This window comes from Andrographis paniculata, unplaced genomic scaffold, assembly GCF_009805555.1.
Source record: "Andrographis paniculata isolate CXL003 unplaced genomic scaffold, ASM980555v1 Contig38END, whole genome shotgun sequence".
In the NCBI taxonomy this organism is placed as follows: domain Eukaryota; kingdom Viridiplantae; phylum Streptophyta; class Magnoliopsida; order Lamiales; family Acanthaceae; genus Andrographis; species Andrographis paniculata.
Genome location: NW_026137571.1, coordinates 516,423 through 739,091, shown reverse-complemented (window position 1 = coordinate 739,091; position 222,669 = coordinate 516,423). Strand labels below are relative to the sequence as shown.

General features: G+C 31.0%; 38 protein-coding genes, 1 long non-coding RNA gene and 2 other non-coding genes across 65 annotated transcripts; 24 read left to right on the top strand and 17 right to left on the bottom strand.

The window, feature by feature from the left end:
* The first annotated feature begins 302 nt into the window (after positions 1-302).
* LOC127250994 (uncharacterized) lies at positions 303-2,779 on the top strand. The gene is made up of 5 exons (XM_051274510.1): positions 303-824; positions 920-1,267; positions 1,355-1,652; positions 1,861-1,983; positions 2,063-2,779. Exons 1-5 carry the CDS (start codon positions 534-536, stop codon positions 2,185-2,187), a joined length of 1,185 nt encoding a protein of 394 aa, XP_051130467.1. The 5' UTR covers positions 303-533; the 3' UTR covers positions 2,188-2,779.
* A 4,920-nt stretch (positions 2,780-7,699) lies between these two features.
* On the top strand, positions 7,700-12,841 carry LOC127250881 (peptidyl-prolyl cis-trans isomerase PASTICCINO1-like). Of its 2 annotated transcripts, XM_051274334.1 has the most exons (20): positions 7,700-7,911; positions 7,998-8,080; positions 8,165-8,234; positions 8,539-8,636; positions 9,075-9,198; positions 9,405-9,436; positions 9,554-9,612; positions 9,792-9,876; positions 10,037-10,195; positions 10,400-10,457; positions 10,810-10,958; positions 11,112-11,209; positions 11,381-11,450; positions 11,531-11,590; positions 11,686-11,742; positions 11,816-11,884; positions 11,968-12,045; positions 12,115-12,216; positions 12,283-12,354; positions 12,442-12,841. In XM_051274334.1, the coding sequence occupies exons 1-20, from the start codon at positions 7,836-7,838 to the stop codon at positions 12,712-12,714; spliced, it is 1,872 nt and encodes a 623-aa protein (XP_051130291.1). In that variant the 5' UTR covers positions 7,700-7,835; the 3' UTR covers positions 12,715-12,841. The 2 variants fall into 2 exon arrangements, with proteins under 2 accessions (XP_051130291.1, XP_051130292.1); XM_051274335.1 differs by lacking the exons at positions 7,700-7,911; positions 7,998-8,080 and having other exon boundaries at positions 8,165-8,239.
* Positions 11,122-18,240, bottom strand: LOC127250883 (7-deoxyloganetic acid glucosyltransferase-like). 10 transcript variants are annotated; one of them, XM_051274346.1, is made up of 4 exons: positions 17,704-18,240; positions 15,101-16,017; positions 14,850-14,902; positions 11,122-11,260 (listed from the first exon to the last, which is right to left on the bottom strand). In XM_051274346.1, exons 1-3 carry the CDS (start codon positions 18,185-18,187, stop codon positions 14,891-14,893), a joined length of 1,413 nt encoding a protein of 470 aa, XP_051130303.1. In that variant the 5' UTR covers positions 18,188-18,240; the 3' UTR covers positions 11,122-11,260; positions 14,850-14,890. The 10 variants fall into 10 exon arrangements, with proteins under 10 accessions (XP_051130303.1, XP_051130297.1, XP_051130302.1 ...); XM_051274340.1 differs by having other exon boundaries at positions 14,850-14,914; positions 17,704-18,239; XM_051274345.1 differs by lacking the exon at positions 11,122-11,260 and adding an exon at positions 12,908-13,327.
* Positions 14,159-14,894, bottom strand: LOC127250884 (copper transporter 4-like). Its single transcript, XM_051274347.1, has one exon. It carries the CDS (start codon positions 14,747-14,749, stop codon positions 14,294-14,296), a length of 456 nt encoding a protein of 151 aa, XP_051130304.1. The 5' UTR covers positions 14,750-14,894; the 3' UTR covers positions 14,159-14,293.
* Positions 18,241-22,047: 3,807 nt separating the features above from the next.
* LOC127251144 (putative tRNA (cytidine(32)/guanosine(34)-2'-O)-methyltransferase) lies at positions 22,048-26,984 on the top strand. Its single transcript, XM_051274744.1, has 12 exons — positions 22,048-22,246; positions 22,572-22,684; positions 22,778-22,871; positions 23,098-23,147; positions 23,702-23,751; positions 24,266-24,374; positions 24,547-24,607; positions 24,681-24,733; positions 25,153-25,245; positions 25,970-26,033; positions 26,240-26,356; positions 26,435-26,984. The coding sequence occupies exons 2-12, from the start codon at positions 22,658-22,660 to the stop codon at positions 26,677-26,679; spliced, it is 963 nt and encodes a 320-aa protein (XP_051130701.1). The 5' UTR covers positions 22,048-22,246; positions 22,572-22,657; the 3' UTR covers positions 26,680-26,984.
* Positions 26,985-30,184: 3,200 nt separating this feature from the next.
* On the top strand, positions 30,185-33,919 carry LOC127251091 (uncharacterized). Its single transcript, XM_051274664.1, has 3 exons — positions 30,185-30,342; positions 31,139-32,958; positions 33,562-33,919. Exons 2-3 carry the CDS (start codon positions 31,252-31,254, stop codon positions 33,826-33,828), a joined length of 1,974 nt encoding a protein of 657 aa, XP_051130621.1. The 5' UTR covers positions 30,185-30,342; positions 31,139-31,251; the 3' UTR covers positions 33,829-33,919.
* Positions 33,920-34,575: 656 nt separating this feature from the next.
* LOC127250770 (uncharacterized) lies at positions 34,576-36,973 on the bottom strand. Of its 2 annotated transcripts, none has more exons than XM_051274188.1 (3): positions 36,740-36,973; positions 36,226-36,398; positions 34,576-35,291 (listed from the first exon to the last, which is right to left on the bottom strand). In XM_051274188.1, exons 1-3 carry the CDS (start codon positions 36,818-36,820, stop codon positions 34,712-34,714), a joined length of 834 nt encoding a protein of 277 aa, XP_051130145.1. In that variant the 5' UTR covers positions 36,821-36,973; the 3' UTR covers positions 34,576-34,711. The 2 variants fall into 2 exon arrangements, with proteins under 2 accessions (XP_051130145.1, XP_051130146.1); XM_051274189.1 differs by lacking the exon at positions 36,740-36,973 and adding an exon at positions 36,537-36,714.
* Positions 36,974-40,582: 3,609 nt separating this feature from the next.
* On the top strand, positions 40,583-44,044 carry LOC127251023 (phosphatidylinositol:ceramide inositolphosphotransferase 2-like). Its single transcript, XM_051274552.1, has 12 exons — positions 40,583-41,175; positions 41,271-41,360; positions 42,171-42,257; positions 42,355-42,423; positions 42,503-42,583; positions 42,681-42,752; positions 42,840-42,900; positions 42,984-43,086; positions 43,173-43,268; positions 43,355-43,401; positions 43,489-43,595; positions 43,694-44,044. The coding sequence occupies exons 1-12, from the start codon at positions 41,143-41,145 to the stop codon at positions 43,769-43,771; spliced, it is 924 nt and encodes a 307-aa protein (XP_051130509.1). The 5' UTR covers positions 40,583-41,142; the 3' UTR covers positions 43,772-44,044.
* Positions 44,045-51,851: 7,807 nt separating this feature from the next.
* LOC127250911 (uncharacterized) lies at positions 51,852-56,147 on the bottom strand. 3 transcript variants are annotated; one of them, XR_007838802.1, is made up of 5 exons: positions 55,884-56,147; positions 54,127-55,770; positions 53,891-54,044; positions 52,290-53,528; positions 51,852-52,146 (listed from the first exon to the last, which is right to left on the bottom strand). It is a non-coding gene; the product is annotated as an uncharacterized LOC127250911 (long non-coding RNA). The 3 variants fall into 3 exon arrangements; XR_007838801.1 differs by having other exon boundaries at positions 53,891-54,292; positions 54,404-55,770; positions 55,884-56,145; XR_007838800.1 differs by having other exon boundaries at positions 53,891-55,770; positions 55,884-56,146.
* Positions 56,148-57,722: 1,575 nt separating this feature from the next.
* LOC127251036 (uncharacterized) lies at positions 57,723-58,558 on the bottom strand. Its single transcript, XM_051274591.1, has 2 exons — positions 58,115-58,558; positions 57,723-58,034 (listed from the first exon to the last, which is right to left on the bottom strand). Exons 1-2 carry the CDS (start codon positions 58,456-58,458, stop codon positions 57,818-57,820), a joined length of 561 nt encoding a protein of 186 aa, XP_051130548.1. The 5' UTR covers positions 58,459-58,558; the 3' UTR covers positions 57,723-57,817.
* Positions 58,559-61,076: 2,518 nt separating this feature from the next.
* LOC127251009 (uncharacterized) lies at positions 61,077-63,681 on the bottom strand. 3 transcript variants are annotated; one of them, XM_051274531.1, is made up of 5 exons: positions 63,590-63,681; positions 63,408-63,497; positions 62,041-62,214; positions 61,369-61,680; positions 61,077-61,255 (listed from the first exon to the last, which is right to left on the bottom strand). In XM_051274531.1, the coding sequence occupies exons 3-5, from the start codon at positions 62,108-62,110 to the stop codon at positions 61,146-61,148; spliced, it is 492 nt and encodes a 163-aa protein (XP_051130488.1). In that variant the 5' UTR covers positions 62,111-62,214; positions 63,408-63,497; positions 63,590-63,681; the 3' UTR covers positions 61,077-61,145. The 3 variants fall into 3 exon arrangements, with proteins under 3 accessions (XP_051130488.1, XP_051130489.1, XP_051130490.1); XM_051274532.1 differs by having other exon boundaries at positions 62,041-62,159; XM_051274533.1 differs by having other exon boundaries at positions 62,041-62,156.
* LOC127251007 (uncharacterized) lies at positions 61,556-64,327 on the top strand. 4 transcript variants are annotated; one of them, XM_051274529.1, is made up of 7 exons: positions 61,556-61,650; positions 61,744-61,810; positions 61,975-62,125; positions 62,235-62,353; positions 63,337-63,490; positions 63,580-63,891; positions 64,136-64,327. In XM_051274529.1, the coding sequence occupies exons 5-7, from the start codon at positions 63,415-63,417 to the stop codon at positions 64,261-64,263; spliced, it is 516 nt and encodes a 171-aa protein (XP_051130486.1). In that variant the 5' UTR covers positions 61,556-61,650; positions 61,744-61,810; positions 61,975-62,125; positions 62,235-62,353; positions 63,337-63,414; the 3' UTR covers positions 64,264-64,327. The 4 variants fall into 4 exon arrangements, with proteins under 4 accessions (XP_051130486.1, XP_051130484.1, XP_051130483.1 ...); XM_051274527.1 differs by having other exon boundaries at positions 61,744-61,840; XM_051274530.1 differs by having other exon boundaries at positions 61,565-61,650; positions 61,773-61,810.
* Positions 64,328-70,907: 6,580 nt separating this feature from the next.
* LOC127251057 (uncharacterized) lies at positions 70,908-72,065 on the bottom strand. Its single transcript, XM_051274611.1, has 3 exons — positions 71,766-72,065; positions 71,365-71,676; positions 70,908-71,120 (listed from the first exon to the last, which is right to left on the bottom strand). Exons 1-3 carry the CDS (start codon positions 71,839-71,841, stop codon positions 70,993-70,995), a joined length of 516 nt encoding a protein of 171 aa, XP_051130568.1. The 5' UTR covers positions 71,842-72,065; the 3' UTR covers positions 70,908-70,992.
* Positions 72,066-73,601: 1,536 nt separating this feature from the next.
* On the top strand, positions 73,602-76,170 carry LOC127250899 (fructose-1,6-bisphosphatase, chloroplastic-like). The gene is made up of 4 exons (XM_051274373.1): positions 73,602-74,135; positions 74,220-74,447; positions 75,200-75,712; positions 75,965-76,170. The coding sequence occupies exons 1-4, from the start codon at positions 73,716-73,718 to the stop codon at positions 76,034-76,036; spliced, it is 1,233 nt and encodes a 410-aa protein (XP_051130330.1). The 5' UTR covers positions 73,602-73,715; the 3' UTR covers positions 76,037-76,170.
* A 535-nt stretch (positions 76,171-76,705) lies between these two features.
* Positions 76,706-78,836, top strand: LOC127250901 (uncharacterized). Its single transcript, XM_051274375.1, has 4 exons — positions 76,706-77,274; positions 77,677-77,855; positions 77,941-78,232; positions 78,333-78,836. Exons 1-4 carry the CDS (start codon positions 76,855-76,857, stop codon positions 78,411-78,413), a joined length of 972 nt encoding a protein of 323 aa, XP_051130332.1. The 5' UTR covers positions 76,706-76,854; the 3' UTR covers positions 78,414-78,836.
* A 1,747-nt stretch (positions 78,837-80,583) lies between these two features.
* LOC127250900 (L-type lectin-domain containing receptor kinase VIII.2-like) lies at positions 80,584-82,763 on the top strand. Its single transcript, XM_051274374.1, has 2 exons — positions 80,584-81,169; positions 81,344-82,763. The coding sequence occupies exon 2, from the start codon at positions 81,416-81,418 to the stop codon at positions 82,499-82,501; it is 1,086 nt and encodes a 361-aa protein (XP_051130331.1). The 5' UTR covers positions 80,584-81,169; positions 81,344-81,415; the 3' UTR covers positions 82,502-82,763.
* Positions 82,764-84,282: 1,519 nt separating this feature from the next.
* LOC127251175 (small nucleolar RNA snoR27) lies at positions 84,283-84,379 on the top strand. The gene has a single exon (XR_007838848.1). It is a non-coding gene; the product is annotated as a small nucleolar RNA snoR27 (small nucleolar RNA).
* A 67-nt stretch (positions 84,380-84,446) lies between these two features.
* On the top strand, positions 84,447-84,543 carry LOC127251174 (small nucleolar RNA snoR26). Its single transcript, XR_007838847.1, has one exon. It is a non-coding gene; the product is annotated as a small nucleolar RNA snoR26 (small nucleolar RNA).
* A 705-nt stretch (positions 84,544-85,248) lies between these two features.
* Positions 85,249-90,073, bottom strand: LOC127250986 (O-fucosyltransferase 28-like). Its single transcript, XM_051274499.1, has 8 exons — positions 89,132-90,073; positions 88,311-88,383; positions 88,154-88,224; positions 87,992-88,080; positions 87,769-87,901; positions 87,367-87,599; positions 85,859-86,335; positions 85,249-85,737 (listed from the first exon to the last, which is right to left on the bottom strand). The coding sequence occupies exons 1-8, from the start codon at positions 89,765-89,767 to the stop codon at positions 85,509-85,511; spliced, it is 1,941 nt and encodes a 646-aa protein (XP_051130456.1). The 5' UTR covers positions 89,768-90,073; the 3' UTR covers positions 85,249-85,508.
* A 6,636-nt stretch (positions 90,074-96,709) lies between these two features.
* On the top strand, positions 96,710-98,819 carry LOC127251154 (60S ribosomal protein L35a-3-like). Its single transcript, XM_051274755.1, has 4 exons — positions 96,710-96,862; positions 96,975-97,203; positions 97,290-97,332; positions 98,596-98,819. The coding sequence occupies exons 1-3, from the start codon at positions 96,795-96,797 to the stop codon at positions 97,329-97,331; spliced, it is 339 nt and encodes a 112-aa protein (XP_051130712.1). The 5' UTR covers positions 96,710-96,794; the 3' UTR covers position 97,332; positions 98,596-98,819.
* Positions 98,820-99,569: 750 nt separating this feature from the next.
* On the bottom strand, positions 99,570-103,087 carry LOC127250942 (uncharacterized). Its single transcript, XM_051274434.1, has 7 exons — positions 102,939-103,087; positions 102,687-102,863; positions 102,153-102,222; positions 101,528-101,859; positions 101,270-101,411; positions 101,019-101,144; positions 99,570-100,078 (listed from the first exon to the last, which is right to left on the bottom strand). Exons 1-7 carry the CDS (start codon positions 102,961-102,963, stop codon positions 99,694-99,696), a joined length of 1,257 nt encoding a protein of 418 aa, XP_051130391.1. The 5' UTR covers positions 102,964-103,087; the 3' UTR covers positions 99,570-99,693.
* Positions 103,088-103,456: 369 nt separating this feature from the next.
* LOC127250943 (reticulon-like protein B12) lies at positions 103,457-106,953 on the bottom strand. Of its 3 annotated transcripts, XM_051274436.1 has the most exons (6): positions 106,832-106,953; positions 106,452-106,489; positions 105,921-106,101; positions 104,616-104,827; positions 104,349-104,508; positions 103,457-103,595 (listed from the first exon to the last, which is right to left on the bottom strand). In XM_051274436.1, exons 1-5 carry the CDS (start codon positions 106,906-106,908, stop codon positions 104,351-104,353), a joined length of 666 nt encoding a protein of 221 aa, XP_051130393.1. In that variant the 5' UTR covers positions 106,909-106,953; the 3' UTR covers positions 103,457-103,595; positions 104,349-104,350. The 3 variants fall into 3 exon arrangements, with proteins under 3 accessions (XP_051130393.1, XP_051130392.1, XP_051130394.1); XM_051274435.1 differs by lacking the exon at positions 103,457-103,595 and having other exon boundaries at positions 104,171-104,508; XM_051274437.1 differs by lacking the exons at positions 103,457-103,595; positions 106,832-106,953 and having other exon boundaries at positions 104,171-104,508; positions 106,452-106,802.
* Positions 106,954-109,560: 2,607 nt separating this feature from the next.
* LOC127250944 (protein DEFECTIVE IN EXINE FORMATION 1) lies at positions 109,561-115,699 on the top strand. Its single transcript, XM_051274438.1, has 13 exons — positions 109,561-109,877; positions 110,153-110,263; positions 110,588-110,670; positions 110,875-110,992; positions 111,078-111,235; positions 111,934-112,481; positions 112,566-112,636; positions 113,108-113,364; positions 113,656-113,837; positions 113,909-114,192; positions 114,276-114,393; positions 114,711-114,893; positions 114,992-115,699. Exons 1-13 carry the CDS (start codon positions 109,726-109,728, stop codon positions 115,307-115,309), a joined length of 2,583 nt encoding a protein of 860 aa, XP_051130395.1. The 5' UTR covers positions 109,561-109,725; the 3' UTR covers positions 115,310-115,699.
* Positions 115,700-117,184: 1,485 nt separating this feature from the next.
* Positions 117,185-118,152, bottom strand: LOC127250783 (uncharacterized). Its single transcript, XM_051274204.1, has 2 exons — positions 117,948-118,152; positions 117,185-117,827 (listed from the first exon to the last, which is right to left on the bottom strand). The coding sequence occupies exon 2, from the start codon at positions 117,679-117,681 to the stop codon at positions 117,343-117,345; it is 339 nt and encodes a 112-aa protein (XP_051130161.1). The 5' UTR covers positions 117,682-117,827; positions 117,948-118,152; the 3' UTR covers positions 117,185-117,342.
* Positions 118,153-118,660: 508 nt separating this feature from the next.
* On the top strand, positions 118,661-120,769 carry LOC127250887 (pentatricopeptide repeat-containing protein At3g09060). Its single transcript, XM_051274350.1, has one exon. It carries the CDS (start codon positions 118,684-118,686, stop codon positions 120,754-120,756), a length of 2,073 nt encoding a protein of 690 aa, XP_051130307.1. The 5' UTR covers positions 118,661-118,683; the 3' UTR covers positions 120,757-120,769.
* A 333-nt stretch (positions 120,770-121,102) lies between these two features.
* On the bottom strand, positions 121,103-122,099 carry LOC127250888 (uncharacterized). The gene is made up of 2 exons (XM_051274351.1): positions 121,640-122,099; positions 121,103-121,550 (listed from the first exon to the last, which is right to left on the bottom strand). Exons 1-2 carry the CDS (start codon positions 121,973-121,975, stop codon positions 121,113-121,115), a joined length of 774 nt encoding a protein of 257 aa, XP_051130308.1. The 5' UTR covers positions 121,976-122,099; the 3' UTR covers positions 121,103-121,112.
* On the bottom strand, positions 122,094-124,159 carry LOC127250818 (protein NRT1/ PTR FAMILY 8.1-like). The gene is made up of 3 exons (XM_051274244.1): positions 123,979-124,159; positions 123,655-123,872; positions 122,094-123,558 (listed from the first exon to the last, which is right to left on the bottom strand). Exons 1-3 carry the CDS (start codon positions 124,157-124,159, stop codon positions 122,173-122,175), a joined length of 1,785 nt encoding a protein of 594 aa, XP_051130201.1. The 3' UTR covers positions 122,094-122,172.
* A 7,538-nt stretch (positions 124,160-131,697) lies between these two features.
* On the top strand, positions 131,698-134,006 carry LOC127250791 (laccase-10-like). Its single transcript, XM_051274215.1, has 4 exons — positions 131,698-131,857; positions 131,955-132,106; positions 132,224-133,530; positions 133,619-134,006. Exons 1-4 carry the CDS (start codon positions 131,765-131,767, stop codon positions 133,747-133,749), a joined length of 1,683 nt encoding a protein of 560 aa, XP_051130172.1. The 5' UTR covers positions 131,698-131,764; the 3' UTR covers positions 133,750-134,006.
* Positions 134,007-141,450: 7,444 nt separating this feature from the next.
* Positions 141,451-143,180, top strand: LOC127251152 (transcription factor DIVARICATA-like). Its single transcript, XM_051274751.1, has 2 exons — positions 141,451-142,263; positions 142,538-143,180. Exons 1-2 carry the CDS (start codon positions 141,842-141,844, stop codon positions 143,022-143,024), a joined length of 909 nt encoding a protein of 302 aa, XP_051130708.1. The 5' UTR covers positions 141,451-141,841; the 3' UTR covers positions 143,025-143,180.
* An 11,051-nt stretch (positions 143,181-154,231) lies between these two features.
* On the top strand, positions 154,232-155,853 carry LOC127250978 (BAHD acyltransferase DCR-like). The gene has a single exon (XM_051274492.1). It carries the CDS (start codon positions 154,309-154,311, stop codon positions 155,719-155,721), a length of 1,413 nt encoding a protein of 470 aa, XP_051130449.1. The 5' UTR covers positions 154,232-154,308; the 3' UTR covers positions 155,722-155,853.
* A 626-nt stretch (positions 155,854-156,479) lies between these two features.
* LOC127250979 (protein FLUORESCENT IN BLUE LIGHT, chloroplastic) lies at positions 156,480-159,702 on the top strand. The gene is made up of 4 exons (XM_051274493.1): positions 156,480-156,861; positions 157,857-158,028; positions 158,111-158,431; positions 159,318-159,702. The coding sequence occupies exons 1-4, from the start codon at positions 156,649-156,651 to the stop codon at positions 159,518-159,520; spliced, it is 909 nt and encodes a 302-aa protein (XP_051130450.1). The 5' UTR covers positions 156,480-156,648; the 3' UTR covers positions 159,521-159,702.
* A 1,664-nt stretch (positions 159,703-161,366) lies between these two features.
* LOC127250817 (clathrin light chain 2-like) lies at positions 161,367-162,658 on the top strand. Its single transcript, XM_051274243.1, has 3 exons — positions 161,367-161,647; positions 162,002-162,155; positions 162,314-162,658. Exons 1-3 carry the CDS (start codon positions 161,367-161,369, stop codon positions 162,656-162,658), a joined length of 780 nt encoding a protein of 259 aa, XP_051130200.1.
* Positions 162,659-163,152: 494 nt separating this feature from the next.
* LOC127250917 (cold-responsive protein kinase 1) lies at positions 163,153-164,892 on the bottom strand. The gene is made up of 6 exons (XM_051274392.1): positions 164,754-164,892; positions 164,529-164,641; positions 164,230-164,440; positions 163,911-164,148; positions 163,650-163,800; positions 163,153-163,578 (listed from the first exon to the last, which is right to left on the bottom strand). The coding sequence occupies exons 1-6, from the start codon at positions 164,815-164,817 to the stop codon at positions 163,225-163,227; spliced, it is 1,131 nt and encodes a 376-aa protein (XP_051130349.1). The 5' UTR covers positions 164,818-164,892; the 3' UTR covers positions 163,153-163,224.
* Positions 164,893-173,047: 8,155 nt separating this feature from the next.
* Positions 173,048-177,046, top strand: LOC127251089 (high mobility group B protein 1-like). Its single transcript, XM_051274662.1, has 8 exons — positions 173,048-173,178; positions 174,211-174,286; positions 174,420-174,539; positions 174,619-174,676; positions 174,764-174,808; positions 175,603-175,683; positions 175,781-175,861; positions 176,747-177,046. The coding sequence occupies exons 2-8, from the start codon at positions 174,213-174,215 to the stop codon at positions 176,786-176,788; spliced, it is 501 nt and encodes a 166-aa protein (XP_051130619.1). The 5' UTR covers positions 173,048-173,178; positions 174,211-174,212; the 3' UTR covers positions 176,789-177,046.
* Positions 177,047-177,767: 721 nt separating this feature from the next.
* LOC127250946 (protein root UVB sensitive 5) lies at positions 177,768-183,452 on the bottom strand. The gene is made up of 15 exons (XM_051274439.1): positions 182,915-183,452; positions 182,761-182,820; positions 182,362-182,519; positions 182,136-182,236; positions 181,714-181,772; positions 181,505-181,551; positions 181,356-181,434; positions 181,031-181,103; positions 180,609-180,698; positions 180,074-180,133; positions 179,861-179,974; positions 179,703-179,763; positions 179,516-179,634; positions 178,290-178,382; positions 177,768-178,197 (listed from the first exon to the last, which is right to left on the bottom strand). Exons 1-15 carry the CDS (start codon positions 183,061-183,063, stop codon positions 177,967-177,969), a joined length of 1,494 nt encoding a protein of 497 aa, XP_051130396.1. The 5' UTR covers positions 183,064-183,452; the 3' UTR covers positions 177,768-177,966.
* A 483-nt stretch (positions 183,453-183,935) lies between these two features.
* Positions 183,936-189,527, bottom strand: LOC127250947 (vacuolar cation/proton exchanger 3-like). Of its 4 annotated transcripts, none has more exons than XM_051274442.1 (11): positions 189,007-189,527; positions 188,749-188,816; positions 188,338-188,366; positions 186,656-186,852; positions 186,371-186,583; positions 185,749-185,889; positions 185,536-185,652; positions 185,373-185,426; positions 185,153-185,269; positions 184,585-184,675; positions 183,936-184,285 (listed from the first exon to the last, which is right to left on the bottom strand). In XM_051274442.1, the coding sequence occupies exons 1-11, from the start codon at positions 189,268-189,270 to the stop codon at positions 184,257-184,259; spliced, it is 1,320 nt and encodes a 439-aa protein (XP_051130399.1). In that variant the 5' UTR covers positions 189,271-189,527; the 3' UTR covers positions 183,936-184,256. The 4 variants fall into 4 exon arrangements, 3 of the variants coding, with proteins under 3 accessions (XP_051130399.1, XP_051130398.1, XP_051130397.1); XM_051274441.1 differs by lacking the exon at positions 183,936-184,285 and having other exon boundaries at positions 184,318-184,675; positions 189,007-189,323; positions 189,440-189,521; XM_051274440.1 differs by lacking the exon at positions 183,936-184,285 and having other exon boundaries at positions 184,318-184,675.
* A 2,226-nt stretch (positions 189,528-191,753) lies between these two features.
* On the top strand, positions 191,754-196,093 carry LOC127251069 (GDSL esterase/lipase CPRD49-like). The gene is made up of 6 exons (XM_051274629.1): positions 191,754-191,979; positions 192,486-192,563; positions 192,682-192,822; positions 194,015-194,091; positions 194,188-194,337; positions 195,664-196,093. The coding sequence occupies exons 1-6, from the start codon at positions 191,869-191,871 to the stop codon at positions 195,899-195,901; spliced, it is 795 nt and encodes a 264-aa protein (XP_051130586.1). The 5' UTR covers positions 191,754-191,868; the 3' UTR covers positions 195,902-196,093.
* A 1,196-nt stretch (positions 196,094-197,289) lies between these two features.
* Positions 197,290-201,744, top strand: LOC127251049 (GDSL esterase/lipase CPRD49-like). Its single transcript, XM_051274604.1, has 6 exons — positions 197,290-197,537; positions 199,646-199,723; positions 199,823-199,963; positions 200,924-201,000; positions 201,089-201,238; positions 201,355-201,744. The coding sequence occupies exons 1-6, from the start codon at positions 197,427-197,429 to the stop codon at positions 201,611-201,613; spliced, it is 816 nt and encodes a 271-aa protein (XP_051130561.1). The 5' UTR covers positions 197,290-197,426; the 3' UTR covers positions 201,614-201,744.
* Positions 201,745-202,544: 800 nt separating this feature from the next.
* On the top strand, positions 202,545-208,102 carry LOC127251094 (E3 ubiquitin-protein ligase APD2). Of its 2 annotated transcripts, XM_051274667.1 has the most exons (11): positions 202,545-203,027; positions 203,901-204,007; positions 204,974-205,096; positions 205,252-205,342; positions 205,920-205,994; positions 206,069-206,151; positions 206,251-206,397; positions 207,066-207,138; positions 207,257-207,593; positions 207,685-207,736; positions 207,884-208,102. In XM_051274667.1, the coding sequence occupies exons 1-11, from the start codon at positions 202,769-202,771 to the stop codon at positions 207,902-207,904; spliced, it is 1,368 nt and encodes a 455-aa protein (XP_051130624.1). In that variant the 5' UTR covers positions 202,545-202,768; the 3' UTR covers positions 207,905-208,102. The 2 variants fall into 2 exon arrangements, with proteins under 2 accessions (XP_051130624.1, XP_051130623.1); XM_051274666.1 differs by having other exon boundaries at positions 207,685-208,102.
* A 291-nt stretch (positions 208,103-208,393) lies between these two features.
* Positions 208,394-210,171, bottom strand: LOC127250999 (rhodanese-like domain-containing protein 10). The gene is made up of 2 exons (XM_051274514.1): positions 209,661-210,171; positions 208,394-208,716 (listed from the first exon to the last, which is right to left on the bottom strand). The coding sequence occupies exons 1-2, from the start codon at positions 210,134-210,136 to the stop codon at positions 208,512-208,514; spliced, it is 681 nt and encodes a 226-aa protein (XP_051130471.1). The 5' UTR covers positions 210,137-210,171; the 3' UTR covers positions 208,394-208,511.
* A 715-nt stretch (positions 210,172-210,886) lies between these two features.
* Positions 210,887-222,301, top strand: LOC127250912 (uncharacterized). The gene is made up of 28 exons (XM_051274387.1): positions 210,887-211,352; positions 211,653-211,812; positions 212,425-212,517; positions 212,587-212,701; positions 212,870-213,038; positions 213,115-213,289; positions 213,620-213,754; positions 213,839-214,387; positions 214,522-215,172; positions 215,257-215,325; positions 215,700-215,816; positions 215,919-216,164; positions 216,532-216,579; positions 216,709-216,849; positions 217,806-217,931; positions 218,023-218,085; positions 218,184-218,291; positions 218,356-218,439; positions 218,666-218,713; positions 219,378-219,452; positions 219,930-220,025; positions 220,100-220,180; positions 220,254-220,325; positions 220,617-220,661; positions 221,092-221,175; positions 221,605-221,708; positions 221,784-221,958; positions 222,033-222,301. The coding sequence occupies exons 1-27, from the start codon at positions 211,135-211,137 to the stop codon at positions 221,941-221,943; spliced, it is 4,032 nt and encodes a 1,343-aa protein (XP_051130344.1). The 5' UTR covers positions 210,887-211,134; the 3' UTR covers positions 221,944-221,958; positions 222,033-222,301.
* The last annotated feature ends 368 nt before the right edge of the window (positions 222,302-222,669 follow it).

Sequence of the window (222,669 nt, the reverse complement as noted above, 5' to 3'; positions counted from 1 at the left end):
AATTATTAATTATATTATTCTAAAAAATCCAGAAATATTTTTAGGGTCACATGCGAACCGAGTGAGGGGTGTCAGACGCGGGACCCACCCACTACCCCCCACCCCTACCCCACCACCCCCGTCTTACCTGGCGCCAACTCTTTCCAACTGTTTTTAGACTTTTTCTGCCGCCGCGTGTAGTCCACTCACCTTTTCGGCGAGTGTGGTTCCTGCTAGGGTTTCCACTACCCCACAATCCGCCATGGCAGTGACCTTATAAAAACTACTTCAAATCGACTGCCTCCATTCTCTTTCTACGCTGCTGCGACGCTCTTTTTTCTCCTCTATTTTCCGCGCTCCGTGGATGGTGTTTTTATATCTCTGGGGCCCTGGAGATTTTCCTTTCCCACCATTTTTCGTGCTGTGGTGGAAGCTATAATTGAGGCTTGAAGAAGCAGCAACTCGCCGTAATCGTTGCCGTTTCTTTTGAATATATATACACCGTTTTTTGATTTGTTGCAGTGCGGTTGTTTGCTGTGTTTGTTTTCTCTCTAATGGCGCAAGAGCTTGACGATGGAGAGTTCTGGCTGCCGTCGGATTTTCTGACGGATGACGACTTGTTGATGGACTTCAAACCTGTTCATTTGAGAGCGAAGAGAGGCGACGACTCATCGCAGGGGGTTGCGAACTATTGCTACTTCAACTCGGATCTGAGCTCGCCGGTTGAGTCCGTTAATGGCTCCACGGAAACGGAGAGCGACGAAGATGAGTACATCACTGCGTTATCTCGGAAAATGGCTAACTCGACTCTGCAGGATTTCAATTTCTCGTACTACACTGTGAAGGTATTTTTCTGATTTCCGAACTCCATCTGCTTTGGTGTTTCTTCCTTCCGATTTGGTTATGGCGTGGTTGATCGGAAAATTTCTCCGATTTGTAGAATCAGAAGCTCTCCACCTCGCCGCAGTCGACTCTGTACGGTTACAAGCAGGCTTCGAGCGGGGGAAGTCCTGAGAGCGTTTCTAGGGTTTCGTCGCCGCCGGCGGCGGCGGCGGCCAAGGACGCCGGTTGGGAGATACTTTGCGCCGCCGCGGGGGAGGTTTCGAGGATGCAACTGATTGAAGATAATACGACGCCGTTTCACTCAACGAGGCGTTTCGCATCTCCCCCAAATCCAAACCCAAGCACCATTCTCGCCGGAAAACTCAACGCTAACGCCGCCGTTTACCTGAATCAAACTCACGCCCAAGCTCAACACCTCGCTTACCTTCAATTGCAAGCATCTCAAGTTAGTTGCTACATGATCTTATCTCAGATTTTTGTTTCTCAATTTTGCTCGTCATTCAAAATCCTGTTTCTATTTTTTCCCCCACAGTTTCAGCGGATGGAGCAGCAAATGATGAACGGAGCGGTTTGGGGACAGAGCAAAATCGATTCACAGTTTCTGAGCGGGCGGACTGTAGCTTCTCAAAGATCTCAAGCTTTATCCATGGCCGCTTGGCCTACTCTGCAACAATCTCGACAGCAGCAGCTGCATCAATCCGGTTCAGGGATGAGAGCATATTTCCTAGGCGGAGCTGGCGGGGCGAAGAAGGAACGAACAGGAACTGGTGTGTTCTTACCAAGAAGGTTTACGAACGGATCCAATGCTCCAGAGCCCCGCAAGAAACCAGGTAAATTTAAATTTTAACTAATCCGCCATTGATCTGCTTTAATTGCAAGAAATTTGTTGTTTCTGCCAGTCTCATGCGAGTTTATTGTCCAGTAGTCGTTTTCTTGGATCGCTCCATCTCTCTCCTTCGCCATTACTGCTGTCCTTAATTCCTTTTCAGTTAATCTTGTTTGTCTATTTCTCGAAATTCATGTAACTTCAACCTGCAGGATGTTCGACGACAGCCTTGCTCCCCGACAGAGTGGTCCAAGCCCTGAATTTAAACATCGAATCGATTGAGAAACCCCAATCTCACATTAGAACCACCTTCGGAAATCTCCCATCTGATTACGGTACAATCTCTCATCCCCTACCTTAATTTTACAAACTTTCTAACAATCAGTGTTCTAACAATTCAAGAAATTCTTGCAGCAAGTGTTTCTCAGAAGATCAATCAAGTGAAGACAGCAGCAGCCATGGCTGAACAAAGAAGCTTCATACCGCCGCAGAGAGTGATGCACCAAGAATTCAGGCTTCCTCAGGAATGGACCTACTGACCCGATCCGAATGAAAACAACCCGGTTCTAAAATTAAGATATTATTATTATTACAGCAAGATTAGTTCTAGAAAAAGCATAATTTGGAAGTGGTGAAGTTTTATTTACAGAAAAGGGGCGATAGCATTTATTCAGTAGTATTCAGTGATATTTTGTTAACAGTGGTGATTAGTGGTAGCAATAGAAGGCAGTTAGCAGTAGCAAAATTTAGCCATGGAAGGTAAATAAAAATGGTGGCCTGGGCTGGATTCTTCTTCTTCTTCTTCTTCAAGAAAATCTTTCATGGAAGGGGAATGATTTCATTTGGCTGCAGGAACAAGAAAGTGTAAGCAGGTTTGACAGGCAGTGATTATTATTATTATTATTAAGATTATGATTAAATAAATGTGGGTTTTTGTTATTTTGTTTAGAAATGGATTATTACGTGATATTTTGTTTAAATATTTGGGAGAATTAGCTGTTTTGGGGTGTGGTTTTGGTTGTAACCCCAGTGGGCTATTTCTTCTTTTCTGGTTATTAGTGAATGTCGGCTTGGGTTTGTTTTTAGGAAATAATATTTAAAAAATAAATATATATATTTTAATTTGTGATATTTATATAAATGATTGAGATTTTGATTTTTTTCATGGGATAGCACATTGTTGCACATGCTTTGGGCATAATAGTGCACTCTGGCTTTTCACCATTGTGTCTGCTGTCTCTTCCTTGTAACTTGTAATTTACAACTTGCCTGAATTGTTGTTGATGAGCAGTGGTGATTGCAGGATTGTTGTGTGTGTGAGGGAGGGGTTCAGATTGGTGCTATTTTCTTGGTTGCTTTATGCTTGTCTCGCAAATACTTATCTTTTGTTGCCATGGTTGAGTTGAGTAAATCAATATTTTATTTATTTATTCTCATTCCCTGATATTTAAATTATATTGATATTATATTTTGTAGTCGGTAAAAAGTAAGGATAGATAATTTTTTTTGTTTTGGTATAGAAAGTAATGACAATTGTAAAATGATTATTTATGGAAATGATGTAATAATCTGCCGCCGCCGCTTGTGTCCGGCTCTAATGTTTTTATTTACTTACTCTAATGTTTTTATTTACTTTTTGATTAATTAAAATGTAGTGTAAAATAAAAATATAAAAAATAAAAAATATTTTTATTAGTATTTTATAATACTAATATATTGATATTTATACAATTTTTTTTTACAAATATAAAATTCTTTTTGATTAATTAAAATGTAGTACAAATTAAGAAAAAATTAAAAAATATTTTTATTAGTATTTTATAATATTAATATAATCATATTTATACAAAAATGTATACAAATATAAAAATATTTTTAATGTTAAATATAATGACTTAAAAGGTAAATGAGACCGTTAAAGATAGACGGTGGGAGTACTGTTGTTATTGTGGGGAGTTTATATTAATATACTCCCTCCATCCCATTGAAAGGTTTCTATTTTTTATTTTCGTTCGTTTAAAAATAAGGTTACTATTTCCTAATTTATTAATTGTATTACCCACTTCACATAATAAATACCATTTCAACTTATAATGTGCTACACAAATGCCATTACTTTTATATTATACCATATTAATGATAAGTGTATTCCTACATGGGATTATGATAGTGCGGTACAATGTCGTATCTATATATTCATTTGTACGGAGTTTTAAGAATATTGTATTATATTTGAATATAGTAGAAAAAAATTAAATTATTTTTGTTAATAATGTATAATATAAAATTAATGATATTTGTGTAATATATTGTAAATTTAAAAGATATTTATAATGTTAAAATAAATAATACTATAATTATTAAAAAAAATGTATACTTTATTGTCAAGGGACAAAGGGTACGGTAGATAATTTGTTAATAGATTTATTAAGGGTGTGTTTGTTTGGGGGTTTGGATTTTAAGTTGAGATTTGAATAATAAAATTCTTGAATTTGAATAGTTGTATGATGTGATATAAATAGGTGTTGATGCGATGTTTTGAATGTAAAATTAATTTTTAATATAATATAAAAAAAAAAGTATTTAAGTTGATATTTTTTATGGGAAAAAAATTGGATGAATAATATATTTTGGGGAAAATTTCCCAAACAAACACACCCTAATAGTACTACTTTTTTTGTGTTAAAATCAATGACTATATGTGGGCATTCAAGACTGAGGTTGTATTTGTTTTTGAAAATTTTTTAATATGTTTTTTCTAAAATATTAAATATTATACATACTTATTATTTTTATATTATTTATATAATTTTTTTCATTTTACATATAAAAAAAAAAAAAAACTTCTTTAAATCAAAATACAGAACAAACACACCATGAAAGTTTTCATACTATTTCCTCCGCTCTATATCTATATATATTTATTTACTTTTTGCACGGAGTTTTAAAAATATTAGTATTATATTAAGATAAAATAAAAATAAAGGTAAAAAGACTAAATTAATCATATTAGTATTGTATAATATAAAAGTAATGACATTTGTGTAATATATTGTAAATAAAAAAAGTATTTGTAATGTTAGTTAGATAGTACAAATATTAAAAAAAATAAAATAAATATTTTGTTATGGGATGAACCAAAATAAAAAAAATGGATAGATTATTACGGGTTTGAGGGAGTATTATTATTAAGTATGCTAACAATCGTTCTTTTGATGAATCTCTACTGTGTGTAGTATGTTCTTTTTCTTTTCTTTTTTCTTTTTTTTTTTAATTTTTAAATTTTAATTTTTACCCTTTAGATCTTTTAGGTGGTTTTTGATTTGTTGAGTGTGATGGGAATTTGGAATATGGAAGAAAATTATACATACATCATATTCTTTGAAGGCCACGCCATGTGCCTTTGCTTATGGGGGCAGACAACCCCTTCGTCTTCTTCACTTTCCCACTTTATTATTACAAACATATTTCAATATAATAATAATATTATTATTATTATTATTATTTTATTTTTTAAGTTTTCTAAAAAACTTCGATTACTGTGTAATATTTTGACACCTGCCGAGGTTAGGCCTGTTTGGACGTTACTTTCATAGATTTAAAAATGAATAAATAAATAAAAAATTTTAAAATGTCATCCCCCCAAACATAACCTTCCAATTTGAATTTCAACGGTTGCTCACCAACACACTGTGTGTTTTCAATTGCTGACTTGCGTTTGATTTGATTTTTATTATTGTTTTTATTTGAAATTATTATATTTGAATGTCAATGACAAATGACCAAAATTTAAAATTAAAAAGTTAGGTGAAAGTATAAAATTTTATTGCCGGAAATGATAATAAAATAAAAAGAGGAAATGAATTGGGGATTTGGGGGACATTTGGATGCATCCAAACAAGGGACAATGACTGATCTTTCTTGTCATCTGCTTAGGTGCAACCATTTTTACCTGTTTTTAATTTTTTGTAGTTATTTTTATAATTCTTGTTTGGTCATTTACAGGTCTCTACACAAGCAACATATGTCATTCACTTTTAATTAATAGTAATAAATAATATTGTCACATCAAAACAAATATACTCTCTCAATTTTACCGGAGTTAGAACCATTTGATTATGGACATGGTATTTAAAGTGAATATGGTTTAATTAGTTAATAATAATTAGTTATATATTATTTTTTTATAATTAATAATATTTATATTTTTAAAGTAAATTTAATATTCCTTCCGTCCTGCAATAAGGTTGCCATTTGGTTTTTGCATTATTATACTTGACATTAAAAATATCCTTATATTTGAATAATTTAGTCTAAAAATACCATTTTATTGGTATTATAAGAGACTAATAAATATATTATTGTTTTTTTTCTTAATTTGTACTACGATATAATAATTAATATTAAAAAATCAACATAAAAAAAAAGCCAATGACAACCTTGCAGCGGAACTGAAGGAGTATATATGATTAAAAAAATCAAAATATATGTTTAAATATTTAAAATTTATATAGCAATTAAAAAATATATACATAATACAAGTAAATAAAAAAATATTTTTTTTATTTATAATTAACATAAATTAATTTTATAAAAGATGTGTAGTATTAAATATTGATAAAAATATTTATTTTTTTGAGGAAAGAGATATAAATAAAGGGGTTTTGAGTGGGTCATACGTCATTTTGTATGTTATGTTGTTAATTAAGTTGATTTATACTTCTTCCGTCAAGCTAGAAAGTATACATGTTTCTATTTTGGAACGTCCAATTACAAAGTAAATATTTCATTAAATACCTTACTTTTTTCCACAAATATCCCTAATTTACATCACATCATTACTTTTACACCAAAAAACAAGGGCAAAAATGTCATTACACTACTTTTAACTACCCGGAGTGAGTATTTGTTAAATATATTTTGTTTAATAACTTTTACCAAAAATAGAAAGATATCAATTTTTAGGAAGCATACAAAAACTTTTTTTTTTATTGTAATCCTTGTGAAATTCTTGTTATATGGGCCTATTGGGCTTTATATGTTAAAAAGCTTACTGATATTATTGGGCCTTATTGTTAGAATTCTTGTTTGATACAATGGGCCGGGCCTAATACGATTCTTTGTACGGAAATGTAAGACAAGATAATAATGGGTTAACTAGATTGGATTTGGGCCAAATAGAATGTTTAGGTTTGGATCTAAGATTTAAGAAGTGTATTCTTTGAGAGATTTTTATTATTTATTAATTTTATTTTTTTTTACTTAAAAAAAATATTAAATTAAATATTTATTTTTATATTTATTTCGCAAACCTTTTATCATTGTAAGTCAACAATGTAGGGCCTAAGTACTTCTTCTTCGTATTAAAAAAAATTAATTTTAAATTTATAATATCATGTCAATATTTATTTATATTATATTATATATTATTTAAATTAAAATATTTTAAAATATTTTTATAATATATTACATGATAAATAAATATTTAATTTAATATTTTTAAAAAAATTGATTAGTATCGGTGCATTCTGCTTAGTGTGCTTTTTTTTTTTCTTTTTTTTTTTTTGTTTTTGTTTTTTAATGATGTGAAAATTTGCAGCCGCTACCCGAGAGTGCGCATTGGTTAAAGCCCGGATGAACCTTCGTGTTTTTAATTTTATGTATTTTGGTGTTAAAGTAATAATATTATATTAAAATGTTGCATTTATATATGAATAAAATTAATATTATTTATCCGATAAAAAAAATTAATATTAATTTAGGTATTAATAAAATATAAAATAAGTATATGAGTATTATGTTTTCTGTAAAGCTTTTTATTGTTAATTATGGATACCAGTAAATGTACTTATTAATATGAATTTTTAATAAAATATTATGGTAAAAAAAAATAAAAGCGCAATTTTACTATTTATGCAAGTTTTGAGGTCAAATATCTTAATTTAACATAAAATAATTTCATTAAAATAAATAAAAACATTGAGTATAGTATTACGTAATTTACTATTTTATCATTGTAATAAACCAGAAAAGAGCTTCTAGAAGGGACGGTTGGAATCACACCAACAGTGTTCCTAATTCTATAATTTTCTAGGGTTTTTCGCCCAACTGCTTCATCTCCATCAACAGCAATTGAGCTAAAATTCGCAATTTGCAGCTGGAAAGGGACAATCAACGAAGACGGAAAATGGCTGTGCTGGAAGATTCCGAGCTAGAATCGAAATCGCAGAAGAAAAAACCACTTTCCGAAGATGAAAAAAGGAATTGTGATTTCGCTCCATGTTTTTTCTTCCTCAATCAATTCTTATTCATCCTTTCTGAGTTGATCGAATAATAATATTTTGCAGGAGAAAGAAAATCACACCAGGTAGTCTGATGAAAGCTTTGGTAAGACCTGGAGCTGCGGACAAGGCACCTTCTGATGGTGATCAGGTTCATCATTGTTCTAATAGACATTAATTCTTATTTCCATGTGGAATTCGATAGGTTTCTGAAGAACAGAACTGATTTCTGCAGGTTATATATCACTGCACAATCCGTACACTTGATGGAGTTGTTGTTGAGTCGACAAGGGCAGAATTTGGAGGTGAGGTAGAGAGACTATTGTTGTTAAGATTAAGAAATTTTTGAGATGTTCTAGAAGTGCATTATAGTGTTTAAATGCTGTATGGTTCATGCATTGTTTGGCCATGGAATTACTTGTACAGTTCATTTGAAAATTTTAATTGAATTAGGTTGTTCCTGGTAACTTTATGCAGTTAGTGTTCTATATTATCAGCTGCAGCTGTTTTTATCTAAATCTGTGAAGCATTTGTCTTTGCATTGGATGTTTTTGTATCGTTAGGCTTTGTAAGATTGTTTTTGTCAAGTAAAACTCCGTTTATTTGTAGGCAACGGCGTCCCAAAAAGGCAAGTTTTGGGTAAAAGCAAGATGATATTGGGATTGTTAGAAGGCATTCCGACAATGTTTCTTGGTGAAGTTGCTGTGGTATGTTCTTGGAACTTGTTTTTTCGGATCAAATAATTCTAGTGCATTACAACATTGTTTAGTTTAATTTTTTGTAAAATAACTATAAATAAGTGCGGTTTATGCGTGGTTGTCACACGAGATTCCTAGCCCCTTTTTCTGTCTATATTCTCTGGTTTCAAACCTTAAACGACACCTAAATTAGTGCCTAAGTTAGAATAAATATGTGGAATGATCAACCAGTTGTTAGTTATAAAATTATCTTATGGGTATCCTAGAGATTTTTATAGTGGGTAAAAATTTTCACAAGCAAAGAACCTCGAACAAATTGGAAGGAAATTGTAAGAGGAGATACATAGTAGAGAATATCTATATTGATCAAACACAATGATGGTATTCAATCCATATTGGTAATCCCACATGGTGGGGTTAGTTTACTAATGCTATTCTTGATTTCAGTTCAAGATGAAACCTGAGCTGCATTATGGTGAGGAGGGCTGCCCCGTTTCAGTTTCTGGTAGCTTCCCCAAGGATGACGAACTTCATTTTGAGATTGAGTTGATTGATTTCTCCAAAGCAAAGGAAAGAATGTTAGTTTCATTCTTACTAATTGGATATTAATGGTTTGATTAAATAGCATAATGAAACTTCTCACTGTCTCCCTTATGTAATATCGTAATCAAATTCATGATCTATTACTACTTAGGGAAATAGATCATTTTCACTTATGTTTCACTTTTTGGTGCTTTTCCTACATATCATTTTGACATAGTTCGAAAAAATTTCAGGTGGTTACTGAAGATTTGGGGATCATAAAGAAGGTGATGTAATGACTTTAGTTGTTTCTACACAAATTAATAAGTTCTACCATTTTCCTTTTTATTCTAAGCTAAAAGTTGTATCGAAGCAACAAAGATTAACTTTGAATCCATTAATAGGTGAAGGAAGAAGGACAGGGCTGGGAACAACCCAGGGAGCCGTATGAAGTAAAAGTTTGGTATGAAAAAATAGCTTTCTTTTAATGTCTTTTGGTGTTTTTCTTACAGTAATTCTGAGAGCAATATGAAGCAAACTCCCTTTATTGTGTCGTCACTATGCTATATTCCTTATATTAGCATTACAATAATCTCAAGGCCCTTTTGATATTTAAGTTATACTTCCATTTGATTTCTATAGGATTTCAGCCAAGTCAGGAGATGGAAAAATGATTTTTTCACATACAGAAGGAGAACCCTTTTTCTTTACATTCGGGAAATCTGAGGTAAATGGATATTATTTTTTTTCTTGCAGCACCGGGTTTGTCGTTTATGCAGATTCTTTATGATGAATCTGACCTTTAGAAGTTACATTCTTTTGAAAAATCTTATATGTAAAGAACATACATTTCAGCTCTTATTCTTGTTGTTCTTTCTGAACCGCAGATTCCAAAAGGCCTTCAGATGGGAATTGGAACAATGTCGCGTGGAGAAAAGGCCGTAATTTATGTTATGAAGGATTATTTATCAGAGTGCCCTATCATTCCATCCCTTACAGGCATCACTGAAATTCACTTCGAAGTTGAGCTGCTACACTTTATTCAGGTAAATATTACTTGGTGTCTTATATATAGTCATTTACTGTACGTTGAGGTAAATATTAACTTTAGGATCCTTGCTCGCGTATCATGTTTGAATCAAGTGACAGTTCTTTTTCAATTATATTCTTGAGGAGTGATTACTTATCATCTTGGTACAAATTTGGTGGTCGAGAGAATTATTATTTATGTGATGGCTATGTATTCTCAGGTCCGGGATGTTTTAGGAGATGGGCGACTAATAAAACGCCGTTTACGCGATGGAAGAGGTAATCTCAATCTCTATATGTTCAGCCATGATTACCAATCTTGTGTTACCAATGCCATTATATTCCAAGTAAACCTCATTTATGTTGATAAGTTACACAAAAATATAGAAAAAAGAAATGTTCATGGAGTATATGCATTATAAAAATCGTGGTATCGTATACTGTTTACGAAACCTATCGTACTATTTGGCATTACCTAATTTTCCTAGTAACAAAAAGTTTCAACCTTCTCCTTTACTTAATATATTTCATTTTTTCCAATTTATCATTTTGAATTTTTCCTAATTATGACATTAATCATTGCCATGCTAAAATTTGGGCAATGCACTTGTCTTTGCTTTCGAATAATTAGGTGAATTTCCAATGGATTGTCCGCTTAAAGACAGTCTGTTGCAAGTACATTACAAGGGTATGCTTCTCAATGAAGAAAAGACCATTTTCTACGATACACGAGTTAATAACAATGGTCAGCCTTTTGAGTTCAGATCAGGAGAAGGCCTTGTAAGCCTTGTTTAATACTCGTAACTATTTTTGAAAATAATACTTAAAAATAAAATTAATATTCCATATTCCGCTCGATATCTGTTTGTTTTTAATTGTTTTTGGTGTCCAGTATTTTTATCTCATTAATGTTTGAAAATCTTCTGATGCTAGGTACCTGAAGGGCTCGAAATGTGCACCCGATTGATGTTGCCTGGCGAGATAGCTTTAGTAACATGCCCCCCTGATTTTGCTTACGACAAGTTTCCACGGTTAGCTCTAGTTATCCGTACTAGTTCATGAAACATTTCTAGCATTTGATGCTGCAAAAAAAAAAAGTGCAAATATGGGTCCATGCACAAACTTGGTTGCTCGAGATATTTATGTTGCTATAACAATTCATACTTTTGTTCAACTATTCTACTCTCTTATTATATGAACAGACCGGCAGAAGTACCCGAGGGTGCTCATGTCCAATGGGAGATCGAACTTCTTGATTATGAGAAGCAAAAGGTGTGTGTATATTAGATTTCTTACAATTATTTTGAATTCGGTCCTCATGCATATTTTGCTGATTGTAACTCATGGTGCAGGACTGGACTGGTTTCAACTTCAGAGAAATAATGGACGATGTTGAGAAGATTAAAAGCACGGTATCCGAAATCATACTACTCTTACAAACTTCCACTATAATGTCATTGTTTATGGAAGGCAGATAAAGAATAAGTTCCTTTCTTGTTTATTTCAGGGAAACCGGTTATTCAAAGAAGGCAAGTACGACCTTGCGAAGGCAAAATATGAGCATGTACGTTTTCGGGTCCTCTTTATCTCGTTTGATGTGTTATAAATATTCATTCAATTTGGCGGTGAGCTTTCAGGTTCTACGGGAATTCAATCATGTTAATCCTCAAGATGATGAGGAGGGTAAAGAGTTTTCAGATACAAGAGTAAGTATTAGAAGAAATTAGCTCTGTTTATAGTCTAGATATTGTTCCCGGTGCTAATTCTTTTCTTTCTTGCTCGGTTAAAGAATTTGTTGAACCTAAATGTGGCTGCCTGTTGGTTGAAATTGGGTGAGTTCAGGAAGTCGATAGAAGCCTGCAATAAGGTAGACTTCATTTCTCCTACCGATCTTTCTTAGTGTTCGTGTACACGAACTTGAGTTGTGTTCGTGCAGGTGTTGGACACGAACCTGTATCACGTTAAAGCTCTTTACCGACGCGGAATGGCCTACATGGATGCTGGAGATTTTGAAGCAACCAGAGCTGATTTCAATCAGGTATGATCTCGTTTAGTCGTGAGCTTCCATTTGCTCACTATGATCCGACACAATTGATGCTTCCAGATGATGACTGCTGATAAATCATCGGAGCCAACGGCAAAGGCAGCCCTTCTCAAGCTTAAAAAGGAAGAACAGGTCGACAGCGAAAAGAAGCTACCTTTTATACATTAGCACTACAATCTAACCAAATGATCATATGATATGACAACATAGTTTAAACAGGAACTCCAGCGAAGGGCACGTCAACAGTTCAAGGGATTGTTCGACAAGAAACCCGGCGAGATTTCTGAGGTGGGCAGTTGGGATTCAGGACAAGAAGAGGATCCCAACAAAATTCGTGAAGCTGATGTTGGTTGTAAGGATGAGACAGAAAATGAGCATCTTCTTGAGGCTACTGCGCCACCGCAGCCTCCGGCGACCGTATGGTCCCGAATATGGCCTACTGGGAGAAGACTCTTTCATGACTTTGGGTTAGACAAATGCACCATATTGTGATTCCAATGCTTTCAAAACAAGCTTAGTTTTTAAGGGAAAACAGATTTCCACCTAGAAATATGGAGAGGAAATAACCAAATTGTACCAAGAGATAAATTATATATATGTGTTTTCTTTTTTGGGGTAATTTTGAGTTCTTGTTTCATTACGTAACAATTTGTCCCTGTGATCAGTAGGGTGGGCACGGTTCGGGTATTTGCAAATATGCAGTTATATGATATTCGAATCGAACCAAACAAATACCCGAAATTGTGAACCGTATTTGAACCGAAATTTTGTTAACCGAATCGAATATAATTATTAATATAAATTTTTAAAAATAATATCAATAATCGAAATTGAACCAAACAAATATTAAATATGCATATTCAAATTGAATTTTTTCGATTAACCGAAAATTCGATTCGGTTCAGTTCAGCGGCTCAACGGTTCGGTTCGATGTTTTTACCCACCCCTAGTGAACAATACACATTATTACATTGTTAACAGGTACCAGAAGACAATGTGGCCTCTGCATCTTCTATGTGATACTGAAACATTCCGGCGACGAAGTCTCCGGATACATGGCCTCCAACAGCCGCCAGGAAGAACATAAAATCTGTGGCGATTACAGCTATTATTGCCAAGTATGTCATGAACATGGCGAGCCCCCGCAAGGCTGCGGCGGCGAGCACCGCCACCAGCTTCCGGGTATTATGTGGGCTGATGGGATATTTAGAGGAATACTCAGCTGTGAAAGTGAGCAGAAAAACTAAGAATAGAGAGAAAGAGTAGTCGTAGGGGGTTTGGTGATCAGGCCAGCCTGGAAATAGCTTTGCTAAATATGAATACCAGAAGCTGCTAAATGAGAAGAGTTTAAAGCCCATTTGATTGTCAGAATCAGAATGGAATTTTAGAGATAGGGATAGGAATTGTGATTTATATTGGTGCCAAGAATTGTGGGTTCTGATTAAAAAAATAAAAGGACTAGTTATGGTGCTGATCTAGGTTTGTTAGGCATGATGCTGATTGGCTCTAGTTAGCATATTGTAATAATGTATATACGTTTACTTTAAATACTTTAATTCATTATACTAAACATATGATTAGATATAATAAAATAATATTATTCATCATAATCATTTAAAGTAAACACATCCTATGGTATATGGGCTATTATATTAGCATATCATATTAACATAAAGTGTATTGTTTATTTATTTATTACGTAAAATCTGATGATATTTGAAGTATTATCAGCCTCGTGACTAATATACTAATTCATCGTAATAACAATATACATAAATAAGACATGATGATTACATGAATTGCTTGAGGTGGGAAAAGGGGGCTGTGTTGTAACCAATGATATGATTATTGCTATCATTATGTATTGGATATGTGTGTATAGTAAGAATACTTCTCTTCCTTTGAAGCCAAGTCTCAAATTGGAGATCTGAATAAAATAATAAAAATAAAAAATAAAAATCCAAAAAACACTCAATTCATTAAAATCTGGAAAATTTTCAATTATTAATCTTAAAGTTTTTTTTTTAAGCAAGCTCAGGAAATTATTCGTTTGGGACAAATAATTGGCCCATTAAATGCACCTATTGGGCCTCGCCTCCTTTCTCGAAAGCCCACTTCCAAAAATGACGTACCCAACGGCGTGGCCCAAAGCGGCGGCGATAAAAACGCCGCCGTTGTACGACATCACGGCCAGAATCACCATATACCGGAGCCCGGCCCGAACCGCGTGGAACCCGGCCTGGAAGAACACGGCGGCGGTCCGGTGTGAACCGGGTTTCACCAAATCAAGATTGGAGAGAAACTCCACAACAATGGCGACAAAAAAGACGAGGATGATAGCAAGGGCGTACATGCCCGTGTGGTTATCGGGCCAGCCCGAGAACAGGAATTGGGCTTCTTTGCCCCAATAAAAGAAATGGGGCTGGTGGTGGGCGTGGGGGGCCGGCGGCGGCGCCGCCGGCGGAGGAGGAGGAGCAGAGATTGTGCTGTGGTGATCTAGGAAGAGGGATTTAGGGTTCAATTCCATCGTGGAATTGGGGATTTAGGGTTTGTGAATTTTGGGCGTCGAGTTGATTTATATAAGCAGCCATGGATTTTATTCTAACTTGTAATTGAGAAAAGCGTACCTGAACCATCTTCTTTTATGTCTTCTGCAGCGAATATTGTCCTATTCTCTCGTCTGCAAGCAATCCTTGGAGACATAAAAGTGGAAGCCATTAAAGAGGTGTGTAGGTAAAGGAATTGCAGAGGTTAAACTGCAAAACAATTAATTCAAATTTGACCTAAATTGGTATACTCTATAGTAAATTGGGATTATGAACTTAACGTATTGCATCAATGGTGGATCAATGGAGTTATTGTTAGCTAATGAACTGACCTTGGTAGAATGCAGCAATCTAATGGCTTGAACAAGCTCCATGAAATTCCGATGCGACGATCCGCCTTCGCGGACAGAATCGCGAGCCAATCGAGCAAGCTCAGCAGTCGATTTTGTGATATGTTCTTGCTTTCCTTCCATCAAATTACGCACCATTCTCTCAATGGTTGATCTGTCGTTAATGTCCTTGATATCAATCCCTAGATTCCACAATTCCTCGACACATCGAGAATTCACTAGCTGATCGACAAAACAGGGCCAGCCGAGCATCGATTTGCCTGCAGAAATGCTTTCAATGGTTGAATTCCATCCGCAGTGTGTTAAGAAACCGCCAACTGCTTCGTGTTCTAGAACTTCCTCCTGTGGCACCCATCCTGCCATGAATCCCCTCTCCTTAGTGCTGTTTTTCAGCTCCTCAGGAATCTCATCTTCATCGATTATCAAATCAGGCCTAATCGCCCACAGGAATCTCTTCTCGCTGTTGATTATCCCGTGCCAGAACTCCATCAGTTGCTCTCTGGTTAATTCAGTGAGACTGCCGAAGCTAATGTACAGCACCGATTTGGACGGCTGAGAATCAAGCCAGTTCATACAGGTACGTTCGGTTTGGATCAAACTGGATGAACATGAACACCTTCGATTGGGAGAAATAGAGCTCAAGGAAGCGTGCAATGGTCCAATTGCATAAACCGCAGGGAAAATTGAGCGTAGATGAGCGATAATTGGAGCTTCGAGTTCTTCGAACGTGTTGATTATGAGAGCAGAAGCTTTGCTTGATTTTGAGGTCTGGCTAATCTCGAATTGCAGGTACGGATTGTCTGGTGATAACCGACATATGTGCGGCAGATCTCGGCGCCTAATCACGTTTTCCAGACCTGGAATTTTGAATGAGAGTAGGCTGTCCATATCTGCACTTCCTGTAAATCCATCGTTATCAAGCGAGGTAAGTAGGGTTTATGGTAGATAGTCATGCTGCCATCAACAGAGCTCCAAAATTTATAATTTAGACAAAAATTACGAGTAACTATTTTGTATTTTTGTTTGTATAATTCAAATGTATTTATTTTTGTGTTTTATTAAAAATACTATTTTTTTAATTTTACTAAAAAAAATATATTTACACTTTACACGTGCAAAAAATATCATTAAAAAAAATAAGTAACTTTTAAGACAATTTAGTTTTTATTACTATTTTATATATTATTACTTATAATACTCACTTCGATTCATATATTTGTTTTTTGAACCGAGTTTTAAAAATATTAGTAGTATATTGAGATTTGGTATAAATAAAGTAGAAAAATATTAAAATAACTTTAATAGTATTGTGTGATATAAATGTAATGTTTATTAATTTGTTTAATATATTGTAAGTTGGAATGTTGGAAAGGTACTTTTAATATTAAGTAGAAAGTACAATTAAAAAAATAAATAAATATTTCGTTATAGATAAATTATCAAAGAGCGAGAGAATAATATATAAAGGGGTGGAAATAATACAGCACATACTCTATCGAAAAAAATACCGAAAATACCGAAAATTTTTATATACCAAAATTCAGTATGGTAAGGATATGTAGAATGAAAATTTTGGTATATACCGAAATACCAATATTTTTTTTTTCGGTATTTCGATATATATCAAGAATATTGTATGTTACTTTGATATTTTGGTATTTAATATATCGGCATATACCAAAATTTTCAGTATAGAAAATTATTGATGTGGTATGATATGAATATGTATCATACGAGTCAATTTTTGATTTATCAATTTTTCAATATACCGAAATTTAGGTATTGTATTAATATGGAATAATACCATGCCAAAAATTTTAATACGACTATCGTTTTTATAATTTTTGATATACAGTACAAATCCACCCCTAAATATATATGAGTCAAAAGAAGGAAATATAATGATTTTTAAAAAGTCTATATAATTTACAGTAGATAGGAATGTTGTCATTAACAGAGCTTCGAGTTCTGGAACTTAAGGCCATCTTCAACTCATATACTCTAAAAATGCACCATAACTCTATTTTTTACTAATCTTCTTCAAATATTTAATTTTTTTATTATTATTTTAAACATCTTATTATATTTATAATTACAATAATTTATTTAAAAATCTAAAAAAATATAAAAAAACTAAAACAAAATTCAAATTTCAAAAAGAATAAAATTCAAAAAATGGTACAGGATTTAGGGTCGATTGGAGTCAACAAATGCCAAATCCACCAATCCAGTATCATTATAGACGTTGAGTTGGCCATGCTTTAAATAGAAATAATATTATGATCTTCAAATTCTAAAATATAAAATGAAATTATTGTTATTTACTTCCAATAGTTATTTTTCAACGGTAATTCCCAAAAATAATAATAAATAATATTATCAGTCCTATTGGTTTCATTTATTTTTTTGTTATTATATACAAATTAAGAAAAAAAATTCAAAAATACTTTGTCTAATAATACTAATATAAGAACTTTTGTAAAAAAAAATTATACATAATGATATTTTTAATATTAAATATAATAATGCAAAAAATAAATTTGAAGAGGACCGGAATTAAGAAATCAGTGTTTAATTTCCATTACCTTCGCGAACCGGAATGTCGCCGGCTTCGACGAGATGCTGAAGATGAGAATTAATCCAGCAACCAGCGGCGCTGCAAACTCGAAACGTCATCGCCGGAATCCCGAGCTCGCCGGCGACGTCAATGGCGAAGGACATGATTGCATCGCTGATGACGCAAGCCGGAGGTCGGCGCATGGATGAAATCAAGCTTTTGAAGATCGGCTTGGTGAATTTGGGAATGGAGAAGAGCAAATCGGCGACGGAAGTACCAATCCGCGGATGCTCCGGCGGCAAGCCGTCGGGGATGGAAAGAAAGTCAATCCCTCCGGCGGTGTCCGTACCGCCGCCGGCGACGAGGCGGCGGTGGTTGTGGTCGGTGTTGACGACGGTGACGGCGAGGCTTGATCGGCTTAGAAGTTCGGCTAAAATGAGCATCGGCTTGACGTGGCCTTGGCCGGGGAACGGCAGGATGACGATGTGGGGGTGAGGCGCACGCGCGGCCATGGCAGCGATTTAATTAAGCTCTGAACACATGCAATAATGCTATGCATGTCAGTGTGGGCCTATATATATATATATGGTTGGCAAACGGATCAGGTTGGATTGACTTTAGTTCGATCAGCTTTAAACAAATTACAAAACATTTTATTTGAATCTAATTTATTTAATTAAATTGGTTGATATTTTTAATTTTAATTTTACATTTTATTAGTTAGGTTAACATGAATATGTTAACATGAATCTGATTTTATAATCCGTTTAAATTTAAAATTACAATTTCTATTAACAAAATTTTCAAATGCATGATATATATACATATTAAAAGAAAAAAAAATTTATTCATACTATGAAACCAATATTGAAGAATAGAATTAACAAACACTACATAATAATACGGAACACACTTCTTTATTTTTTATTTTTTTATAAAATTGGTCATAAATATTGAATTGTATTAATCAATTTTAGAAAATATATTTAAATTAAATAATATTAATTAAACATGTTAGATGGTAATTTTCAGGTCGGATATTAAGCTGACTCATTTAATTAAATAGATTAAACAGGTTTGACCAAAATCAAGTTAAAATACTATACAAACAAATCCTTTTTACTTTCCATCTTCCGACAAATTGCCCGTTTATTCTCCTTTTATTTATTATTTTTTTTTAAAAAAAAGTTCAATTACATATTTTTATTATATTATAAAATTTTTAATATACAATTATTTAAATTACATATATTGTAATACTCCCTCCGTTTCATATCTATTTATTATTATAATTTTTAAAATATTAATATTATATCATAATATAATAGAAATAAAAGTAAAAAGACTAAACTAATCTTATTATAAAAAGTAACGACATTTGTATAATATATTGTAAATTGAAAAAGTATTTACAATGTTAGGGTGAATTAATTGCTTTTTTTTAGATAAAATAAATATTTAACATAATAATAATAATAAACTTTTTAATAAAAAGTAATTAATAAAAATTAATGATTTTGTTCTTTTAGCATTTTAAATTAAAATCAATGCTATTTATTCTGCATTGTTTTCAGTAAAATTATGACATTTTATTTTATAAAATATCACATCAAAATATTACTCCCTCAGAGTACAATTTTTACCATTTTCGCTCGTCCAACTTCAAATTACTTATTTTTTATTTTAGCAAAATTAATTATACATTGATACTAAAATACTTTTAATTTTTACCTAAATTACAACCTAGAATTACTTTATAAATAAAGTCATTACACACTTTCACTGACTAATAAAATATTATTATTTTTTAATTACAACAAAATTACAAAAGTCTCATTTGGAGTGGAAGAGTAAGAGTATTTTAACACAAATTTAAATTTAATCCCTCATTTCAAATTAATACAACCCTCCGTCCAAATTAAGATGACTCATTTACTTAAGGACACGGTATTTTAGGTAGTGTAGATTAGTAAGTTATTAATAATAATTTATAATATTATTTTATATTTTTATATGAGTAATGTTGTTGGTATTTTAAATATTTTTAGCATTATAAATCAATTAAATATATACAATATGAATATCATTTTGTAGATAATAAAATTTTATATAGTACAAATAAATAAAAAATTAATGAATTTATTTATAATTAAAGTAGAACTAGTTTTATTTAAAATAAGAAATTTTAAATATAGATAGAAATATTTATTTATTGAGAAGAGATATAAAAATAAAGAGGTTATGTGTGAGTCATAGAAATTTAATTAAATTAATTTATATTTGTTAAATATATTTAAAATGAATAAATTTACTAAAAATAAGAAAAAAATCATCTTTAATAGACTGACAAAAAAAAATGACAGAAATTATAAATAAACAACTCTCGAGAATATGAATATCATTATTGGGAGTTTATCACGAATAGATTCTTAGAATTTACTTTTTATAGATAAATAATGGACAAGTGGTATGTCCAATGGTGTATTATTTTATTTTATTTTATTTTTAGCTTGATATGTTCTTTTTAGAAAATAATGGACAACTATTATAATAATAACAACACATTCAAAGATTTATTTATTTATTATTATTTTAAATAGATTCGATTTTATTTTTTTTAAATGACGAATCGAAGCGACAAAAGGCTGAATCTCAGCGAATCGTGGCAGTAAAGCCACTTTGCCGAAATTTAATTCGAATTTGACTCCACAAGATTTAAACAAGCTTATACTTTTGATGAATTTGGAATGAATAATATTTGATATGATATTTAAAAAATATATATATATATATTTGACCTGAAAAAGTTCAAATAATAAAATTTGAATAATATTTAGTCTATATTATTTCTAATAAAAAATATTATTTTTAAAAAAATTATTATATCAAAACATCATTTAAATAGAAGTTCAAATTTAATTTTAAATTTCAAATCAATTTCGAATCACAATCAAATAAACTTTTCGTTTTAACGTAATTAAAAAAAATATATATTATTTAAACATTGAATGAAATAATACTTAATTTTTAGACTTAGGGGATGAACTGAAACTATGATTCTATAAATCTAATAGAAAATTCAAGAATAAAGTCCTATTTCATTTTTTAAACACAAATTTTACATTTTTACCCTTAATTCATTTATTACTTTTAATCTCTATCATACAATTAAGAGCAAATTTGTCAATTCATAACAAAAAAAGATAATAGAAATTGGACGGATGGAGTATTATTTATAATTTACTAACTATATTTTTATTATAATTAAAAATTTTCTTATACCAAATTATAAGTATAATTATTGTCGTAATTGTGACTATTTTCTTATTTCAAATTTCTAATTATAGTTTGTTTTATATGTATATATATATAGTTGTTTCATTAATTAATTTCATAATTTTCATTTAGTGGAAAGACTTATAAATGGACATATCATTTTAACCATTCAATTTTTTCTCATTGAGAAAAGAAATATATATATATATATTTTCTCTTCGATAATTTTACTTTTTTAATTAATTTTATTTAAAAAAAAAATTAAAGGTTTGTTTATTTAGTTAAATAGTTTGAAAAACATAATTTTTTTTTATGTTAATTATAAAAAATTATATAAATAATATAAAAATATAAATATACGAATATTATTTTTTTGTATAAAAAAATGTGTATATATATATTAAAGAACACTCTAAGTTAATAAATAAGACCTGTCGGTGATTCGTGTCGGATTGAATATTTTAAACGGATTAAATTATTCAATCATAACATAACCCGTTTATTATTGTATGAGTTCGTGTTGACACGTTTATTATCGTGTCGGATTTGGGTTGACTCGTGTTGACCCGTATACATAATTAAGTCAAATTTCTTGATTCAAATTAAATAATTTTTTGTTGTATTGTCGTGTTATGTTAGTTTTTATTGATTTGAGCCTAAATTAGGTTGAATAATTTATGTTATGTTATGTTAGTTTTTATTAATTTATTTTTAATTATTTTAATAATTTTTGCTTTATGAGTACATTAGTGTAAAAAATAGTGGAAATTATGTAATAATAATAAAAAGTAAGAATAATTTTACTATGATATGATTATTTATAAAAATGAGACTATTGTTGTGACATCACAAAAATGGTAAATAAGACTATTATATTAAGACGGAGGGAACATTGTATGTATATTAATTTTTTTTTAAAGAATAAAAATTTATAAATATAATAAATAAATACAAAATATAAATATTTATTTATAACTAATATAAATTAATTTATAAATATAATAATTTTTTAAATATAAAAATATATTTACTTATTTAAAAAAAAAAAAATTGAATGAATTTTAAGTAATTTGGGAGCAATAGTGGTAGCTATGACGGGAAGCCAATCAAACACAACTTTCTTTTCCTAAACCCAAATTATAACTCGAATCCGAAAGCTGAGGAAGAACCCTAGTAAATCACCCTCGCCTCACCTGCACAGCCGCCGCCTCCGCTCCCTCCTCCGCGTCCAAGGCCGTCGTCCGCCGCTCGGACGCGACCGCCGGCCCCCTCCGCCTTCCACTTCCTCTTCAAATGTTTGTTGACTTATAAAAGTTTTGTTTATTTTAAAAATTTATGATATGAACTTAATCTTGAAATTATTTTGAACTATTTTTGAAGATATTCTACAGTATATAATTTCTTATATGATGCAGGGGAAATATTGATAATTAGTACAATTTTTTAATATCACTAAAATACCCATGAGTTGTCTCACAATCCATTCCAACACCTCTAATGGCCAATGGGTGTGTTAGAATCAAGCCAAGCATGGCTGAATTTCTAGACATGCAGCTAGCCAAATGTGTTTAGAAATTTTGAAGTAACTACTGATTTCTTGTCCATCCCATTTAATTGCAGTTGGAGTTAGCATTGATTTCATGCTTTGGGTTTGGTAGCCAGTGATCACTTTGTTAGAATTGTAACATTACATCAACTAAGAATCAATGGGAAAAGCATCAAGAGATAAAAGGGTGACCTTACCCTGCTTCTTCACTGCTATCTTACTTTATTGTTTGATACTGCTCTATCTCCTTGTATTTTTCTTATAGGGAATGCTATTGCAGGACATCTACTATAGAAAAGCCAAAGAGGAAGGGTGGCGTGCCCGGAGTGCCTTTAAATTGCTTCAGATTGATGAGGAGTTCAAAATATTTGAAGGTTTGCAACAGCTTTATTACACACATTTACATTGATATATGTTAATTATGATCGTAGTTTTATTTATTCATTCATTTATTTGTATGTGTGAGTGTGTTTTTGGGGTTCTCATCTTGAAATTTTTTCTACTTTTACTGAACAACCTTTACTTATTCATATTTAAACAATTTGTGGATAGATATATATCATAAAATTTATGGTATGATGCTATTCCAATAATTTACAGGGGTGAAGCGTGTGGTGGATCTATGTGCAGCCCCGGGAAGCTGGAGTCAGGTAAATGCTATTATTCTGTTACTTAAATGAAATATTTAGGAATCTTTATTTAATAAACTGATGCCAGTCATGCAGTTAAGAAGGCCAAGTGCTAAAATAAGGCCACCATATGATGGCCATTTTGAAAAGTATTTTGAGAGATGTATACTTTTTTATGTGGGAGTCTGATTATTGATATATCCTGCTCGATTGAGTTTTCTTTTCAAGAATTATTATTGGTTCTTTCATGGTTTTTTGCTTACAATGGCATATGCTGCATCACCTTTTGCCTTGAAAATGTCTTTTGATGGGTGGGGTTACATTACATCTGTTTCTTTTCTTTCTCTTTGCTATTGTTAGTTGTAATTTAAAAATGCTTGGTTATATGCAATATGATTTATATTATATCAAATTAAATGGCCCTGCTTCTTAACTTCTCGAATGTATAGATACCCTATTTTTGTTTTTAAAGGTGTTGAAATTGTTATCCTTTCTCCGGATCTTTTCCGGCCTATATAACCATAATACACATTATTTCTTTTTACTGAACCTTGGTATACCATACTCCAATACAGGTCTTAAGCCGAAAACTTTATCTGCCAGCCAAGCTCTCGCCTGATTCCAAGTAATTTCTTTCCAAGTTATTTCATATTCTTTCCTAGTGTTTATGACATGGCGTTTATCCATATTTCTGCACATTTCACTGTTAAGTTCCATTCTGTTACCAACCCAAATTAATCTTAGGACCACACTATATACTCTATTTATCTATGCCTATAAGGAATATGTGATACCAAATAAGGGCCTGTTTGTTGCATGCCAAAGTAAGTTTGCATTTCTGTCATCATCGTCAACTCCAGTAAATTATTGTCTCAAATGAGATCCCATCATCATCATCATCCACGTTTGGCATTTTGGTTTTACATGCTTTCCTTGCTGTTTATTTACATCCAACTTCCAGTACCTTGTAATCTCATTCAATTACTTATACCAATTAAGTATTTTGAAGTTTCTTGGATGACATGTTCTTGCTTTCACATATTTCTCATATGTATATATTAAGAATTTTCCCATTACTTCTTTGTGTTATAGAATTGCCACTTTATAGTAGTTGAATGAAATTGTCTTACATTTTGCAGGGAGAGTGATCTACCACTGATTGTGGCCATTGACTTGCAGCCAATGGCTCCTATAGAAGGTGTTATTCAAGTCCAAGGAGATATAACAAATGCCCGGACAGCTGAAACGGTATGGAGTTCATTTTTGGTCATCTATGCACAGGCATAATACATATGCTAGTGTACTTTTTGTGTTTTGGTTTTTGTTATTTTTAGGTGAAGTAGTTCCCTTCTATTTTCTTATATCCTTTGTTCACACAATATGCATTCAGTACCTATATAAAATATATCTTTGTTCTCAGGTCATTCGACATTTCGATGGAGGGAAGGCTGATCTTATTGTGTGTGATGGTGCACCTGATGGTTAGTGGAATAACATCAGCCTCTGCTTCTCATATTATGCATGTCTGATCCCTGATTGTGCTACATCTTTTAGTGACTGGCCTGCATGATATGGATGAATTTGTGCAGTCACAGCTCATATTGGCGGTTAGTGTTCTTATTCTTCACTGCTGGCGTAATGTTATTTGCGTTCGTATGCGTGCCGTAAATGCTGTTTTTGTTGCTGTAGTATGATGTTAAAAGAGCCTGGATAGCAAACAATATGTAGGAAATAATGCATGTTATTAATTTTCAGTTGTGAAATGAAGCATTCTAGCAGGATAAACAAACTGTAATAAAATCGCTCTTTAATCTCTCTTCTATCGGAAAATTTTCCTTTTTCCTTTTTAATGCCACATTTTTCTAGTAAGTTATTTCCTTTAAACATTGCTTTTAGCATTTCATTATATGACCATTCTTTTATTAATATTTCTCAAATCATATCCTTGCATAAGCGTACACGAAACATAATTAATTGCTCATACATCTAGCTCTAATGCCAGCCGATGTCCCAAATTTGCCTGCAGGGTTTAACTATAGTTACACATATACTGAAAAAGGGTGGAACATTTATTGCAAAAGTATTTCGAGGAAAAGATACTAGTCTCCTTTACTCTCAGGTTTGTCATAGCATCTTGTTCATATTTAACGGTAAATATAGGATTTCAGTGAGATTAATGTCTTATTTTTCTATAGTCATCCCCTAATTTATTAGCTTGTAGCATTGTGATGTTATATGCAACACAAGCTACATAAAACAAATTGTGAACAATAGCTATCGAATTGGATGGTTGAATTGGGATCAGACACTCTGACCAAAGTACCCGATGACCAAGTGAGATATCTAATGATAGGATCATAAAGGATTCGGCATGATTAGTTTCAGACATGAATTAAATTTGGAGGACAATAAGAGAGAAGTCATAGGACTATTAAGCCCTATTCAAAGGCATTGCAAGCAAGAACTAGTGGATAGTGCAATCAGTCATCAATGGAGGACTTAACTGCTTGACAAGGAAGTTTTCAAATTGATGCGATCAAGAAGTTATCATGTAGAGGAACTCTTTGCATGTTTCTTAACCACTGAAACCCGATCTCATTTAAATAACACCCGGCCTCAGAATACTAGACATCTTCTATCGACCTCAAAATTTAGAGAAATTTTCTTGGAGATCACCTACTTTATTTTCTTGCATATTAGTTTAACATAGTCTTTTGAACTCAGAAGCTTAACTTGTTCAAAAATTCAAGTTTGGACATTCATTACAATTTCACTGTTTGTTTGTTAATTTTCCGGACTTAACACTAATGAATTCTGATTTAATGCCTGGTTGGTTGTTGCAGCTAAAATTATTCTTCATGGAAGTGACATTTGCTAAGCCTAAAAGCAGTCGCAATTCAAGCATAGGTACATTTTCAATTTTCAAATCTTCGGTTCTGTTTGGTGTGCATCCTCTTATCATTGGTGAAACCCATACATATAATTTTTTTTTCTGATGCAAGTCTTATTTTAAGTTCGAGACAAGAAGAATCTAGTGTTGTTTAATGGAATGTGGTTGTAGTCATCAGTTTTTTCCATAGAAGTATGTACAACAACCATTGGTTCTCCTGCAGAGGCATTTGTTGTGTGCGTGAATTACTCACCCCCCGAAGGCTTTAGAGAAGAAGATCTGTACCGCCTCCTGGAGAAAGTCGGAAGCCCTTCAGGCATTCTTGATGATGATCATCAAGGTAATGTAATGTGCAATGATTCTTGGCATAATCAATGAAACAATCCCTCCTCACATGCGAAAGAAATGCCATTGTCAGATTGCAGCAGTGCTTGGTTGGAAGGGCCGAACAAGGTGTATATTCCATTTTTGGCGTGCGGGGACCTTGCTGGATATGACTCTGATCGTTCATATCCGCTCCCAAGAAATCCCGATGGATCTTATCGGACATTAGATCCCGTGCAGCCTCCCATTGCACCGCCGTATAAACGAGCTTTGGAAATGAGGAAAGCTTCAAATCATGGCGTTCAAGTCAGCCTGGAAAAACTTGGCCTTGATCCCTGAGTTTGCTCATCAAGGTATGCATTTTAATTCTATTATAGATACTTGTTATTTGTTAGATAGGCATCATAATGAAGCTGATATTGGAAATTATTGTCATTATTATTATTAGAGGGAGATTTTGTCATTCTAAGTAGAAAGAAAATAGCTTACTGAAATTATATGATAAGAAATAAGAATAAGGCAATGATGACTATGGTAGGAGTATATACCTGAAATTTTAAATATTGTAAATTATATACATATTTTTAACATCATATGTATCAATGAAGTTGGATTGGGTATATGATGTCAATCATGGAACCAATTTTCGATTTAGATTTAAGAGATTGATATTTTTGCCTTTTGTTTGTGTATAAATTAATATGTATAATAGTATATTAATAATTTAGGTAAAAATTAAAAATATTTTGATATTAATATTTGATTATTTCTACTAAAATAATAAATGAATATTTTTTAAATTTTTTTATTTTTATAAAAGAAAAAAGAAATGAATATTTTTAAGTAACTAGAGCCTCAGTAAAAAAAATACTTAAATTAAGATGGAGGAGAAAGTATTATTTTATCTCATATAATATTACTCTCTCCCTCCCACATATTCTGTCACTTTTTTTTAAAAAAAAATAATTACACTTTTTAATCTCATTTTAAATTTTTTAGTTTTTTTTTTTTTCAAGTTATGTTAATCTTAATTTATAATTATTTATATTCTAAGACAATTATTTTTACTAATACATACTTAATTATTTACTAATTACGTCCTCTTAAAATATCATTTCAACGGTTTAGCAGAGAAGTGTCTGACGGAGGGTGTATATTATAATAATATTTAAATAAAAATTTAAATCACAACCAAATTAATCCGTGATATTTTGGTAGAAACAATAAAATAAATTAGTATTATAAATAAATAGTAAAATTGGGCTGTCATCGGCGTATCTCTATCCATGGGCTGTAAAGTTGGGCCTGGTTATCGGGGGCTTCAAATTTTGCGGGGCCATATGAGTTCAAAGATTCTGTGCAGGCATCCGCACCGCACGTGACTTTTTGGCCATATGTTTGGCTGTTTGTAATTTGTAGGGCACTCCCATTTGTTTTAAGGTTTGGATCATGCGATTAATTTATCCAAATTTGAATCTGGAATAAAATAAAAAATAAAAAATAAAATATTGTAGCAATAATTTATATGTAACGTCACATGTTCCCAATTTTAAATTAGTACAGTAAGACAGACAATGGACAAGATGCCTCAAATAATGCTACTACGACTTTGAAAACAGCCAACAATTATAAGCAAGTGAAAAAGACGTCTCAATAAGTCATCTACTTTTCCTAAATAATTAGTTAAAAAAAAAACGAAAATAAATATATATTGATGTGATATTTTAAATATAATTTTTTTAATATAAAAATTAAAAAATAAATATTGATTTTATATTTTTAAAATAATTTCTTTTTTATTAATAGTTGAAATGTCAAAAAATTTGATAAAAAGGGTGTGTGTGTTTGGATTTTGAGCAGTAAAAAAGTTGAATTTACTGTTAAATATATTGTAAATAGGTATTATTTTGTTGATTCAAATATAAAATTAATTTTATTTTTTTTCGTCCCGAAAGAATAGGCTAGATTGCGTTGGACACAAAATTTTAAAAATATTGATATTATATCAAATTGGTAAAAATATGAATAATAAACTTTTTTATATTTGTAAGTGTTTTAATTTAAGTGTAATAAGCAGTCTATTAATAATAAAAAAATTAAAATTATGATAGATAATGATTGTTTGTTAAGACGAGACTACTCTCTAAAAATGAACAAAAATGGTAAAACATGATTATTTATGAAATTGATACCGGAAAGTATAACGTAAAATATATATATATATTTAATGTTTTTTAAGAACAAAATAGCAAAATTTGATGGTATATTAAGATATAATTAGCCTAGTAGCTAGTCCTTTCTAATTTGAAATTTAATTTTTCTAAACATTAATTTAAATGTAATATTTTTTAAAAAAAACATTTTTTTATAAAAGAAATACTATAATTATATACAATAATCAAATCCTAAATAAAGACACTCTTTCCCAACCAAACACAACACCATTTATATTTATAGTTAATAATACTCCCTCTGTCATGTGTAATATGGGTCTATTCGTGTAAATACAAAAATTTAGGTACAATATAATTAGTAAATAATTAATAAATGTATTAGTAAAAATAATTATTGTACAATAAAAATAATTATAAATTAAGATAATTAAATAATTTAATTAAATTTTTAAAAAATTATAAAATTTAAAATGCTACTACGGCCATCCACAACACAGAAACCCATCCAGGGTTTCTTCCCATTCTCTCTCCTGTGCCACGTCAGTTTCTCTCTCCGCCACGTCACGAAGAACTCCAACTATATTTTACATTCACATCAAAGAACCCTTTAAAATCTTTACTTTTTCCACCTCATTAAATATTTTATCTATTTATAAAGTAAACTTATATTTTTTCATTATATTTTATTCTTATAATATTTAATTAAAATAAAATAATTATTTAGCATAAATAAATAAAATAAATAAAAATAATAATTTCACACTTTGCATAATAATTAAAGTTAAATATTTAATTTTTTTATTCTTGAAAAATATATTTCAAATTATAAATATTAAATAAAATTTTATATAACAAAATTAGAATATAATATTTTAAATAAAATAAATTATTATAAATATAAATAAAAAAGTATATATTATAAATATTATTTTTAATATTTATCGAATAAAAAAGTGGACCATGGCCCACAAAAATTGGAAGAAACGGTACACTCGCACTGTACCGTTCCTTATGTTAATTGGTGTTTTAATTTTTTTTTATTTAATAAATGATGACGTGGGAGGCGCTTCTCAACAAGCGTCTCCCGTTGTGGATGCCCTAAAGTCTATAATCATATTTTTTTTTTAAAAAAAAAAAACCAAATTACGTGGAAAGAGAGAGGGAGTACTATTTATATTTTTGGATTAAAAAATTTATACTTCATTGTCCCAATACAATAGTCTTATTTATCATTTTTATCCGTTCCAAAACAATAGTCTTATTTTCTCATAAATAACCATATAACCATAAAACTATCCTTATTTTTTCATTTTTATTACACAATTGCTATTACTTTTTAAGATAATACAGCAAAAAAATTTTTTATCCATATTTTTTACTAACTACTAATATAATATTAATATTTTTTAAATCGTTCAACGAAAGAATAGACATATTTATATTAAATAAAAATAATTATACAAATATTATTCGATAATTTGAGCTGATAAGACAGCATATGTGGCAAATGTTTCCAGCACCACATATTGCTACAAACAAAAGCACTCTCCACTGCGCAGAGACCCATAATTAAGTGGGCCCCACGCACGCATTCTATTGGGCCCACATAAGGCCCATTATTTTATTGTTATTTACAGCCGTCCGATTGATTGTGAAAGAAAGCCGAATGTGCATCTTCATTAATTAACAGACAACCTTCACATTTTTTCGCGGGTTTTGTTTTTCACCTTCTCTGAGGCATTTGGAGTGCGGTTTCTACGTAGGGATTTCTACACTGTGGGGCTGTCGATGTTGTGGCTTCTTCGGAAACGAAGATCTCTTGCTCACGGTTGAAATCCTGCCCTCGATTTTTATGTATTTATTTTCGCATTGTGCTCGTTGTTAAGTTTTTTGTTTTTTGGTCTGACATTTTTAGTTTTTCCCCCTTTTTTGGTCTGAAGGTAGTGATAAATTGTGTAAGACTTTGTTGCGAGCTGCAATTTGTGTGGTTCTTTATGTTTGGTATATAATTTTGGTTGAATTGTTTATCCTGGCGCTTGTTCTAGACCTGTGTTAATTATTGTGTTTTTTTTGCTTTATTTTGCTGTGATTGAGCTTCTAATTGCTTGGATCTGTGCATTTTCCTGATTTGGATGTGGAGGATTGGCTATTTAATGTGTCTGCCTTTTCTCGATGGGATCTGTGTTTGAATGTTTTCTTTTTCCCTTTGCTTTTATTTTACTCAATCTAATGTTTTTAAGAAAACTTCTGATTAGTGAGCTTGGGTGATGTAATTACTGCTCGCATGTCTGTCGAAACACGTTTTGAGTTTTATCTGATGCGTCTTACTAAGTTGGAATTACCTGCTGCAAAATTGTAATCAATATTGAACCTAGAAAGCCCTAAATATGAATAATTGTGCTTCTAGCAGCTCCTTGTAGTTTAATTTCAAATGTTCATAGTGGCTTTCTTAGATTATTTCAAGAGCAAAATTAGCCAATTGATAGGTCATTGATAGAAGCCAGTCATTTGTTTTGTTTATCCCTCCTTGATTTGATCTAATTCGTTAATCAAGACTTTCAAGGCTGTGAACACAGCTCCATTTAATTACCATGGAATTATTGATGACATTTTTTGTTTTACAGATTCAAATAGTTCAACTGATACTTAGCTGCGGAAATAGAGCAGACATCCCGAAAACATTCATCCTACACATGTTAAGAAGATCGATGAAGATATAATAGCAACGGTTTCTGGGATGAAGCTTGACTGTGAGATTGCAAAACCAGGCTCTAAGGAAGTCTTTCAGTCTCAACCCAAGAATAAGTACAGATGCTCTCTTCTCCAGCCTTACCCTGCCATTGATTGTAAGTTAAGACAGGCTGCAAATTCCGGGCAAGCGGTTCAATCTGGTGACAGCGACGAACTCATCAAGCACATGTCTAATTTACCCGGCTTTCTCCGACAAGCAGAGAAGGAAAAGACTGTTCAAGAGAAGGCACTTAATTTTGGTGTTCTTGATTGGAAGCGATTAGAGAAATGGAAATATACCGAACGCATGCCTGGAAGATCTCCCAAGAAAACACCATCAGCAAGTGTGCCTCCTAAAATGTGTCCGAGCTTCAAGAAGCACCAATCTTCTCAATGGCAACCTCCACCGCTTCACAGGACAGACTACAAAGATGTAGGCCTCCAAAATTTTCGTCAAAAGGTTGAGCTGTGCCAGAGAAGCTGTTCAAAGACAAATGTCAGCAGCAGCAAAAGGAAAGATCCATGGAAAGTGAATTCATTGCCGGAGCAGAACAAACATGAGACTGCGGTAAACACTGATGAAGTGAAATTTACAACTGAATGCTCTGCAGAGCCACAAAATAATTTGCCCGGGCATTTGAACAGTTACTCGCAAAGTTCTCAGCTTATGCAATCAAGGGCTTCATATGATGGTCAATTTTCGGATGTGGCGGTGAACACATTATCAGATTTATTTTCTGCTGAGCATACGCCCAAGCCGGACAAGACAGCAACATCTACTGCAATTGATTTGGATCTTCGTACCAATGCATCTGAAGGTAAATGTCTGATGATCCGAGTAGAGACAACTAGACCTTCAACCGAACAACCTGTAGTTAAAGGAAGAGCTCCCTCACCTACGCGTCGCTTTAAGGAGAGCTCAGCTACTCCACAATTGAGTTCAAGTGTCAAATCAGGACAAGTGAAACCTGAATTTTCGTCCGAGAAGGAAAGTTCCAATGGCAGAGGGCAGTCAAGTCCTTTACGGAGATTGCTGAACCCATTGCTGAAGTACAAAGCGACTCAATCTTCCGTTAGGACCAAGCCTGAGGCTGAGGTATCTCGTATTCAGGCACTTTTACAGCTGACGATGAAGAACGATCTCCCGTTCTTCAAGCTTGTAGTCGACAACGCTGAAGACATGCTGGCAGCGGCTGTCAAGACGCTGCCGACAACCGGAAAGAACGATCCTTGCATGATCTATACATTCTACTCCGTTCACGAGATTCGGAAAAAAGGCATTAACTGGATCAGTCAAGGATCTAAGAGTAAAAACTGCAGCCTGGGCTACAAAATTACCGGCCGAATGAAGATTTCCAGCTCAGCCGAGGATTACGATGCATACAGAGCAAGGGAATGTGTGCTATACGGTATCGATCCAGACGTACCTAACAAGGAGATTGCAGCAGTGATCGTGAAAAGTTCGATCAATTTTCCGCGGTTTTCTTCAACTGGCGCTACGGTGGCTATCCTTCCCGGGGGGGTTCATAGTACACCGATTAAAGGCATGCCTTCGTCCTTAATTAGCAGATGGAGATCTGGAGGACAGTGTGATTGTGGCGGGTGGGATGTCGGCTGCAAGCTGCGAATACTCGCTGATCGTAGGAGGAGCAGCAGCGTTCTTCAAGCATCGGTTTCGAGTTCTGATGTCGATCGCGTTAATCTTTTCTTGCAGGTACCTTCTCTTCGAAATTTGATCAAATTTAACAATATATACTGTTGGTTTACTCCAACACGGGTCGTTCAGGCTCTGATATTATGCTAAACGACCATTTCACTTTAAAATGGTAAGCGTTTAGGCATACCATTTAGGTTTGAGGCTTTTTGACATGGTATCAGAGCCCAGGACGTATTGAGTGATTTTCCGTAATAAGTACTCTCTCGAATTTAGGAGTGTAATTAGTAAATAATTAAAAATGATAGTGAAAATAATATTCTATAATAAAAATAATTTTAAACTAAGATTGAGATAAGTAATTAGTCTAATTAAAATTTGAAAAATTACAAAATAAAATTTTAAAATGAAAGTAAATTTTATAATTTTTTAAGAAAAAGTGACAGAATAAGTAAAATAAGCGAAAATGAAAATATGAGCATGGTTAGATTAAAGTTTTAGGTTAAATGGTCGTTTAACATATATATTAAAGTTAAATGACCATTTCACTTAAAAATGGTAAGCGTAAGGTTATATGGTTTTTTAACATGGTATGGTGATTCTGTAATAAATAATACATTAAAGTTTCAGATGAAATCGTCATTTAACAATCGATGTTGTCAGGGTGATGAGCTAAAGAGCAAGCCTGTTTTCAGCTTGGAACCATTAAGCAACGGACTCTACTTGGTCGAACTGGATAATTCGTTTTCGTTGTTGGAGGCTTTCGCGACGTGTGTAGCGCACGTTACCTGTTCGAAATTTCCGGAAATTGTCGACACAAAGTGTCAATCAGATGCGGAACATTTTCCAGAAACGCCAACAAAATTCCAAGTCCAACTCTCGGCTAAGTACACGACTTGCCCGCCCCTTTCTCCGGCAGGAAGGATTTGAAAGAGTTTTTTTGGCTCGTCGGGTATCTGTACTTTAAAAAAAGTCAGTCTGTTTACTCTCAGCATTTCTCAATGGAATAATTTTCCATACATATTATTTAAAAAATGCAAAATATATACGCATATTAATATAATATATATGTATCAACTCATAAAAAGTCAACGCAAAATATTTTTTATATTATCAACACAATTTTTTGTATCACATACTAAAAATCTATTAATCTAAAAAAATGCCAAAAAATCTATCAATCTAAAAAAATATTGACTGAATAGATGAGTATCCTGGTAGCACCCCTTCTCTTCTACTATCAAGTTCAAATTGAAAAGAGGATGATGCCTATATAAACACTAATCTTCACATATTATTCAGGAAACAAGCTTTGCTCTTGCAATGTTAGTATTTAAAACACTTATCGTATCGGATTCGTATCAATACTTGATACGTTTACTATCACGTCAGAATGAATAATTTAAAATCGAATTTTGTTTAAGTTAATATATGAGCATATTATTAAATTATAATTATTTTACTATATAATAGATATATTAATCAATATTGATATATTATAATCATAATCCGACCAGTTTATCCTTGTATCGGATTTGTAAAATTTGTGTCAATCCGTATATATATTCGAATTAAATTTTTTTATTCAAATCCAATTATTTCATATCAGATTCGTGTTGAATTGTCGGGACAATTTCTGGCAGCTCTAAAGCCTATTTATTCACTGTTGTCTGTACATTCGGACACTTATTCTTTTCTCATAGAATGCAAAAACAGCAGCAGCAGCAGCAACAACATTACTTTCAAACACTACAAGTCGAAACGTCGGGTTCTCGATCGATTGTAATAACGTACGCATGCTCGATTTTAGATTTTAAATATCGACATAAGAAGCGTGATGAATGCATATACACCACTGATCACCAACCTTCTCGAAGACATTAGTCGCGAAATGTCGACCCCAGCTGCTGCCCTTAGTCCTAACCATTTCGATGCACGTTACGTAACCGACATCGCCCCTGACATGAACCTGCACGTCTTTGATCTCGATTTCCAGAGGGAACTCGTAATCTGCCCACACGAATTCCCAGCTCCCCATCACGAGATCGTATCCCGAAATGCCGCTCACCCCGGGGTGCACGACGCAAGCGTGCTCGCCCTTCGACCACAGGGCTTGCATCGCAGCTAAATCTCCAGCCCGGAACGAGTTGTAGAATCGGGCGTTTGCGGCTAATACAGATGATTTGATATCCTCCTGCAGATGTCGGAGACTGTCGCGGATTTTTGCTGCTTGGGCATAGTTCTCTTCTTGGATCGCGATCTCCAGTTCCCGTTCCAGAGTTTGCTCGTTGAGTAGAATGCTTTCGCCGCTTAAGGACCCTCCCGACTCTTCCCTTGTCACGTGACATGGTATCGTCGAATGCCTTCTGGATTCTTGCCCGAAGTGTTTTGCGCTGAAATGGGTTTTTCATCGAAATGTCAAAACTCAATTGGAATGGTTTCTTGCTAAAAAATCTATACCAAAAGCTCGACTTCAAATGGACTTGATAATATGACTATAGGAGAAACACTTGAAATTTGAAACCAATTAGATGAACTTAGGCCATATTCACATTGGTGAATTTTATTCTTAAATGACAATCTCACTTAAAAGTTTAAGCTAGTTAAAAAATACATTAGGGTGTGTTCGTTTGTAGAATTTCAACAAAATTCTACTATTCATCCAATTTTTTCCCCCCAAAAACATCAAATCAAATACCTATTTTTTATTTTTTATATTATACTAAAAATTAATTTTACATTCAAAACATCACATCAACACCTATTTATATCACATCATACAACTATTCAAATTCAAAATTTTTACTATTCAAATCCCAACTCAAAATCCAAACACCCAAACAAACACACCCTAAATGTAAAGCTTAAGAAATACATTATTTACATATTATACAAAAACAGTTATTAACTTAATCATACATTCTTCATCTACAAGACAACTGAAAAAAAAAAAAAGTAAAAAAAAGAAGAAGAAGAAGAAGAAGAAGAAGAAGAACTTGATACAACAATTATATGGCATCCTCTCGGGTGAAAATGTACAGTGAAGGAAAGCTTTGAAGAACAAGAAAAAACTTTGAAGAACATTGCTATGGCATCCAAAGTGAAAATGTACAGTGGAGGAAGACAGACAACATTCTCTAGCCATAAGAGAAGTGTAATTTAATTTTAAAAACAAGAAAACTAGGAAGAACATTGCTATGGCATCCAAAGTGAAAAATGTGCAGTGAAGGAAGACATGCATTCTTTATCAACAAGAAAGCTGTAATTTAATTCTAAAAACAAGAGAACTAACTGAATAAATCTATGACATCCAAAGTGAAAATTTACCTTGAAGGAAGACCATCAAAACCAGGACGAATTTTAGCTCCTCTGGCGCCATTTCCATTTGAAACTATGCAGCGTCGCTTACGAGGCAAATTGAGGAGATTACTCGCAAGAAGTCCACCATTGTTGATGCACGAACCAGGCAAATGTCTGCTTTCTCCGGTAGCAGACATTGACTACAGCCAAATGATCAAGCAACACGAAAAAGCAAAAGAAATCAGAATAAATTACCACAATCACACACAAAAAAAAAATAATAATAATAATAAATGTAAATAGCTGTGTGAGATTGGATGAGAAACTGGATTTCATACATTCCTAAGAAAATCATTTCACAGTCGCGAAGGACACATCAAATTCGAATCCAAAAATTCACTATTATGCTTTCGTATACCAAACACCGACTTCGCGAATCAACTGTACGAAGAACGAAGGGCAAAAACACAGAAAACAAATACGACAAATTGAACAAATTAGTTAATACCAGAAAATTCACAGAACGTCAACGAATACTCACAACATCGCTAGCATAGCTGGAGAGCCTCGCATGATTTATTCCAGAATTCGAACACAGCGCAGAAAATTTCGAAATTTCCATTGCAGAAACCGCCAGCTTCCAACTGAAGTGAGTCAATCAAGACGTTGTTGCAGAAAATTCGGCCAATCGAAAACCCTAGAATGCCAAAAAACCTCCACAGGTCGTTCGAATTTCGATAAGGAAAATCTCACATTCGTCCTTTGACTGGTAGGAGAGAGATCACGGGAGATATAGGTGCCACCAAACGCAAATCTGACCGTTCATTTTGGTGAGATCTGATCAATTGGGCTGGGCCGAAATTTCTTCTAATAGTAATTGGGCTCTTTTGAACTGCTTTGGGCCTGAACTACTACTTATCAATTAGTCCAATAAATATTCGACACGTGTCGATGGCATTAACGGCCCAGAAAAAGTTACAAGTACATTAATTTAATGTTTAGGACACCCTATAGTGATTTTATTCGTAAACCAAAATGATTAAACAATTATATATATATATATATATATCTTATTTTAGAAAATAATTATTGAGATAGCTCTAGAGGGTTGCTTGGTGAATAAATTAGAGAGAAAAAAATATAATCTAAAAAATAAGAATTGATTATTTTATTGATTAAAAATATAACATTTAATTGATAAAAAAGTAATATAAAATTAATTATCATGTATGTGTTTATATAAATAAAATATAAAAAATAATAATTTAAAGAATACCTTAATCAATAAAAAACAAGTTTATCATAAAAATCTACTCCACTATTTATTTATAGAACTTTCAAATTGTGGTTGATGGTGTGATGACAAAGATGGATAATAATTTAATAGATAATAAAAAAATAAAAATAAAAAGTTTTTTCTTTTTAAAATGCAAAATAAAAAGAATTTAAAACAAATTATTATTTTATTTTTTTTCTCACAAATACAAATATATAATCAATTTGTCATTGTATATATGCAAAAAATAATACTTAAATCGATATTTTAATAAACATGCTAAATAATAATTTTTTTTTTCATTTTTTTAATGTATGGAAAAGAATTAAAAAATATAAATATATTTATTTTTTTTCAATTGGCAAACAAATAAATTTATTTCATTGTTCATGTTGTAGTTTCTGTCCGTTCCACATCTTTCATTTTTAAAAAATAATTCCACATTTTAATCTCATTTTAAATTTTTAAATTTAATTTTTCTAAAATTTTAATTAAACTAATTAGTTATATTAATATTAATTTATAATAACTTATACTATATGTTATCTATTTTTAGATATACAATTTTAATTATCTACAAATTATATTTATCATAAATTCCCGTGTGTACGGTAATAAAGACGTCCAATGTGGGACGGAAGGAGTATTTAATTATATATTTCTTCATATTTTGTATTCTACATTAAATTTTAATTACAAATATATAAAAAATTTATATTAGTCTCAATAAAATAGTTAAATATTAGGCGGTTGACCGAATCAAGACCACGATTTTACATGAAACCCAAAGCAAAACACGATTTATTTTATATGGATTGCAATAATAGTCACGGAAAAGAAGAGTCAACGATAATTGGTCAAAATGCTCAACCCGCCATGAGAATCCAAAATGATCCAAAATAGATCAAGATCGTGCGGCTGTAATTCGGCCCCCGATATTGATGTGCGGATGTGATTAAAACGGCGCATTAATTGTAGACATCTCTCCTTTTCTTGCTATAGTTTACAAACCATTTATTGCATTCTAGAACTTGACCGGTGGCTTTTGACCCTTCCGTTATTGACCGGGCCGGGCCGGGCCGGGTTTCAAAGGATAAACTTTTCTATATACACATTTAAAAAAAAAAATAAAATTAATAATAATACAAGTAAAAAAATAATAATTGATTGATGGCCATCAATTATTAACTTGATGAGATATTCCAAAATAGGCTTATTATATGTAAAATGAGTTATTTTTCCACCACTAATATAGGTTCTATTTTTTTTTTATACTATTTGTCAAATAATTTGTAAAGACTGGATAATTAATTTTTTATTTTCTACTTCAAAAATTATTTAAAAAACAGTTTTATATTCATAATATTATTGTTATAGTTCAAAAAATCCATTTCTGACAATACAATGGATTTGACCAGTCAAAAATATATGATAATAAGCTGGTCAATCCTTGTAGATCAAGCTGTGAGACATTCTTCGCTTGAGGGTTGAATCCCAGGTTTAATCTTGGGTGAATGCGTGTGTGCATGTGTTTGATGAAATTCCCGTCTTAATACAAAAATTAAGGAACAATAAAATAAAAATAGCCCTTTTATTAAATTTATTACTCCAAATAAGTATTTTTTTATTTTTTTATTTTAAAAAAAGCACAATATGATGAACTAAAATGAATCTATATATACATTAGAAGCTAAAACTTACACTTACAACTAGTTAGACTACGTTTATGCATAACTAAATTTTACTTGTTGATAATACTATTTATCTACAATGTCATTTAAAAATATATATAATATTTATTTTAATATATATTATCGAAAAAGCCATAGAAGTGGACAATTTATTAGAAATAAATTCGACTCGGTGCCTATAAACATACTGTAATAAGAATGTTGAGTTTGCCATAAATGACTATAAGAAAAAATGATATTACATGTTAACATAACTAACACATCAAATTAAAAATGCAAATGGATTTCCTAAAATATTCTATCAATAACAAAGTTATCATTATTATAGATATTAAAAAAAAAAAAAAAAGCAACAAAAAATTCTTTCATAGAAAATAATTTAAAATATTTTTATAGAAAATAATTTTTTATATAATATTATTTATTACTGATAATTAATTTTAAAAATGAGGTATCTTTATTTTTAAAATTTAATAATTATTATAAAATATTAAAAAATTCAAAATGGCAGGGGCCTGGACTAAACGTGCCCGTGAGTTGTTAACAAATTTGGGGCAGAAAAGCCCACGTTAATTGCATTTATTAATTACTTTTCAAATATTATTATTTTTTTTATAAATAAATTAAAGTGTAATGATGGCCACGTGGATCCAGTTGGTTGAACATTATTGTACTGGGCAGATTTGAGGACCCCCAAGTCCCACAAACAAGCACCAAATGATCCCGGACCCGAACGCCTACAAATAATAGCCGTCAAACTTTGTAGGACCTACACATGAACGGCCAGGATTTGATTTCAAAAGGTAAGTCCTGGGACTTATAAAGTCCCGTTCACAAATCAAGTTTGACAGGTATAGCTCATGGATCCTCGAGCCCGGGTCCCCCGTGACCTTGATTCCACCAACTCTAAAAACTTTCATTTTAAAAAAAAAGAAAAATTAAAAGAAAAAAAATATTTCGAAATTTACACCTTGAAATTGTAAATATGTATATTTATCAATAATCGAGTTAAAAAATTATTTAATTTAAGTAGCTAATGCAGGCTAAAGCCGGAATTTTTTTAAAAAATATTTATGGAAATGGCCAACGGAGCATTGACAAATATCAGAATTTTTTTAAATATAAAATTTTATCGTTGGACGTCACGACCATGGAATAAATAATGGAGCCCAAAAAAATAATAACAATATTGAAATTACGCTTTAATTTAAAAAAATAAAATTAGTACAGCAAGGTAACCGCTGAGAATTCTGGGAGGTCCCGGGACGTTTATTCCAGATGCATCTGCATTGTGGGAAGAGTGGTCTGGAGTAGGAGAGCCGGGAGTTGGGGATATTGGGGGTTAGATAACTTCGAGGATAAATATGAAATTTGATTATCGAGCATATTACAGTGAAGGCAGAATTTCGTTGCTGTTCTTTCTCCACTTTGTCATTTTCTTCGAATTACCGTTTTTCTTTGGAGGCACTTTCCGCCCTCGATCCATCTTCAACCGTCTCTCCGTGTTCAACTCGCGTTAACGCAGTCAAAGGAGACGAATCAAAATCAAAATTAGGGACCTGTATAAGAGATTTGCCACAAGGGTTGGGGGAGAGAGAGAGAGAGGAGAGAGAGAGAGGAGAGCGAAAGGAAAGGGGAGAAGAAATTCGAATCGTCAAGCAGCCCACTGGTTTGTTCTAGAGAGAGAGAAGTTTCGTTTTCACAAAAAAATACAAAAAGGAAGAAATTAATTGAAAGTTTAGGTTATTGAGGTTGAATTAGGGATTCGGCGGTGCTGAAATCGATCGTTATCTGGAGATATATTCGATTGGAAGCAGGAAATTGTTGTGGCTCAGATCTTGGGAGTGTTAAATCCTTTTAATTTTGAGTCAAATTGAAATCAGGAGGTTCTATTTTTGGGATTGGAGGATGTTTGCCGTGAAAATCGGCGGTTTCTGATGTGATATGGCGCTGTTGTTGCTATAACAGAGTAATACGATGTCGTTTTACATAGGTCGCGAAGCTTCGAAGGTCTGCTCTCTCTCTCTCTGTTCAAACGCCTTGATTTCCTCTTCAAATTAATTTATCTTCGGAATCTGATATTGCTGTTTGCTTCTGTCTCGAAGTTATGGAAGAGATTCTGCGCCGAGGTCACCACAGAAATAAACCTTCTCGCGGAAAATTGGAAGTACATTTTTGGGGGTATAGTTTTCCAGGTGAGTTTTCATCGACGACGATCTCTACTTGCTTAGTATTTGCTCGATTTGTGTAACAATACCTTCGAATTCGAAGAGATATGGTTGAAACTTTGGGGAAAATGTTCTGGCGAGTGTAATTTTGAATCCTGAGCGAATTGTTCCATGGATTTCCCAAAATCCATCCTATTTTTCTCGAGGAAGAGAGAGGACATACTTTCTCTACCTGTGAATCTCTGAGAGGATTTCTCGATGATCTTCTGGTTTTTTCCAGCTCTGTTGAGTGCAGATTTTGAAGATCCTTCAACATAGTTCTTATCAATTGTAGTTGGCATTAATTGTGGAGGATTGAGTGGTAGTTATGGCTGCAAACTGAAACTTGGTTGTTACCCCAAGATCAATTTACATCTTTCGGATTGTTGTTGGCATGAGTGTTTGCTCAGTTTGATTTTTGGTAAAACACTTCATCTATGTCGATTTTTGCAGTCGAACATTTCTGGATGTGTTTCCGCAGCTAGGAATGATCAATTTTACTAAGATATCGATGCAGTAATTATTAGCCTTTATTGATTTACTGAGATATCGATGCAGTTTCCGTTCAATTTCGTATTGTCATTGTTGGCGTGAATGTTTGCTCAGTATGATTTACGATAGAACACTTCATCTATGTCGATTTACAGTGGAGCTGCTGAGGATGATCAATTTATACCGATATTACAATGCAGTCATTATTCGCATTTATTGATAAACCTTTTTTTTTTTTTTTTTATCTTCGATGCAATTTCCGTAGTAGAGTCGTTTACTCATGTGAAGTTCTTTTCGTGTAATCAGTACATACACGGCCTAGCAGCTCGAGGCGTTCATTATCTACATCGGCCGGGACCAGTTCTTCAGGACGTGGGCTTCATTCTTCTTCCGGTAACGATATTCTTGCTTTTAATCGAAGAACTATTTCTTAACATGCCTCAGATTATTCTTGAGCTTTAAAATTACGCGAAATTCATTGGATTTTTAGGAGCTTGGGCAAGACAGAGCATACATTAGTGAAAGCGTATTTACCTGCATTTTTCTGTCGTTCGTTTTGGTGAGTTTTCCTCATTTCGAAATTATTTACCGGATTTCATTCATAGTTCACGTTCTCAACGTTTTTACGGTTCGCACAGTGGACTTTCCATCCGTTCATACTGAAGAGCAAGAAGATTTACACTGTCCTCATATGGTGCCGAGTCTTGGCCTTTTTAGTTGTAAGAATCGAATCACTTCGATGCAAAATAATCTTAAAAACATAAAATGAAACCCCAAAGTTTATTTATCAGTAACTTATGCTCGATTCTTTTGCAGGCTTGTCAAATTCTCCGTATTTTAACTTTCTATTCTACCCAACTTCCCGGTCCGAATTACCATTGCCGAGAGGTAAAAATAACTTGTTACGGAAAAAAAACAGATCATATACAGAATTTGTAAACAGACGTCTCATTGATATTATATAACTTTTTGCAGGGCTCAAAGCTTGCTACACTTCCTCCACCGAACAGTGCTCTCGAAGTTCTACTTATTAATTGTAGGCTGCGATTTTAGCTTTTCATTCGGTATTTAGTGTTCGATTTTGCAGGGCTCATTTTGTGTTTGTTTATATTTGCACAGTTCCCCGGGGAATCCTTTATGGCTGCGGCGATTTGATATTTTCTTCCCACATGATATTCAGCCTTGTGTTTGTACGGACGTATCATAAGTACGGCACTCGAAAGTAAGAACGCAAGTATTTGTATCGACTAGATTCATTATTATGTTTTAATCTGCTTTTCTTATATATATGTTCGACGTTTCTTGCAGTTTCGTGAAGGCTTTTGCTTGGCTCACCGTCGTAATTCAAAGTTTACTGATAGTAGCGTCGCGGAAGCACTACACAGTCGATGTCGTCGTGGCGTGGTAAGTTTTTTCTACCCCGAAGATTAAATTTAGCATCGATAATTCGAAAACAACTCGATAAAATCTGGCTACTTTTTTCGCTGCAGGTACACTGTTAATTTAGTCGTGTTCTTTCTCGACAAAAAGCTACCAGGTTCGATTCTTTCGATCCCTGTATTTCCTCGTTACCTGCCTCATTTTACCTAAGCTGTAAAAATTTATTACGTTCCTTCGATTGCAGAATTACCCGATCGCTCAAACGCGGCATTGTTCCTTCCTTTGACGAAGGACAGCAAGAACAAGGAAGAAAACCATAAGCTACTTAATGGGAATTCCGGCGACGATTGGGTATGAATCGAACTTGGCTTTTTTATTTTTTCACCGTTCGATGTTTGATTCGAATAATTCGAACGACAGTTTGGATAAAATGTTGCGTTTTTCAACAGCGACCGAGAACTCAAATCAATGGCAAGATCATGGAAGATGGGAATGTTCTGCACGTCGAAGTAGTAAACAGCGCGTAGTCGATTTACGAAGAACATTCGAATCGACTCTGCCGCCGTTACTGCTGCGATATCTAAGGTTCGTTCGTCTCGCTCTTTGATCGATTCGAGAAAATGTGAAAAAAAATTTTAAAATTTTTTTTTTAAAAAAAAAAAAAAGAAAAAAGGGGAAAGAACTTGTAATGTAGATGGTTATGGTGTCGAGTTTCCTGTTAGAGTAAGATAATATATGTTGTATGATGAAAATGGAATTTTCCAGTTGCTCTGCTAATTGCATCAATCCTTTTAATTTAATCTTGTTTTTAATTTAAAATTATTGTTTGGTTCAATTTAATTTTTTCATTCACGAATAGGTATATAAAATAGTACTGGTAAAAGATTTAAATTATAGAAATTGAGTGTATATTTGAATTTTGATGTATAATTATTTTGTAAATTTTTATATGCAATTTGAGGAATTGTTTAGACTATAAATAATTAAATTTTAAGGTAAATTATTTTTTTAGTCTTGTGACTGGATCTTTTATTATTTTAATTCCGTAAATGGAGCCTATCGCAAACTAGTCCCATAAGTAAAAAATTTTTGTTGTTTTAGTCCTCCGGCGCCGGAGACGTCCGCGTGGCTCGCCGGAGGTGACGTGTCTGGCGGGTCACATGTGGATTTTTATTTTTATTTTTTCATTTTTTAAATTTTTTTTAAAAACTTAATTTTAATTTTATTTGTATTTTTTTATTTAGTCCAATTTAAAAAAAATGAAAAAAAAAAAATCCACGTGTTCGCCAAGTGTTGCTGACTTGGCGGGACACCTGGCGGATACGTCACTTCCGACGAGCCACGCGGACATTTTCGGCGCCAAAAGACAAACAACGAAAATTTTTCACAAATGATAAAGGGTCCGTTACGAACTAAAAAAATAGTTTACCCTAAATTTTATAATAAGTTTGAAGTCCTTGTAAAAAATATCCAATGTACGTAACAAAATGTATATCTACATACAATCAATGTGTTTTAGTACATGCATTGAAGTCGCATTGCAGTAAATGAACAGTATAATTTGTTTTTTTTAGTAAAATTACAGAAGATAAGAAAAAAAAAAAGGGGGGTAAAGAATTAAATTATTTTATCGGTCCCAATATAATAGTTTTGTTTATCATTTTTGTCCGTTTTAAAATAATAATTTATTTTCATAAATAATTATATCACCGTAAAATTATTTATTCTTATTTTTTATAAATTATCAATATATAAAAATTTTGTGTCCAACATAATAAGAAACATAATAAGACTGTACTTTTTTTATACGGACGAATTATACAAGAACTTTAATACTGTATTGAATGGTTTAGTTATTTGTTAGGCCGTGATTTGATAGGCAATTAGTTAGGATTTGAATTTAAATGCTGCAAAGTTGTTACCTAACACCCATCATTTTCAAATGACACGCATATATATAAATTAATAAATAAAATTTAAATAGAAAATGTAATAAAATAAAATTTAAGAAAGTACAAGAACGCTGAGGTGGGTAACACGAGCTAAATTCTATAATTAATGGGCCTAGCAAAAATGGCTTATGGCTAATTTGGGCCCAATAAAGATCTGGCTCGGGCCCATTAAGGAATGCCCCAAGACGACGTCGTTTGAGTCGTCTTCCTTCCAGAAATGCAAAATTCAAACATGGCTGCACAGCTCCCAACATGCAATGTTTTATTTTCTTCCTGCAAACAAAACAAATACATACATACATACATATATTTGTACAGCTATCTTTGCTACCCATGTGGATGTTCACACACACACACTTTTGATTCATCCTATATTTCCCAGGTTCTGGTTACAAGGGTTTATTTTTAAAGATTTTAACATAAACTTTTATTTTCCGTGTCCGCATGTGAGGATCAGTTTTTGTATTTTATATTAAAAATATTTTTATATTTATATAATTTTTTTTATAAGTATTATTTTATTAGTATTATAGGACATTAGTAAAAATATTTTTATAAATTTTTTAAAAATTATATTATATTTTGATATAATAATTAATATTAAAAAATTAACATGTAAAAAATAAATGAAACTTTTATAATCGAACAATATAATATATTTTTTCTAAATATTACTCATCCCGACTTTATATATATATTTATTTATTTTTATTTATCCAAGTAAAAGTATATATTTATCTTTAGAACTATTATCAGAGGTATCTTATACTATAATACTTCTAATTTTATACTCCCAGTTTCATTATAATTGAACCCTTTGACCCGACACACAATATTTAAGGTAAAAATATTTAATTAATTAATTAATTATAATAATTTATTATTTTATTATTTTATTTTATTTAATTAATAATATTTATAATTTTAAGTAAATTTAATACATATGATTAAAAAAAATTAAAAATATATATATTTAATATTTTAAATTTTATTTAGCAGTAAAGAAATATATGTAATATGTATATTATTTTCTAAAGAATAAAATTTTTTATAATATAAGTAAATAAAAAAAATATTTTTATTTATTTATAATTAACATAAATTATTTTTATAAAATAAGGTGAAGTTTTTAAATATATATATTTTTAAGGAGAAAGATATAAATAAATAAGTTTTGAATAGGTCGTACGTATTTATGATGTTATATGCTATATTTATTTATTATGTTTTGATTTAATAAACTTTTACCCAAAAAAATAAATGTGTCAATTATTATGGACAGACAAGAATTGAAATGATGTCATTGTGGTGGAACGAAAGAAATATTTATTTATAATTATATAATATACTACTTTCTCTGTTATTAAAATATGTGTTCATTATGTTTGTATTTAAAAAAAAAAAACATAATTGAATAATAGAAGTAGTATTAATTTTATAATAAGTGTATAAATATCTTTATAAAACTAAATACTACCATCTAGTGTTAAAATACTAATAATAAAATAATAATATTTTAATATAAAAATACAATAGATAAAAAGTAAATAAAGTTAAGTAATTAATAAAATATAATAAGATAAATAAGAAATATTGATTATTATAAATTAAAGTATAAGTAATAAGATTATTTATGGATTATACATAAAATTAGACCAAAATAAAAAAAATAAATTCAATGGAGTAATAGAGTATATATATATATAATATTATATCAAATAGTTGGAGCAAACTGAGCTTATCTTGTATATTATACATATTTACGTAGTGTAACTTGTTTTGGCAAGCCATTAAATCTGACAAAAAATATATATAAATATATTAATACAATAATACTCATTCTGTGTCCAAAAAATACCGTCTTGGTATGAATTTTAACATAAATATACTTTTTTTGTCCTGTAAGAGATGTCTTATTAGGCGAACCGGATCATTTGTCCCATTAAAATATATACACACAAGTGTATATATTATACATATAGACGTACATATTTATATATATTATGTGTGTGGGGATAGGTGGATATGGTTTAATTTTGGGACAGAGGATCTCATTGGCTTATTGGGAGTTGACACGAGAATTAGAAAATAATAGTATTTAACTGAAAGTGGGTATAAAATATAATGTAAAAGACTAAAATGTCCTTATTTTTTAAAAAAAGTTTAAAAAAATATGTTATAGTAATAATTAATGATAGTTTGAAAAAGTAAGAATAATTTTATTATAAAATGGAGACCACAGTTATTAAATAAGGAAACAAAATAATTGTTTTGAGACGGACGAAAATTAAAAAATAAGACAACTTTTTTAAAACGAAGGGAATATATGTTTTTGTTATTTTTTATTTTTACAGTAAAAAATAAAAAAATAAAAAAAAATCTTAAATAATTGAATCAAAATATTTTAGCAAGACAAAAAAAGAACAACATATTTTTAAAAAATATAGATAAGAAGTAGAATATTACCCATGTTATTGAGTTAGCGCGATTTAAGTAACAAAGCCCATCAATTTTTTTTTTTTTAAAAACAGCCCCTGGTGGGGTGGGGTGGGGTGGGTAGGGTACAACAGATCACAATATAAGCACAAAATATATATGTCTGTCTGTATGTCTGTCAACCAACGGCCCCTCCCATTTTCTCCCCTCCCCATAGGTTTCTTTAGTCATAACATGGGATATTTTAAAATAATTTCTGTGCATATTAATTTTTTATTTATAACATAGATATGTTTATCCAATTAAATATTCAGTATAATTTATTAAATAATATATTTTATATACTTAAAAAAATAATAATTTAATATAAAATATTATTTTTTTATATTATGATATTTTATTTTATTTTTTCATATTTAACTTCGTGTTTCATTGACATTATATTCATATTTAGTTTATTTTTTAGAATTAAATTTGATATTTTGACTTAAAAAAATAGTTTAAAAGTAAAAAGTATGGAAATTGCATAGTATGTACAAAAATCAAATTAAGAAAAATATATAGCTTTGTTTTTCATTCATTTTTTTTTATATATTTTAAATTTTTAAAATATTTCCAAAATATAAAAAAGGGTTATATTAGACTCACATGGACGATTTTTTCATGTTAGGTGGAGAATTGCATAAATAATTTTTTTTTAAAAAAAAATAATATTTTTCATCGAATATTAATTTTATATAGGAATAAAATGTATAAATATTGTAAGTATGTGTTTGTCATTTATTTTTTGAGAAAATATGGTTATACACTTTAATTATATTTTTAATTTTATATTTCAGAATTTTTAAATTTTTAATTAAATTATTTAGTTATCTTAATTTTTGTATAATTATTTTTACTAAATAACAATTATTTTACTGATATAAATTTTAATTATTTACTAATTATATTTTGGGAAAAAAATATTTTTGTTCTAATATAACCAAAATTCATAAATTTTGGTTTCAATATAAAATTCATCATTTTTTGTCCCAATATAACAAAAACTCATCATTTTTAATCCAAATATAAATTTTTTATCAATTTTAGTCTCAATATAACCAAAACTCATCATTTTTTTTTTATATCAAAATATAATCAAATATTATCTTTTTTGGTCCCGATCATTTTTATTACACGAATTCAAGCGTCGTTCCGCGAAGCGAAAACGGGATTCATCCCGACGGCGATAAGATCATGCAAGGTGTCCGAAAATCCGGGATGTCGATCCTTGCCAACGGCGGAATCATCGATGCTCGAACGGTCGCAACACAGAGACGACGGAATCTGGTGAGCTGTCGATCGAAGCTCTGCTGCGGCGGCGGCGGCGTTATCTTTGGCCTGCCTCGTGGTCTCGCCACCGCCAATCGAAAGAGCTCTGGTCACCATGATCTTGGTCACGTCGTATTGCGAAATGTCGAATTTTGTGACGGCCCCGACTCCCCGGAATTTGATGGTTGCAACATCATAAGCTTCCGCTGCCTCCTCCTATGTGTCTGTCGATAAATATATATATGAACCAGCGGAACCAGTACAAATTCACAGGGGTAAAATATCGATTTTTTTATCGATTCAATGTTTTTTTTTAGTTTATTCATAGTCTACGTCATCAATTTTCGTCGATTTGTTGGCAGTGGGACAAAAAAAGATAATGTTTAATTATATTGAGACAAAAAATGATGAATTTTGATTATATTGAGACTAAAATTAATAAAAATTTTATATTGGAACAAAAAATGATGATTTTTGGTTATATTGGGACAAAAAATAATGAATTTTGGTTATATTAGGACCAAAATTGATAAAAAAAAAAAAAATTATATCGGGACAAAAAATGATGAAATTTGGTGATATTGGGACAAAAAATAATGAGTTATGGTTATATGAGTATTGGGACCAAAATTAATGAATTTTGGTTATATTGGGACAAAAAAATAAATTTTTATCTTATATTTTAACTAAATTTCCATATCTATATTAATAGACCCAAAATATATGAGACTGATAAATAATATTTATTCAAAATATGGTACCCAATAAAATTATCTATGAACAGATCGATATGTATACATATATATTTATATAAACATAAAAATTGTATATACACATACATACATACATACATTCATATAAACATAGCATATATAATAAACACAACCTTATCCTTTGCAAGTGTTGAAAGGATTTTTTTTAGAGGGAAAGAAAGTGGACAAATGGCATGGGGCCCCTCTTGAACCCTAATTCGGTGGTACGAATTATTACACCATTTTCTTGCACACCTATTTGCCCTAACCTTCACACTTCCCTTTTCTCTTCTCAATTCTATTCAATTCAATTGGATCGACACTGTCAAATCATTTCTTTTTTATTTATTTATTTTTCTTTTTTTGGGTTATTTAATTTTCTTTTTTTGGGTTCTTCTCCAGTTTTTGGGGGTCATTATTGTTATCATTCACTCGTACTCATAGGGGCCACCCACCCAGCCATTCTCTTTTATTCCATTATTTTCCATTTCCATTATTGCATTTTTTAAGCTTTTTATTATTTTTTTTTTCACATTGGCAAGAACTGATTTAATTCATAGAAAATGGAGTTGAAATTTAACCTATTGATTAATCAACATTTGTTTATTGCTATTTATTTATTTTTGGTCAAGAAAAAGAAAAGACAGTACAGTGTACAGGAGGATCTGTGGTGCGTCATTGGATTTTCATTTGGACTTTTACGTTGACCTTCAGGCAGAAGAAAATGACCTGACCCTTCATTTAACCTTTCATTATCTTTTTTTTTATTTATTTTTTGGGGACCCAAAAAGAAGTAATCTTTGATGAATGGGCTAAATGAAAATTGTCTTGTGTTAGGGACATTTCTTGATTTAGATTATGGGTTTGATTATTGTTAAGTTGCTGGAATGTTTATGGTGGTTGGAGTTATAATTGATGAGGAGATTCAAGAACCCTAATTTTAAAAACTGAAAAGGGGTTTGTTTGTCATGCTGTGAACAGATGTATCTTTGTAATTGTGAAGAGAATATAGACACACTATGGTTCATTTGCCAAACTGGCAGATTATTATCAAAACAAAATACGAAAGGGGAAAAAGTAAGAACCAAAGAAAGGCCAACTAAGAGAGAGAGAGAGAGAGAGAGAGAGAAGAGAGAGAAGACATGGCACAAAAGAAGAATGATGAGGAAGTTGAAAAGCAGTAACAAAGCAGAAAGGCAAAAACCAGGAAAGAATAAAATATATACATTAAATAAATATACATATTCCTTCAGTCCAAGATTAATCTATTCATTATGGCATTTTGATCTATTTAAAATTAATTTTTATATTTCTATTTTTTAACAGGTAACTTAAGGGTGTGTTTGTTCGAAGTTTGAATTGTTGTATGATATGATATAAATAAATGTTTGATGTGATATTTTGAATATAACATTATTTTTTAGTTTAATATAAAAAATAAAAAATAAGTGTTTTAATTCAATATTTTTGGAGAAAAAAAAAGAGATGAATATAACATTAATTTTTAGTTTAATATAAAAAATAAAAAATAAATGTTTTAATTCAATATTTTTGAAGAAAAAAAATAGAATGAATAGTAAATTTAAAATTCAATCCCTCAAACAAACACACTTAATAAAACTCTAATAAATATTTTACGCATTATTATAATAATACCATCAACTTATTGTTACAATTCTAGAGGTAAAATTGTTTATTCATTCAAAATCCCTGTTTAGATAGATAGGAATTTTTTAAATTTTGGAAGTGTAAAAAAAATAAAAAATTAATATTTGATTTGATATTTTGTAAGAAAAAAAATATATTTGATGTGATTTTTTTTAATAAATAAATAATATCAAATGAGTGAAAATGTGTTGTGTAAACAAAGCCACAATACAGATATAAAATACTACTAATATTTTAAAATTAAGGGGTAAAATATAAACAAATAAATATATATGTAGAATAAAAAAAAATACATGAAACAGAAAATCCTCTTTCATTTTCAAAGCACTAAACACACATCAAAGTGTACCATTGCTCAACAAAGTGGAACACAAGAAAAACAAAATAAATTTAAAATTTTACACTCACCCAACCCCATGCCTTGGATAGATATATATAATAGATGTATATATTATATACACACATATATAATGCATGCTCTTGTAATGTGAAAAGCTGAAAGCTTTTTTTAGCACTCCAGTGAGCAGTACAAACAGCACTATTCTTGGATCTACAAAACCCCAAAAAAATCCCTTTCTCACACACAAGAACTAGAGAGAGAGAGAGAGATTAGCATTCCAAATTGTAGACTGAAGTTAGTTTTCTGATTACCTGATCACTACCAAAATGGGGGCCAAATGCTCAAAGTTTTCCTTCTGCTGGTGGCATTCTCACTTGAAGCCCTCAGTGCTTCAGTCCTCTTCTGATCTGGGTTAGTTTCATTTCACTTCAATTATCAAAAGTCTGCAAAAAATAAAAAAATAAAAAAACAAAAATTGTAAGGGTTTTTTCTTCGTGGGTTTTGGTTAAAAATGGAGTTCATGTTAATGGGTTGTTACTGTAGAGAATGAGGAGAAACAAACATTGCCAAGCTTCAGGGAATATACCTGGGAAGAGCTCAAAGCAGCAACAAATGGATATTCCTCAGACAACATTGTGTCTGAACATGGAGAGAAAGCTCCCAATGTTGTCTACAAAGGTTTTCTTCAGAAAGAAGGCTGGATTGCTGTCAAACGCTTCAACAAATCTGCCTGGCCTGATTCCAGGCAATTCATAGTCAGTAGTAGTTAACATTTTCCTTACCCATTATATTCCATGTCTGATCTCTCAGGTTTCTTCTTCTAACAACAACAGCTTTTGTTTGCTTTCAAGGATGAGGCTAAGGCAGTGGGGAATCTAAGAAGTGAACGTTTGTCAAATCTCATTGGCTGTTGCACTGAAGGGGAGGAGAGATTGCTGGTGGCAGAGTTTATGCCTAATGAGACTCTTGCCAAGCATTTATTCCACTGTAAGTAGGATCCTTACATCCTCAGCCATTTTCTTGATTTAACTTTAACCTTAACAATGGCTGAACGTAAAAACAGGGGAGAGTCAGCCAATGAAGTGGGCAATGAGGTTAAGGGTAGCACTTTATCTAGCACAAGCTCTCGACTACTGCTGCACCAGGGGTCGAGCATTGTACCATGATCTCAATGCTTACAGAGTGCTGTTTGATCAGGTTTGCCACACAATGCCTTCTTCCCATAATCAATCAATTATCAGTCCCTTCTCTTTATCAATCGAGCTTCTCATTTACTGATGATCCAATTGCTTATGTAGGATGGAAATCCCAGACTTTCTTGTTTCGGCCTGATGAAGAACAGCAGAGATGGGAAGAGTTACAGCACAAACTTGGCGTTCACTCCTCCTGAGTATTTGAGAACAGGTTTGCATGGCTTCCACCATTTGGTTAACCTTCTGAGGGTATTGATTGCTCTTTACAGTTTACTTTTCGTCATCTTGCAGGGAGAGTAACCCCGGAGAGTGTAGTTTACAGCTTTGGGACCATGTTGCTTGATCTTCTTAGTGGGAAGCATATTCCTCCAAGCCATGTATTGATCTAAGCTTTGATGGAAGTGTTGGCTAAATCTTAATTAACCTTGATCATAACTGATGCCAATTCGGATTGGTTACAGGCACTTGATCTTATCCGCGGCAAGAATTTCCTGATGCTGATGGATTCGTGCTTGGAGGGTCACTTTTCGAATGATGATGGGACCGAGCTGGTGAGGTTAGCAACGCGTTGCTTGCAGTATGAGGCAAGGGAGAGGCCGAATGCAAAGTCTCTCGTCACTTCTCTCATGTCCCTGCAGAAAGAAACTGAGGTATGATCATGATCATAAAAAAGAAAAACAAGAAGCCTTTAATTTGACAATTGCATTATCCATGAAAGGCTCTTCCGATCACTATGCGAATATAGGTTCCTTCCCATGTCTTGCTGGGAATTCCACAAGGAAATGGAGACAATAGTCAGCCATTGGTACTGACACCAATGGGTGAAGCATGCTTAAGAATGGATCTCACAGCTATACATGAATTATTGGATAAAGCTGGATATAGAGACGATGAAGGAATAGCAAATGAGGTCGGATTTCATCTCTTTCTGAGCCTCATTTCCTGTCAAGAACAAATTGCATGTATATATATACATATATGTTTATGGGGTTACCTTTTGATGCAGCTATCTTTTCAGATGTGGACAAACCAAATGCAGGAGACTCTGAACTCCAAGAAGCAAGGGGATGCAGCTTTTCGCGCCAAGGATTTCATGGCTGCTATTGACTACTTCACACAGGTATGAACTCAAGAGAATTGCTATTGCACTGTTCGGTTTCATTCATTCTATTAATTGATCTTTCATCTGATGGTGCAGTTCATAGATGGTGGAACAATGGTGTCGCCTACCGTGTATGCTCGCCGCTGCTGGTGCTACTTGATGAGTGAAATGCCTGATCAAGCTTTGGCAGATGCTGTGCAGGCACTGGTGGTGTCACCGGATTGGCCTACGGCCTTGCATCTTCAAGCAGCTTCCCTGTTTACGCTGGGGATGGAAAATGAAGCCCAACAAGCTCTGAAAGAAGCCACAAACGTGGAAGCCAAAAGAAACAGAAGTTAAAGAATGTATATATATATATATCCGCTACCTATCATATCTACCCTACAAAATTCAGTCTTCACTCACTCAGTGAAAACCAGAAGATTATTTGGAATTGATTGCTGATTTTCACTTTTCTTCTAATTTGTAATCTTCAGCTCTCTTTCTCTTAGACATCATGAATTATGGAGTGAAAGAAAGTTTTGTGGAATCTTATGGAGCCTTTCTTGAACAGATGCTTTATAAGTTTCAGTGCTGACAAGAATTAGGATAAGTTAACATAATCCTTGGAAAATACAATGAGACCAAGTTGAGGGAACCTTTCATACACTAAAGTTCAAAACTAAAGAACCTTTGTCCAAGAAATAGATCCAAAAATTGGTCACACATAATGTATGATGTTGACTTATACGTATGAAGTTATAGTACTATGTTTAAGAATTGATTTCACCAACACTACAATTCATGAACCTAAAATCAGCAAGACATGAAAACATCTGTGATTGCTATGTATTTATTAATAAATCAGGTCCTTCAATAATACTTCCAAAATAATGACAAAATGATTCCTATCAAGATCATTCATATCGACTATCAAATTTCCCTCACATTTACTTCTCAGCAGTTAGCCGATTAAAGATGGTCACCTGCAACAAATAAACACAAATCGCCACGAAGAGAGTTATAGTGGCTACAATAACAAAGTTTGGCCACTAAATCGAACCTCTTCAAATGATTCATACTAACATGGCAACACAAAAACATACAAGGGATTCTCTATGAAGATCCTTAGAAGTACATTCAATAATATCCCAATCTCATAGATCGCGCCTGTCAGTCATGTTGAAGGGGAAATGCTTGAAAATGAACAAGCCTATTGCTTACAAGCCCTGAAGTTAATTGCAAGAATGATTGTTAACATGAACTTGTACAATGCATAAAGGATACTAAACAAGAAACCGAGTGTGAAAACTAGCTACTACTTTAAAATGCTTCGATCAACACACCTACTTTCACCCATGTTTAATTCAGAATCCTTGTATCTAGAAACACAGTGGCTTTTTAAGAGCAGCCTGAATCAAAACATTTGAAGTAAATTGAAAGAACATCATTTAAAGACTACTGTAACTTATAATGTTCCTACACCAAAATCTACTTGCTTCAAACAGCATGAACAATAGCTCTGCGGTCCATATGCTGAATTCAATTCATCAGTATACTCCTGCAAATCTTCTCCACTTCAACTTATACCAAACAATTCAGCAACTCATAAAACAATAAACCAACAATGACAATCCCAGCGTTCATAAATTCCACAATCCGATCATTAAAAACACCAAATAGAACACGAAATTAATCAGAGCAAAGCATTGATCAATTTTCGCGTGTGAATTACTTCCACAAGCGCATACGGTTACCTTCTTGTTAAACATATCCACTCAATACTCCATCTCCTTCACCATCATCCCAATAATATGCACAGAACCCAAAAAGAGAAATAATCAATTTTTATGTATCAAAATTCACAAAAAGTATAACATCTTTGTGGAGAAAATAAAACAAGTACCAGTTCCCTCTCAAAAGCAGATGGCGTGAAGCCATCCGATCAGCAACAGCGATACACGAGCTAACGCCACAATCCAAATTCAATTATGCAAATCTTGAACCGCACAGAGCAGACAAAAGCTCAATCAGTTCCCTCGAAACCCTAATTTGCGCGGAACAGTCCAGAGATATCTAACCATTTTTAAAAAAATAATTAAAAAAAAGAACACTTTCTCTACTTCATAAAATAAACTAAAATTAAAATAAAATCAGCCTATCTATTGCTTGTCTTGTCATTGTAGGAGAAAAAAAAAAAAAAAATCGTTATACTATAAAGTCTTTGTAATATATATATTCAAATTGTTTAACAAAACAACTGCTTCATTAGTCTTTAATGCATAAATATGTACTTCCTCCTTCCCAAACAAAAACAAGGTGCTAACATTTGCTTTGGCACGGGTTTTTAGGTGGGTAGGTGATACGATGGAGAGAGAAATATATATTTTAGTTTTTTATTTGGATGATGCAAGGGGATGAAGTGTGGGGTAGGGATTAAGTGTAATTAATTATTTTCTATTTCGAAAATGTTGCAGTTTTTTTGGGATATACCAAAAAAAATATTGCAGGGTGTTTGGGACGGAGGAAATACTATTTAATTTATATAGCAATAAGTAGGCAAAAAGTATTTTATGTTTTTTTTTTTGTTATGACATGAGAATCCGCAGTCGCTACCCAAAAGTGTGCACTCGTTAAACCTAAACCTTAGATCAAACTTAATACCTTGTCAATCAGACAGACAATTTTATGTTTTTCTTTTGATAGAATAGTTTAGATGCATTGTTTACCTGACAAAATAGTAAATTAGAGGGAGAATTATGAAGATTAAACGGTATTTCATTTCTTATTTAAATTTTTTTTTTTTTTTTTTTGCATTAAAAAAAAAGTTATTTATTTTAAACTATTCATATGATTTTTTTTACTATAAAATACATGAAATATAAATTATTATACTCCCTCCGTGCAAGATTGCCGTTTACTTTTTGCACGTAAATTTTTGAATATTAGTATTATAATAAGTTGTAGTGAAAAAAACGAAAATGCTCTTATTAGTATTGTGTAATATAGAAGTAACGACATTTGTATAATATAATGTAAGTTGGAATGATATTTATTATGTTAGGTAGACAGTATAATTACTAAATTAGGAAACGATAACCTTGTTTTGGAAGAGACGAAAATGGAAAATGACAACCTTTCAATGGGACAGAGGAAGTATATATTTTTTTAGAATGTATGCTCATCTATTTGAGTACACAATTTAGATGACGAAGAAAGTGTAAAATTTAAAAATAATTAGGAGTGGTAATTCGGGGCGGCCTGATTCAATTGGGCATGGAAACGTCAGCTCGAGCATGACCTAATTTGAAATCGGATCGTGTTGTGCCAGTCATTTTTTTAAATTTTTTTAGCTTTAAATTAATTTAAAATCAAATATACTTTAATAAAAGAATTGCTTAATTGAATCCACAACCAAAAGCTAAAACTTTTACCATCAAGCTATGTTAGTTAAACCTTTGTAGATCAAGCGGTGAGATATCCCTTGCAATATAACCGTATACTTCCCTTGTCATATACTTCATCCGTCCGACTCTAAGGTCTCATTTATCTTTTGCGTCATTGTACTTGACATTAAAAAAAATCCTTATATTTGTATAATTTTTTGCACAAATATCATTATAATAATATTATAAGACACTAATAAAAGTATTTTTATCATTTTTCTTTGAATTATACTAAATTTTTATATAATAATTAATATTAAAAAATTAACAGGCAAAAAATAATTAAAATCCTTAGAACGAAACTGAGATAGAATATATTATTTCTTAGAGTCATTAATAACTAACAACAAAAATTCCAAAATTCAAAAAAACATTTAACTAAAACAAAACTCTTTTACGAACGCAGGTTGAAGTGGAAAAGCCAAGTTATAATAAACGCGAAAACCATGCAAGCCAGAACTACGTTCAGCACACGGTGGCCCTGCGCACAGCTTTCCGTTTCCACCATCGCCGCCGCCCTCTGCGGCGGCAGAGGCGGCGCTGCCGCCGCCGGAGTTTTCTCCGTTGGAGCCTCGACGTTAGTCGCTACTGAATTGCAAATTTCGCAAGTCCTGCAGAGATTCGGAATCTAAGAATATTCTTTTAATTCATTTATTACACGAAGATTCTAGAAGAAAGGCGCATTAATTACTTGTCTCCCTTGATTTTGAACCACGCCTCGGCGCAGCGCTTGTGAGCCGCCGCCAATTCGTGCTTGCAAGAACAGCCTAGCTCGATAGGGTCCGAGCCGGGGGCAGGGCTACAGCTGACCAAGCTGAGCTGGCAAATCCGACAATCCCGTTCTACAGCTGCCACGTCATCCTCAATTCTTTCGACTCCTCCCCCAGTTTCCAAGTCAGACGGATAATTAATATCCGCCATTAATGACGACGACGAAGAAGAAGAAGAATCTTTTCTAGAATCCACATCCTCAAGAATCTTATCCTCACCGCCGCCACCGCCGCCGCATTCCAAGTCAGCGCCGCCGGCCGCCATGATACGTATGTTTATTTGGTCAATTTATGACATACAATGCGGGAGAGGGTAATGGAATTTGACGATGTTCTTATAGCTGGATATGGTGCCATTATTCTCTTACACAAAAATTACAGAAACTACGAAAATTAGGGCACATTAATTGATAAAAAAATTAATCGATTTTTCACTACCAATTAAAAAAAAAAAAAAAAAAAATTAACATAAAGGGTCTGGACTTGAATGGCCTTCATTTTTTGAACTAGAGCTGTCTATAGATAAAATTATATGCATATATATTTATGTTGTATGAATTATAGTAAAAATACAAGCTTTATCATACATAGGACAAAAGAATTTTATATTTTTATTTTTTGACAAATAGGACAAAAGAAATTAGGAATGACGATTTACACCCACCACTTCTCTTTTTTTTTTTGGAAAATTTTCTACCTCATTTAATTCGTAATAAATAACTAAAATATGTAGGTTGTACATGTTTGTTTGTGTATTTTGGCTTTGGTTTTGGGTCTAGGTATTGAGTGCTATATATATATATAAACAAAAGAAATATATTTATATAGAAATTTTAGAAAATTTAAAATATAAAAAATTAGATATTTGATTTAATATTTCATGATACATAAAAATTAATGTGAGAGTTTTTAAGAATATTATTACTTATAAATAATAGCAAAAGATACATGAGTGTTTGTTCGGCGGTATTGCTCCAAATTTTAATATTTATTAATTTTTTTTAAAAAAAATATTTTATTTAGCATTAAAATTATTTTTATTTTTTATTCTTGTTATCTAAATTTATTAGTTTTTTAGTAAAAAAATACTATTATTATTATTTTTTTACTTTAAAAAAAAAAAAAAAATTATTTTTAAATATTTTTTTAAAGTTTGTATTCGATCAAATAAACACATAGCTCGAGGACAAAAGGATATCAAATAAAATACTTATTTTTTATTTTTATATTGTATTAAAAATTAATTTTATACTCTCTATGTCCCTTAAAAATCTATCTATTTTTCCATTTAATCTGTCTCATAATAAAATATCACGGTTTTAGTAATTGTACCATTTACCTAATATTACAAATAACCTTTCAATTTACAATATATTACACAAATGTTATTACATTTATATCATACAATAATAGGGTAATTTAGTCTTTTTACATTTATTTCTACTTTATCTCAATATAATATTAATATTTTTAAAATTTCGTGAAAAAAAACAAATGATTATATAAATATATGATGGAGAGAGTATTAAAATATCCCATCTAACATTTTTTTTATATTACATTAAATTTTTTTATATTCAGCATTCAAACTTAAAATCCAAACTTCTAACAAAACATACAAAGCTCTTTCGAATTCGATATATTGATGGTAATTGTAGCAAGCAGCCTCCAAACGACGTCGTTTCAGCACCGGGAGCAGATGAGTAAATCCGGACATCAACTGACGTACCATTTGAGTGACCGATCAGACCACTTTTGTGTCAAAATGTCATTCATACCTTTTGCTAATTTTTGGCTCTTCCAATTTTACATTTTTTTTAGCACTTTGTTATATATATATATATATATATTAATAATAAAAAAAAAATTATGGGTTGTGGTTTTGGATAACTGAGAGGTGTGAACAAAGTGGTGCTCAGAAAGATTCTTTTCGTCCAAATGTGCCAAAAATTGTGACTAAGCCAGTTCGATTTATTTGGTGTTTCGTTGTGGGCATTTTATTTTATGTTTTTTGGCACAACAAAATCAAATTTGAAGATCGGAGAGATAAGTAAACAAGGCCCAGAAATGTCACTGTTTATTGTGTAATCCAAAATGAGTGATTCTTGGGAGCCCAAGTAACACAGTCACTACACCACAATGTATATAACCACAGCAATTCGGACCTTGCAAAAACGTGTTTTCGCCGAAATGCGACTCTTGTGTTTGGATGAATTGAAATAAAAAATAAATATGTGCTTTTCAGGTTAATACGTTGCATTTATATTATTTTAATATAAAATTTTTATATTATCTAGATATATTTATTAAATTATATGGTCATTATTTGTATATTTGTTTGTGTAAAGTCTATGAATAAACTTCTAATTTCATTATTAATAAAATAACTCAAAATTTTAACAAAACATAACATATTGTAATTGTAAATGAATTGATTTGTATAAGGTAATTCTATTGGAAAAATTAACATGGTGTGCTTTTAGTATTTAAATTTTTTTGAAAATTTTATGGTTAATTACTGAAAATCGCAAAATATTTACTTTTATCATTTTTTAAATATTTTATAACGAAGTAATTATTTTTATTAAGAACAATGGACTTACAATCATTTCATGCATACTCTTTTACTTATTTGTGTTTTGAGAATATTTTGATAATTCATTCATATAAATAATAAATAGATATTTACTTTTGTTTAATGATAATATGATTATATTTATTTATATGTTCAGATTTCTTCTTTTTTTTTTTCATTATTTATATTTTTTAATATAATATATTTATAACAACATATTTGATGAGATATTATTATTATTATTATTATGTACGAAAAGCGTGTATCAAATGTATTGACATGAGTATTATCAATTGGAGTATTATTATTCGATATATAATCCAATACATATAAATCTGCCATTACTCTTTGCGCATAAGGAATCTTCTAGGTATCGCCTAGACATACGCAGGGGAGGAAGCCGGAGCAGACACAACGCCGAGGGCGGCGCGGCGAGAGGATACAGGCGGCATCGCTAACACTGTGCACATTGCAGGCAAAGATGTCCCTGCACAGTTTACGAATCGTTAGGTAATCGATTTTCCTCACACCAATCGTGGATTCAGTTACAAATTAGTTAATTGGAATTCGGTTATGGAATTATTGGAGGATTTTGCTTACCTTCTCCTGCGGCGAGATATGAGAAGAGGTCGATCACGTTGGGGCAGTTATTGAAGCAGGCAGGGGAGCAGAGGCGAGCAACGAACTCCTGCGGTTCGGAGGACATTCCGTCGGATTGGCGATCCATTCCGCACGATTGTAGGCACTGAGAGGTCTCGATGTGTCCGATCAATGCGTTCGACGCGATCTCCGACGTCTTGCACTCGTAGACGATACTGCTGTTGTACGCGAGCGCACACCTCTTCCCCGAGGAGGAAACCGCAAACGCGCACAGCGATCGAGGTAATTTCTCGCAGATCACGTCTTCTGTAGCTGGATTAATTTGTGAAAACAGAAATAATTGCATTAATGAATCATTTTCCTTGTTTTTCATAGCATTACATGATGGATTTCTGGATTTGCAGTCCAGAGTACTAATACATATATGCACACAGTGATCGAGGTAATTTCTCGCAGATCACATCTTCTGGAGGTAAACTGATTTATTTAGTTACATTAATGACTCATTTTCTGGTAATTTCTCGCAGATCACATCTTCTGTAGCTAAATTAATTTATGAAAACAAAATTAGTTATGTTAATGAATCATTTTCCTTGTTTTTCATAGCATTACATGGAGGATTTCTGGATATGCATTCCACAGCAACATCTATATATATATATATACACATACCTCTAGTTCCATTGACGAACAGAGCACAGGCGAAGAAGAGAACGAAGCTCAATTTTGCAGAGGAGGCCATGCTTTGTGTTTATTGGTACGCCCCTAACTTCCTCCCCTTTTATTGGCTTCTGATTATTGGATACAGAAGCGTTTATACGCAGAGTGAATGGATTAATGATGATTCTGTGAAAAATGGAGAACAGGGAGCTGCTTATATACACTCAGGTAGGACGATGAACGAATGGAGCAGAGAAATTATAGATTCATACAATCCTCCATGAATGAATCTGTGGTGAACATTGAAGCCTTTCCGTAAGACCAGGTGAAACTATTGTTACTCAGGTTTTGTTTAGACGAAAATATTATAGAATTTTTAAAATAGTAAAATCAATAAATAGTGTCAAATTTATAAGATTTTGTACGTTATTTGCATCACATTTAATTTTTATATATACATATTTTTTATTTTTTCATTACAAACTATCACATGTGCTAAAGTTTAATTATTTGTGTTCATTTACTATTTACATATTTTTAAGTAACAATAATAATTAAAAATATATTATAAATAAATAATGAGGTGCAAACTCAAATTTCGTATTGTAATATTTGAAGAACTTAGACTTTGTAATTTTCATATGAGCTTTACTAGTATGAATTTTTATTTAAAAAAAATATATATATAAAAATCAAAAAACAAATTTGTGTGTTACATGTCACATTAAATGTAATATATTTTTAGATAATAATGACATATTGAGTAGTAAAATAGGTAAAATATAAAAGTAAAATGACATTAAAATGACATTTGTTTGTTTGTTTAATTTATTATTACTATTATATTTAATACATATTTCTTATTGTAAAAAAATAAAATCTAAATTGATTATTAATTTCGTTATAAAATATTGAATTTCGATGAAAAGGATTGATCGATCCTTTTGATTTTGATATGAAATTGGAATTTTGATTTGATTTTTTAAAAAAATATAATATATGATATTTTGTAAAAAGAAATAATAAATTTTTATAAAAGAAAATACTTCTTCTGTCTATTCACAAATATATATTTTTATTTTAAATTATTAAATTACAAAATAATTATTTTTAGCAATTATACCTCACAAATAGTAAAAATCTGTTAAATAAGATTTAATTCACAATTATTGTAAAAGGTTTACTGATTCGTAACCACAAATTGAATAAGGAGGTTAGACATATAATCCTACAAATTCTCCTATCCATCTCTTGATGCTCTCACAAATGTGTATATAAGCAATCTTGTGTTCGCCATTTCTATCACAGCTCAAATCATCTCATCTGCTTATCAATAAACAAAATAAGCTTTTCTCATAAACGGCGGGAAATAAACATACCAATAACATGGCAGCTTCTGCTCCCCTCTGCTTCGCGATCGTCTTCTTCGCTTGCTCTCTGTTCCTCCATGGAACCATCGCCGGTAAGATCTGCACTGTCAAGAAGAATATCGTTAGTGTTTTGTTGAATTATATATATATGGCTGATTGTTTTGTGTATTTGTGCGTGCAGTGGATGTGACCTGCGAGACTCTGCCTCTGACACAGTGTTCGTTTGCGGTTAGTACGTCGGGGAAGAGGTGTGTGTTGGAGGGCGGCGGACCTGTTCCGATCTGCAAGACATCTGAGATTGTGGGGGACAAATTCCCCGGATACATCGAGACTGACCAGTGCATCAACGCCTGCGGTCTAGACCGCCAAGCCGTCGGAATTTCTACCGTTGCGTTGGCCTCGCCTGACTTCACTGCTCGCCTCTGCTCCCCTGCCTGCTACAACAGCTGCCCTAACATCGTCGACCTCTACTCCAATCTCGCCGCCGGCGAAGGTAATCCAACTTCAGTTTTTCCCCAATCCAATTCCGATCTCCGATTTGGAAATCGATCGTCAATTTCTTCACAATCGATCATCAATTTTTTAACAATCTAACTCGAACTGGAGATCGATGAACAATCGAACGTCGATTCTCCGATAATCCAATTCGGATCTAAAAATAAAAATAAAATTGCCTCTGCTTAACCTAGGATTTGGAGAGATTGGATGAGTAACCAACAATTGTTTGCACTGTGCAGGAAAATCGTTGGCGACATTGTGCGTAGGAGCAGCCATGCCTCCATCAGCGAGCACAGCTGATCCCAATGCTCGCCGCTCCGCTCTGGGCGTCGGTTCCGCTCCCACGGCGGCTCCCCTCTTTCCCTAAGCGCTGAATCCGAAGATGCTTTTATACGCGCGCATTTCGTGATTATGTCGTAGTCAGTTTTAGAGTTTAAATAAATGCCTAGGCGTATTCTCGTGTATACATATATATATATATATATAATTAATTAGGATGATTTTGATTGTAAGTTAAAAATTGTATTAGTGAGTTGAGAATAAAATAGTATTTTGTTTTAAATTAATTTATGGTTTAATATATATACTCTTATATGTTGAAGGGAATAGTATATTTATATGGAATAAATTCTACTTTTTAAAATATTTAAATATATATTTTTTATTTTAAAAATTTTATATATGAATTCTTATTTTAAAATTGTTAACAAAACCATTTAAATAATATAATAATATTATAACTCATTATTATTAACTAATCAAATACTATTACTTTTCGTCCAGTATGACTTTTCCGTCGTGCCTCGTTTGTAGAATATTAGGTTCGGCCGGGGTTTACCCACAGGTGAAACTAGAAGCCAATGCAAGGGGAGCTAGTTCTTAATTTTTTTAAAATAACACTAATTAAAAATATATATTTTATTATTGTAAAGCAATAAAAAATACATATTGTATATATTTATTTTTATATTGTTTAAAAATAATATATAGAACTGTTCTTTTTTTTTAAAGAAAAGAATATTTAAAAAATTATTAAAATTATCTTATTGTCACAACTAAAAGTGTATTTAAATTTTGTTATATATATTGTATTATTTTATAATATTTCTAAAAAATTATATGAAATTAAAATACTAGGCATAAACATACTTAATTTTTTTTAGTATTATTCTTTATGTAATTTAAATATTTTTAATATACAAATACATACTTATAAAAATATATATATATATATATAAATAAAATAAAGGGGGCCGGGCCGGGCAGGGGGCTAGCCCCCTTGCCCTATGGTGGTTCCGCCTCTGGGTTTACTAGTGCGCATTTTTGGGTAACGGCTGCGAGTTCCCACGTCATAAAAAAAATATCATATAAAATAAAATGGAATGAATAATACTCTCTCCGTCCCGATGCAAAGTTGTCGTTTACTTTTTGCAAGTAAATTTTTTAATATTATTATTATAATGGGTTGCAGTGAAAAAGATGAAAATACACCTATTAAAATTATCTAATATAAAAGTAACGACATTTGTATAATATAGTGTAAGTTATAATGATATTTATTATGGTATGTAGTACAATTACCAAATTAGGAAATGATAATTTTATTTTGAAACAAATAAAAATGGTAAATGACAATATTTCAATGGGATAGATGGTGTATTATTTATCAATAATTTTAAGAATTTCATAGTAAAAAAAGTTAAAAACAAATGTTATGTATTACCTCCGTCCCAATTGTAATTGATTTTTTTGAATACATTAAAAAAATAATAGTATTTCATTGATTAGTGGAAATGTATAAGAAATTTTGATATTTTTGTCATCTAACTTTATGCATAAAGTAATTATATTTGTAATACTCCTTCCGTTCCACATAATTTGTCTATATTTTCTATTTTAACCCGTCCCACATAATTTGTCATTTTTAAAAAAATATGATTATACATTTTAATTACATTTCAAATTTATAATTTTTTTAATTTTAATTAAACTATTTAGTTATCTTAATCTATAATTATTTTTATTATATAATAATTATTTTTAGTAATATAATTATTAATTGTTTAGTAATTATATTTTACCTAAATTCTCGTATCTACATTAATAAGTCCAAATTATGTAGGACAAATGGAATAATATATTTGTAATTTAAGTAAAAGTTAAAAGGTATTTTGGTGGAGAAAGTATTATAAACTAGAAATTACTCGAAAAAAATTTGTAATCTTTACATAAAAATATTATAAATGATGTAAAAATATATAGTTTGAAATTGGTTTAAAATTGAATGTTGATTTTTTTTTTTTTTTTGTTTAAATAGTATTTTGATTGATATTTTATGAAAAAAAATAATATTATTTTTACTTAAAATTGTATAAATTGAATAATTTAAATTTAAATTTAAAATATAAAAAAAACCAACTCATTATTTTCAAATTATAAATCAGATATATTTTCCTAAAAAAGTTAACTAAAAATAATATGTAAATTAGTATAGTTGAAAAATCATCTATAATAAGTTTATTATAAATAATAAAAGAATAAAATAAGGAATTTAAATTTAAAAGATTTAATAATGAAAAAAAAAAATTCATAAAATTAATATGACAAAACTTAAATATAATCACAAATATTAATAAAGTATTATTTCATTCATCCTACCACTTATATTCTTTCATTTATGGTTTATTATTGTACATATAATATGTTTTCTGTTCTTGTTTTTTTATTTCTATCTATTTATCAATTTTTTGTATATATATTTAATTATTTATTAAAATATCATCATACATTTCACTTTTTACATCCACGGGATCCAATGATATTTTAGACTTTTTCATTATACAAATTCACTTACAATATTAACTATTTATGCATTATCTCAATATTTGTATTATTTATTTTATTTTTATTAAATAAATTTATGACAAATATAAATTGTTTGACAACATTGAGACCGACCAATGTGTGAATGTGTGTGGCATCAACCATAAAATTGTCAGAATGCTGAACTTTGCATTAGCTTCTTTGGATTTCTCCCATTTGCTCTCCTGCGTACTTCAACCGTTGTCTTAACACAATCGACCCGTGCTTCAAAATTTTGCGCTTCATGGAAGTTGGATGGACCCCTAATTCGATTGATTCGATTTTGCGCATGTTGCTCCATTAAAAATACATGTGATGCTTTGGTGAGATTGAGAACGATATCTCAGATCGTCATTAAACTCTATCATTGTAGCACCTAGCTACTATTGACATTGATACATTAATTGCACACACTTCATTCATGACTTTTGAAGGATGGATTTGTATACATTCAAAAAAATGAGTGAACTGACTGAAAAAGATGTCCTCAGTTGAACATCTCTTTCCATAATGAATTGAACTTTTTTTTTTTTTTTCATAAACATCTGTTTTGATATTTGTTTGAAATACCTCAATCTTGATGATATTTGGTCTACATCCCTCAATAGACTTTTTTGACACAGTAAATTTTACTTCCTATTATCGTATAAGTCTCTCGGTTCAACACTTCTTTAATATATGAATTAGAATCTAATCTAATCAATACTTACAAAATTTAATCATTACTTTTACATAATTTAATTTATTTTGCAACATTTGATTCGTCCCCAAAGCCAACTTTTGTCAACTCAGATATATAATAAAATAAGCTAAAAACATACAACCAAATCAACTAGAACTGGATGACAAAAAATAAAATCAAGTTAGGGAGAGAATGCCAAATAAGAACAGAAAACCCTGATAACCGAGCAATTCCAAATCATAGACAATTGGACACTAACCGGGAAAAATATATAGATTTTCTTAAAATGAATGGGGCAGTAGAAAATCCTAATCAAAACAAAAATTCTTTTACAGAAAACTTACATTGTCATTTGCAGACACTTACATCTATTTTTATAATGTTCAACAGAAGTTTCTATGGGATTAAATTTATTTACTTTTATAATTTTTATTTTTCTTAATTTATTTATTTTTCTTTTTTTGAGATCTTTTTTCATCTTTTATGTCACTTGTGTCTTCTAAATATACCTTATAATTATATCTTATATATATATATGTTATTTAAAATTAATAATCTAAATTTATACATGGAAAAATTCTATTAAACAAATATTGTAATTCAACAAAACTTAAAAATTGAGATATTAAGAAATTCATTTAAAATTGTTGAAAAATTAATTGATGACGTTATAAAATAATGTTGCATTATAATTAATACGAAGATATGAATGTATTGAAATAATGAAAAATAAAAATTTATGTTAATAAATTATGTTACTCCATTTGTTTTGAAATATATATTATTTTGTAAGCAATAACATTATTTAACATCAAGTAAATTGAGTTCAATCAAGTACATACATTATTCCTCAAATCAATATTAGTATTAATATCTTTAATTTTCATTGCACACTCCCAAAATATTTTCATCCAAACTTTTTAAACATTTATCATATCTCACAAATTTAAATACAAAATATTGATATCATAAATAATACTGTTTCTACATATAATAAAGAAAAGTGAGAAATGTATACATATAAAAGAAAAAATATAAATTTGATACCATTATATTCATCAAAAGAGAAATGAACATACTATACTTGACAATTACAGTAATTATAAACTTGTTGTTAGATTTATTTATTTTTATTTATTTTTTATTTTTTTGAGCTTTCCAACCATCATTTGACTTATATTATGATGTTTCAACTATTTACATTTTTTCATATGACGATTTAATTTAAAAATTTTATATTTTCTTTTCTCACTTTTATATATTTTTTTGCAACTTTTGAATTCACAAATAGTATCTTCTTTTCATCCTTTTGTTTTTCAAAATAAAATAATTCCAAACTTCATAATGTTATCTAAAATTTATTGTTTTATAATTTAAAATAGCATTAAAACTTATCATTTCATTTAAAATAACATTAAATTATTAAATTTCATAATATTTTCTCCTTTCAAAAAAATAAAAAAGTAACATAAATTCAAAGTTAAAGATGTATAATTTTTGAAATAATATTTACCTACATAAATATTAAAAAAAGTCACATAATTAAATAATAAAAAAAAAATATTCAAAAGATGTACAATTTAAAACTAATCAAGTTCTTCATAAAAACATAAAATAATTTGAATAAAAAAAATAACAATCTTTGGAAAATTCACAAAAAAATAAAATAAAATAAAGAACTATCATTTAACTCTTTCAATCAAATGAAAACCAATCCAATAAATTATAATTAATATACAATTCAGTATCTAAATATCATTTGTTATTATTAAAAAAGAATGATAATATTAAATAATTTTAAAATAAATAAAAATTAAATTTACAAGTTTTCAAAAATATTGTAGAAGACAATCTACAAAACAAACTAATGAAGAAAACATGAAATGGAAATGATTAAGAGGAAAAGGTGATTGTGGATTCGTGGAATGTAAATATTTTATTTAGTTATTATAAGATATAATATTTAAATTATAATATTGAATATATAGGATTTGTTTGGTTAGGATTTTGATTTGAATTTTTTTAAAAAAAATATGAAATATAAAAAATTATGTTGATAATATAACACTTAATATCTTATATTAAATTTTGACTTTTATAAAAATATTAAATATATATTAAAAATAGTGTAAAAATTTATTTTTGAAAGAATATACCCATAATATACATATATATTATATTATAAATAATAATTATTACTTTATTATATATAGTTAGGCGACCTGGATGGGTTGACCATTTAAGTATGTTATTTTAACATGCTTAGGTATTTTTGTCTGGGAGTTTGAATTTTGAGTAGGGATTTGACTAAGAAAAATTTTGAATTTGAATAGTTGTATGATATAATATAAATAGGTGTTGATGTGATGTTCTGAATGTAAAATTAATTTTTAGTATAATATAAAAAATAAAAATTAAGAGTTTGATTTAATATTTTTTGGGGAAAAAAAATGAAATGAAGAGTGAACTTAAAATCCACTCTCCCAACCAAACACACCCTTAAAAAATTACAATTTAATCCATTATAAAATGGGATGAGACTGATCAATTATAATGTATTCAATTTATTTTGACGGTTTTATTTATAGTCCATTGAAGTTATTTTCATAAACATTGTTCAATAATAAATGAACCTATTCAACAATTATTATTATTATTATTATTTTATTTTTTTTTATGACGTGGGAACCCGCAACAGTCATTATCCGATAGTGTGCACTGGATAAATCTCGGTCGAACCTAATATCATGCAAACTATTTATCAATTTTGGTCAAAATATAAAAAAACTTATCAATTTTGGTCTCAATGTAACCAAAACTCATCATCTTTTGTCCCAATATAACCAAAACTCATCATTCTTGGTCCAAATATAAAATTTTTATCAATTTTAGTCCCAATATAACCAAAACTCATCATTTTTTGGCACAATATAATCAAACATTATCTTTTTTTGTCCCACCGTCAACAAACCGTCAACAAACCGACGGAAAATGCTGACGTGGACTTGCAAGATTGTGCAATTTCTTCGAATATAAATATAAGGTTTGATTTTTTTTCACGTCAACATTTTCCGTCGGTTTGTTAACGGTGAGACAAAAAAAATAAGGTTTGATTATATTGGGATAAAAAATGATGAATTTTGGTTATATTAGGACTAAAATTGATAAAAATTTATATTGAGACCAAAAAGATAAGTCTTGGTTATATTGAGATAAATAAAAAAACGATGAGTTTTGATTACATTGAGACCAAAATTGATAAATTTTGATTATATTTGGACTAAAAATAATTTTTTCCCTTATTATTATTATTAGTATTAGTATTGGTGTATGTAAATGGCAATTAATCCTGCTTTACTCAATGGTACGAAGAAAAATGCAAATATATGTAAACATTTATGCTAAAAGAATACAATAGAAAAAATTCGTATTCAAGGAGTACAAATGCTGTACTTTATTGAGATTATTATTATTATTATTATTTAAACTCTAAAACTGACTACGACGTAATCACGAAATGCGCGCGTATAAAAGCATCTTCGGATTCAGCGCTTAGGGAAAGAGGGGAGCCGCCGTGGGAGCGGAACCGACGCCCAGAGCGGAGCGGCGAGCATTGGGATCAGCTGTGCTCGCTGATGGAGGCATGGCTGCTCCTACGCACAATGTCGCCAACGATTTTCCTGCACAGTGCAAACAATTGTTGGTTACTCATCCAATCTCTCCAAATCCTAGGTTAAGCAGAGGCAATTTTATTTTTATTTTTAGATCCGAATTGGATTATCGGAGAATCGACGTTCGATTGTTCATCGATCTCCAGTTCGAGTTAGATTGTTAAAAAATTGATGATCGATTGTGAAGAAATTGACGATCAATTTCCAAATCGGAGATCGGAATTGGATTGGGGAAAAACTGAAGTTGGATTACCTTCGCCGGCGGCGAGATTGGAGTAGAGGTCGACGATGTTAGGGCAGCTGTTGTAGCAGGCAGGGGAGCAGAGGCGAGCAGTGAAGTCAGGCGAGGCCAACGCAACGGTAGAAATTCCGACGGCTTGGCGGTCTAGACCGCAGGCGTTGATGCACTGGTCAGTCTCGATGTATCCGGGGAATTTGTCCCCCACAATCTCAGATGTCTTGCAGATCGGAACAGGTCCGCCGCCCTCCAACACACACCTCTTCCCCGACGTACTAACCGCAAACGAACACTGTGTCAGAGGCAGAGTCTCGCAGGTCACATCCACTGCACGCACAAATACACAAAACAATCAGCCATATATATATAATTCAACAAAACACTAACGATATTCTTCTTGACAGTGCAGATCTTACCGGCGATGGTTCCATGGAGGAACAGAGAGCAAGCGAAGAAGACGATCGCGAAGCAGAGGGGAGCAGAAGCTGCCATGTTATTGGTATGTTTATTTCCCGCCGTTTATGAGAAAAGCTTATTTTGTTTATTGATAAGCAGATGAGATGATTTGAGCTGTGATAGAAATGGCGAACACAAGATTGCTTATATACACATTTGTGAGAGCATCAAGAGATGGATAGGAGAATTTGTAGGATTATATGTCTAACCTCCTTATTCAATTTGTGGTTACGAATCAGTACACCTTCTACAATACTTATAAATTAAATCTTATTTAACAGATTTTTACTATTTCTGTAAATCGTGCGTGAAGTTGTCCAAATAGAAAATTTTATTTTAGGATTTTTTAATTTCTTTTGATCTTATAATGAAAAAATATATATATAAAAAGGTCTACTATATTTCTATTAATTATTCTAATAAAACATTATTTCTTCCGTCCCACATACAGTGTACTCCGTAGACAAGATATTTTAAGAAGAGTGTTATCAGTAGATAATTAAGAATGTATTAGTGAAAATAATTATCCGATAATATAAATAATTATAAATTAAAATTAAGATAACTAATTTGTTTAATTAAAATTTTTTAAAAAATAAAATTACAAAGTTTAAAATGAGATTAAAGTATGTAATCATTTTCCAAAAAAGGAAAGTGATATAGTACGTGAGACGGACAGAAACGGCAACATGAACATGGTATGTGGGACGGAGGGAGTATTACTTTTTAGGTAGTGAAGTTTTAGTATTGTATAATTATACATTAAGATTAGATGCGTAATTTTAGGTATTGTATAATTTATAAGTAATTAAAAAGTGTATATTAAAAATAATTACGATATAATAAAAGTAATTATAAATTAAGATTAATATGATTAAATAGTTTAATTAATATAAAAAAATTATAAATTATGAATTTTTAAAATATAATTAAAATATATAAATATATTATTTTTTAAAAAAAATTAGTGAAAACAAATTATGTGAGATAAAATAGAAAATAGGTTGTATTTGATTTTTAAAAAAAATTCAGTCGTGTTGGGCTGTTATTAAACCTACCAGTCATTTAACCCAATCCTTAATTAACTACTTGGGCTTGGGTGACGAGTCTATAAGAAATAATGAGTTTATTTATGTATATTATTTGATCTAATTTTTACTCATCTCTTGGGCTTAATTATGCCATTTTATTTTGACATAGATATTTTAGTCTCATATAATTTGTTCATATTTTTTTATTTTATTCCTTTAATTTGATTTGTCTTTTTTTTTAAAAAAAATATAATTATATATTTTAATTACATTTTAAATTTTATATTTTTTGATTTAATTTTTACTCATCTCTTGGGATTAATTATGTCATTTTGTTTTGACACATACTTTTAGTCTCATATAATTTTGTCCATATTTTTTATTTTCTATTTTCGTTCCTTTCATATGATTTATCTTTTTTTTCTCAAAAATATAATTATACACTTTAATCACATTTTAAATTTTAAATTTTATAATTTTTTTAATTTTAATTAAACTATTTACGTATAATTAATCTTAATATATAATTATTTTTACTAATATTTTTTTCATTACTTACTAATTATATTTTGCCTATAAATTCCTATGTGTAGAGTAACCTACTCAAATGGCATGGAATGGAATGGAGGGAAATAAGATTCTTTTAACGCTTGTAGATTTCATTATTATTGTCATCCCCGCCAAGAAAACTCAATATACTCTACAAGTAGGGGACCAAAAGATTCTACATTACGAATTCTATATTCTAAAATTGATTTTTATCATTCTATTTGTTCACTTTCTACTTTTCATTCCTAATCTCAGTTTGCAAATTGGAGTTTTCTCATTTCACAACATGTTCACACAATTGTAGCTCATACAAAGATAAGATTCCCAGAAATGGCTGCAGCCGCTCCTTCGCCGCCGCGCTGCTCACTCCCTCCTCCCCGCCTGTCTCTTTTCCGGCCACACAGCGGCGGCGGCGGTGGCATCCAACAACCTAAAGCCTTCCACAGCTTCATCGGCCGCGGACTAACCTGTCGAGCAACAACAACACCAACAGACATTAACAACACGACGAAGAAGAAGAAGAAGAAGAGCAGATACGAAATCGAGAACTTAACCACATGGCTTCTAAAGCAAGAAGTCGCCGGCCACATTGACGCTGAGCTCACAATAGTTCTCGCCAGCATCTCACTAGCCTGCAAGCAAATCGCCGCTCTACTTCAACGATCCAACATCGTCAGCCTCACCGGCACCCACGGAACCATCAACGTCCAGGGCGAAGATCAAAAGAAACTCGACGTGATCTCGAATGAGGTCACTTTCATTTTTAAGTTAACTAACTAAGCTTTTTTTAGTTCTTCACATTTTTTTTATATGAACTTGCATCCATTTTTTCAGCTTTTCTGCAGCTGCCTTAGATCGACAGGCCGGACCGGGATAATAGCGTCCGAGGAAGAAGACGTGCCTGTTGCAGTCGAGGAGACGTATTCAGGGAATTACGTAGTCGTCTTCGACCCCATCGATGGCTCCGCAAACATCGACACGAGCTTAACCACCGGATCGATTTTCGGGATTTATGGCCCTGACAAGCAATGCCTTCTCGACATGGATGAAGAGAATACCACAGTTAAGTTCCATTCCATGGAATAATCGATTCGTTAAGATTAGTTTGTTTGGTATATGTTTTTCAATATATTGTTAATTTATTTGTATTTATCCAAGATCATGCTGTCATTTTTTTTTTTTTTTGTCATCCACTTCAATCTCCACTTCGCTGGGCGAGAGTCCTTGTTAATGGAGATTGAAATGACAGCACCATAATAAACACCATAATAAAGACAATGACAACATGAAAGTGTGTAAAAACATAAGTAAAATCAATTAAATATTAAAATCAGAATATAACGGCTCAAAAGTATACTAGATTATAAATTTTTATTTATTTTTAATTCGATCATAAAAAAGATATAATAATTTACTCTATTTTTCTTCTCATTCTTACTTTTTAGTCTATGAATAACATTACCTTTATTACATGTGTTTTGATTTGAAAAAATATTTTTTATATGAGGTATATGGAATTGTGTAGTTAATATAAAAATAACAAGTATGTAGTATATTAATTTTTTTGAAAAAATTTGAGTAAAAGAACAAAGTCGTTCTTTTTTCAACTACTTTTTTTTATCACTTTTTTAATAAAATATTAATTTTTCAAAAATTTCGTGCCAGACTAATTAATTTTAATAGACGAAGAGAGTATAAATGTATTTCTATTCTGAATGGGTAAATCAGTTCAGTCCAAAAATGTGTTGTTAGTTCTATGCTGAATTTTATCGATCGTCATCTTAACACATTCGATCTTTCCCTCGTCTCTTCAGCTCGACCAAGCCGAGCAGAAGTGCATAATCGGCGTGTGCCAGCCGGGGAGCAACTTGTTGGCCGCCGGTTACTGCCTATACTCAAGCTCTGTCGTGTTCACGCTCTCCATCGGCCGAGGAGTCTACGCCTTCACCCTCGACCCCACTGTCGGAGAATTCGTTCTCACGCACGACAACATAAGGATACCCGACGCCGGCAGGATCTACTCTTTCAACGAAGGTAACTACGATTTGTTTGATCCTAAGCTACAAAATTACTTGGATGATCTAAGAAAGCCGGCCCCGGGTTCCGACGGGAAGCCCTATTCCGGGCGATACATCGGCTGCCTCGTTGGGGAGATCCATCGAATGCTTTTGGTAGGCGGCGTCTATGGCAATCCGAACAATAAGAATAGCATGAGCGGGAATCTACGGCTGCTCTACGAATGCGCGCCGATGAGCTATTTGGTCGAGCAAGCCGGCGGCAAAGCCATCGACGGCTGCCGGAGAATCCTCGACGTTGTTCCTGATCAGGTAACTCGAATTAAATGATGCAAGAAATGAAGCTTTGTTTACATTACACACTTTTATCACTTTCACTCATTTAATACTATTTATTTTTCAAATAACATCACATCAAATATTAATTTTATATATAGAGTATATATTTTTTATTTTTAAAATTTCAAAATTCCAAACACTTCTGTCTAAACAAAACCTAGCCATGTTGTGTTCTTATTACAGGTTCTATGTAAGATTATAACCAAGTATAATGGATTTTTGCAGATTCATCAACGGACTCCTTTGTTCATTGGGAGCCCAAGTGAGATTGAGAAACTGGAGAAGTATTTGGCTTAAAAAGAGCAAATATCCATTTAACGACTAAAAAAAAAAAAAATGAAAAAAAGAGGAAAAAAGGGTTCCAAGATCAACATCGAAGTTCCATTTGCTTGTTAGATAAGTGTTCTATCAATATTTTTGCACATTGTCAATTATTCACTTAAAAAGTCAAAATAAATCAGTCATACCTACCCAATTAAAGTAAATAATAACAAAATTAAATTAAAAAATATCTCAGTCCTAATTCAATTTATTATTTTGTCAATTTTATTCAAAATATTTTTTTTTTCTTAAAATTAATTAAATATTAATACAAAAATATTATTAATTTTTATTTAAATTACAAATATATAATTACTTTATATAAAAAAAAAATCGAACAAAAAAATATCAAAATCTCAAAGGATCATTTTCTTTTAAAAAGACAGAAAAATATCAATATTTCAAAGGTTTTTGTTTTTTTTTTTCAAAGGACGGAAAAAGTATATATATACTAGTCTAAGACATTCTTCGGGGGCAAAAATTTGGACATTAAGCGCGCATTAATGAATATCAAATTGAATTTGAATATAAATATTATATATTTGATTGTGTTCATTATTTGTTAATTAAATAGTACTTCAATTAGTTGAATTCGACCTATTTGTTAATATTTTTAATTAATTTTTTAAAGTATTTATTTTTATTTCGTAGATTCCATTTCATTCTAATTATTTTCGGTTCAGATACGTTCTCAGGGTTGTGTCTATTTGCAAATAACTGTGACCCTTCATAAAATCATCCACAGCAAAATAAAAGAAAAACCAAAAAAAAAAAAAGTCTCGAGGAAGAAGAAGATGATGAAGCAGGGGTTTCTTTCATGGAGAAATTGCAGTTACCCCACGCCCTTATCGTTCCCTTTCTCCACCACTCCCAATCTCCATTTTCCCAAATCCAAACTCCCCCGAATCACTGCGACGGCGCAAAATTCAGTGGAAGAGGCGCCGGCGCCGATGTCGGGCCGAGAGCGACGGCAGATGCGGAACGAGAGGAGGGAGAGCAAGGCCGGCTATAATTGGAGGGAAGACGTGGAGATGAGGCTAATTAAAAAGCCGAAGAAACGGTACTCGAAGTGGACGGAAGAGCTCAATCTGGACTATCTCGCTTTGCCCGGCCCCCAATGGTGGGTGGTTAGGGTTTCCAGAGTTTCGGGCCAGGAGACCGCCGAACGGATGGCCCGCGCCATGGCCCGAACCTTCCCCGCCATGGATTTTAAGGTGATTTTGCTGCTTGCTTTTTTTATATTTATAAACCTTATATGTAATCAGAGCTACATTTGTCTAGATACATTCAATTGGAATGTACCGGAAGTCTCCCGATTTTGTGAGCAGTGGATTAAGTCGATGAATTTATGTTTGCTTTCGATTTTACGACGTTTGATTTTGCGTATAGCTTGGTTTCAGTTCAGAGTTCTATTGCGTTTATATCATCTCTGAACTTTCTTGGTAAACACAAGTTGAATTCTACGATTTCAGTTGAGTTTGAAGACTTATTTTAGTTTAACTATTTAGATTTGGTTGGTTTAGGCTATGATTTTGTTATCTCTATCAGTTGCTTTGATTTAAGTCTGTCGATTCATATGTAACATCCTTAATTTACTGATTTGGGGATTTTTGCAGGTTTATATCCCGTCGATTCAAATCAGAAGAAAATTGAAGAACGGCACCATCTCTGTGAAGCCAAAGCCATTGTTCCCTGGATGTGTGTTTCTGCGGTGTGTGATGAACAAGGAGTTGCATGATTTCATACGAGAATGCGACGGTGTCGGAGGATTTGTTGGATCCAAGGTCGGGAATACGTAAGATTTCTTTTAATTTAGTTGATGAATTTGCTTTTCTTAACTTGTTATTGCAATTTGCCATACGAATTGATTGCCTGTGCAGAAAGCGGCAGATCAATAAACCTAGGCCAGTGGACGAAGTAGACATTGAAGCAATATTTAAGCAAGCAAAGGAGGAGCAGGAGAAAGCCGATCAAGCTTTCAAAGAAGCATTGCAGCAGGAAGAAGCTTTGGACTCAATGAAAGCGAAATTAGAGTCACCTGTGGTTTCGAAAAAAGGAAGTAGAAAATCTGCAAAGCATTCCTTGAAGCCTGGTTCAACCATTCAAGTTGCATCCGGGGCATTTGCCGGAATTTCAGGCACACTTAAAAAGCTTGATAAGAAAACCGGGCTGGTACTTCTTTTGCTTCGGAAGTTCAAGCTTCATTGTTAACTGGTTGATAAAATACTATAAATTGTTTAAGTTCTGTTTCTCTTTATTGTTTTTCTTGCAGGCAACTGTAGAATTTACGCTGTTTGGGAAGGAAACCTTAGCTGATATCGATGCAAAGGAAATTATCGCTGAGGCAAATTGACATGCAAGTAAAAAGGATGTTCTTTGTTGATATATAGCTTTACGGCACATAGAGAGTTGTCTCATTTGATGGTGAGATTCTACTGATTTTTCATTCGGCTAGAAACTGGCATATAGTCTTTTGTGGAAAGATTTTAGAACAGATCCTACATAACTTCTGTTGCTCAGAATCGATTACAGGCTACATGTAAATTAGTGTTCCGGTGATCCTTTCTAGCTGCCAACCATTAATTTCCATGGAAAAACATGTCTTGATCCCATCAGTGTGGTTCTGTTCTTGTTGTTCTAACGAACCATTAGGATGAAGGCACAATGACTGCATCATGTGTTGTATTTTATACATGTAGTGAAATAGCAGATCGATCTGTATTGAACCTTAAATTTATATACAACAGAAATAATATCAGATCTTTGCTCTAGATCACTGTTTTCCTCTATTCATTTAGGTAAAATTACTTATGACATACTTGCCGTATGAAAACGCAGCACCATTCTTCCCTATGATTTTAAAACTGAATGAGACTCTTCTGTATTTTCGAAACATTGTACAAAATTTCCTTTTTAAAGGTTTCTATGTAGTATTTTAAGAAATACAAGAAAAGTCTTATACAGTTCTTAGGGAATTTTATGATATATTTTCTAAAACACGAAGAAGCCTTGTGCAATTTTAAATCATGGGGAGCATAGTGTCGACTTTTCAAACCACAAGTGGATTATAAACAATTTTGCTATTTTTTTTTTTTATGAATAAGATCATAGTGTAATTATGGGAAATTGCATTTAGAAGCTAAGGGTTATATACACTGTTCCTGTGCCGGATATATCTGTTTTGGCAATTGAAGGTTTAGTTGTAGTTTTAACTTTTGTAGTGTCTGTCTTTGCTCTAATATGGATCTGCTCTTAGTTTTGATATCTATTAAAAAGATAACTGTTGAAGTATATTGGACATTAATTTGAATGGATTAATACACTGTAGGGCTTAGGGAATAGTTCTCATAAATTTATTCATTCTCCATAAATAAATTGATGAATTCCCAGAAGAGGGCTGGTTATATATACATAATCTTGGTATGAATTTAGTCTCTCATAGGAATTGAGGTAGTGATATTTATATCATTATTATTGTCATCCCCACCAAGAAAATTTAATGTACTTGTGCAAGTAGGGGACCAAGATTCCATATCTTCAATTCATAGGTATGATAAATGAATGAAGATTGCAGTAGATGCTGCTAGTGTATGGATCAAAAAGCAGGTAACTCAATCCACCACCCCTCCAAGGCTCCAACTAGGACCACTCATCACTATTTTATTTCATTCACTGCCAAACTATAGGAACTCTCATGAGAATAACAAGCATTGAATCAATGCTATGCATAAATACTGTGTATTAGTTAAGCGATATTGGTTAAATAAAGTTGATAATATCTGTGTCATATAATGTAAGTTGTAAGAATATTTTTAATATTAGATAGATATGATAATTACTGAAATGAGAAATGAATATTTTGTTTCGAAACGAATTAGATGGAAGATCATATAGTATTTTTTTTATGGAGTGAAAGGAGTGTACAATTCTGAAATTCTTTGTAACAACAATGTATCAGAAGATAGGAAAAGTTCATTTCATCATTTGTTTTGGAGTTCATGGATTGAGTTAATGGAATTGAATGTGTCACCTCAACAATGGTGCCACAAACTCAAATATGTACTGACCCTGCTGCTTGTTTTAGGCATAGGGCTCTCTCTCTCTATCTCTCTCTCTCTCTGCAGATGAAGATGGAGATGACGATGAAGCTAGACAGACAGACAGCAAAGATTGATTATCAAATCAGTGAGTCGTCTTCTTCCATGAAACAGGTCCACTTGTCAAGCTGTCATCTCTTTTTCTATGTGGGTCTGTTTATATACACTTCTAGAGAGAGAGAGAGAGAGAGAGAGAGAGAGAGAAACAGAGGGGTAGCAAATAGCAATACATGTGTTTGCATGAGAAAGAACGAGATGAGACCGTTGTATGAACCAAGAAGACAAAAAGGGCACGCCAGTTATATACATATCTTTATATGTATATATTATCTCTATTCTAAGTTTGAAAGTAAGAGATTTTTATTACAGGGAAAACAAACAAAGTGTTGGTTGATTAGAGTAATGAATGAGCTCTGACCTGCACACCACATGGCTGTTTATTGTCCGGTGGAGAACACCAACAACAGTCCACATTGCCCAATGCCCTGCCCACCATGGAATCTTCCTTTTTCTTCTCTCTCTCTCCTCTCTCTCTCACACACACACAAGAGAGACTCTTTAATTATTTTTTGTTGGAATTAAAGATAAAGGTAAAGCTTGGTCAGGTCAGGACTATTTAATCTCCCATGCCATCACTATCAGCATGTTCATATATACATACATATATATATATATCTAACTGTATTATTTGCATGGTTAAGAATAGTTGATTTACTTTGGCCATGATATTTCCTAATGCAAACAATGTTGGCTTTATAATTTCTTTGCAATATTTCCTCCATTGAATTTTAAATTTAGTATTTATGTTTCTTTCTGTTATTAACCTGGAAATGGTGAAAGCAACAGGTTAGAAGGAAACAAGCACTGGCAAGCAAAATGCAGAGAAAAGAAGGACCATAACTGCAAATTCAGAAAAGAGGAGGACATGATCGTAAAGAATCTCTCATTATATTCCCCCAGTCAGCAACCACTAGGAGAAAGTAAATCCGGACAGTCCACCAGAAACAAACAGGTCGAATTTAATTCTCACAACCCCCAAGCCACCACCCCCCACCCCACCCCACCCCATTCCTCACCATTTCCCCAAGCTCTCTCCTGCCGTAGCTTCTACACTCTCAAACCCTAGAAATATTTGTAAACAAGTTGTTCTTGCAGTTTCTCTTACATGGGCGGTTTTGATTTCCAGGTCAGCCTTGTCAATCCAGAATAAAAGACAAAAAAAGCAAGCTCTTGTTCAAGAACTCACTCCACACCAAATATGGGCGTGTTTTCGACTACTTCCAGGTACTCATTGGCTTTCCTTGTGATGATGAATCTCTGTTTGAAAGCAATGGCTTCAGAATCAGACATAGACTTTTCCTTCAAGAATTTTGGTAAAGTTGAGCCACACCTTGCTCTTTATGGTGATGCCGAGGTTAATAATCATAGTAGTTCGATTCAAATTTCTGGGTCGACGAATTTCAGTGCTGGGAGGCTTATTTTCAGAAAGCCCATCAATCTTGTTGGGGCAAATCCAAGAACCATGGTATCTTTCTCGACTTATTTTGCCTTTTCAATTTCTGGAGAAAATGGGGATGGTTTGGCCTTTGTTGTGCTCCCTGTTGAGTTCCCTTTAAATATTTTCGATGGTGGGTCGATGGGATTGTTGAGGGATAGAAAGATTAAGTTTCTTGCTGTTGAACTCGACACTTACATGGATAAGACATATAATGATGTCAACAACAACCATGTTGGGCTTGATATCGAAACCCCTGTCTCTGTTAAAGTTGGAAATCTTTCATCTGTCAATTTGGTGCTCAACAATGGTGAAAAGTTGCAATGTTGGATCGATTATGAAGCGAGTGGTAAGAGAATTGAAGTTAGGGTTAGTAAATTTGGTGAAACTAAGCCTGTTGATCCATTACTGTTTTATTACCCTTTAGATTTGTCACAAATGTGGGGAGATGAGAAAAATGGTGTCTTTGTGGGATTTGTTTCTTCGAATGGGAATTCTTCGCAGAAGATTAGTATTCATTCATGGAGCTTTAAATCGAGAATGCCGCCGCCAAGATGGATGCATTCTGAGCCGTTGGATCCTGACAATGTTGTGGAGATCAAAGGTGAAGAAGGGATAAGGTCAATCCCTAAGAGAAGTGATTGCACTTCAAGAGTTGTTCTTGCACTCGTGTTTGGCGCCGGATGTGGCGTGATTGTGGCGTTCTTTATTGTGTTTGTTTGGATTGTTGTCGGGAGTAAACGGCCGGTTGCGCCGGAGGAATTGGCCGGGAAAGGGAATGAGTTTGAGTACAAGAAGTTTGGTGAAGAAAGAGCCATCAAAGATGGAGATGGAAATGGAGAGAAGTGATGTGTTTGGTATTGTTTTGTGGGGTTTGTGTAAATCAGAATTTCTTGTTTTGTGTTTTTGTTAGGGGCCAAGAATGTGTGAGTGTGAGTGTGATCTTTTGATGTTGGATGGTGCTGTAATTTAATGATCAATCATTCAAAATTTGTAGTAGTTTTTTTTGGTATGTACTATGTGTTTTGATCATTGGAATACAGCTTCTTCATCTGGGAAAAATGTGGGCATTTTATTATTATTAGTATTATTACTATTTACTCTTTACTCTCTTCGTGTCAAATATTTTATAATATTTATTTTTGCCTGTTCAAAAAATATCTGTAATATTTAATCATTATCTATACTATTTTATTTTATTACATTACTAAAATAAATATATATTTTTGCTCTAAAATATTTGGGAGGAGGAAGTGTTCTTTACAAAGTCAGAAACTCTTAGGTACTATCTTGAAATTAGTAGTATGTAAATTAAACCCTTAAATTACAATAAGAAATTTGAGTTTTGATTTAAATATTAAAATTTTAAATTTAATTTAATATAAATAAAAAACAATAATAGTAGTCAGTATAATATAAAAATAAATATTTGCATTGATTTTTTTAGTGGAAATTTTTTTTGTGAGAAGAAAAAAAAATAGCCAAATGAAAAACCCTTTATTATTATTGTTTAAATTGAGATAGTTCTAAAAATTTTATACTATTATTTTATTTTTTTCATTTATACTTACTTTTTAATACTTCATCTTTTCGTTTTAATTATGCTTATTTTTCTTTTTTCTTTTTTATTCTTTCATTAAACTTATAGTTATTTTTCTTTGAATTTTAGGTTTGTTTTGTTTAATGTTTAGAGTTTTAAATATTTGTTTTTTTTATGTATGAAATTTTGTGAGGATGTTGTAGAGAATGGTATTTATTTGAATTGTAGATTTTTATAGTAATAGTATATGTATCATTATTTTATCAAATGGTTTTTCTTTGTTAGATAATATTTCTAGAGAACAATGCCCATTTATTTTTAATTTGGAATTACACAATCTATTTTCTCAAGTTTATATTTTAATCATAAATTTCAATTTCGAATATGCGATTATTTAAAAAAATAAATAAAAATATTTCCACTTAATTACTCTTTATAAGGTTAAGCAATTTTACTTAGGGTGTGTTCGTTTGTAGAATTTTAACAAAATTCTACTATTCATCCAATTTTTTCCCCCCAAAAACATCAAATCAAACACTTATTTTTCATTTTTTATATTATACTAAAAATTAATTTTACATTCAAAACATCACATCAACACCTATTTATATCACACTATACAACTATTCAAATTCAAAATTTTTACTATTCAAATCCCAACTCAAAATCCAAAACTCCAAACAAACACACCCTTAGTCGGCATGCCGGCCCAGTTATTTCTCAAGTCCCAATATCTTAAAGCCCATATTTAAAACCCGGCCCATTTAGATTTTATATAAACGACGCCGTTTCACCAGCACATTAATCTAGGGTTTCTCAATCAACCCTTTAAATACTATCGTTCACTAGTTTTTACGCATTCGGCTATGCTGCTGTTCTTCAGATTCAACTGTCGTCTCCAAATTACGCTTCGATTGTGATTTTCGTTTCCTTTTTATGTTTTCATAGGTTTTTTGGTTGAGAAATTGGATCGTTGATGCTCTAAAGAAGAAACTGCTGTTCTTCCGAATCAACTTTCGTCTCCGAATTATGCTTCGATTGTGATTTTCGTTTCCATTTTATGTTTTCATGTTTTATTTTTGGTTGAGAAATTGGATCGGTGATGCTCTAATGAAGAAACTGCGTTATCTATCTGAAATCTCCAGTTCGGAGCTGAGGATAGCTTTTATAACTTTCTGAGATCCTTCATTTTTTTTTTATTATTTTTTTTCAATCGTTGAAATTGATTGTTTTGCAATATGTTTAGATTGGAGATGAGCATCGACGATGAGCCAAAACTAAATCGTTATCCTTGCACTTTGATTGCCAGTGAAGAAAGCCTACGGGGAATTTATTATTTTCTGAGATGCTCTCGATCTCCTCTCTTTCATTTTTTTTTTTTTTTTCCTTCTATTTTTTCTTTTGTTCTTTTCCTTCAAACAGGTAAAATTATTTTCAATAGAAATATTGATTTATTCCCTAATTAATTGGTTCATGTAAACTTTAATCAATATTTTTCTTAAAATCATCATTTCAATCCATCGTCTTGAGAATTCAGAAATTTCAAAGGTTTGTTTAGATAAGAGCTGCTAAGTTTTGGTAATTTTTTGTATTAGTAAAAATAAAAAATTTGTTGATTTTATATTTTATAGTATAGAAATTAATTTTAAATGGAAAGAACTTTTAATGTTGTATATTTTTTGAAAAAAAGACTATGGTTTTGTTATCCAAATATATTTTTTATTGTTTGTTTGAATTGCGATCTGCATGGGGTCTTGCGTGTTTTGATCACTGGAGTTGTATCCATTTTCATATATTATATTTGCATAATTTTTGTACAAATATAATTATATTAGTATTATAAGACACTAATAGAATTATTTTTTGTCTTGATTTGTAATATATTTTGATATAATAATTAGTATTATTATTTATTTTGTTAAACAAACAGGGATAAAACATATCCAAACACTCGTAATACTGCATTTTTAAAATTTCTTGTTTAAAAAATTGAGTTAAGGGTAAATTATTTTATTGAAGAACTTATTTACAAATCAGGCCAAGCTAGAGCACAATATGAAAAAAATCAATGGAATATATTTTATTTCTTTCTTTCTTTCTTTCTCAATATAAAAATGTGTGTAATGTGTGCCTCTAAAGCTAACAATTAATTACCTTTTCTCTATACACGCCTCTGCAATACAATAGCCGGAACTCTGCTTCTGACCCTCCACCCGAGAGGAGCTCCCGGGACTCCAACGCCAGATCCATCCTTCAATCATTTATCATTGCAGTATAATGATTTTGACAATATTCTTACCATCATCATATGATCAATCATTGTGAAGAAACCTTTGTAAGAGATTTTTGATGTAGATTATTGTTGCAGATGCATCCTGGATAAGGATTTGCATAAAAATTCTCCTCCAATCTTGGTAATTGCCCATTTTGTCTTATTTCAGGCCCACCAATTCTGTCCAAATGTAATCTCTTCACTTCGGCACTGAATTCCTCCCAAGAAATGCGCCCCTCGTCCAATGAATCCATCAGTCTAACAAATGTTAACCTGAAATTTACAAAATATTATTGTCCAATTCCAAATTTAAATTCAGAGAAAAAGAGTGTTAAGTGTGTGTAATGTGGAAAATTTAGTGAAGAACAAGAAATGATGCATAAGAACGTAGTACCTGTCGGGGTTGATTGTTCTTTGGAAGCCTTGGAACTTCCGGTGCCCCTGTACGGCCTTCGCCATGTTCCCATCGTAAGTATAAATAAACGCATCACTCTCCACGGCGGTGATGTAGTCCAAGGCCGCGAGGCGGTTCTGGTAATCAACAAACGGCTGTAACTCTTCCGGCGTGGCGAGGCTCGAGTGGGAGTATATGTTGGGATACTCTGCCCGGAGGGCATCCATGGTGTTGTTGCCGTAAATTTCGCCAGCCACGATGTAGATTCTCGTTGAAGACGGATATCCCATTGCCTTGATGAACAGGGCAGCTTCCCTCGGTGACATCGGGCAGCCGCCTTGGAGCCTCCGCTGCTTGCTGTTGATCTCCTTCTCTTTCCAATGCTTGACGGTGTATCGCATCGACCGGAGCTCCTTGGCCTCGGATCGACTCAGGTTGTGGCTGCAGCCGGTGAACGCCAGCATGTCCTTTTCATACCTGTTTGACGGGAATTCGGGTTAGAATGTGTTTGGTTGTTGGATTTTATAAAAATCTTATTATTCATAAAAAAAAAAAAAAAAAAAAAAATTTAAAAACATCAAATCAAACATATATTTTTTATTTTTATTTTTTATATGATACAAAAAATTAATTTTATATTCAAAATATCACGTTAACACCTATTTATATAACACCGTACCACTGTTACAATTCAAAAATTTTTTCATTCAAATCTCAATTAATTTCTCAAACAAACACACCCTTTTGTATCACATCGAGCAAAGCTCCTCCTCAGCCTCGGATTGGGTAGCTTGTGAGCTAAGCTCAATCCAGCTAGTTAAGAGCTCAATTCAATTAGTTTATAAAGATAAATAATTCAAGTTTGAATTTGAAATTTATATTTTCTGTAAACGAGCTAAGCTCGGCTTGATTGATACTAGGAGCGGCAAAAATACGCATCCTACCACAATAGGCCTTAAAAAGTAAATACAAAAATTTTCGGGTCGTATATAGCCTCGCCCGATTGCTTAAAATTAATATTCAGTATTTAATACATGATTAAAATTAGGTTATGATTTGATGGTAAAATTTTTATTAAATTAATTAATTTATTTTTTTTTAAAAAAAAAAAGAAAAAAATAATAAAAATTGAGTCGAAAAAAATAATAAAAAAGTTGGAGTCGTGCTTGGGCCGAAGAGTTCCGACCCGATTTGAAATTGGCCGTACCGGTCCGGTGCACTTCCAAACCAGGTTGGTCCGGGCCGGCACAAAAAACTGAGCCAGCCCGAAGTACCATCCCTAATTGGTGGGTAACTTTGATTGACTTCGTTAGCGATTATATGTTTGTATAATTTTATATATTAGTACTAATATATAAATTCTGAGCCGAACTTGAGCGGCAATATTAGCTCAAATTCTAAACGAGTCAAGTCGAGCTTGTACCAATAATATGTTTGAGTTGAGCTCAAACACCAGGTACTTAAGCTTGCTCAGTTCGTTTAATAGCTGTATCGGTAATGTTTAGTACCTCAAATGAAGGGCGATGTAAGGTTCGCCGTCTGTCCTCAGTCTGTCGACGAGTTTGTTTCCGAGTTCCTCGATCTCGGGCGTGTAGCGAAGGGCTTTGTAGTTTGCGCGGCAGCGGAGCTTCTGGATGGAGGAGGCGAGACCGTTGTTGGCGAGACGGGAGTCAGTGTGGGTGAACTTGATTACCTTGTGCTTTTTAAGCAGTGGGAGAATTTCTTTCCTGTAGTAACTAGCCTGTGCACCATCAAAATATTCAAAATTACTTATAACCTTCTTGTAGTTCGAAATGATTTAGAAATTATATAAGACTTTATATTTAATGTTTTCTAATATCGTTCAATTAAGTCAAACTATTATTCAAATTCAAAATTAAAACGCAGTTTTTTGATGAGCAAATAGATACCTTAGACCATGAGATAGGTGCTCTAATTAGAGGCTTCACTGATGCATATTGTGGCGGCAGGTTTTCGACTATGTCTATATCATCCTTCAATGTTTCGATGAAATGCTTCGAATCGAAGATGTCCTTGAAATCACTGTGTAAGGAGATGATCGAAGTATGAGGTCTGGAGGGATATATATTACAAAATGAGAATATTCAGGAAGAAGCTGTGTAATAATGACACCTTGGATCTGTCCAGAAGCTTTTGTGATCAAGATAAGGAAGTACTAAAGTTGCATTCATGATCTTTGCTACTGCAACCATATCACAAATCTGAGACCAAATACCAAACGCGGTTTAGTCAGAAGACCACTTTATTTAGGATTTAGGAAGAAATGAAACTTACTCCTGTCCTCATTTGATTTAATCCACCATTGGCATGAACCAAAATATAGCCATTTGTGGGAGCTGCAGGTCCTGAAAATGGATTTCATTAAATCATATGAAAAAATAAATATTTGAGGTAACTTGTAAAGTGCTGACAAGAATAATTTTGGCAATACTTTTATGATTCTTGGGTCGAGCTATACATTGGTACAAATCATTGCTGTTGGGCTTCGTCCATATTTCTGCGACCTGCAGAAAAGAATCCAAGAATCAGAATTCATCATTAATGGGGAAGTAAAATAGTAAACTAACTTTTGCAGTTTTGCAAATTTGTTCAGTCAATGAATCATTGAGTGTGTACAGCCGCCCCAACGGTCAAATACTCGTTTTAGAATTCCTAATAGAATAGTTAGGACAGAGAAAACTCCATTCCTCAACTTCTTGTCGCCCACTAACGTTAAGTCGGTCAATAAACAAATGAAAATCAACCATCTCATGAGTTTCAAAAATAAACAAATAGAATATTCAACACCATGCCGTTCTGTTCATATGTACAGCAATGAAGAAAAGCTTTAAATTAATTGTTTATTATTCGACTCTCCCATTCTCTTCAGTGCTTGTTGAAAATGATATGTTAGATGCTGAGTCGCCAGATTCATCATTAAAAGATTCATTAATGGCATTACGGAACTTGATTCAATGGCAGAGTAATTTATTCCAAGAGTAAATGGAAGCAGTAAAAACGAGATTTAAGTCTAAGTTTGAACATTCGAAAAGAGTAAATCTAACTAAATTAAGAATGATCAGCTTTTATGGAACTCCCAGACTTTATTCAAAGTAAATGGAAGCAGTAAAAACGTGATAAGAGTAAGTTTGAACATTTTCGAAAAGAGTAAATCTAACTAAATTAAGAATGATCAGATTTACCATATTCATCGAGGAGATTAATAAGAAGCAGAAACTGAAAACGAGATTCGAGTTTTAGGTATTAACCTACCGGAAATTCCTTCATCTGTCGTTTCTGTAAAGCAGCACCGGAAGATGATTCTGAATCGAAAACTGCCATGTGAGCATTAGCCATGAGATCGGTCCTGAAATTTGGAATAACTGAAATCTCATTCTCCGCCTTAACCAAACTCTCGACGGATTCCGCCACCGCGCCGCCGGCCGTTAAGAAAGAAAACCGCAAAAACACCGAGACAACCGCCGTCATCATAAGAAACACAAAAATCGTACGGACCATGTTCTTCCTCGAGATCACAGCACTCAAAGCTCCCGATGCACTCAACAAACATTCTTCCACGAACAAAATCCAATTTACTGGCAGGCGTTTACATGACAAAAGGCATCTCATCACGAGATAGTGGTGGTGCAAGCTGTTGCACTGATACACGCAACCGTTGCAGGAATTGCTATTACTATTATTATTAAACAACAATTGTTCTTCATCTCCTCCGCTTCTGGAACAATCCAACTCAATTTGCACATTATCGCCGCTCTTCTCCTTCTCCAGGTCATTAATCGAATATTCAGCTACGCGGCGGCGCTGGTGCGTCGCGGTAGCTCCTCCGTGGCCGGCGCTACCCGAAATTGTGCTGCTTCCACCGCCTAACATCGCTGGAAACATACACATAGACTCAAATCCAACTAGAGTTACAGAACAGCTTCAGCACGACGAAGATATCAACGAACATTAATGGTGAACCGTTGCGTTGTTCTGTTGCGCCTATTTAATACACAAATAAAAAATTCCCGTTCCTTCACGTCTCAATCAATTTCTGCAAAAAAAGCTGTCGATCTGCTCCGCTTTCCCTGCACTAGAAGAAGAACAAGGCGACGTGATTTACGGGGCAATCGAAGCAATTGAATTCAGGGAGAGAAGAAACGGAGATGAAAGGGATTCATGTAATTGGGCGATTCGCCCTTCGATTCGCTGCTATCAGTTCTGACACTCTGTTTCCTTCCCTTCTTTTATAGCGTCGATGAGCTAAAAAACGTGTTTTCCACTTCAACGTTTTTTATTCTCACACACTAATGCGACTTTACCTCAGAAATATTCATTATCCTAATTATACCACTGTATAATCCCTCCGTCCCACCGCTACTCATTTAACTATTTTTTGTTTGTAGTGTGTTTATTTTGTAAATTTTTTGGATAATGTGTTTTTTAAATTAAGTATAAATAATTATATTAATAATATAAAATTTATAATTAAAAATAAAATATATATTTAATTTTTAACAATATTTATAGACATTCTTATCACCTAAAAACATAAAATAAACATATTCTATTATTCTATATATTTTATTTTTCTATTACAATAAAAGTATTATTAATTCTATTAAAATAAATTAACATTAGATAGAGGCAAGAGCACACTATAAGAGTGAAATAGATTTTTTTTTTTTTTTTTAAAAAGTAATAATTATAACACATTTTAATGATTCTATAAGAAATTTATTAAGAATTTGATTAAAAAAAATACATCATGAGACAAATAAGAAAAAAAAAATAGTTGTAAATATTTTTTTTTATTAAAATATAAATAATAAAATTATAAATGAATATGGTTTCTTATAAATATATTGTCCAAATTTTAACCCCAAAAAAAATATTTTCTATAACAAAAAACAAATAAATATAATTGGAGTGAAGCAACTGCCCTAAAATTACGGCCACAATAAATAAAACTGTGCATTAGAAGCAATAAGAAATTACAACAAATTCCAAGGACTCTAAACATTTGTGGCAATTTTTTCTATTTTTGACATATTGTTTTTTCGTCTTAAATATAAATTATTCATTTAGAAATTTGAAGTAATCTTATTGTGTAAATGAGCATAAAATAATTTATATGAGAAGTTTGCACAAAATAAATTATAGAGAGTCGAATTATCAATATACTCTCTCTCTGTCTCAGATACCATGTCCACGTTGCCGTTTTTGTCCGTCCCACATATCATGTCATTTTCTTTTTTTTAAAAATGATTACACACTTTAATCTCATTTTTTATTTTTAAATTATATTTTTTTAAATTTTAATTAAATTAATTAGTTATCTTAATCTTAATTTATAATTATTTATATTATATGATAATTATTTTCACTAAAACATTCTTAATTATATACTAATTACACTCTCCTAAAATACTGTATTTACAGTGTAGCAAATACGATATCTGGGACGAATGGAGTATTTTATTTCAGCTGAAAAGTAAAAATTGGCCGGACAGATTTGGTGTGTTGTGCGTAACACGAAGCATCCATCGAATCATTTATTTTAATTGGAAAACATAATTTTAAAAAAATATATATTTATATATATTTTTGGAATATGAAAAATTATTCTCTCAGTCCCACCGAAAATGTCCACTTTAGCTTAGGCATAAAATTTTAGGTATTGAATAATTAGTAAATAATTAAAAATATATTAGTAAAAATTATTATAATTTAACAAAAATAATTATAAATTAAGATTGTTAGCATATTCAAACAAAGATTAAAATGACTATATAATTTACTTAAAATAAAAAAAATTATAAATTAATAATTTTAAAATATGATTAAAATTTATAATTATATTTTCAAAACAAATATATGATAAATTATGTGGGACGAACGAAAATATAAAAAATTAACAAATTAAGTGGGACGGAGGAAGTAGCTAGTAAATATACACCTAAGTTTGAAGTTTTTTGTGTTTCTTTTGTATAGATTTTTAAATTTCCCCAAAATGTTATTTTAATATCAAATTTTAATTAATTTTTTTCAAATTTAATCAAAATAAACACACTCAAATTCGATTATATAAAGCTCAATTTCAAATTACATAACAAACGATTTTTTTTCATTTTAAATTTTATCGTATATATATATATTTTATTTTCTTATATTAAATTCGATAACTATTTATATATAAATTATTCTATTTAATATATAATATTTCCTAAATAAAATAAATAAAAATTAGATTTAATATCTAAATACAAAATAATACTCTCTTCATTCCACGTATCATGTTCACGTTGCCATTTCTGTCCGTTCCATATTCCATATCATTTTTCTTTTTTGGAAAATGATTCCACACTTTAATCTCATTTTAAACTTTTTAATTTAATTTTTTTTAAAATTTTAATTAAACAAATTAATTATCTTCATCTTAATTTATAATTATTTATATTATAAGATAATTATTTTAACTAATATATTCTTAATTATCTATTAATTATACATTTCCTAAAATAACGTGTCTACAGTGTAGAATGATAATATATTAGTTTAAAATAGAAAACAACAAACTCATAATATTCAATATATATATTTTGAAACGTCACTCCAAAGCTTATGTACAATATATATATATATATATATATAATTCATAATATTCATTCGTGCCTTAGTTCAATTTATATTTATTTTAATTTTAGATGAAATAATTTTGTCTTATTTAAATATGTATATTGTCATCTTTGTTGGGTCCATACAAATCTATGCATTTGTATATATAAATATAGTAATAATAAATTTCATGTTAAATATCGAAACATATTTAACTTTCACGTAAATTTAATAACATACATTAAGGGTGTGTTTGTTTGGGGGTTTGGATTTTGAATTGGGATCTGAATAGTAAAAATTTTGAATTTGAATAATTGTATGATGTGATATAAATAGGTGTTGACGTGATGTTTATAATGTAAAATTAATTTTTATTATAATATAAAAATTAAAAAATAAGTATTTGATTTGATGTTTTTAAAGGAAAAAAATTGGATGAATAGTGTAAATCTAATCCAATAACACGTAGTATAAATGGAGTCACGTACTTGCAAATGGGATGTTACAACTTGCTTCCACACTTCCATTAATCAGTACTGAATTAAAAAATTCAGCACGGCTGAATTTTATTAATTAATTAAATTATTAATTTAATTAAGATAATTAGAATTAAATCAATGGTGTAAATTTATTTAGGGTACGTTTGACAATTAGAGGTTAGCTGTTAGAATTAGTTGGTTTGACTAGCTAATTCAATTAGCGGTTGTATTCAAGTGTTTGTTAAAATAACTGTTTGACATTAACAATTTATAAATACAATAACTGTTAAGGACATTATATGTTATTTTTTAAAATATTTAATTTTGTTCATTTTGGTTTGAAATTTATGAAAATTTTTGTTATTAATTTTTGAAAATTATAAAAACACTATAAAATATTTATTTTTATTTTTATTAGTTAGATTTGATAAAATTATTTATTAAAATTATGCAAAATATAAAATAATAAATCTTTCGTATATATATTTTTATTATGTTAATTATTGTTTTAATATATATAAATAAATTAATAACATTTATTTTTTCTATTTGATTTAGTTTTAAAGATTTATATATTTTACAAATAAAATGATTTATATGTAATAATTAATAATTAAAATTATTTTAAATTTACAAAAATAAAAATATAATTTAATAAATTGAATATATTAAAAATAATTAATAAATATTGCTATAAAAATATATTTATATGTATAAAATAAATAATTAAGTTTTAAGGGTAAATAAGAAATAACCAAAATTAAAATAAAAAAGTTAAATTAACTTTTTAGATTTAAAAGCTCTTTAAAAAAGTTAATTTACCAAACATCTAAATTAGCTTTTTGACTGATTAAACAACTAAAAAACTGTTCAATAAACTAAAAATTCTTCAAAATTTTTTTTCCCAAACACCCTCTTGATTAGAAGGCTTCATTAATAATAATAATAATCTATAATTTTATAAATATATATCTGTATATAATTGAGACCAATAAAGTATATTTTATAAATAACCTTAGTAACACATAATAATAATAATAATAATAATAATAATAAGCAAATTATTATTTATCAAAGTCACTAAGGTACCAAAATAATTTCACAATATATACAAACTACTCGATTAAAATTCTAAAAGAAAACCAACCCACACTATAGGATGCTTTTAGTGTTGATTTCAAATAAAAATTATAACTCCCATAGTCCAACACATTCACTATTTTTATTTTCATATAATTTGTTTTTTTTTTTTTTTCATATAATTATACATTTTAATCACATTTTAATTTTTATACTTTTTAATTATTTAATTATCTTAATCTTAATTTATAATTATTTTTATTATATAATAATTTTTTTATTATCACACTTCTTAATTACTAGAGAAAAAATTATTTTTCGTCATAATATAACCAAAATTCATTAATTTTGGTCCAAATATAACTAAAACTCATCATTTTTGTTCTAATATAATCAAAATTCATCATTTTTTTGTCCCAATATAATTTTTTTTTTATCAATTTTAGTCTTAATATAACCAAAACTCATCATTTTTTGTCCCACCGTCAACAAACCGATAAAAAATGCTGACGTAGACTTGCAAGATTGTACAATTTCTTCAAATATAAATAAGGTTTGATTTTTTTTCACGTCAATATTTTCTGTCGGTTGGTTGACGGTGGGACCAAAAAAGATAAGGTTTGATTATATTGGGACAAAAAATTGATGAGTTTTTGTTATATTGAGACTAAAATTGATAAAAAAAAAAAAAATTATATTGGGATAAAAAATGACGAGTTTTGATTATATTGAGACAAAAAATGATGAGTTTTGGTTATATTGAGGTCAAAATTGATAAGATTTTTATATTGAGACCAAAAGTGATGAATTTTAATTATATTGGAACCAAAAATAATTTTTTCCCTAATTACTATTAATCACTATATTTTACCTAAATTATTGTATTTATAGTAATATGAACACTTTTAGTAAGATGAAAATAGTACAATGTAATTAATACGATTTTTAATAAATTACAATATTTAAAATTTTAAAATAAATTATTATTTAAATAAAATTTTAAAATAAAAAATTCAAACTAAAACAAAAAATGTTTGGTTGAATTATTATTATTATTATTGGTTTGAAGTTGGCATGAAATATGAATGATGGTGCAAAGTGGAATGAACCTCCAGGGCGTGTCCGAGTGGAAGTGTACAACGTTGACGCCCACCCAACCTTTCTATTGTCCACGCGTCCCCCATTTATACTCTGCAGGCCGCATAAATAAAATTAAATGTAATCTCCTAACTAAATAAAATTAAAATAAAATAAGGGAAACTGAAATGCTTTAAAATTATGTTAGACCTTTTAATAAAAACATAGAAAATCATAAAAAGTAAAATGATACCCATTTCACTAAATTCATGATGATTACCTATATAGCAATCTTTGATTAGTACTCCCTCCGTTTTATCTAATATGGGTGTATTACTGTAAACACAGAAATTTAGGTAAAATATAATTAATAAGTAATTAAGAAATATATTAGTAAAAATAATTATTATTTAGTAAAAATAATTATAGATTAAGATTACGATAACTAAATAGTTTAATTAAGATTAAAAAATTTAAATTTTAAAATTTAAAATATAATTAAAGTGTATAATTAATTTTTCAAAAAAAAAAATGACAAATTATGTGAGACGGACGAAAATATAAAATAGGGACAAATTATGTGGGACATAGGGAGTATATTTTATATAGTTGTATTAAAATATAAATAATTTATTACTCCCTCCGTCTCACATACCATGTCCATGTTGCTGTTTTTCCTTTTTTTTTTAAAAACTGATTATACACTTTAATCTCATTTTAAACTTTTTAATTTTAATTTTTCTAAATTTTAATTAAACTAATTAGTTATCTTAATCTTAATTTATAATTATTTATATTATAAGATAATTATTTTCACTAATATATTCTTAATTATCTATTAATTATATCTCTTCTAAAATACCGTGGCTACATTATAGCAGACACGGTGCGTAGGACGGAGGTAGTATTTTAATTTTTTAATATAGAGCTGGAGAGTAAGCAAGGTCTAAATTTCCACGCGGAGAGTATCCTTTGTCCAGCTGGAGCTGTTCTTGTAACCATCTCATCAATTTATTATTTTAAAAAAGATAAAAAAAAAATTCCAAAATTTATTTCCAATATTATTATTAAATATATCGTTTAATTCAAACTAGGCTGTAACGTTGGCCCCAACTGCGACATTCCATCCAGGCTGGAAATTATTAAAAAAAAATTAATAAATTAAAAATATATATGTTGAGATCGTTACATGATTGCGTTTTCATTGGCGCGCACCGTCGCCGCACTTATACGACACGTGTCCCATGGGCTGGGTTAGAATAAATTGGGCTTATATATGAGCCGGCCCAAATTCGGAAAACAATACGGGTATTTGGGCTCACGGAAGCCCAAGTAATATTCAATTGAGCTTTTTCCAAAAGCCCAATTGGGGTGTGTTGGTTTAAAAAATTTAGGCAAAATCCTACTATTGATCATAATTTTCTTTTAAAAAAACGTCAAATCAAACATTTATTTTTTATTTTTATATTATATTAAAAATTAGTTTTATATTCAAAATATCAACATGTTCAAAATTTTTATTATTCAAATTTCAACTCGTTTTTTTCAAAAAAAAAAATAACACGGGCTTTCAATTGGACTTTTTCCAAAAGCCCAATTAGGGTTTCAGTCATTATCGATGCTATTGTTTTATAGCGATTAGGGTTTTCAATAATCGCAGAAATTCTCGTGCAGCAGAAGCGATGGTGAAGGGGCGGCAAGGAGAACGCGTCCGGCTCTATGTCCGTGGAACGATCCTTGGATACAAGAGGTAGGTGGATGGATTGAATTTTTTCGTTAGGTTTTTTCGTGATAATGTTGTTTTCGGTTGGTGCGGCGAGAATTGGTGATTTGATTGTGGATTGTGTAAATTTTTTGAATAGGTCGAAGTCGAATCAGTATCCGAACACGTCTTTGATACAGATAGAGGGAGTGAACACACAGGAGGAAGTGGCATGGTACCAAGGGAAGCGAATGGCGTACGTTTACAAGGCTAAGGTTAAGAAGAATGGATCTCACTACCGTTGTATCTGGGGAAAGGTCACCCGCCCTCATGGTAACAGTGGCGTCGTTCGTGCTAAGTTCAAGTCTAATCTTCCCCCTAAATCCATGGTAAGGATTTTTCAGTATAGAAATTGTCTTTGTGTGGAATGTTTGGCATCTGATTGGTTGAGATTTTTGATTTTTTTGTGATACAGGGTAATAGAGTGAGGGTTTTCATGTACCCGAGCAACATTTGAGGTATGATCTTGGATAATTATTGTATTTAATTCTTATGTTTTTAAGAATGTTTTTAGACTTGAACAGTTGGTTCTTAAGCAGGGTATGTTAATGAATTGATGATGATCAGCTCTTGCATTTCTATGCATTCATAGTGTTTTGGAGTACTGATTTTGAAATGGTTATGTTAACTGTGTTTCTGTTTTCTGTTTTCTTTTTTTTGTTAGGGTGTTTTGGATTTGAAAATCTTGAATGGAAGGTAGTTTTTGGATGTGATCTTATGTTTTGAGTCGAAAATGGGTATTGGATGCCATGCTATGAAATGTTAAATGTATGATAGGATTTTGAGGTAATGCTTTTGATAGGAAATAAGTATTGATGGCGTTGAATCTGATGTTTTAGTGGAATAAATATTTTAGTTAGATTGCATAGTGCCAAATAGGTATGAAAATATCGACGAAAGCATAGGATTTAGGAACTTGTCAAGTCTTGTGGGGTATAATACTTATTGAAGTTTGGCCATGCATCATATACTTGGCAAATGTGTTCTCGTATTGATTGCTCTTGAGTGTGTTTGTTTAGTACTCTTATAGATTTAGGTGTTTTTGCTATAGGGATTGTGAAAGTATTATAGGAACGATCTTTTGTGCATTTTTATTGACTTCTATTTTTATATGTATATATTGTCTTTTTTGTATAATCTTTTTGGGGAATTGTATATAGTGAAAACACCTGGTGTGTTTGTTTGTGGATTTGATTTTTGGGTTTGAATTTTTTTTTGAATAGTAAATGTGTGAATCAAAATAGTTGTTTAACGTGATACAGACATTGATGTGAGGTTTGAATGTAAAATTGATTTTTAGTATAGTCTAAAAAATAAAAAAGAGTTATTTGATTAATGTTTTTAGAGGGAAAAGATAAAATCAATAGTAAAATTCTTGTGAGAAATCTACAGAAGAATTGCAGCCATTGAACACGCTTCTTGTAACCATTTGGGAATTGTATTGCGGGAAAGAAACTTCACAATGATTCCCATATGTGTTACTTCGGTTTATTTATTTAATAGCTTGTTGGCTTTGAAATGGATGCATTTGAAAAATTAAATGCAAGAATGTGAATTTTCTATCTAGATGCGATGAAATGAAGATACATAGATTCAAAATTTAGCGCATATATTTGTAATATACAAGTTGTTTGTCCCATGCGAATGATTATTCGATAAAATTGGTGTTCTATGTGGACTTGCCATAATAAAAACTAATAGTACTTTTCTATCGATTGCAGTGACTTGGCTCGTGTAGAGGTCTTAAACCCGAAGCTCTTCCTGCCCGCTGGTATTTTTAATTTATTCGAAAAAGTTTTGTTATTTGAAATGATAGCAGCTGTGTTTTTTTCATTAACTATTCGATATGTTGCTACTTTGGTTGTTCTTGATTGAATGGTGAAGCACAGACAATGCATACATGTTGACTATGCATCATTATGATTTTGAATTATCTTTTTAGCAATTCCGACTACACAATCAATTTTCACTTGTCTGGTATTATTCATTTTGAAAAAAATATGGCATCATATATAATTTTTTCTTTCAGAAGATATTAAAATCAAATGCTAATTTTTTATTTTTTTCCAAAATTTTCAAAACTTCAAAAACTCTCTGGCTAAACTGAGTCATGCACTTGTGGTGAGCCTTTGCATTTGCAGATTTTTTGCAACAATTGTGTAATTCAATTAGAACATACCCCTTTGTTATTTTATCTTTTATATAAAAGATAATTATATTCTAGATTTATCTTTTATATAAAAGATGGTATATATAATCACTATTATTTTTCTTAAAAAAAATAAAGTATAGAACAAAAAATAAAGGTTGCACATCAATTTTTTATGGTACAAAAGTTCTTAATAAAATATTATCTAATTTTTTTCTCCTAAAAATTCATATAAAAAAATCACACCCCAAAAGTTCTTTTTTATTAGGGACTACTTAAAAATATAATATTTTTCCTCTGCATTCAAACAACAATTCGAATTAAAATCAAAACAAAAAAAGCAAACCCCCGTCAAATATCCACTACATTATAAATAAGTAGACATTTGATCAACATGATTGAAACCATAGAAGGGAGTATTACTTACCCTAAAAAAAAAACTAATGTATCTAGTTTTCACACTTAATTTATCTAGTTTTCTGTAAATACAAAAAAAAATTTTAAAATTAAAATTAAAATTAAAATAACTAATAATTTAATTAGAATTAAGAAAATTATAAAATTCAATTAACATATATAATTATTTTCCAACAAAAAAAAGATACATGGGACGAATGGAAACAAAAATACAGACAATTTATATGCAACATAACTTACCAACCAAATATTACTACAGCTTGAGCCACTCCATGCAAGGGCAGAGTCCCCAACACAACCTCGCCGGATACGAATCCTTCAAGTAAACCTCCCTGTCCGTCCCAATTATGTAAAAACTAAATGAACTACGATTTCGAGCCATCGTTACCCGAGTTACCGGAACCACTGTGATGCTATGTCTCTCGCATATCTGCCTCGCTGTCGGAGGCACCGCAGCTCGCTCGCCAATAACTTCCGAGGAAAATTTGTTGAGGAAATACGAATCGGCAAAGAAGGCCGGAGTGCACTGGTAGGCTTGGGTGTTGCACAGCTGCACTCCTTTGGCTCTGTGGAAAACATCGTCGGGAACTGACGCCGCTCCCCTTGTTGCGCTTACTTTTCTCGCCTGCAGCGTTTTCCTGTTGGCAAATATGTTTCGATGCATGTTATTAGTTTCAGAACAAGTACAAGGGAAAAGTCGTAAATTTGATTATGCAAGTGACAGAGCTATCAAATCAAATAGTTAATATCATTTACCAAACTATCCATTTTTTAAATTAGTCCTGTCCCAGTATTAATTTTCCTACTGTACTATCTACCTTGTATTAATAATATCATTACAATTTACAATATATTACACCAATATCATTATTTTTATATTATGCAACACTAATAAAGTTAATTTTGTCATTTTAACATTATTTCTACTATATACCAATATAATATTAATATTAATAAAACTCCGTGAAAAAAAATTATTTGGATACTTCTTTAAGGGACGAAGGAAGTGCTATTTTTTCTCATAACATCATATCAAAATATAATTTTAAATCAATTTCCTCATTTTTGGGTTCAAGCTAAACAGACTACTACTGTTCAACTCAACTCGCACGAGTCCTTGTGAAATATTACATCAAAATACTATTTAAACCAAATTAAAATCATAATTAAACAAACCCTATATTACATAAGAAATCAAAATTTCATTCAAGATATAGCTAAATACACCTAATTAAATTGCATTAACAAAAAAAAAAAAAAAAAAAAACAAAATGAAACTATTAACTCAAAATTTTCATTATTCTCAAACTAAAAATTGAAAATCAAAATTTTACGGAAACACACTTTAAAAATGACCATGTATGAAGAAATATTGTATTTTACTCCTCGTTGCTCTAATAATCTCGTATTTGTACATGACACTTATTTCATACTTCTAGAAAAATAACAAGTTGATGATCTAAAAAACATGTTTACGTGAAATACTCAACAATTCACTTAAAAGAACTAAAATTAAGGAGCGCATTTGCATAACTAGTGTCAAAATTTTTGCCGGGCAAATTTAATAAAGATTCATACCATTTAACGATTGCCACTTGGCGCGTTAGAAGAGAGCCTCCGCCCCGACAAGTTCCACACTTGATTAATCCACGAGACCCACACGTTGCACATGGAATCAAGCCCTTGCCATCACATTTTCGACAACTGCAAACAATTGTTAGTCATACATATAGAGAAAGAACATGAACAACATTGATCACCAAACTACTAACAAACCTTAGGGCATTTTCGTTCAAAACTAAGATTGTATTTCCACATAAAATGCTTACATTGTATCTGAGCCATCTTTATGAGCGATCAACCCTCGACCATAACAAGTAGGACATTGAGACATTTGATTCTCCTTATAGAAGCCGGGCTCTTTTTCGGCATTACAAGAGGCGCATATAATATTTCCTCTTCCCGCGCAATCTACACAAATCCAATAAACACAGGAACACATCAGTGACCTTTTCTGATCTAACATTCGATAATAAATATCAAAGTTAAGTTTGATAAACAAGGCCCATCAATCTAATAGATCATACCTGAACATTTATCGACAACTTCAGAATGAGGAATCACTTTCCGTGACTCTTTTTGGGGTATAAACAGTACGGGAAACTCCGACCTGAGATCCAATTCCCAAATTCCGAGTTCAGGGCCTTTATCTTTTCCATCCACTTCACCTCCACCATACGGCTGTGTCTCTGATAAGGTTTCCCTCTCTTCAACGAATGTTTCAAGAGTTCCCACATAAACATTGCAATCCTCCACGGCATGAATAGCCCATGTCCGAGCAGGACGACTTCCCCAACAACAACGATGGCCAACGTGATCTATCAAAAGCTCACGAATTTCCACCTCATCCAATACTTGCCTGTGTTTTGTATTCAAAGAATTACACTATGTTTACAAATACACTTTTAGAGCTTTTGATACTGTTGATCAACCGTAATTTAATCCAAAACATACCATCAAATGCCTATTCTCTTTCGCAAAACATCACATAAATTACTAATATTTTACTATTCTCAAAAAATTTCAAAAATTTAAAAGTTTTGGTTTGGACAGAACCTTAAAATTGCAGCTACATTCATGTATTTTGTTCATAAATGGATCAACTACATAGGTATCTAATCATTTGAAATTCCGAATTATCGATTACATTACCTTTGTACACCAGCGGCATTTTCAGCCAAAGGTCCATAATATCCAGTCTGAGGATAACCAACTGCTTGCTCTGCAATAGATAATTTGTTTAACAAATCAAGATAAGATTCTTTGATAGAGCAATTAGGATCTGAAAGTGAACAAAGCAACTAGAGCTTCTACAACAACGATGCAGCTATGGAAGAAAAACCTAATTTACGAACAACAAAATCAAGATAAAATTCTTTGATAGAGAAATTAGGATCTGAAAGTGAACAAAGCAACTAAAGCTTCCACAACAGTGATGCAACAATGGAAGAAAACCTTATTTACGAACAACAAATTAAGATAAAATTCTTTGGTAGAGAAATTAGGATCTGAAAGTGAACAGAGCAACTAAAGCTAAAACAACAGTGATGCAGCTATGGAAGAAAACATATAATTTACGAACAAATCAAGCAATACAAACAAAAACAATTATAATCCAACTATATAGGCAAGACTTGGCACTCCATTTCTCTGAAATTCAAACGATAGTCACAACAATCAAATTACCGATAGGATAGGCAGGATTAGGAGGACTGAGTAAAGGAGCGTGAAGAGAGAGAGGATAGGGTTCGCGAAAAGCCGCCGCGGATCGAATTTCGTCGACGCTGACTTCAGTTCCTGACAAGGAAGCCGTCGGAATCGCCGATCCAACCCTCCCGATGTGCTCGTACGAACTCCATTTATCTGCACCAAAAAGCACTGAATGATTGAAGAAAGGAGTAGAACACAAAATTGCTCACCTAAAAACCGTTGGCTTACCTGCTGACAACAAAGGCTGCTCCATTTTCTTCTGATTGTTCTTGATTCAAATCAAAACTTCGATTGATGATCAAACTATGACTATGAATCATTGAATCTGAGTATTTAATACTGCAGAAATTTATCTTAATCGAGAAGGAAAACCCGAGGTCCGGTTGATCCTGTTCTTGGGGCAGGTAATGTCTTGGAAGCTCCCGGACTCCCACACCAGATATATAGACAGGCCCATTGGGCCGTAATAACTTAACCGGGCTTGTAAAGGCCCACTTTAGATTTATTTATTTATTTATTTATATGTAATTAGAGTTCCTTGCCAGGCCCAGGATTGTACCTGGACAGCTGCAAGTGAAGCACTGCAGCAGCAATGGTGAAGGGACGACAAGCAGAACGAGTGGGAATCTGGAACGATCTTTGGATTGGATACAAGAGGCGAGTAGAAATTTTGGATTATTATTATTATTATTATTATTATTATTATCTCAGTACCGCTTCCTCCAAACGAAAATATTTAATTTTTTTATATAGAAAATTATAGAAATAATATAAAAATAATAAACATGTTTAAATGTAAATGAAATTGCGTAATGAGAAAATGCAAGTACGTCTTCACTTTAACCAAAATCTTCAATTGAGGGTAGGGTTCTTTGCGTTTTCATCCTGTATTTCATTATTTTAAAAAAAATCTAATCAATTTATATATATATTATATGAAAATTTAATTTTATATTCAAAATATTATATCACAATTTAAAATTTTATTCCTAAAAATACTAAACTCAATTTCCTAACCATAAATAATCATCCCCTAGGAAAAAGCTTTTACAAAAATAATAGTCATAATAATAATGAGACACCTCATTTTGCATTTAAAATATTGTTATTTTTTATTTATGAATGCGAGATTGTATTTTGAATGTTTTGGATATAAAATCTTTCGTATAAAAAGAATAAATTTCTTAGGTGTATTTTATACTATTTATTGCCTATTTTTATTATTAATCTATAACAAATTATTTTTTCTCTATTCAAAATATATACACTATTTTTTAACAGATAATATTAGAAAAAGACAAAAAAAAAATAAACAAACATCACCTTAAAATTAAACATTATAAATTATTAGGTTAATCTTAGTAAATTCTAACGAACACTGTAACAATGGAGTTGAACATGCGAACAGTGGTGGCAGTAAATCAGAATGTGTATATATATATATATAAATGCCATAAACAACCACTTTTTGTGCTATACCCTTTTCATTCAAGAAAAACAAAAATAATTATTAAGAGTAAGAACATTAGGAATAATAAAACCAAAAATATTTAATAATTAAAAAAAAAAAAAAAAAAATCAGATTCAGGCAAGCAAATGTAAAGAACAGATTTAAAGGAGGGTTAAAGAATTTCTAACCATCACTGCAGTTTCTTCATCTCTAATATCCATTTATGAACCTTCATATCCAAGCCCACCAAGAGATGCCTCATTTTTCTATACCAAGATGTTGCGAATGTTTCGATTCGATCTTCAAATTTTTCGTACAGTGCCGGGATTGTAAGAACAATGACAAGACCTGAAGGAGCAAAGAATAGTTAGAAATATACAAAGCTACTGGTTTCGATCTTTTAGAAGATAAAAAGTTTTTAAGATTGATAGAGATATGGATCTTTTCTGGCTTACTAATGTAGCCCAAGGTAAGGAGATCGGTGAGGCTTCCGAGAATCGATGTTGCCAAAAGACCAAGAGCTGCTGTGATGAACATCTTCGAGTCCCTTCCATGGGCAATATCTTGTGACACTAAGAGCACATTGTTTACATGGCTGCGAATAATGGTAGCTGCTTCATTTACAAGTTCTTCCGAGAGATACAAATGTGGTAGAGGCGGAGGTGGTCTGTTTACAACAATTGTAAGGAAGTAAGAAATAGCCTCTCCGGCTGCATTTAAGTAGTGTATCATATGAACTGACAGTACATGACAATAATCCATACAATACATACTATAGTTGATTTCAACACCCCTTATAGAGAGACCTATTAACATACTCACATTACAAACATACCATTACGCATATAATTACTTAAAAAAATGTCAAAAACTCTTATACATTTTCACTAATCAATAAAATAATATTATTTCTTAATCTATTACAAATTCTCAAAAAGGCCTTTTATAACATGCTGTCTGCCTATTTATAATATTCTGATAGAAAAAATCAGTACGATGCTATTTGCCTATTTATAATATGCTGACAGAAAAAATCTAGTATTATGTTGGCTGCCTATTTATAATATGCTCACTGGAAAAAAAATCAGATGCTAATTTTAACTAATATGTGTTAATTGAAACTATATCTTGTCTGCCTATTTATGATATGCTGATGGGAAAAATCAGTACATGCTAACCTCTCCCTAGCCACTCCTTTTCAAGATCAAAATAATGCCTTGTAATATATCTATTATAACAGAAACTCTTCTGTTTACTTTGGCATTTGTTTTTAAGTTATTTTGCAACGACATGATCGCTGCTAATTATGAAAACATATTTATTTCATATCATAAAGCATCGCATCGAACCTATTTAAGCCAAAACACAAAGTAAACAAAGCATCAATCTATCTACTTCATATGATCTTTTTGGAGCAAGATGGTTCGGTAACTTAGTAACTGATAAAGCAGAAGATTCAGAACGAAATTGAAGAAATGATTTTCTTGTGCAGAGTCAATCTATCTACTTCATATAATCTTCTTGGAGCAAGCTGGTTCGGTAACTTAGTAACTAATAGAGCAGAAGCTTCAAAGTGATGATTTTCTTGTCCAGCATTTTCTTTCAGAAGTCAGTTGCTTGATTGTGTTTATTATGCTCGATGATATCAATCTCAATTCAGCCTTGAATTTAGATAAGAATTATCAACCCTAATTCAATTTCAAGAAGCCATAAAAATAGCTATAGTAGCACAGAGTAGAGGGGGGGAAAATACAAGAAACCTGTTCAAAATTGCTGCAGATTTTGCCCACAGAAACAGAATGGTGAAGAGGAGCAGGAACACACTTGAAAACAGTGACAGAAGAGTGTAACCTGATATCTCGAAAACCACCCAAGCAGCCAAAGTCACCACTAAAATTCGAACAGTCAGATCCTTCCGTCTCCATAGAATTACATCTGCAACTGTTTATCAGAAAAAGATTCAAACAGTCAACTCCTTCAATTCAAATATCGAATTCAGGACTCGCTTATCATTTGCTAGGTTAATGACAAATTTCACGTCAGCGATTTTCAGTATGTAATTCTGTGTGCGAGTTAGATCCGCTTGATCGGAACTCAATTGCGGACAAACGCGATTTTTATTCAATTTGAACTAAACTTATCCTTATTTTTGTTGGATATCGCTTGATTGCGAAACCGATGAGTCAGAATTAAGTCTTCCGTAAAGTCGATTCAAAACTGAAAACCAGCGAAGATGAAGAACTTGACTGAATTTCAATCAACAAGCAAAAAAACGACAACTCGAGACTTACCGAGACCTCCGCCGAGAATCTGATGAACAGTTCTTTGCCTGTTGAACAGCCGATCGGACGAAACCATCATCAATACTTTTGAGTGAAAAAATGAAAAACAGGAATCATTAACTGATTCAATTTACTTCCACTTTTATATCAGGCAAAGGAATGATCCAGTCACGAGACCAAAAACACCTCAATCTCCCAATCCTCAATATGGAATTAAATTAAAAGCTCAGTCCACTCTGTAAAGCTCACAGCGCATTTATTTCTCTTTCCTCAGTCGCCCAATTTCTTATTTGTAAACATATTTTCCACACACACACGCAGAAATTCCAGCTTAAAAGCTTGAAAACACCTTTTCCATTGGTAACTTTTCGTCAAATCCAAAAAAGTACCTCCGCTGGATGGCCTTGGTCGGCGGACTGGCTTGAGGATAGAGACGTGTGGGGGAGGTTTCTCCCGCTGCTACCATTTTCTTCTTCCTCTTTCCTGTCGCTGTTTTATGCGCTGTTTGTCGTCAAGCAGATTTTTAGAAAATTGTGTCTATTTATATTAATACAATTTCTCAATTATTTTCTATATAATAAAATTTAAATAGATATAAAAATATTACTCCGTGTATAGTTTACTAACTCGATGTTTTAAAACTCAAATCCAAAATAATAATAATAATAATAATAATAATAATAAATAAACGAGAAAAATTGTGGACTACCAAAACTTGTAGCTACCAAACACGATTTAAGGGGTGTAGTTGGTCTAGATATAAAATTATACTTCTCTCAGTTCCATAAATATAGTCTTAATTGAATTGGACATGAAATTTAAAAAATATTGATATTATATTTATAGTTGATAAAAAATATGAATAAAAATTTTTCTTTTTTTTGTAAAAAATAGTGACAATTATTGTTTTGAAATAAAAAAAAAAAAAAAAATACAAGAGATGGAAGGAGCAGAGGAAAGTAGAGAGCAGGAAAATAGATATAACATATAAATACAGAAAAGTTCGATCTACTATAGATAATACATTACATTCTAGTAGAATAAAAAAAAAAAAAGAGGAATATATTGATTAAGAGAAAATGATAGGTTAGATAAGATAGTATAATTTTATGTAAGGTGTGTTTCATTGTGGAATTTTACTCAAATTTTTATTATATGTAGTATTTTTTAAAATATTGAATGAAATATACATATATTGTTTATTTTATACTTAATATTAATTTTATATTTTAAATATTACTGATCATCTGTATTTCAAGTCTTATTCGAAATCTTTTAAGTCGGATTTGGTCAACTTGATTTCAGATAACTTGATAATCCAAGCAAACTCCAAAAACCACGTAAAATATACCAAAAAATATGAAAATCGATACAAAACATATCTGAAAATTGAAAAATTTTAAACTCATCTACAAAATTCAATAAGAAATAGATTAAAAAACTTGATTTTGTTTATATATATATATATATATTTATAATTAGTATATTGTTTTTTATATAATTTTATTTTTTCTATATTATTTCATTTTATAAAATATTCTTTCGGTCCGACTCTAAAAATCTTATTTATTTTTTGCATAATTGTATTTAATATTAAAAATATTTTTTATTTGTATATTTTTTTGCACAAATGTCATTATAATAGTACTATAAGACATATTTTTGTCATTTCTCTTTATTTGTACTATGTTTTCATATAATAATACATGCAAAAAATAAATAAGACTCCTGAAGCCGGACTAAAGTAGTACTATTATAATTTGAAATAAATAGAAATTAATTTTGATGATAAAATTATATTAAAATTAAGTTGAATTTGAATTTTGGATTATTTTATTATCATTTTTATACTTGGGATTATCAGGTGATTTTGAAGCCCAACTTATCTAACCCCAATTAATTTATTATTTTTTAAAAGTTTAGTTTAGATTGACTTCTTTTTTTTTTTTTTTTTTTTTTTTTTTTTTTTTTTTTTTAGTTCAGAACAACTAAATTTGAACCTAAATTTTTTCATTTAAAACATCTTCGGTTTTTGGATGGATTTAATGTTGACACTCTTATCAACACATTTAAAGTGTGTTTGTTTGTGGTTTGAATTTTGAGTTGGGATTTAAATAGTAAAAATTTTGAATTTGAATAGTTGTATGATGTGATATAAATAAAACGATTGATATGATTGTTTGAATGTAAAATTAATTTTTTTATAATATAAAAAATAAAAAATAAGCGTTTAATTTAATATTTTTTTTTAAAAAAAAATGAGATAGAATAATTGGATTTCAATCCCCCAATTAAACACACCCACTCATCCAAACACACCCTAATTTGAAAATTCACATAAATATGATTTGTTTAATTGGTGATTATTTATTCTAATTTTGATATGTAATATTTTAAAAATAAAAAATAGTATAATTTTACATAGAATTGTAAAAGTTGATAAGTAAAAAAATATTAATAAAATACACCTGCATTTCCAAATCTTTATAGAAAATAATAGTACATAATAAAATTGTAATGAAAATAAATTCACTATAAAAATAAAATTTAACTATCCAACTGAAATCTAAAAGGGGACAAATGTATTTAGGTAGGAAGTAAGAGAATAAATTAATGAAGAAAAAAAAATGATAAATCAAACAAAAATTATGAAAAAATATTATCATATTTAATTAATATTTTTTTTATTTGAATATTAATTTAAATAATATTTTATAAGATCGAACTAATATATTTTCATAGTAATTATAAAAATTAAATAATAAAAAAAAATAAACTCACACCAAATTTTATTTTTATTTTTTATATATTTTTTGCATATAAAAATTCGAAACGAGGAATGGTTTATTTTCAAAATTTAATTCTCTAACTCAAATATTTGTTATTTTCTGTCGTTATTTTTTTATACCAAACATCAGAAAATAAAAATAAAATTCAAAAACAAATATTTATTTCTTAATTTTAATTTAGAAATAAAAATATTTATATTGATCTATTTTAATTTTTTTACCAAATGCTCATAAGAGAAGAGTGCAAATATGCATAAATAAAGGGGCGGTTAAGCAAGTAAAATATAAGGTTAAAAAAAATATAAATAAATAAATAAATACAACAGAATTAAAGGTTCGAGCACTTGGTGCTTCAATCTTGCTTCAATTCCTCTTCTCAGATCTCCAAAACCCTTCACTGGGGCTTTGACCACACGCAATTGTTGCCCCCTTTCTTTTGATTTTGGTTCCTAATTTCAACTCGAGTGAAATCTTAGGGTTCTTGTGCCTAATTCATGAGAACTCGGAGTTTCACGTTTCTAATTGTCCTTATTTTCGCGTTTTCGAGCTGGAGTTTTCATTATGGCGTCTCGCAATCGGAAGAGGCCAAAAAGAACAAATTTCGAGAGCGTGAGGCCACTGATGATAGTCTCGGTTATCCCAATTTGTAAGTTTTGTTTAAGCTTTTGATATTAAGGATTAGCAAGTTGCATTCTGTCGCTGATTGGATAATTGAAGGATTGACTTTTTCTTGGTTTCATTTGGATTGGAGTGTGGTTGTCGGAAACGGAAGCTATTTGTTCATGTTTAGTATCATTCGGTTGTTTGCGATTCAACAGTATAGTAGAAGTGTATTTGTGCGATTTTAGGCATGCATTTGGTACAAAATTTAGTTTGTTCAACATTTTAATATAGTACTGGTGTTTATGTTTGTGTTGGTAGCGATGAGGATGAGCTTCTGAATACACAATGTCCTCAGCATTTGGAACTGAGATGGCAGTCTGAAGTGAGTTCCAGCATATACGCTTCTCCATTGGTTGCAGATATTAACAGGTGATGAAAATAGAATTGGCCGTTGTGAAGTTTTTATATTCTGTACCTACTCTGCCCATATATATCTCTCATTCATCCATTCTGTTGCTTGCTCTTATTCTGTGTTTTAGTTTATAGAAATATGCTTAGATAATCTAGGTTGGTTCAATTATAGAGGGATGATTTGATCACCTTCTTAACCGAATTTTTTACTTTTATATAAAACTAGCACGAAGTCCTGTTAGAATGCCATTCTTTCCTACAAGTTTGTCTATAATTTTTGGATTTTTTGCATGTGATCTTTATTCTATTTCCATCTCTAGAAATTTCTTTTGTATCCTTCAGTGATGGAAAGCTCGAAGTAGTAGTACCTACCTTTGTGCACTACTTGGAAGTCCTAGAGGGCTCTGATGGCGATAAATTGCCAGGTATACTAAATGTTTGCAAAAATATACTTGTACAAAAGGGTTTTTTGATTGTTGATGATGTTATAAATTCTGTTTGTATGTAACCTATACATTTCATAATTTGGATTGAAAGACCTAACATGGATAACTAAAACTCTAGGAAGTGTCTTATTGTTTCCCATCAAGAAATGACCATGATCTGTTCTTTGTTGAATAATGTATTAGGATGGCCGGCTTTTCACCAGTCAACAGTTCACTCTAGTCCTCTTCTGTATGACATTGACAAGGATGGTGTCAGAGAAATTGCTTTAGCTACTTATAATGGTGAAGTGCTCTTCTTTAGGTAACAAATTACCACCCACCCTAAATGCTACTCTTTATCTTGAGTTAGAATAGCCATTTACTACATTCCATTTTGTGGTAAATAGGGTCTCGGGATACATGATGTCAGATAAACTGGAGATTCCAAGGTTAAGAGTTAAAAAGAATTGGTATGTGGGTTTGCATCCAGATTCAGGTGACCATGCCCACCCAGATGTTCATGATGAACAACTGATGAAAGAGGCTCTCACCAACTCATTACCTCGTATGTTCTTTCATATATTTTTTCAAGTCTTAGTTGACAGTCTACGTTATTTTGGGTTGCTTGAATATTTCAATTACAATAGTCATGTTGGAAGCTCTCATTTTAGAACTTAAGTTTGATCATCTGCAGGAACAGAGTATTAGTGAAGTTTAAGCTTATCATACTGCAGCCCAGGAAAATATTTTCATTTCTATGAGCCAGGGAGATTATTGCACCATATAAATGCCCATAATAAGACTTATGACTTTTAGTCTGTTAGGGTGGTACAATGGGATTCAAGATCTTAGTATTGTCTCTGTGCAAGTAATAAATTTGTGAAGTGGAGTAAAAACACCATGGAAAAATTAAAGCAATATTTCGACGATGGCAACTAATCAATTGTAATTTCTCTTTTAAGTTTATATTATAGACTTACCTCACCAAAATGACTGATGTGCTAGTGTAACTCCACATCATGCTGGTTGAGCATCCTGTGGAATCCAGACTAGGATGAATCCTCTACTTTTTCCCCTCCTTTGAACCTTGTTAGCGATAAAACATTAGCATGTGCGTGAGTCTGAAATTCATCTGATTCATTCTGTCAACAAGGCTAACCTTGCTATAAATTTTCATTAATGTTGATGTGAACATTCATCTTTAATTGTATGAAATAGTACTAAATTATTGAACATATGTTACCAATATTAAATGTCTCTCAGAATCCAATGGAAGTACACTCGCATCAAATGTTACACACTCTGCAACAGATCACCAGGACACATTGAATTCATCAAATTCAGTTCCAGAAGTAGTTCACAATGACACATCGTCTCTCTCAGTGCCACTTGATGCTGAACAGCATCAGCTGAATTCTTCTCAAATTGAGAACCAAGTGAAGACAAATAATAGTCAGCTAGATGGAAGCATCAAGATGCCAATGAACACAAATGGCACATCTGCTTTGGAATCTGACCATGGTAGTACCGGAGAAAGTGGAAAAGCTGCAAGAAGGCTTCTTGAAGATAAAACTTCGAATGGCAATGAGGATGTCCATGCTGCAACCGTAGAAAACATTGGAGGTCTGGAAGCAGATGCTGATTCATCATTTGATTTGTTGAGAGATACCGATGAATTGGCTGATGAGTATAATTATGACTATGATGATTATGTTAATGAAAGCATGTGGGGAGATGAGGAATGGGTTGAAACACAACATGAGAAATTGGAAGATTTTGTTGAAATAGATGCACACGTCTTGTGCACTCCAGTAAGTACAGTAATGTATGAAGCTTAATGCCAGTTTCTTGTTATGTTGAACCTCAGGATCAATGGTAATTTCAAATTTCTTCAGGTCATAGCAGACATTGATAAAGATGGCGTCTCCGAGATGATTGTTGCTGTTTCTTACTTTTTTGATCGTGAGTAAGTTTACTCCCATATACAATTTCTCTCACCTATTTTGTAGGCACATGATATCTTATCCTGTTTTGATATCCTTAACTCGTAAGCATCTGGGACATAATATAATCCCCCACATGGTTTTGTTCTTGGTGTTGAACATGAGAATGTATTTTCAAAGACATCACCAGTACTGGTGCATGTTTAGAAGTGCTAATTGTGAATGTTGTCTACTTTAAATTTCTGGTATCTGTTTTCAGTGTCGGAAGTTGTCAACTTAGTTTGCTTATTACTAGGATTCCAACTTTTATTTATTTATTTATTTTTTCCTTCAAAAAATAAGTATTAGTTTTTTTTATGGTCTCTGTGCTGATATTGAGGAAATGAGGAAGGGGGAACTGTGTCTGCCTTTTAGTTGTGTGTTTGTGTTTCTAGTTACGTCAATTATCTAATCTGTCAACTGATTTTCCAACTGACTAATTCGTAGTTTGGCAGGTATTATGACAATCCAGAACATTCAAAGGACCTTGGTGGTATTGATATTGGGAAATATGTTGCTGGAGGTATTGTTGTCTTCAACTTGGACACCAGACAAGTTAAATGGAGTACTCAACTGGATCTTAGCTCTGATACTGGGGACTTCCGGGCGTACATATATTCCTCTCCTACTGTGGCTGATTTGGATGGTGATGGGTATTTGGATATTCTTGTCGGCACTTCCTTTGGGTTGTTTTATGTCTTGGACCATAAAGGTACTTACTCTCCGAACCATTTGTTTCAACATTCTCTTCATGTCTAGCCTTCTTGCATAATTTAGCAATACAAGGACCATTACCTTCATTCACCCTGATTGATTATTGATACTACAAAGCAAATTCTATCTACTTGTTATTTGTGACCAAGCAAGAAAATTTCTTTTAGTATCTATCTACAAAGCACATTTCTTGTTTGCTGATAGTTTCTTGGAATTCTCGATTGTGTATGGTCTCGGAGCCTTTCTCATGTTGTTATTATATTCATTATTTCTTTATATCCTTATTCAGGCAAAAATAGAGATAAATTTCCGCTGGCAATGGCTGAAATTCAAGGTGCAGTAGTTGCAGCTGATATCAATGATGATGGGAAAATTGAACTAGTGACGGCTGATTCTCATGGAAATGTTGCTGCTTGGACTCCGCAAGGAGAAGAAATCTGGGAAAAACATGTTAAAAGCCTTGTTCCACAGGTGGTTTACGCCATTTTGACTTCTATTTATTTGGATTCAAACATTGTATAAGCAATTTCTGATTTCTCCAGGGTCCTACTGTTGGAGATGTGGATGGAGATGGTCATACTGATGTTGTTGTCCCAACACTCTCTGGAAACATATATGTTCTCAGTGGCAAAGATGGAACAATTGTGCGCCCATATCCTTACAGGACTCACGGTAGAGTGATGAATCAGGTTCTTCTCGTTGATTTAAGCAAACGGGGAGAGAAGAAGAAGGGGCTAACGATTGTTAGCACATCATTTGACGGGTATCTGTACCTCATAGATGGTCCCACATCATGTGCAGATGTTGTGGATATTGGAGAAACATCGTAAGATCATTCTAAGATGCTTAATTAACAAGACCCTTTTTTTAAATGTCGCCATTTAACAAAAAATCTTTCTTTGATGATAGATATAGCATGGTTTTGGCCGACAACATAGATGGTGGAGATGATCTTGATCTTATAGTGACCACCATGAATGGCAACGTCTTTTGTTTCTCAACACCTTCACCACATCATCCCCTCAAGGTAGATTTTTCTTGTACGATCTTTATGGTTGTGTTCTTTTGTAAGTTTTACGACAGATTCATACTGTTCAGATTCTTTTTTCTCTCCAAAAATATCAAATCAAACAATTACTTTTTTTCTTTTTATTCTGCTACAAATTTATTTTACGTTCTAACGCCTCATCAATATCTATTTATATCATATGAAATAACTATTTAAATTGAATTTTTTACTGTTCAAAAATTCTAACCCAAAACTCCAAACCCACAAACAAACACACCCATCTGTTTTTCAGTTGTTCTCCATCCATATTTCTTGAAATCTGTGCATAATTTTAGGCGTGGAGATCTCCAAACCAAGGAAGAAATAATGTTGCTCACTCTTATAAACGGCAAGGCATATATGTAACTCAATCGTCGCGCACTTTTCGCGATGAAGAAGGGAAGAACTTTTGGCTTGAAGTGGACATTGTAGACAATTACAGGTTTCCATCTGGCTCACAAGCACCTTATAATGTCACGGTACGTCTCAATTTTTATTTATTTATTTTTTTTACTAATCAATTATTCATATTCTTTATGTACCTAATCCTTCTTATTTTCCTTCTCTACAACCATAGATAAGTTTGTTGGTTCCCGGTAATTTCCAAGGAGAGCGAACAATTAAGCAAAACCAAATCTTTGATCGTCCTGGCCAACATCGGATCAAACTTCCGACAGTCCCTGTAAGAACTGCTGGATCTGTATTGGTGGAGATGGTCGACAAGAATGGACTCTACTTCTCAGACGAATTCTCTCTTACATTCCATCTTTATTACTACAAACTGTTGAAATGGCTCCTGGTCCTACCCATGCTTGGAATGTTCGGCATTCTCGTCATCCTGCGCCCTCAAGAAGGCATGCCATTGCCGTCATTTTCGCGAAATACTGATCTGTGATAAGAGGTAACAATCAAAATCTTTGATTTACATTTCTGGCACATTCAGGAAGAACTTAACTGTGCTTGAAAGGGCATGAATCAAAAATGCCCTGTGGAAAAATCTTGCCCCGAGCATCTGAAATGAGAGCCTAACTTATCTGTGGCATAGCAAATTTTACGTGTAACAAAACCATTCCGGGACTTCTTATAGTTACTGAATAGAAAGGTAATTTCGCAGCGCCTTGATTCCTTTGCTTCTTGCTTTTTTCGACTTCTGTAGAGCAATTCAGTTGTGTAAACTGGTATAGGGCTTGAAGTTTGACGTTTTGCCTGTGTATGCTGAGGCTAAGTTTGAGTTTTACTGCTGGAAAATTTTACACAATTTTATGTGCTGCTTTTGCTGTTTTAACTCGCTTTGTTTCGACTTTTTTCGCTTGCTTTTACCTCAAATTGGTTCTGATGGATTTGTTTCATATGATGCTTATGTGTATTTGTTGGTCATTCTAAAATACCATTCATTTATCTATCTATTTTATCTATCAATTAAATGTGATATTTTATGAAGAAAGAAAAAGAAAAAGGCCTATTTTTATTGAGAACGTTGAGGATTATAAATGATTTATTAGGTACATATGGGCTATTGCCTATGTAGAGGTATTCAATAGCAAATAGATTTGATATACATTCATGTAAATAAATATGTAAATAAATATTGAAGATAGAGAATAATAATTAAATATTTTTATTTTATCAAATATTAGTAATGAAATAAATTTAATGAACTGGTAAAAGGAAAATGAAATCAATTTAGGCTAAAAACACTAGACAAACAAAACAGCTAAAAGCGCTAGACAAACAAAACACTGCATTAAAAAAGTCAGGTTTCCATGTGCGCGTTTGTCAGGCGGCTGTAGATTGATTTAAATTTTTATTTAAATAATATTTTAATATTATATTTTTAAAAAAATAATATTGTATATTTTTTTATCAGAAACTATAGTGTTATTTGGATTTTAAATATTAAAAGAAAAAACCCTTAGATTTTATCTAAAGTTTTCATCTTTTCAAACAACCCTAAGCAAATCTCATGTTCAAATAACTCATTTTTTCAACACCAGTTCAATAAAAATAGAAAGAAATGCTGAGAGAGTTCAAGAACAAGATCAAATGAAAAAATTGAACAATATCTCAACTCAAAACAGTGCAAGCAGCATTTATGATCCAATGGTATTACTACACAAAGGTCGTTATACGACGCTTACAATCAACACCATTCTTCTTCTCATCAAGATATCATGAACCAATAAACGAGCATTATCTAAGGCAGCAACCACCCGAAGCTAAAGCTATCAACGCTATCAATAAGACAGGCACTAAATATTCCAACAGAAATGAAGATCAAATATCGAATATCCAAGAAGAGCCAACAAAGATCGAGTTAGTTCTACTTTCAACATATTCCATTGAATCAACAAGAGAAAGCACAACACTTATTACCCATCGAACGTTAAAGACAAAACAAAGTATAGATCAAATTGAAAAACAAAACAATAATAAAATTGAAAAGTTCTAAACATATCATTACAACTTTGTCTGCACAAAAAGATCGAAAACAAGGCTACAGTGCAAGAAGTGCCAACAAAGATCGAGTTAGTCATAACTTCACATATTCTATAAGGGGAAGCAGAAGCACGTGATCCCCTATCGAACAATAAAGACAAAACAGAGAAAAGATCAAAATGAAAAACAAAACAATAATAAAATCGAAAAGTTCTTGCTCATATCATTACAACTTTGTCTGCACAAAAAGATCGAAAAACAATGCTACAAAACAAACCACTAATCCAAGAAGTGCCAACAAATGTCGAGCTAGTTCTACTTTCAACACATTCCATTGAATCAACAAAATTAAACACAAACATTAAAGCCAAAACAAAGTGTACACAAAACTGAAAAAAACAAAACAATACTAAAATCGAAAAGTTCTTACACATATCATTACAACTTTGTCTGCACAAAAAGATCGAAAAAACAATGCTACAAAACAAACAACTAATATGCCTGCAACACCGGCCTCTTACCAAGCCTCTTGATCTCCCTATCCATTTGGCCAGTAACCATCAATCCAAACATTTTGAAATTACATATTAACGACCAAACCGGATGCCCAAACGTCGTCGGGACATTCCCTTCGACAAAGAAATGACTATACCAAGCCAATCCATACCCAAACAATGGCACAAATATCATACACCACCAGTTGAACACCACTGAGTACACAAACCACAATATACTGCACAGTGTTCCTGCAAAATGCCAACGCCTTGTACCTGCTTTCGAATGATGATTCATGTAAAATGGCCAAAACTCCTCCAAGCTCCTGAAATTCATCTCTCAGCTTCCCCCAAATCGAAATTGCATAATATAAACAACAAATTTTGATACAGATTACTTAAATCCCCAACAAATAATCCCCAATTCCAGACCTCCAGGGAAACCCTTAATCGGAAATCAATTTAGGGCTTGATCAAATTAACCTAACAAACAGATCCAATACTGAAATTACACTCCAGATTGTGAAGACATAACATCCAATTCACAGTATACGCAATAAATAAAGGATGAAGGGTGAACTGTAGCTATCCTCAGTGTTGAACCTCAATTGACGAAGTGAAGATGGTGATTTGAGGATCCAATTGGAGCGTGTCTTCCACCACGTCCATTACGGATATGCAATCGAACGAGTCTGCGACGACTCAAACTCGATCAGTCTCCACTCGTCAGTCAATTTCTTTGGTTGCCCAGAAATCTTTCATCACAAATCCTGGTCAGCGATGTGCATCTGATCCACAGCTGATGAAAATCTCAAACGGGAATAAAAAATATCAATAATAATTATTATTGCGTCATAAAAAATAATTATTATTATTGTAAAATATAGTCCTGATTTTAGGTTTATTTGATTGCATAAAAAACTAAAAAAAAAGGAAAAAAAATCAATACTAATGTAATTAATTAATCTATATAAACAAATATTTAGTTTCGAAAATAATATTTTAATAAAAAAATATTAAGATAAAAATAATTAGGTATTATAAAATAATTACAAAATATTTAATGAAAATTAAAAAATAAAAAATAATTATTTATTAAAAATAAAACTTATAAAATTATAAATATAAAAATATAATTATTATAAATAAATTATATATAAATTTAATAAAAAACACAATGCAATAATTATCAAAAACTAGAAAATAATTCGCATTTATGAGGGAATATTTGCCTTTTGGGTTAGGCCCATTTAGAAAAGTCTTTCTGGCCCAATAAAGGCCTATAGGCCTGTGTATATATGTATATATATAATTCTTCTTCTTCGCAGTGGCGGCTGCAATGGCGCAGCCACCGTCGGGGCTCCTGAAGCTTCTGAAATCGGAGAAGAGTCTAACTAAAGTTCTGAATCTACTCAACGCTGCGAGTGGGGACGCTAAGTACAAGATTTCAGATAGTGTGTTCTACCACGTACTCCACCGCCTCTGCCGCTCCAATGATCCGAAACTGCTGCCTAATGCTGCACGGATTGTGGAGGTTATTCGGCTCCAGCAATGTCCTTGCTCTGAAGACACTGCCATAGCTGTTTTGAAACTGTATTCTCGAAACCAGATGGTGGAAAGCGCGGTTGAACTTTTCCAGAAGATGAAGGAGGTTTTCGGCTGCGAACCGGGAGTGAGGTCGTATAATTGTTTGATGAACGCCTTTGTGGTCTCGAATCAATTGAGCAAGGCTGAGATATTCTCCAGGAATCTGCGAAGAATGGGGGTATCTCCGAATCTGGAAACTTTTAATATCTTAATCAAACTCGCATGTAAAAAGATGGATTTCGGAAAGGCGAAAGAAATGATAGATAGAATGTGGGAAGCGAATGTTCTTCCTGATGTTTATAGTTACGGCGCTTTGATCGACGGGCTTGCAAAAGGGGGCGATTTGAACTACGCAGTTAAGGTGTTCGATGAAATGCTTGAGAAAGGCCTGAAGCCTGATATTATGTGTTATAATATTTTAATAGATGGTTTTTTCAAAAAACGTGATTACAATGGAGCTAATCTGATTTGGAAGAGGTTAGAGAAGGATTCATGGGTTTATCCAAGTGTTGTCACCTACAATATCATGATTAATGGCTTCTGTAAGTGTGGAAAGTTTGGTGAGAGCTTGAAATTGCTAGAAAGGATGAAGATGAATGAGAAGAAAGTGGATATGTATACATACAGCACTTTGATTCATGGGTGTTGGAAGTTTGGGGATATTGATGGGGCCGAGAAGGTTTTTAATCAAATGGTTGAGAACAATGAGTCACCTGACGCCGTCGTATACAATGCAATGCTAAATGGTTATTTCGGGTCAAGAATGGTTGGAAAGTGTTTGGAGCTGTGGGAATTGATGGGAAAGAATGGCTGCCGAAGTGTCTCTAGTTTTAACATAATGATGAAAGGGATGTTCGATAATGGTAAGGTAGATGAAGTTTTTTCGATATGGAATCTTATGAGGGAGAGTGGATGTGTCGCTGACTCGACATCTTATGGAATTTTAGTCCATGGATTGTGCAAGAATGGTTACAGTAATAAGGCTTTGGAATTATTGTCGAATGCTAAGGAGGGGAAAGGCCGTATTTTAGATACTTATGCTTATGCGGCAATGGTAGACGGGTTGTGCAAAGAAGGAAAGTTATTCGAAGCCGTTTCTCTGCTAAATGATATGGTTAGCAATGGCTGTAAGCCAAATGCTCATATTTACAATTCTTTGATAAACGGCTATTTAGGAGTTGCTAAATTCGAGGATGCCGTTAAGGTTGTTAGAGAAATGGTAAGTGCAAATTGTTCTCCTACAATCGTTACGTATAACACGCTTCTTAATGGCTTGTGCAAAGGTAAACAGTTCGATAAGGCGCCGGAAATAGTGAAGGAAATGATCAAGAAAGGGTGGAAGCCTGACGTGATTACGTATAGTTTGCTGATAAAAGGGCTCTGTCTGGCGCATAAATCAGAAACGGCTCTCGATTTATGGACCCGAGTTACGGTTGAAGGTTTTAGACCCGATGTACAGATGCATAATACTTTCATTCATGGACTTTGTTCAGTTGGGAAAACACGACAAGCTTTGTCGTTGTACATGGACATGAACCGTTTGGGTTGTACGCCGAATCTTATTACGCACAATACTATGATGGAGGGATTCTATAAAGATGGTGATGTAAGAAATGCTTCGGGTATTTGGGGCCGTATGTTAAGGACCGGGCTGCAGCCGGATATTATTTCTTACAACATTACTCTTAAAGGTCTTTGTTCTTGCAATAGAATGTCGAGTGCTGTTTTGGTCTTAGATGACGCCTTGATGAGGAGAATTGTTCCTACTGTCGTCACGTGGAACATACTCGTTAGAGCTGTTATTTACTCCGGTGCTCCAAGATGAATTATCGAATGGGTATAGTGATTTATTTCGATTGATTTGTTAATTTTCGGGCACTATTAGCTTCGGTAAAATTTATGTTTTGTTTTTGTTTTAGGGCTATATGGATTATTGCTGCTTTTGTTCAAGTTATGTGTTCTTTATTTCACAGCATCTAAATTAACATATAGTCGTTGATGATCATAGTCGGATCACCAAATGCTATATGTGATGCGAAAGTAAATTACGACTGATGTATTAGCCCCAGAATAGTAATATTCTCTCTGGAGTTATAACTCATGCGACATTTTTCGATAACTTATCTCTGTTTTAGATTCGTTATATATTTATATTACACAATAGGAAACACTTCACACTATCTATTCTTTGCTGTTTTCTTGTTCGATTTTGTCAGTTTCGGACAACATACTCTGTTCATAGATTAGTTGTGTAAGCAAGCCCACCAGAATGACCCCTAGAACACTACCCTTCCCCCAGTCGGGTGATGCCGAAGATACTACAACATCTACGATTGCAATTATTACCAAGATAATTAATGCAATGTAGATGTTCCTTCGGATTACTGAGCCGGCGCTTTTCTTGTTCAGCTCCCGAATCTTTTCAATTTCTTCTTTAGCTTGTGCCTTGTCGACGGGCGCTTTTTCGCCGAGGTTCTTGAAGAACAGCCATTCATTTCTGTCTTTCTCAATCTTGTCTTCGAAATCTGCTAATTTTTTTTCGTTTTCTTCAATCTCCTGTTTGTTCAACTCTGTTGATTCCTCGAACTCCTGCATCCGACTCTCTATGTTTTCCATTATCTGTTCGATAAATAGAACAAATCACTTGTTACTAACAGATTTCAAAATTTATTTCGTATGCATTCAACAGGAAAAAAAAATAAACATGCCCTGGCGCCGGCTTCATCCAACTCCTTGAGGGCATTTTCACCAATCTGGTCGATTTCAGCGTTTGCTTCATCCGCAAACTGCGTCAGGAAAGCCGATCTTTCGTCCAAATAATCCGTGAGACGAACTTTCTGAGCTTGAAGCATTGCAATTCTAGCAAGAAGTTCCTGCTTGCGTAAATCCCCTCCCGACGATTTCGGAGCTTCTTGATCAGAATCCTCCGAACCATTCGATTTGCAGAAGGACAGGACTACCCTCTTCTTCCCGAAGAATTCTCTTTCAGGGAAACATCCATGGCGGGGAATAAAACAGGTTTGAATTGCTTTAAGATACAGCATAATTTCTTTTCTTGGGAAGTTATGGCTGAGGGAAAGAAAGAAAGAAAGTGATTACACAGTTAGAATCATTTTGGGCCTCTCATTCGAATCCTATATATTATCCATTCTTGTTTGAAAGTGACTGAAACTTTGTTTCTTTTATTTAAGTTTTTGCAGTACAGACAGAATACGATTCGAAAAGCTTTCGGCTTTCGCTATTACATTGCTGATGTTTCTACCGGTTTTTTGTAGGTATACCATTTTGCGACGACGGAATAAAACCCGAGATTTGCGACACTCAGCACAGCCAACAGCCAGAAGAAGTTATGAAGCTTCCCATAGTTGAGGTTATCAGGTATCCATCCATGGCTGCCATTCTTTGTGCTAACTTCTGTTACCAGCTTCACCAGCAAACTGCTTAGGTAATTCCCGGCAGCCACCGTCGTCAGCGACAGCGCCGAGCAGAGGCTCCGCATTGTATCCGGGGCCTGTTCGTAGAAAAACTCCAGCTGCCCAATGAACGTGAAAACCTCGGCGCAACCTATTAGGGCGTACTGCGGGACTTGCCAGAATACCGAGAGGGGAATGTGCTTGAGCTCGTAGTATCCGTGCTCCTTCACGATGCGCAGCCGTATCGTTTCCAGAGTTGCCGCGGAGACCATGGAAATGATCGAAATCACGAGCCCGATTGCCATTCGTTGGAGCTGAGTGAAGCCGTTCTTGTTCCCTGTCAGCTTTCGAGCTACGGGCACGATGATCCTGTCGTAGACAGGAACCCAGAAGATGACGCTTATGGTGTCGAATAACGATAAAGACGCCGAAGGGATGTCGAAGGATTTCGTTATTCGGAGATCCATTGTGTTGCCTTGGAGGACGAACAGCGTCCCCATTTGACTGTACACCGCGCTGAAAACGATCCCCGTCGCCCATATCGGCAGAAGCTGTACTACGGATTTCAGCTCTTCGACGTGAGTCACCGTGCAGAGCCTCCACGGATTCACCGTTCCGTTTCGCCTATCGGATTCCGTCTCGATCGCAGCCCGGTCGAAGAACCTCAGCTTATCGGTATGCTCAAGCTTCCGACTTCCTTGAACTGATTCTTGATCCGATGTTTCGTAAAGTCCCGTTTCGTCCTTTGGCAGGTCCAATCCCGATTTCCTGATCGCGGCGACGACGACCTGGGTGATCTGGGTCAGGGGACTCCCGCCGGGCTTCCGATTCCGGTACCGCCGCGTGCCGGAGAAGAAGGTGACCACCGCCAGGGCCATCGCCACCGTCGGGATGCCAAAACCCCACTCCCATCCGACGTTCGTTTGTATCCAAACAAGAACAGTTGATGCGACGAGCGCGCCGATGTTGATCGAGAAGTAGAACCAATTGAAGAAAGAGCTCTTGCTCTTCTTCTCGCCCTCGTCGGAATCGTCGAACTGATCGGCGCCGAACGGCGACACACATGGCTTGATCCCTCCCGTCCCGAGCGCGATCAAATATAACCCGACGAAGAACACCCCGGCCTCGAACCCCGTCGGATGACAGACTTTAGCTTCATCACACCGCGGCTTCAATCCATGGATCGATGCGGACAGCGTCAGTATCGTCATTCCCTGTAAGTACATTACAAAAATATCCGATCATCATAATCATCGTTATCGTCAATGTTGTAATTGTGCAGACAAGGAAATAAATCGTCGAAAACCGACGGCGACGTAGACGATCGAGAAAGCAGCAATGGTGGAGTATCTTCCGAGATACGCATCGGCGAGGAATGCGCCGAGCAACGGCGCGACGTAGCAGGTTCCCGACCAGTTGTTAACGTTGTTTACTGCGACTACATTGCTCTCGTTCATCTGGAATTTGAGGTAGTTCACCAGATTGGTGTTGATCCCATAATATGCTAGTCTTTCACAGCATTCATTCCCTGTTCATAACAAATATTTATTTATTTGTTTGTTTGTTTGTTTGTTGTCTGATTAATTCGCAAATCGACAGGTTTGGAATCAAGAAATTGGTAAAGAACGACGTGCCAAGAATGTAAGGACAGGCTTTCCAGGTTCCTGTGTTGTGTTTGATCGCAGGGTTGTTGTGATAATCCAAAGTTCCATCTTTTGTGTACTTCTCATCATCATCATCTTCTTCTTCTTTTTCTTCTTTTTTGTGTTCTGAAACAGCCATGGCTGATGATGCCACATTGAAGAAATCTCCCATGGTTCTTCTTTTTCTACTGTTGTTGGTGGTGACTGGTGAGTGATTTAAATTGTCTTTTTTTTTCAAGGATTTGTTTGTTTCTTAAATAATGTGTAAATTGAAATGTGGGATTTTTGGGCACACCTTTCGAGGGTGGAGTGGAGTGATTTGATTGGTTGAAATTTTGGCCGTTGACCCTTGGAGGTATTAATTGTTTGCTGTTGATATTTAATGAGTAATGACAGTCAGTGATGCATCGTTGTTTTTATTAATTCACAGTAATTTATTATTTATTGCATTTATTTTACTTGTGAAAATAGGTTTGTTTGGTTTTACACTCTTTTGTCCTCTTTCAATTGTTTTTTTTCACTTTTTATCTACTCTTTTCGTTCCGGAACTAATATTCATTTGCTTTTTACACGTAATTTTAAAAATATTAGTATTATATTTGAATATAAGTAGGAATAAAGTAAAAATGACTAAAATAACTTTATTAGTACGTGTGATATAAAGGTAATGACATTTGTGTAATATATTGTAAGTTATATGAGTATTTGTAATGTTAGGTAGGATACTTTTGCTACGGTACATAATAAAATAGAAAAATGGATACTTTGTTATGAGACGGATAGAGTATTTTATTTCAAGTGACATTTTTATTTTTGATAAAAATTAACATGTTTTTATTTTTGATAAAATTTAAAAATTAAATATACTTAATAAATATAAATCAAACTTACTTACTTTTATAATATATAATATCACACGTAATTCACTCAAAAAATTTTTATTTTATATATCTCTATAAAATTTCACTTTTTATGTTAATATAAAATATAAAGTATCATGTCTAAGATTTTACTTATTTAGGGTATATATGTTTTATGTTAATATAAACATATTTTTGTAAAAAGATGAAATATAGTATTCCCTCAGTCTTGTTGGAAGGATGGCTTTGCGTTTGCTTTTTGCAATTAGGTTTTTTAATATTAGTATTATATTGAATTATAATAAAAATGACAAAAATACCATATTAGTATGATGTAATATAAAAGTAATGACATTTAGGTAGTACAATTACTAAATTAGGAAATAATAATCTTGTTTTGGGACGAACGAAAATGGAAAATTGTAACATTTCGATGGAACGGAGGGAGTAATATAGTAAAATTATTAAGTTAATATTAATACTTCGTCCCATAATATTTGAAATCTTTCTATTTTTGTAGGTTTCATAACAATTGACATATTTTTATTTTAGATAAAATTTATTTAAATTAAAATATAATTAACAAATATAAATCAAATTAATTAATTATATAATATACAATGTCATACATACTCACTCAAAATCTCTTTACTTATATTTATCTTTAAAAAAATATATATCTTATCTATTTTTAAAACTCCACATATTTTATAAATTTGTTTATATTAATTATAAATAGATAAAAAAAAAATTTTTTTTACTTGTATTATAAAAAAATTTATGTTCTACAAAATGATATCCGCGTATATTCTTTTATTGCTATATTTTTTAAAACATGTAAATCATATTCTAATCTTTTAAAATAATATATATTAAATTTATTTTAAAACTATCAATATTATTAATTATATAAAAAATTACATTATAATTATCTATTATTAACTAACTAAACATAATTTTCTTAAATATAATATTACTGATAAAATGGGCAAATTATCTTGGGACGGAAATAATTTATCTAATTGTACTCGATAGTTAAAAATAGTATAATATAATTTTGTTTATATTAAGTAGTTAAATGTAATGTAAAAATAATTTTATTTTCTGTGTAAAAGTTAAAGACGCGATATAATTATTTTATAATTAGAAAAATCAGAATATAAAAATATGTAAATTTTGTAAGTGAATGGAAATAGTAATATAATTTTAATTCAAAATCAAAATAAATAATTTTTATCTACGTAATCAAATATGGTATTGGGCCTTAAAATGAGATCTATTGGGCCGTCTAATTACAAAAAGATTTGGAACTGGCCCGTGATTGTTTCAGTCCCAGAATAAGCCTATCCGTTTATTATTATTATTATTATTATTAAATTTATTGTTTTATTTTCTTAAATATATAGTTTAGTCTATCTAGTTAGAACTGGCCCAATATAATCCAACTCATGGTCCGCGCCGGGCGGGTTTAGTTTATTTGTATATAGCTTGACCTAGCTGGGACTTAGGCCTCGTTTGTATTGGCTTTTGTCCAAAAATATAAACAAACGTTTTTTTTTTTTTTTTTTTTTTTTTCACAAGCACATTGAGAGTAATTTCTGAAATAAATAAAGACACTTTTGAGCTAAAATTACTGTTTTTATCTTTAATAATAAAAATAATAATAATAATAAATACAATACTGTAATATAATATAGAAATAATTAATTTATATATTAATTTGTTAAAAAAAATAAAAAATATTATTATATTATTATTTTTATATATTTAAATTAAAATTTAAAATTATAATTGAGATACCAAATTTAAATAATAGTAGTATATAATTTTTTTAATTATACTAAAATTATTAAATATAAGTTATAAAATTTTTAAATAAATTGAAAAATACAAATAATTTAATACTCCTGTTATATTGTAATTTTATTTTTAAGATATATATATGTTTTTAAATTAAAATTTTTAAATTATAAATAATTAAATTTTAAAAATATATTTTCTATACTTTTATTTAAAATATTTAAATATAAACAAAGAAATTTAAAAAGATATATAAAAATTTTATAGAAAAATACAATTATATTAATAGTTATTTTTAGTAATTTTAATAGTATAAAAGCACTTTCAACTCTATTACATCAAAATAATTTTTTAAGAAAAATTGTTTTTAAAGTGATTCATCCAAATACAAAATCGAACTACTTGTGCTTTTGACTTCTGCTTTTACTTTTGGCTTCTACTTGTTTTTTAAGCTAATCCAAACGGTCCTAAATCATTTCTTTATTTCGTTTGGGCTAAACCATTTAGACAATAGATATTTTGAAATTTTAAAAAATTTTAAAATAATAAAAAATTAATATTTACATGATATATTTTTAATAGAAAATATATTTAATTTTATATTTTTTTAAAAATATGAAATAGTGCGAAACACCAAAATTAGTATACGAGCAAAGCCATAGTTTACATGTATATAGCATCAATGCATTAATAGTTTAAATAGAGTATTAATTTTATTTTAAACTTAAGATTTTTTATTATATAAGATTTTTATTGAAACATACATAAAAAATATTGGATTATATAAAATAAATCGAAACATAGTGAAAATTTGTTAACCTAGAAAGTAAAATTGTTAATCATACAAAAATATACATATATATATATATATATATCTCTTAAATTATTAGGTGTTGAATAAGTCTTTATGATTGATCCAAGTCCTCACAAAATATACACAAACAAAAAATATTATAGATAACTGTGTTGTTAATATAAAAAATAATAATTTATATTTAATTTGATTTCTTGTGAATGAATAAATATTTTTATATATATAGTGTTAATGTCAATATATATATATATATATTGTATTTTTTTTAATAATATTTTTTGAGAATCATTTCATATAAAAAAAAAAATGAAGTGAACAAACCAAATACAAGGATTTCTTCTTTTAATTTTTTTCACACGTTTTTTCAAAAAAATTAATAAACTAAGTATATTTATTATTTTTATATTTTATATACAATTCTTTATATTTTATATAATTTTTTTTTTCAAAAAATCTCATAAAATAAACACACTATAATTGCAACTAAAATAATATGTTTTGTATTAATTATAAATATATACGGTTAACTCATAATATCCCTTTTCATTCGAAATTAATTTCTATGTCTTCGCCTTCGCGTCGAACAGGAGCAACTGTTCATGATCATTATGGGAAACTAGAACAAAAAAAGCCCGGCTGGGAACTGACCAGGCCAGACTACCCGTTGTATATTGTGGAGTATTAACATTTAAACATATTGAGATATATTATACTTACTATTTTCATATTTTGATTAAAACTAATAAACACAATACTTTTAGCCATAATTAACATCCTAATTATTATTGTTTTATATGTTCGTTAGCCTTAACCAGTATGGACACCATATATATTGTTAATTAAATAATGATGAAAATATATTAAATATCTACATATTAACAAAATTAATAATAAATTATATTATCTTCGGTCGTGATGTTTATGTCACTTTGTTTAGATACAAAGACTAAAAAATAATATTATCTCCGTCCGGTTCTAAGAGTCTCATCTATTTTTTTTTATGTTGATCCTTTTTTAAATATTAATTATTATATCAAAACATAGTAAAAATTAAGAAAAAATTGCAAAAATATTTTCATTAGTGTCTTATAATACTAATAGAAGGACATTTGTAAAAAATATATATATATATACAAATATAAGAATATCTTTAATGTTAAGTAAAATGATGTAAAAGTTAAATGTGATCTCAGAGACAAATTAAGAAAAAATTGCAAAAATATTTTCATAAGTGTCTTATCATACTAATACAATGACATTTGTAAAAAAAAAAAAAAAAAAAAAAAAGCAAAATAGCAAAAAATCCCCCGTGTGATTTTTCGAATTTGCTGAAAATCCCATCTTATTTTAAAATTGCATAAAAACTACTCGTGGTTTCTAAAATACTGCACACTCACCCCTTCCTTCAAAATTGGACTAATGGTGTTAATTTTTTACTTTTTTGGACCGTTGTATCCCTATATTATTATTTTTGACCACTTATTCTATCTTTGACCATTATTTTTCTCGTTATACATACATAGATACACACATACATAAACCAACACACGCATTACACAGAAATACATAGGCACTCCCACCCGCTTCTTCCTCTTTCTTTTCTTTTCTATCTCCGTTTCTTCTTCTTTTTTTTTACAGATAAATATACACACATACATACATATTCTTCCCCCTTCTCCTTATTTCTTCTTCCCTGCCCACCCAGCGGTTCTTCCTTTTTCTTCTTTTTTCTTTTTTTCTATTTTTTTTCCACTTCTGTTTCTTGAAGATTCATTTTATTTTAGGCGATTAATGATTGATTATATTTGTTAGATTCATAAATAGATTAAAACCCTTGCAAATTTAAATTTGGGAATTTTGAAGTTTAACCCAAATCTTAAAAAAAAAAAAGAAAAAAAAGCCTAATTTAGCAATTTTGAAAAAAAATGCCTGATTCATATATAAATTAGTGACTATACACAAAAAAAAATATATTTATTGTAAAAAAAAAAATCATGTCTGCTCCACCGTTTTTATCCATCCGTCATTACCAACATTACATTTCTTAATATTGCAAACATTTTCCTTTTTCTTCGTCACTTTTCTCAAATGAAACTTTCAATTTGAGAGTTACATGTTAGATTGATTCTCTTACTATTTTTTCTCATTCGAGCTCACCCCAATCCACTGGTTGTTGTGAAGATTTAGGAATTGTCAGAGGTACGCCTCGCTCCTATAGAAGAAAACGCGATTAAGAGTAAGAAAAAACAACCATGACAGCAAGGTTGGAGAAAATGAAGGAGATAATGGAGGGTAATTTTGTAATTTTTTTCCTTATATTAAGTGAATTTTCAAGAAAACACGCATTAATGGCGCGTGCAGTACAATTGTTGTTAAATATTAATGGTAGGGGTGTTTTTTGCATCATTTTCGAAATCGCAAGTAGGTAATATGGAATTTTAAAACCAGAGGGGTTTTCATATAATTCAGAAAATCCTAGGGGAATTTTATGCTATTTTGCCAAAAAAAAAAATTATACATCTTTAATGTTAAGTATAATGACGCAAAAAATAAATGTGACGTTAGAGACCGATAGAGGAAATAATATTTTAATTTAAAAATAAGATAGGTAAAAGTAAAATCACGGTATTATATATAAAGAATTTTACTAAAATGATGTGACAAATAAAAAAAATAGTGATAAATTAGTTATTATATGTTAAAATAAAAATAATAAAATTGTAAGTGAATAAAATTATTTATGAATTGTGTTTAAGTTTAAGGAAAAAAATAAATAAATAAACAAACAAACTCAACTATAAGGGATGAAATTAATGGTAAAATAAATGTATTAAACCACATGTAAAATATATGAAACTGTAGTACATAATTACATTGAAGCAAGGGAAAATATATAACACATACATTTCACCAACTTGAACCTCCAAACCAATACAAAATTAATTTAAATAAAATTAATTTAAATAACAAGACATCTTCACCATCTCATTATTATGATCATGACTAACTCATCACTTATCATCTAACAAATTAGTATTTTATTTTATTTTTTTTATAATTTTTAAAAAAATATATATATATTATTTTCTTGTTCTTGGATTCTTTGTTTGTTACCCAATGGTTGGCTAAAAATAGTGATAATATCGTAGCTTGTAAACAATTTCATTTCAATCAAAGGGCCCTTTTCATCGCTATTATTCTTAATTCTTGTTTTTATTTTATTTTTTAATTTTTATTTGACTGCCTAATAAGTATCTACAAAAGTGATTTTTTTTTTTTAATTACATACTAAAAATAAAAAGTTTTGCAGTTGAAGAAAAAGGGTCTTTATTAATTAACAAATTAATCTAAAATAAGTCGAGTTAATAATGCTTAATTTAAGAGCACACTATTTCAGTTAAGTACCAATTAAAAAATTAAATCCCTAAACCAGGGTTTTGTTTAATTAATTTTATATAGAATTAATTATTTTTACACGAGGGACATATTATAATATAAAATTAATTTCTTGTAATATAAATATATGATAAAATGAAAATGAGTTATTATTTACATTTTTTGAAAAAATTCAAGAATTATGGTTTATTTTGGATTTTGGGATTTAGGATTATCATTACTATGTAATTAAAACTTTAGAAAAAAAAAAGGTGCTATGCAAATTTAAGTGAAAAAAAATATATTTTTGTACATGTATTTTAGAAATATAATATTTTTGTACTTTAAATTATTTTAAAAATAAAAAATTTAAGTGAAAAAAAATAAAAAAATATATATATAGGCATTATATTTTATAGAGAGATTTTTGTGTAAAAAAAATAAATTATTGAATATTACTATATAAGTAAACAAAGCCTACATACATATATTGATCCTTTTTGTTAATTAATTAGCTGTTCTTGAAATCATTATTTTGACCTGTAACTTTCTTGCAAAAATTTAAAAATATTCAACCACTGGACCTTATTTTCTGGATAAATACTAACAATTAATCATTACTGGAAAGAAATTTAGGGAAGATCATGTGGTGTCACCAGAAATCAAAATCAAAATCAACTGGAACTAAAATTTAATTATTAATTTATTATTAAACCAAACATTAGCTGAGAAGACGACTTATATTTGAAGAATTAATTGTTTCACCTAACTGAGTAAAAACGACGTCGTGGCTGCTGCTACACATGCATATATATATATATATATATAAGGCTGTGTTTGGCTGTCATAATAACTACAAAATCCAAAATTACAGATCCAAGAAAACAAAAACCCTAATTTTGTTCTTGGTTCTGAGAAAGAGTAAACAATGGAGAAGTGTTGGATTAGGGTTTGGATCGTCCTCGTAGGTTGTCTGCTTCCAGTTCTTGTCCAATCCAGAGTTCGACATTACCAGTTCAATGTATTTATTTAATTCAATATTTCTTTACGTTATTACATATATATATATGTGTAAATTTTTATTTAATTAAATAGTTATATTTATATATGCATTGCAGGTTGTGATGAAGAACACGACACGTCTGTGCTCCACAAAAAGCATTGTCACAGTCAATGGAAAATTTCCCGGCCCAACTGTTTATGCCAGGGAAGATGACAATTTGCTTATTAGGGTTATCAATCGTGTCAAATACAATGTCACAATCCACTGGTAAATTTAAAATATATAACTATTTAAAAATAAATCATTTTTATTTTTATTTTTAACTAATTTAATAGAAGAATTTTGAGTTTATTGAAATAAATAAATGGTTAAATTCAATTTCAGGCACGGCATACGGCAGCTCCGCAACGGCTGGGCCGACGGACCGGCTTACATAACCCAATGCCCGGTCCAGCCGGGTCACAGCTACGTGTACAATTTCAACGTGACCGGCCAGCGTGGCACGCTTTGGTGGCACGCGCATATCTCGTGGCTACGTGTCACCGTCCACGGCGCGATTGTTATACTCCCGAAGCTCGGCGTGGCTTACCCGTTCCCCAAGCCGGACCGGGAAGCCGTCGTTGTGCTCGGCGAGTGGTGGAAAGCCGACACCGAAGCCGTCATAAATCAGGCTATGAAATCCGGCTTGGCGCCGAACGTGTCCGACGCCCACACTATAAATGGCCATCCGGGCGGCGGCGGAGGCGGCTGCGCCGCCGCCGGCGGTTATCAGCTCAGCGTTGCGCCGGGTAAAACGTACTTGCTTCGGCTCGTCAACGCTGCGCTCAATGAAGAGCTGTTTTTCAAAATCGCGGGACATAAATTAACGGTGGTCGAAGTTGACGCCGTTTACGTCAAGCCGTTTAAAACTGACGTCGTCGTTATCGCGCCGGGGCAGACGACTAACGTCGTCGTCGCGGCGGATCAGGCCGCCGGAAAATACATGGTGGCGGCGTCGACGTTCATGGACACGCCGGTGGTGGCGATCGACAACACAACCGCCACCGCGACGCTGCACTACTCCGGAACTCTATCGAATTCCCCGACGGCGCCGGTAACAACGCCGCCGCCGAACGCCACCGCCGTCGCGGCCAAGTTCGCGAATTCTCTCCGCAGCCTGAATTCCCCAAAATACCCCGCGAAAGTTCCGGCGACCGTCGACCATTCTCTGGTCATCACCGTCGGCTTAGGCGTCAATCCTTGCCGCACGTGCGCCGCCGGAAACTTCAGCCGCGTCGTCGCCGCCATGAATAATATCACATTCGTTATGCCGGCGACCGCCATTCTTCAGGCGCACGTGCTCGGAATCAATGGAGTTTTCACCGCCGATTTTCCGGGGAACCCGCCGGTGGCGTACAATTACACCGGCAAACCGCCGGCGAATATCTCGACGAGAAAAGGTACAAAACTGTACCGGCTGCCGTACAACGCCTCCGTTCAGGTCGTCCTTCAGGACACCGGAATTATTGCGCCGGAGACCCACCCGATTCACCTCCATGGATTCAATTTCTTCGTGGTGGGGAAAGGATTGGGGAATTTTAACCCTAAAATTGATCCACAGAATTTCAATTTAATCGATCCTGTGGAGAGGAACACCATTGCCGTCCCCACCGGAGGTTGGGTGGCGCTCCGATTCCTCGCCGACAATCCAGGTAAGAACATTGCCATCTCAGTTTATATTTTTTTTAAAATCGATTCAAATTCTGAAATCATTACAATTCATGTTCTTGAATCAATTAGGGGTTTGGTTTATGCATTGCCATTTCGAAGTTCATACGTCGTGGGGACTGAAAATGGCGTTTTTGGTGGACAATGGGAATGGCCCTGGAGAATCCATTATTCCTCCCCCAAAGGATCTGCCAAAGTGCTGAATCTATGCCACAGATTGTTACCTTTTTGTATTTTATTTTGTTTTTTGGTTATTATTGTAACCTTTTTTTTTTTTTTTTTAATACGAGAATCTTGAAAATTAAAGTCGAAGCAAAAAAGAAGAACAAAATTCAAAGCAGAAAATCATGTAGTTAAAGAAAGTGAATTTTTGTCAACCCAATAATTATATATAAAGATTTGATTGTAACTGTTTCATCTATTGAATGATATATAATAATTTTATATATATAGTTGAGTATTTCATTGAATAATGTAAAGGGCGTGTTTCCTTGTGACATTTGGTTTTTTATTTTACTATTCCTTATTTTTCTTTTTCCTCCAAAAAAATATCAAATCAAACAATCATTTTTTATTTATTTTATTACATTAAAATCTAATTTTACATTGAAAGTATCACATCAATACATATTTATATCACATCAAACAACTATTTCAAATCAAAATTTTATTATTCAAAACCAAAACTCAAAATCAAAATCACACGAGTAAACACAACCATTATTTCCTTATAACAAGTTGTCGGTAAAAAAAATAATAAATGTAGTTAATTCAAATTAGCTTTGTTCTTTCTATATTTCTTTTCCACAATTTTTTCAAAAAAATTAATATACTATACACATTCATTATTTTTATATTATATATATATAATTTCTTATATTTCACATAAAAAAATTTTTTTCTTCAACAATCTCACCAAACAAACACACCTGTAATTATTTCAAGGTTCTTCATAATAAAGAGTTTTTTTTTTTTAACCCCAATATTTATTTAAATACTATAAATATTTGTAGTGGTGGAACTATCTCAACATAGGATAATTTTTAGTCTTAATTCTTCATTGAGATAATTATACAAATACATATATGGATGTTTTCTTTTCTTTTTTTTTTTTTTTTTTTCTTTTTTAACAATAATAATAATGTTTGTTTTATCCCACTTTTAGAAAATTCATTGCGTTTTTTTGGATCATTTCATAATTGTTTTTTCAAAGTTTTGTAACAAATTATCATTCATCATTAGTTAGGCCCGTTTGTGGCTACATGAATAATAATAAATAATAATATTAATGTCATAAATAAAGTATTAGGGTTGGTTTGTTTAGTGTTTTTATTTGAATTTGTTTTTTTTTTTTAATCCCATGAGAGGTATAAGGAATCATATCAATAATATAAAAAAATTATTTACATTAAATATTGATTTTTGTGAAAATATATATATATATATATATTGAGAATCGTATTTAAAAGAAAATCTTAGACAAACAATATCATACGATGTTGTTTTAATATTAAGAAAATAGATCAAGTATTATGAAAGATGATTTTGAAAATAAGTAAATGATACAGATAAATATCAATTTCATTATTTGAATAAAATATTTTTAGGGTTTACTAAGTGAAGGTTTGTAAAAATATACTCAAATTTATATTTATTTATATCAATGTTATTATTACATTAAATCAAAATGTAAAAAATTAAAACAAAGGTATTATAAGAAATTTATTAACAAAATAAATTAAAAAGATATAATAGAATATATAGAAAAAAAAAATAACTGCAAATTAGTTAGCATTTATTAAATATGAAGAATAAAACTATGGAACAAGAAAATTTGGTTATTATAAATAGTTTATGTATAAATTTAACGATCACAAAAAAAGAAAAAATAGTTTTAATGAAAAAAGAAAAAATAAATGTTTATTTGGATTGATTTATAATTAAAAAATTAATATAATAAAAATGATATAGGATGTATTGCATCTTCTTTGTCTATAATTTTGATCTAAATATCAATATATATATTTAAAATACATTTTATTACGTTATGTATGTATAATTTATTCAAAATATTTTTACTAGAGTAATTTGGGCTGTTTATTTTTGCTCTGAAGTGTTCTCACTATGCGCTAGGCACAATTAACAAAAATAATAGGTGTGGTGATTTGGGTTTGACTTGAGAGTATTTAAGGGTGTTTCTATTTAAAAGTTTGGGTTTTTAAATTATTTAGATATAATATAAATAAATGTTGATTTGATATTTTTAATCTAAAACGAAAATAAACACATACTCTCTCCGTCCCGCAAGAAGCGTGGCGTTTGTTTTTTGCACGTAGATTTTTTAATATTAATATTATATTGAATTGTAGTAAAAAAGATAAAAATACCCCTATTAGTATGATGTAATATAAAAGTAACGACATTTGTGTAATATATTGTAAGTTGAAAGGGTATTTATTATGTGAAGTAAGAAGTACAATTACTAAATTAGAAAATGATAACCTTGTTTTGGTACAGACGAAAATGAAAAATGGTACTTTTCGATGGGACGGAGAGAGTATTATGAATTTATACCGTTGATTTAAAATTTATTTGAAATTAAATGTTGATTTAGATTTTTATTTAGATAATATCTTAACTTGATATTTTATAAGAAAAAATAATATATTCTAAACATATTCTATTAATTTGAAATTTTTTTGTATAAAACAACTGTAATTTTCTGTAAAAAAAAATAAAAAAATAGCTATGTATAAATTATTACTTGAGTAATCCAAATATATATATTTTTTTAAATTGTCATAAAATAAAATAAAATAAAAAAATCACGTTCTCATTTTATTTTTAATTTAAAATTATTTTACTTTTGTACTATTTTTAATTTTTTTTTTAAAAAAAGTAATAATGATTATCTTTTATTATTAAAATATTGTATCCAACCAAATTAGTATAGAATTCAGTGATGGAAAAATAATATCAAATTAAAAAATAAAATAAAAGTTGAAAAAGAAAAAGAATAGCAACCTAAGTTGGACTGTATATAGAATGGAATTGGGCAACGAACACATTAATTATTGTCCATCATTCATTGACGCTGACTTCTCATCTCCCCTTTTATTAAATTACTTTTTTGCCCTTCACCTCCATGCATTATTAATTTTAAATTTAGTTCTCAATATGGGCAAAATTATTCTTAACTAAAAAAAGAAGGCAATTAATTTAAAATTAAAATATTGGAAATATTAAAAGGCAAGGCTCTGTGGTGGAGCCCACAATTCCCACCAACTCAACAATGCCATACTTTTTTGGAAATATGGGAAGCCAAGAATCTTTCCACTTGTGGAAACTTTCATTAATATACGTGTCAAAATATTTATTACTCACTTTTCTTTCCCAATGTGTAATAATTATTTAATATATAATAATTACAATTACTCCCTCTGTCTCATGTAATATGGATGTATTACGGTAGACACGGGAATATAGGTAAAGTATAATTAGTAAGTAATTAAAAAGTGTATTAGTAAGAATAATTATTATTTATTAAAAAATAATTATAAATTAAAATTAATATAAGTAAATAATTTAATTAAAATTAAGAAAATTATAAAATTTAAAATTGAAAATGCGATTAAAGTGCATAATTATATTTCCAAAAATAGAAATGACAAGTTATGTGGGACGGACGAAAATAAAAAATATAGACAAATTATGTGGGACGGAGGAGTATTATTATTATTACTAATCACGAACAATGCAAAACTAAACTTAAAAAAAAAAAAATTGAGTGTAATTTTACAATTTGAAATTTTATTTCTTTTTAGATTTATATATATATATATTAATTCAATATAGTTTATTTTATACTCCCTTCGTCCCGTTTATGATGACATCTTTAGTTAATTAGAAATATGGTTATTTAAGTAGTGTAAATTACTAAATTATTAATAATAAATTATGATATTATTTTTATATGAGTAGTATTGTTGATATTTTAAATATTTTTAGCGTTATATTACAATAAAATATATACAATACGGATCTTATTTCGTAGATAATAAAATTTTATATAATGCAAATAAATAAAACAATATATATTTATATATATTTAACTTAAAACTAATTTTATAAAAAAACGAGAAGTTTTATAAAAATATTTATTTGTTGATGAGATATATAGAAACAAAAAGATTCGAATGGTCCTATTTTCAAATTTTAATTAAATTAATTTATATTTGTTAGGTATATTTAAGATGAATAAATTTATTAAAAATAGAAAAAAAATCATATTTTATGAGACGTATAAATACTAAAAAATAATCGTCTATAATAGGACGGAGGGAGTATAATTTATTAGTTGAATAATACGAATATTAAGAAGAAGAAAAAAAAAAGAAACGCACAAATAAACAATATATTTGGTAACATTGATAAAAATATATTTATGATTAATTACTTTGATATGTAATTATTTTTTTATGAGATTTAAAAAAATACCCTTTTTGTTCATTTCCAAAAAATAAACATTGAAAACTTACAAGGTCTGTTGACAAATAAATAAATTATAAAATTGCACCCACATGGGATGTTGCAACAAATTTGCTGCCCGTCCTTATAATATACAGAAATTATTTATAAAGTATGTACATAGGTGTATTTCATTGGTGTTCTTTCTTTTTTAAAGAAAAAATATATATATTGATTGATATTTTAAAATAAAATTAATGTATCGATGGTTGAATAGTAGAAAAATAAAAATAATTGTTAACTATACACACCAAAATATTTTCTTTTTTAATTGAATAAACAGCAATTAGTTTGTTTTGCACTTTAAACTAATCTTTCTATTAATCATCTTACATATTTAAAAAAAAAAAAAAAACATTATATTTTTACACATGATATTAGATTACAATAAAAAAAATAATAAATAAAAAATAAATTCAAACTCAAATATATATATATATATATAAAATAAACCATTAATATTTGATATAATATTTTGAAAGAAAAATAAATTTAATATGATATTAAAATAAAATTGAAAAGCACTAAAGTTCCAAAAGTATAAAATAAAATCTTAACCTACTGAATGGCCCCAAAATATATATAAAAAAAAATAATATTGAAAATTTTCAAATATACCAACCACTATATGGTGCTATTATTTTTTATTGAGTTTATTTAATATATTACGCGCATTTCAATAATTGAAAGCAAACCTTTTGGTTGGCCAATTATGTGACAAAGAAATATTATTTAATTATGATAAATATATACTAGCAATACCATAAAATTGTAACTCGAATTAAAAATATATATATATATATATGTATTAATTAACTCATGATTATATATATAATTAAGTAAACGTATATAGATGTAATATTTTTTAATAAAAATTGTATATTGAATATAATATCTTCTAAAATTATATTTTATCATAAGTTACACAAAATGCGAACAAATATTGATTTCGAATTTAAATGACAAAAGAATATGTCCATTTATTTTGAATTTTTTATTTAAAAAAATAATCAATAACAACGCATGTACATTTATAATTATATATATATATTAATATATAACCATCCTGGCCGTCTTTTTCAATAAAAAGTTGACCATAATGTCGCCATTAAAATGCTCTTTTTTTTCTTCCATAACAATTTAATAATAACAAAAAGCTTTTAAACCATAATAATACTCCCTTCATCCAATTTCTATTGTCTAAGTATATTTGTACGATTTTTTAGGTTATTATTTTTTTTGTATGAATTGACAAATTTGTCCTTAGTTGTATGATAGAGATTAAAAATAATAAATTAATTAAGGATAAAAATAAAAAATTGTATTTAAAAAAAATAATAAAAAATAGGACAATAGTTAAAGAAATAAATTATAAGTAAGCAAATTCAATGGGGATACGTGGCGAGCTCTAACTGGTGGACCCACCACCTTAATTATTGTGCTTTGTGCTTTATATTTGTTAATTTAACTTCCCCTTAAAAACAATCATAGTTCTTACAAAAGCAACAACCGTTGTCTGACTGCCACATCAGCTGTTTTTTGGTGATGTGAAAATAAATCGTTTCTCTTTTTCGCTACATTGTTTTTTAATTTGATTTTAATTTTTCTAACAATGTACTTCATTTTTTTATTTACTTTTAACATGAAAATTTAAAAATATTGTAATATAATGATAGTCGGTGAATTTTTAGGTTAAACGATACGGTTGTCTTTTGATTTTATTTGTAACAAAATAATATTTATATAAATAAGTGTTATTGAAGTAATATTGTGTTTGTTTGGACGATTTTTCTTAAATTTTATTATTTATTCAATTTTTTTTTTCAAAAATATCAAATCAAATATCTATTTTTAATTTTTTATATTATACTAAAAATCAGTTTTTCATTCAAAATATCACATCAACACCTATTTATATTGCATCATACAACTATTCATATTCAAAATTTTTATTATTCAAAATCTAAACCTCCAAACAAACGCACCCTAAATATAAAGATATAACTATTGTAAATAGACATCTTAAAAATATAAAGTGTTACTCTTATTCAAAGGAATAATTATTTTATTTTATTTTATTTATCATAAGACATGTCAAATTTAACAATTCAATTGTTAGTTAAGGCAAATACAAACAAAACACAAAATTGATTAAATGCTCTAAGTGCTATATTTTTACGAAAACTTATGTAAATTGTATGATAAAAAAATTGATTTGAATTACTCGATCCGTTCCGATGACTTTGTTCGGATTACTATACATACGACAATTTAAAATAAATACTATAATTAGTAAATAATTCAAAATATATTCATAAAAATAATTACTTTATAACATAAATAATTATAAATTAAAATTGAGATAGTTAATTAGTCCAACTAAAAAAACTAAATTATAATGAGATTAAAATATCTAATTCTTAAAAATAAAAACAACATGAAATATAAGACGGATAAAAACGAAAATATAAAAACGATAGGTAAGACTAAAATAGCATAAAATAAACTCCTAATATTTTCAAAAAATTTAAAGAAAAAAAAAAGATTTCGAAAAATGTATATACACTTTTTATAATTAATTCTAACGGTTAAATATTAAAAAAGAATTAAATTAATGGTACATTCACCCGATAAATATACATACATTTTCACTTAATATGATAGGAGTAAAAAATATGTGCACATACTTACAATTATACTACTCTAGTCAGCACAGTAAATTAATAATTTATAATTTAATACTCTTATGTTTCGACTTAAAATATTTATTTGAATTTTTGTAATAAATTAAAAAATAATAATATTTTATTAATTAATAAAATTGTATAAGATTAATATTATATTTGTAATATAAATAAAAATTAAGAATATTTAACTATTAATATATTATTATTTTTAGAATAGTAACAAAAAATAATATTTTGAATAAAATATATTAAAAAATACTTTTGAACAAAAAATATACAAAGTTATGTATAATATTATCGATAACTTTTTTTTACATAATATAAAAATAATAATAAATAAAAAAAAACACACAACAATTAATTTAACGTGAATATAATTATATAAATTAAGAAAATGCAGAAGCCTCGTAACTCCAAAATAGAAAGTGCGGTGCGAACACGCGCATTCATTGTCCAGTTACGTCACCTCTAAAGCAAAATTACAAATGTACCCCTCTAAAACCAAACAGCAACCATTCCCAGATTGTCCTTTTCCGCCATCTGATCAGTCAGCTTTCTGCCCTTACACTCCCCCCCAAAAAATAAAAACAATAAAAAAAAAATAAAAAAACACAGACCCCACCAGAAACCTTACAGCCAATCATTCATCAACACCATTGATCTGTCCGAAGCTCAGCCACTTCTTCAATTCATCAAATTCTTCATCTTTCTTTCTTCCTCTCTTACAACAAAGTACAAATTACTTTCAGACATAGATTCGCTTCCTTAAAACCCCCAGTTGATGTTCGCTAATTTCTGAGATTTGCAAGAATTAATTCCAATTTCAATTCATATTCATGGCTGTCTTCAATTCTCCTTAGGGTTAGGAAAGTTGTGGCGGCTTTCTATTTCCCTTTCCCTTTCCCTTTCCCTTTCTAAGATTCGTCTCTGCGAAAAAAATTAAATTAAAGAAGTATTCAGATTCCCTTTCAAATGCTATTATTGTTATTGTTATTGTTATTATTATTATTATTCCATTCGTTCTTCCTATAATTTCCGCCAGATTTAGTACCGGCAGTCTTCGATTTTTGATGAGGAGGAAATGAACCACACCTCATCGTATTTGGGGAATTCGAATTGGCTGTTCGAGGAAAGTACGGTCACCAAATGGACGCCGGACGAGAATAAAAGGTTCGAGAATGCTCTGGCGGTGTTCGACAAAGACACGCCGGACAGGTGGCACAATGTGGCGTCGATGATTCCCGGCAAGACCGTCGGTGACGTCATTAAACAGTACCGTGAGTTGGTCGATGACGTCAGCGATATTGAGGCAGGTCTGATTCCGGTTCCCGGCTACTCCAACAATTCCTTCACTTTGGAGTGGGTCACCAGCCATGGCTACGACAGTTTGAAGCACATCTACGCCGCCGCCGCCGCCGCCGCCGGTGGGCGGCGCAACCCGGCGTCGCGGTGCTCCGACCACGAGCGGAAGAAGGGCGTCCCATGGACGGAGGAAGAACACAGGTTAGTTAATTAATCAATTTAGGGATTTGGAAATTTAGGGATTTTTGAATTTGGGGATTTTTGTCTGTGCAGCTCAAGTGTTCGACGAAATGCCTGACTGAAACAGATTTTTTTGTAATGAAGTTAGGGTTGATTTGGTTTTGATTTAAATAATATTTTGATGGGATATTTTATTTTGAATTGCGGATTGAATAGCATGGATTTGGGTTTGAAGAACAATTATTTCCCCTGTTTTTTTGACAATTATGTCCTAATCTGATGCTGTGATCTTCAGACAGTTCTTGTTGGGTTTGAAAAAGTATGGTAAAGGAGACTGGAGGAACATATCTCGGAACTTCGTGACAACGAGGACGCCGACGCAGGTTGCTAGCCACGCTCAAAAATATTTTATCCGGCAGCTGTCGGGAGGGAAAGACAAGAGAAGATCGAGCATCCATGACATCACAACAGTTAATCTCGACAACACAAAGTGTCCTTCCCCGGACAAATCTCAGCACCATTCGCCGCCGCCAGAGTCAAACTTGACGACAACGTTGCAGCCGCCGCACCACAATTCAGACACAAATGTTGTTGTCCGAGGAAGCTACGATTCGGGTGTTCCCGGTGCGATAATTGGGCAGGATGGCAGCTATATGATCAGCCATCTTCAGGGGTCTTTGCCATTCGGGTTTAATTTGCTTGAGCATCACGTAGATTCACATGGACTGAGGTTAGGACATTATGGAACAGTTTTTCAAATGCACCCGACTCAACATACTTGAATTTTAAGCGAATTTTTGTGGATATATATATATATATGTTGTCGTCGTCGAGGGCTATTTAAGGTTTTCGATTGTTCTTACAACCTAGCTCTAGATATGCATTGTAATAGCAAGGGATTTTGCCCTGAATCTGAACTAGAAATCGTGTAACTTCAATTCGATCTTGATTTATCGAATACATTTTGCAAGATAAGCCCGAGAAGCGGCGTTTCTTTCCTTCGAATTTCTTATTTTTTTCATTGAAAGATTCTTGAATTATTGCGATGAACTCGTAGAAATCTTGTTTGGACAACCTATATGTTTGAATCTGAATTTAAACAGTCTCTTCAAATAATTTTGTTTGATTCGATTTATTTTATCTTTTTTTACATTTGGGTGATTGAAAACGTCCCCCGAATCGGATTCTTACATTCATTAATGTCTTTGTAGATTTATTCAACTTGACAAAAGAAACTATATCGATTTCTTGACTTTCTATTTCTCTTTTCTCACTTGAATTAATTCTTACTTACTATATTCTCATTTTATCGCATCCTTTATTATCTACTTATCGTGGAGGAATCGCACATGATTTTCTAATTCTCTTAAGGATCCTTCGCCCGACATATCTGATATATTCTCGCGCCCTTCTTATCTTCCTAAAAGTTGCTACAAAAAATGTTAAATTTACCACATAACCGATCCTTTTTATTCTTGGAAGATCTCATTAACAGTGGTTTAGATTCTCTTTTTTTAGTGCTTTCATCGCGTCCTAACCTCATATTTTGACAAAAGATCCTCTCCTCCTTAAAATGAATGTAATAACACATACCTCTCACCTCAAGACAAGAATCTTGACGGTATCGTGATCATTGTCGCCATCTTTGATTGATTCGATGTTCCATAATTTTCTAAACTTCCTCTTAAGCAACATGAGAGGTAAGATTCTCCATTCAATGTGTTGTTTTCTTGCCAAATTGGTAAGCTCAACACTTCATTCACTTAGTATTGTAATATTATTTTAACACGACACGATCTTTAATAGATTTCGTTTGTCAATGTATTTATTATATCAGTTTGAATTGTTTACATTTAATATATCAATTTTCTTAATTTGTAATAAAAAAATTTTCATATCTCAATTAAAATTACAATCATATAATTTTCTATCAGTTGTACTTCATTTTTGTTGACATATTCTTAGAGCTAGAGAAACTAATAAGGGTTTTCACTTTGTGTTTGGATGAAGAAAATGTATTAATATATATAAATTGTATTAAATTTTTTATTTTTGTAAATAGATAAAATTTATATATTGTATTTATTGTATTAATGTATATATATATTGTATTAATGATTGTACATCTTTTATTTTCAAATAATACTCTATCTCTAAGGGTCTCATTTATTTTTTTGCTCAATTGTACTAAACATATTTGTATAATTTTTTAAAAAAAATATATTTTGATAATAGTAAGATACTAATATAAGTATTTTGTTATTTTCCCTTAATCTGTACTATGTATTCATATAATAATTAATATTTAAAGATCACATGCAATACATAAATGAAATTCTAACACTTCTTGAATGTACGTGTAATTAATTTGGACTATGCGTTTTTCGAAAAAAAATTACATTTTTTCCTCTCACAAAACATCCCATCAATTATTATTTTCATATCAAACTCAAACTAAATTTTTTCCAAACTCATCAAAAGAAACACATCCATAATATTTATCGAGAACCGTTCACTAAAAGATAACTAAATTAACAAAACCTAAATATACACGTACATTCAAGGAGTGTAAGAATCTAAAAGCATTATTTTTAACATCTAAATTCCATACAAAATAATGTATTGAATAATGAATTTTTATTCATGAAAAATAATTTAAAATACCAATAAACAGGGGTTTATTTAATTTTTATTTGATATTTAAATTTTGATTAAATAAAATCGTATTTGATATATTGTAAAAAAATATATATATAATATTATAACTAAAAATATCATAAGTTTAATAATACTTATTTTGATTTGAAATTCAAATCAAGCATAACCATAAAGAATCAAAACTTTCATAAAAGAGAAGCATAGACGATTAGGTTCTCTATCGTTATTATTATTATTTTTTTTACCTCAAAATTTTCATTTCAAGTTTTCAATATGTATATATATTTCATACAAAACATTTTTACTTAATTATTATTTATTAATTTAAAAAATAACAAAAAAATAAAACATAATTTATAAAGAACGAATTGAACATGCCCTAGTAAAATGACAAACCACCCACCCACCCCACAGGTCTTCTTTATTGCAAAGGGAGAAACTTACTTTATGGCAACTTGCACTTGCACCACTAACAAAGAAAGAACCTTTGCTACTACACTCACACTGCTCATTGCTGCTTTTATATATATATATATATTTGTATTTATATGCTTCTGAGACTTCATACCTAATCTCAAACACTATATGAAAATTTGTGTATGTATACATATACTTGCAATATATATATATATATTGATGTGTGTGTATTTAGAAAATTGTGTTGTGTATTGTTTGTTGTTGTAAGATTCTGATACCCTTTTCCACAATGAAAATACACTGACTTTGTTTGGTTTATATTTATAATTTCATCTTTTTTAACTATGAAATTTATACCGTTCGTACAGCTATAAGGGTCTCATTTACTTTTTGAATGTTGATATTTGAATATTAATTATTATATTAAAACGTAGTACAAATTAAGAAAAAAAGTGTAAAAATACTTCAATTAGTGTCTTATAATACTTAATAGAAGGACATTTATATAAAAATTTATACAAATATAAGGATATTTTTAATGTTAAGTACAATGACGCAAGAGGTAAATGTGACCCTTAAAGGCGGACGGAGAGAGTATAATTTTATTTTTGTCTAATTTTAAAAGTATACGCTTATTTACTTGTGCATAGTTTGAAAAATAACAATATTTCAATTATAGTGAATAATTAAAAGTTGTGTAAAGACATTTGTCTTTATTTTTCGTGTAAAAATAATAACCCGATGATAAAATAGGGTATTTGTAAAAAAAATGTGAAGTATTTTGAAATGATTACTTTGTAATTAGACAATTCAAAATAAAAATATGTACATACTTTGTGAATGTACGGATGAAATATTAATTTTTTACAAAATATACTCAAAATACTATTTAAATTAAAATAAAAAAAATTAAACTCAAATATTCATACAACATTACATGATTTGGCAAAAAGTAACACAATAAATATGGTAGTGTTCTTTTTTTATTTTTTTATTTTTAATGTTTTTAATTTTCGTTACTTTTCTAATAATATGATTGTAATATATAATATTTTGTATGTAAAATAAGTATAACATCTTGGATTCCTCCCTCCTTTGTAGTTTCTGGTAATATTTCTCTAAGTGGAAAGAGGGATATATATTATGGCTCATCTCTTTTAATATAAATATACAAAAATATATATATTTTTTTTTATCTTTTAATTATACTCCCTCCGTCCCATAACAAAGTATTTATTTTTCCATTTTAGTCCGATGTCATTACCTTTATATCACACATACTAATAAGGTTATTTTAGTCATTTCTACTTTATTCTTACTATATTCTAATATAATACTAATATTTCTAAAACTACGTGTAAAAAGAAAATGAATATTTACTTATCGGACGGATGGAGTATTTTGTTCTTCTCTTTTAGGGATAGAAGTAGATCTGTTTTTGATATATGATTGGGTCATATTAAAAGATCATAGAAAAATATGATTTATTTGAGTTTTGTATTGATAAAAAAAAATATAACTATTTTCTGACAAAAAAAAGAATTGTAAGAGTTTTATTTATTTATTTATTTTTTAAGTTGAAATAGTTTTTGAACATCTTTCCTTGGGTTTAATTTTGAAAATTTTGATTTAAGTTATGCGTTTAAATAATATTTGATAAATATTTTGGGAAATATAAATTTAAATAGTAATTTTTTATAAAAAAAATGGTTAAGGAAACACATATTTTAGGTAGAAAATAGTTTGCTTTTAAGAAAGTATGAATATGTTCTTATATTTTTATATAATTGCAAAATATATGTATTTATAAAAATATATTCATTCCCTTCCAACTATATGTATACTTTTTACTATTTTAGTATGTCATTTTTTGTTTCTCATAAAAGTATTTATACACTAATACGAAAATATTTTAATTTTTACATAATTTACGAAGATACTATTATATATATAAAGTTAATTTATATATGAAGACAAATAATAAAAAAATATCAAAAATATCTTACATATTATAAAATAAAAAACAAAAAACAAAAGGACGCCTTTAATTGGGACCAAAAAAATTATATTATTTTTAAACAAAATGAAAATATTTATCCAAATAAATCACAATTCTCCAAAATATTATAACAATTGTTAATAACTAATAATAAAATTTTCACAAATTCTAAAATACTGAAAGAATTAAACAAAATTTCTTTTAGAATTGTTTTTAAAATTTCGCAACTTCATTTTAGCTTTTTTATTATTAACATTTTACATTTCTTATATGTTTTTTCTCTCTTAAAATCATGTTAAATTATTATTTAAATTAAAATTTAAATATATATATTTTTAATTGAACATTAAAAAAAAAATAAAAACAGAAAATTAAGACGGGTAGCCCATTTTCTTAAGAGTTGGGCTTCATGGCCATTTAATTGTAATACAAAATATTTCTACAGCTCACATTCAAGAGCAGATTGTTCACGTAATATTTTTAATTAGCATATTTTTTAAAAAATATTATTAAAAAATATAATATCAATAAAAAATACAAAGCGGACAAACTTAATCTAAATGTATCTGTTTGTTTATTTAAATAAAAAAATTTACTATTTATTCAATTTTTAATTTAGAAAAAAGATATTATTTTTTATATAGTATCACATTAAATACTATAATATATTTCATCCGTCTTATATTTATTTATTTATTTACTTTTTACACGAAATTTTAGATATATTAGTATTATATTGGGATGTAGTATAAATAAAAGTAAAAAGACTAAATTATCCTTATTAATATTGTATGATATAAAGTCAATGTCATATGTGTAATATATTGTAAATTTGAAGAGTATTTGTAATTGTTAGTGGGTGCAAACCTAAGTCCTACGTCGAAAGTTGCGAAGAAAATTTCATACCTTATAAGTTTTTAGTGAACTCTACTAGTACGAGGCATTTTGAAAAATATCCAAAAAAAAATCCGTGTGGGCCCAGTCCAAAGCGGACAATATCATACTAGCGTTGAGTTGACTCAGTCCCAACAATAATGTTAGATATATATTACAGTTAATAAAAAAAATCAATACTTTGTTATGGACAGATAAAAATAAAAAAATAGATAAATTATTAAGGTCCAACAGAGTATTTATTATATTTCAAATGGTGCACTCTTGCCCCTAGAGAGAGTACATTTTACGTAATCCTAATTATTTTTTTGATGCATATCTTGATAAGTTGCTACTAAAAATTATGAAGATCTTCAACATTTCGAAATAGGAATAAAAATAAAATACTCCAAATATGAATTTCTCATTTCATTTCATTTTTCGTCCAATATATTTTTTTTTTTACTTTTTTTTTGTGTGTGTGTGTGATATAAGTTTTATAACTTTTTTCCTATTTTTTATTATATTCCCTCAATCTCAATCTAAGAACTTTTTTTTAAGTTTTTGTAATAAATTAAAAAGTAATACTCCTTCCGTCTAATAAGAAGGGTTACTTATATATATATATATATTTATGTTGTATTTAACATTAAAAGTGTTCTTATATTCGTCTAATTTATTATACAAATGTCATTATATTTGTATTATAAAATACTAACAGAAGTATTTTTATTTATTCTCTTAATTTGATATAATAATTAATATTGAAATATCAACATACAAAAAATATATATAATTTTTATTATTGGACGAAGGTAGCAATATTTTATTAATTAATATAAGTGTGCAATAAGATTTTGATTTTTTTTTTGTTTTGTACTTTATATATATATTATTTTATATATATAATGATATATTTGTAATTGATGTAAAAATAATAATATTTTAGGATTAACATGTGATTACTTCTGTTATAATATAAAATAAATATTTTTGAATCAAACAAATAAAAAAATAAAATAAAATACTTTCAATTGAAACGAAAATAGTATAATATATCGATACAAAAAAAAATTGAAAAAAAATTCTATGTAGTTGTGACTATTCACCTTTGCATGATTAATAATAAAAATATACTTCTTCCGTTTCAATACAATAGTCTTATTTATCATTTTTGTTCGTCCCAAAACAATAGTCTCATTTTCATAAATAATCATGTCACTATAAAAATACATTTATTTTTTCATTATTATTACACAATTGCTACTACTTTTTACATTAATACACTCACAAGGGCAAAAAAGTCTTTTACTCGTACTTTTTACCCACTATCAATATAATATCAATATTATTTAAATCTCGTGCCAAACACAACTCATACTATAGTTCTAAAATAGAGCAAGTACTATTTTTTCGTACAAAATATCAAATAAAATATTATTAAAATTTAAACTAAAACAACATTTTATTTTAAATTAATTTCAAATACTATATAATCAAATGGTTAAAATAATTCCAAATTAGAAAGAATACCAAAACAGTTAAACAAATAAAGCATATAATTATAGAACGGTTCCAACATGGTATGATAAAGAAAGAAGAATAAAAAATCGGACAACGATTAAATATTTAGAAAAAAAAAATCACTTTTACACTAAAAAATAAATATTTCAAAGGATAAATTAATAATAATAATAATAATAACATAAGTTTATTGTTTTTTCATAAAAAAAAAAAAGAAAAAAAAATTCTTATATTTTTGGGGCTTGGGGTCAAATGTCCCCCTAGCTCGCTACTAATTTCATCTCTAGTCTTTAGAATTTTGTTGAGTTGTGGTTTAAAGTTCTAAAATTCTATAATTTTTTATATGATTTTTTTTTTAATAATAAATTTTTGATACCATATGTTATATTAGAAAAAAAAGAAAAAGAAAAGAAAAGAAAAATGAATTTGTGACCGTAAATGTCATGAGTTCAAACCCTGACGCTTCTAGGTTCATCTGTCACAGATGGTTTGTTTATTGTAATTTATCTTGTCGAGTCTAGTCTGTAGGGTATTAGGTTCGACTAAGAGTGTACCCAATGTGCACTTTCGGATAGTGACTGCGGATTACCATGTTATAAAAATAAAAAAAAATAAAAAAAAAAGATTGAATACGAGGTTCGATGAACTAAAGAAAAGCCTATTAAATTAAATTTAAATGAGGTGCATGAACACATGGAGATGAAGAAGGAGTTGTTTGAGCATTGTGGTGGTCACACAAAACAAATATCGGCCCTCAGTAAAGTCGCATTCGATGGTTGCTTAGATAGTTAGATTCAGTGAACACGATTTTTATTTATTTTTTAAAAGCGTGTTTTTATTCAACCGGGTTGTGCTATTGTGTTGTGTTGTGCTGTCCGCGTCTCTCAATTTTGGGTCAAACTTGCCCCACTTAATCTATTCATTTATTATTATAGAGAGTAATAATTTATTTTTTAAAATATTGTCATTTTTTTAATATTATATAATTTTATCATATTGAATAAAATTTTAAGTGTTTTAATATAATATTTTGTAAAATAACAAGTACGTTTGATATACTAACTTTTTTAAAAAATATATTTCATCCGTCCCGGTGTAAGGTTGTCGTTTACTTTTTGTACGTAAATTTTTGAATATTAGTATTATAATGGATTGTAGTGAAAAAGACAAAAATACCCTACTAGTATTGTATAATATAAAAGTAATGACATTTGTGTAATATAGTGTAAGTTGAAAGAATATTTATTATGTTAGGTAGGTAGTACAATTAATAAATTAGGAAATAGTAACTTTGTTTTGAGACAGACGAAAATAAAAAATAGTACCTTTTTAATAGAATGGATAAAGTATATATTATCATTAATAGTGAAAATGTAATTATATATATAATTTATTAATAGGCTTACTATTTCCTTAATACAAAGAAAATGTACATAAAATTGCTGGACAAATTTTTGATTTGTTCTTTTGTAATTTTAAATTCAAATTAATATTATTTATTTTATTTTATTTTAATAAAATATGTTATTGTTTACAAAATATTTTATCAAAAAATTATTTAAACAAAAATTAAATAAATATTAGGTAAAATGATATAAATTATGGGAAATTTGCGTTATGTTCTTTCAACATTATTTTTTCAATTAACACTATTCTTTAAAAAAAAAAATCTAAAATACTTTTAAAAAAAAAATCGAATATTCAATTTAAAAAAATATATTTAGATTTTTGGATACAATTCTCGTATCGAATACAAAAATCAATCCATGACGTGTGAACGAAGCCTTGATATCATATTCAAAATAAAACAAACACATTTGTTTTTCTTTAACTTTTGTTCATTTGTTTTTATTTATTATTATTATTATTATTATTATTATTATTTATTTCCTTTTATTTAGAGTGCATGGATGGAGAATTCGTCGTACTCTGTCTGATTAGATGTATTCAAATTTTATATTTAAAACTAATTTTTATACACTAGTATAAAAATATGTAAAAGTTAAATACATATTTTTATTTACAAAATATTACATTAATTTTTTGGGGCTTGTGTTTTAATATTTTCATATTAATAAAAAAATTGAATTGTAATAATTATGATTTGATATTTTAAATATATATATATTTATATATATAATATATTAATTGAGAAATAAGTTATGATACGATCTTTTAAATAAAAAATAAAAAATTACTCACTCATTTCCCACATATCATGTCCATGTTGCCGTTTCTATCCGTCCTATATATCATGTTACATTTCTTTTTTGGAAAATGATTACACACTTTAATCTCATTTTAAACTTTTTAATTTTATTATTTTTTTAAAATTTTAATTAAACTAATTAGTTATCTTAATCTTAATTTATAATTATTTATATTATCGAATAATTATTTTCACTAATATATTCTTAATTATCTACTAATTACATCACTCTTAAAATATTGTGTCTACTGTGCTACACAATACGTAGGATGGAGGGAATATTATATCTGAAAAGTAAAAGTAAGAATAAAAAACACAATCAAATAAACCATCAATCATATTACTTCCCATTTTTGAAAAAACTCAGTTAACTTTCAATTAATATACACTCCTAACCTGTGCCAATTAAGTATTCCCTCCGTTTTCGCGAAAGATTTAACTTTTTTGTTAGGGATACGGTATTTTAGGTAGCGTAGGCTATTAAGTTATTAATAATAAATTATGAAAATATTTTATTATGTTTTTATATGTATAGTGTTGTTGGTATTTTAAATTATATCTCAATAAAATATATACAATATGAATATTATTTTGTAGATAATAAAATTTTATATAATACAAATGAGTAAAAAAATATATTTATTTATTTATCATTATCATAAGTTAGTTTTATAAAAAATGAAGACTTTTAAAAATAGATAAAAATATTTCTTAATTGAGGAAAGAGATACAAATAAAGGAGTTTTAAGTGAATCATACGGGTAAGATGTTAGAAATTTAATTAAATTGATTTATATTTGTTAATTATGTTTAAGATTGATAAACTTGCAAAAATGAAAATGAATCATCTTTTGTGGGACGTACCAAAAAAGGAAATGAGATGATCTGTGGCGGAAAGGGAGTATAAAATAATCAGCCAATGTTAAATCACAATTAATATATATTGACAATGCCATGTACTTTCGGCATATTTTAATCTTATAGTATATTTTTTATTTTTGTCTATCTTATAATAATTGATATATTTTTATTTTAATTTTTTTATTAAATCAAAATATATTTAACAAATATAAATTAATTTAATTAACTATGTAACATATAATATTGTGAGACCCACTCAAAATTTTTTTATTTATATTTCTCTAATAAAAAATTTAAATATTTTTATATACATTTAAAATTTTACATCTTTTATAAAATTACTTTATATTAATTATAAATAAATAAATATATATTTTTTATTTACTTGCATTATACAATATTTTATTATCTACAAAATAATATCAATATTATATATTTTCTATTGCAATATATTTTTTAAAATATTTAAAATACATATTCTAATTTTTTAATTATATTTATTAAATTTATTTTAAAATTTTTATCAATATTATTAATTACATAAAAAATAATAAATAATTTCATAACTTACTATTATTAACTAATTTAAAATTATTAGTTTAAATTTTATGCTTCTAATGAAAATGGTCAATTATTTTACAACAAAAAAAGGTATTATACTTAAACTCTAACACACAATATCTATTATCATCAATAAACACTAAAAAACGATTTATATAATTTTCAATACAAAATAGGTTTTAATAAGAATATATATTTTTTATAAAATATAAATAAATCAATAAATAAATAAATATTTTAATATTCCTTCTAACCGTAAAATTTAATTTATTTTTTTTCTTTTTAATCTATCCACTAAATATATTTTATTATTAATTTTAACAAAGTTAATAAATTATCATTTAACTTAATTATCCTTTATACATTTATTTACAACAAATATTTATATTTTTTTTCATCATTTTATTTAATTTATAACTAAATTTTCAAAATACATTTAATTATTTAATTATATTTTATTTTTATCATTTTGAAAATAAATTATTCTTATTATTTTTAATTTCAACCCAAATTATTTTAAATATACAAAAGGGAGTAATATTTTTATAATTTTCAATTAATAGTACATATATATATATATATATATTTGTTTAAATATTAAAAGATTAGACAAAAAAACTTTTGAAAATCATATCTAATCAGACCCTACTCCATTTATAAAAAAATTAAATATATACTTTAAATAAATAATAACAAACGAATGATTTTAAAATATATACATAAAAATAGTGATTGATTGCAACAAAAAATAAAATTGAAGTCCACAATTGTAATGTATTGTATTTGTATTAATTAAATGCATCGCCGTTGTCTTTGTCCTTAGAACCACCAATGTGCATGAACCCGTCGTTATCTGCCGCCCCTATATATATACCCGCTTTACTGCTCCACCCATTTTTCACTACAAAAATTAAATCAGTACTTAGTAATTATTTTATTTTATTTTCATTTCTATTTAAAAACGATGCCGTCTTCTTCGGTCGTTATCGTCTCCAAATCCACCGTTCGCTGCCACCGTAGCGCCGCCGCGGAAACCCTAAGGCTCTCCGTCTCCGACCTGCCTATGCTCTCCTGCCAATACATTCAGAAAGGCGTTCTTCTGCCGCCGCCGCCGCTCTCCTCTGAGGACCTCCTCTCTCTCCTCAGAATTTCGCTCTCGAAAACGCTCTCGCACTTCCCCGCTCTCGCCGGTCGACTGCGCACCGACGCCGACGGCTGCGTGTACATCGTGTGCGACGATTCCGGCGTGGATTTTTACCACGCGAAGGCGGCGCATCTCTCCGCCACCGCGCTGCTTCCGGAGAAGGATCGGGATATTCCGGCGGCGTACCGGAGGTTCTTCCAGTGTGATAAGATGCTCAGTTACTCTGGACATGAGAAACCGCTCGTGGCTGTGCAGGTGACTGAGCTAAACGACGCCGTTTTCGTCGGCTGCTCTGTGAATCACGCGGTTGTTGATGGAACATCGTTTTGGAATTTCTTCAATACCTTCGCGGAAATGGCGCGGGGAGTGAAGAGGATTTCGAAGTCGCCGAACTTTCGCCGCGATACTGCTTTCGATTCGCCGGCGGTGCTGGTTTTCCCGCCGGGAGGTCCGTCGGCGACATTCTCCGGCGAGGAGCCTTTACGCGAGAAAATCTTCCATTTCAGCAGAGAAGCAGTTTTGAAACTGAAATTGAGGGCGAATAGCCCGACCCGAAAGCCCAAACCCTACCCGGATTACGAGACGGTGGGTAAACGGAGCAACGACGGTTGGGGAAATAACCGTAGCAAAACTTACGGCGAGGTAACGTCCGTTACGGAGAAACATCCGACGGTTGAGATCTCATCATTCCAGTCATTATCCGCACACCTGTGGAGATCCGTGACACGTGCGAGGGACCTAAAGCCGGGGAAAACGACGACGTTTCGAATGGCGGTGAATTGCCGGAGCCGGCTGTTGCCGCGGCTCGAGCCGACGTACTTCGGAAACGCAATTCAGAGCATTCCGACCACCGCCGCCGCCGGCGAGCTGCTATCCAACGGCTTGAGCTGGAGCGCCGCCCTCCTGCACACGAACGTGGCGGCGCACGGCGACGCCACGGTGCGGCGCGGCGTGAAGGTCTGGGAAAGTGAGCCGAGGCTGTTTCCGTTGGGAAATTTCGACGGCGCGATGCTAACCATGGGGAGCTCGCCGCGTTTTCCGATGTACGACAACGATTTTGGGTGGGGGCGGCCGATCGCCGTCAGAAGCGGCGGCGCGAACAAATTCGACGGGAAGATATCGGCGTTTCCGGGGGCGGAAGGGAACGGGAGCGTCGATCTGGAGGTGGTCCTGTCGCCGGAGACCATGGCCGGTTTGGAGAACGATCTAGAATTTATGGAATACGTATCGTGAAAAAAAATTGCAGCAGCCACCCTAAACGACGGCGTTTTGCCACTTCCGTTTTCACAGGCCAAGCCTGAATATAGATATTTATATCCCTTTTTGTAAATGGGGCTTCTTTTTTATTAACATTTTTACCATAAATTGGAGTAATATTAAAATATAAATAAAGAAATCAAACAAATAAAAAATAAAAAAAATACTAACCACAAAAAAGTAAAATAAAATAAAATACTAACCACAGCGTATGTAATTACCTAAACTCAAATTTCAATGTCTTTAGAAGAATAGCGACAACTTATTTTTAAAAAATTATATAAAAAGTATAAAAATTATAAATGTGTGTAGAGTATTAATTTTTTTTAAAAAAATTATACAAAAAAATAATAGAAAGAATAAAGCCATAAAATAAAATATTTCACTGTCTAAGTAAAGATGTCATATTTTAATTTGACACTAAAAGTTAAGTGGATAGAATAAAGTGCAACCTAAGTGATATGAATTATATTTTTATTTTAATTATTTGAATGGTATAATATAGTTAATTATTTTTTATATATAAATACTGAAGCTTTTGAATTAATTTTATATTAAAATATATTTAATGATCACAAAATTTAAATAATAAAATTTAAGAATTTTGAATTAAAAAAAAAAAACACATACCGTATCCTTATGTAAAATTTTGGATTCAAACTCGCTATGCTAACAACGGGCCGGGACAAAAAACAGCCCCAAATGCCATTTCTAACTAAATCCCAATTGCATAAATTGGTGAGAGAGTGGTGTGAGCTGCTGTATATTATCCAAACCCAATTGTAAAAGAAGGGCCGAAGGACAGGGAAACAGATCATGTGAGAAAGGTAAGGAGAAAAGGAAAATCATTCGGTAGAGTGAATCGAGAAAGACGGCTGGGAGGAAGAAGATAACAGAGCAAATATGACGATGGTGATACAACAAGGGTTTCTATCGCGGTGTCCAAATGCGAGCACTAAAATTTTCCCAAAATTTTCGCCATCATCTCTCAAATCGCCAAAATCCCTCAAGCCGAGCTCGTTGCTCAGAATATTTGCCGCCATTAATGGCGGAGACTCCCGCGGCGTCGGCAGTGAAGAATTTCAGCTCAAATTACTCTCGGGCATCGATTTCCAGGTACTGCTCTTAGTTTTTATTGTACTTTGTTATTTGAATTTTGATCTTTAGGGTTTGTAGATTGATTCCCACCGATTGTGCAAAATTAGGCGAGTTTTGGTCGTTCTGCTGTGATTAAATTGATGGATAAACCCTAGCTGATGAAGATATGCAAATGTTCTTAGTTGTAATGATTTAGCATAATCTTGGGCTTTGTGATAATTGAAGCTGTGTGAGAATGCTCGTCGGCCAATGTCTGTGGATAATGTAGCAAAATGCACCCCACAAACACACACTTATATATATATATATATATATATATATACAGACTCCATAGGAACTAGCACGTGTTGTTGAGTTATGTGTATTATATATTGTTCGATTCATATGTTGCGTTGTGTTATATTAACATAAACTCTGATGTGTCTGTGCCATGCTGACATATTTGAGATCAATGATGAAATGTGTTTTGTGGACTATTGTGTCACATTTGAATTATATTAAATAGTATAAATTGTGTGTTGTTTGTATATAGGGCGCACTAGTAACTACTTGTTTAAAGTAAATTAGTATACTATGTGATGTTAGTTCATATTATACGTATTTTTTTGTTGTGTTAACGTTGTGTGGACTATTACAATCCGCTGTTAGGCTGTTACTTCTTACCCTACATTTGCTTATGTGAACATTCTCTTTATACTGAAGTCGATCATAGCATGTATGGTGTGAACTGTTACGATATGTTAATTTATAGGGCTAATCAATACACTTATCGCCGCTATATCTATATCTATATATATATATATATATAGGATTTGGAAGTTGTAGGATGTGTTTGTTTTCTTTTTTTTTGTGGTTTTTTTAGGTAAAACAATTGTTTGATATGACAGCTATATTAGAAGATCAAGAGTATACTTTTATTGAAAATTAATTGAATGTAAGGTCAAAAGACCTTAAAAAAAAACTATAAAAGAATTATTAAGTCAGTAGAATGTTGTTTGTCTTTCTTCTGGCAGGAAAGATTCATTTCAAGACTTCCAGCAGGAGTTGTCTTAGCTATCAATGCCTTAATCTATGCTCAGCCATTACAAGCTGCCGCCGAAACCTGCCAAGTAGCCGACGACAACATTTTCAACATGAACATGCCGTTGCTGCTCTTCGTCGCCCTCATAGGCGCCACCGTCGGAGGTGTGAAAACTATACCTTATTACAAAATCCTACATTGTTCCCATGTCTTTATGTTCCGGTTTTGTAATAACAATGGATGTAGGACTCCTCGCGCGGCAAAGAAGGGGAGAGCTACAGAGACTAAACGAGCAGCTACGTCAGATCAACACCGCGCTGAGAAGGCAAGCGAAGATCGAATCTTATGCGCCGAGCCTGAGTTACACTCCCGTCGGCGGACGTATCTCGGAGAATGAAGTGATCGTTGACCCGAAAAAGCAAGATTTGATTTCTCGCCTGAAAAACGGGAAGAATTTCCTACGCAATCAGGATCTCGAGAGGGCTTATTCTGAATTCAAGGCAGCGCTCGACCTCGCCCAAAGCCTAAATGATCCGATCGAACAAAAGAAGGCCGCCAGAGGCTTAGGTAATATTAAATAACCATTTCATTTAAAAGTTTAAGCTCGTAAAATTATGCATCAATAAGTACATACTCCCTCTGTCCGGGTTTTTTATGCTATTTTACTTAGGCTCGAAAACTAAAACATAATATTACTTAAGCCTAAATTTGACAGGCAGGTCCGTCAAGTTTAGTTACATTTGTAAATTTGGCGGAATAAAAAAGTAGTATTTTAATATAAAAGTAGAATTGTTAAAAAGTAAACTAGACTTATTATGAGGAATTTATTATAAAGTGGCAAAATTACTTATGATCCATTTATGGTTTGTAATGTCTTGCATTTATCCTCCCTTATGATTTAGAAATTGTATTAGATTTTCTTGTGTTTTCCAAATATTGAACAAAATTCCTTTTTAGGGGATTCTATGTAATATTTTAAAAAATATAAGGGAGTCTTATGTAATTTTTAGAAAATTTTGTGCAATATTTTTTAAAATAGGAGAGAGCCCCGTGAAATTTCTAAATCATGGGAGGGTGTGGTAATAAACTTTCCAAACCATGTGTGGATTATAATTAATTTCTCCTTAAAAAGTTAATTAAAAGGCAGTGGAGTAAATTGAAAAATAATGATAAATTAGTTATTATTTATTGAAATAAGGGTAATAAAATATAAGTTGATAAAATCATTTATTATAAGTAGACTCTACATAAGTTTAGTGAACCATAAAAACATTTTGCAATATACAAAGAAGGACAGTGGAACTCGAATAAGGGATGTCCAGCCCTCGTATTATATTAAATGGTCATCTCGTTTAAAAATTTAAGTTTGTAGATATATATATATATATATATTATATCAGTGCTACTAGTTTTTTCTTCGATAAGATGGAATAATCTCGGTTTCGTTCTTCAGGAGCGTCGCTGCAAAGGCAAGGCAAGTATCGGGAGGCGATCAAGTACCATACAATGGTTCTTGAAATTTCGCAGCGGGAAGGAGAGGAGTCGGGAAATACCGAAGCTTATGGCGCCATAGCCGACTGTTACACGGAGCTCAGTGATCTGGAACGAGCTGCCAAATACTATGATCAGTACATTTCCAGGTTAGAATCCGACTGATGTTTATGTGTTCTTTTGTAGAGGTTGCAAAAATGGTTACTAGAGCTTTTTTGGGATGAACATTTTGTTGTATTGTTCAATGGCTTCTCTAAATCTGGGGCTGTGTTTAATGTTTACCATAGCCTTTTTTAAGTCAACTAATTATTTGATATGCTTTAATGAAAAAATTAGTTACGAGTCGATATCATTGTTGTAATTTATTTCCTAAAATCTTATTATGGTAACATAAAATTTGCATACAATATTAATTTTGTCCAAAAATAATAATCACAAGCCTATTATGATGATGACTTTCCAACTTATGTGTAAGTTCTAATTTTTTAGACAAAATTTAAATAACAACTCGTTATAATTTATGTATTTTATTTTTTATATTTTTATTAAGAAACAGTTATATATGTATATATGGGTATGGTATGTGTATTTGACATTCAAAGTTAAAAAAATGAAGAGTAGCTGAACCCAGCCAAACTACATAATTTAATACATAGCAAGTTACACATTAAAAAGTCTATAATTTCGTAATGATTTTCGTATTAAGTCTATATATATCATATTTAAATCTATATTCTATTAACTAATATTAAATATAAAATATACTGAAGTATTTTTAAAAAATATAATTATATTAATCTCTCTTTAATTTCAAATTTTTACTATACATTGTTAAGAGTGTATTTATTATATGTTTATTGATTTTTTGAATAATATTTTTGAAGAACTACCTACATTAAAAATATATTATCTTTTTAATAAAATACTATATTTAATTTATATTTAAATCAAAATATAGGGTGTGTTTGTTTTTTATTTTGAGTTTGGAATATTTTTTACGATATGGAAAAGTGTGCCCGTAATATAAAAATTATACTAGTATTTTATATTAAATTGTTGAATATAGTATAAAATACATATTAGTATATATTGCATTTTTATAATATTAATATGAAATTGTGTAATTGTTGAACACATTCATAATAAAATCAAATTTTAGAAGTAGACTCAAATTACTTCATCGATCGTCCAATTATTTATTCATACTTCTATAAATATATTTTAATATAAAAATATGTTTTTTTTAATATTAAAAGAATATATTAGATAATATATTTTTAATTTAAAAATAAATAAGAAATTTACTTTTTTACGACATAAATGAACTTAAATTTCGACATGAAATAGTCCTTCCTCTAATATATAATATTATTGCAAACACGAAAAATTACGAATAATATAATTAATAAATATTAAAAGTTTGTTAATAAAATTAATTATAAATTTTTAAAAAATATATGATCCTTATTTTTTTAAAAAAAATAAATTAATGTGATACAAACAAAAATATGACATTGTTACATAATACCCCTTCAGTCCTACATAATTTGTCCATATTTTCTATTTTCGTACGTTCCACATAATTTGTTCTCTTTTTTTAAATATAATTATAAACTTTAATCATATTTTAAATTTTAAATTTTTTATAATTATTTTTTAATTTTAATTAAATTATTAAATTATTTAATTATATAATAATTATTTTTATTAATATACTTTTTAATTATTTACTTATATACCATATTTACGAGAGAGTACGGGTGGAATGAAGGGAGAGTAATAAATATTAAGGCTGCAGTCTTACACGTCAGCATGCATGCATGCAACCAAATTCCACTTGGCGAGATTCCTGTGCTGCGCGTGCAAGTTGTACCTATGAGCTATGACGTGTCATATAATTATTGGCTGAGATTGTGTGAAGTTTCAGCGCTCTTGAGGGCTTTTTTCAACAGAGAGAGAGAGACGAGACAGTCCAAGCTGAGTCTTCGAGATATTGAATCAACGGGGAACCATGTCGTCAGATTTTGCCAGGTCGTATATCGATGATTCGCGGCGGCTGCGGCTCTCCTCGCAGCGGTTTGAGCCGGCGCGTTTCGAGTCGTTTCTCGATTACTACGCTGAAAGCGAGTCGAAGATGGAGCGAGAGTTTGACCATCTGTCGGCTTACGGTGGTGCAGATGATGCGCCTCGGGCTTCGATTGAGGCGGATTTCGCAAACGGTGAGCGCTCCGGTCACGGACCTATATTGCTGCCTCCGCCGGAGGAAGGTTTAGCTCTACGAGAGTGGAAAAGGTCAGTTGGAAAAACCTTCTTCGCATATCAATCGTTGTATGAGTTGGATGCTCTGCGTTTGCGCTTGGAAATTAGGGTTTGAGGCAACGATTGTGTGCCTGCGTACCTGTTTTTCCTGCAACGAGACGAGTAGTGTTTTTAACTAGAATTTTACTTGCGATGTGTTTTTCTCGATTTTATGAAACGAATTTGGGAATATCTTTTGACCGTACAATTTACAACCAGCTACTCTGGAGATGATGATCCTGTTTCTGAAATTTTGTGTTGTGCATTTGTAATAAATAGAATACAATTTACACTGCTTGGAACTTGCAACATTTGATATGTAAACAGTATGAGGTTAAAATGTTTCAGAGAGAATGCAATTCGGCTGGAGGAGAAGGAGAGGAGGGAGAAGGAACTTTTGAAAGAAATTATTGACCAAGCAGATGAATACAAAGCAGAGTACTACAAGAAATGGAAGCTTAGGTGTGATAATTACAGATCTGTGAACAGGGAAAAGGAGAAGGTCAGCTTTCAATAAATAAATTTGATTCAAAGTGGATTTGAGAAACAAGTAAAATTCAGTGTTTCGATTTCCATGTGTAGGGCTCGCAAGTAATTCTTTATGCTTTATGATCATTGACCATAGATCATATAGTTATTTGTTTCAAATGTGGGTTGCAGTTGTTTCTGGAAAGTACGGATAAATTTCACATTGAGGCTGGTAAAAATTACTGGAAGGCAATTTCTGAGCTTGTACCTCAAGAAATTTCAACTATAGAAAAGAAGTGGAGGAAGGATATGGTGAAAAAGCCTTCGATTGTGATCATTCATGGCCCGAAGCCAGGGAAGCCAACTGATCTATCTCGGATGCACCAAATTCTTGTGAAACTGAAGCACAGATCACCTGATCACTTGCTGGCTTCTGGAAGTGAACCTGGAAAGGATGACGATACTTGGGACAGTACTTCTGCTGCCCCGGCTTCATTGCCTGGTAAGCCTCTGGCTACCACATTTGATAGTAGTTGAGCAGCTATTGAAAAGTGAAATTTCTGTGCCCAAACTTCCCAAAAGTATAAATTTGTATAGTTTATGTAGTCATTGAATTTGATGATTTTCTTCATTGACATTTATGAATTCAAGATTATGTTTCCTATGTTACATTGCTTGAGTCTGCTTCTTCTTAGTGGAAAAAGAACACTTGACTTCAATTGATAAATGAAACTGTTGTGTTGCTAATATGAACATGCCTTATTTTATAGCTTGAATGATTGATTAATCTTGGTTATTGGGTAGAAAGCTTCTATCCAGCACTTGAATTGTTGCTTTAGGAGTTTGTTTAACTTTGATCATTTATGTTTTTAGAAAGAACTCTGTAATCGGTTTAGTGAATGTGATCTTTGGAGATATTTCTTCGTTCTTGCAAAAGGGATACCTTAAAACTCAAATGCCATTAACACAATCATCTTCCCTATCTAAGTACTCAATCTACATTATCTATGAGTATGAAGTTACAAATGTGCTAAAAGAATGAACAAGAATAATGGGAAATTGATGACTTTGGTCATACTATAGTCAAATAGATACGTCTAGTTTCATCTGGGAACCATCTGTGTAACAGTGTGATCATTATCAGATGGTGTGGTAGTGACAATAGCATTAGCTGATTTCTTGCCTCTATCGGAAGTGTCCATCCGGAAACTTCCACCTCGTGATTTACGTGAACTTTGTGGCCGATACATTCCAGGCTCCGATAGTAATTCCTCATTAAGAATAACATCTGTAGACAGCATCTTCACTACTTGATTCATTTCTGGTCTTTGGTGTGATGCTGCTTGTGTGCAGAATAATGCAACTTTTGCGTATCGAATTATTTCCTCTGCAGGAGAGTCCGACAGTTCTGGATCAACAATCTCTTCGAGCTTGCCTTGCTTGAACAGCTCCCATGTCTGCAACAATGTTGTCAGGTCAGATCTTCATGGTATATAACATTATGAGACAGGCAGAGGCAGAGACAAACCCATTCGAGAAGAAGTAAGAAATCATCTCCAAAACCTGCTTTACTGCTACTTTTTCCGCTGATTATTTCTAACAAAAGCACCCCAAAACTATACACATCTGCTTTCTTAGTTAGCTGTCCCAATAATGCATATTCTGGTGCTAAATATCCTCTGCAGTGAATAAATTAGATGAACTGATAAGAATGTACAATCAATAGGACTCTATTTAGGTGCTTTTTTGATTAATAGTATCAAAAGTTCGAAAATGTTTATATTCTTACACTGTTCCTGCTACTCTTGTGCTAACATGTGTGACATTGTCAGGAAATAGTTTTGCTAATCCAAAATCTCCAATCTTGGGCAGGAAATTCTCATCAAGAAGCACATTGCTAGCTTTTATATCACGATGGACTATGCTTGGCTCGGCATCGTGTAGAAATGCGATGCCGGAAGCTGTCCCGATGCATATTGCAGTCCGTTTGGACCAATTAAGCTCTGAACGGTTGCTGCTGTTTGACCCTGTTTGAAGCATTTCAAGAATTCAGCATCAAAACAGATGCAAGAATATTGAGGTGACGTTATTATTTATTTAGTTATTACCAAGTAAGGCATTGGCTAGACTGTTGTTCTTCATATACTCATACACTAACAGTCTGTTATTCCCTTCGATACAACAGCCAATCAATTGGACAAGATTTGGGTGCCTGATGTTAGAAATCATGTTTATCTCTGTCAAGAATTCACTTGTCCCTTGCTTGGATTCTGCAGATAGAGCCTTGACAGCAACCTCAGTTCCATCTCTCAACACCCCCTGTTACAATCAATGGAGAATTTCATTTCTGAGGATCAAATCAAATCAAATCGAAAGTTTTGGGGGCTCAAATTCAATCAAATCTAACCTTGTAGACTACACCAAAGCCACCTCTCCCAATTCTGTTTGAAGCAATAAAATGCCCTGTGGCTGATCTCAAAGACAGGTATGAAAATAGCCTCACATTATTTGTGCCAATTCCTGTCCATGAAATCATACAGTTAAATTATTAATACAATAAAATTGCAATATTTGTAATTTGTGCATATATATATATAATTAGGATAATGATATAATCCATATCATCAATCACCTTCTGCTTCTGCCTCAGCACTTTCTTTACAGGCACCAAAACAACTGAAGAACCCCATCATCATCACCTTATTTAAACTAGAATCACGTGCCCATCTGCAACACCAGAATTCCAAGAAGAAGAAGAAGCACCACCTGCCTTTTTTATGAGGTTGAGGTATATATATATATATATATTACAAGAATTTATTATAAATAATAAAGAATTGCAGGTGTGCTTATGCACCTAACAATAGCATAATGATAAATGATTGAGATAGCCAGATTTAATTAGTGGGCTGTGACGATGGTGTGCAGGGGAGGTTCATGAATTGCAGCATATATATATACATATATATGTATGTATCTACTATCTAATGGATGAGCTTCGACTCTGACTTGGTGTGGCATTTTGACAATTGATAAAATTGAGGAGTGAGAAAATGGGGAGAAATTTAGGGGCGATGTTGACGTTTAGGGCGGCAGGTTTGTTTTCTGTTTAGTGGCTGACTGATTGCTGCTGCTGTGTTCTAATCTCTCCTCCGCCAGCTGTAACACAGTTCACACTATCTTTATGGTTATAATGGGTGTGTTTGTTTGGGGGATTGGATTAATTTTTTTGCTAGTCATTCTATTTTTTTCCTTCAAAAATATCAAATCAAATTCCTATTTTTTATTTTTTATATTATAATAAAGATCAATTTTATATTTAAAACATCACATTCATATTTATTTATATCACATCATACAAATTCAAATTTTACTATTCAAATTTCAAATCCCTAAACAAACACACCCTATGTAGATTTTCCCGGGAGACATTTGGGATAGACATAAGAATTAGGGTGGGTTTAGATTTTGAGATGTATTTGAGTCGTTGAATTGGAATAAATTTTTTATAATATGATATAAATAGATATTGATATTTTTTAATTGAAAAAAATTGATGAATAGTGAAAATTTTAGAGAATTTTTCAAACAAACACACCTTAAGAATAACAGTATTATATTAACCATAAATGTAAAAGTGTTTCTATAAAATAAAAATATTTCTATTTTATGTTATTATTGTGAAAATGTGAAGATAATTTTGTAAAAAAATTATTGTTTTGAGACAAATGAAATATATATAATTTTTAGAGCTATTAATTAATTGGTCAATTTGTGTTTAGTTCGCAGGATTGAATACTTTAAATGAATTAAATAATTCAACTTTAACTCGATCTGTTTATTATTGTTTCGGCTTCGTGTCAACTCGTATATATGATTTCTCTTACTCAAACACAATTATTTTGTATCGGATTCGTATCAAATTGTCGTGTGTCGTATGCTTTTGTTTTTGAGAATATTAAATTGAAATTCTTTATATCAATAATAATATATATAAATCGTCTAAATAATGCAAGAATTCTACGAATTTTTTAAACAATACAACTACCATAAATATAATATATTATTTCTAAATACTATATTTTATCACCTCTCTTCAAACTCAAGTTTGTGAGAAGTGACTGAAAAAAGATATAGCTGAGATCTTCTAAGAACGAACTTGAATTTGCCATTGACTGAAAGTGGTGTAGCCGTCTATTGGATTGGAGTCGAAATTAGAATTCAACACCGTTAAAGTTGGAAACAGGACTCACTCGTTCACAACGGAACTAGAGTAGGAAACATGACTCGCTCGCTCACAACAGAGCTAGAGTCGGAAACAAGACTCACTCACTCTCAATAGAGTTAGAGTCGAAAATAGGATTCTCAACGAAGTTAGAGTTGAAAATAGAACTCTGTCAATAGACATCGAAATAGTAGAAACGGAGACGACATGAAAATGACAACACCATCGTGAATAGAAACAAATACATCAATAAAATATAAAAAAATATACGAGATATAATGGGTCATGAAGGTACCCGAAAAAAATTTGGCTCTAACATCATATTAGAATATGAAATTGAAATTCTTTATATCAACAGTAAGAATACGTACATATTTATAGTGATATACAAATCGTCTAAATAATACAAAAATTGTACGAATCTCTTAAACAACAAGACAACTATCATAAATATAATATATTGATTCTAAATATATTTTATCAATTAATGTGTGGGTTTTATGTGTGGGTTTTGTTTGATATGGTTTTTTAGGACCATAGATGTCATGAATCGCGATGATGACGTTACATTTCAACGTCCCCTACAGGTAACAGACAGTACGGTCATACATAAAGATTGATAGATATACATATACTGCTATTTATTTGTCTCCGGTTCATGGTCCTCAGGTTTCGTCCAGTTCGAGCTGGAATACTTTCTTTGGGTGGTGTGTTGTCTGGAGGCGACATGAAGCCAATAATGTTTCTTTGAGGCAAGGCAATTATTACTATTATTAATTTTTAAAATGGGTTTCAATATATTATAAATTGATGTGTTTATTGGGTGATTTATTTTTAGTATTTTTTATATTTAAATATTGAGTTGAATTTCGAGATAAAAATGATTATTTTCATAAAGAATAATAAATCAATTAAATATAAAATAAAATAAGTGATAATATATAATAGTATAATAAAATTACCATATACTACTAATTATTTGTTTATTAATTATTGTTAGTTTATTGAATATTTTTTCTTAAAATATATATATATATTAACTAGTAATTCTAATTAAAATAGGTATACAAAAAATTTATTTGTAGTGTGTGTATATATATTAAAGAATGTATAAATTTTTTGAACGAGTAAAAATATGAAGTTGCAATTGCTACACGTTTTCTTCTAATTTTTAAAATGAAAAAGAAATTAATGCTGCAACCGTAACTTCTTTATTTCATTCAAAAAAAAAAAAAAACCTTCTTTATTTCATTTAATTCCACCAACTTTAAAGTACAGATATAAGTGTAGGGTTTGTCTTTTCACATACAAATACTCTATTGAAAAATATTTTTTATAACAACAAAATTATATTTTTTGTGATTTTTTATAAATATCTAGTACTATTTAAAAAAGCATTATATAAAGTAGTTATTCATAAAAATAAAAATAAAAAACCCTAATAATAATAATAATAATAATTGCTGAATTTAAGAAACACATGTTGCATGTGGTCTATTTATGTACCCATATTTATTATATATAATAATCTAACCTTTCTATATAAATTAACTAATACATATAAAATATATTTGCCGATATGTAAAAAAATAAAATAAAATAATTAAAAATTCCATTTTAACATAGGTAAGAAAGTGGCTGATAGTTGACTTGACTTTCCCAAATACGTGTATCAAATAGTCGATTTGACCCCCTTTTAATTGGCCAAGTCAACAGAAATAAAAAGGTCATTTTTATTTTGGTAAAGAGTTGAATAATAATAATAATCCAATTTATTTAATTTTCACCCCAAAAAATTGACCAGAAACTGGTTCAACTCTGAAAAGGGTCTCCTAAAAGCATCAATGTTTTGGAGTTGAAATAATTTTATTTGTAACGCTAATACCAAGTCACCATTAAATTTTTTGGACAGTCATTCCATGAGGAATAAGAAGAAATGTCAGCAGAATCAAAGATTTCAAAAAACCGTGTATAAATTGATTTGAACTGAAATGCCAAATATATATTGACATTATTATTATTATGAAAGTTATTTGTAACACGTTATTTGTTATTATTATTTTTCTTTTCAATTTTGATTTCCAGAAAAATACTTTAATGAATTATTTTTACAGTGTTATATATATTGTTGGGTTTGGGTTCCTTATATGTGTAGGAGGTCCAACAATTCAAGTTAGCACAAGAAGAATTAAAAGCCCACTTTTGTCAATTGTTGCCATAGCCGTCTTAGTTGGGAGGGGTCAATTTGGTGTAGAGATTGGTAGAGATTGAGAGAGACAATTGTTATCCACGCACGTAAGAGAATCGGCAAGTAAGAGATAATTTCAACTCGGTTCCGATCAACGGTCTTGTCATTTTCGGATGTTCCTTTTGGTATCGTTGATTTCTCCTTATTTGTTTGGATTCGATTTTGAATCTTATTGGTTGGGGATTGGAATGAGTTGTTTGTAGTTGAGAGATCTACTGTGATTGGGGTTCAATTCTTGTATTTGGATGTGTAGGTTGATAGCCCTTTTGATTGTGGTTATCTTTTGATTGTACGAACCTTTTGAGATAGTGGATTTTTGCCTTGGGTCGGGTGATAGGCCTCGTGGTTTTTATCCTTCACTTTGAAAGTGTTTTCCACGTTAAAAGTTTCGGTGTCTCGTATTGTTATTTCCATTTTTATTGGTGGTTGTCATTCATCTTCTTTTGGTAGAAAAAATAATTGATTGAAAGCAAAGGTTTTGGTGGAACAGTTTGAACACACTGCTTGGGCATGACCTCGCTTAAGGAGTACGTCGAATCTAATTTTAGTTTGCATTTTGGCCTTCTTCCGGTATTCTTCCAACATATATATATATATATATAGCCTTGGATGCTGAAAAATCAGCATTTTGTCGATTTTCCAAAAAAACCCGTATAAATTAAAAGTCTAGATAATATTTATTCTTATGGGGCGTTTGGTATAGAGAATGAAATTGCAGCAGAATTAAGAGTAGATAATGGAATTGAAGAGAAATGAAATTAATAGAGAATGAGAATTAATTGGTAAAATAGATAATTCAGTTGAAAAATATATATATAAAAAATGCAGCTATATGTATGATCAAACAAGAATAAATAATTAATGATTAACCAGATAAAAAAAAAGTTTTAACGAATGAGAATTAATAAAAATATTTTTGATGAATTTTTTTTAAAAAAAATTATAAATTATATACGATATTTTTGAAAATTATTTTTTAGTACAATTTTTTAAAAAATCTTAAAAATTAAATACTTTAACAATAAGTTAAATTCGATTTTTGTAAAATTGAAATAATATAATTTTAAAAAAATTATAAAAATTAAATAGTATAGAAAAAAAAATTTGAAAAATAAAAAATATACTACAACATCATTTCTCTCTATTCTTTGCATATGTGTGTGAGAAATAAAAACAGAGAAATATAAATAGTTTATTTCTCAAGTTCTATTTGTTTGATTCAAACAAACAAGAAAAATGAGACAATTTTAATTTATCTGGCTCATTTATCTGTACCAAACACAATTTAGTGTATACTATGTAGATTAAAAATATGTACTATGTGTTTATATTTAAAACATGTATTTTATAAAAGTATATTATACGTTCTATAGAATATATGATGTATTGTTTTTGTATTATATTAATATAAATAATGTACTTATTGTAACCATAATTAATATATTAACTGGTACGTGTGTGTATATACATGTATTAAAAAAGGTAGGATGTACTATTTTATGTGTCTTTCGTCCGTCAAAGTGTTTATTTTCAAATTTAATAATTGTGATCTATACACATGCATTAATAAAATATTTTTACATTTTATTTAAAATTACTTTCAATGTTTTAATCAATATATTTTTACATACTGTTCTTTGCATAATATATACTCTTTTCGTCCTAATATAATAGTCTCATTTCATAAATAATCATATCACTATAAAACTATCTCTATTTTTTCATTATTATTACACTATTGACACTATTTTGTACACTAATATATTCACAAGGCCAAACAAGTAATTTATCTTTACTTTTTACCGACTACCAATATAATATAAATATTTTTTAAATCTTGTGTCCAACACACTAAGACTATACTTTTGGAACAGGGGAAGTAGAATATTGATATTTCTTAATCTATGTACAAAAAATTAAGTGAATAGACAGACCTTTAAGGTTATTACATAAAGCCCATTGTTACATTAAAGATTGCACCAAAAAGATTTGTGTATTTTGGATTAATTTTAATAAGATTTATGATAAGTTTGTATTTACATTTTGATAAAATGTCTTAAATTAAAAATAAATATTGAATATACGATATATATATATATATATATATTTATGTGAATTATAAATCTCTTTTCAAGAAATCATACACAGATCAGAAGAATACAGACAAAAATGACCAACATTAATATATATATATATACAGGGGTGGAAGCTAGGGGAGGGGGTCAATTGACTCTCAGTATTCAAAATATATGTATTTTTTGTATGTAAAAAATAATAAAATTATGTATTTTATAGTAATTTGTTCATCTAAATTTTTTATTTTATAATGTAAAAAATTATAAATTATACTTTTAATCTTTAAATTTTATTTTTTATAGTAAAAAAATATTAAATCTACGTAATTTTGTTGAAATTTTTTCTAAAATATTTAAAATTTTCAATTTTTTTTTTTGTCAAGATGTATTGTGAATAAAAAAACCATATTGAATCGATAAAAATAAAAAGATCGATTTTGCCATTCGAACTTTTACTGTTGGTTCCGTCGTTGTATATATATATATATATACTTATTATATTTGGATTACATATAGTTTGATCAAATCAATATTTATGTGAAGTGGAAGTTGTCGTGATTTGGATGGGGCAAACAACACGACAAAGAAGTTAGATTCGAAATCCTCTCTCATCATCTAGAAATAGTCAAAGTTAAAATTTCATGTCTTGGCTTCTATATTTGTTTTTATTTTTATAATATGTATTTCATCTTATTTATACTATGTTTAATAATTACTTTTCATTAAATATAATCTTTATATTTATAATATTTCACTTAAAAACTTCAAATATAAAACATATAGATAAATACCAAATTCACATTTGAGTGTGAAGTCCTTGAAATTTAATTTAAATAGTATGTTAAAATGATGTTTTAAGAAAGTAAATAATATTTTATGTGTCCGCTATAATTATGTCAATTTTTTTATTTTGTATGCTATAGATAATTTTATTTATCTATAATTATATTACTTTTATTTTAACAAAATAAAAATCAATTATTACTCATTTTCTACTTATCTCATTACATTTTTATTATTTTTATAATACATCTATTTTTCTCGTAGATGTTGTAAACAATTATTATTATTATTATTTTACAGTATTTTTCAACTTTCATTGCCTCATAAATAGAATAATATAATAATTTTTTTACAAAATATTAAATTAAATTATTATTTAAAGAGTAGGAAGAACATATTCAAGTCCTTCATTTGTTAAAGGATTTTAATTTTCTTTCATACTTCAATTCGATTGGTTAGGTTACTATTTGGATTTCCTAAAAATTTTCACTTTGCCTTAAATTTCAACTCCACTTGAAGGGTGTGATTGTTTATTGGGTATGGAATTTTACTAGTAAAATTTTAAATTGAAATAATTATATAATGTAATATAAGTAATTATTAATACCATATTTTAAATGTAAATTTAATTTTTAATAAATATAAAAAATAAAATTTTAATTTGATATTTTAAGAAAAAGACTTAGTAAATAGTTTATCATTTCCTTAGCAATTTATTCATTTTTTTATTTTGGTTCGTCTCATAACAAAGTATTAATTTTTTTTTAGTAATTGTATTATCTGCCTAACATTACAAATACCCTTCCAATTTACAATATATTACACAAATGTCATTACTTTTATATCATACTATACTAATATGATTAATTTAGTCTTTTTACCTTTATTTATACTTTATCTCAATATAGTACTAATATTTATAAAATTTCGTGCAAAAAAACAAATAGATATATAAATATGGGACGGAGGAAGCAGTAAAGTTGGGAATCAAAACCCACAAAATAGGCTTGATGTTTTAGGTTGCGATATCCAACTTTCGAACCGACTCAATGACTAAAGCTCGGTTTAGATAATAGACTTTTAAAAGTTTTTGAGTTTTGAAAAATTTAATAATGGTAAAAAGTTATTATTTGATGTATATTTCATGAGGAAAAAATATTTAATATATATTTTTTTTAAAAAATGAATAATACCAAAATTCCAAAAATATTTTATAAACAAAACCTAAACTTTTAAGCGTTAACACATGAATTCCATGACCAATTTTTACAACATCCAATCAATCATCAATCATTTTGATCCAACGGTCGAAAGACAATACAAGCCTGCAGGTAACAGCCCAATTACATTTGGCCCAATTGTTTGTCTAACTGGGGCTAAGCCCAATTAAAACAAGGCTATAACTAGGCCCAAATAAAAGGGCCCAACTAATCGACGGTCCATATTTAAGGCGCCACGTTGCGCCTCCGGATCTGTGCCACGTAATGTAAAACCAGATCGGAAAGCTCGAACCGGGAACCGGATAGGATTCTCTGATGGGAATCATTTGTAGCTGAAAGCTGATGTGGCACTTACCGGTTGGGCCGGTGGCTCCAGCGAAGGACGCGTGCTATTCCAATTGTTGGTTCCTACTGATTTTTCTTTACCCTTTATATTCTCTCCTCCACTTACTTCTTCAGCCATTCCTCCGCCGTTGACTGATCATCGATCGCTCGTCTTCTTCTAGGTTTGCTTGTAATCTTAATTGTGCTTCTTTTTTTTTTTTTCTTTTTTTTCTTTTTTTTTTTTTTTTTTTTACGTTTTTGGATTCCTGCTCGTGTTAATTTGCTGCTCTAAACTGCTGGTTAGATATTGGATTTTTGTAAATTTTCTTCTCCAATTCCTTCTGCGCATGCTTGTCCTCGATCATGTGTTGTGTGTGTGTGTATGTGTGATTTTTAGTGTTTGGATTTGTTAATATTATTTAATCTGCTAGCTCAACTTTGTGTTCATTTTAGTGAGGTACGGTAATTTTTTGTTTAGGTTTTGTGCATAGACGTTGATATTCTTAATTTTTGGCTGATTTGTGAGTGTTTGCAGACAGAGAGAGGATCAGATATATTTATATACACTCTTAATCTGCTAGCTAAACTCTGAGTTAATTTTAGTGAGAGATACTCTAATTTTGTTTAGATTTTGTGACACAGACGTTGATATTCTTAATTTTGGCTGATTTGTGAGTGTTTGCAAGCAGAGAGAGGATCACAGAGATTTATATCCATTCTTCATCTGCTAGCTAAACTCTGAGTTAATTTTAGTGAGAGATACTGTAATTTTGTTTAGGTTTTGTGCACAGACGTTGATATTCTTAACTTTGGCTTGATATGTGAAGCAGTCTGTGTCTGCAGACAGAGAGAGGATCAGTGATGTATATATATACACACACACTGCGGATTTGTGTTTCGTGTTTTGGTTGTTTCTGTGTGTAAATTTCTTTAATATATTTCCAGTTTTTCAAACCTGTGTGGTCTGTGTGTGTGAGAGAGAAAGAGAGAGTAGTTTGCTTTTCTATTACTTAAATCACTTTGTTCTGCTTCTTACAAAGAGTTTTCTCATACATTTGTGTTTGCAGTTCTCTAATCTGAATGATACGATACAGTTTGATCATATCTAAAAGACTTCGCACATTTATTAAACTATGTAGTTATTTTTACATAACTATATAGTTTTCATGGACTGTGCTTCTGATGCATACATCTCTGCCTCTAATGGCTGGTAGATATGAAGACTGATGGCAGGAATAAAGGGGCCGGAAAAAAGGAGACTAAAGAAGCATTGAAGCCAGTCGACGACCGGTAACCTGTGCTTAATCGAATGTTATCATGAATATACTCTGAATTCCCTATATATACAGTAAAGATCTAGAGAGGGTCAATACAGCTTTTCTGTATATTTTATTTTTGTATCTTTGTTCGATTATTTCTTCAGGAAAGTTGGGAAAAGGAAGGTTGCCCCTACTGCAGACAGGAGGAATGCGAAGAAGGAAAAGATTACCAAGAAAGACCCGAACAAGCCGAAAAGGCCTCCCAGTGCCTTCTTTGTGTTCCTGTGTGTGATCATTTATTCCTCACAACTTAGAAATGGCGTTTGATTTGATTCATCGTACTTACGCGTGGTTTTGTTGTAGTGAGGAGTTCCGGAAGACTTTCAAGAAGGAAAATCCTAATGTCAAGGCTGTCTCAGCTGTATGGAACTTATTCCTCTACTATTGCTAATGGTTCATGCTTTTGTGTAGATTCAAGTAGTTATAATTTCATATGCATCACTTGTAGGTTGGCAAAGCTGGCGGAGCCAAGTGGAAATCGATGTCTGATGCTGTAAGTCTAAAAAACCACCTTTTTGTTTTTTAGGATGTGTTTGTTTGGTATTTATAGTTTTAAGTGTTTTTGTTTGACGTATGAAGTATTATAGAAAATAATGTTTTTTGTCTTCTCGTTGACTTTTATTGTTATGTGTGTATATATTGGATATTATGGCAATAGGTATACATTTCTTTTTTGTGCGGAGACTAAAAAATTAATTAAATTTATTCTCACTTCCTTTTTTAGTAAAAAATCACTTTTTTTTTTTATTTTTTCTTTATCCTAGAAAGTAAAGTTTTTATTTTTATCTATTCTTTTTAAAACTTGTGCCTGGTCAAATGAGCATACAATTGGATGACGGAAGGAGTCATATTAAAGTGAGATATTTGGTAGTATTTTTGTATGTAGAGACTTTTATTGCCTTTGTTTTAGTTTTTGATGTAATGATTTTAAGTCTAAGGATATTTTTAACGTGTAAAGTTATCAAACTTATAAAAAAAGGAAATGCATTTATTGTGTTTGGACTAATGAAAATAGCAAATTGTATACATTTCAGATGAACGGGGAGATTATATTGTATTTCTTAGTTAATATTTTTGGAGAATGTGTTCATTGAAAAAACTAAGTGAACACACTCCTACTGAATGTAGAAATTGATGCAATTCCCACTTTATATATATATATATATGTATCTATACTCTCTGCACCAGTTCATGTATATCTCTCATGTTGTGCCATCAGAGATTTCGAAATTCTAACATGATATTATATATCCACCCATTTTAACAAGTCTACTATCTGTGCGGCAGGAAAAGGCTCCATACGAAGCTAAAGCGGCGAAGAAGAAAGTCGAGTATGAAAAACTAATGAATGCCTACAACAAGAAGCAGGTAACATTTTCTTTCCATTTCGGCAAATGATTTTGGAAACCTTTCTTAAAATATGTATTCGATAAGAATAAGTTTTATCCATCATGTAATTTCACAGGAGAGCTCCGCTGATGATGGTGACGAAGGGTCCGAGAAGTCGACATCAGAAGTTCATGATGACGAGGAGGAGAGTGTACAGGTACAGTCATCTGTTAAAGTACCTTAAGTACAGTGCAATTAGCTAAATTTCAGAGATTTGTCCACCTACATAGACATTTTTTTTTTTTTAAGATATCACATTAATTTATTTTTCTTACAAATATCTAATATTTTCTCTTATTATGTCAATTATGTTAGTTTTACCTTCTTCTGTTTTTTGGTGTCACCAAACTAATAATTTTATTATCATTACCTTAATAAATAATAATTATTTTTTCCTATTTTTTTTTCTTAACTCTATTATTTTTCACTATTTACTCTAATTTTCACTTTATAAATGAAATTTTCATAGAACTTTCACTTTATTTTTTTTTTTTACTTTTACTTTTACATTAAATATTATTTTTTAATCTCGTCTCCAAAGCAAAATCACATAATTTTATTAACAGGAGTACTATTTGTAATTTTTCCAAAACCCCAAATTTTCCAAACCTTATTTGTGTGTTATTTTGTGGGTTTGGATTTGAATAACAAAAATTTTAAATTGGAATAGATATATGATGGGATATAAATAGATGTTGATGCGTTTTGAATATAAAGTCGATTTTTAGTATAATATAGAAAATAAAAAATAGATATTTAATTTGATGTTTTTGGGTTTTTTATTTTTATTTTTTTGATAAATTGTAAAATCGTGACTAAAAACCCCCAACAAAGTTTATGTTTTAATAGGAGTTTTGAAGTTTTTTTAGAATAGTAAAACATTCGTAGTTGATGTTATATTTTGGGAATATATATATATGATGTGATTTTTTTGGGAAATTTTCTAATGAATCGTGCCAAAAATTTTTAAAAATTGTTTGTGTAAACAATGCCAAATATCATTCTTTTTCTCATAATTTTGTATCTAAATTGTACTCTACAGGAGGGAGACGATGACGACGATGAGGATGATGATGACGAGTAACAAAGAGATCCAAGTTGAAACTTTTGGCTGAACTCTATGTGAAAGATGAAAGCTATTATGTACGTTAAGTTAAGAAAGCTTTTTTAGTCTATCTATCTACATTTTGTTATTATTATGAAATACAGAGCATGGCGTGCGTTTATGTATTATTGTGAAGTTTCCTAATGGATCATCTTTGGGTTTCCTCGATGTATTTAGTGCCTAAGCAAATGACATTATTGTGCAAGTTCGAGAATATTGCTTATTCATTTATGTTAATTCCTCTCATACCCTAATTATAAATACAAATACAAATACATAAAAATAAATTATTTTGTAAATAAAAAACCAGAATCTGCCAAACCACATAAAATAAACAGTTCATAAAAAAAAAACGGTATGATATAAATAAATATTTATGTATTATTTTGAAAAATAATTTTTACTATAATATAAAAATAAAAATAATATGTTTATTTTAATAATATATTTATATAATATATACAACTTTTTATATTAAAATTTAAATTTACTTTTATTATTAAAAGTTGTATATTTTATTATATATTAAAAAATATACTCCCATAAGTTAATTAATAGAAATAAAGAAGAAATGACTATGACTAAAAGTATTCATTTAATATAATAGGAATAAAATTGAAATGATTAAAAGTATTCTGTGATATAAAAGTAATGATTTTTGTGTGATAGAATATAGTATAGTTACTAAAAAAGGAAATGCATACTTTGTTATAGGACGGACTATAATGGAAAAATGAATAATTTGTCGAGGGACAGAGGGAATATAAAATGTGTATAAAACTTAAGGTGAGCTTGAATTTGAACCTAATGAGCTGAATTCGAGCAATTATTTTGGTTTGAATTCTTAACAAGTCGAACTGAATCTATATCGTTAACAAGTTCGAGTCGAGCTCGAACAACTGATATTCGAGCCGCTCGGCTCGTTTAACCGCTCTAATACAAACACAGCCCAAGAACCTGCCCCTACAAAATCGGCATGCTCATATAGAGAATAGCATTGCAAAATTGTGCAGCAGAAGTAACAAAACTAACATGTCTAATAAACAACTTTGTTAAAATCTTAAACCATGGGAACGATCAAAAACAGGCTAAGGTTACCTTGTATGTTCTCAGGTCCCCCCCCTCCCCCCCGGAAATAACTGAAAAAACTGTTCTCCTCACGGGGCTTCATGTTCCCAAATGGAGATTTCCGTTGGCACCTTTAGATTTATCTGATTAGTGTCCCAACCAGCCTCTTCTACTTGTTCCCAAAAATCGCCAAATCTTTCCTTCAATTCAATCAAACTTTGCTGGAGTTGCTTGAACATATCATCGGATTTGTGCCAGTTATTATAGAGCCAGCAGGATTGCCATACGCTTCGTAAAACTGATGTGCTTGTAGCTCCATCCTGTGGTGGTTAAAAGGTTTCATGGGTTGGGGAGGGTGGGGGTGGGGGGGTGTTATATCCTCAGTATGCTAATTTATATGCACAGTTCATACCTTGAAAGACACGAAAATTTCGATTTCTGCTTCTTGTTGGCTCACAATTAGGAAATGTTTCTCCTCCATGTATAGCTTGAGAAGCTTCTTCAGCTGTTTCAAATAGGTATTGTTAGTTTTGTAATTTAGATGACAGGAAAGATAATGCCATAATTCTCCCTTTCAGTAATCACTTCATTTGGTTGGCAAATTTCTTTTCAAGATAAGTCAATGTGCACAGGACTGGTTATGGCACCATACTGATTAACCCCAAATGATATAATTAGCATGTGTTGTCACTATATATATATTATATTATCTTGTGTTAATATGTGATATATGTTGAGATCAGTTATAACATGTGCTATTTGTTCATATAATATACTCCCTCTGTCCCGACTATTATGTAAATTTTACTATAGACACAGAGATTTAAGAGATGTATAATTTATAAATAATTAAGAATGTATATAATAAAAATAATTATAGATTATGATAACTAATTAGTTTAATTAAAATTTAAAAAATTAAAATAAGATTAAAGTGTATAATTCTTTTTCAGAAAAGAAAAAATGACAAAATAAGTGGGACGAACGAAAATGAAAATATAAATATAGTAAGTGGGACGGAGGGAGTATTATATAGTTTTCATATCATACTACTCCCTCCGTCCACAAACTAATGTCCTATTTTCCTATTTGGAACGTTCAACAACTATTGTCATATTTCCTTTTTTTAAACATAAATTTTATATTTTTACATTTCATTCATTTATTACTTTTAATCTCTACCATACAATTAAAGGCAAATTTGTCAATTCATAACAAAAAGACAATCACCTAAAAAACCGTGTAAATATACTTTAGAACAATAAAAATTGGACAAAGGAAGTATTATATTATTAACATAAAAAGGGTGTTATATGTCTATATTGTCATGTATTGTGTAGACTATTATCATATATTAGTTCATATGTTTGAATTATATTAATATGAATGTGCTATACAATGTGTTGTCAATAGAATGCTGAATGATATCATTAAGCACCCTAACCAACAACCCTATTGCCACTTTTTTTCTTTTTCATTTTTTTTTAATTAAATTTTTGTCACCGCAGTAAAATTTTCTAGAGGTCACGTATCTTAGTGTTATTTACTTTCGTCCAAGCCCGCTTAATTTCTAAAAAAGTTCCGATTACGCCATAGCTGAATGGAGAAACAAAACAAGAGAGAAAGAGGATCACATACCTCAGAGCCACATCTCTTGCCGGTAATCATCTCTGCCAAGGGCACCCCGAAGATAATTCTTGGTCTAAGAAATCTTTCCCACACCAATATATTTTCCATCCTGTTGCAATCACTGATTCCTAATCTAAACATGTCATTATTTTCATCTAAACAAAAAATATAAATCGACTAAACATTACACACTTACCAGGAAGCTTTTGATACAAAAGGTGCGAGTTAATCAGTACACGAGCACGCTTCAGATTTATCTGTCAACCAAATGAAAGGTAGCATTCCTTTTTATGGCACTGAAGGAATACAGTACAAGAGAAGAATTTTCATTTATGCAGAATATTAACATATTACCGTGTTGAAACGAAGAACGGAGAGGGACAGATAGCGAAAATAGAGATGAAGCAACCTTATGACCAGCCATGTTGATGCCAATGTAGGATATGAAGTTGAAATACCCGGTGTATCCTAAATTTTGATTCCGATTAAGCTAGAAAAAAGTAGTGGCGATGAATGGTGGTTTATATCATGATAAAACTGAAAAAAGAGTTATAATACTCTAAATACCAGAGCAAGTATGCCCAACCCAAGGCCAACCAATTCGGCAGCTACTTCCCAAACTTCCTCCTGCCTTCCATGGTAACAAAAATTCATTAATCATAGCATCTATGGTAACAGATTCTTGATCATAAGAGTTTGAAAAGAAAAAAGAACTCGGAGCTGGGGAATATCCAAAGCTCGAGAATTATTTTTTCTAGTCCTCATCAGAACAGAATGAAAGGAACAGTGATTTTCAGTTTCGTATTTTTAAAAAATTGTTTTCAGGAGGTATGATCTTACGGTAATCTTTAGGATATTTACCATTGATGCACATTTGTAAGTGATTCTTTTAAGGGTGTGGTCGTTTATGGGATTTTCCGAAATATCTACTAACATCAAATCAAACACTTATTTTTCGCTTTTTATATTATATTTAAAATTAATTTTATATTCAAAACATCACATCAAACACCTATTTATATCACATCATACAACTATTTCAATTCAAAATTTAAACTCCCAAACAAACACACCCTAAGAAGAAAATACTAATGCCACCAACCTTGGCTGATACCTCTCCCAGGTTTCCAGAGATTGCAAAATGATTTTGAATCACACGAAATGAAGGATCTCTTAGACCTCTCCCCACTGCCTGCACAAACAAGACATTAACAGCCATAGGAGAAAACGTTTCAATCGATACTTTTATTCTTAAAATATTGCAGACTTCAGTAATACTCTACTAAACACTAAACAAAAGGCAATATATTTCTAGGATTTCCTTTAAGTCTGTTTCAGTGATCTTAATTCCAAGTTAATTTTATAGTCCATGATGGAGAAACAGGTTTCGTGCAATAAACATAAACAAAATTAACCCATGCATAAAAAACAGATGAAAAATACAGCAAGTATTTTATTAGTTATAGAACAGAAATGCAATGAGTTTAGTATTAATTAGAAGGACAATCTATATAATGGCCTTACCTTAGCCAGATTTCCGAGTGATGCCAATAGCAAGAAATTAGCCGGATATAATTGGGTACTGAGATCAAAGATGCTACAATAAAAGGTAATACATACATAAAACATCGTCACTGTTAGAATATAATAAACTGAAATGTTCTATTTCTATCATAACAATACGTACATATTTATAATGATATACAAATCATCTAAATAAAGGCAAAAATCCTATAAATGTCTTAAATAAGATAATTATCATAAATATAATATATTGCTTCTAAATATATTTTAACAGTCACAAAATACACCAACTGCATCATGTGAGTAAAGAGCATAAAAGACAAACCTTCCTGTGCTGCCAATGAAATCTGCATACAGTCGCCATTGTTTAGGATCATCATCAAAAAGAGCACTAAATTTTCCACCTGGAGTTAAGTGAACAACCATTACTTGACATTCCTATAATAGGGTCCCTATCGTATTGGATGACCATACCAATGAATAAGCGCCCAACCGCACCAATGCCATCCTTCGACACCCATCTGCAAACGAATAATGTGATCCTTATTATTGATATACGAACTTTTAAAAAGATGGAATTAACTTCTTGTTCTCCATTACATAATTAAACAAGCACAAGCAATTCCGGAGAGAATTATGTAAAAGGGTAAGATAACTACAATGAACAATGTTGTAAGCATCACCTGATGGCAGCAGCAGAGGCTGCAGCTGTAGATCCAGAAAACGACCCTATCCCTACAGCCTAGAATCAGTTTTCAAGATTCAGAAACCATTCTCGGCTACTTAAATGTGGTTTTGGATTGCACAAACTGATTATTTCAGCAAAACTTGAAAACAGTCAAAAAATTTATGCCAGCTTCCAGACCGAAAATCACATATTTATTCAATTTAACAGGAAGTGTTTGGAACAAATAGCAAAGATATGTCCACTTTTACAAACCTTCATGTTAGGGGGCCTTGAGATTGGAAAAAAAAAAAAAAACAGGCAGAATGAAAAAATTGACACTGTTATCAATTTCAGAGAGAAATGAAAATAGATATCTAAATATACAGATAGAATGTAACGTAGCTAAATCAATCAATGTCCTGAGTCGGATTCACATGCCTTTAAAAGACTAGAAGTAACCAACGTGTGACATATCCACCCTGTAACATTAGTTGGGAACTGAAGCAATATGTACTCCAGGTAATCTTCCGAAACTGAATCTGCATTGAAATTGGAAGATTAATGCAAAGAACATCGAAATGAGTGAAAGCTTAGTATACCATAAACATCAAAACACTTCATTTTCAAAATCAAATAAAAACAATTGAATAAGCAAGATATTCACCAGGGAAGCCTGCAGGAAGGAAAAAATCTTTGATAACATTAGGAAGCCATGACATGTCCGATTCATTTGCAACAGGACGCAACTCTTGCAACAAGCCAGTCTCAGGCAAACGTTCCTCAAGGATTGTCCTAACTTGTGAGTCACTTTCTATAACATAACTGGATGAAATAAATCGAAGATGTGTTATGAACTCATACATCATTATCATTAAATCCTTAATATCACACAAAGACAACCAAAAAACAAAAAGGAAAGCAGAGTCCATCTTCTACACAAGCAATCCGCAATATAAAAGATCTAACTTCTAACAGTACACACAAATTTAATGCTAAAGCCAAGCTAAACGTAAACAGTAAAAAAAATAACACAAGCTCAGTAAATCTTCTACTCAGTGCTTACCGTTTGGAAGTGCCATTCCCGTATTTTTCAACTAAAACGACATGCGCATCGTTTCCATCCCTTCCATCAATAAGCAGAGCAAACATTTACAATGGAACTGTGATCGAAAACAGCAGTTTATAACAATAATCTGGAGGCGAATAACTGTACTTACTCCAAAGACGAGCAATCTTCACCTCCATCGCCATGTTGCAACGAATTACAGCGAATCTGAAATCGTTCAGCTCTAGCAGAAATCGAAACCGAGCATCGCCATGAGTCAAAGCGGAAGCTCTGGCCGGAGAATCGCAAAGCACACGCCATTTTTATTTCTTCTAGCTTACAGATGGACGACTTTGCTTCATCGATTTTCAAACGGTATCTCCTTAGCTTTCCTCGTTTTATAAATAAGACGGTACCGGATGCACGTTAACCGACCCGATTCAAAATCTACCCGGTCCAGACTAATATGAACTGGAGCCATTAATTAAATTGAGCATAGTATAATAATTTTCTGTATTCCTCGATTTTTAGGTATCACTCATTTTATATTTAATTCAATTATTTAAATATAGAATAAACATATGTAAGAAATGCAATGACATATATACTAATAAACTTTATATGAAGATTATTTACAACCCATACCACACTTTATTGTTGGAATATTTATTACTGCCACCGTCAAATTTATTCTCACTTTTCTTTTTAGTCTGTCAGTTAAATATATCTTATTACTAATTTTTGCAAAAGTTAATAAAATCAACATTTAAGTATTATTCTCCATTCAACCCTTATTTACAACAAATACAGCTAACTTTATTACATTTTTTTTCTTCATTTACTTTAATTTATAACTAAATTTTTAAAAATACCCTCAACCATTTATCACTTTTTAATAAAATATTTATTTTTCTTAAATATTATTTTGTTTTCAAATTTATTATAAGAGGTCACGAAAAAGTTTTGTTTAGTAACTTTTATTCCCTTACCCTTGAAGATGTGTGTTGATTGATTAAGGTTATTGCCTTATTGGTTTGTAAATAAATACTTCTTTCGTCCCACGTACTATGTCCATATTGTCGTTTCTGTTCGTTCTACATTTGATGTCATTTTTCTTTTTTGGAAAATATTTACGCATTTTAATCTCATTTTAAATTTTTTAAATTATTTTTTAAATTTTAATTAAACTAATTAGTTGTGTTAATCTTAATTTATAATTATTTATATTATATGATAATTATTTTCACTAATACATTCTTGATTATCTACTAATTACATCCCTCCTAAAATACAGTGTCTACAATACTGACTGCATCCCTCCTAAAATACCGTGTCTACAGTATAACAGAAGCGGTAAATGGGATGACCTGAGGGAGTAATAAATATCTAACAACCAAAACACATAAAGTTGTCTTATTTCAGGATTCCTGTATCTAATAGGCTGAATTTGTTTAATTTCCCAGATCAAATCAGGGTCAAATTTGTAATTTCACACCTTCAATCTGTGATGTTGTTCAGGCCTCCAAGTGAAGGTCATTTGAGTCTGCCACCAAAAAATACAAGAAAATTATTGAGTCCACAACTTAGTGTGTGTTTCATTTAAGATTTTATATTAAATATTATTTAAATGAAAATTACAGATTTTGTGTGTTTCATTTAAGATTCTATATTAAATATTATTTAAATGAAAATTACAGATTTTGTGTGTTTCATTTAAGATTCTATATTAAATATTATTTAAATGAAAATTACAGATTTTAAAGCCAAATTCTGACCGAAATGAACCACAAGTAGCATATGGTAATTACATGTTTGGGGAAATTAAGGATAGATGCTTCTTACGTTGTGGTGGTGTGAAAAAGAAAAAGCATGTTCCGATTGCAATGTAGCACAGCATAAGAACCACGCCCTTTAAGTAATGAGAAGTTCCATCCTGTAAGAAGTAGTTCTTTGTAATTTCACATGAATAACTGGATTGGTACGAAGCAGTTGTAGTTTGTAGGGGTGAGCAGTTGGTCGGTTCGATTCGAAGCAAAACCTAACCAAAATCTACAAAACCGAACCAATTTTTTTGAAATTTTTATGATAATGCTCCAACTTATTTGTTCAATTCAATTTTTCATGCAAATTTATCCACCCAAGTAACATGTTTCAAGTAACTTAAAAATGAATCAAATACTGGAACATAAATATTTAAAAGATCAAAATTATAATATATATGAAATATAAAATTTATTTTATATAAAATTCGATTTCTTTAGATTTTTCCAGTTTAAAAATTGAAAATCATAATCGAACCGAAACCCAAATTTATAAATTCGATTTTAAATCGAACAGACCAAACTGATCTATACAAATCGAAAATAAAAATAAAAATAAAATATTTGAACCGACCAATGTTCAGCCTTACCTGCAGAGTGAATGTTGTCAAGACTATGGATAATCCAAGAACACTTGTTTCGAGGATGCTGAGATCCATCCCCATTCTGACGCCAATCATCCATGAAATTAGTACAGTCAATGGCATCTGCATTTATCCATGATTCCCACAATATGTGTTCTTGATCAGGTCATTAATTTATTATAATGGAATCGAAATACTAACTGAGGATGCTGTCTTATTTAATTACCACTAACATGGAAATTTGAGTTGCTGAACCTAAGGCAACACCCAGAGTTATATCCTGCAAAATATCATTACATAATTAAATAGTGTACAAGGTATGTATGATTCATCGACAAAGACACGACTTTATGTTAACATAATACAAATATAGTATATGAACTGCTTACCAATTTGTTCTTGAATGCGAAAATAATAGCTGCGGCGTGTTCTGTTGCATTTCCGGAGATTGGGAGCAGAACAACACTTATGAAGCTGACAGATAAGCCCCACGAATCCGATACAGCCTGCTCGGTTTATTATTATTACATTCTTAACTAAAACTGGATCGAGTGATCTTCAGACAAACTTGTGATGATCGAGGCGTGTTGAGTATAACTTACCTCAATTGTGGCAACGAGGTACTCAGACAATAGTGCCACTACAGCAGTCATTAGTACTAGCCAGATGAATGCGCTCCAAAACCCGATCACTGGTGATTCATCCCCTGACAAGCTCTCATCCTCGTCTTGGTCTTCGCCATTCTGAAATTTAGAGCATAATTAAATTCTTTTCTACAAAATTACTTACGCATTTTTCTATAAGTTCAATCTTTTAGGTAAAATTGTTTTTGAAATTCAGCCTAAAATATCTTGCGCCCCTTAATACTTTAAAAAACGTTAAATGAAACCCCACCACCGTGATTTTCTATGTAAATTTTTTTTGCATAGCGGGGGGATTTCATGCAACATTTTTTAAAATATAAAGGGACGCCATGTAATTTTTAAAATATAGGAAGATTTTATGCTGAGTTTCGAAACCACATACGAGTTTCGTGCATTATTTTTTAAAGTATAAGGAGCGACATATAATTTTTAAAGTAAAAGATGATTTACTCTAAATTTTGAAACCACAAAGGAGTTATGGGTAATTTTGTAGATCTTTTAGGAGATAGTATTTAACTTTTATACCAGCATAAACTTTTAACATAAAAGAAAATTGAAAAAATGAAATAAAATTGTTCACCTTCTGTGGTTCGAAGGACTGTTTATGAGTCCGCAGCTGGAAGATGAGATAAGCAGCATAGGCCATAAGCAAGATAACAGAGTTCACCCGCGACAACTGCAGCGCCATGGCTGCTGTCGATTCAGGAGATTTTGCAGCAAGTTTACACATCAAAGGCAGCACATTGCAAATTAATCCGAGAAGCAGAAGCATTGAATTTGCATCGGCTTGTTTCTGCATGGATCAGAGTAGTTACAATGGCATCCATTGATAGTACTGCTTAATTGATTAAAAAACTTGACATACTCTGTTGAATTTTTGTTCTTTGGATAGATTAGCAATGCCACCACAGAAAAGAGAGGAGCCAAGGACAAGGAGTAAGTTGGAGAGAATGGAGCCGAGTAGAGAATATTTCACAAGTTCTACGTTGTTCTTAACAAGGGCAAGTATGGCTATGATCAGCTCTGTCACATTTCCACATGTTGCATTTAGAAGTCCCCCAACTACAAAAGCCCACAAATTCAATAAGTTAAGATGCAAAAAAGGGGGAGAATGGTGGCCAAGAATCACAATTAAAGTTAGGATTGGAATGCTTTCTGCAATTTGAAGTACTTAAAAATAAATAAACAAAAATCCATCAGCAAAACCTCATATTCAACATTTACACTGTACAAGACTTTATATCCAACCACTATTTTATACTCCCTCTGTACCATATATTATAGGTTTATTACCGTAGATACTAGAATTTAGGTAAAATATAATTAGTAAGTAATTAAAGAAATGTATTAATAAAAGTAATTATTATACAGTAAAAATAATTATATATTAATATTAAAATAACTAAATAATTTAACTAAAATTAAAAAAATTATAAAATTTAAAATATAATTAAAGTGTGTAATCATATTTCCAAAAAAATAAAAGACAATACTTCAAATTAAATAATAAAAAACGGTGAGGATTTGTAATTTTTTTTTATGTTTGTTTGTTTGTTTTATGTTTGTTTGTTTGTTTTATTTGTATGTAAAATAATTATTTAATGTAATATTTTGTGTGTATATATATAATAAATACCTTTTCCATCTTTAACAAGGTATATAATTTTTTTTTTCTTTTTCATTTTCACCGATTCACTTGTAACAAAGGATATATTTCATTTATTTTAGTAAATTTGATCACACTAAATATTATAAACTTATTTTTAAACTTATTTTTATTTATATCAAATATTACTACATCAAATTAAAACACAAGGACAAAAAAGTATTACTAACTACTTTGTAAATATTATATTATTTAATCTTTGTATATAAAAAAAAAAAACACACATGTTTATATTGTGAGTGCACTAAGGAAATAGATATTTTACCATAAAACTATATAAGAAAAGAAATTTTTTTTAAAAAATTGGAAGATAATTGAGCTAATGTGGTCACAAAACACAAACACACCACAAAATTCTCACTGCACACAGCCCTATAATATCTTTATATAAAAAAATCTCACATCTGAATTTGTTGTTTACTGCAGGAAGGCACGGCTACCTAGTAATAGATTGATGGAGAAGACAAATTGATGGAGAAGACAAACAAATTCTTTGTTTCGGGTTGGGATTTTGAGTTGTCATTTTAATAGTAAAAATTTTGAATTTGAATAATTGTATAATGTAATATAAATAAATGATAATATGATGTTTTGAATGTAAAATTAATTTTTAATATACTATAAAAAAAAATAGATGTTTAATTTGATATTTTAAAAGAAATAAAATTGAATGAATAGTATATTTTGGGAAAAATCTCCCAAACAAACACACGCCATGGGTTCTTATCAATATTTAAATAATGGCGATGACTGTATACCACAATAAAATAATTTAATAAGTTGTTCGACATAAATGAATTCAGTCAATATATTTTCAATCTATCAGACGATGACGAAAATGAAATTGAACCAATAAGAGACCATATGAAGAAATTAATTACCTGTTGGGCCAGTGTAGAGAGCAATCTTTCTGCATTAAATATAGAGAGAGGTGAATTAAAAAAAAATATATATATATATATATACACAGAGAGAGAGATAATAAGATTAAGTACTGTATGCTAAAAATTGTATTATTTGCAATTATATATTCAATATATTGTGGTTATAGTCAGTTCTTCTTAACGGTGTGTTTGTGTTGCCGGAATTGGATTTTGAGTTAGGATTTGAATAGTAAAAATTTTGAATTTGAATAGTTGTAAATAGGTGTTGATGTTATGTTTTGAATGTAAAATTGATTTTTAGTATAATATAAAAATGAAAAATAGATGTTTGATTTGATATTTTTGAGGGAAAAAAATTGGATGAACAGTAAAATTTTGCACAAATCTTACAAACGAACACACCCTTACTCTGTCAAGAAACTGAGCCGTTCTGCAAGTGGAGCCAATCCAAGTAAGCTGAAAGCAAACACCCATGGCTGCCAGTAACACAATCACGAAAGCAACGCACTGATCAATTAATCCGGATTTAATTCAATCAATTAAACAAAATTCCGGAACTGCATTGCACTACTTCGAAGAACACCAACCCAACCGTCAACACATTTCCCAAACAGAAACCCTAATTTAAGCACACAAAACGACCAAACCAATAATCAAAGCACTCACACTTCCAAAACCACGATACTGCGCAAAAATCGCGAACGGAATAGCGACGAACAACGCACAAAGCTTCGTCCCCAGCAACACCTCCCGCAGATCCTTAAAAAATCCTCTCAAACACCCCAACCTATCGCCGGAATCCGATTTCCTGCAGCGCGAGGAAGAAGACGGCAGCAGCGTGCTCCTAATTCCGCCGCCATTGCTGACGCTATCCTTGCTCACCACAACCGAAATACCGTTCTCCGCAATCCACGCCTCCGACGACGCCATCTATATGCCGATCGAGCTAGTTCAAATCGAAAAGCGTCGGTGTGTATGTGAGTCTGGGGAATCGCAATAACAAGAGCAAAAGCATCAATATATATCCGTTAGAAAAGTGATGGAGGAGAAATAATGGTCTTGTGACCAATTTCCGTTGGGATATTTTTGAACTCATTACTTCACAGCGCACTCCCAACTCCCTGCATGTACTGCGTGTAGTAGTACTGTATTCTTCATTTCTTCACCCAGCAAAGGTGCAATAAAAAATAATAAATAAATTGGTACGCTGTGTAATTCATATATCCATAATATCCCTCGCCGTACATTTCAACGTATACGGTTATCCAGAAGCTTCCGCGAAGCTTCGTCGTTTGTTTGCATTATAGTACTATTGTATACATGGCATTTTTGTTTCTATTAGGGGTGAGAAATCGGCCCGCCAGGTTTTTTCATGTTGGGCCGGTCCGACCCGACCATATTTGGGCCAGACAAGCACGGCTCAGGTCGGAGATTTCAAATCATACCGTTTGCCCCATTTTAATTTATTTTATTTTATTTTTTTAAATTAGGATGTTTGATTATGGATTGAGTTCTTTATTTGAAATTTGGGTCGGAAGTCATTTACTTAATTAATATTTAATTTATGATTTAATGTATATATAATTAAAAAAATTAAAATATGTATTTAAGTAAAATATATATAATATGAATATTATTTTATAAAAAAAAAATTTGCATATTATACAATTAAATAAATAAATTTATAATTAAAATAATTTTATAATAAAGAAGGGGTTTGCTTTTAGAAAAGAGATATAAATAAAAAATTTTGAATAGATTTTGAATACTTCTCGTAAAAAGAAAATTGAGAGTATGGTGCTAATCGGCTGCGAGATGTCAACTAAACATACCTTAGTTTTGTGCTTTCTTAATTTAATAAATTTTATATGTTGAATGAAAGAATTAAACCTATAATTTATACCTACAACACATAAATTAAGTGGTCCATATTAAGTAAATATATATTTTATATAATTCTATTTTTATTAAGTGGTCCATATCAATCATGTGTATATACACATATACTTTTTGTATATATAATTTCTTTCTATATTTTTTTAATCAAATATATTATAGTATCATAATTTAATTTATAATTAAATATCAATCACTGTGGATGTGTTTGTTTAATGAAATTGTTAAACATAATTTTTTTATTTTATTTTTTTATGTGAAGTACAAAAAATTGTATATAAAATATATAAAAAATAATGAATGCATATACTTGTATTTTTTTGTTTTGAAAAAAAAATGTATAAAAAGAAATTATAGAAAGAACAATTCTTAGACCATTTCTTACACCCTAAAGTGTTTCTGCTTGATATATTGTTATAAATAATACTTTGAATGTAATATTCTTTGACTTTAAATTGTATGTTTTTATATTAAATAAGTAAACTACATAATAAAAACTAGCGGTGGCATGATAACTCATCAAAAATCCGATGTGATTCCGAATAATTATATCATAAATATTTGTATGATAAAATCGGTATATTGAGACGAGGGACGGAGGGAGTATTAATATACATTATATAACTATTTAAAGTAATAAAATAAAAAAAATAAAATCACAGTGAAAAAACATATTATATAAAATATTATATTGATATATATTATTTTATATAAATTACATAAAATACTAAAATAAACAGTAAATTAAAACAAAATGTATAAAAAATAAATTATTCATATTCTTTTGTATATAATTTTGAATAAAATATCGATAAAATACAAATTACATTAAAATAGGATGCATAAAAGACAAATTACATTGATAAAATAAAATTTATATAAAATATTTAAAATACACTTAGGGTGTATTTGTTTGGGGTTTGAATTTTGAGTTGGAATTTGAATAGTTGTATGATGTGATATAAATAGGTGTTGATGCTATGTTTTAAATGTAAAATTGATTTTTAGTATAATATAAAAAATGAAAAATAAGTATTTGATTTAATAGTTTTGAAAAAAAAAATTAGATAAATAGTAAAAATCTAATCCAATCCCCAAACAAACATACCCTAAATTAGAAAAGCAAGTTACATTAATATATGTAATACTTACTAGTTGTAAATGTTAATTTTTAAATTTATGTAATTTCCAATAAAATATGAATTATATATTTTTAAGGTTTATTGTAAAAATAAATTAAAATTGAGTATAATTTATGAAGATGAAAAATTATACTCTTTCTCATTGTATGTTTTTTTTTTTTCATTATGAATGTAATATTAAAATTAAATGCTAGTAATATAAAAATAATAATTTAAATTGAGTTGTTAATTTTGTATGATTGGATATAATATATAGTTTATTGTTTTAATGTATATATATTTTTTTCTTTTTTATATTTTTAATAATAATTATGGGTATTAGTTGAATAAAAAATGTTAAGTAAACCAACCCGCACAGTCCATATAAAGCTTGGAAAGGATGTGTTAAATGTTCGTGGTTGAGAGCAGTTCAGTTGCTTGAGCACCGAAGAGCAACGGTAGAGTTGCTGGGGAGAAGAACCCCGCCGAAGCAGAGCGATCGAGAAGAGAGATGGTTGGGCCGCGCCGACCTAGGATCGTGCTGTTCGGATCTTCCATCGTTCAGCAGAGTTTCAAGGTTGGAGGATGGGGAGCTGTTCTTGCTGATCTCTACGATCGCAAGGTGCTTGATCAAACGCCTATTCTGTTTGTCCATATGTGGTCTTTTGATTGACTCTCTTAGGATTTGGTGAGAAGAAATTGTTGAAAATTAAATGGATCTGCAAAAGTGATGACGTTATGCAAGTAAAACAGAACCAGTATTTGTTCGTTATAATCAGTTAGTTTTACAGATAAGGTTTTAATCATTCATCAAATCACCGAGTAGGAAGTCTTATTTTTGCTTGTTTTATTGTGGGTAAGTTCTCAATTGTCGAATACAAGAGATTTTTCTTTGTTCCTTTTCGGATTTGGTGAATGGAAATCTTCAGGAATTAGTTTATCTGAAAGGTCTGACAACGAAGAGCGAGAAATTGAGAATCAATTGTATGTGGTAGACGACACAGATTCATTACCGTAAGGCTTGTGTGGAAGTGGAAAGAGCTATATCTTTTTTATTCATTGTTTGGTGATTAACCAATCTGTGGTAGAAATTTGAGTTGAAAGTTTTGTTTTCTTCACCATACACAGGCAGATATATTCTTGAGAGGCTATTCTGGGTGGAATTCACGGCTTGCTCTGCAATACTTGCACAAAATTTTTCCAAAGGTATATCTGATTGAAAACAATCCATAGGATGGACTAATATGTATATATTGTTTGAAATTTGTTGGATCTTCTATGTATAGCGAAACATAATTTATCTGGTAATTTGTTTGATCTTCAGGAAGCGGAAGTTCAGCCATCTCTCGTCATCGTATATTTTGGGGGCAATGATGCCATGCACCCTCATCCAAGTGGCCTAGGTTCTCATGTTCCTCTTCCTGAATATCTTGAAAACATGAAAAAGATTTATCTTCATATCAAGGTAACAGAATCCTCCTTTTTCTGTTTCTCAAGTGTGGAGATCCGATTAAAATACATATCCAATGATAACAAAATTTGTTGTGTTGTTTATGTATTTGTCATGTATTGGATCTTCTAGATACATATGAGATGTTTATTGTATGCATCTTCAATTAACGTGAGAGCGAAATTAGAAGCCAACCTCGTACTCTTGCATCAAAGTAGGCTAACTAATGGGCTTAACTTAAAACATTTAACATGTTTGGGGATTTCAGGCTCTTGATTACCTGCACCAGTGTCGGAAAATTGTGGTTCGCAGTGTTACTGACATTCGATGTTAATTTATTCTTTAACATTCTTGGGAATTGCTTGAACATAGTTCTACTGAGTGATTTGGGCATAGTCACCTTACTATAATGAACTTTCTATAGACTTAGGGTGTGAATGGAACTGAATGTTAGAGAAATCATAGCAAAAATAAATATATAAATAAAATGCAGGAAATATAAATAGAATGAGAATTGATTATTATCTTTAGTAAAACAGAAAATTCTATTAATAAATGTAACTGAGAATAAAAATTTATTACTCCTTATATTTAGTAAAACATATAATTCAATTGATAGATGTAGCTTAAAAATGCATCAAAAATATCAATATGGATGAATCAATTTGGAGTAGACGAAATATTGTGTTGTAGTGTAGTGAAAAAAAGAAGCTGAATAGAGTGGGAGGAGACGATGTACAGGGTAGAGTTTTACTGAAGTCGAAGTCAAAATTTGCGGAGAAATGTTGTGTATTTAGTTTGTGATTTTTATTTTTTATTTTTTATTTTGGTTTTGGTTTTGATTTTTCATTTAAATAGCAATTTGAAGGTAATGTTTTATGAGAGGTTTTACATATTTGTGAAAATTGAATAGTAAAAAGACAAAAAGTAGTACCGAATGAATATATTCTTCATTCTCGAATTTTTGTTTTTCTCTATATGATAAAAAAAAAAAAAAAAAAAAAGAGAATGAAAAATCATTTATTTTTCAATTTTGATTTCTCTTACTCAAACAAACGAGAAATATTTGCATATATGTATCTCTATTTTCCTGTACCAAACCTCACCCTTAGATTACTAAGCAGAAACATTTAGTTGTTCGATAACAAAGTTGTAGTTACTGCTTTCAAACATCATTATTGCTGTGGATTCTGGTAATTATTTGCAGAGTCTTTCTGAGAAGACACGGATAATTTTTCTTACTTCTCCGCCTGTAAACGAGGAAATGATTCGAGCGCATTTTGGGTAATCTAAACCAAACATTTCCATTTACTTCTTGCTGTGTTAATGTTCGATGATCACACAAATCTGATGCCACATTTCTCTGGCTTGCGAATTCAGTAACTTGTTCGATAACCAACAGCGCACGAATGAATCCTGCCGGGCATACGCCGAAGCTTTGGTAAGGCTGGGCAGACAGCTGAATGTTAAGGTTGTCAATCTTTGTACAGCAATTCAGCAAAGAAAAGATTGGCCAACGGCTTGCTTCAGGTCAGTGCATTCCTTAATTCAGCTCATTCATTTTGTTCCTCGACTTATAAACACCTTGATTGGTCTTAATGCTCCATTTGTCGTCCAAATCTGTCCTCTAATTTTTGGGCAAAAATTATGACGCGGTGTGTATTTTTTATTACTTTTTGTCTTTTATATAGCACTAAATAACGGTTAATGATTAGAACTTCATATGTCCACTTAGGGTGTGTTTGTTTAGGAGTTTGGATTTTAAGTAGGGATTTGAATAGTAAAAATTTTGAATTTGAATAGTTGTATGATGTGATATAAATAGGTGTTGATGCGATGTAAAATTGATTTTTAGTATAACGTAAAAAATGAAAAATATGTGATTGATTTGATATTTTTGGGTGGCAAAAATGGGATGAACAGTGGATTTAACCAATCCCCAAACAAATACACCCTAAAATTATGCATTCTTGTTCGGGTAAGGAGACTAAAAAATAATACCTTTGTTAGGCTCTAAGGATCTCATTTACCTTTTGCGCTTTATATTTGAATATTAATTATTATATGAAAACATAGTACAAATTAAAAAAAAAAATTGCAAAAATATTTTCATCAGTGTCTTATCATATTACATTTGTACAAAAAAAAATTATACAAATATAAAAATATTTTTAAGTACAATGACGCAAAAAGTAAATGTGACTTTAGAAGGGAGAACTATATTTTAACATAAAAGTAGAATACGGCTTAAAAAAAAAATAAATTAGGGTATTATGTAAAATTTATTAAAGAATTAATAAAAATATAGTGGATAATTAAAAAAATTAGTGTCAAATTGATTATTACTCTGTCCGTTACACTTTAAATTTGTCCATTTTTTCTATTTCGGTCCGTTTTATATAATTTGTCAACTCGTCATTTTCACATAATTTGCTCTTTCATTTTTTTACATATAATTATACATTTTAATCGAATTTTAAAATTCATAATTTATATTTTTTTATTTTAATTAAACTATTTAATTATGTTAATTTTAATATATTATTATTTTTATTAAATCAGGACCTAAAACTCAGTATTAAGCTAAAGTAGACAAATTAAGTGAGACGGATGGAATATTTATTAAAAGTATGGATAATAAAATTACGAGGAGATAAAATTGTTTATTATAAATAGATTATGTAAGTTTAGTAGACAATCCTAGCATAATTTTGGCCGACATAGGAAGTATGACCTTTTATTAGAGAGATAAATTAGAATTTTTTTTTTTTTTTTTATATATGTTTTACGAACATAAAAAAAAAGTATAAATTTAGATGACTAAGTGAAATAAAATTATGATGTAAAATGGTGCAGCGACGGCATCCATTTTTCGCCAGAAGGGAGCAACATTGTGGCGAAGGAGATACTGAAGGTGATACAAGAGGCTGACTGGAAACCAAGTCTGCATTGGATGTCAATGCCGGCAGAATTCGACGAAGATTCGCCCTACTACATGGTACGTCGTGATGGTAAAACCCCTAGCAACTGTTCTAACGATATTTCTGGTTGGAAAACCGAGTTCACAAAAGAAGCCATTGTTTCAAGGCTTTGATTTGGGTTTTATCTTTTGGAATGATACGATATGATACGATACACGAGGCTTAGTGATGATAAAGAATGAAAATGAAAATACAAAAAAACGTACCTGAGTCGTGAGGGCTTGTTTACGAATCTTTTCCTCATTACTCCATAGTCCATAGCACATTTAACATAGTATATCACAGTTCTTATTTTTGTTGTTTCAGTTATTTTTTATTTTTAAAAATAATTATATATTTTAATTAAATTTTACAATTTTAAATTTATTTATTTTAAAATTTTAATTATATTAATTAATTAGTAGTATAATAAAAATAATTATAAACTAAAATTAAAATAATTAAATAGTTTAATGCAAATTAAAATTATTTAAATTAAAAAATTTAATTTTAAATAAAAAATCCAAGGAAAATAAGAGAAAATTTGAAAGAAACCGAGACCACAATAAATAAAATGATTTTTAAAATGTTTGCTGAAACCCAAGCGCCTCTGAAATGGCAAGTAATTATTGGTGCATTAATTTGTCGTATGTATTGGGCGTGGATCATGATGTCTTGATCAGCGTATATTATAAAAATAAATAATACTCCCTCCCTCTGTTCCACGTACTTGTCTGCTAGTAGATAATTAAAAATGTATTAATGAAAATAATTATTAATAATATAAATAATTATAAATTAAGATTAAGATATTAATTAGTTTAATTAAAATTTTAAAAAAAATTAAATTAAAAAGTTTAAAAGGAGAATCATTTTCTAAAAAAGGAAAGTGACATGGTATATGAGACAGACAAAAACGGCAACATGGACATACTATATGGGACGGAGGGAGTATAAATTTTTTAATCATATGTCATATTCCCTCCGTCTCAAAATTGTAGTCTGTATTGTATTTGGCACGACATTTAAAAAATATTAATATTATACTGGTAGTGAGTAAAAAAATATAGTAAAAGATTTTTTTGCCCTTGTGAGTATTAGTGTAAAAAATAGTAGTAATTGTGTAATAATAATAAAAAAATAAAAGTAGTTTTATAGGGATGTGATTATTTATGAAAATAAAACTATTATTTTGAACCAGACAATAATGATAAACAACACTATTGTATTGAGACGGATGGAGTATAACATATGTTGATTAGACCTTCGTGTATTATATAATTTCTCTTTCTTCAAATTTCTTTTTTATTTTTATTTTTTAAAATTTATTTATTATTAATTTTGATAAAATCAATAAGTAAATATTTTCTGTTATTTTTTATTTAATATTATTTACAACAAATACTAATTATTTTTTTTATTTTTTTATTTTTTTATATTTTAAATTTTTAACTAAATTTTAAATATATCATATTTTTTTTAATAACATATTTATTTTTGTTCACTTCCATTTTAATGGATTGAAGGCGTGTGGATGTAAATTGCCATACCGTACACTATCATTCATTCATTGTTCTTCTTTCCGAAGGAGGGCGGCGACACCATCGCCATTCTGCGAGCTTGCAGACCAGAGATCGCGCGCGGTGGAGCTAAGGAGCAATGGTAGGACCAAATCGGCCGCAGTTTGTGCTGTTCGGTTCGTCCATCGTGCAGATGGCTGTCAAGGCCGGAGGCTGGGGATCTATCCTCGCCGATCTCTACAATCGAAAGGTATCCTCTACTAATTTCCTTCGTTGCGTAGAGGCTTTATTATCGTGTTGATTTACTGGAGCCATTGTTGCATCAATCGAAGCTTATTTGATTCTATTCGGTCTTTGGTGCGCTTGCGTTTAATTTGCTTTCGAGGAATTAGGTTTTGATTGCAATAGATGCTCTGAGATTGTTGATTCTGGTTGATTTAATTTTGGTCTCTGCCTGAACAATTGATATCCATTCGTATTAGCTAATCAGTAGCTTGAACATTGTTTTCTTCTAAGTTGACTACAAGTATAATCAGTAGCTTGAACATTAGTTATATGATCTTGTTAGTTGTGAATACAAGGTTTTATAAAAAAAATAAATAAATAAATAAATAAATAAAAATCTTAATAAAAAAGTGGAAGTTAAATTACAAAAAATGTTAATTGTGTGTTTGTTTGTGGCTTTTATTTTTTGATTTGGATTTGGATTTTTTAATAGTAAATATTTGAATTTGAATAATTATTTAATGTGATATTTTGAATATAAAATTAAATTTTAGTATAATATAGAAAGCTTCAGGTGTGTTCTCTTTGATTTTTTATCCTATAGCATTTTTTTCAAAAAAAAAATTAATAAGTTCGTTCACTCAGCATTGTTTTTAGATGAATTGATTTTATTTTTTTATATAATATGATGTACTGTATTGATAATATAAAAAATAATAGTTTGTGTTATGATTGACTTTTTATGAGTTGATAATATATATTTTATATTAAGGTGTGTATGTTTGTATTTTTTAATAAATATTTATGGAAAAATGTTCTATTGAGAGATGCTGGGCGAACAAACTGAACATATTACACACATTCATTAATTTATATTATCTACATAATTCTCTATATTTCAAATTAAAAATATCTTTTCAAATTATTTCACAAAACATAATTTTTGAGGAAGAATTGAATAGTAAAATAATTGTTTAATTTAATATTTTTAGAAAAAATAAAAATAAGAATTGAATAGTAAAAACTCATTAAAAAATCCACAAAAGTTCATTTACTTCCCTTTGGCCAATGCACATATAGTAGTTGGTGGATATTTATGGATGCAAATTATTAGAGAGTAATTAATTATTAAGAGTTTAGAGTTAACCATAAGTTATTAGATCCAATAAATAAATTATAGACTTACTATTTTGTTTACAATATGGAATAAAAATGGCTTTTTTATTTTATGCATTCCCATGTTGTATGTCAAATTGTTATAACTGGCTGTTAGAAAAAAGAGTTCGCATAAGTAGTTGTATCAATCCCAGAACTCTTTCCAATTTATTAAGGCTTGTTTGGAAATTTTAGGAATTTTGAATTTTTTTTTTTTTTAAAAAAAGTATTTAATTTGGATAAACTACTAGAGGAAATAATTATTTGATAAGATATTTCTTAAATATATATATATATATATTGATAGAATTGTGTCAACTTTTTATTTTTTTATTTTTGAATGTATTTATTAACGTAGTGTTATTTATTATACATATAGTCAGAAATTAACGGTGGTTGGTGGAATGGATATGGAAAATTAGACTAACATTTAGCCTAGAGCCTTAAAAATTTAGGAATACTTATGTTTAGGGGTGCCTTTGTTTTGTATTTTGGTTTGATTTTTTTGTCTTTTAATTTTTGTGAGGTATAGATAATATAAAAATAATGAGTATGTGTAGTTTATAATTTTATTTATTTATTATTTTTTTTTGAGGAAATGTGTTGAAAATTTTTTAAAAGAGTAACTCCTTGTAATTTTTTTTTTCAATTTAAATAGTAATTTGAATATGATTATATAAATAACATATTTTAAAATAAATTGTAAATTTTAAATAATAAAAATAATTGACAAATAAATAAAGTTCACAAAAAGTATGATTTAGTAGTAGTCTCCAAGGCTTACGTTTGTTTGTTTTCATTTTAAATTGAGTTTGAAGGTTTAAGTTTCTTATTTAAATAATACTATTAAATATGATGTTTTATGAGACGAAAATATATTTTCGAAAAAAAAAAAAAAAAACAGAAAAAGAAAACTATATAGAAACTAAAAAAACACATTTACCATGAGATTTCGAGGAAGGTTGATTTCTTCGATAGGCAGACATAATCTTTCGAGGATATACCGGATGGAATTCAAGGCTGGCTCTTCAGTTCATCGATCAAATTTTCCCAAAGGTGTGTTTATCTTTATTACATTAATTGATCATCTTGTTAGTTATATGATCTTATTTTGCATATTGTTCTTTCTTGACGATTGAATTTAATTGATTCCAGGATGATGCTAATCCTCCTTCTCTGGTAATAGTCTATTACGGCGGCAACGACTCGATGCTACCTCACCCGACCGGCATGGGACCTCACGTTCCTCTTCCCGAATACGTCGAAAACATGAAAAAGATTGCTCTTCATATCCAGGTAATAACAAATTCAACCCTGAGTAGGCGACAATTGTTATGGTGCTGAATGATACTCTATTCGTCCCACATAATTTGTCAATATTTTTATTTTTTTCCGTTTCATATAATTTGTCTATTTTTTCTTTTAAAAAGAATAATTATATATGTTAATCGCATTTAAAATTTTATAATTTATACTTCATCTGTCCCACATAAAGTGTTAATTTTCATTGTCATCCCACTTAATTTGTCTCTTTTAATTTTTAAAAAATAATTATACACTTTAATCACAATTTTATTTTATTATTTTATTAATTTTAATTAAATTATTTAATTATATTAATCTTAATCTATATTTATTTATATTATATTATAATTTTTTTTATTAATATATTTTTTAAATTTCCATATTTACAATAATGTGAATGCTTTTAGGGGACTAAGGGAATAACTTTTAAAATTTTAATTAAATTAATTAGTTATTTTAATCTATAATTTTGTGTATTATACAATGATTATTTATACTAATATATTTAGTAATTATTTACTAAGTATATTATTGTTTCATATCTTAAAAAAATCAGACAATTAAAGTGGGACATAACAAATATCACTTAACATTCTACTATATGGTCTTACAAATGCAACATGTAAACTGATAAGGACACAAAGTATAGAAATAACACACAAGTTATGTTAATATAATATACTTAAACATATGAACTGATAGTACATAATAATAGTTTAGACAATACATATTGCAATTTATTTATACGCATATTACATGTTAACACATCCCAACATATAATGTCTAATTGACAGCACATGTCAGTTTCAACAGCAATCATGTGTTGTGTATATTATTACAATGTGCTGATTGAATCAACCACGGTCAGCACCATAACCAACCTCCCGAACACGCTTTTGCATCTCTAGAATGTACCTTTGTCCTGACTATCGATTTTTCCATTTTTGACAGAGTATTTCGCAACAAACGAGGATAATTTTTCTTACAAGCCCTCCTGTCGACAAGGCAATGATCCGTCAATATTTTGGGTAATGCCCAAGTCACTTAAGTTTACATACAACAATGTTGTTTATGTACGAAGTTTATCAGTCTTATATTTATCTCTCTCCACATTAGCAATTTTTTCGATCAACAAGAACGCACGAACGAATCTTGCCGTGTGTATTCCGAAGCCTTGGTAGACTTGGGAAGAGAATTAAACATTGAAGTCATTAATCTTTGGGAAGCATTGCAAGATAGGTCCGATTGGGCTAACTCATACTTATCGTAAGTTTTTTCATTTTCAGCTTGTCGTTTATGTTATTACATTGCTGCGGTCGAGCCTAACCTTCTTTTTCGCGATTCTTTTGACATTTGTATCCTTACGAATACTTTTGAACTAGCGATGGAATCCATTTAACTTCGGAAGGAAGCAAGATTGTAGCAAAGGAAATACTTCGGGTCATTAGAGACGCGAAATGGAAGCCAAACCTATATTGGACGTCGATGGAAATGGATTTTCCTGAGTTCCCACCGTTATATCCGGTGGGTCGCGACGGCAAAACTACTGTAATTTACCGATGGAAATTGGAATGGTTGGATGACAAGGAGCGCGAAGAGTTGATATCGTCAACCGGTGCATTGCTTTGCCTCCCTAGCTAAAATTAAGTGAAGCTCGCGATGGATGGTTGTTCCACGAAAATTATGCTCATTTGTTTTACTATATTGTGTATTTGTTTGGAGATTTGAATTTTAAGTTGGAATTTGAATAGTAAAAATTCTAAATTTGAATAGTTGTACGGTGATAAATATGTGTTTCTGTTATATTTTAAATGTAAAAAATAATTTTTAATATAATATAAAAAATAAAAAATAGATATTTGATTTGATTTTTTAGATGAAAAAATTGAATGAATAATAAAAACTAGGGAAAGTATGACAAAATAACACACCCTTTTAGTGTATTTTTAAAATTTCTATAAACTATTTGCTGCCTATTTATATTATTGTCACTTCATATATATATATTTTTTTATATTCACCATATTTTATCAAAAGATACCTTATAGAACTTATAAATTTGTTTCTGAAAAAATAAAGAAACAATTTTTTTATATTTTTAAAATTTTATTTTTCATAAGATAAAATTTCGATTCAAAAAGTATCTTATAGAAGTTATAATTTTGTTCCTAAAAGTATACAAACAATATATATATACATATTTGACAATTTTGAATTTTTTTTTTTTTTTTGTGGAATAATACTTCATGTTTATAACAAGAATTTTTGTGGAATAATACTTCAAATTTGTTGACACAAAGTCCGAGAAATTTCGAGAATGCATCAAAACACACAAATCAATTAATACGTGGTACAATAAGACAAACGAATTAATACGTATTACAATGATTGTTGGCTCTATTTACATACATTATTAAATTTTGCATTATTTATTATCAATTTTTTTTCTTTTTTATTAAATATTATACTGTTAAATTATCTATTATTATTCTTATTATTATTATTATTATTTATTAAAAAAAAAAAAAAAAACACAGCCTGGGTGATTGACTTAAAATTTCGGGATAAAATGCACAAGGCGAAACAAAGGTCTAATAAAAATCCGTACGAACCTAACCGCCGCCGCGTGACAACCACCGGTCTGACGACGACAATCGACCTCCCAAAAATTCAAACGCCAATTTGGATCTTTGCATCTTCAATTTTGCTTTTCACAAGCCTAGAATTCGATTGAATTCTTCCCGATTGTTCTCCATTGTCGCCCCTCTGAAATCTCCGCCCCCTTTTTAGGATAGAATGGAGGATCGGTCCACCGGAGGACAATTCTCCGGCGGCGCATCTGGATCGGCGTCGTGGGAGGGTTACTCGGAGTCGCCGCCGTTGCCTTTTCCTCCCCGTAGGTTTCCGGATTATAGCCCCGATTTTTACCGCGAGGATCGGTTCCAGGCGACAAATAACGAGGGCTTATTGACGAGCAACAACCGCCATGGCTCCGCCGCGAGCACAGATGATGTCAAGTCCTGCTTCGTCGTCTCCACGGCGTTCTCCTTTTTCGGTAATTTTTTTTTATTTTTTTTATTTTATTTCTCGAGAATTTTTGTCACATGAAATAATTAAGGTTAAATTGCATAATAACCTTGTGTTTTACTATAATAAATGTTTTATTTATTGTGCTAAATTCATTTTGATATATTACGGTTCTATTTGAGTCATAGGCAGAACATGGGAAATAAAAGCATGTGCTATTTTATTTAAAATGTGTATTTTTTGGACTTTTGAATCGATGTAATCAACGCATAACCAAAATGAATGTAAATTCTTGTTTATTTATGCTAGTGTTATGCAAATAAAGATGGTGAAATGTTATACATATCATTGTTTGAATAAAATAAATAAATAAGAATTTGATCAATTATATAGTTTGTAAAATAATGATGATAATTTAATTTTTACAATTAATTTATAGTTTGCCGAGAAACTTGCAAAATATATTATACCCCATTATCACTTTGTCCTGTATTTATGTCGCTGGCAAAATATATCTCACATATTTACAAAAGTCAGCTATTTATATCTTTTGCCCGCGCGTGACATTCACACCACGCGCGGTTACGCACAATCACGCTCGGCCAAAGGATAGAAATAACCACTTTTGCAAACATGTGGGATATATTTTGCCAGAAAAAAAGTGGGATATTTTTTGCAATATTCCCTGTTTTTGCATGTGCTTTAATATAATACAAGGATATTTCATGCAATAAGTAAAACATAAAGTATTTTATGCATTTCTAATAAAATACATGTGGTTATTTGCCAATAATTAAATTTATTTGTTCAATTTTCATCATGTCAATTCAATTGTGAAGAATTGTTGCAGTAATCTTCAGTTTTGAATATTGCTTGTTTTATTCATTGCTCTTGATTTCAGTATCTATATGCCTTGCATTTGGGCTGTACGGATCGGAAACTCTCAAGCTCGGATCTAACACCTCAGCCTTGATAAATCCGAACCATCTATTTGTGGACTCTATAAAGGTATTTTCATGTTAATGTTGCATTTTGCTCTGTTTGTAATTTTGATATTCGATTTTGGAGAGGGTATGTTAGTTCGAGAGTTGCTGAATTAGTAATTTCGCCATTCGATTTTGGAGAGGTTATGTTAGTTCGAGAGTTGCGGAATTAGATTACCTCTTCATCACCTTCAATGTGTGTATAGGAGGAGCAAAAGGGTTCTTGATTCACACATATATGTCGAGTAGCCCCCGAGACTGCCACCCACTCTTTTATGCCTGACAATAATATTGGGTGTATATGTTTGTGTCTTCAGGGCTCGGTTCTTTTTTAGATTTTTATTTTCCTCGAAGAGTTTTGGAAGTTTGAGATTTGATTTTTTATTTGATTTTATTTTTTTAAGTGTTAAATGAAAAATAAGCAGCGAATACAATTGTTTGGAAGTAAAATAGGTTTTCGATCTAATGTTTTGAATGAAGTAATGGTTTGAAATGTAATAAGGTGTTGGATGTTATGACTTTTAGAAGAAAAAAATTCTTCGTCCGTGGACAAAAAAGTTTGCTCATACTTTCAAACACATGGTTTAAGTTGATGAGTAATAATTGGTACCTTTTGTATTTTATAGTAAATAAATATATATATATATACACACACAAAAAAAGGACAATGAGTAGATATGGTTTTTTCCTTAAAAAAAAAAAAGAAATGAGAATACTTTTGATGACAGCCGAAAGAGAAAAATTAGCATATTTTTTGAACGACAGAAGGAGTACTACATATTACTGTAAATTTCATAGTGCAAAATAAGAAAAAGACAACATGGACACCCTTAGCCAAATTGGTGTTAGGATGATTTCTTTTTCCCTGTAGTTATAAGTTTTCTGGGGTATGGGGATAGGGGGTGATGGGTACACAGGTAGAGTGATTTTCGTTTATGCTTACAAAAATGCCTATGTTTTTTTCCCCCTAAAGTTATAATGCTTGCATCAGGTAGCAGAACTTGACGTAGCCGAAGGACCAGTGCTATACGGATTTTATAAAACTCCACGTCTTGATGTTATGGATGTGTGGTCCGAGGATCACACGGTAACGCTTCCATCTAATTTTCACAAGGTGAGCAACATATAGAAGATTTTATTTCTATACCAGGTTCAAAACCATAGTTTTAAACCTCCTTTCGTCATTTCTTGAATTTGTAATAAACTAGTTTGATTTTGAGACTGTAAAAATATGTGAAGTTAAAAATCTGTTTTCACTTTTAATTGCAGGAATGGGTTTATTATTTGAATGAAGGATCACAATTAAGTATAAACTATACGGTGGAATCCCTTTCTTCGCTTGTTCTTGCAATTCTCGAAGGTAAATTTAAGTTGCCAAGCTCATGTTTAAATTTTCATCCTTAGTTTAAACTCGAGATGTATTCTTTGATCATATGGATAGAAAAATAATTATGGATAATTCTTTGGACTATGAGTTGAAACAGTTGTTCATGATTTGTACTTTTAATTTCTGTGGGAACCGATTCTGGTCTAGTTTGTATAATGCTCTCTACATTCGTTGGTTGGGGTCGTGTTGTTTTCTATGTCGGTTGTGTGCCTTTTTTCAATAAAATTGGTCTTTGGTCCTTAGAAATGCATCTAAATACGAAAATTTTGTTGTCGTCACTGGCAGTTTCCATTGGCGTGTGGCTATTTTGATACTTTTTGAGATACTTAGACATATTTTAGATATTTAGTTTATGGTTTAGATTCGATTTCTATTATCTAGATTAAATTGTTATTATTCGGTTATATTAGTTAGATTGAGTATTTATTATTCAAGTTTATCCCGTCTACACACTTATTTATAGGCCCTTGATTTCATCATTAATAATATATACAACTCCGAAATTTTACAAAATTTAACAATACCCTAAGATCTCTCTACATGCTACCAGGCGAAGAAGGTCTTGCTAAGTGGCTTGAGGATCCATCAAATCCGAATACGGCCTCGTCATGGAATATAATCTATGGTGAGGTAAAGCGCGAACTATTGTTTTTTTTCTTCTATCTTTGATTGTAACCGAATTACTTTTCTTATCTGCAGGAAATGGCTTGATTCAAAAGGACATAACTAAATCTACATCCTACTATATCGCAGTCGGTAACTTAAATGATGAAGCCATCAAGGCAAGTTGTTGAAATGCAAAAAATGAAAAGTAACATATAGTTTTGTTAAAGACTTGTCTATCTGACAATACCCCCAGACTTGAAATTTGTATGAAGCAGGTGGACCTGAGTAGCCGAATAAAGGCTTTACTATATAACACAACTGGACCGTACTACACTTGTCGGCCTGCATACGGTGAATGCAATTTCAAACTGTTCTGGCTAGGCGGAAATGCTGCTGTTCTCACTTCGCCCCGTCTATTACCGGTAATTTTTTTATTTCATGCAAATTTAGGTAAATTGCATATTACCTTTTTTATATTTTATTATAAATGTACAAAATATTTTTTCCTGCGCCTAATCATGCAAGCATTATACAATCCTATTTTGTAGTTGTTTTTAAAAGTATGTCACGCCCGTCTCCAAAAATTTATTTAAGATATTTTATTTCTTTTATTTATGTATTTTATTCAAATAAAGCTATTTAAGATATTTTATCTCTTTTATTAGTATAATATTTGTATAATTAGACATTTTACGACCAAAATCACTTTTGGAAAAGGGTGTGCATATTTTAATTTTTGAGTTTGTTTTATGTAGCTTATAAATATGCTATTTATTTTGATGATCAATACAATGCATTTTTTTAAGTTTTATAAAATATTTTAACATAGTATCAGAGTCGGAAAACATTGAACTGGAAAACACGAAACCATCACCAAAGTCAGAGAACATGAAACTGGAAAATATGAAAAATACAAGAGAAATTTACGTAATAAATGAAATATTAGGTATTTTGTACATTTATAATAAAATACAATCGGCTATTATGCAAATTTATCTAACCTGGAGTGAAGAGCTTATGGAGGAACTCTTTCGTTACTAAAATCATGTATTGTTGATCCGCCGGCTGGGTCCTTTTACGCATTCTGTAGGGTACGTCGAAGGTTAATTGGCGTGTCAAACTTTCGTACGGAGCTCGCTGGATGACATACGTGCTTGGAACAGGTACGTTATTTCTATATCTATATCTATACGTATAGATATATGATTTATAAGTAACTTGCCGGAAACCGGAGTCGAGTTCACGGGGTATCTGCAATGCAAGTAATAACTTTACGTGCAGGCGCTATGATTTCTCTTCTGGTACTCATTAATTACTTTCTGAATCATTTTCAACGGACTCGGCGGCATAGGACGAGAGACAATCAGAGCGGAGAAAGCCGAGCCGAGAGAAACCCCTTGATTTCGAACGAAAGCGATAAGCACTCGAGCAGAAGTTCTTCTTTCGACTCTGCTTCAGAGGGTGAAGGTTTTCTCGAAGATGCAAAACCGGGCGCCGATAAGCCGGGTAGAGACGAGGAAGACAGCCGGCGGCTTTGTGCGATTTGCTTCGAGGATCCTAAGGATTGTTTCTTCCTTCCTTGTGGTCACTGCGTGTCTTGTCATGGATGCGCGACGAAGTATGGTTTTACGCACATTGAATAGTTTCTTTTTTTTTTTACGCCTGATTTTATGAGATTGAATTGCCGAGACATTTGTTGATTATTGCAGGGTTCTAGAAGCCTCCGGATCTTGCCCTATATGCCGGCGGCGCATAAAGAAGGTAAGAAAGATTATCACGGTTTGAGTCGAGTCGAGTTGAATATAGTATTTGTTGTTGTTCATTCGCTCTTACATCCTCTTGCCGGAAAACGTACAAATAGGTAGGAACTAACAGATGTTGTTTGTTTATATGTTTGGTTGTATTCAGTTCAGGAAAATTGCCCCTTGAACAAAACAGCTGATGTTGTGTGTATATGTATATGTATGTATGTATGTATGTATTGATTGGGTTAAGTGTTGATACAATATTTATTACTGTAGTTTTGATTTCTTAGGGTGTGTTTGTCTGGGGTGAATAGTAAAAATTTTGAATTGTAATAGTTGTATGATTTGAAATAAACATGTGTTATTGATGTGATGTTTCGAATGTAAAATTAATTTTTTTTATAATATAAAAAATGAAAAATAGATGTTTGATTTGATATTTTTAGGGAGAAAATTTTGGATGAATAGTAGGATTTTGTCAGAATTCTTCAAACGAACACACTCTTTTGTATGTTTGGACGTTTAAAAATAGTATGAAAATATAAGCAAGCGTTACAACATAGCCTTTAGATATAAATTAATAATAATTGTGCACAAAATATAGACTGTTAGCATCTATTTTTTTCAATCAATACATGTAAAACAACATTAAATTGATTTTTCGAATCTAACACGTAGAACAATCATATATCACTGACAAAGCAATGTTGTGTGAAATATATTTATAGGCAGGTGTGTTTACATGTGCGATTAGTTCATAAAATTGAAGTGTCTGAATGTTGAACAAGATTCTAAGATTTGTCGCCCACAACTCGCAAGAGAAGGAGCAATTTAAGCATGTAATAAGACGCGCCTCCAACAGTAGCATACTGCAATTTCTCAGTCCCTTCAACAGCACCACCAAAATCGCCATCACTTGCCCTCCCAAACCCTCCCGCCAACCACCCCAGCTTCCTGTACCCAACCTCGTACAGCTTCGCCACCCCCACCAATGACCTTAATTCATTCCCACAATAAATAAAAAATAAAATAAAAAATCAATTTTAAATGAATTTAAATAATATTAAGACAGAATTGCACAAAACCAAGATATAGTTTCACAAATTTGCGCAAAATTCTCATATTTTTATATTTATGTTACTGTTCTTATTTGACAATGTTTGATCTGCACATCTAAACTGTAAATAAATTTTACAATTTTTATTTCTAAATATTTGACGTTACAAATATATTTATTTTTTTTATATTTAAGTTTAAGAAACAGTTAAAATATATTCATAAATATATATATATTTTTTTCGTTCTAATACTTTTTTTCTAATATTTATTGAGACTAAATATAAGAAGAATAGTTACACTACCGAAGAATAGTTATACAACCTCGTTCCGTATAAAAAATAACATTTGTTTTAAAGTAAACAGATTTTTTAATATTAATATTATATTGATTAATAAGTAGAAAAAATAAAAATACCTTTACTAAAGACATCTATCTAATATATTATTAGTAGTAAGGGTATTTATTATTTTAATTAAGTAGTACAATTATCAAATTATAAAATAGTAATCTTGGATGAACAAAAAATAAAAAATATATCTTTTTTTAGAAGGGAACAAATATTTATAATTTGAATAGTAAAAATTTTGAATTTGAATAGTTGTATGATGTGATATAAATAAATGTGGATGTGATATTTTGAATGTAAAATTGATTTTTAATATAATATAAAAAATGAAAAATAAATGTTTGATTTGATATTTTTGGAGAGAAAATTTAGGATGAATAACAAAATTTTATCAAAATTCTACAAACGAACACATCATTCAAGTGCTTGTACCTTAAACACCTATAAATAAGAACCGCCATCATTATTTAAGGCAATTTTATAACATAGTGAATTTTATGGAATGTTGCCTATTTATAATAATCTCTTAATTACCTGAGGCCTTCCCCACAGGCGAGCAGCAGCTTGGAATCCTTATCAGGAGCCATTCTTGCAACCTCGTCCACAAAGGCAGGGTTCATCATCGTGAACTGCTGCCCTGTCCAAAGCCCAATGTACCCAAAATGAACCCACTTCTTTAACAACGTTATGGCTCCCTTGTCTTTATCCTCCACGAACAGCGGCACGTGCAGAGACCCCGAGACACGTGCCTTCTCCCACTCCCACTCCGGCCTGACGTCCAGCAGCCTGTATCCCTCCGACGCCATTGCCGACGCCGCTTCTTTTGGGGCTATTGCACTCACCGCTCCTGATTTTATCAGCTCCGCCGCCCTGCCGCCTCCCATTACTGCTCTCACTCTTGCGGACCGCCGCGGTGGCGCTCCGCCGCTTACGGTGGTTGTGTGGTGGTGGAATTGGTGGTGCTTCAGTTGAGCTTCTGCCATTTTAATATCTTTGATCTCTCTGGGCATCGTCCATTTCCTTATCTTTTAAAAAGGTTTTTCATTTTTTGTCGTTAGCTCATAAAAAAGTTTTATGCTGTTAAGAATTTAAATACTACCACCCTCCCATAAAAATAATAATAATAAAATAAAAAAATAAAAATTTATTTTTAGATCTTTATATTTGTATAATTTACTCCATAAATATTATTTGTATTATTATATAAGAGACTAATATAAATATATAATAATTAATATTAAATATAGGGGAAAATTTTATTATTGGATTAGAGTGATATTACATTAAAATATTATTTTATTTAATAAAAATTTAAAATTTTTAAGTAAAGAAAAGAAAAAAAAATCGGCATCGAATTAAATAATTTTATTACTCTCTCGATCTCATAAAAAATATATCATTTAGTTCCAAAACAAGAATAGTATTTTCTTAATTTAGTTATTGTATTTCAATCTGACATAATTAATATTATCTTATCATTATTTTTATATCACATAATTTAATAAATATATTTTTTTTCCTTTTCATTATAACTAATATTTAAAAATCTAGATGTAAAAATAAATGATGTTTTTCATTCAAAACGAAGATAGTATTTAAATTTTACAAAATAAATGAAAGTATACATCTTCTTACAAAACATTAAATCATATACTATTTATTTTAATAAAATTACTTTTAAAAAATAAAAATAAAAATTCTAAATGCTTTTCTGGTTAATGGGCCGGTCCGTTATAAGTACTTTGGGCCTTATGGGCGAAGTACGTTTTGTCATATAATCGGAGTTAACCGAGTGTCGTCGTACTGTACCGGAGAGTTTTCCGACGAGATGCTCTGCGACGAGACGGCATTAGGGCAACTGGACTTTGATTTCAATTCGCGTTCAGTTGTTTGCAAGGGATGATCGTCATTTACCTCTCCATGGAATCTGTTTTTGTTCGTATGGAAACCTAGGGTTTTTTTGTTTGTTTGTTAGTTTTTCGAATTTGCCGTTTTGCTGTGTGAGGAAATGGTGGGGATGATGGCGGCGATTACTCGGGAGAAAGTTGGGAGTCGAATTAACTCGATAAAGTACAGCGGTGAAGACGTTGCTTCAAAGCTCGATCATTTGAGGCGGCTCCGCGACGAGCTCTGGGCCGCGGATTCTGTGCTGCTCGAGGAGTTTCTTCCCTCCATTATTGGCCTTCTCTCGGACCGTTTGAGCCCCGCACGCAAATTCGTCACTCAGTAAGCGCGTCTGAAGCATAAATTGTGTGTATGCGTGTCGTATTCCATGTCTGTGAAAATTTGAAAACTTTTACCATTTTCGCCCGCCATTTTTGTTTTTATTTTTTTAATTGGAAAAAATTCACACGAATTGAGTTTGTGAGCCTTGTAATTCAATGCTTTTCATTTCTTTCCTATGTGTCTTGATGTGTTGGTGTTCTACTTTGCTACACATTATACTTCGAAACATAGTTTTGTTGAGCTTTATCATGTGTTTTCATCTAGTTCATAAGACCTTGACACTGCTCTCCATTGCTGTAGAATTGTTGGCGAAATTGGTTTAAAGCACTTGGAGTTGTTAACTGAAATCATACCAGCACTTGTAGATATTTTGAAGGATGATGCGCCAGCTGTCGCTCGACAGGCCATAAAGTGTGGTATTGACATATTTCGCTGTTTTCTGGTTAAAGTTTCCGTCCAGGTTGGTGCAATGAGAATTTTGTACTATGATTTTGATTTGGTGCTACATTGTAATAGCTTAAGATTCTGGAAGCTTTGCTGTTGCCTTTAAATCCTGTTGTTTGTCTAAACTGTACATATAGGGTTTATTTGATTCAGTTATCAACTGGTTATTCATGGAGCTTCTCAACACTTTAATATTTATCGATTCCCTGTAACAGTTAATAAAGTCCTTAGCCCACTCGAGAAACCTAAGAACTGAATATGTCTTTCACAAATGTAAACATGCATTCTAAGCCAACGTTGAATTGGGTCTTCAGTATTGAAACCTTTTTTAGCTATAAGTTACATTGACTTGTTTGATTGATTTTTTTATTTTTTATTTTTAATCCGTAGATGTTGTAATGCTTATCTTTAGCCTGGTCCATTTAATTTCATGATCCTTTGGGATGTGTGGAAATTGCTGCGTATGTTATTTAAATGGATGACAATCTGATTGAGTATGAATCCTCATTCATTTGTTATTTGGTTGTGGTATCAAAATTCATTCTTTCTATTAGTGTCATGTCATATTTGCATTATAGCAATGAAGAAGCATTGTTGCTGCTGTCTAATTGTATATATTTTCTGACAGGGTTGTCATTCAAGTGAGTTCAGTGACTCCCTGAAATTATCATGGGCATGTATTCTGAAGTTTAAAGATGAAATATACGCAATGGCCTTTAAGGTATGAACGACTTAGTCATAAAATTTACATTGTTATCGGGCATTGTTTGACCAATTATGATGTTTTAAGGTGGGAAGTGATGGGAGAAGATTATCTGCATTGAAGTTTATTGAATCGGTTGTTTTACTTTATACTCCTGACCCTAATGGTTTGTTGGAGCCACCTTCGGATCAAATTTCTGAAGGTAAATAGTTTTCTTCATTTTGTGGAATTTTATACTTCTGTGGATGGACGATCTGGAGTTGCTTGTAGAACTATTTAATGATATTTAGAGACCACATCAAACACATGCTAAGTGTCATTCTTAGGATTTGTATCATATGCATGATATATGATTTGCTTACTCTTCCAGGGAAGTTTGACGAATTCAATATCTCATGGCTTCGTGGTGGACACCCTATACTCAGCATTAGAGATTTGTCAGCTGAAGCAAGTCGAAGTTTGGGTTTGCTGCTTGATCAGCTCAGATTCCCATCTTTCAAGTCGCATAGTTATTTGGTGATAATTGTGCTAATTAAAATGTATGTGCTTCTTCAGATTAAACACACGTATCTCTTGACCGAAACACCCTCTAATTGGTTTTTGTTTATTTTTCAGTTTGTCGACAATTGCTAGGAAGAGACCTGCCTTTTATGGTCGAATACTTCCAGTTTTACTTGGCTTGGATCCTTCATGCTCTGCCAGTGGAGGCGTACATCTTGCAGGGGTGTATCATTCTTTAAGGATTGCTTTTGAGTCTTGTTTGAATTGTACACACCCTGGTGCTGCGCCGGTATATACACATATTTCACACTGTTCTCATTTGATAGTTGGTTATAAGCAATGTATTTGGTTATTATAATAAGCTCAGTTTGGCTGTTTGCTGTTTGATCACAACCTTCACCGTGTTTGCTACTGTTAATTATCCCATTTGGATATGGCATGTATATATTGCATTCTTTCTTACTGTGGCAGTTAAGTTTTTTGTTGTAACAATCTTTGATTGTCATTGTTGCTCTGGATCTTTATAAAAACTATTGGTATTTGAGTAATTTCAAGCCAACACTTTTTTAGCCTTTAATTGACCTATAGTACTTTCTTCTCTGAATGTTTTGCTTCGCAGTGGAGCGCTCGTCTGATGAATGCATTGAATGAACTTGAAGTTGGAAAAACAACTGTACAGCCTGTAATGGAAATGTCTGACAACAATGGAAGAACAAAGACGGCAGCTGATTCATCCGCAGACCAAATTCACGTGGTAATTTTTTTTCAGTTGATTGTGGTTTAGGACATTTCTTTAATGGAGATCTATTTACAAATTGTTTAGAGAAATTTCTTTCAGGATGAAAAACCTTCTGCAGATTTAAGGTCTGAACACACTAATGCTAGTAGAAAAAGAATTGGAGTACCAGGTACATCAGAGGCTTCTGAAGATGATAACTCTGCAAAGCGTTCAAGATCAACACCTGAAAACTCAGAGGAACCCGAATATGAAATTAGAGGAAAGCAGGACAAGCTCTCATCGACTGGACCTACTCCATCCAGATCAGACACTGATAATGGACCTGTGCAGCAGCTTGTAGCGATGTTTGGTGTGTTGGTGGCTCAGGGTGAGAAAGCTGCAGCTTCCTTGGACATTCTCATCTCTAGCATATCTGCTGATCTATTAGCTGAAGTAGTTATGGCTAACATATGCAATCTTCCTCCAAAAAGCCCTGAAGATGAAGAGCCTCTTGTAAACATGGTTGCTCATCCTGATGTGACTGGAAATGATACCCACATGAAACAATTGTCTTTGTTGCTGACGAACATACTTTCAGACCCCAGCTCTTGTCCGGAGAAGGAAGCTGGGATCAAAGATCCTCTTCTTGGAGCATCTAGGGAGTTTGAGGCACGTTCATTACATTTCTATATCTTATGATATATTATATACTATATAGTATCCTCTTATTTTTCTCATTACTATGAAGTTGTCTGGTGGCTTCCATTGGTTGTTTATTTGGTGCAAATTGATTGGATTTGCAGAATACTGAAGAACAGGAACCATGCTTGACTGTGGCTGATGATAATATTGCCTCTGATGGCATGGACAAAGATTGTGAAAATGCACCAGTCTCTGTCAGCGAGTCTGTTTCCCCTGAAGACATTCCAGCTGCTATGGAGACTAATTTTGCAGGGATCACCTATCCAGTAAATGATATTGAGGGTGTGTCAAGTGAAATTCCTGGACTTGGTTTGTCTACTCAAGAGGTTGAATTGCTTGAAAATGCAGTTGATTTTTCGAAGGGCTCATCTGATTTGGGGAATGTGGATCTCACTGCTCCAGATGATACCAATAAAGAGATGATGACTAGTTTAAATAGTACACCAATAGAATTAGATATAACACCTACCGAAATAGTTCAATCATTGTCTACTGATAGGTCTGAAGAGCTTAGCCCTAGAGCATCACTTACAGACACAACTAACATTAGCTCTTCAACCGCAACTTCTTCTGGGTTTTCTTTACAGTTGATTCTGCCAAAGATATCTGCCCCTGTCATTCCCCTTTCCGATGAGCATAAAGATAAGTTACAACAAGTAGCCTTTATGCGCATAATTAGTGCTTATAAACAAGTTACTGTTGCTGGAGGATCTCAAGTCCGCTTTTCTATTCTTACCCATTCTGGAATGGAGGTAGGCATCCTCACACATTTGAGCTTGTACCTGATGCTGTACAAGTATTTTACTTGAGTTCTTTGATGTGTTTGTTTTATGTAGTTTCCATCTGAGCTGGACCCGTGGAAGTTACTAACAGAACATATACTGTCGGATTATGTAAATAATGAGGTAAAGAATCTTGCTTTTATGTTTTCTTGGGTGTAAGATCTTTAGGAATATATGCTTCTAAAATAATGCTTCAAATGCTGTTTTCTGTTCGTTCACATCAGAAATTTGGTCAGGAGAAGTTCAGGGACTCTATCAAGGAAACCAATATTACATTCTTTTGATTTGCTGCCACAGATTTCTTTTTGCCCGTAAAATTGTTGCTATTATACTGGCCCTTTCCTCTCCACCAATGAATACATTTTCATTTTAGATTATGTATATTCTTCAGGAACTCATCAATCCTTTTTATTTCTTCCACAGTTTGTTCATGTGCATGATCTTTTGAATTTTGATGATTATCTTTAATGTTGATGATTTATGTATGATGTCTTCAGGGGCACGAGTTAACATTACAAGTACTATACAGGTTATATGGTGAGGCAGAAGAAGACCGTGACTTTTTCACGTCAACAACTGCTACATCTGTGTATGAAAATTTTCTTCTCCTTGTGGTATGCACATTGTTTCAACCCTGCATTCTCTTGAATATAATGTAATAATGTATAATGGTAAACATTATTTTCATTTTTTTTGTTTTTCTTTCTGCAATGCAGGCCAATACCTTACGGGATTCCTTTCCAGCATCTGATAAATCATTGAGTAAATTGCTTGGTGAAGTCCCGTATCTGCCAAATTCTATATTTACATTGTTAGAGTGCTTATGCTGCCCTGGTAGTAGTAAGAATGATGATAAGGAATTGCATGGTGGAGATCGAGTTACTCAGGGGCTCAGTACTGTTTGGAGCCTAATTTTGCTGAGACCTACAATCCGAGATGCTTGCCTTAAAATTGCGTTGAAGGTTTGTGCCCTTTATAACCACATGAAATAAATGTCCTTTGATGAAAGGGGTAGTTGCACCATGTTTGTGCCATGTTCCAGAGCCAATGGCTGCTAAATGACATTTTTTTGCTCCTAAGAATTTATATTGAAAATTTCATCAAGTATTTTATTATTTGAGGACAATGATTGACATAGCAATCACTCAGTCCAGATAAATGTATTTTCCTTATTGTAAGTTCATTTACAACTTCTTTTATGATTTTAAGCAGTAATTTGTTTATCAATTCATTGTGAATTAGAATTGTGTGATTAAATTGTTTGTCTTATGTTTGCCTTTTCCTTCTATTATATTTAATCTGATAACAATGTCTTGAATTTTCCAACAGAGTTCAGTTCATCACTTGGAAGAAGTACGAATGAAGGCAATACGTCTGGTATTTTCGCTCAAATTGCTGTCACAATTTCCGTGCATATCTAAGAGATGAACTTAGATTTTATAGTCTGTGATGTTTTATTTTGACTTTCTAGGTGGCAAATAAACATGTTTTATTTTGACTTTCTAGGTGGCTAATAAACTCTACCCATTACCAAACTTATCTGAAAAAATCGAAGATTTTGCAAAGGAAATGTTGCTTTCAGTTGTTATTAATGATGAAAGTGCATCAAGAAAGGAGGCTGATGGAACTGAGGTTGAACGAGAGAAGGTAACAATTAAAAGTACATTATATGCCAAGAATAAGGCTTTGTTTAGTTGTGTTTTTGAACTATTTTGGTGTTTTCGGATTGTTGTGTAAATAGTAAAAATTTGAATGGAAAATGGGTTTTGTATATGACATTTAAATGAAAAGTTAAGGTTGGATTTGATGTTTTGAATAAAAAATATTTTTTATTATAGTATTTTAAATGAAAAATAGATGTTGGATGTAACTTTTTCTTAGGGCAATTTTTTTTTTTTTTTTTCTCTTTATAAATAGTGCATAAATATAGTTGAGAATAGTACTAGCAAACAAACCCCAAGTTATTGAAAGTGTACTTACATTAAATGTCATCACATTGTTTGTTGTATTAAAAACCTGGATTCCAAATTCGAAATAACAGCTCAATCTAGACTCTTGGAGAGTGAAGTCGAGTCATGTGATGTCTCTGAGCTCAACACTTTCAGATGCACTCATTTATGTTAGATTACTTTTGCCTTTCAAAATCCGTGGAATAGCATGTTGTACTTGAATTAAATTCCTCCTTCCCAAGTAGGCCGTGGAAGATGAATGGGAGCAAACTTGTTCCGTTGAATGTCTCCGAAGTGCTACTTTCACTTGGGTGTTAGTACTTAATTTTGATACAATTGAATTACTTTTTATGTTACCCTTCTTATTTTGACAATGCAGAAGATACTTTTTGATATTCTGATATCCTTTTGGGGTGTGTTTGTTTGGGGGTTTGGATTTTGGTTTGGGATTTGAATAGTAAAAGATTTGAATTTAAATGGTTGTACGATGTGATATAAATAGGTGCTGATGTGATGTTTTGAATGTAAAATTGATTTTTAGTATACTATAAAAAGTAAAAAAATAGGTGTTTGTTTTGATGTTTTTGGGGGAAATATTTTTACGAATTGTAGAAATTTTGTAAAGTTTGATATAAGAACACACCCTTGATGTAGGATGAAAATATTTCAAGTGACAATCAGTCGGGCAGTCATCAATTGACCCCATCTGAAAGCAACTTGTCATCTACTGTGGCTGAGGTGCAGCGGTGCACATCTCTATATTTTGCATTATGTACAAAGGTACCGCTGATATAATTTCTTCCGAGAATTGGTGGTTTACATGTGCCACCAGATATTGCTGAAGACTTATGTTCTTATGTTTGATCAACAGAAACATTCGCTTTTCCGGAAAATCTTTGATGCTTATAAGGGTGCACCCAAGGTGGTCAAGCAGGTTTGATGCAATTACTTTAAGCTTCATGCATGTGAAACTATAGATTATCAAAATTTTGTTGATAGCCATGTGTTTTGACCAGCAATATTCTGTTTTAGGCAGTTCACCATCAGATCCCGTTACTTGTTCGAACTATTGGGTCATCCCATGATCTCCTTGATATAATATCTAATCCACCAACTGGAACAGAAGAGCTTGTTACTCAGGTATTTTCTTTTATGATACTTTTATCTTAATTGTGTTTACTCACGATTGCATTTGCTACTGCAGGTTGTTCGTACACTAACAGATGGAACAGTTCCTTCTCCAGAGTTAGTATCTACCATTCACAGGTTATATGCTACAAAACTAAAGGTAATGGTAGATCATCTGTTGAAATTTCTCCTAATCCATACCATATGCACTGGCAGGACATATATCATTAATTAACTGTGGATGAAACAATAATGACATCTAGTTTTATCATTAACTTGTTACCTGCCAGATATGACCAATGTAACAACGAATTGTTTTAACTGAAACTGTCCAGTTCATATTACTGACATTTGGGTATGCTAACTTTTGCTTATTTCCTTAACAGGACATAGATATTCTGATTCCAATTTTACCGTTCCTCCCCAAAGATGAGGTGAGAGCCACTCATGTCAAGGCATTTAGTTATATCTTTATTAACAAATTCTCCTTTTCAGTAGCCACTGGGCACTCTCCATGGCTTTCACATAATCGTGTTACTGAGAAACATTTTCATATGATTTTGAGATTCTGTGTCATTGTGCACCATGTTTCTGCAAAGGAATCTATTTATGTATCTGAAAATCATTGTTGTTTATCTTTGACATTTCAATATGTTTGTATGGATTCCCCTTCTGGAGACCAAAATGTAAGCCCATGCATATGAACCTAAGTGCTTAAGGAACTACGGAGAGTTGTGACTGTGTCAATTCAATCATTCAATGTAGAAAAATGATATTTACATTGTATACTTCACCATGTTTTGGTATAGTTATGCTACAAATTTTGTCTTAGAGCAATTAGTTTCAGTTGTGTTCTAGTAAGATGTTCTAACTTGTGGGAATTAGATTATACTAATTTGAAGTATTTGAGTCGAAAATTTTTCATGGCTCTGTTTTTCTCTCGCTCTCTTAATGTTTTCTTTCTCAGGGATTTAATAATTCCACACCCATGCTTGCTTCAGTTGAAGCATTGATTGCCTTACACAGTATTGATACTGATAGAGAACTTAAGGTAATCTACCGTTGTTTATAACTAATATAACTGTATTCTGTTTCCAGGTTTTACGACTTTTTCCACATCTTGTGAATGTACCGATGGATAAGTTCCAAATTGTGCTTTCACGTGTTCTACAGGTATTTTGGTCTTGAATGTGCCTTTGCTTTGTCTTGATTTATTCCATATCCAATTCCAGTTGATTCTAATCAAATATGTGATATTTATGCAATTCGACCATATGGATTTGAATATTCACACCCACACAAGTGTGATTGCATTTATCTATTTATCGATTTTGTCTACCCTATAAAGTGAGGCTTTTGATCTATCTTCCTAAATGGAAGAGAAGTTTGTTGAATGTAAAATCATCACATTCTTTGTCTAAATATGTGCTGATGCGATGTGCTAGATGCCCGTTAGTTCCCTTGTTTTTTTTTTTTTTGTCTTTTTTTTTTTACCCTCTAAATGTTAGAATTTTATGTAGTTGGCATTTAAATATGATTCTCTGTCACCATGAGGGTGATTAATTCAAATAAAGTTTTTTAATCAAGTACCACAAGGTTCATGTCTCTTTAAGCCACCTAACAATCTCTCTCTCAATGTTCCATTTTCAGGGGTTTAATAATTCCACACCTGTGCTTGCCGCAGCTGAAGCATTGATTGCAATACACGGGATTGATCCCGATAGAGATGGGATCCCGCTGAAGAAGGCAAGTTTTATACTTCCTTGGTAACATATGAATTGTGGAGTTGCTTGTTTGCTAAATGAATTTTATGTCAGCAGGTAACGGATGCCTGCAATGCATGTTTTGAGCAGCGAAATATATTTACACAGCAGGTTCTGGCCAAGGTCTTGAATCAACTGGTAAGAAAAACGTTCAGCATCATTACTGTCCTGTTTCTTTTGAGTTTGACGTCTTGACACAAAATATTTACAGGTCGAGCAAATTCCTCTCCCCATGCTATTTATGCGGACTGTATTGCAGGCAATAGGTGCTTTTCCTTCTCTGGTAAGCAATTACTATCCCGATTATTTTATGGTCCTTGTAGGCATCTGCTTTCCTTGCGTCCCAGAATCTAGTGAATATCAGTTCCTACATAATTGATGCTTACATTCTTTCCACTGTTGGAATATTACTTTCCGTACATCCTCTTAAAGATGGTATGCTTTGTTGCTGAAATCTTCTCTAACTGTCAAGTTTTACACTTATCTTTTCCATTAATAGTTGTCCCTATTGCATTATCGTTGCGGATAAGCCCTTTTAGGCAATTGGTGACTTTCCTAAGCAACCTTTTTTCAGGTGGAATTTATCATGGAAATTCTATCTCGTCTTGTTGGCAAGCAGGTATGACATAATTGTTATGCTTGTTTTCTCTAGGACTGACTATTACCCACCGGAATTAGACTCTTTCGACATGGAAAGGGAAAGCAAGATAAAAAAAAAAAAAACTTCATATAATTAATTGTTAAAACGTGACTTGGATCCAGCGGTCTACCCAACCCGAAACCAAAGCGAAAAGACTTATCATAATTAATAACAAATAGGCTTAGGGTTTAGGGTGTTTTGGGGTACTTATAAATAGATAGTTATGGTTCCTAGTCATACGACATGATTGTAACTCTCAGAATCAGTATAATAAAATCTCTCCGGTTCCTGACCGTAGACGTAGGTTGACACACACTCACCGAACCACGTAAAAGCTCTGTGTTCTTTATTTGTTTTCTTTCTCGTTTTCTCGTAACATTAATAATGTAAAAATATTTATGAAATGCAGATATGGAAATATCCAAAACTGTGGGTTGGCTTCATGAAATGCGTCCTTCTTACAAAACCACAATCATTCGGCATCCTCCTTAAGGTATGAACGCTACACCCGAATTGATAATCGTTTGTTTCGATTGCGTCTCTGTCTAGGTCACTTAGGGTGTGTTTGTTTGTGGGTTTGGATTTTTGGATTTGGATTTTTGAATAGTAAAAATTCGAAGTTTAATAGTTGTTTGATGTTATATAAATAGATGTTAATACGATATTTTGAATGCAAAATAGATTTTTCATATAATGTAAAAGAAAAAAAAATAATTGTTTAATTTTATATTATTTTTTAAGAGAAAAAAGAATCTAAATAGTAAAAATATATGGTAAAACACAAAAGAACACAACCTTAGGGAATCACTAATAGGTTTTTCGTGCATTACAATGGAAAAATGGACTCCTAAATGCAAAATTATGCTGGAAATGAGCTAGTGAATTAATTTTAAGATTCTTGGTCTCTTCTATAATCTTTCAGCTACCATCGGCGCAGCTTGAAAATGCACTGAATAGAACTCCGGCTCTCAAGGCTCCTTTGGTAGCTCATGCGAGCCAAGCTCACATAAGATCATCGCTTCCAAGGTTTAAAAGCGTAATACCGCATTTTATTAACCATATTCATCCCTGTAAGCTAGCGAATTAAACTTTACCGTACAGGTCTACATTATCTATTCTTGGCCTTGTGTCGGAGTCCCAAGATTCTTCTACAACACAAACACAACCGACCCAGACTCAGACAGAAGGGACAGGCAATTTAGAAAAGGAAAAGGAAGTAGAGACAGAAAAATCGAAGGAATCCGGCGCAACAACCAGTTGAAACTTGCTTGAAAAGGTATTGTATGCTAATTTATTTACTTCCTCAGACCCCCGGAAGAGAACTGTCAATGGTTCTGTTTTCTTTGCTAGACAAGCTGCGAATGGGCGAGTTGCAATGCTTAGAGATATTCTGTATTTAAACTCCCTCGACAGGTACGAATTCGCTCCCTATTGTTCGAGTGAGTGAGACTACACTAGCTTCCATTGAAGATATTCAAACAGAATTATGAAGCTATATTCAAGTCAGTGTATAAATAATAGTACTTATGTTCAATACAAATGGTTATTTGCAACTTCTTTAACTTCCATGTATTTCAGCTCACACTTATATCTTCATTTTATGTCTTTACTTGGCTTGAGTTTGGATTTTCCAATTATTACTATGTGAAAATAATTATAAGTTCTCTTATAAAACAATATACTATTAAATACTACTCCCGTCCGATTCTACAGGTCTCATTTATTTTTTGTGTTAATCTTTGAATATTAATTATTATATCAAAACGGAGGTCAAATTTTTTTTAAAAAAATTGCAAAAATATTTTCATTACAAAAACATTTACTACTATAAGAATATTTTTAAGGTCAAATATAATAACAAAAAGATAAATGTGACAGGATTAGGGAGGGAGTATTATTTAAATATGATATTGAATCGAAATTGGACATAACAAAAAGAAAAAGATTCAACGTGTTTCAAATTTGTTTGCTTTATTTCTATTTTGAG

What these genes read in the sequence shown, in the direction of transcription:
- LOC127250881 (XM_051274334.1), top strand. Translation starts at nt 7,836, where the DNA reads ATGGCTGTGCTGGAAGATTCCGAGCTAGAATCGAAATCGCAGAAGAAA. An exon ending in TTGATTATGAGAAGCAAAAG is followed by an intron (nt 11,451 to 11,530) that starts GTGTGTGTATAT and finishes CTCATGGTGCAG; the next exon opens with GACTGGACTGGTTTCAACTT. An exon ending in TTGAGAAGATTAAAAGCACG is followed by an intron (nt 11,591 to 11,685) that starts GTATCCGAAATC and finishes TGTTTATTTCAG; the next exon opens with GGAAACCGGTTATTCAAAGA.
- LOC127250917 (XM_051274392.1), bottom strand. Translation starts at nt 164,817, where the DNA reads ATGATGATGGGGTTCTTCAGTTGTTTTGGTGCCTGTAAAGAAAGTGCT. An exon ending in TGCTGAGGCAGAAGCAGAAG is followed by an intron (nt 164,642 to 164,753) that starts GTGATTGATGAT and finishes TTTCATGGACAG; the next exon opens with GAATTGGCACAAATAATGTG. An exon ending in ACAAGAGTAGCAGGAACAGT is followed by an intron (nt 163,801 to 163,910) that starts GTAAGAATATAA and finishes TATTCACTGCAG; the next exon opens with AGGATATTTAGCACCAGAAT.
- LOC127251091 (XM_051274664.1), top strand. Translation starts at nt 31,252, where the DNA reads ATGAAGCTTGACTGTGAGATTGCAAAACCAGGCTCTAAGGAAGTCTTT. An exon ending in GCGTTAATCTTTTCTTGCAG is followed by an intron (nt 32,959 to 33,561) that starts GTACCTTCTCTT and finishes CGATGTTGTCAG; the next exon opens with GGTGATGAGCTAAAGAGCAA.
- LOC127251152 (XM_051274751.1), top strand. Translation starts at nt 141,842, where the DNA reads ATGAACCACACCTCATCGTATTTGGGGAATTCGAATTGGCTGTTCGAG. An exon ending in TGGACGGAGGAAGAACACAG is followed by an intron (nt 142,264 to 142,537) that starts GTTAGTTAATTA and finishes TGTGATCTTCAG; the next exon opens with ACAGTTCTTGTTGGGTTTGA.
- LOC127250770 (XM_051274188.1), bottom strand. Translation starts at nt 36,820, where the DNA reads ATGGAAATTTCGAAATTTTCTGCGCTGTGTTCGAATTCTGGAATAAAT. An exon ending in CCAGCTATGCTAGCGATGTT is followed by an intron (nt 36,399 to 36,739) that starts GTGAGTATTCGT and finishes ATTTGGCTGTAG; the next exon opens with TCAATGTCTGCTACCGGAGA. An exon ending in TTTGATGGTCTTCCTTCAAG is followed by an intron (nt 35,292 to 36,225) that starts GTAAATTTTCAC and finishes AACCCATTTCAG; the next exon opens with CGCAAAACACTTCGGGCAAG.
- LOC127250994 (XM_051274510.1), top strand. Translation starts at nt 534, where the DNA reads ATGGCGCAAGAGCTTGACGATGGAGAGTTCTGGCTGCCGTCGGATTTT. An exon ending in TCTCGTACTACACTGTGAAG is followed by an intron (nt 825 to 919) that starts GTATTTTTCTGA and finishes TCCGATTTGTAG; the next exon opens with AATCAGAAGCTCTCCACCTC. An exon ending in AGAGCCCCGCAAGAAACCAG is followed by an intron (nt 1,653 to 1,860) that starts GTAAATTTAAAT and finishes TTCAACCTGCAG; the next exon opens with GATGTTCGACGACAGCCTTG.
- LOC127250979 (XM_051274493.1), top strand. Translation starts at nt 156,649, where the DNA reads ATGACGATGGTGATACAACAAGGGTTTCTATCGCGGTGTCCAAATGCG. An exon ending in TCTCGGGCATCGATTTCCAG is followed by an intron (nt 156,862 to 157,856) that starts GTACTGCTCTTA and finishes TTCTTCTGGCAG; the next exon opens with GAAAGATTCATTTCAAGACT. An exon ending in CATAGGCGCCACCGTCGGAG is followed by an intron (nt 158,029 to 158,110) that starts GTGTGAAAACTA and finishes CAATGGATGTAG; the next exon opens with GACTCCTCGCGCGGCAAAGA.
- LOC127250943 (XM_051274436.1), bottom strand. Translation starts at nt 106,908, where the DNA reads ATGGTAGCAGCGGGAGAAACCTCCCCCACACGTCTCTATCCTCAAGCC. An exon ending in ACCAAGGCCATCCAGCGGAG is followed by an intron (nt 106,490 to 106,831) that starts GTACTTTTTTGG and finishes GCTGTTCAACAG; the next exon opens with GCAAAGAACTGTTCATCAGA. An exon ending in TCTGCAGCAATTTTGAACAG is followed by an intron (nt 104,828 to 105,920) that starts GTTTCTTGTATT and finishes TGTTGTAAACAG; the next exon opens with ACCACCTCCGCCTCTACCAC.
- LOC127250912 (XM_051274387.1), top strand. Translation starts at nt 211,135, where the DNA reads ATGGTGGGGATGATGGCGGCGATTACTCGGGAGAAAGTTGGGAGTCGA. An exon ending in CCAAGGTCTTGAATCAACTG is followed by an intron (nt 220,181 to 220,253) that starts GTAAGAAAAACG and finishes AAATATTTACAG; the next exon opens with GTCGAGCAAATTCCTCTCCC. An exon ending in ATAAGATCATCGCTTCCAAG is followed by an intron (nt 221,709 to 221,783) that starts GTTTAAAAGCGT and finishes TTTACCGTACAG; the next exon opens with GTCTACATTATCTATTCTTG.
- LOC127250887 (XM_051274350.1), top strand. Translation starts at nt 118,684, where the DNA reads ATGGCGCAGCCACCGTCGGGGCTCCTGAAGCTTCTGAAATCGGAGAAG.
- LOC127251089 (XM_051274662.1), top strand. Translation starts at nt 174,213, where the DNA reads ATGAAGACTGATGGCAGGAATAAAGGGGCCGGAAAAAAGGAGACTAAA. An exon ending in AGTGCCTTCTTTGTGTTCCT is followed by an intron (nt 174,540 to 174,618) that starts GTGTGTGATCAT and finishes GTTTTGTTGTAG; the next exon opens with TGAGGAGTTCCGGAAGACTT. An exon ending in GGAAATCGATGTCTGATGCT is followed by an intron (nt 174,809 to 175,602) that starts GTAAGTCTAAAA and finishes TCTGTGCGGCAG; the next exon opens with GAAAAGGCTCCATACGAAGC.
- LOC127250986 (XM_051274499.1), bottom strand. Translation starts at nt 89,767, where the DNA reads ATGTGTATGTTTCCAGCGATGTTAGGCGGTGGAAGCAGCACAATTTCG. An exon ending in TAAATCAAATGAGGACAGGA is followed by an intron (nt 88,081 to 88,153) that starts GTAAGTTTCATT and finishes ATTTGGTCTCAG; the next exon opens with ATTTGTGATATGGTTGCAGT. An exon ending in TACATCGCCCTTCATTTGAG is followed by an intron (nt 86,336 to 87,366) that starts GTACTAAACATT and finishes CCCGTCAAACAG; the next exon opens with GTATGAAAAGGACATGCTGG.
- LOC127250888 (XM_051274351.1), bottom strand. Translation starts at nt 121,975, where the DNA reads ATGCTGTATCTTAAAGCAATTCAAACCTGTTTTATTCCCCGCCATGGA. An exon ending in TGGATGAAGCCGGCGCCAGG is followed by an intron (nt 121,551 to 121,639) that starts GCATGTTTATTT and finishes TTTATCGAACAG; the next exon opens with ATAATGGAAAACATAGAGAG.
- LOC127250817 (XM_051274243.1), top strand. Translation starts at nt 161,367, where the DNA reads ATGTCGTCAGATTTTGCCAGGTCGTATATCGATGATTCGCGGCGGCTG. An exon ending in GCTCTACGAGAGTGGAAAAG is followed by an intron (nt 161,648 to 162,001) that starts GTCAGTTGGAAA and finishes AAAATGTTTCAG; the next exon opens with AGAGAATGCAATTCGGCTGG. An exon ending in TGAACAGGGAAAAGGAGAAG is followed by an intron (nt 162,156 to 162,313) that starts GTCAGCTTTCAA and finishes TGTGGGTTGCAG; the next exon opens with TTGTTTCTGGAAAGTACGGA.
- LOC127250791 (XM_051274215.1), top strand. Translation starts at nt 131,765, where the DNA reads ATGGAGAAGTGTTGGATTAGGGTTTGGATCGTCCTCGTAGGTTGTCTG. An exon ending in TTCGACATTACCAGTTCAAT is followed by an intron (nt 131,858 to 131,954) that starts GTATTTATTTAA and finishes TATGCATTGCAG; the next exon opens with GTTGTGATGAAGAACACGAC. An exon ending in ATTCCTCGCCGACAATCCAG is followed by an intron (nt 133,531 to 133,618) that starts GTAAGAACATTG and finishes TGAATCAATTAG; the next exon opens with GGGTTTGGTTTATGCATTGC.
- LOC127251094 (XM_051274666.1), top strand. Translation starts at nt 202,769, where the DNA reads ATGGAGGATCGGTCCACCGGAGGACAATTCTCCGGCGGCGCATCTGGA. An exon ending in CACGGCGTTCTCCTTTTTCG is followed by an intron (nt 203,028 to 203,900) that starts GTAATTTTTTTT and finishes TCTTGATTTCAG; the next exon opens with TATCTATATGCCTTGCATTT. An exon ending in TAAATGATGAAGCCATCAAG is followed by an intron (nt 206,152 to 206,250) that starts GCAAGTTGTTGA and finishes TGTATGAAGCAG; the next exon opens with GTGGACCTGAGTAGCCGAAT.
- LOC127250884 (XM_051274347.1), bottom strand. Translation starts at nt 14,749, where the DNA reads ATGGAATTGAACCCTAAATCCCTCTTCCTAGATCACCACAGCACAATC.
- LOC127250900 (XM_051274374.1), top strand. Translation starts at nt 81,416, where the DNA reads ATGGGCGTGTTTTCGACTACTTCCAGGTACTCATTGGCTTTCCTTGTG.
- LOC127250942 (XM_051274434.1), bottom strand. Translation starts at nt 102,963, where the DNA reads ATGGAGCAGCCTTTGTTGTCAGCAG. An exon ending in GCAGCCTTTGTTGTCAGCAG is followed by an intron (nt 102,864 to 102,938) that starts GTAAGCCAACGG and finishes TTTTTGGTGCAG; the next exon opens with ATAAATGGAGTTCGTACGAG. An exon ending in TAATCCTGCCTATCCTATCG is followed by an intron (nt 102,223 to 102,686) that starts GTAATTTGATTG and finishes TATCTATTGCAG; the next exon opens with AGCAAGCAGTTGGTTATCCT.
- LOC127251154 (XM_051274755.1), top strand. Translation starts at nt 96,795, where the DNA reads ATGGTGAAGGGGCGGCAAGGAGAACGCGTCCGGCTCTATGTCCGTGGA. An exon ending in ACGATCCTTGGATACAAGAG is followed by an intron (nt 96,863 to 96,974) that starts GTAGGTGGATGG and finishes TTTTTTGAATAG; the next exon opens with GTCGAAGTCGAATCAGTATC. An exon ending in ATCTTCCCCCTAAATCCATG is followed by an intron (nt 97,204 to 97,289) that starts GTAAGGATTTTT and finishes TTTGTGATACAG; the next exon opens with GGTAATAGAGTGAGGGTTTT.
- LOC127250946 (XM_051274439.1), bottom strand. Translation starts at nt 183,063, where the DNA reads ATGGCGTGTGCTTTGCGATTCTCCGGCCAGAGCTTCCGCTTTGACTCA. An exon ending in CCTTCCTGCAGGCTTCCCTG is followed by an intron (nt 182,237 to 182,361) that starts GTGAATATCTTG and finishes ATTTCAATGCAG; the next exon opens with ATTCAGTTTCGGAAGATTAC. An exon ending in CCGTTCTTCGTTTCAACACG is followed by an intron (nt 179,764 to 179,860) that starts GTAATATGTTAA and finishes TTTGGTTGACAG; the next exon opens with ATAAATCTGAAGCGTGCTCG.
- LOC127250944 (XM_051274438.1), top strand. Translation starts at nt 109,726, where the DNA reads ATGAGAACTCGGAGTTTCACGTTTCTAATTGTCCTTATTTTCGCGTTT. An exon ending in AGTCTCGGTTATCCCAATTT is followed by an intron (nt 109,878 to 110,152) that starts GTAAGTTTTGTT and finishes TTGTGTTGGTAG; the next exon opens with CGATGAGGATGAGCTTCTGA. An exon ending in CACACGTCTTGTGCACTCCA is followed by an intron (nt 112,482 to 112,565) that starts GTAAGTACAGTA and finishes AAATTTCTTCAG; the next exon opens with GTCATAGCAGACATTGATAA.
- LOC127251069 (XM_051274629.1), top strand. Translation starts at nt 191,869, where the DNA reads ATGGTTGGGCCGCGCCGACCTAGGATCGTGCTGTTCGGATCTTCCATC. An exon ending in CTGATCTCTACGATCGCAAG is followed by an intron (nt 191,980 to 192,485) that starts GTGCTTGATCAA and finishes CACCATACACAG; the next exon opens with GCAGATATATTCTTGAGAGG. An exon ending in TGCACAAAATTTTTCCAAAG is followed by an intron (nt 192,564 to 192,681) that starts GTATATCTGATT and finishes TTTGATCTTCAG; the next exon opens with GAAGCGGAAGTTCAGCCATC.
- LOC127250818 (XM_051274244.1), bottom strand. Translation starts at nt 124,159, where the DNA reads ATGGGAGATTTCTTCAATGTGGCATCATCAGCCATGGCTGTTTCAGAA. An exon ending in AGCCTGTCCTTACATTCTTG is followed by an intron (nt 123,873 to 123,978) that starts GCACGTCGTTCT and finishes TGTTATGAACAG; the next exon opens with GGAATGAATGCTGTGAAAGA. An exon ending in TCTCGATCGTCTACGTCGCC is followed by an intron (nt 123,559 to 123,654) that starts GTCGGTTTTCGA and finishes ATGTACTTACAG; the next exon opens with GGAATGACGATACTGACGCT.
- LOC127250978 (XM_051274492.1), top strand. Translation starts at nt 154,309, where the DNA reads ATGCCGTCTTCTTCGGTCGTTATCGTCTCCAAATCCACCGTTCGCTGC.
- LOC127251057 (XM_051274611.1), bottom strand. Translation starts at nt 71,841, where the DNA reads ATGGCAGCTTCTGCTCCCCTCTGCTTCGCGATCGTCTTCTTCGCTTGC. An exon ending in CCTCCATGGAACCATCGCCG is followed by an intron (nt 71,677 to 71,765) that starts GTAAGATCTGCA and finishes TTGTGCGTGCAG; the next exon opens with TGGATGTGACCTGCGAGACT. An exon ending in CAATCTCGCCGCCGGCGAAG is followed by an intron (nt 71,121 to 71,364) that starts GTAATCCAACTT and finishes TGCACTGTGCAG; the next exon opens with GAAAATCGTTGGCGACATTG.
- LOC127250899 (XM_051274373.1), top strand. Translation starts at nt 73,716, where the DNA reads ATGGCTGCAGCCGCTCCTTCGCCGCCGCGCTGCTCACTCCCTCCTCCC. An exon ending in TCGACGTGATCTCGAATGAG is followed by an intron (nt 74,136 to 74,219) that starts GTCACTTTCATT and finishes CCATTTTTTCAG; the next exon opens with CTTTTCTGCAGCTGCCTTAG. An exon ending in TGGATGAAGAGAATACCACA is followed by an intron (nt 74,448 to 75,199) that starts GTTAAGTTCCAT and finishes TCGTCTCTTCAG; the next exon opens with CTCGACCAAGCCGAGCAGAA.
- LOC127250783 (XM_051274204.1), bottom strand. Translation starts at nt 117,681, where the DNA reads ATGAATTTCAGGAGCTTGGAGGAGTTTTGGCCATTTTACATGAATCAT.
- LOC127251049 (XM_051274604.1), top strand. Translation starts at nt 197,427, where the DNA reads ATGGTAGGACCAAATCGGCCGCAGTTTGTGCTGTTCGGTTCGTCCATC. An exon ending in CCGATCTCTACAATCGAAAG is followed by an intron (nt 197,538 to 199,645) that starts GTATCCTCTACT and finishes TTTCTTCGATAG; the next exon opens with GCAGACATAATCTTTCGAGG. An exon ending in AGATTGCTCTTCATATCCAG is followed by an intron (nt 199,964 to 200,923) that starts GTAATAACAAAT and finishes CATTTTTGACAG; the next exon opens with AGTATTTCGCAACAAACGAG.
- LOC127251009 (XM_051274531.1), bottom strand. Translation starts at nt 62,110, where the DNA reads ATGGCCTCCTCTGCAAAATTGAGCTTCGTTCTCTTCTTCGCCTGTGCT. An exon ending in GTTCGTCAATGGAACTAGAG is followed by an intron (nt 61,681 to 62,040) that starts GTATGTGTATAT and finishes AAATTAATCCAG; the next exon opens with CTACAGAAGACGTGATCTGC. An exon ending in ATATCTCGCCGCAGGAGAAG is followed by an intron (nt 61,256 to 61,368) that starts GTAAGCAAAATC and finishes TAAACTGTGCAG; the next exon opens with GGACATCTTTGCCTGCAATG.
- LOC127251036 (XM_051274591.1), bottom strand. Translation starts at nt 58,458, where the DNA reads ATGGCGGCCGGCGGCGCTGACTTGGAATGCGGCGGCGGTGGCGGCGGT. An exon ending in TTCAAAATCAAGGGAGACAA is followed by an intron (nt 58,035 to 58,114) that starts GTAATTAATGCG and finishes GAATCTCTGCAG; the next exon opens with GACTTGCGAAATTTGCAATT.
- LOC127251007 (XM_051274529.1), top strand. Translation starts at nt 63,415, where the DNA reads ATGGCAGCTTCTGCTCCCCTCTGCTTCGCGATCGTCTTCTTCGCTTGC. An exon ending in CCTCCATGGAACCATCGCCG is followed by an intron (nt 63,491 to 63,579) that starts GTAAGATCTGCA and finishes TTGTGCGTGCAG; the next exon opens with TGGATGTGACCTGCGAGACT. An exon ending in CAATCTCGCCGCCGGCGAAG is followed by an intron (nt 63,892 to 64,135) that starts GTAATCCAACTT and finishes TGCACTGTGCAG; the next exon opens with GAAAATCGTTGGCGACATTG.
- LOC127250999 (XM_051274514.1), bottom strand. Translation starts at nt 210,136, where the DNA reads ATGCCCAGAGAGATCAAAGATATTAAAATGGCAGAAGCTCAACTGAAG. An exon ending in GCCTGTGGGGAAGGCCTCAG is followed by an intron (nt 208,717 to 209,660) that starts GTAATTAAGAGA and finishes GAATGAATTAAG; the next exon opens with GTCATTGGTGGGGGTGGCGA.
- LOC127250883 (XM_051274340.1), bottom strand. Translation starts at nt 18,187, where the DNA reads ATGGCCGCGCGTGCGCCTCACCCCCACATCGTCATCCTGCCGTTCCCC. An exon ending in CGACATTCCGGTTCGCGAAG is followed by an intron (nt 16,018 to 17,703) that starts GTAATGGAAATT and finishes ATGGATTTACAG; the next exon opens with GAAGTGCAGATATGGACAGC. An exon ending in GATTGCTGCATTCTACCAAG is followed by an intron (nt 14,915 to 15,100) that starts GTCAGTTCATTA and finishes TATGTCTCCAAG; the next exon opens with GATTGCTTGCAGACGAGAGA.
- LOC127250901 (XM_051274375.1), top strand. Translation starts at nt 76,855, where the DNA reads ATGATGAAGCAGGGGTTTCTTTCATGGAGAAATTGCAGTTACCCCACG. An exon ending in TCCCCGCCATGGATTTTAAG is followed by an intron (nt 77,275 to 77,676) that starts GTGATTTTGCTG and finishes GGATTTTTGCAG; the next exon opens with GTTTATATCCCGTCGATTCA. An exon ending in GGATCCAAGGTCGGGAATAC is followed by an intron (nt 77,856 to 77,940) that starts GTAAGATTTCTT and finishes TTGCCTGTGCAG; the next exon opens with AAAGCGGCAGATCAATAAAC.
- LOC127251144 (XM_051274744.1), top strand. Translation starts at nt 22,658, where the DNA reads ATGGGAAAAGCATCAAGAGATAAAAGG. An exon ending in AAGCTCTCGCCTGATTCCAA is followed by an intron (nt 23,752 to 24,265) that starts GTAATTTCTTTC and finishes TACATTTTGCAG; the next exon opens with GGAGAGTGATCTACCACTGA. An exon ending in AGTCACAGCTCATATTGGCG is followed by an intron (nt 24,734 to 25,152) that starts GTTAGTGTTCTT and finishes ATTTGCCTGCAG; the next exon opens with GGTTTAACTATAGTTACACA.
- LOC127250947 (XM_051274440.1), bottom strand. Translation starts at nt 189,270, where the DNA reads ATGGCGTCGTCGGAGGCGTGGATTGCGGAGAACGGTATTTCGGTTGTG. An exon ending in ACCTCGTTGCCACAATTGAG is followed by an intron (nt 185,653 to 185,748) that starts GTAAGTTATACT and finishes TAAACCGAGCAG; the next exon opens with GCTGTATCGGATTCGTGGGG. An exon ending in TGACAACATTCACTCTGCAG is followed by an intron (nt 184,676 to 185,152) that starts GTAAGGCTGAAC and finishes TACTTCTTACAG; the next exon opens with GATGGAACTTCTCATTACTT.
- LOC127251023 (XM_051274552.1), top strand. Translation starts at nt 41,143, where the DNA reads ATGTCGTTTTACATAGGTCGCGAAGCTTCGAAG. An exon ending in GTCGATGTCGTCGTGGCGTG is followed by an intron (nt 43,269 to 43,354) that starts GTAAGTTTTTTC and finishes TTTTCGCTGCAG; the next exon opens with GTACACTGTTAATTTAGTCG. An exon ending in GGAATTCCGGCGACGATTGG is followed by an intron (nt 43,596 to 43,693) that starts GTATGAATCGAA and finishes GTTTTTCAACAG; the next exon opens with CGACCGAGAACTCAAATCAA.